This window comes from Sylvia atricapilla, chromosome 7 (assembly GCF_009819655.1).
Source record: "Sylvia atricapilla isolate bSylAtr1 chromosome 7, bSylAtr1.pri, whole genome shotgun sequence".
NCBI lineage: Eukaryota > Metazoa > Chordata > Aves > Passeriformes > Sylviidae > Sylvia > Sylvia atricapilla.
In genome coordinates this window covers 11427327-11662911 of record NC_089146.1, presented here as the reverse complement: position 1 = coordinate 11662911, position 235585 = coordinate 11427327, and the positions used below count along the sequence as shown (strand labels likewise).

The window sequence follows — 235585 nt, the reverse complement described above, 5'->3', positions numbered from 1 at the left end:
AAAAGTAGTGGTATCACGTATGAATTTAGCTTGGCAGATTAAGGGAAGCAGACAGTCTGGGCTGGATTATTTTTGGTCCTTCTGATACATAGCTCAGTTATTAGCTGAAGAGAATCCCAGGATTAAATGTGCTTCTGACACAGATTCCACTTTACAGCCGATCTGGGCTGTGATGTGTTAGGAAATCAGTACAGACTAGTTTTGATTTGTGTATTGCTGTAACTAACAAAGAAATGAATTAACCTGCAGGACCTTTCCAGCTGGATTGCTTCAGGGTAATTACTTTTTTCTCTCTCTTTTTTTTTTTTTTTTTCTTAAATGGAAAGCCGGATATTTCCTGTGCTGCAGCAGAAATCCTGTAACCAACCACAGAAGATCAGCACTCTGGTGTTACAGATTGTCACTGCAATCTCAAGCTAGCTGCAGACCGACCCCAAGTGATGAGCACCCTATTGACTGGGAAAGTTGATGAGAATAAGAAACTATTTTAGTCAGAGACAGCGTAAAGTATTTTTTTAATGCAAGAAAAGGGTTAAGGGGATTTGTTCTCTTCTCCCTGGTAATGAGTGGTTCTAAGGTTAGGTTTCTGCGGATTACAAAGGAGAGGATGTCCATAGATTAGCTGGGGCAGTGAGGTTACTTGCTGTACTAACATCCAACAAATAGTCTTTCCCTCTGGAAATTCTGCATGAGCTGAAGATGGCGTGTTCTGTGGGGTTTGCAGGTAAGAAAATCTGCACTGTACTGAAACCATTGTACTGCATGGATGCCTTTCCCCCACGTAAGTGTGAAATTCATTTCCTCTCAAAGCTATAGCAAAGCGATTTAAACCTCCGATACCTGTTTAATTCTTCTTAGCTAAATATTAGAGGGGGAGTAGGAGCCTGAAAGGGATTTTTTTCCTAATCTTTGCAAAACTGTACTTATTTTTAGAAGTAGGTTAGGAAACTATCTGTTCTGGTATGTTGAGAGATAATGTAGAAAAATGTGTGACTGATACAGGACTGTAAAACAAATCCTTTCTTTGCACAACCTAGCTACGTACTTCTAAGTTGCTTTAGTATCAGTACAGTAGTTGGTTGTTTTTATAGGGGGCTTTTGGTGGTTTGGTTTCTCTTCTGTAAGGCCAAGCTGTTGGCAGTAAACATCTGGAAGCAAAGCTGGGTGCCTGCTGTGACTGCGGTGTGCTGCATCCAAGTGTTCTCTGAGTGCTGCTCTTTTAGGGAGCAATGTTTTGGCAGTTCTCAGCCCATGTAAACAAGGTTCTGGCCCCACCACTGAATAGATTTGAGTACAGACAGTAACCACATAAATTACCTCACGTATGCAGGTGTGATTCTGTGAAATCTCACCAAATGCCTGTTGTGAACATTTTTTCAGTCTTGTTTTTTAAACTCTACTACCTCTGACTTGCATTAAGTGGTGCTTGGGATGAGATAAGGATAAATGGTTTCAAAGGCTTAAAATGTGTCAGTTTATTGCACTAATATTTAGGATTGCTGTTTCAGCTAAAACTCCTTGAGGTCTCAAAAAGTATACAAAAAACAAGATGGTTCTTTACACTGACTAGAAAAGAAGCTGTCAGACTTCAGTGATGACACTGACCTAATTAAGCTTATTTAATGCAGAACAAAAAAGTCCTGGACAGGACATGTGGTTTGAGTTGCTGAATATCTCTCCCTACCATTTTTCCCATACTCAGTTTGCTGAGATTTAGAGTGGCTTATTTCTAACAAAAGCTCTCTCAGACTTTCCTGCCCTCAAGCTAATTTGCAGTCTTCAATATGCCAAATCATTAATTTTGGCAAATTTAAAGACAGGAATGGTTTTCCTTGTAAAAAGTGCTCAAGTCTAATATATTAACCAAAGCAGTGTATAAGAGCAGGGGAGTGATGTTTTGGATGTCAGGTTCTCTCTTGTTGTCCTCTTTAGAGGCTTGACAAGATGCAAAATTGTCCTCTTAAGGGCAATTCTGAAACTTTATTACAACAGGGCTTAGGTTCCCTTGCAGTTCTAGCCTTGTATGAATAAGACCTTCTGATCTGTCTGACAATTTAGGGTCAAGGAATTTTATACTCTGCTGCTGAGGAAGTAGCCCACATTTGGGATAACTGATGTTTGAAGACTTGAGGTGACTGACTCATTTTGACTCAAATTCTGGCACACTCTTTGTGGATATCCAGTTCTGTCTCTAACAACAGGCAAAGAGAAACGTCTTCTCTTAATGAGCATCTGTAATTGCTTGCAATACACGTGAATGGAAAGGCCCTTCTACTGCCTGAGAGATTAGTCAGGTAAGCCTTTTAGCAAGAATTTCCATCTAATTTATTTAGATCCCTGGATGAGGAGACCCTGAGCTCTGGCCTTAGAGTCTATGTAGACACAAGTCTTGGGAAATAAAGGCACAGTAGTAATTCTACATTTATTTGAACTCTGACCTTTGCCCTTAAGCAAGCAATCCAGTTGGTCTCTCTCTAAAGAAACAACTCTTCCTCTCTTCTGCTATGACTTTTTCACCATCTGTTGCTACTGACAGCTTCTGAAACCAGGCTTCACAGTTTGGAAGCTGCTTTCCTTTTGTTGTGTGTAAATATGAAACAGCTTCTAATTTATGGCTGTGGTGTTCAGAGCTTGACAGATTTCAACGTTTAAATGCCACTTCTGTTAGTCTAAGCACAAACTCTGTGGTTTAAGATGGCAGCAATGGGCAGAAAGGTTACTGCATGTTTGTTCCTAGAACTCTGATAGCTGTAGCTGAGGGTTTCAGCCAACAAGGCAAGCAATCACCCTTCAGTAGCTTTTCCAGGGTTTTGGGAAATCTGAGGTTAACTTTCAAGATAAACTGTGTCCAAAATTTCTAAACACACTCAATTTGCTCCCACATCTGTTCTCTATGGAAGCTGTACTGATACCAGAAGCTGCAATGCTCTATGGGGAAAAATTAATCCCTTGGATATTTTAAAGGGGCAACAATATTGTTTATTGTTTGTGTTTTAGCAGAATCTGAAATACTTTAGCATCTCCAGAAATGTTCTTTGTTTCCAAGTGCTTTGTCTCAATTAAGAAACATGTTTTCATTACTAGATTTGTATGTCTTGCTTTGTTAAATCCATCATTAGGCAGATCAACTAAGCTTAAAAACAGGAAGGCAAATTCTTAAAGGAAAATAACTGAGACAACTGAAAAATATTAAATAATTGCAGCTCAAACCTCAGCTGTACTGGGGGAGGATCAAACTCTATTTCCGTGAATCTTTGAAAAAAGCAGTCTTCAGATTAGAATTTCAATAAGATGTAGCATTGAGTATCCTGTAGAAGTAACCTGAATTGACCAAACTCAGTAATAAAATACTGGAGTCATAAACTTGTAGTTTGATTTTTTTTCTCCCTTAATTTCCACTGCCTTTTGAAAGCAGTTTTATGATTTAACAGGAGAGAGAGAGGAAGCATGTTCTAAAAATAAGTATTAAGTGCAGTAAAAGTGACAGTAATGCCTTCTGCTTTTGTAAGCAGATCAAGATAATACTTTTCCTGCCTGTACCTTCTCTGTTTTCTGTCTACAGAGCAATCTAGAGGAAAATGGCTGCCTTTTTGCTTTATTAATCCAGGGGATAAGCTACTGTGTATTTAACAGAATTTGGTAATGCATTCACTGTGCCACACTGGGGTTCACTATTGGCTGAGGTGCTCAGATGTTTGGTGTTAGTTTTTTTACTTGTAATCTAAGTCATCTCTTGAGTGGCCAGTTGAAACATTTAATTCTTTAAGAGTAATCTACAATACTGCTAAATCATGAAAATATCTTTACACTTGTATCAAGTGTGAATTGAAGTTAAATCAGCTAGGATGTAATGAAGATTTTTAATTACTTAACAGCTTTCATACATAGATTCTTGATGCTTTAAGGTATAAATGCAGTGTGTGGTGTTCCCTGAGGAATTTCCATAATACTTTGACAAGAAGAGTTCAGAGAATTCTCAGAAGCAATCTGGTACTGCATTGTTTGCCATGAACAGCAGATTGAAGAACTTCCAGTTTTAGTTTAAGAGAACATTATAGGTTAGTGATAGGTTGTCACAAAATTTTAAGAGAGGGAAGGAATTTGAAAGAAAATTTCAGAAGGTGCACGTTTTATATGCGGAAAGGTCATGTGGCATGGATACATATTAATTAGTAAGTGTTGTCTTCCTGCATTGCTTAAAAATGCTGATTTTTAAATTAAAGAAGAAAATTAGGGAGTATATGCTGCTTTTTATAATTAAAGAAATCAGCAACACATCTTTAGATTAGCAAATTACTTCTTTGATTCCGTCTCTAAAAGTGACAATATAAATTGCTTGAGAGAGATGATGATACCAGTAAAGTAAGGAATGGAGTTTTTTAACTGGGCTTGGGGTTTTTGTGTTTTAATTCACTGTGAGGAAATAGATAAAAATAATTAAATCTCTGTGGAACAAATCCTCAAAGACCTTGAACTCTAATAGTGATAGAGACTTTTTTCAATATCATGTCTTTGATTGGTGAAAATTCAGGAGAAACTATAGTCTTTCAGTTTTAATATTGTGTCAATATTAAGAGGAATTAAATGTAATGTGTCCTTGAATATGATTATTTTTCAAGCTATATGGATATAAAACAAGATTTAAGTCTTTAGAAAAAAATACGATTTCCCATGGCAGTACACTTAAGAAGCTGGAGAGCTAGAAGATGGACCAAACCGCTTTCTGTTTTAGATTACTTAATGAAGCAATCTAATGACAGTTCCATAAAGAGATTAAAATGTCATATTGCAGTTGAAGTTTGTCTGTTTGCAACCTGGACGCTACTGGGTAGCTGAATTTACAGGTGGGACTTATATGTTTACTTTTTACATCCATGTGCACTTTAAATACAAATTATTGCCTACCCCTTCCTTTGTTTCAAATTCTTCTTTCTTATCAGTGCAAAATACCTGACAGTATTCTGATATGAGGGTGCTCTTTTCCCTAGTTTGGCATCTATCTTTGTGAAACCAACGTGGTGTGAATGCAGTATTCAAAGTGGATGGAATCTCCTTGAGTAAAGGAGAAGATGGAGGTGCCAACAGTCAGCAGTAAAGATAATGGTAACTTTTGCATCTCTTTTTCGGTTTTCTTTCTCTTTGAAAAAAGTTTTATTCCTTGGTCGCTGTGACTCTTCTTCCATTGAGTCATGAGAAAGATGAATGTGTCTGAAGTATTACTATTTAATAATTGGAATAATTCTTGATGTTTAATGGTGGTATGCAGTTAACTTAAGAGAGCATCAGAGGAGAATACCTGGCATTTGTTTCTGGCTTATAAAGCCAAGGAGTTTTTTGTCGTTTTACCTTTTCTCAGTAGGAAGTATGACTTGAACCCAGACTGTTATGTGTGAGATTGCCTGTATGGTTTTCTCACAGGTCAGTGGCAAATTGCTAGTATTGGCCTAACCCTGCTGGCTAATAACATGGTAAAATAGCTCTTAGGCAACGGACTTGATTGCAGGAAAAAAAGCAAGGCAGGTAGGAAATGTCTGTGCATTTTTTAGAAGTACAAAGTGAGGAAAGGCATGTTTCAAAGGTCTGGGTCACTGTTTGGCTTTGGTTGGTCTTCTCTTTGTACTGAAGTGTCTCGCGCTTTTCTGTTTCTTGGACTCAGGTGTATCTCATATTCTGACTCTAGTGCTGCAAGAGCTCAGTCTGCTCTGTAAGAGAGATGTCAATGGCGTTGGCATGCTCTATGACCTGCTCAGATCTCGCTGGCTGCAAGCACTGCTGAAGGTAAGGTACTGCACAGCTGGGAGAGCAAAGGTCACCTACGGAACAATCTCTTGGGAACAGCTACTTGATTTTGCCATATCAGGACAATAAATGCTTATTTACACTAAGTGCTGATGGTCCTGATGTCAGTTCTAACATCAGTAGTCACAGTCAACAAAACCATTTATGCTTTAAAGGAAAATAAAGCATTCTCTTCCATATTGTCCTAGACATTTAGACTCTTCTACTTTACCTGTCTGTATTAAGGGCAGAGGACAGAGACTGAACATAGAGTTGCTTAGTTCTCTTTCCTATTCTTAAATTTCCTTATGGCTATGCATCCCATTTCTTGCCCTGTGACACTGTATTTTTTTATTTTGCAGCCCATTCATCTGTTGCGTAATTGAAGATCTTATATTGTTAGAGAACAGAGTTTGACTGGTGTTTCTATCTTGAGAAGAATTTTATCTCTGAGACAAATTCTGTACAACTTTTGCTTTTCTTTAAGAAGGATTTTTAAAATCTTTGATTTTTAAAGAAGAGCTTTTACTGGATAGGAATACTCATAAGGGCAATTTTAAATGCAGCAATTAGGCCTTCAACTAGAGGAAGGAAACAGGCTACGAATCAGAGAATTGACTATCAAACTATTGACCTCTGTAGACAGCTTTTCTTCTAGGAAAATTCAAAACTACAGTAACAAACTGGCTAGCTAGCTGATAATATGGAAAGGCGTTGTGTTCTAGACTCAATTCCAGATGCATTAGATATTAAGAATTTAGATTGCAGACTCTGGGGCTCTCGTTGGACTGAGAAGTTTCCAGAAATAGTGCTGTCCATTGCCATCATGTATGTATCTATATGATCATGTGAACTGGTCAATGTCATCATTGCTTTGTTTTGTCTGTCATGGCATGCAACAGATTTATGAATGCCTCCAACACTATCTTGGAAAAAGACCAGCTCCTGTCACGCTGCAGGCACGTGCATTGAGTCATGAGGTGAGATTGTATGCACAGTTTATTGCTTTACTTTCTCATACCAAATGAATGGACTCTGCTGCAGTTAAGTGTCTGGTATTTATTCTGTGTCTCAGGTCTAAATACAGTATATAAACTTGAAACTTTCCTTGCACATTTGTGAAACTACTCAACAGCCCTTACCATGGTGCGGGGGGGGCCATGAGAAATGGGCACAGCTGTGGTTGCTGGACTATGCAAATCCTGGCCAGTGTAATGAACACAAACGTTAATTTTTTTATCTCTGACCATGTATTTTTCTTCCCATGTAACTCATTAGTGCAGTGTTATGGCTACAATCAAGCAGACTGATGTGAGGATATTGAAAAGCTTTTTAGATTTTTCTAATTATAATAGCTGAATTCTTAATCTTTTAATTAGTGGGAGAGTTAATGACGAAATAGAGAAACCAAGACTAATGATGAAATTAGTTGAGAAATGGGAGCAAAAACTAATTTAGAGCACATGGCACTGTGCCTGAACTAAATTAAGCCTGGCTGAGTGTTGTGCAGCTGTGGTCATTTTGTCCAGTTCTAGAGCAAACCAAACAGACATCCTCTGACTCTTACAATGTTGGGGGGGGCTTTACACTGTCTCCATGCCATATTCCTTTCTATTCAGTGTAGAGCTTTCTAAACAAATTGTCCTCTAGAACCATCTCTGTGCTTGCTTTCTTACATTTATCAGGTGGTAGAGTTGCTGCGTGAGGCCCCTCAGTCAGGAGAGATCAAAGAGCTAAGACGGCTACTGCGTTCTCCACACTTTAAGGCAAGTCTCGCGTAAGGAAAGAAAGTTTGCTCGTGGAGCTCTCTGCAGTGGGAATGGCAGTGGATGGGCAGCTGTTCTCAAGAACTGGTAAAGGAACCAGAAGAGACATAGTTAACTAATTATGAACTAATCTGATCATGAGATCAAATGTGGATGGTGTATCTGAAGTATCTGCAGTGGGCTGCATTTTTCTTAAAACTGTGTTTGAAAGATGTTTCTTACAAAGTTTTAAATTATGGGCAGTTAATATATGTATTATATCTATAAGATATATAAATCAAATTTTCCTTGAAATTGCAAAACCTACATTCTTGATCCAAGAGCTCCAAATAGAAATATTTCATCTTTTGAAAGTTTTCTACAAGAAACAGAGGAACTGTTCTTAAAACTTTAATGGTTTATTTTCCTGGTGGAAAGAAGAAAATGTCAATATGTGCAAGGCATCTATATTCACAAAGGAACACATTCAGTGAGTTCTGTTTTCTGACCAGTCGCTCTTTAAAGCTCTGCTATTGTATGATCTTTGCTTATGGGTTGGTTGGTTCGCTTGTTTTTGTAACAGGCCTTGCTATCTGCTCATGATACTGTGGCCCAGAAAGACTTTGAACCAACCCTTCCACCACTGCCAGACAACATACCTGAAAATGAAGAAGCTATGAGGATTGTCTGCTTAGTGAAGAACAACCAGCCTCTGGTGAGGGACCTTCCTTGTGACTGTCAAATTACTTCAACTTAGAAAGAATTGATAATGCATTGGATGCATACTGGTTTCTTCCCAGGAATGTCATAGGGATTGTGTGGATTCTTGTCCAGATTTTACAGAATCACAAGAATTGCTGAGGTTGGAAAGGGCCTGAGGAGACCATCTAGCTTTGCACAGTGTGGGAGTAACTAGAGTAGGTTGTTCAGTGCCTTGTCTGCTCAGGGTTTGAACATTTTGCAGATGTATTTTCATTATATGAGATAAAACCAAACTGGACTGAGAGTTATTCCCAACTCAACTCCCAATTCCCAAATTAATAAATCATTTGTACTTACAAGCAGCAAACATTGTATAGCTTAACTAATCTGTTTTAGGAAAAGACAGCTGTAATACTGGAGATAGAAAAGATTTCTAACTGTCACTCAATGAGGTTATTTTAGTGGGATGGAAGTTGAAGAGACTGAAGGATTTAGTACTAATACACTACAGCCCTGGCAACTACAGGCCTGTCAGGCTCACTTCAGTGCCTGGTAAAGTTACAAAGATTATTCTGGGAGATGCTGAAAAAGACCCGAGGGACAACACTGTCGATGGTTACAGCCAGCACAGCTTCATGAGGGGAGAGTCCTGTTTATCAAACCTGATTGCCTTTTACAACAAGGTAACCCAGCTAGCTGATCAGGGGAAGCCAATTGATGTAATCCTTTTGGAATTCAGTAAAGCTTTTGACACTATCTCTCAAAGTATCCTTCTGGACAAAATGTCCAGCTGGATAAGCACATTATGGGATGGGTGAGCAAGTGGCTCATGGGTTGGGTGAAAAGGGCTGTAGTGACTGGTGTTACATCAGACTGGGGACTTGTCACTAGTGGGGTTCTGCAGGGCTTCATCCTTGGCCCTGTGTTCTTCAACATCTTCATAAATGACCCAGACACAGGACTAGATAGGGCACTGAGCAAGTTCATAGATGATACAAAACTGGGAGTAGCTGTTGACTCCCTTGAGGACAGGCGGGCCTGGGCAACCACCAACCATGTGAAGTTGCACATGGGAAAGTGCTGGATTCTGCACATGGGATGGGGCAACCTTCGATGTATGGAAAGACTGGGGAATGAGGTGCTGGAAAGCTGTGGGAAGAGACCTGGGGGTCCGGGTCAATAGCAAGTTGGATATGAGCAGCGCCCTGGCAGCCAGGAGGGCCAACCATGTCCTGAGGTGCATCAGGCCCAGCATGGCCAGCTGGGCAAGGGAGGGGATTGTCCCGCTGCGCTCTGCACTGGGGCAGCCTTGGGTGCCATGATGTAGGAAAGACATTAAACTATTAGAGAGTGTCCAAAGGGGGCCATGAAGATGGTGAAGGGCCTTGGGGAGAAGCTGTATGAGGAGTGGCTGAGGTCACTTGGTCTGTTCAGTCTGGAGGAGACTGAGGAGGAGAACTCACTGCAGTCACAACTTCCCTGTGACGGGAAGAGGAGGGACAGGCACTGATCTCTGCTCTCTGGTGACCAGTGACAGGAGCAGAGGGAATGGCCTGAAGTTGTGTCAAGAGGGGGTTAGGCTGGATATCAGAAAAAGATTCTTCTCCGAGGGGGCACTGGAACAGGCACCCCAGGGAAGTGGTTACAGCACCAAGCCTGGCAGAGTTCAGGAAGAGTTTGGACAATGCTCTCAGGCAGTGGGTATGACTCTTGGGGATGGTGCTGTGCAGGGCCAGGAGTTGAACTCAGTGATCCTTGTGGTCCCTTCCAACTCAGCTTATTCCATGATTCTGTGGTTATTGCTATATCCATGTTGTGCAAAAAAGGCTGTATCCCTCAATGCCTTTGTGTCAGTGTGAAGATCAGACTTGCGATACGGAAGGAAACTCACTGGGGTCCTTTGGTGATCAATGTGTTTTTCTTTGTTCTTACCTTCCAGGGTGCCACCATTAAACGCCATGAGATAACAGGTGACATAACAGTTGCCCGTGTGATCCATGGTGGGCTGGCAGACAGAAGTGGTAAGTGGAATTTGAAACAAATTGATACATAAAACTGAACTTGAAGTAAGATATTTGAAGTTAGATAATACCTTAGCTTCTATGATGATTCTTCCATTATAGACCAAGATGATGTGCACATGGGACAGCACTGTAAGCAGTGATTTATTGCAGTGACTTTGATTCTCACTTCATAAATTTTCAGATTAATTTGCTGTCTTAGACTGAGTTGAGGTAGAAATCCAGTTTTCGTTATGTGTTCTTGGCACCAATACCTGGATATCGCAAACTGCAGTGTAGTATAAAACGCTGCACATTCCCTAATGGAGAAATGGTAAACATCAATAGTTGGTAATTCTAGAAGACAATGGGCTTTAAGGAACATGTAATAATACTTTTGGCACTGATCTGCTAAACACTTTGCTTAGCATTAGTAAGCTAAGCAATCTTGCAAGGAGTTTCCTTGGAAATGTAACTAATTTGTCATCCTAGAATTAAATGTGTTCCATGTCCCTTAAGAAATGTAATGTAACTAAAATGTAAAACATCAGAAGTAAAATTCAACTGTAATCACTATAAAATAGTTCCTTTTAGTATTATCTGGCCTTTGTATAGAGAAGAAAACCCAACTTACAGAAAATAGCTGATTAAGTACCTAGTTTAACTAATATTTTAATTAAGTTAAAGGAACATGGAAAAGAAAACAACATTGTGAAGACTTTACTCTAAAGGATAGAGAGGAGTCTCAGAACCTCTCACTGAACCTGGAGTTTTTAGGGGTCTTATTCCAAGTCTCATGGTCTATTAATATAGGATAAGTTACTTTGGGAAATGGAGCACTATTAAAATGTTTATGCTGATTTTAAGGCAAATCATCAGCAGACTGTAAAAATGTCATATGGGGGAGTGGGAAGGATTAAGGAAGCTGGAGCATGCAAGCTCCTTGTGACCCACAGCAGTCTGCAGTCCCATCCAGGGGCAATGCAGCCTGCATCCAAAATACCTTCCTCCACACCTGGTGCAGTGACCCTGCCTTGCCTATCCAAGATAAATCATGCTGTAATAAAACTCCTGCTGCTGTTTTCATATTTGTTTTCACCGTAGGGTTGCTGTATGCTGGAGACAAACTGGTGGAAGTAAATGGAGTTCCTGTTGAGGGACTTGAGCCTGAGCAAGTCATTAATATTCTGGTATTTAATATTTTTAAAATACGTTTTCTACTTTGTACCTTAAAATTATTTGTACGTTTGCTCTTTTATATACTTTTGTACATGAGAAAGCCTGAAATTTTTAACAGAAAATTCAGATTGTTTCCTTTCTGTGAATGAAGTTCACAACTGCTCATGAATCAGAATATATGAAACCAGAATTAAATTTGATTTCTGATCTGGACAAAAATTAACTTAATTGTGACCATTCCATCTGCAGCTTCCAGAGAAAAATACTAATTTATTCAGACTTCACTGATTCATATTTTTTTCTGGAAGTATGACTCAGTTAATATTCCACAAGAAAGTAGTGGAAATCTGCTATTCTAATAAGAGGCCATGTAATAAAATGCACTAAAGCAGAGTGAATGAGCTTGTAAACTACTCACCTCACCTTGCAAGAAAAGGGCAGTATAAATACTGTTATCAAAATTCTCATGAAGAAATCTGTTTTGTCATTTTGCCCATCATTTTTCAGGGTTCTTGACAGCAAAGCTTAAAGTGTTAGCCAGTGAGGTATTTCTGTGTGTAATCATACCAAGTCTATGTGCTTTTGCACTCATTGTACCATTTCTAGGTATAAGAAACACAAACTTTATTGGAATGTTTAATTACTAAATTATGTTCTTCCCCCTTTATGTCATCCATTTAACCAGACCTTGCCACTAATTTAAATAAGACTTCAGTAGAATAGTTTGGTATGAATCACTGCTGAAATTACATATACTTAAAATGAAACATAGGTTGCATTAAATTAAAAAATATTTAGCAAAACTTTGATGTTTCATTCTTGAGTTTCCTTCTGGAAAAAATACAGTATTTTCATATTGACTTTGTCTACCTGAATTCTATCTGTAACACAAACATTGCAGTATCCTCAAAGCCAAGCTGTGTAGACCTTGTCTTATCTATGTTTTATTACTTGTGTTGAATACCAACCATATTTTAATTATTTTCTAATCATTTAGGCCCTGTCTCAGGGGACAATTATGTTCAAATTAATTCCAGTTTCTGATCGGCCTGTCAGCAACCAAACAACAGTAAGAAACATTCTTTTTCTTTTTCCAGACTGGTAGCAGTAGTGCCTAATTGTGTGATACCAAGACATGGTGTTGCCTAGGAGGTTATTGCAATCTCTAAAGTGTTACCTTGTCTTTATGGCTGCCTCTCAGCTGACATCAATATGTTGTTGCTGAAGCAGTAAAGACAATAAGTAGAAATGTAACTGTGTAATGAAGGCACTTCCAGAGTGATCTACAGGTTGAAGGTCAGTTCTTCATATAAAGTATGAGACAAATGGGGGTTTTTCCTCATTTAATGAACAGAGAGGGTTTAGAGCTTGATCTGGTTTTTAAAACTTGACTTCATCATTAGACTGAAGTTGCAGCAATATTTGGCCCTGTGATTGTAAAGCTCGTGTTGTATCTGTTCTAAACTTGGCTTCTGCTGACTCTTGTGTATTTGCTTTACCAGCTTTATGTGCGAGCAATGGCAGATTACTGGCCCTTGCAAGATCCTGCCATACCATGTGCTGATGCAGGTTTGCCTTTTAAGAGGGGTGAAATACTCCAGATTGTGGACCAGAATGATGCTCTCTGGTGGCAGGCTAGGAAAGTTTCAGATCTCAGTGCCTGTGCTGGACTCATACCCTCAAATCATCTTCTTAAAAGGTAAAGAAATCATCATTTTCCTGATTTCTGGTTCAAAAATTTGTCAGTTATTCACACTTTATTTAAAATTTTCAGAAGTTTTGTAGCTGTATGATTTAGAGTGACATCTGACAAACATGTTTCCTCTTTCTGATCTCTGACAACTTGCTTTTTTCCCCCTAAGAGTGCGTGTGTGAGCACAAGCTTTTGAAAGCACTGCTATAGTCTCAAATTTCCATTTAGGAAATTTCTAGCATTTGTCCAGTCTCCATGCTGGTTGCTAAGACACCTGGTTGAGTGTAGCAGCTGAAAGATGTGTGGAAATTGAGGGCCCTGACTATTGAAGGACTATCATCCATGATGAAAAAAAAAGAGCGAGGGGAAGAGTGGGACACTAAAAGCATTGTATTTTTTTAAAGATGTCCAGTGATGCATGAGTGACCTCTTCAGCTTTGGTCAAAACTGAGAAGACCAGATGAAAAGAATGAAGCAAAAAATCCAAACACTCAAGGAAGAACAATGATTTCTTGCTTACTATTTTCTGCATAAATAGACCATTATTTTTACACTACATACATTCAGAATCAGAGGTCTTACACTGCAGTCGCAAACTTTTCAATCTGATCCTTTAACCATGTCCTGTGGTACCCCCAGGACAACATAAAGCCATGCAATAGCAAACGATAAACTTCACTTTGTAATAAATATAAACCTGCCTGCAGTCTGTATAATGCAAGGTGAAATCAAACTGGCTTGTGACTCAGGCTGCAAGCAAGAGGCTCTGGGTAGTAATGGAGGCAACAGTATTACTTCCCTTACCAGTAGCACACTCTTCTATTTCCAGGAGTCGGTACCACAGTATGGCTAATCTTCCTGTATTTTTATATAAACTCTTTATACTTCTGGGCTGCTGATTTGGAAGTCTGAATAATTCTGATAGCATGTTGATTTTATTCCAGGACTTTGCAGTGGGCTAAAACATTGGTAATATTTCAGTTCTTGCAGTCTTCTCTAGGTTCAGTAGTGATCAGTCTTACATGTAAGCAGTGAATCTGACTGGAGCATAATGTGCTTGTGGACTGTTTTGTTTCTTTAAATGTGATAAATTTATTTCTATGTAGGAAGCAGCGAGAATTCTGGTGGTCTCAGCCTTTCCAGCCCCATCTCTGTCTCAAATCATCAATGTGTGAGTGAAAAGTTACTTGAAAAATACAGCAGGAAAGAAAAATCTTGTCTCTGTTTCAGGGATACTGAAATAAAGGCTTATACAATTCAGTTTAATTCAAAGACATTGTTTCTGGAGCCATATTGTAACCTTCAAGTATGTTAACTATCCCCAGAGAAACAAATACTTAATGATAATTGTACCGGAATACTGATGGTGGAGACGGTTGTTTCCAGGGTACCTTGGGATGTGACCATAAGGGAAGCTGTGAATTCAGGTTCTTCTGAAGTCTCTAAATTCTAGAAGCTCACTAGGCCAGCCAGTTCTCTCTAGGAGAATTTGCTATAAGCCTTGAGGTGACAATTGCAATGGCCTGGCTTTTCAGGGACACAGATACCTGCACTGAGAAGTGCCATACAATATTTAGAATGTTTCTTTGCCATCAAAGCTATTGAGAGAATAGTAGAACTTCTTTTCTTGAGGTCTAAGATAAGCTATGCTGCCCTTTAATTTATTCATGGTAACAATCCAGAAATATTGTCCTCTGTCAAATATAATTTTCTGTAAATATGCAATTATTCCCAGAAAAAGAATGTTCTTCCTGTTTTTTCTGTCCCCATTTTCTTCTATGGTTCTTTATGCAAGTATAAAATTTTTCTCTCATGATTAATCGCAGAGGCAATGTGTTTCATTCACTAGGATTCTTCTTGCACTGATTGCTAGAGCTGAGGCTCTCTTTCACCATAATTTTATTGCATTTTAACTGCTTCAATGGATATGCTGTGAGCAGTAAGCACTGTGGAAGAAGGTAGGAAATCACATCTGGACAGCATTGCATTTCTGTACCTGGAACCAATACAGCACATGGTTTTACAGGCTTTTAAAAAAGTTGTCAGAAATGAGGTGTTTTGATACATACATGCAGAAGAAGTCCAAGTTGTTGGTATTTTGTGTGCTTAACAATTGAAATCCAGCCTTTTTTCACATGAAGTAGTAGATGCATTAATTGTCCTAAACTGGAAACCTTAGCTGTGCATTATCTGTCAGGGAAGTGACCATTTGGATGGGTTCTTTGAGGAAAGAACGACATTTCCTTTCTCTTTTCTTCTCCCTCTTTCTCTCCTGGAGCAACTCCGAGAGAGTATTTCTTTAAAGGATGCATGTGGGCAGAATGTAATTCATAGATACTCTGACAGTTCCCCTATAACTGGAATACAGCTCCTGCTGGGCCTAGCTGGAAAGGCATCCAAGAACAAAACACAAACACTGCTGTGTTGTGAGCCTGTGAGATTGCCCAAGCTCATATGATCACATAAATTGATGTGGTCTGGGGACTGAGAGAGAGTTGAATTGATCTGTTCCTTTTTTTCCTTGTAAAAGTAATAATAAAAATAAAAAGCAAAACACTTTCCTTGAGTGTAGCATGTTGGAAAGATATTTAAAAGCTATAGGACAGAAAATTATATTCCCTCATGGTAACACTTAATAAATAGATATCTACTAGGCAAACAGATTGACAAGCATGTTAAACTTTTCATTATTTCAAGAGGAGAATTCAAGTTAGATGTATTTGTCTTTCTGCCAGAAGCCCTTCAGAGCACTCACTTAAGAGTTAGAATACTTAAAGATGTCTAAGGACAATTTGTGCTTCACATATCTGGTTTCTGATGTCTGAGGTCAGTCTTGTAAGATCTGTAAGACTGTTTTTCCTCCCCAGTGTTTTTCTGATTCAGATGAATTTTTTTCCCTTGTGTTGATCTGTAGAGGACGACATGCAGATTGACGAGAAGTGTGTGGAAACAGGTAACTGAATTCACTAGAGATTATTTTATTTGCTTCAAGGCAATAGCTAGTTAAAAGCCTCCTTTCCTAGATAAAACCACTCATTCTACTAGTGAACTTAATGGTAGAAAATTCTATTTTTCATACCCTGGAAGCCTCATCTAAAACAGCTCATATTAAAATGAGCTGTTTGCAGTTCAGGTGTACAGTGCTCATAGTCAAGTGTTTTGACTAGCACAAAAATATCTGCTTGAATGAGATCCAACCTCTTTGATTCAGGTGTTGGATTGGGGCTGTAAAGTTACCATAGGTTTTTTGTCTATTGCATATTCAATGCTACAGATTGTTGTGGTCTTGGAGAACCCACAGTTTCTTGTCAAACTGATCTTGGGAGAACAAGGAGCAAGATAAGGTTTTTTTTACTTGTGAACACTGAGTGTAAAGATTGGTAAATTGAGTTTCTCCCTAAAGCAGTGTAGTTCATTCTTCCTTCTCCATGGTAATTCAGAAGCTCTCATGGAGGGGATGTGATCCTGTAGGACTGTGTGAAAAGAGATGAAGCAGTTAAGTATGATGAGCTGCGTTTTGCCACCTCAGGATAGAGAGAGCTGGGGAAAGTATATGTGAGATGGACCGAGAGAAGCTGGAAAACCGATTTCTGATTCTGACATTAGAAGGAAAAGAATTAAATTTTGAATTTATTTTAATATCTTTGCTATCTGGATTACTAAACAAGATGAAGAAACATTTGAGTCAGGTAAGTTCCTCTCACCTAACTCTAAATTCCTTGCTATTGTTCTGCTGTGAGAAGGGTGTCCAGAGACAAGCAAGTGTCTTAGAAACAAGCAGGTGGCAAAAATCAAAATGCCACTTTAGCTTCAGAAGCCATTCTGTCTTGAAAAGCCCTTATGTAACATCCTGTTGCTTTAAGTCTTTCTCTTGTTCTCTGATTACCTTAGTAGTAAGGTTTCAGTCCCCTTATCCCATGAGTGTGAATGTTTCTTCTCGTGCATCAGTAGCAGATCTGTTTATCCAGCCCTTGTCAGTTGTACCCGTGCAAGCTGTGACAGCAGGAGCTGCACTGATGTCAGCAGATAATTGGATTGCCTGCGGTAATACGGAGGCCTGAATCCTCAGTGCCCGTAGGAGTTGATGTGGTAAAGAGGAAAGCTGCTTCTGGATTCCTCATTATGGGCATGGCTGGCATACAGGAAAGAAAAATGCTTATAAAATTCATTATTTATGTATAAAAAATAAAATCAGTAAGTACTTTTTTTTAACCAAGATGATATGTGGGTTGTTTTGTTTTTCATTTAGGAAGCAGCTGCTTATTTATAGCATGTTGAGAGTTGTGCAAAACTTAAGTCTTCTAAAATAAATAATTTCTCTCTTAAAATAAAACTACTGCTAAACTTCTCATTTGAGGTATTTGGTAATCTTGTGGAGAAGAGTGTCATTTTACCTTACATTGGCTTTTCTCCACAAGGTCTCTACATGCCACTTCTTCTGCCAGTTCTTTCTGCAACTTCTTCTCTTATCACAAGTGGTTTGTTCTCTTCTACCTCTCAAGGAATGCCCAAGGCTTTTAAGCCACAACGAGCAGGTCTGCAGGGCAGTCTTGTTTTCAGACTAGGATGTTTCTCATAGCTGCACTTGGGGATTACTGTTGCAAATCCTGCTCACTGCTCAGTGCTGAGTCAGCTCTCTTCTCTATCCACACAGACGAATAAAGGTGCAAATATCTGCTATCCTACATTCCACTTTAACCAGTAGTTGCAGATTTATTTTGCACTACAATGCTGACACAGATGCTGTAGTTGAGTCTTTTCATTCTTTGGGAACTGAGAATTCATGCGCAAAGAAGCCAATTTTAGATTTAATGTCTGCAGTACCTGTTTCCTACATTCTCTAAATGTGTTGGACAATGCTGGTTGGATTTTTTGTTAGATCATAATATATACTGTCGTCTCAAAACTAATTGTTTTATATCTGTATCTATCTGAATATGCAGAGGAGCTTAAAGAAGGTAACACTAACTTTTTTCTCCCTCTCTGTCTCCTGTAAGCAGTAATCTAATAGAATTTATCTGTGTTTATGCTTTAGCACTGTTGTTGCAATACATGGTAGCTGAATTGCCCGTTGCCTGTAGGATTCTACACTGCTCTCCATACCACAGAAGAGAGGGTAGATAAAGCAGAAATATTTAAATATGTTTGAATGATGACTCAAGAGACCTGAAGATAGAAATTATATGGGCCTGTGTCAGCTGAACATTACTCTGAACATTGCCCTGAATGAGCAGCTTTGTTCCAATGAATTTTTTCATAGTCGTAAACAATTTGTTAGTACATATAGAAATGCAGGAATATATTGTAAAGGTACAAGTAATGAAGAATGTATAGACATGAAAGAGCAATTAATGTGCATCTACTTTTGTTTCAGTATTTACATGCTTATGAGATAATTATAAATTGAAGAGTCTAGTGCTAAAAGCATTTCAAAGCTTTGAAAATTAAAATAATGTTTCTCCCTGGAACAAAGGAAATGTTTTTAAAGACATACCTATGTCTCCTGTAGCTCATTTTTGCTTTAACAAGGCCTAAATAAAGGGAATGCACACCTTGGAAAATTACATGTGTGATTAGGGGAAAATAAGGAGTCCTTTTTGAAAAGAAAGCTAAACAGTGCCACGATTCTTTTTCTTCATTATTTGTTTTCTAATCACCTTTCCCAAATAGTTCCTAAACTTTCTGAACACTGATTTATTGGAAAATTGGTACATTTGAGCCTTATACAAGAGATTTAATATAAAAAAACACATGCAGAGTTTTAGAAGTCTCACCTGAATAGTGAAGCCTTCATGAGGAACAGCTTGCCAATGAGGATAAAAAGAATTGGAGGAAACAGGTTAGGCTCCCATGCTAGAGCACAGGTATCACTGATCCAATTAAAAAAAAAATAATAAATCAGGTCTTCATTTTGCCTGAAAGATCTAAGCAGACATGAATTGCATTTTCCAAACCTGTTATGGGGCAGAAACTGAGTCACAAATTTTTTGTTTCTGATTTTGAGCTACTGGCTTGTTAGTTATTGTTTTAACTACAGAGTTTTTGTACGATAGATTTCACCTGAAAAGCTTAAATTATGTGGAGGTTTTGTTAATTAATTTCAATTTCAAAACACTGTCTGGTATCTATCTACCTTATGAATGAAACAAATAGAATGTTAGGTTTCAAATTTAGTTTAGAAAATACCTAGACTTTCCATTTTCTTTTTCTTACAATAACCCTTTTGAATTGGTCATTTGTTATGTGAAATATTTTAATATTTCACATTATGGAGTATCATGCTTTTAAAATTATATTAGGCATCATACTTCCACATATTTACTGAAACTCCTTTTTTCCTTGGGATCAGCAATAATTGTTTGTCATCCAGCTTTTAAGCTTTCTCTGTTCTTTTGTATTTCATGAGTATTTGTTCTTTATATTCTAGAAGAGGAAGAATTTGGTGAATTTGGACAACGAGTCTTTATTGGTATGCAATGACTAAAGATAAGTAAAATGTTTGGAGCTTGATCTAGATTAAGTGCTTGTCTAAAGTTAAATAAAACACTTTGTTCTTTATCTGAGGACATACTAAATGGAATACAGTTTACTTAGTTCTCCAAACATCAGGAAGTCTCTTTCCTCCTAGTAATGCTCAGTCTCTCCATTTAAAACTTTCATCCTGCTAGGTTTCTACAGAGACTTGGCCACTGCTATTTAAACTTGACTTCATGATTAATTTTGCTCAAAAGTAATGTCTGTCATCCACTGAGAATAATCATGAGGGTGTTCAAAAAAAAGTATACCTGTATGTGAAGTTTTCAGAGTTGGATGGTTAAGTGGAGCAACAAACCTACCTCTATGGTTATTAAACTATAGTGACCTTTAAAATACATGTTCTGGAGGCTGAAGCAAATGTTCCAGACTTGCCTTATGAGAGCAAACCACTTACACTATCAAAAAAAGTTGACCTGTTTCCTAGGGATGCCTCAGGTAGTCAGAAGCTGCGCCTTCAGCTTGTTTTGGGAATCTTTTGGAATTCTGGGCTAATTTTCAGATGACTTTCAGTGGGATTTTATCTACTCTGTAGCTGTCACTTAAAGCTCAGAGATCCTACCAAGCTGTCATATCAAGTGCAGCAATAAAATTCACTAACCTTCACCTTGCAAAAAGCTCAGAAAAGGTAGTATATTGTGTGGCTTAGAAAGAGCCCCTTTGGGCTAATGAACTAGTTGCCTGCGTGTCGGGTGTATTTTCAGTCCTGTGCCCTTGCCCCCTCCAGCTGGATTCCGCAGGAGCATGCGGCTGTGCCGCAGGAAGGCCCGGCTCAACCAGCAGTCCTGCTACTCCCGCTGCCCCAGCAGCTGCTACAGCACCCTGGCAGCTCCCTATGAAGAGGTGGTCAGGTACCAGCGGCACCCAACAGACCGGCACAGACTGATCATCCTCGTGGGTAAGAGGTTAACAACTTCGCAGGCACATTTCACCCTCCTCTGCCTGGGGAGAGGGAACAGTCACACATTCTCTGACCCACTGGGGTTTCCTGCTGCTGACTGGAGTGGTTGCCGACTGTGTAGGCAGCTCTCAAAGCAACATGTCAAGAATTATTGTAATTTGACCCCATTATTGGGGTTAAAGTTTAATGTAGTTATCATCTTTGCTTGAGATAGTGGGTGTTTAAAAACAACAATAATAAAGTCCTTAGAAGAAGCTGTACAGTTATGAATGCTGCTTGATAATGGATTTCATTTGGTAAGTGGTTCATTTGTGGTGGTTCATTTCAGATTTCATTTTGGTAAGTGGGACTGAAAATTATGAGAAAACATTGGTAACTTAATAGAAAACATCTTTACAGGAGGCATTTCTGCAACTAGTGTTAAATGCATAGACACGACAATAATAAGAAGGATATTTAACTCCAAACTAGAACAATCTCAGTCATGGAGAGTACGGAAAGATGCCTTTAATAACTCTTGTTATAGAACATACTAAGTATTAAGTGGTCTTCAGGCTCTCAAGGAGACTAATTGTAGTGACTGAAGGGAAGCTGCTGTCCTGCATTGTTCTATGGTCCTGATAAAGCAAACCGAGTGAAGGCAAATCCACTGTCCTTTCTAAGTCTGGAAGTATTCAATAAGTTTTTTCTTTTAAAATAGTACTCCTGAGTTGCCTCCTGGGTGTGGCTATATTGCTGGGGAGTGATTTATACCCTGTCAATAATATTTGCTGCTTTTCCAACTTTCCAGGTCCTGCAGGAGTTGGTGTGAATGAGCTAAGGCGAAGGTTGATCACAAGTAACCCACGAGAGTTTCAAAGTGCCACACCTCGTATGTAATGCTTTTCCTCTCTCCTCCACTACCCCAATTCAAACATGAATAGGAAAAGCCAAGTGCCTTCCTCCTGCCTTTGTGTATTCATACACTCTTTGCTCTATGGCTGTTTCTTCAGCTCTATTGAAAGCCAGTACTGTTTGCTTTCATAAGGGTTAGTTGAAAATATTATGTCATATTGGCAAATCAGACAAAGGTGCATTCAAGTTCCAGCTTCTGAAACCATTAAAAGCTTTATGGAGGTGAAAAGTTATCTGCATGATTTGCTTTAATTTTGGTGTTTGCTTTTCCTAGATTTAAAAAAAAAAAAAAGACGTTTCTTGGAGATATTTTAAGTTCTTAGGGTTTAAGTGCTCAGATATGAGAATGAAGACAACAGAAGTTGGTGCTTAATAGGCTTTGCAGCTTTCCTTATTAGCCTTCTAGTCTCAGATGAGACTTATGCAGCTTAACTTCTGACGTAAAAACTGAAATTATTTCTACCTGTGCTTTTTTTTTTCTTGTTATTTAGATACATAATTTCCAGTTTGGTTACCTGGAACCTGCTGAAAATTCAGGACCTAGTGCTTAAGATCCCAGATGAGGGGAAGGTGCAAGTGTGGGAACCTTGTAGGAGTTTTCTGAATGAACTTTAAAAAAAATTGCCTCTGAGGAGTAAAAAGAGTTGTGCAACCAGTTCCAAGGAAGTTCCTGATTCCTCTGAATCACAACTATTTGGATTAAACTACTCTTTCATTCCAAGAAATGCAGTTGTGCTTTGATAACTTCCAATGATTTGTCACTGGCAAACCATTACAGTATATGGGGCTTTTGCCCTGGATTAACAAATGGAAATAATTCATATTATTACTTATGAAAATACTGATTGATAGTTCTTCATTAAATTCTCATTTTTACTTATAAAGTTACATTAATTTTGTTGCAGCTGATTGGTTTTGTGTGTTATATTTTTCATTCAGACACCACTCGTGTTCAGAAAAGTTATGAAATGAATGGTCGTGAATATCACTACATATCAAAAGAAACTTTTGAAAACATGGTGTACAGCCACAGGTGAGCAGGAGAGATGATTTACAGTTTTATTACCTTAAATGCAACCTGATTCAAGAAAATATAGTTTTGTAGTTAGGTCCCAAGTTTGGGCTCCTCCATTCTTACTTTGTGTGTGTGGTGTAAATTTGGGTCAAACTACTTGAGACTGTTTCTTCAAAGACTGTGTTCGTGCAGTTGCAAATAGCTCCTCCACAATTAATCTCAGAATCCTTCTAAAAAGAAGTGGGTTCTCTAGTCCTGAGCTCATTAGATGTCTTTGTAAGTTATGTGTTTAACTCCCCTGGAAACCAGACTGCTTTTGAAAGTTTAGCAGTGAATCACAGCTGTTCTTGACCTACAACTCCATTGCAGGATCCCTGCAGTGATGACACGAGTAGTTGAACTATAAGGGCTAAATATTCAAAAGTGCCTCCTCCTTCCTTTGCATCAATAACCTCTCTAAGATAGACCAGCTCAGCACTGCAGAAGTGACAGTCATTGAGCTGTGCCAACTGCTTTGAGATCTTCAGATTTAAGAAGTTATTTGTAGTATGTAATTGACAAGCATGGACAAGTCAAATCACAACCTCTAGACACAAAATTCATAAAACCCTGATGAGTAAAAAATGCATGTTTTGGAGATGTTGAACTGTAATGGTTTTTTGTGCCCAGTGTAGCAGGGAACAGGAAAGGTGAACAGTATTCACTAGGTTTTATGATCATTCAGTCCTGATCACTGGATTATATTTAAAGATTTCACCTTTAAATGGAACCTTTTTGAAACTCAAATGCTCTTTCACTTTCCTTCTTCCTCACCACTGTTGCAGAATGCTGGAATATGGAGAGTACAAAGGGTACCTGTATGGGACCAGTATTGATGCAGTGAGAACAGTCCTGGATGCAGGGAAGATCTGTGTAATAGATTTAGAACCACAGGTGAGTGATAAAGGGGCAGGGAATCTTCTGGAAGGAAAAATAATTGTCTCTACATTCTTGAGCCATTGATACAGTGTTAGTTGCTTTGTCTTGTTTTTCACTTTAACTCATGGTGCTTGATAATGGTAGATTATTCTTTTCATATGTCTTAGGGGGTGGTGGTGGTACTACAATGACCAGTATGTTGAGACAGTACATTTTTTACCAAGCCAGCAGCTGCATTATCAGTTTGGATGGAATGGAAATAAGTTTTCATACTTAAAGTAAGCATGTCTTTCACATGGAGACCTGTTGCATGGGATTTCTTCCTCCTCCAAGCCCAATTAATTGAGAGTTCTGTCCTTCTTTTAGCAACACCCTTTGGTAAAAGCAGCAACCATTAAAGTGATCAAGAAAAGGCCAAATGTTTTAGCATGCCTTTGTGCCTGTATTTCTCTCCAGAAGTTACAGCTCTTAGTAACCTGCTTCTTCACTTAGATGCTATTCACTTTTCTTTACCTTCTATTTTTGCATTGAATTTGCTGAAGAAGATAAAGCTAATAAAAGCCTGAACTTGTAAATATCTAAGATACTTAGAGCTGTGTCTAGCTAAACCTTGCCTACCTTCTCTGAATTACTTGCATATTTAGTACTTAGGAACTGTTTGGGCTATGCTGTTTCAACATCTCCTCTAATGGAATGTAAAGAGCAACACCATAACTCAGTTATTCTTGGATATTTCCCTCTAATTATGCAGAGCCAGTGTGTCCGAGCCTTAGGCTGGCAGTGGCTTGTGTTGGTTAAAATAGAAATTAAGTCACAAGATTCAGGGGGTTCTACTCAAAAACTGAAACTGCTGTAAGAGGCAGATGAGGTCATACCTTAGTCTTCATATCTAAAACTGTCCTTTGGGTTTCTTCTCTTACATTTTTAAGCAAACGGGTAAAAGAGAAGTGATGGGGCATGGGGTGTGTAATCTTGCCACTTGGACAGATGTGCCACTCTCTTTTTATTTAGGGTGTGAGTTTAAAGGACAAGTAGTTTTGGTATTAAGTAAGGCCAGTGAGGTAGCAGAACTAGTGCTGAGTAGCATACTTTATTTTAAATCTGATGGTTTGACCAACTTTACATGCTACAATTTTCTTTAGGTTTTTTTAATTTTTTTTTTAATTCTCTCCACTGCTCTGCAGTAATTTAAAAATACATATTAGCATTAGGAAATGTTACACAGTAAAGGAGTTCTGAAAGCAGGATACTTTCTTCCAGCATGGAACAATAAAGAGGTACTTGTTCCAAAAGTAGCTCCCTTACAGTTAAAAAAGAACAGGTTTCAAATGCATCCTTAATGTGGTTGATTGTAGAGATCTGTTAATGACACTGTTCCATCATTCACTGGTATTGAAAGTATCTCCTAATAAGGCTACCAAGCAGAATTAAGTGATTGTATGCTACAGTTGCTTAACAATGTCTGATCCAGAGATTATTAGTGAGATCTTTTTCAAGTAAGTGTTCCTGAAAAAAGTGTCTCCTAGGTCTGGGGACAACAGTATGTTGGTAACAACTGGCTTTTTATGGGAGCAAAACTGGGATGAATACACTTGAAATACTTCATTTTACTCTTCATTTGCAGGGTATACAAATAGCCCGGACCCATGAGTTAAAGCCCTACATTATATTCATCAAGCCACCCAGCATAGGTTGCATGAGGCAGACTCGTAAAAATGCCAGGATCATTACAGATTATTATGTGAACATGAAGTTCAAGGTGAGATTTGGAAATAAAAGATTGAGTTTATTAATCTGAGATTATTCTGTAATTAGAATAAAATGTAATATATATTGTATAATATATATAGTATATATAATATATATTGCATATATTGAATAATATAATATATAATGCATTCTACTATGCTACACTGTTAACTCTTAAAATATTACTGTGTCTTTAGTATCAAATCTAATTATTCTTACGTTTTTTCTGTGGATTTTGTTGGGAATTCTTTCCCCCTTCCAGACTGGCTTTGAAGCATAACAATTGTAATTTGTAATCTAGGGGGCTGAGACATTTTGTTTTAATTAGCTGCCTTGTGTCAATATTCGAGTCAACACATATATACTGTTTGCACTGAAATACCTGGAATGTGCTTTGTTCAGTAGTATTATTATTTTTTCACTGTTATAAGAACGTATTATTATTTCATGTATGCTTAATAATAGTATCAATTCTATACTAAGTTCTGTAGATAAAACACAGATCCTGCTTGCAGGAAATGCATATCTTATATTTACAATATATACAGCACTTTGACGCAATAATTTCCATGCAAATCATCATCAAATTTAACAGCTTAACATTTTGGAGACCTCAGTCTATAACTATGTGGAAATTATTCATGATTTCTATGACAGAAAGTAATATGGACACTGGGGAAATAAACTAAAATTTGGAATAAGAACACACGCATTAGTAGATTCACCTTTCCTTCCCTAACATTCTCTGCCAGCACTTATCATTAGAGTAACTTTTTTAGGGCAAATGGAGCATACTGAGGCACAAGGTTCCTCCTCAGGAAGCATATGGAAGGTAGCTCTGGTTTTAAGACCTGGACCCGACTGTAGCAGATGTACATTATTATAGCAAACTGTAAATAAAATAAAGCAGACTGATATTATCTATTAATTTTTTGTTTATGTGGCCAAAGGTGTTTTGCAGATGCTGTGCAGGTATGTTTCCCTACACAACACTGAAGTTTTATGAACTTACTCTGTCTCACAGGAAGAAGATCTACAGGAGATGGAAGAATCGGCTAAGAAAATGGAAGCTCAGTTTGGTCAGTTCTTTGATCACGTGATTGTGAATGACAATTTACAAGAAGCATCAGCACAGCTGCTGTCTGCAGTACATCGTGCCCAGGACGAGCCCCAGTGGGTCCCTGCAGTATGGATATGCTCAGACACTCAGCCCTAATTCTGAGCAGCAGGCGGCTTCAGAAAGATTACAGCTTATGTTTTACTTCAAGAATAATCCTAATGTCAGGATTGCAAGAATTTATCTTTGTATGTAAGGGATTTGGAAGAGGATTAGGAAAGAAGCTGCTATGGGAGATATAATCATACTATGTTCTGTGTAGCTCTTGAGCTTTTTATGTTACAGTTGCATCCACTTTTGTATAAAAAAGAAAGGAAATACTGTGAGCACTCAATTACAAGAATAAAGAAAAATCTATTTTGTTGCACATATCTGTGATATTTGTTAACGCATAAGTTCGGAAAGGTCCTTTTCTTTCTTTTTATTATGCTTGTTCTGGTTCTGTGAGGCCTCTACAGTCTGTAAGTCTTACAAATGATATTAAGTCAGAATGTGCTTTTTTGGTTTTTTGCATGGTGTCTGTCAGCAGTGGTATTTATGAAGGTATTGGTTTGTTGTAATCTTTTTTACCTTTTAAGGTAAGAATGGTATCGGCATAATATGAATTACTCCAAACCCCAGTTATCTTCATAAACCCTGTAATATACCTTTTCTGCTCTTTCATCAACTCAAGTGAGTACAAACTGACAGAATGTGGACTTACCAAAGAGGAAAATCATCAGAAATCCTTTCTCTAATTCGTTTGGTCTGTGGTAGCAGGGTCTCCTCCTCAAAGGGTGCAACGCTTGTGACAAATAGTTCCTCGCTCTCTTCAGCTCATACTTGTCTTGCCCCCTGAAGTACACAGATGGTTATTTTGTTGGCCTACCTCATCTTGGAGGAAAATCAACAAAAGCGAGTTCAGCAGTCTAGAAAGAAGTTATTTAAAGTCAAATATTGCAGCCATCAGGATGCCTGCTTGTTCTAGAGCCAGGGCTTGTATTCCCTGTTTAAAGGTAAAATGGGAGAGAGACCGAAGCCCCAGTGTCATTGATGTGGGGTAAGTTCTGGCAAAGGGTGAGATAGCATAACCAGCTTCCCCCCTTCTGCCTAGTCCAGCATTTGTCGACTCTTTGCATTTTTTTCCATGTATTATTTCCTACTTTTTTGGTTGTTTTTTTTAGTGTTTTGTTTTTTTTCCGATTGCTTCATTTATCAGTTTGAGACCCTGACTACAAGGAAAACCCTTTTCCCCTTGATTTTGTTTGTCTGCAGCCCGAGAGACGACGACTCCCGCTCGGGGCCGCGGGGCCGGAATCGCTGCGGTGAGCGAGCCTCCATGGAGAATGCGCAGGCAGCAGTGCCCGGGGCGGCTGAGACCTCCCGGCGCTGAGGGGGCGCAGCCGCGGCGCGGGGCGGAAGGAGCAGCGGCTCCTCCCCGCAGAGCCGGAGCTGGGCGGGCGCGGCCCATGGCGGCGCGGCGGGCGGGCCCCGGCGCGGTGAGGGGCCGGTGGGACCGCAGCGGGCGGGGGGCGCGAAGGGCTCCGTGGGGCTGCAGCGCGGGGGCCCGGCTGCGGGCTCGGAGCGCGGTGGGCGCTTGGCCCGCCTGAGCGCTGTTGCTGAAGGGATGCGGCGGGGCGCTCCGCGGCAGCAGCTGCTCCAGGGAGGCGGAGCTGAGGCGCGGGAGCGGAGCACCCTGGTAGCGCAGCGCCTTGGTAGCGCGGCTCCTACATCCCCGCTCCGCTGCCGTGCCCGCCCTGCTGCATGCCGCGGGAAGGCGGAATGTAACCGGCCGCGGGCTGGCACGTGTCTGCCCACCTTTGCTGCGGAAGCAAGCAAGCGTTTCCTCGTTGTGTTTTTCCATATAAATCTCTCAAAAGCTGCAGGCTTTAACAAATCTGTAAAGGCTGCTTCAGTGTTTTTAAACATTTTGGACGTTTAAACCTGTCCTTCTCAGCATCCTGGAGTGGACACCCGGGAAGTTGGGTAGTTCGTTTTTCCCCTGAGTTTCCTGGTGTGTCCCGCTGTCTTGTGGCTCAGGTGTGCAAACACGGGATTTGACCGAGGCAGCGGCTGCCTGGTTTGTGCGAGTCTCTCGGGGGCGCGTTGCAGCACTCAGCGGCTCTTCTGTTCATAACAAAATGTCCACTGGGGACCTGTCCCCAAACTCACCCATCTGTGAAATTTGGCGCGAGTTACTTCAGACTCTGTGAAACTGCAAATAGACCAAAGCTGATACCTCTATGGCAGAGCTGGGGACTGTCCCACAGATGGACAGATGAGTATTCACGACTGGCTGCTTGCATGTGGTTTCATGTGTTGCAAGGAACAAGCGATACAGAAATCAATGCACTTGTGCCAGTTGTTTTGTAGAAGGTAATAAAACAAAGGTACTACAGAGTACAGAATTACTACTGCATAGGCAGTGAATGCTGTGTAAAAGGTTTGTGGCTTTTGTTTATGGGATTTTTAGCTTTTAGGTTTTTTAAATACCAAGTATCTTAAACATTTAATATTTATTGCCACTAGAATGTTGGAAACAATAAAGCAATGAGATCTGACCTTTACCAATATTTCTTTTTCTTATGGTGTACCAGTATAGTGTGACCAGTCCCCACCGGTTTGCTGGGTGCCACTTGGGGTGTGCAGTTCTCTACCTGTGTAAATGGCACTTGCTGTTAGTCTTCAGCATGGCCAAAATCCAAGTGAGAGATTTGAGGTCTAATCCCACAAACCCTTCCTTGCATGAGGCATTTCACTTGCTTTGGGTAAACAAACCAGTGTAAAATTTGCTTATAGGAACCTGTACCAGCATGCAGAGTCAAGGTTGTTTTAGTGCAAGTAATATTTGCTGCCATTGAACAACCTGCCCTTGTTTCAGAAGGGAGTAGTACTGGGTCCTGACCCAGGGGCAGGAGGGTTCACATCCAGCTAATCCTGGCTGCCTGAAGTTTATTTTTAGTTCAGAATTAGCTGAGGTTCAATGTGAGCAGTGTGAGGGAGCATAGACCAGTTCACAGTGCCTCTTTCAGGGAAGGACTTCAAATGATATGGGAAAGAAACAAGTGGTAAGTTTGTGGATCCTCAAGTCTTAACAGTTTTACTGACCTTTTTATTTCTGGTATCTGAATTTCCTGAGGAAATACTTATTTGTGTGTATTCTTTCAGTATAATTGTGTAGTACAAAATCTGAAAGTTAACTCCTTTTTCTAGAGGAGAGAAAGGTACAAGTTCAGTTTCAGATTATCAGGAGATACTTCTAGATTTTAGGTGTTTGACCTGCAGGTAAATATGTTCAAAATTATATGGAAAAATAACATTTTATAATATCTATAAGTATTTTTGTAAGCGAGCTTATTTCCTATTGTTGTTTTTATTATTGTTCAGAATTTGCATCTTCATTAACAGAAAATAGCTCATGTTGTATGCTGTACTATTATATTGAATGTATAAATTATTGCAGTATTTTATATTTAAATAGAATTATTATTTTTATATATTTATATACTTACTTTTATTATATTTTTATTTGTTTTATTTATTATATTTACTTTTTATAATTATTTTATAATATTTGTTTATTTATTATATTTATTTTTATTTTATTATTATTTATTATATATGTATATATCATTATTATTATATATTTAAATAGAATTATTACTAATAAGCTTTCTAATGAAAGTGGTACCTTACATAAAAAGGTGAAAATTATTGAAGCTGAAATGCAAGCTGTGCCTCACACAGAGGTTAGTTGTATGTTCCTACTGCAGTGCCCATCGGAACTCTGGTAAAGGCATATTATTCCAGCATCTTTTACCTCATGCTTTTATGTAGTATCTCCATTAGGGATGTTTGGCCATTTAGGAGGTATACAAAGCAAAACTTACCTTAGATGTCCTGATCTGAAGGTGTTTTCTGAGAGGTCATTTCATACTGGCAGAAGTTGACTTTTTCTCTCTCTTGCCTTTCAGTGTCCGCCTCGTGCCCTTCCTCCAGTGCCAAGGTAAAATCTTTGCATTCTGTGGAACTGGTCATGATGCTGTGCTGCAGATTTTGAAAGTAACAACATCAGGAGAAATAAGTCTGATAAATATCTCAGTAGTAAAATTGCTTATCTTGCTAATTTATTGTCCCAAAATGCTTTACAAGGAATGCAAAGCATTTTAAAGTTTTATAGAAGCCAAGAAATTTTACCATATTGCCTCAGTTTTAATACTCATGAGAGATAAACTCTCTAAAAACTTGTAGACAAATATTCCAGTTTTAATGTCTAGTATAGTTTAATTGTTGTCTGTTTTAATCTCTTCTTCCTCTGTCTTTCTTTTATTTTGTCTTCTTTAGTTTATTTGAATCATAAATCCTTTACACCAGGATTTTCTCGAATTAGGCTAGATATTTTTTCATAGGGATTTAGGTATCTATTAGTTTGATGTAGTATAGGGAAAAAAATTGGGCTTTTTTTCAGTGTCAGAGGAAAAGCAATTGTATAATTTTTATGAGATGGTACTTCAGAATTCCTTCAAAGTACCTGCAAGTAAATGTGATGCTTATGATTGTTGACATAAGTGTCATGCTAGTCTCTTTTTACTGATGTATGGGCTCAAATGTTTCATAACTTTTGTTGGTTTGTTATATACCAGGCAGTAAGACAAGTTTTAATTAGCCAGGTGATTAAAGCTTTTAATCTGATCCACAGCTAGCCAATCAAGAACTTGTGCACAGTCACCAACAAAGTGTTGAATCTTGCTGATTGCTTCATACCCTTAACTCTGTTATACACAACTGCTCATAAAGAGGAGGGGGGATAAGGAAATTAACCATAAAAGCAGCAGTGTGAATTTCACAGTTGTGAATTGTAATTGATTCAACATTAACTTTCTTTCCATCTTTTTACACTGCTTGTCAACAACTTTTCTTCTTCAATATGAAGTGGAAGCCAAGGTGAGTTGTTAAAGAGAACTGTAAACATTGGTAGAATCTTTTGGTGCCACTCATTCTCTCTTTAAAGACAGGACTTTCTGAGCCTTGTACTTTCCCTAAATGCAGGCTGATTGTTTAAACTGGACACTTGTGCATTGTTAGAACTGTTCTTTTTCTTCGCTCTCTTTACTGTTTGCTATTTTCATCAAGGTAACTGAAATGTGCTTAAACAATAAGTTTATTTTTCAGAGCATTATTCAGAGTATTTCAGTTCATCACCTAATACACATGCATGTGTGTATTGAGCCTTTGCTGCACATAACTGCACAAGACTTCTTACCTTGATTTCTTACCCTGTTTTCCTACCATCTTCTGTATTCCTCCTCCTTGTGTGAACTGGTGAATTGCCATCTTACATGTAAAAACAAAGGATGTCATCATTTGTAAAAAGGAATCTATTTCTTAACTTGCAATAGGATGGCTGTTAAAAAAAGAAAATGGAGTTTTCTCCTTGCTGTGCACCTATATTTCTGTTTTATGTTATGTAGATGAAATTCCACTCAGTCGTCCCAAAAAAAGGAAACCCAAAGGAAAGACTCCATTAGGTAAGGTCCTGCCTAGACTGAAAACTGTTCTTTTATTCCTGCAATTTTTTCCTTTCTAACTTCTTTGCATAATTCATTAAACAGACATTTCCAGCTGTAAGCTGCTTACATGTAATGTGTTAAGCACTTGAATTTTTGAATGAACTAAGATAAAACTCATTTAGCAGTCTGGTTCAATTTCAGTCTTTGGCCAAATAAAATCACAAGTTAATCATTCCATTATCACTGAAGGATTGACTGTAAAAGATTATTAGTATGAGAGCTTTGTGTTTTTACAGGGAGCAGATCTGCAGAACAAATATATTGTTTTAAGCAAGATTGTAAGTCTGATCTATTTTGATAAAGCAGAACATGTTAATAGAATCTAGAGGATTTCTGTAACCAGTTGACCTGCATCCATGTAAAAGATTGATGAGTAAACTTCCTTTATTTGCTTAAAAGTTAGGCCTCATAACAGACCTTTAAAAGCAACAAGTAGAGTTGTTGCCAGCAGGATATCCTAAGGATTAAGTTTTGTTTACTGTTGTTTCCAGTGAACTAGTGCCAAGTACACCTTTTGCCATTACTTTGCTGGTTAATTTTGCATTTTTGCACAATAAAGGTTTATAAAAGGTGGGTAAACCTGAGTTTGAAGTAGAAACAAAGTTGTTACCATAAAAATTGCAGTCCTTGAAGGTGCTATTAAAAAACAGGTGTGATATAAAATGGAGAAATATTTTTTTCTTTCTACATCTGATCATGCAAGTTGATGCTACTGCAGCATAATATGAATTAATATTAACCCCTCATGGAAATATAATTCCTCCAAAGGATTATAGTTCATATCTCAGACTGGAGTAAATATCTTTCAGTGGATGTTTTTCTGCTCCTTCTTTATTCTTGTGCTCTATGTTTAGCATTTAAATTTTCCATTGATGCGATGCCATTTTGCCTTAGCCCATATCTGTGTGGATCACCTTGTAATAAACTTAATTTTTTTCTTGGCTCTTGCATTATAATCTTTGCACATAGAAAAGAGAAATATAGAAGTGTAGTTCTTTGCAGTGATGGATTCTTTTCAGGCAGACCTCTTCTGTATGCCCAAATGGGAATTGTGCTACTTCTTGGATACTTCAGTTCCCTCCTGAGCATGAAACTGTTAGAGTGAAAAAATACCTTTGTATATTTCTACTTCTCATCATTGATACCCAACTCTTATATATTCCTATAGCCAATGCATTTTCATCTCAGTTGTTGCTCAGCTGGCACTTTTCTCTTGCCTGTTTCCCAGTGGCTCTGAGTTCAGGCTGGGTCTTTTGCTGTGGTTTTTAGATGGCATTGTGCCAGCAGCGGTTCGTCGGCAGTCTGAGAGCAGCGAGCCCCTGACTCCTGAACCGCCCGATGCCCCACCTCAGAGGAAACGCAAGAAGAAGAAAGTACCTACAGGTATGTGAGATAGTTGTAGATGGGAAAGAGCAGTAAATAAAACTTGGGAACACAGAAATATTATTGGAGACACAGAAATATGATTTAGGTTTAAAACATTTCATGTGCTTTTTTACCTCAAACAGCTGAAAGTAATCTCTGGGTGAGTGGTATCTTAGAGTTTCACTTTCTGGTTTCAGATTTCATAGGGTACAAACCTCCATGAAAATAATGGATATACAGTTTTGAAAATTATATTATACTTTATATCATTCTAAGCTCAGATCAAAGTTTTTTTGGCCACTCTTTTTATATAATAACTATTTAGATATTTAGGTAAATGTATTTCCATTTTTATGAAAGCTCTGAAACTTTTATGTTGAGTTGGGTTTTTTTTTCATCTTCAGATTCTGAGACCTCTTTTACCCAGCAAAATGTGGCATCCCTATTTCAGAATGGAAATGGCATGGATGTCCCTGAAGCTGAAGGAACGGTGATCCGCAAACAGAGAAAAAGAACAAAGTGAGACAAAATTAGTATAGCTCATAATCTGGAGTAACTGTGACAGTGAATGTGGCTGAGGAGTATTTTACATTATCCTTTGACAAAAATGTAACATCTTGAAGCCCACAATAGCATTCAGCTGGTGTACAGTTCTTTCCAGGGTTAAGATCTAACTTTTTTTGCTTCTTTGTTCTATGTATACCTGGATGCATCACATATCTAAATACATTTTCATGAGCCTAATAGTTCAGTCACAGACATGAAAAAATTAGAATTTGGAACTGCTTTCTATCATTTTACTATCTTAATTTTATGAAAGTTAGCATTTCTTCCCTATTGTTCAAATATGTTCTAATAGTTAATCTCTTGGTATGGAATTAGTCTTATGGTTTTAGTCAACTAACTCCATGGGAACTTTAGCCCTTAAAATTATAAACAGGGTAATAGTATAGAGGTCACAGCCTGATGGGTTCTCATCAGTCAGGTTAAACATGTTAATTGTCCATAGGAGTCTTTGGATTTTACACATGACCTCCTGTTCCTTCTCCGTCCCACTGTGTGTTCTGTGCCAACAGGAAACCTCGGCCAGCCGAAGTGAGCTCCAATGAGCTGGAAGTGGAGGAGGAAGACATCATTGAAGACGAGCACAGAAAGAGCCCAGATCAGCAGCCTGTGTTTGCTGCTCCCACTGGAATTAGTCAGCCTGTTAGCAAAGTGTTTGTTGAAAAAAATCGTGAGTTCATATTTTGATTTAAGTAACTTAAGAACATTCTTGCAATTAGAAGCAGCATGATTGTGTCTAAAATCCAAATACTGTAGTATTGGGAAGAATTTTTTTTAAAGTTTCCTGAAACAAAATATATTGGATATAAATACACTTAATAATTTTTCAGCAGTGAATGCTGGTGTTGCTGTGCTGCTATATTTGGTTCAGTTTTTTAATTCCATGGTGGGAGTGAAAAAGGTTTCAAAGTACCCAGCTGAGCTTTTTTGACTTAATATTGTCACAGTACCTTGAGAAGAAACTATTACTTTTAAAAAGTCTTTAAGGTGGAAGTTTTTTGCAGGGTGTTCGAGGTTTTGTTTGGGTTTTTTTGTCTCAGGAACACTGAGTAATTTCCCAAAGTGCTTTGCATATTGTTAACTCCATAGCCTGATCCACCAGGATGGACCACTCAGAGGCATCCTGTAACAGTGTAAGCTGACAAAGGGCAGGAAATGGGGAAAAGAAATTTTCTAATTGAAATTCTGATGCTTACAGCTTTTTAACACTAATAATCAGTAATGTAGAAATGATGGTGAAAGGAAACAGAGCTCTCTGAAATGGATTTCCTTATCCTTTCAGGGCGTTTTCAGGCAGCTGACCGTGCAGAATTGATTAAAACCACTGAAAATATCAATGTACTTCTGGATGTGAAGGCTTCGTGGACTACTAGAGATGTTGCCCTCTCAGTGCACCGAAGTTTCAGGTGAAAAATAAATGTTCTGATGTAAATAAACATAAATCAGGGGGTTGTTTTGGGTTATTTTTTTTTCCTCCCTGAAAATTAGTGTCTTTCCTCTATAGTTGTGATGTATTTTTATTTCTTTTGGATATACCTAAAAATGGTGGTTCAGGATTCAACAGGTATAAAGTTATTCAGACCTTTAGCTTTCAATACTAGTTGTCAAGATTATGTATTTCTAGTTTAGACATCACATGGGAAAAACAGCTTATAAAAAATAACCAAGAAACATATTGCAAAGATTCAGACAAAATCTCAATAGCAAGAGGTTGAGCTGATAACCAAAACATCAGTCACCTACAGATATGTGTTAGAAAATAACACTAACTCACCATGTGCATCACCTGAATAAAAATACATGAATTCAGAAAGTTCTCAAAGAAAACTCTTGATTGGTGGGAAAGAGGGAGGAGTGAAATTGCACTGGGGGAATAAGCTTGCACATAATAGCAAAAACATTTTTTTTTTTAATATGTGGTTGTGTTGTGATAGAGAATGGGAAGATAACAGCCATTTTCTTCTGTGGTGTATGTTAGCTGGAAGCCTGGGCTTCCTGCTCAAGCTCTTCCTTAGCAATGAAGACACTGAAAAGATTACCTTGGGGACAAGTTAGAACATGGTGTAAGTGTAAGGGGCAGTGGTCTTGGGAAACTACAGGCAGCCACAAGTGAAAGTATTTGATACCTGTGGCTGTAGTGAAGGGAAGGCAAAACATCTTAGTTTTCTTTAAGTGCTTAGGTTCTGGTGAAGTCTGGTGTGATGGGAGGAAACAGCTCTTGCTCAGAAATTTTTAAACTAGATGAAAAAGCACTCAGAAACAATCCCTGCAGGACCTTGAAAAGCAGGGTTGAACAGATGGATTCATAGGCCTTTTCTATCTATAGCCAATTCAAGATGCTAAAACTGGTCTAATGTTCTTTCCTCCGTTCAGGGTGTTTGGCCTCTTCACCCATGGTTTCCTTGCTGGTTATGCTGTATGGAACATCGTGGTCATCTACATTTTGGCAGGAAATGAGCTTTCCATGGTTTCTAACCTGCTTGAGCAGTATAAGACAATAGCATACCCAGCTCAAAGTTTGTTCTATTTTTTGCTATCTATCAGTACAGTCTCAGCCTTTGACAGGTAAGACATATTTTTAAGTGAAAGGTGTATATATGTAATTTGTGTATATGATGTTCTTTCCTCTTTCTATGGCACATTTTGATTTGCTGTTGATGATTTAATTGATACACTCAAAGAATGATTTTTCATATGGCTTACTAAGCACAGAAGGGGTGTACTTGTGCATCCAGACCTTTGGTACTCATTTCTGTCCAGTGTTTGCACTCTGCTTCAATGTACTGCTACTGCTTGTGGGATCAGGAGGTGACACAAATGCATGAGCTGACCTGTTTTTTGAGGTGGGACTGTGAAGAGGGGTGGAGAACAACAAATGTTTCTATCAGGTTCACTTTTCATATGAATCCATTGCCCAGTCAGGTTTGAAATATAGCTGAATTGACCTGGCTTATCTGGAGTTTCTGTATTACAGATTAAGACTAGGAAAGAAAAGACAGAAGCTCAAAAAAAATAATTGACTAGATTCATGGATGTTACAAATGTTTCTTTTAGTTACAGGTAGGATAAGGCAGGGGAGGGGTTGGTGCTCTGAAAAAAAGTTACTTTTTTCCCTGCAAGGATGGCAGGGAGGAGTCCCAAGTTACTCTCATTTGCTCCTGTAAGCAGTTACATTGGCCAGGACACTGAACTGAATGGCAAGGATTAGAGGGGACAGATGTCCCCAGGTTCTCCCTGTTTCAGAAAGGTCTGAAGTGTGAAACCTCGTGGAACATCCTCCTTTATTTTGGAATTGGCATAATGGGGACCATTGCCACGTGTGTGCAATATAGCTGTATATTAAGGCACTGTTAGAGTGGCAGAAAAAAAGCCTAGCAAAAAGTAAAAGAACAGTAGAATACTATTAGAGGAACAACATCATTGTCCTGCTGGGCTGGGTTAATGACTCTTGATTTTGTTACAGGATTGATCTGGCAAAAGCATCAGTTGCACTGAGGGGCTTTCTTACCCTAGACCCAGCAGCACTAGCTTCTTTCTGTAAGTATTTTGAAGTGGATAGGAAGCTGTCCAGAAAATATGGTAAATGGAAAACTCCTCTGTACTCTTTTTATTGAAATCTTCCTCCCAGGTTATTTTCTGCTTTAGAATAAATTACTTTCTCAGTAGTTGATAACAGCAAAGGCCATAAACACTTTGTTCCGTATTTTTAAAAGCATTTGCAATTGTAGCATTAATGGGGCTGTTAGTGAGATAGTTCTTTTCCATTTCTGAATATGGAACAGAAACCTAACAAAAAAACAAGATGCAAGCTTTGATGTAGCTCATGGATTGCAAAAGTGCAGAAACCAGATTTTGATAGGTCAGGGGAACGTTATAGAAAAGAGAATGAATTAGAGCAGACTATGATTGGAGGCAGTAGAGTGAAAGAAAATGTAGTGATTAATACCGTGTCACAATGAGACAGCATTTTGGGAGTTTATATCTGACACTAGTAATTCCATTTCTTCCAGTGTACTTTGCTGCTCTTATCTTATCCTTAAGCCAGCAGATGACGTGTGACAGAATCAACCTCTACACGCCACCTTCGGAAAATGGCAGTATCTGGTAGGAAACAAGGAACCACCTCTGTTTCATTCTGTCAATTATAACACAGCTCACTTAGGGAGCCTTGTCAAAGTTGCAGATTGAAGAGGTTGTACAAGATCTGTAAGAAAGTATTGATGAAGCATTTTATTTCTGAACCTGCCTTTGAGCTTGTCCTGAATATTTCGTATTTTCACTGAAAAATAAAAACTTAAGGATGAGTTTAGTCATGTTGTTTGCAAATCCATTATACCTCCAATGAGTTGTAATGATGCTGGAAATGTCATCTGACAGGAACCTTAAGAATCTCTTTTGCTTGAGAGTAGAACTCTACTGAGTTGACCATTTTGGGTTCAAGGGCAGGGCGTTCTGTAGACACTCAACACTGTTTTTAAAGGAGTCTGCCACAGGATGCATGGGCTTAGCAGACACAGCTGGCATTTAAATATAAACCATCAATCCATGTTAGGTGATCCCATCCAAAACTGTTACTTTCTGAAGTACCTATTAATGGACTCAAATTCTGGTAGCACAGATTTTTAAAGTAAACCAAGGAGAAGCAGAACAAAAGCATTTATGTGAAAATTTTCTGGTTTGGGCAGTTAGTTTTTGCAGGGGGTGGAGGTTTAGGGTTTCTGTGGTCTTTGGTAATTGTTCTCTTTACCAGGCCTTTGCAGTACAAGACCATCATGATGGTACAAGTAGCTCTCTTTTCATGTCTGGCTTAGCAAACTTGGTTTGATGTTACTCTGCTGCAATTATTATTGTAATATCTGTGCACCAGTGATGACTGATGGTTTGATGTGTCTTTCCCAGGACTGCAGGTACAGAGGCAGAAATTGTTCATTCATGGGTTGTGGTGAATCTCATAGTGTCTGTTCTAGTTGGCACAAGTTGGATCTTCTTAAGTTCCCGACCAGAGCTAGACCACAGTGAAGGTAGGAAACATTAATAGGTAAAATGTTGTTTATTCAAGTTGTTGGTTGTTTTTATCTGCTGTGCTCTGCATTTGGTGTTCAAGAGCAGTCCTGAGAATTTTGTGACTGAGGATAAACAAGTATCTCCTAGCAACCTTTCACAGCAGATGGTTCTTAGGATGCTGGTGTCTGTGTTTGGTATTATAAACATTAATTTAAAAAGAAAAGTTTTATTTGTTCTGTCTGAAGCAACATGAATTTTGAAACATTACAGAATGTCTCTTTCCAATGAGGAAAAAAATAATTTAAAATACTTTAACAGTATTTTAAATGTGTTTATTCTACTTGTGTCTTAGAAAATTCCCTAATGTTAATAATGTTCCTTCTGCAAGTGCTAAATGAGTTACAAGTTCAGTAGTATTTCCAGTGTGTCATTGCAGTAGTTTTGGGAACTTCCTAGCTTTGAAAAGGGAGTTTGTGCTTGCAGAACAGGACTTCAAATGAGGACTGCTTGTGCTGGTCCAGGCTGGAGGAGAGGGAAGCAAGTTCTTCTCATGGAAGAAACTTGGCTAGAAACTGGGCCTTCTTTTTTTGTTCTGCCTGGGATCCAAAAGGTGTGTCCTAACTCAGCATTCCTGTCAAGTGTGTGCAGCCTGTCACTTGGAGGTGTGCTGTACACAAAAATCCTAAGTTGCAACTTAAAAGTCAACAGGTATCCTAAGAACACCATGAATTGAAGCACAGATTAGTGTTTGGGAGGCTGAGGATTCAACATGCCTCTTCAAATTACTTTTAATGTATGGGTGTCGGTATTTCAGCTGGCTCCAATTAACATGTTTATTTCTAATAAATAATGAGTTTAAAAACCCCAAACAACTAAATGGCAGCCTTTACAGGCCTCAATGGTAAAATTTATAATAGATGCTCAAATCATATTTAAAACCCATAAATAATAAAGACTTACTCAAGGAATCCAGTGGCAGAATTTTACTCAGGTTTTGATTAAATTTTTTGATACTTACATGTGCCCACTAAGATTGGAAAACCACCTTGGAAATTTCTATAGAGAAATTCATTAGTACTTATTCCAAATAGCAGAGAAAATTTAGTCTGCTAAGGGTGGGATATGCTAACTTAACACTGTGAGACACAGAGCAAAGACTTCTAAAAATTAACAAGTCTCTAAACATGTCTTCCTTGCTGAGTCTGACACTCAAAATTTTAACAATCTCTTAATCTAATTCCAAGTTGTGTTTCAGTGTCCATGTTGAATGCACGATGGCACTGCACATGATCAACTGCTAACATTGTCACCAATTCTGTCAATTTTGGGGAGCAGCAATAGTTTTCTAAAACCATTGGTGGCCCTTGCCATCGCTGAGTTGTTGATGCTATGATTGGGATGAAAAGCAGGAGGCTTGGGGGAATGCCAGGGTACTTTTCAGGAATAATGGAATTGTATTCAGGTGAACGTTTTCAAAGAAACCATAGTTCTTTCCTTTCTCTTTTAGAATGGATGTTTCATTCTGAAATTGAGGAATTTCCTCACCGAGATATCATACCCAGAGTCCAGCCATAATGTGGAACAAGAATCTGCATATATCGTAGCTGTGACTGATGGCTCAACATGTTGTGTATTATAGCTTTGTATTACAATTTTCATAAAGAAAAAAAGTATTTTTATATTGTATATATTTTATGTTGATCTTTTTATGTATGTTACAGTTTCCAAATGTGATTGAAAACTTTTATACTTTTGCTTTTTATTTTACAAAGTAGATGATCCCTAGTTCATGAAGTCAAGGTGATTTTGTAAATACTGCTATCTACATAGCCAAAGACACTAGAGGGATGTAGATCAGGTGTTCATTGCTTTTTTTGACTGCTGTACAGTCTTCAACAACCTGCTTTTGTTATTAATGCAAACAGCAGTTAGCTTATCTGATTTGGTTAAACATTTTCTAGAGATTAAAAAGAAAAATCTTTCAACAAAAGTAGTCTAAGGAAAATTTAGAACAGAGTTAGGAAACATAAGCCCCACCAAGTTAGTAATCTTAAAATAATCTAATTTGTCATAAGATATTTTTCTAGAATAAAAGATTAAATTGACAGGGATTTTGTATAATAATCCATAAAAGAGGCCACTTTTTTATCTTCATTTAGTTCTCTTGACAAAAATCTTGATAATAACAAGTTCTTACAGGCTGATATAGATACAAGACAAAGAAGTTTTAATGTTGGAACATTCTGTCAGTTAAGTACATCTTCTCATCAAACCAGGGTGCTTTTGTGCTGCCACCAGGATGTACCCGTGTCCTGTAATTTCTCAACAGTCAGGAAGTGTAACTATTCAAAGGCCACTCACAAGAACAGTGTTCTGATTTCTCCTTAGCTGGTACGGCAAGAGCAATCTTTTTTTTTTCATTGCTCTTTCTAAACAAACTTGGATTTCATAGATGTTAAAAATGTTCCTACTCCCACCTATTTTGATGGAGATTGTTTTCTGCCAAATTGTTGTTTTGTGTTGGGATAGAATGGGAAACTTCTTCCTAAAATTACAAGAAAATGCTTATTAAATCAACCCAAAAGGTCTGCAGCAACCCACCTTCCATGCAGTGACATAGTAATTGTGGCAGGTAATGGGTTTTGCTGATGAGAAGCAACATTCTTTTTCATTTACATTAAAGTGGCAAAATAAAAGCATTGCAGATGTGAATAAATACAGATGTATTGGAGAATGAAACAATCTCTTTAGAAGACACAGACAAGGTCTAGTTTGAAAACCATTCATCAAGAAAATATCACCTAAAGCCCAAAACATGTTTGTATGTGCTACTTAGCATATAATGATTTTGCCTTGTTTGATTTAATAAGGGTGTCTATGGGTGGCTGTAAAATGGGTGCACTTGTCAAAGTTCACTAAAGAATTACTGATCTTTTTTAGTAGTGAAGTTGAGAGTAGCCAGATAAGACTTGAAAGGAAATGTCAAAGAGCTTTCTGTGCTAACTTTGTGCTGTTACCTGAGTTGCTTCAAAACAAACATGGGAACGTGAATAACTAGGGCTTGTTGCTGCCCTGTTGAGGCACAGTGTTCTCCTGTGTCCATTCAGCAAACTTTAGTTATTCAGAAATTCAGTGTTCATCACAGCTTTAAAATTTCGTGGTGATCTTGTCAGAAAGGAAAAAGACATCTACAAGAATTAAAGGATGTTCTACAGCTGTTGGCTGCATTTTGAGGCATTCAGTTTGCTGTGGGAAGGAGCCCTTAGCCTTTTTTGTAAATTGTAGTGGCTCTTGTGTCTATATTTTTGTAAAACTAGAGCTGAATTACAGCTGGCACTGCATTGTACATTAAAATGGAGAGATGCAGGGTGCTGGTCTCCTTCAGTTGTGCACTGGATGTTCTTGACATGATTTGGCTGTAGGAGATGAGGGATGAGACAGGAAGTGTTCCCATACAGTTTGCCACCACACATTTTCTCCTGATGTTAAAGTGTTCGCTTGCAGAGTCACTGACCTCCTGAAGATGAGATTATTAATGGCATGGCTGCATGACATTTCTTTCATCTTGGTATGGTCAGAAGTATAATTTTGCCCTTAAAATATGGAGCTCAGCAGAAGTTTGCTAAGGCATCACATCAGTACAGGAAAAACTTGGATAACATCACTGCTTGATTTCTGCTATTAACACTAGGAACTGGCCAACTATCCCTTAGACAAAGTGATGCCAGCCAAGGGCCAGATTCATTCTTAATGTGAAATAGGGTAGTTTTTATATGGTTGAGCAGGGATTCAATTAGTGAACTTAACATGATAAGTACTTCAAGCCAAGCTTGCCTTTCCAGTGTGTATTTGTAGGAGGGTCTGAGTATAGCCATATTTAAATTAATGAGTTTTGAGGTTGCCATATAAAAAGCACAATAAACAGTTTGATGGGTAATTGTCTATTTTACAAAATACTTTTCATTCCATTAAGCCTCACAGTGGAATATGAGCTTTTTTTTTTTTTAGTTTCTTGGAACTTCTTAGAATAAGTTTACAAAATAGATGTTTCATTCTAGAACATGCAATATTTGTAGAAGCCTTAACTGAGATGTCTTTGTGCATTTCTATATCGTTTTTAATGCATTTGTGGTAATGAAAAAAGTTTTCAAATATGTTGGTGCCAAGTTCTTGTTTTTACATATATGAAACAATTAAACAATTGCTGTAAACTAGCTAGAAATGATGGTACTACTTTGTCTTGTTTCCCGTTGTTCAGTCTGTTTAAAATAAATCAGTCTGTCTGAGGATTTGGGATGGGAGGCTGAGGGGCTGTCTGGGGCTGCTCCAGAGCATTGAGTGGAAAAAGGCTCACATAGCCTGATCAGAGGCTGGGCTCCAAGGCTAAACTGTTTTAATTACTTAAATTGTTCTAGTAATTTAATATTTGGTTAATTTCGACTTGGTTTAAACGTTACTCTCTCAAGGCAGTTTTCTCAACATGAAGCCAGGGGACATTGACTTGCAGAGCGTCTTTTTAAAGTAGTTTTGGTATTGCTGAGGTAAACTTTAGGAGGGTTATGATTATGTGACAATTACTCGCGTCCATGTTTCCAGCAGAATTAATTTAAATGACTGAAGACTTTGGGAGATCAGAGAAAACCATCAGGTAAATACCGACAGCTAAGCCTAAGCCTTACCTTCCTTTTTCCTACCTTACTCTTCCTTTTTCCTCATAACGGTGTGGAAGGTGCTATTGCATTCCTCAGGGTGGCTGTGCTTGAAACTACTGTGTAAGTCCACAGACACTTAGAGGAAGTGTTTTCCCTGGGTGTTAGTGCTGTGCTGTGCCCCCGGGGCTGCTCGCTCCCTTCACGGAGGGCAGGAAGGACTGCCAGCCGGTTGCTGCGTCTGGGGACAGGTGCTTTAGATGTTTTTTCCTGCCGTGTGTCGCCCTCCCGTCCCCGTGAGTTCATTTGCCGAGCAGCTTGTCCGCCGCGGTCGCCCCGCTCCCCTCAGCCCTGTCAGCCCCGCTCCCCTCAGCCCTGTCAGCCCTGTCAGCCCCACACACCCCGCTCCCCTCAGCCCTGCCCGTCCCGGTCACTCCGCTCCCCTCAGCCCTGCCATTCCCGCACACCCCGCTCCCCTCAGCCCTGTCATTCCCGCACACCCCGCTCCCCTCAGCCCTTTCAGCCCCGCACACCCCGCTCCCCTCAGCCCTGTCAGCCCCGCACACCCCGCTCCCCTCAGCCCTTTCAGCCCCGCACACCCCGCTCCCCTCAGCCCTGTCAGCCCCGCACACCCCGCTCCCCTCAGCCCTGTCAGCCCTGTCAACCCCGCACACCCCGCTCAACCTCAGCCCTGTCAGCCCCGCACACCCCGCTCCCCTCAGCCCTGTCAGCGCCGCACACCCCGCTCCCCTCAGCCCCGCACACCCCGCTCCCCTCAGCCGTTTTCCCGCCCTGCCCTCGCGGGCAGCAGTAACGCCGCCAGGGGGCGGTGGCGGCGCCGCCATATCGGACTCGGCCTGAGGGAAGCGGCCTCGGTGATTTGTGGCACTGCGATCTAAATGGGAAACCCAGTCAAAAAGAAAAAAATTCCCACGTTCGCCTCCACTGAACCAAGCTGTTCGCTTTAATAATTCAGTATTTGAAGTTTACGTCACCTTTTCTTCTAACTAGAAGTTGTAGAGCCCTCCTTAGCTGAAAATTCCCTGCAGTTTTCGTGTACTGTATTCACTAAAATAGCCGAGGGAGCACAGCCATTCAGACGGACACAGGCAGGCCTCGAACAGTGATACAGAGACAAAAAGCAAGATCTTCTCGTGGATAAAAGTCCACACCCACTGCCAGATATAATAGTTAATCCCCGTAGTAAAAATAAACACATTAAATTCCTTTTAGGGATGAGGAGACGCTTCTCCACCCCTTCTCACCCCAACAACAAGCAAATAAAACTCAGAACTCAAAACAACCCTCCCAAAAATCCCAAAACAAACCAACCACCAACCACATTTGAAAAAAAAAAACCCCAAACTGTACCGTTTAAATTGTTAAAAAGTGTCACAGTAAAAGAGTATGGACCAAGCCTGAAACAGTAAAATTCTTCAATTTTAAATGCTTGTGATGCTGATATTCAAGCAGAGCACCTTTATAGGCCATGGCTCACCAAACTGCCCAAAATGTGTCATTTTACAAGTCCAGCAAAAGGAAAAAGAGAAGTTGGCAAAAAAATCCGGACTGGAAGTCAAAAAGAAGCAATGTAGAGAAACGTGCACCAACATCTGGGTCAATTATTACTAAATATGGTGTTTAGGAAGGAAAACCAAACCACTTTGTCTTCAAAACTAGTTTGAGGAAATCTAGTAAGGCTGTGAAGAAAAATCATGGAAAGTATGCTGAACCACTTTTTTCAACGTGACATGCTGTAGGCTCCAAGGACTCAAAATCATGTGTTCTCCCATGACAAGGAAAACTTGAAGCAGAAAAAGGAGTGGGAAAAAGAACATGACAGCCAGCCAAATATATCATTCCACAAGTCTGTGATGGCTACTGCAGAACAACAGCCACCTCAAACCAGGAAAGCATTTAAAGAAATCTCGCCTATAACTGACTTGCCGGATTTCACATGGGAAAAAGAGATTTACCTGTAAGAATATCTTCTTTTGACTGCATGAAATATGAGAATTAGAAAGATAATTAATATTGAATATAGAATAAACAAACTTTAAAATAAAATCTAGTAGATAAACTCAGTATCGATACTGTTGACCCATATGTCTTGTAAATTTTGACAAAACAGAGGAAAACCTCTGCATCCTGCCAGACTCCATTGCAGATGTATTTCCTGAGAGGTCAACTGAATTCCATGAATCTGGGTATGAAGGTAAATCTAGCAATAATGGTGCATTCTATAATCTTATCTAAAAATAAAACCACCACGTGATTGCAGATAACTTCATATGGGCCTTTTGGGCTTTTTTGCAGAAGTTTCTGGGGCTTTCAGATAAGAAACAAACATATATGTAACTAATTTATAGAGCAGAACTAGTTGTTTTCATCTGAGAATTATTAAGGTTTCCACCGGCACCTGTTTAAGCCTAATATTCTTTCCTTCATCCTATCTCAAGTATCTTGAGAGATTTAATTACGTAAAATACCAAATGTTATTTTGTTGCCAGGTTATTAGTAGACCACCTCAATTTTCAGTGGTTTTTATTTTTATAAACTCAAGCCTTTGTCTGTTACATCCAATTGTTTCATTTCATAGTCTGGCTCTTAAAGTCCTTTTGAGGTCTGTTGTAATGTGGACTGTTTCTGAATTTTAGATTTTTTTCCTCATTCATACAGGATAGGGATGGCCATCATTAGGACAGGTCATTACTGCCTGCTACCTTAGATGTTTCAGGGGTTTATTAGACAAGCTAATATACTTCAGGAAAGCTACTTAATAGCATTAAAGGCAGGGTATATAAGTCGCTTGCTTTGCTACCTGCCTCTTGTCAAGAGAGGTTCAGGACAACGTTTTTCAAATGCTTTCCTGTATTTTTACCCATCCTCTAGATTAACAACAACTTTGATACCACTTGAAGAGAAGGAGAGGGGTAGGGAAAAGAGAAAGTAAGGTGAAACTCCATAATTAAAAAAAAAAAAAAATCTGTTCTTCAAGTGGAAGAAACTATTCTCTCTTCATTGGGTATTTGTTGCATTGAGACCCTTTAAAGTGAGGAATTCATGTATCAGAGCAAGTTGATTCTGAGTAGATCACATTTTTTTCTGTGTTCATCCATTCAGTCATTCACAAAGTGCTGTGGTATCAGACCAAGACAGTGAGACACTCAACAACATTGAGCATATATTCAGGATAATGTTAATTAACAGAAGTTTTCTATTATACTGGTATTTATTTTACATAGTGCTAAATGCTAGCATAACAAAAGGTAAAAAAAAAACCAACCAAAACCTACTTGTGTTGTTTTCACAAGTATTTCAGAAGTAACCAGGCTATAGATTCCTGTTTCATTGGCCATGAGATTTTGCAAATGTATAGGTTTTATAAGCCCCCTTGAAAATACATTACATGGAGCATAAATGCAAGATACTTAGAAATTTCAAGTCCAAGTTCAGTTTTAATTCACATGCTGATAACAAACATCATTGGTATGAGCAAGAGTAAACAAGTGCTCTGAAAAAAAACCACAATCCAACAAAAAACCCTATTGTGCTTAAAACTGTCAGCTTAGAATAGGAAGTCTCTGCAACTCGAATCTTAACAATGCAGATCATGAATCTCAGTTTTTGAAAACTTAACTGTATGCAAAACCTTCAGATTTTCAGAACAATCCTCTCCCAGATCATCCTTTCAGTGACAGGTAGTTGAAACCTTAATAATATGTTTATACATCTTCTTTCCTAACTGATATTTATTTTGCATAATTCTTCAATAGAAAGCATCACAGTTAATGAGCAAAATAATATCAAACCTTTCAGTAAATATAATCCAGGGAGTATTTTCAATTATTTCTGAAGTCACAGTGCCTCTTAATTGCTTTTGTTTGAAGAGACACAGTTGTTGAGCAGCAGTAGTTCCAGACTTGTGAGCTTTTAACTTGAAAAAAAACCTATTTGATTTTCTTCTTAATGTCAGTACAGAAATTGGAACGGTGTTTAGAGATGTTTTTAATTCTTTTCACAGAGAGGGCAGCAAAGTAACTCCACTGGAACACACAGTGGTTTGAATAACTTTGTACTGACATTGTTATTAGTATCCAAATTCATTTTTTATAGGGTCCACAGCACTTGTTGTAAGAGAACCTTGAAAATACTAGCAGTTAAGCTGCCTGAATTTTTTCTGCAAGTTTTAATAGTAGTAATATTTATTCAGAGGTCTGTAATTAAAATATGTAGAACTTCATGTGTGTTCTCACTTATTTGACTTGGTTTTTACATGTACTGTTAGTCTAAAGTTACTTGGAGATGCTATCTAATGTATTTGACTTGCAAACAGTCAAAAACTGTAATGGTTAAGAATTAAGAACATGGGGTTCACATGAAAATAGTATCTTCTCCATGAGTACACTATTAAGTTATTAATATTTTTAATCAGAATAATTTTCTAGTTTTGACAACTATTTCCTTACCTAAAGATTGACATAAATATGATTTTTTTCTCCTTCTAGTAAGAAGAAGCTGTTAGTATGGCTGGGCTATTGGTGAAAACAAAAGTCCAAGAATTACAGATATAAATGGAGGCAGATAGGTAAGTTTATTGACAGGTCTTTAATCTCAAGATTCACATATTAAGTTTAGAAATATAGAGCTCTCTTCACAGCATAATAAGTAGAATCAACTTTTTTGTTGATACTTTTATGTGGTCATTTAGAATTTTCCGTGTCTCTCAGGCTTGTAGTTCAGTCCTTTGGTCTTCAAGGCCTCGCAGCAAAGCTGCTGGCAATGCAGCAGTATTCTCAAAGTTGGCTACAGGCCTGCTCAGCTATGGAAGACTTGAAGACTTGCGCAGAATGTTGTTTAGCTTGAAAATTTAAAATATATCCATCCAGTATCTATTTATACTTTTTTACCACCATCATGATTACATCAGAAATGTACTAGTGGCACTGGGACACAATTTTTGCCACAACACAATGAGACTACCCAGGTTTTTGAAAAAAAAAAAAAAAAAAAAAAAAAAAAAAAAAAAAAAAAAAAAAAAAAAAGCTGCTTTTGTTCAGTTTGAGTTGCCTGGTACAGTATGAGAGATGAGAATTTACTGAACTGTAGGGAGAAGACTGCTTTTCATCTGACTTAGAACAGGTAAATTCACTAGGATACTAGGGGGCTATTAGGTTCTTAGTATGGCTGAATCGATCCACGAGAATTTAACTGTGCCTTGCAGAAGAGGCTTGTTTGCCAGCAGCAGTGCCAGTGAAGCTTAATACATGTTGCCTTTTCTTCTAAGAAAACAGTATTACGTTCTGGCAAATTCTGGTGGTAAACAGGAATACAGTATAAATAAAACTATGTACAGTAACTTTAGATTATTTAATATGAGTCTTCAAAATTAACCCGTACCTGCTAGAACTTGAGACTTACTTTGCATAGTGAGACATTCTCAGGTTAACTGCTAAATGACACAACAATAAACAGAGGCGCAAAAGCCCAGATTTGTACTAAGAATGTGAACAGATGCAAGAGCAGAAGTCCCACGTCCAAGCAGCTTAACTTCTTTGGGAAATACGCAGTATTAAAACTGCATGAAAAATGATGCATAGCTAACTTTTGGCAAATATGACAGCATGTCAAGTGAGAAAAATACCTTTTGAGAGAGAAACGTTTATTTACATACGCAATTAAGCTGTGCAGTTTCACATTTCAACTTGGAAGTGGAGGATTTCTTCTTACTAAAATGATTTGTCATAATGAAAAGAGAAATAGATGTTTAGCTAAGATCAAAGACAAACCCCAGGCCTGAATTCAGAGAGGCATGTGGACTGCAGCACTAGGAGCTGATAATACAGTACAGAGTAAGATTACAGCAGGGACTTTCTTGTTAAGAAAGACTTTGAAAGAGAGAGGTGAGCACTCAGCCATTCTTTATACAGAGTTTTCCTTACAGTCAGACAGTGAGGCACGCTGCATTTTGAGGTGCCAAGAGGAAGTTAATGAATTATAGCCACTTCATGGCACTTCAAGTATACTTGGTCTAACTGTATTTTCACCATACAAAAGCAGCAAATACAAATCACATTTTCCTTCTCTGAAACACTGGAGAGGTATCATTGGTATTTATTTAGAATTCCCAGTCTGTATCATCTTGGTTTGTAGCAATACGTCCAAGTTGAGTCCCAACTGCTGTTGAGGGCAGTGCCAAGAACTCTGATCTGTTATTTTGAATAGGAGGTGGTAATAGGGACAGTAATGAATTCTGTGTTTGTTCCTTTACCTAGAAAGAAAAAAAGTTAAAGCTGCACATAAAGGTCTCGCACATAACTTCGCAAGTGACTTCATTAAAGCATGTGAAATCAGAGCCATGTTCTTGCATGTTACAATATTGAAAGTAAAAGGAGAGGTTTTGCTTTCACCACTATTAGTCTTTCAAGGCTAATGGAATCATCTGTGCACTTCTGCTTTAAATTAAGAATATTAACCATTTTTTAAATTAGTTAGGCTGCCTCTAGTTAAGTTAAATCAGCTTAATCAACGGGGAAATTGATATATCTTATGTGTCCCGTACTCTATCAATATAATTTTTATAAAAACTCTGAAGCAGATATGCTCTTAAAAGACACCCTTTGGCTCCAGGTAACTTTATTATTTTGTAATCTAGCTCTTTTTGTGGCTTATTTAGGTTATAGCTGTGTCATTTAATGAAATATAGTAAACTCACCTGTTTGAAGAACGTATGCGAAAGCAAACTGCTTGCTGAGGGCCTGAATCATAAAATGAACAATACAATTATGTTTTGGAAAGTAAAATATTGCATTTGGATAATGGGCCAGATTGACAAATAAATTTAAGTCCTGTAGGCTTTCCTCCACAGGATAAATGTGAAGAATGAGAAAAGCAACACACAATTCCTACATTCTGTGCCTCAATTTATAGTGAAGGCACTACTGAAGAAATCTATTTTTAAAGGTCGATTCATGTTTCTGTTTAACAAGGAACTTAATGTTTCATTCAAAAGAGACACAGAACTGAAAAGATGTATTTCAGATTTCTAGGGTTTTTTCTTGGACAAAGTACATGTTGTAAAGTTAATTATACTTGTTACAAAGCACAGTCATATTACAAGAAATTCAGGGGTCAAATGACTTTAAAAGTCTGATAACTTTATCAGACAAGATAATTCTTAAAATACAAATGTAAGTGTATTGTTTTACATAGTACATCTGCTCTCAAATTCTGACTCTAACTGCATTCAACTGATTACTATATCCTAATCCATAAGCTATTCTTGGTCTTAGATTGAAGTGACAAAAAAATTAGTTTTCACCAGAATGTTACCTTTTCTCAGGGTCCTGTTGCAAGCAAAGTTCTACCAAGTTGTGGAAAGCAGGTGAAAATGTTTTGGAAAAGGGCATTTGGAGTCTTTCACTGGTCATTGTGCGTGTCATGCTCTCACCAATTCCAGAGTCAACACCTGATCGGGAATTCTTGATCCTGGATTCCCCCCGGGGAAAGGTATTTATATCCCAAGGACAGTAGCTGGGACCTTTCAGCTTCTGCAGCAGCATCTGGTAGGAAGGAATATCAGTATGAGAGTTCAATAGCTATCCAGACCTATTCAGGATAAGCTATGAAACTCCAGGGATGGAAGGATTATTTGTTCTAGAAAGAGGCATGCAGATTTGAGGTAACAAGAAGCAGCCACTATTTCAGCAGTAATAGCAGTGTTTTCTGTGAGTAAAACAAAACAAAATGCTCAGCACATTTTTAACTAGAGATAAAGTTTAGCATTGTACCTGAGTGCGAGGCATATCTTGAAATGGAACATGTCCATTGGCTAATTCACATGCTGTAATTCCCACACTGTAAATGTCAGACTTCATGTTATAGCCAGACAAATCCTGTGAGAGAAGGAAGACACTACTGATCACTGAGGCCATTGAGCAGTGCTGGCAAGAATACAAGTGCCTGCTTCAAAACAAGATTCTAATGCCCCATAACCTACACAGTACTGACACCATTAAATTGTGAAACCTCAGGTATTTTTCAGAAATCTGATGGCTGTACCAAACACAATTTCAGGTTTTGCAGTAGTTTCCAGGAGTTTTGGGTAAAGAGATTTAGTACAGCATCACCATACCAAAAGCTTTAGAGCTGTTTCTCTCTAGAAGAGTTAAAAATTCAGTACATACATGTACTTTTCAAAGTTGCAGTTCAGCATCTTTCATTGCAATTCCACAAGCAGACTTAAGCTGGAAATTGAGTACTGCCACTAACTTTGAATAGGAAAAATTATGTGTAATTTATACTAACCTGTCTCAGTAGTTCAGGACTCAGCCAAGGAAGCACAGATGTACTAAACTGGGGGAAATCATACACCACCTTTGACTTCTGTCCATTGCTGACTAAACTGTAGAGGTTGTTTAGGCCAGAGAGAGAAACCAGCCCATCCTCTGAAATCAGAATGTGGCTAGCTTTAATATTCCTGTAACATAAAGTGGTAAATTTTAGTCATAAGAATTACTCAAAGCACTACTAGAACAGAAAGGTTTTCATATTTCAATGACTTCTAGTGAGATGCTAGCATGGAGTTCATCTCTCTATTAAGAGAGGTGATCAAGAAAAAAGTGCCAGAAATTGGAGAAGGGCCCTTGTCCCCTACAAGGGGTATAAACTAAGGAAGCCCTTTCTATAACTCTGGATCTCTTCTGCTTCAAAGAGACAAAGCCAGGCAAACATATAATCCCTGAAACAACTGGTTTGAAGAAATGTATAAATACATTTCCTGTGAAGATTTTACAAACTTGGTTCTCCTGTATTACTGAGAAAACTATTACTTGTGCACTGTCTGATACAAGAAGGTATATAGGAAAAGTAAGGAGACAATACTTAAGGTGCTATAATCTGGTTCTTACCTATTGACATTCTCCTACCTGTGAATATATCCATTCTGGTGCATGTAATTTAATCCTCTGATTGCACCAAACAGAATGTTCCCTATCAAAGCTTCACTCATTCCTTCAGGAAAGTAAGTCTTCAGCAGATGTCTAGCTGAACCTGGAAGTGAAAAAAACCTAGCTAGGCCTAACAAGTCTTGTTAAATCACTTGTCTATGCTTCCCTCACTGTATACTCTCAACAAGAGCAGCATTCTCATCTTTATATTGACTCTGGTGCATTATTGCATGGATGTAACTGATGCCCCATGTCATGCTTCTGTTAACTGAAGTCTGTGTCCAGCCTGTATTCAGTGTAAATAGGTCTTCTGTTAGCAGAAGTTGTATAAAGCCAAATACATCTCCCAATTACCATTCCTCACATAGTGGGTGCTAGGACTAAGTGGAATTTAATGCAGTTCAAATACCAGTTTTTATTGGGGAGGAAATATCCTCTAAACAAATGGTTTGGGAGAATCTGTTTTTTCTACAAGACAGGAGATGATCAAAGAGAAACCTCTCATGGACTATGTGGTCCAACCCGTATCAGCCCTTTTTCCTATTCCAAAACTGCAGTTAACAGTTCTTACCATAGGCCATGAATGGGGAGATGACCCAAAGCCAGCTTCCAGCTGTAAACACTGTCCAAAATGTCATTATGTTGGGATGCTGGAAAAAGTGCGATAAAACCACCTCATTCTGTGGAATTAAATGAAAGTGGATGTGTTAACCACAGAACAGCAGTCCTACCAAGAGCATTAACTATATCAGTAATCAGTAAAGAGAACTGTCTCTTTTCCATTTATACAAGACTGCAGGTGATGTCCAGAGGCTGAAACAGAAATGTAAATAGCTTGCCCATAATTGCATTTGTCTGAAGTAAATCTAGTCTGTTCATAGTCCAAACTTTTGGTGTTAAATAAGAGTACAGAACATGTCTCAAATAAGTTGTATAATTACAGAAGTATTTCTAAAGCAATTGTCAGCTGCCATCTTCAGAAAGCAATCCTCAAATTTACACCTGCATTGTGTTTATTATATTCTACTCTTTTGGAGGTAAAAACTTGACTGAAATGACCCAGTGCAAACAAAGGCTACCTTTGTTCCGTCATCTCATATGTATTCCTCACTATCTTCATCGGGCTTTGTACAGAAATGCTGTTCCTTTACCTGTAAGGCTCTCAAGTGCTCTTCAGAGCAATTTTCAAGGTCTGTGATCCTTACAGCAACTTGCCTGTCTGTAGGTGTATGCCGTGCAAGGTAGACTGAAGTTAAATTGTTGAACCTCCTTCCTGAAACCAGAAATGGCTGCCTTAACATTGGAAAGCATAATAATCCATCACATGGTTTCTTTCATATTTAGAGACTGTTTTCCAGTTTTAAAATTGCAGTTGATAACGGCATGACCTTTTCCTTCAGAATGCCAAGACCTTAAGTAATTGCAGCAAAATATATGCAGCAAATTAGCTGAAGCATGGCCCTGTTACTTTGAGAATAAGTAAAAGTGTTTTAACATATGTCAGCATCAATTATAAATTTAAATTAACAACACTTAGCATAAATATTCACATAAACATGCATCCATGGTAGAATCTAAGGCAGCCATCCTTAGAACAATCAACTTGGGTAGCCAAGTTATGAGACTTAAGGCTGTATTTATTGTGACATACCACAGATTTTGAAAACTGACATGTACATGCACAAACAATTTCAGGTAATTGTTGATTTGTCTTGTCTTTAGTAATAAGAGATTACCAAAATATAGCAATGCTCTGCACTTTTCTCAACTGAAGAGACACAAGAATAATCCTTCATTTTCCAAACTTTATATTTACTGCAGTTAGCAATAAACTATTGACAGAAGGGAGAAGAAATACTATGTTTATTTATGTTACCTATTTCCAGCTGGAGTTCATAATGAGAGACATTAGAAGAGCAAAATACCATTTCATTCTTTCCTGTAGATGGGGAAATCCAGCCTAGATCAGAATCAGCCTAAAAGAAAGAAGAAAGTTCTCAAAATGACTACGTAATTTTTAATATTTTTAAAATTCATGCAGAAATGTTAATAATGCTGAAGTCCTGTACTCAAATAAGAACATTCAAGCTGGTACTTTTACCATTACTAAGACTTAGTTTTATGAGTTACAAGTTTTGTGTGTGTATTTTCACACTTGGCACAAGGTTAACACTTAGATACATATATAGTCTCCTACCAAAGCTGGAAGCCCCAAAGTACTCTGTTTATTTTTGTTGTCAGCATTTCAAGAAGCACTCCCTAATTAGGCTATTTTTAATATGCACCAGCTTTTTATTTAACCTTGAGAGTTAAAGTTTCTATTCTTACCAGGCATTCATGGATGCTACTCTGAGACAGCTCTTCTGGTCTGATTGATTCAACTGCTGTACGCAGAATACAGGAGCAGTCCTTGGGAACAGAAACAAATGAATGTTGGTGGAGTTGCTGCAATTTATTAAATATGGCAGTGCAAAAATGTAAAGAAAGTAGGCCTCATAACCAGCAATTCAGAAAGTCTTCTGCTACAAGTCAATCAATCAAGGGGTTAAGAAACAGCATAAAGCACACACATAGCAGACCTATAGAGAAGAGACACTGAAGTCTCCTTCACCAAAGCTGACACAATGAAGTTCAAACATATCAGCACTGTGGAAATCCCCTCAAGCAGGACATTTTACCAGGGCTTTTCATATTAAGGTATAGCTGGGTAACAAGGTACAGTAGCGAAAATTTTTAAAGACAAACTTACCAAACAAGACATGGAACCGCTTTAGATCAGGGAAAAAGTCATACACACCCATTTATCCTAGAAAAAAATTAAAGTAGCAAAGTAAGACGATACATAAACCTGTGATAAACTTCAACCTCCTTAATCAGAACTGTGAGGCATTCCTGTCAGCTATCAAACACAAAATCCCAGAACTTCAACTCAGGGAAAGTCTGCTTCTATTTAAGTATCATATCAGTTTTCAAACTCCACACTGAGGACTACATGTCAACTCAAGTGTTGCTTTTTAATTTATGGATTTAGAAATTTTATTACCAGTTCTGAACAAACAATTTAATTACAAGTTAACTGCACAAGTGCAAAAAAGTAAAAAAGAACACTCATGAATCCTTGGCAGTTTGTAGGAAAAGAAAGCATTATCTGTTGTTTTAAAGGAACACAGCTGTGCTATGCAGATCTTGGCTTGGCTGTGTGCAGCTGAACTAGCTCACAAAAAAAAAAGCAAGGCAGAAGCAATTCCACTTTACATATCACAAGTGAAGGGGGAAATACTACTGTGTAAGAGTTTTCAGTTAAAAAAAAAAAAAAAAGAGAAGCAACTCACTGATCAGAGTAGCCTCTCTGAAAGTCCTCTACCAGACTTACATCTGATGCTTTGAAAGCTTAGGCAGTGAGAGAGATGTCTAGTACATGTATCAAAGCTTCTGTAAGTACAGAATGGGACTATTTTTCCTTAGCTATAAGCAAGTCTTCAACAGTAGAATCATTATGGTTGGAAAAGACCTCAAAGATCACAGAGTCCAACCACTAACTTAAGACTGTCAGGCCCAACATTAAACTATGTCCCTAAGCACCACATCTACATGTTTTTTGAACACTGCCAGGGACAGTGACTCCACCACTTCTCTGGATAGCCTGTTCCAATGCTTGACAACCCTTTCAGAGAAGAAAATTTCCCTAACATCCATCTAAACTTGCCTTGGTGCAACTTCAGGCCATTACTGTCATCCTATCTCTTGTTACCTGGGAGAAGAGGCCAACTCCCACTTGGCTATAATCTCCTTTTAGGTAATTGTAGATTAAGAAGGTCCCCCTGAGCCTCCTCTTGTCCAGGCTAAACTCCTTCAGCCACTCCTTGTAATACTTGTGATCCAGACCTTTCACGAGCTCTATTGCCCTTCTCTGAACACCCTCCCACGCCTCAATGTTTCTTCTTGTGCCAGACTCAAAACTGAACACAGTACTTGAGATGCCAACTGGCCTCACGAGTGAGTACAGAGGGACAATTACTTCCAGGTCCTGCTGGCCACACTATTGCTAATACAAACCAGGATGCCACTGGCCTTGGCCACCTGGGCACACTGCTGTTCATGTTCAGCCAGCTGTCAAACAGCAATCGCAGGCCCTTTTCTGACAGGCAGCTTTCCAGCCACCATGAGGAATCCTACTTAGTGGCTGATAAAAAGTCAGCTACAGGAAGTAGTTCCATGTTAATATGTAACTTTTGTGTGAAAGTTAACTTATAAAAGCTGAAGTACTACAACAGAAACTGTAAATTTTGTTTATTAAGGAGCTAAGCTTGAGTATATTCTGCATTTAAATTATGTCTGCTACTTAATCAAGGGAACACTCTTGAAAAGCTAACAAGCCCCCACCACTTCATTTACTGCCAAATATCCAAGCCATTCCAGTTACATTTTTACCCTGAAGATCTGCTTAGAGATCTGCTGTAATTCCTTATTACAAATAACAAATGGAGACAAAAGTTGATCCCTAGCAGGTACTGGGCACCTTTAAAAGATCAGCGCTTGACTTGAACAACTTCACTGAGAAGTTTGTAACAGAGCAGAAAAAAAAGAAAAAAAAAAGAAAAAAAAAAGAAAAAAAAAAAAAAAGGCAGGTGCTTTAAGATACTGCTGAGCACTGTAACGGCTACAGCATCCTTCTACTTGGAAAGAAGATGCCTCATTCTGCTACACAAGACAATTTATTCTGTGGCTTGCAATACGAAGCCACAAAAGCTATGCTAAAAGAATAAAGTCTTATTAACTGTGATACACCAAAGTCAAATTATTGTAGACTTAGTTCAAAGATGTATAGCTAACCAACAGAATCATCCATGATGCACATTTATTCAAATAACACTAGAATTTTACGATTTTAATTTTTTTTTTTCCTTATGTAGCTTGAAATTTTCCAATATGGCTTTGGATCATGTCCCCGCATAAACCTTTTCCCTGTCCCCACGTTTTCCCTTCTCTATTGCAGGCTTTTTTTTTTTTTTTTTTTTTTTCTCCGTACTGTAGATAGTTGAGTGTTGTACAGTAAAATGATACATTCATCCCACTCTGGCCAAAGTTTCAGCCAGCGAACAGTGCAGAGCACGAAAAAACCACAGAAACCTGTGCCTGTGAGCTAGGAGAGTGTGAAGGCTCCGGAGCCGAAGCCCCGGCGCCGGGAACGCGCGTTACTGGGTTCTGCTGACGCTGAGCCGCAGCTCCTACTTCAGCGTTCGCAGTGACTGAGGCAGCTCTCGGTCGTGTATCTCGAGTGAAACGATCCGTCCGTGACAAGGCACCGGAATGTGCGGAAGGACGCCCCGCAGGCTTCCCCGCAGCTCCTCACTCGCTCCGTTAAGTTCGTACCTCGCCTTCCTCGCTGGGCCCCCGCCTCCCTTCTGGCCTCCCGCGGCGGCCGGGACAGGGCTCCGCGGCTCGCAGCCGCCTCCCGAGCTCGGTGTGCGCCGCTCCCTCTCCCCGGCCCGCCCGGCTTCCCCCGCAGCGGGGCAGAGGGCGCGGCCAGCACGGAGCCTCGGCGCAGCCGGGAAGCCTTCCAGGGCGGCAGCGCCGGTTCCTGCCCGCCGCCGCCGGAGTCAGGCCCGGGGGCCGGCGCCCCCGCCGCGCCGCCCGCCAGGACCCCGCCCCGCTCCCGGCCCCGCCGAGCCCAGCTGCGGGGGCCGTCCGCACCGCGCGGCCCGGCGCATTGTGGGGCTCGTCACTGGCGGCGGCCCGCCGGGGGCTGTAGTTCTGGGCGGGAGCCGAGCGGAAGCCATCGGGGCCCTTCCTCAGCCGCCGCTGTGTTGCTTGCGGGGCCGCGGCGGGAAGGAGCGGCGCCGGAGGGAGCGCAGCGTGGGGCGGGTAAGCGAGCGCTCGGCACCGGCCCGGCGCTGCTCTGCCGCCTCACGGGCGAGCGGCGCGTTCCGTGCCTCACACCCCTGCAGGGGTTAACCCTCCCTCCCTCGCTCCTGGGGCCGTTCCTCGCCGGGCCGCGGCACCAGCCGGGCTGGAAGGTACGGCGGGCCGCGCCGGGCGTGCGGCGGCTTCCCCGCGGCTGGTCGGGGTCGGGGCGCGGGGCTCGAGCGTGAGGCGGTGGCCGGGGCTGGACCCGCGCTCCCGGGCGGAGACCTTCCGGCGCCTGTCCGGGTTGGCAGCTGACGGGACTCTTTGGCGGTGGCGATGCTCTAATGTAACGTAGCCCTGTGTGGAGGTCCGTCTTTAGTGTAAGCGGGGGCGGCGGTGCCCGCAGGCGCTGCCCGGGGTGACCTTCAGCGGCCCGGGGTGCCCGTCACCGAGCGGGCTCCCTGCGGCGTCGTGTCACCGCGAACACGGGGCAGTCCTCGGTGACATCTTAGTTGTTGTCCTGCTTGTGTATCGAAGGCAAGGAAATTTTGGCTTTTAGCAACTTCTTAATCACATTGTTGCATTTTTATCAGCTGATTAAACTGGAGTACGAATATCTGTCAGTTAATGTCATTTACTCTGTCGACCATGCTAGTGGAGAAGTGTATGTGGCATGCTCGTATTTTTATTTTTATTGCAGTCTTCAGCTGTTGCATAGGTGCCTATTTCTTGCATGTTTCACAGTTACTGTTGACTGATTATGATAGTCTGATGTAGATATTTGATGTACTAATATCTTAAAGCGACATTAGAAAGCGACAGTCGATTTTTAGGTTTGTTTTGTAAAAGATATAGTGCTTAGGGCAGAACTTCTTTTTAATTACACTTCTGACACTGAAGCTAAATTGAAAAAAAATTATTTTCCAATAATTCTTCCACTCTGTAGTGGCAGTGTGATTATTAGAGCTGTATATGTTTATCGAATTTCTGTTATGAGTATCTGAGAATGTAGTTTGAAGAGCATTGGAAAACCACAGACTTTCCTGATGGTGGTTTGCCTCTAATAGTAGGCTTCCGGAATGAATATTGTGCAGCAGAAGTGCTGTTTTTTCAGGAATGATTTGTTGATTAGTTTTCCAAGAAGGCACAAATAGAACATTTACACAGAGATGGCTGCAAAAAGGAAGACATCCTTTTCTTCTGGTTTGATTGCTAGTGATATTCTGGTGACTTGGTTAGTTCTAATAAAGAATTATAACTTAAAATGCTGAACACTGGCTGGGGTGTAGGTCAAGGAATTGAAACTACTATTTTGGGTGATCAGCCACGCATCAAGTGAAAGTGTTAGTGATTTTAGTTAAATGGTATTCGAGTTTCCTTCGAGTATACTTTACAGAAAACAAGCCTGAGTTTTAAAAGAAGCTGATTACAACCTTTATAATAAAATATTTACAGAGAACTTAGCAGAATGAGGCATTAGCAGAATGCTGCAAGAGCATTTACTGTATTTTATACTCTTAACTAACAAATAGGCAATTCATGATAGTTCTTGATTCATCTGAGATCATAACATTACTATGTATATATGTAATTTCTTCTGAAAAAATTGCAAGAAAATATGCATACAGATAGTGATGTTTTGATTGTGCATTTACAGAAAAAAATAGGAATTAATAAAACATAGTGTGTGTCTTTAGTACAGGTAACACAGTTTCAGACTAAGGGAGACTTCAATTCGGCATTTGTTGTTTTTAACATTGCACTAAGGGTGGTACAGACAACCTCCAGACATGTAGGACTTAAATAAATCTTAACTGTCAAGCTGTGGTATTCAACAGTATGCATGTATACATGTACATAAAGCATATATACGTGTACTTAACAGGTAGTGTTGTCACTTTGGAGAATATGAGCTACTACAGATGGCAGACGAGTAGAATAAGTGAGCCTGGTTTGGCATAACTGTACGTGAAATAGGATGAGGGAATGTTGTGGCCAGCTTCATGATCCCCATGTGATTCATCATTCTCCAAGAGGTGTTCTCCAGCTTCCTCTCTGAAGCCTTAAACCCATCCCAAAAGAAAAACAATCCAGAATATGGGGGTGGGGGAATGTATTTTGTTTGTTTTCTTACAGTTCCTTCTTATACCATTTCTTAATGACTGAAAGTCCGTTGCAGGGTTGTTTATGATTATTACAGTTGTTCTTAGGATTGCGTTCGCATACTCTTTCAAATATCTTTTTCTTACATGAGAGGAACAGGAATTAAATAGATTTCTGTAGCAATAGTATTGGCTGAAAATAACAGATGTTAGGTACACAGCAAATGTTAATTGTGGTAGGCAAAGTTTGTGTTTACATAGATTTGTTTTTCAGTTGATAATCCTTTGTCCTTCATCTCCTGCTGGATGGTGTTGAAGAATTGGCCTGTGCTTCTGAGCACTAGTCCCAGGAATGTTTTGGCAGCAATTCAGTGTGGCCGTGTTTGCTATAAGAATAGAACTGTTTCATTAACCTTGAAATGCAGAATATGTTGATTGCTATTAGCTGGCTTGACAGTATTCCAGTTTTAGCAATGGAAAAAGTACTGTGTTAATGACTTGATACTGTTTTTTTTTAATTGCATACTTACATGGCATTAAAATTTGGCTTCTGAGAATAATATACACATTTACTTGGCTTGCTTTTGGAAGATGGATGTTGTCTTCAGTCTTAATCAAGTTAGAATCTTCTTTGTTAGGGTATTCTTTGTAGTCAAAATTTTGTTTGTTACTTGTGGCCTAATGTCTTGCATCCTGGAGTTGTACAGAGAAGCAGACCTAGTTTAGTCTTTTCAAGTACTTGTGAGGAATCAGCTGTTCTCAAGAAATGAAAAATAGCAGAAGTAGCAGTTTAATTATGTTGAAGTTTAGATATTGTCAGTATAGATGCCAATGTTTTGCATACTCTTTTAACTTCTTTGTACACAGAGAAATAACACATACAGTTATCTGTGCTTTCCAGTTGTAAAGCAACTCTCACCTTTCTCATAGTTCAGATGTGAAATAGAGTTTTCTAATCGTAGAACATCTTCAGAATTATATTCTAACTTGAGGTGCCCCAAATCTTTCTGCATCCATCTGAAGTTGCTCAGAGTGGTACTCTACAAAGAACAAGTTTTAATGCTTTATAACTATTTTATCTTTCTCTAAGACTTCAGTCAATATTGCTTTTTCAAGTTAATCTTCTCTAGGGTCCTCTGACTCACTGAAGGAAAAATTTGTAAAATCTCTTTAGAGCAACCTGGATTCTCTAGCACAGATACAGAAGGTGTAGGAATAGTTCCCACTTCTGCAAGAAGTGTGCTGTATCCACCCCAGGTTTTAGCTCACTGTTTGGAGCCAAAATGATAGCTGAGATGTGAGACACACTTAGGGAGTAAAATTTAATCTGCAGAGTACAGAAATATTAAGGTTGAGATATGTGTGTGGGTGTGTGTATATAAAATGTTGTCTGGTATTTCCATCTCTCATGAACCTTCGTTGAAAAAGCCTTCTGAGAGCACCACCCCTGCATATGGGTTGTTCTCCAATATTTGAATTTCCCTTGTTTTTTCCACAGGTGTAATTAACCTATTAGTAAAAGATGCGAATATCAATGGGAAATTTGCCTCTGAGGGAGTAGGGGGACAAAACTAATAAGATGTAGATCAGTGCAGAATGAATATAGTAAATTGACAGTGGGAATAATCTTTATAAATAAAGATTAAAATCAATACCTGAGAAAGTTTTTTGGCTTCTTGTCTGGACATGTCTTTCTGCATGATTAACAGTTTTAATTTCTCGTCCATCTTTTTATAGCATGGTCATATATTTTAAAGCCACGTTGTAAATGTTATGAGTTTTATTTAAATGTGTTTAATTATAGTTTTGACTTGGAGGAGGAATCTGCAGTTAGGAAATACTTTTATAGCTGCAGTGTAAAAGGGTCATGGAGTCACTTTCAGGGTGGAACTGCCTAGTGCCTGAATTTCCACAGAAGTTGCTTCGTGGTACAGGAAACTAAAGCGCTGAAAATGCAGGCATTAACTTTTATGGTGTTTGCTTATCTAGTAAACTTTTCAAAGGTTTTACAAATGAGTTTGCCCTTTCTATTCAATAGCGTGGTGTTGGCGTGGAGCTCTAGAAAACATTTAGCCAAATCACCTTTGTCTTTTTTTTTTTTCCCTCTCTTTGGCTGAACTGAGATTGACCTGCAACAAATAGTGCTTCTGCTTTGCACTTCGAAGAGAGATTAAAACCTATCTTGAGAAGTAGCAGCATTCATTTTTACATTTTCAAAACTCAAGGGAAAAAGATTGAGGTAGAGTTTTGAAGAAACTATCCTGTGCTGCTGAACTTTGTCTAGCTGTTTAGTGACTCTCCTTATTACAAAATAAAGTAATTTCCATACGTGGATCTACAAAGTCTTCTTAAATGTCTTCTAGTGTGCTGTATTAAGTTGTTTTAGAGAAGGGGGTATGTATAGTTCATGCAGTTCAGCAATTCCTTTAAAAAACAGCCTCTAGAAAAAAAAAAAAAGTTTTAAAAGGGCTAGAAGCATCTATACATTCAGATAGAAAATGTTTCTGAAATCGCAAGTTTTTCTTTTAAGTGTTTAATATGCATAATAATTACAACTGATAAGCCTAGTACATACATAAAGGAATGAATGACAAAACAAGAAGATACTGCTCAAAAGTATGAACTGGCCTTAATGGAAGAAAGTTCTTTTTTGATCTCCTGCCAAAGTCTAGAAGCAGATGAACTGGCAGACTCCAGGCTTGCTTTAAAAAGCTCCTGCACTGTCCATTTTAATCTTGTCAAATGAGAGGTTGCTACAGACAGCAAAACAAACCTCTGATTGTTGTGCCTGATGACTGGAGATCTTGGGGAGACTGTTAAGAGCAAATTTTAAATTAATGAGAGATTTTAAGAGAATTTTACATTAACTGAATGCCAGAGGAAGGAAAAGGAGACTTGTTTTCTCTTCAGTTTTATATCTTTCTGTCATCTAGAACTACTATTTTATATGGAAGGTGATTAATAAGTCTTGGCAAAGGAAAGTGTGTTTTTACTTTATTAAACTCTTCTGATAGCTTATCTGAATTAGTCACAGTAGTTTCATTTTCTGGTTTACAAGAGTCCCTGCTGAAGAGAAAACACAAATTTTATCATGATCCACAAAGTATATTTCTGATAGGTTCAATTTTTAATTAACAGACTCCTAAGGGAAAAGAGACTCAAGCAAACAGTTGTGTAAAACTAAATTGTTTAACAATAGAAATGTTGAGTGATGTTTTTTAAATCATGCCTTTAGAATCCATCACTTTAAATAAGTTTAGTGGCCTGAAGAAAATCTCTGTTTAGTTGGAGCTGCTGTCTGTTAGCATAAAAAGGAAATGCCTATTTCAGTGAATGACCTGAGCACACTAAATATTATATGAAAGAGCATGAATAGTACAGACAAAGAGATATTTGACCAAATCCATGTTTAAGGTGAGATGTCTGCAAGGAGAAAACATATTTTAATGCTACCTTTTACATGTAATGTATAAACTGGAAATAAAATGCTTGTTGTCTTTTTGATTTTAGTAATTAATTATAGTACAGAGGAGAAATTCAGACTGAAAGAGACAAAGTCATACCAATTTACTTGTCTCACTTGAAAGAGTGAAATCTGTTAAACTTTGGCATTCTCTTTATTTTATTTTTAGGTGATGGGTGAGCTGAGAAGCTGGTGAAGCTTACATGAAATACTTCTACTCATCAGTAGTAGCCCAGATGAAATAGGCATGTCCTAAGATGGCAGTAGATCTGGAGTATGAACCAGCCTACAGAAATGAGTTGATGCCAGATTTGTGAGTCTCTGTGGCTTGATGGCTCTCGCTTACTCTGTCTCTAAACCAAAGCCATCTTTTTACCAAAGCAATAAAGGAATGGTGCACAGCTTGATTACAGAATGCTCTTTCCAAGGAAGTGAACTGTGAAGGAAGGACTCATGAGTTTTGATCCCAGGGGCTTGGAGAGCATCCCTGGTAAGTTGAAGAATTACTATTACAAATCTTGAATGTGTCTAACATGACATAAAGCACCAACCTGAAGACAGCCTTTGGTTTCACAGTCTTTGTACTGCTTATGTGATACTGCAGAGAAACAAAAACAGTGAGTCCATTTGGCTAATTTGTAAAGTCAGTGTGCACTGTAAAATAATGTTTGTAAAATTCTCACTGTCAATAGTCAACATTGTGTTTTTTCCATTGAAAGATACTGCAGATAGAATTCATCCTGAGTGGAAATCTTGCAAAGATAATCATTGTATACCACTGATATTTTACCAATTTAGTATTAATGAGGGGTTTTTTGCAATAATCGTGAAGAGATTAAGGGACGCACACAACAGCCCACAACACAGAAAGAGCTAAACTTTGATTGCAGGGGTTTTAGTATCATGTTTCTCAGCGTGTGATTCTGTAAGTATGATAATGTAATTTTATACTTGTTCCCTGATTTCAAAGCAGTATTCAGTTGATTTTACTTATTTTTAAGGTTGTTTACATCTATGTTCATTATCAAACCAATGCCTAAAACAAGAGAAAGAAAACTATGAATTTCCTTCAGAAAAGGGAAGTGTAACAACTATGAAAAGTCAATGAGACTTTAGGAAATCAATATCTGGTAAAATGTAGCTTTGTGTTTTAGCTCAATGAAGAGATAAAGATTGAAACTGAAATTCATTACATACATTGTATTCAGGAAGTTGGAGGGAAACAGTATACCATCTTTTCAGGAAGTTTTGGGGTCAGCTGGGAGTGAGGAACTTACAAGTATTGCCGTATAAATCAAATATTGATTCAGTAAGTATTCTGGTATTTTGTCTGGTACAGAATAATTATTTCCAAATCTACCGAAGATTTATGAAGCATTTTATAGTACCTAAAATGTATAGTACTGTACTCTTAAATTTTACATCTATTTAACAATGCACTATAACTGGCATTTACTCTCTTTCAGATGGCTGCTCCAATGAGGACTTTCCTGAGGTGGAGTTGGTGAGCATGCTGGAAGAGCAGTTGCCAGATTACAAGTTACGAGTGGACTCCCTGTACCTGTATGAAAACCCAGACTGGGTCCAGCCCACGGCTGGCCATGGCCGGCTGCCAGAGGTGGCTTCTCCTGCTCGTGAGGAGGACTCCTTCCGTTACATGAGTGAGTTGGTATTTATTTCCCCAAATGCTGAAGATCGCTATTTGGATGCACAGTTAATATTAATGTTAGGAAATGGTCAAATCTGGAAAACTTGGGACAGGTGGGAGAAAACACTTGAGTTCAGGGGAAGTGCTTGTAGTTCAGGATTGCAATTCTAATGGCTGATTTAGGATGTCCCTTGATTGCCTGATCATCAGGTTACACACTGAAGTAAGAATGGGAACATGTGATAGTGAAAAAGGGACAGGAACCTAGAATTGTCCTAGAAGAGATGTAATACAGGAGGTATGAGTGTACAGCAGCTCAGGAATGTTAACAGTGCTGCAGTTGATTTGGTGATGTTCCCCTGATGTTTTGTATCAGCAAGGTTTGTGAAGTGCTGTCAGTGGTTTCTTCTGGAGGTAGAAAAGGAAAGAATGGCAGATAGGTGGGTACTTTGATCACTGCCTTTGAGTTCTGAAAATACTAAGTAACTTATTCTTTAACCTGTGAAATGATAAAGAAGAAAATGTACAGCTTCAATCACATAAAGAGACCTTTTTATGTTGAGAAGTAAATGTATAGAAAGTTGCTGAAAGAACTGAACACTTACTTGCTTGTAGTTTCTAAATGTTTTCATGTGAGGGGAATGCATTTTAATCTCTTCAGAGAAATGGGCAAGTCCTGTTTCCTCCATATATTGGAACAGACCCCATAGAAGAGTGAACTTGTTATTTATATACAATCTGTAATGATTACCTCTTCCTTGTACATGCCACCTCTAAAACAGTTTGTCATTTTTCTTTATAGTTAAGCTTCTCAAGGGTGCATAGCAAAGGAGTAAGAGAGACTAAAACAGTATCTCCCAAGAATGCAGTACTCAGCAATTTAGAGTGATCTTGTTATGAGTTGACCTTGCAGGCTTTGAACTCTTTTAACTGTGGAAAGTAATTGGAAAGCCACTTAATGTTTATTGCTCAGTCTGTTTCTTGCACTAATACCACAGGCATAAATGATTTTATAGTCGAGTGAATGGTTTTGGAGTTGACTGGAAGCAGCTGTGCAGTTGATGGGGTGTGTACTTGCCTTTAAGTGTTAATTATAAAGACGTGGGATCAGAGTCCATCCGTGCTGGATGGAGCTTGACATGAAAGGCAGCTGTGCCGAAGCTCTCTGCTCAGCACCTCACCTGTGTGACAAAACCAGGGATCCAAAGGACCTTCAGTCAGTGTGAGCATGCATTTTCAGCGTGCAGGGAGAGGGAGGGGTTTATCAACAAAGTTTTCATGAAGCCTGTTGTGTATTATTTGGCTGTCAAGGTACTGCAGAAAGGGCTGTCTTCCTGTTTTTCCTAGAGGGAAAATAGAGAGGGTGTCCTCTGAAAACTGTGAACTGCTTGTAGGAGTTTTAAAGCAGTTTTTTAAGCTATGGATGTTTTCTCATAACAATGACTGAAATTGAATTAAAAAATAGCTGTTAAGCATAACATACAAAAGTATTCTTGAATTATACAAGAATTAGTTTTATAACTGCTGAGTCATATAAACTCAAGATAAATATGGTTTATGTTTCTCCTAGAAAATTGTCTGGACATTTTTTATACTTGAAAATCATAGTAGGTTTTTTGAGACTAGTAACCTACAGGGACATACTGGGAAGGTCCCAGACAAATACAGATATAAATCAAATTCTAGTTATAATTATTGTTGAATAACTTGTTAAGTGAAATTTTAATCTTTCTCTTTTGCCTGGAATTGGGAATAAATGTGACATGAAGCATGACATTTAGCTGTGTATCTTCCTCCCTGTGTATATGTATGGAAAACATTTTTACAACTTTTCCCAAGACAGAATGCTAAATATATGGTTTGAGTGAATTTGTAGTTGAGAAAAAAGCCCCAAAACAACACAGCAGTTTTGCATTTGAGCTCCTCCTCTTTTTATGGCTGCTGCTGCCTATAAGAAGGTCTGTCCCATGACCTGTTGGGTTCACACTGTCAGTGTTTTCAGAGAGGTCGAGAACATTTTCTCCTTCAACTGTGCTAGCATAAGAAATCCTGAATTACAAAAGATCCCTCTTTGGAACTACTTTGTATGTGTGAATAAAGGGTCATGGCAAAACATAACAAGAATTTTAACCAAAATGAAGAGTTGCTTGCAACTTTCACTCTGCAAGGTGAGTATTGGACATGCAAGTGTTCTCAAGAGAGAATTCTAATAAACTGCATATAGTTTTGATCCTGTACTGGGAGAAAATACTGCTATTATATAGAGCTAAGTTTCAAAGCTGTAGGTTCTGTGATTTTAGTTATCAGAGTAAGGATATTTGCTCTTGATTTTAGGAACTTACCTACCTGCATAACCTTGTATGGAATTAGTGTAAGTTTTTATTAAAGGGACTGGATAGAAACTTGTAACTTGAAATCACCTGCTAGGAGCAGTTACCACTGGAGAGCTGGCTATAATAGTCTGCCTGTAATGGCTGTAATTTAGTTACCTATGTGCAGTGAATTTTCCTAATACTAATAAGCTAGATGAGTTTGGAGTTCTCTTTCACCAGTCAGTATGAGCAACTAAGCAGTATAGAAAATTGTCTTCCACATCCATTTTATGTACATGCCACCTCTAAGAGTATTACATCTCTTCTATATCTATAGTGATAGATACGTATTTTAAATTTAGTGGGGAGTTTCTATTTTTTCCCTGCTTAGGAATTAGTAAGTGACAGTTCTGTAAGTTCAAGCCTCCTGCATGCTTAAACAGCATGTATTGGGTTTTTATGCCTACTGATCTACTTGATGAAAAGCATTTGGTTTGTTATTTTGGTATATTTTTCTTTTAAGCTTTTAGAGAAACAGTAAAAGTTCTCCTTCTGTGTTCTTCCTGTTCTCCTGTCATTCAAGATTACAAGAGAGTTTCTTTTCTTACTAAAATGGAACTTGATTTTGATCTTAGCATAGCTGTAGCGTTATGCTTTTAAAGGTTACTTGTGGGTATTGTGTATGTAAAGGGTAATAATAGAGAGCTTATATAACAAATGTAAATAAAGTTAGTGTGCACTTTAGCTTGGCACTTCACTATCTCATAACTTAGACTGCAGTCCTCCACAAAAGAAACTTAAAGAGAAGAGCTGATAATCTATACCACTGTGTATTCAGAGTAAGAATGAGATTTAAACAAGGTAGAATAGTGAAGGAAATCTTGAGGTCAAATCCATAGTAATCTCATTTTGCAGTTCAGTGATGATGGAATTAGTTTCAAAACAAGTTAACTTAAACGTTCTGTAATTTTTAAATTTGTATTGCTGCCTTCTTCTCTTTAATGATCCTGACTTCATAAAGCAAAAATAGCAAATTGCTATTGTTGAGCTTAGCACAAACATTCATCAGCTTATAGTGAGATGTATAATTCTGCTTCTGAAGGAAATTATGTTTAAATGGTACCCTAAATGGCCTAAGAAAGTGTTAATAGGGGAAAAAACTATGTTTGCACATGCATTTGTTTTTTGATTGTGGTAGATGCATGCCAGAAAATCACCTATTTCCTTACATTTTAATTCTTTCTCCTCTTTGTTCTCTTTTTCCCCTCCATATCTTTCATTACCTGTCACTTTAGCTCTTATTGAACTTCCTTCCTCCTCCTTGGATGGATCTCAAAAATTTGCACAAGGTAATTAAGATGCCTTTGTTACTATCATCTTCTTTTTATCAGGACATGAACTAGACCAGACCAATGCTTTTCAGTTTTAGCACTGTGTTTCGTTCAGAGGTGTCACAAATTCTTCATGCTTTGCTTATTCCTCACTCAGTCCTTTATCCAATCCTACTGTTTCTCAGTTTTCTAATAATTTTACAAACTCTTCAAACACTGGAGTCACTTGATTACTAAGACAGCATTTACTACTACGTTTAAAATGCAGACATGTATTATCTCATTTCTTAATTGTTTCCAAGATGGTCAAGCTCTCAATAAATGCATTTTCATGACTAGTCTCAGGGGTCTCCATACTTCCTGCATATAGCTGTCACACAGCCTAGTGGAAATTTTGCTTCAGGGATAAAGTATGTGTTCAGCTATATTTAGATGTGCTCCAATGTATTCTTCCTCCTCTCCCCAGCAGGCTGGAGGATTCAATTGCTTAGCTGTATTCGAAAAGTTGCTCTTAGGAGTTTTTTCTCCTTTTTTAAATTTGAAGGATGTCTGAGCGCCTCAAGTCTTAGTTAACATTGCTGAAAGGTGTAAATGTTCAATACCTCATTTATCAATCTCCCAAAGGAGTATCATTTCACATTTCTGAAGTTGAAGAGGCATTTTGATAGCTCCTCCTAGCTTCATCAGCCAAGTACTGTATTTGTATATAAACAACATCGTCTGAGTTCAGCTCTCCCACTTCCCACAATCTTCTTGTCTTTCCTTCAATAAAATGAGCCTGCTTGTCTCTCCTCAGTTCTTGGCGCAGATAATGTGGAGCAGAAAGACTACGGTGAAGCTGACATGATCAAACGTCTTTTAGCTGAGGTATGCTTGTCTCTGTCACGCTGTGTTAATACAGTTGAGGGAATTTATTTGAGGGAGGGTTTTATTCAGCTGCTGACCATTTTGATTCTCTTCAAGAGCTGCTTACCAAACACATGGGTAATGTGAAGCCGCCCATTTTCTTGCACCACCTCAGAAACAAAATTTAACAAAACTGTGGGCACCCATGCAGCCAGTGAGTATAAGAGAGAGACAGCTTTCTTCTGATTTCCTGTTGCTCCTCTGCTTCTACCCTTTCCCCACTGTTTAAGCTGAGCATTCTGTTCTGGATAAAGTGTCACTGGGAAGGCCACAGGCCTAAGTAAATGGGATTTTTGTGTGTGTGTGTATGATTCAACAGAGGCCACATAAACTTTGCACTCAGCACAAAACCCAAAACTGTGCCCGGGTTTGGTGCTTTCCCTTCCTGTTAGTGCAGATGGCTGTGGAAGAGAATATGCTGTATCAAAAACACAGTTATGGATGTGTTCTGGATCCAAGTGATGAAGCGTTAATAATTCTCTAAGAGTGTTGATTTGAGAGTGAAGGGGGATCTCAGGTGATACATTGAGCAATATCTAGGAGAATCTAAAGCTACTCTGAATTTAAACCTTACGTGATCAAAAGGAAACATTTCTTCTCATTTTGTGAGCAGAAAGATCGGGACCTGGAACTGGCAGCGCGAATTGGACAAGCCCTCCTTAAGCGAAACCATCTGTTGATGGAACAGAATGAAGCACTGGAAGAACAGTTAGGACAAACTCTAGATAGAGTAAGTGGTCACTCTCCTTTCTTTTTCCATTTGTTTAGGGTTTTTTTTCCATTTTTTTTCCTCTCTTTTTTTTCATTTGTGGTGGTGGTAAGAGGATTCCTAGAAATACATAATATTGTAGTGATTGGTGCTCTTGGACTACAGAACTGTGGAAGTCTGCTTAAATGTCAGTCTCCTAATCATTGTTCAATCACTTTTTGCAGTCCAGGAATTGAATAAAAGGACAACATATTGTAATTGCTGAGAAGTTATGAGGATATTAGATATCATTAGGGTGTATCAGACCATCAATCTGATTTCCCACCATTAAACTAAAAATGGACTAATATAAGTCAAAATAGGAGATTGGTATCTGACATGAGCTTCTACCTAACAACTTCCACAAGTGAGGAAACAGAAAATGAGCTGGTTAATGGGGTGCTTACAATAAGGGTAAAATAAGAATAAATAAAATGTAATGAAAATTGAATTCTGATCAGGATCTTCTCTCCGTTTCTTCCTGTCAGCAGAAATTGTTGATCTAACCTTTTCTTTGTTTTTCTTTCTTAAAAAATTAAAATAGGTGACAGATAACAGTATGGTCAACAGATGTAGTGTAAGCAACAGTGAAATGGATTCAGCTGCTTGTATAAAACAGTATGCTGGTAACAAGGATGTACTCAAAATCAGCTGTAGGACAGCATAAACTTACATATTCATATAAAAATGTAGATAGGCAAAATAGAGTTTATCTAAATGAGATCTGTCTCTTGTTTTTAATTGTCGTATGAGTCATTCCATGTGCAGACTGGAGGGCACCACTCTGTACATGTAAATAGTTCTCTCAATCCTTTTGTCCAGAAACTCAACAATTCAGAGTAATGGCCATAATCAAAATGATAGTTAGCATGTTAAAATGAAATAATGTATCAAGGTAGCTGGAAAATTATTTTACAGTAAACTATTTTAAAAGTAGGTTCTGTTCATTTTTTTGGTGTCTTGAATTTTCAGTCTCCCTTGCAGTGAAAAATTAAGATTTTGCGAACTTCCTGTGAAATAAATGGAGGTGCGAGCTATTCAAGAGCAGTTCTAGAGGCTGCATAAATAATACAATATGGTATTGTGTATGGAAAGCGTATTTCACGTGGTGATCTTCACTTGTGCTAGGTTAACCAGCTGCAGCATGAGCTGTCAAAGAAGGATGACCTGCTGCGTATTGTTTCCATCGCTTCTGAGGAGAGCGAGACTGATTCCAGCTGTTCCACACCACTGCGCTTCAACGAGTCTTTCACTGTCTCCCACGACCCGCTGCAGCTGGATGTCCTGCAGGACAAACTGCGAGAGCTGGAGGAGGAGAACCTGGCTCTGCGATCCAAGGTACACCCCGCTGAGGGCGTGTGCTGGGTGTGAAAGGGATCAGGGGTTCAAAACCCAGTGTCAGGGTTTCTCTTGAAGCACGTGGCTATTTTGTGTCACTGTATGCAAATTATTCCCAAGCACTTTGCCTCCATGCTCATATCCTTCTGTTTCCTTCATTCCTCATTGTCTCCAGAGTTCTCTAGCAGTCTGTCCCCAGTGCAATTATGAAGAAACATAGGAACATATGTAAGCACCCAGCAAAAGTACTTGGACCCATCAGGCTCTCAAGCTCATGCAGTTTGTTTTGGTATAAATCTAACTGCAATGAGCAGGAGTATTTGGGATAATCCATTGTATTGCCATTGTTTTTGTCAGAAGATACTTAAGGGTTAATAAGCTTCCACTTAAATTATTTTAAAGACACACTTAGTTGTGACTATGTGATTAGTTTCTCTATTTTGACTGGTCTCCTGTGTGTGTAAAACTTGAATACAGGTGCTAGATGTGCCATTAGAAGGGTAGAGACTAAATGGCCAGACAAAAAATGGCTATAAAATGGAACCAACAGCAAAGGTTCCAAGAATTGGAATCTATGGATGAAGTGTCTTTTCTCTGGTAGTGAAGACATTGTATTGTAAAATAGGACATTGTTTGAAATTGGGTTCTTTTGCTGCCTTTAAGGAAAAGGGGTGTTTCTAAGTAAAGTGAGGATTATTTATTTTGTGTCTGTGTGGTGTTTTGATTTTTTTTTTATATGAGCCTTTCCCAATAAAACCTTGTTACACCAGTAACAGTCTAGATTTTATTGTTTGTTGACTTTAATATCAACAAAATACACTTCTGCCCTTGTTTTGTCACCAAGATGCATGAGTTGCACATTCTTCCTAAAACTCCCTAAGACAAACTGGATGCATTAGTAGTTCTGTAAGACAAGAATGAGAAGATGGAATTTCCTTTATTTTGCTCCTAAGCTGTATATGATTGCACAACTTTACAGACCAGCCAGAGCTTAATCATTCTGTGATATAACATAACCTTCAGTGACTTGAAATAGCCTCAATTACAATGAGCCTCTATTTGCTTTTTTATTGCTTTTTATGTGGCAGCACTATATAAAGAAATGTATTTAGCTGCACTTGTGTAAATGTACTGTTGCTGGGATAATCTTTAAAACCATTTGCTGAGTTTTACACTGTGAGTCCCTTACTGGTGAACAGTCCTGTGTATAGAAGACTTGTCTGTGCTAAATTTAATGTTACCATCCTTGCAGTCAAAAGAGAAGCGAGGATCTAGAGTGCTTCATATTGTTTAGATATGTTGTGATACTCAGTCTCTGGCCTGGAAAATGTAGTCTAAATAGACAAGTTGGGAATATAGAGAAAAGCTCTTCTACCAAGAGCTTTTCAGTGCCATGAGAGAGTTGGCTAACACCAGTCAGCTTTCAAGGGGTTTTTTTTTAGCTTTTTTGAAGCAAATTGCTTATTTCTGACTTATGTCTTGGTTCACTTTCCCTACCAAATCACATCTTTTTGCAACAATTTTTAATTACAGTGAAGAGATCAGGCTTTGTTCATGTGTCTGTCTGTCTTTCACTCAAAACACCTGTAAAATTCTGGGGAACAGGTTATGGTGGAAAACACAGTTGCATAGAGTTTTTAAAGAGAGAGGGGAGACTCCTCGGTTATGAGAATTTTAGAAGTAAAAATTTATAACATTCTAGATAAACTGAAATTGTGATTTGTAAACAAATAATTTTCTCAAAGGCTTGCCATCTGAAGTCAGAAACCATTACGTACGAAGAGAAGGAACAGCAGCTGGTCAACGATTGTGTCAAAGAACTCCGTGAGTATCCAGGCTGTATTTTGCAAGGGCAGGATGGTGGGTGAAATACCTAATGCCTACACCTTCTTAGTTAACCCTGAATCCTAAAATGAGCTTCAGTAATTTATGCCAATCACTGAAGTCTTGCCCTTTGCCCAAGCGCAAGGTTGTTTCTGTATTTCGTCAAGTTCCACTCTGTCATTCAAATTCAGCTCTGTGTGTGTCATGTTTGGAAGGGGAAAACTAACACAAAAGGTAATTAATGTCTGTAAACTTCCTAAACCGAAGCCTACAGACACTAGAAAATCAAAAAAATATTCTCCTTGTATATTCAGCACACTTGACACTGAAATGGGTCAGTGTATAAACTCCTAAAACTATGAACAGCTTAGTTTTAAAATACATGTTATGAACGAAAGCATTTAAATTAGCAAGTGGCTTAGTTTGTCTAGAGCAGTTGTTTGTATTTGCTTTGGGCGCTGCTTATTTGCAAAGAATTGCAGCTACTCTTACATAAATGCATGCTAAGTATTCTGAAACAATAAAGAACAATACTTTTTTTTAATCTGAAATCATTTGATGTGTACTCCTTCCTTGGTGCATAATAACCTTAAATTATATTTATTTTTTTCTATACAACCACCATAAAGAAGACTGGGTTGCTGCTTTATTTTTCTTGCTACAGATGGCCATAAAATACTATGAATTGATACTTAGTTGGTTAATTTACTCTGATCCTGCTGAGAAAATACACATCTTTTGCAAATAAGAGTTAGTTCAAATATGTTCTCCTATTTTTACCTTCAGTGAGAATGTCTGTAAGTTCACTTTTTTATTCAATTCTATAGCATGAGTAGGCATGCTAGGTTATTTAGACTCACAGAAAGAATCTTCTCCTAAAGCTGTGTTGCCTACAGCTTTAAAATTTGCATTTTCAGGAAAAAGGTATCTGATGGAGGTTAAATGCCCACAGGCCCATAAGCAGGGACTTGTTCTGCAGTAAATGTGTGAGGTACAACAAGCACTAAAGTTGTAGTGTGACCTTTATGCAAGATTGATCAGACTTTCTTATGACTTTGCAATGCTTTCATGGCAAGTGTACAAACGAGGCTAACTGCATAAAAATATTTCAGCTCTTGCAGTTGCTTTGTCATCTCACTTTCTGAAGTGCTTGCTAAAAGAAAAAAAAAAAAAAGAATCAGGGAATTGTATTCAGTGGATACTTGGGGAATAGATAGTGGTCAGGATCAAGAGTGCATGTTACAGCTGACAAGGTTCAACCAAATGCCTTTGCTTACACTGGTAGTTAATAACAAGATTAATTCAGAACCAGACTTTCCCAGCATATTCCAAGCCTGCCTTGGTCATGAGTCATTACATCATTTGAAATTGTTTATTGTGGTCATTTCACATACTGGTCATGTGTATTTCAGATTCTGCATACTTAGTTCTTAGTATGTTACACTTGCATTTGAAATGAACTCTTTTTCCTCCTCCTCCCCACTGTTAATTTTTTCCTTATGGATGTTCTAAGGCACCTACTTTTATGTATTATGAATTGATTTCCTAAGAGTATTGGTGGTTTTGCAGATTGTTGTTGACTTTCACTCATCCTTTCTGGGGTTTAGGTTTGGTTTGAGTTGGTTTTGTTTTTTTTGTTGGAGTAGGTCTCGACTAAGTTCCTTTTGTGCTTTGTAGGGCAAACAAATGCTCAGATTTCCAGGATAACAGAGGAGTTGTCAGAGAAGAGTGAGGAGGTGATTCGCTACCAGGAAGAGATCTCATCCCTTCTGTCCCAGATTGTTGATCTTCAGCATAAACTCAAAGAAGTAAGGGAATGCTGATAAAGTGTCCTAAAGCTTGCACACAGGTGTCTCTGCAGCGTGTGCATGCCAGCGCTCACAGCAGACAAAAATTGACTTGGCAAGCCACGGGGTTGCATTGCGAGAGGGTGGCTGTTCCAGGAAGGTCTGGCAGAGGATCATTCTCTTGGGGAATTCAACTGAGAAAATAATGAGCACCTTTTTGTGCTTTCAGAATGTGATTGAGAAGGAGGAGCTGAAGCTTCACTTACAAGCCTCCAAAGATGCTCAGAGACAACTGACAGCAGAGGTACTTAAGACTTCTATAACATACATTTTGATAAATGTTTGGGGTAGAATACAGGAGAAAGAGAACAGAGAGGGAGTGGGAAATACTGCTTTTTAATTATGTAGGATTTAAATCTTTCATTGTGTTACATCATGTGATTGGAAGAAAAGAATAATTATTTTACTTAAGCTGATACAAATATTTTGTAGTTGACAGGAGTATAAAAAGCAAGGAGCGTGTTCCAAATAGGGAGGTCTTACTATTCTTAGTTATGAGAGGAGTGCTTTAGTGTGAATATTGCTGATTATATCAACAGTACCATGGCTTATTAGATTTTAAGGCAGTTCTCTTCTTTTGCATCAGTAGTTAGTGTATTTGCATTTTTCAATGTATTTTCCTTTGAATTTCATGCCACTTTTTCCTCTTTTGACTTTTTGTGCTTTGTCACTAACACTGCTACGGGTGCTGTGCTGACTGTTGTCCATTCCAGTTGTGGGCATGTTCCCAGCAGCTGGAGGAATCTTACAGTGTTGAATCAGCCATTCTAGGTCACTGTAGGAGTTCATTCAGTTTCACTTGGTCTTCTCTCTGAAGAGATCATGTGATGGCTTCTCTTCTCTTCCAGCTCCATGAGTTGCAAGATCGGAATGTAGAGTGTGTGGGGATGTTGCACGAGTCCCAGGAAGAAGTGAAGTTGCTGCGCAGCAGGGCCAGTTCTGCCGCTTGTCTCTGCCACCCACAGTCCCATGGAGCATTTCCCGTGGTAACCAGCACCTCTAGCGTGGCACACACAGCTGTGGCAGTGAGCAGCTCTAGGAGCACAACAGCCTTTGCAGGAGCTGCAGCCAGAATACTCTGTAGTAGGCAAAGGAGCTGATCTGTTGGTCTTTTAATTCTTCAATTTGTACACTTGTGAGAAATTTTGAAAATTAGTTAGGAAACTAGCTGTTCACTTGACATATTGTGACACTGGAATTATTTTTCCTTTTTATATGCCATTTCTGTTTAATAAGGGAATTGGCATGCTCTATAGCTTATGCTCAGTTGTGCTGGTGTTTTGTTTGATGTTGATGTGAATTTTGTAACTCACCAGTGTTCCTTTAAGAAACACAGCATCTCACATACTCAAAATGTCTGGGAATTCTTCAGGTTTTGGTTGGTTGCTCTGTGTGTACAGAATCACTTGTATACACTTGTAAGAAATGTTCTTAAAATTGTAGCGTAACTAAAGCAACCAACATACAGAGTACATAATAAAACACAAAGAAAAAGCTGATGTTGCTAATGAAGACTGAACCCATCCTGATTACACATGGGTGTAGTTATGGTGGGAAGCTCTCCCATGTGCTCTTCCTTCAGAGGCAGAAGGGTTTGTCCAAAGCATAGGGATACTGGGCAAACAAATGCAGATTGTTAAAAGTAATATTTACAAATATTTTCTGCTAAAATTGTCAGAAGGAAGATTTGAATCTGATTTGTCAACTCCTATGGTTTCCATTTTTCTCTAGGATTCCCTTGCAGCAGAAATTGAAGGGACAATGCGGAAGGAATTGAGTCAGGGTGATGAATCTGTTCTCTCCAAGCAAAAGTATGTTTTCAGATCTCTGTGCTATTTTGATATTTATCTGTAGACTTGTATTAATTAAGGTGAAACTGGTTTCTGGGACTCTGTAAATGCATATATTCTATAATGTTTTCCGTGTAAATAAAAAATGTTTGTAGTATTTGGTAAATTTTTCAATTTTGAAATCTGCTATTCTTATTTGATTCTGTGAAGAAGCTGGGAATTGCTAAAAGGGTGTTACTTCATTCTTTAAATTAGTGAGATTTTTTGATCCAAATTCTCTGATACACAGGACTAGCTTTATCTCTTTGAATGCTTACAGAAAAATTGCTGGACAATTGACATAGCTGAAAGACACATGACAGTTTTCAAAACCCTGAAGACCTGTTCCTGCATTGCATATTTCTGAGCAAGAAGTAGTAAACTAAATGTGTGTTTCTGAAAGCATATACAAATTAAATAAATAAAATATATACTTCTTAATAGTCTAAAGCAGTTTCAGTAGAGGTTCAGGTCTTTCAGGTAAAGAAGTGGTAATTCTGATATTTAACAGAGTAGATCTCCTGAAGAAATGAGTGTTTTAGGCAGTCATGTTTTTCTGAACATCTTTTTAGTGAGGTCTCTGCAGACTTTTCCAAGTTTGTTTTTCAGAGATTTTTCTTCATTATATCTTTTTTGCATCTGAAAACCACATTTGTTTGCTTGTCTTTTCTGCAGGGGTCAACAGAAACGAGTGTTTGACACTGTCAAGGTTGCTAACCTCATCCGTGGCCGCTGCTCTTCCTTTCCTGCCCCGTTGCCAATCCCTGGATCAAATCGCTCGAGTGCTGTTATGACAGCAAAGCCCTTCCAGTCTGGCGTGCACCACTTGGAGAGCCGCACACAGATGGCCCCGGGGAGCAGCTCTGAGAAGAATTTGAAGTAGGAAGCACAGTCTGTTACCTTATGAAAAGAACCGATTCAAAACCAAACTCAGACTGGACTTTTGCTGTGTAACAGAGAAATAGTGAATTTAATAGACTTAATGTCTATTATTGTTTGATGTTTCTCACAGAGACGCTCACAGTCCTGGCCAGCCGGGAACCCCTGGAGACAGTGACCTAGCCACAGCTCTGCACAGGCTCTCCCTGCGTCGTCAGAACTACCTGAGTGAGAAGCAGTTCTTCGAGGAGGAGTGGGACCGAAAAATGCATTTGCTGGTTGAGCAGAAAGAAGAGGCTAGTGGCTGCAGTACACCAACAGAAAACTCTTTTTCCCCAAGTACAAACTCAGAATTCACAGATCTCTCTGCCAGCTCTGGTAATCTCCGTGTTCTCCTGCCAGAGAAGTTGCAAATTGTCAAACCCATTGAAGGTAAGAGACTGATCTGCCTTCTCTCATTAGCAGAACAGGATTTTATATTTGCCAGCTAAATCATCGAGTATATAGCTAGGTATGATGTGCAGTAACAGGAAGCAGTACTAGTTGGTAGGCTCCATACCATGCTCATCAGCATCACTTCCTGTTTGGCTTTCCTAGAGGGTGCTTAGTGTTTGGTTGCTTCTTGGCATTGCCATCCAGTGGATGTGTGGATCACATTGTGGGCACCAGCCAGCTGCACTGGTTTTCATTATGCATTTTTGTAACTCGATACAGTGGTAGATAATGGCTCTCTGAATCTCTTGTCTTTTGTCACACCAGGATCTCAGACCCTTTTTCATTGGCAGCAGCTTGCTCGACCCAACCTAGGCACCATTCTTGACCCAAGACCAGGTGTTGTTACTAAAGGCTTTACCCCTCTGTCTGATGATACTGTGCACCACATCTCTGACCTGGAGGAAGATGATGAGGAAGAGGGTGAAGGAGGTATAACATTTCAAGCACAACAGTCCTTCCCAGAAGAAACGAAATGTGCATTGACAAAGCCAGTGGCAGGGATTTTCCTGCCACCTATTACTTCAGCAGCATTACCACTCACTGGTCAGTACCACTACTGTTTCTCCCCAGTTCTATTTAGCAATGTCCTTTTCTCTATGGGAAGTATTTTACTGTGTGGTAATGCTGTCTTTGCTGGTTTTGTTCTTTATTTCAGAAAAAAAGGACTCAAAAAATTAGCAGTGATAATAACATTGTATTAAACTTAGATTCATTCTTGTATGTCTTTTTTTTTTAACCTCAATGGATGTAAATTCTTCACATTGCAGCCTCAAATCCAGGGAAATGTCTATCTTCAACAAATTCCACATTTACCTTCACTACCTGTAGGATCCTTCACCCATCTGATGTCACTCAAGTTACTCCCAGGTATGAGGACTGCTGATATCCTAAACGTTGCTGCATAGGGTTAAACAGCTACTTTCTGGCTTTTGATACATGGAGCAGTTTTAAAAAATACTAAGGCAGTTAGGCAACATGTAGGACGTTACTAGTCAAAATAGTTGTAATTACAAAGGGAAACTTGCAATTCTCTAGGCTGAGAGTTAAAACAGGTTAAGGTAACTTGAAGTAAATTTTAACTCTTAAGTACCAGATGCCTTGTGTCATATAGCTATTGTGGAAAAAAAAGATTCCATTATAATTTATTTTTTGTTTCTGTTATATATAATTTTTTTAACTAACTGGATGACTATGTTAATATTCTGTCTAAGGCGATCACAGAAGGTAATTTCACTGGTACTTTGCAGAACAATAATTCTGGGTACTGATGCTTTCACAGCCAATAGCAATAGTTTGTTTTTCTTGAGTCTTCTGTATACTAAAAGGCAAATGAAGAGCAGGTATAAAAAGGTCTAATGTGTGTATAGTCTCTGTTTAATTTTTATTTTCTTTCAGCTCCATGAGTGCTCCTTTTTCACTGGGGAATACTGGCAGCAGTACTGGAAACTCAGGAGCGAGCACTCCAGCCGTTCCTTACAGACTCAGTATTGGAGAATTTCTCACCAACAGAAGAGACTCAACTACTATCAGCAGCACAAGCAGCTTAGCTAAACTTTTGCAAGAACGAGGCATCTCTGCCAGGGTTTATGACAGCCCCATGTTAGAACAACTGCCTTTGCTACAACCCTCTCGAACTCTGCCTGTTCCTTCTACTCCACCAAATTCTCCTTCGCATTCACCTTGTCCTTCCCCTCTGCTCTTTGAGCCTCGAGTGCATCACTCCGAGAATTTCCTGGCTTCTCGACCAGCAGAAACGTTCCTGCAGGAAATGTACGGCCTGAAGCCCTCCCGTAACAGCCCAGATGTCGGGCAGATGAAGATGAGCCTCGTGGACAGACTGAAGAAGCTGGGTATTGCCAGGGTGATCAAGCCCCCTGAAACGCAGGACCGTGGCAAGAATCAAGGGACAGAGGCTGGCTTGCAGAGACGGGACTCAGCTGGGTTTTTAAATGCAGGTAGCAACTTAATGGCAGGACTGAGAAGAAACCAGAGTCTTCCAGCCATGATTGGAGCACTGGGAGCTCCTGTTTGCACACAGTCATCAAATCCAAAAATGAATATACTAAAGGAAGACTGACTGGCCTGAAAGGTGTTTGACATAGAGCACAGTAAATAATTGGAGGTATGAACATCCAGTACAGGCATTCATAGGTGTGTTACAGAAGAGTTGAAGAAGGCATGTGCATGTTAATTGTGGGAGAGACAAGTGTTGGGACCAAGGAGCAAAGGAACATTGCTCGGGTTTGAGGAAGAAGGTTTTTGTGGGAGATAGAAAGGTAGAACCAAAGCTTTATTTTAAGATCCCTTTCAGCATCTTGTCTTAGCTTAGAAGTGAAGACTCTTGCAGGCATTTTCAGTGTTTTAACCGTTTAAGCTGTATGTGTAGATATTTTATTTTTTTCTACCATACTCCCATAGTATTTATCAATTGTTTGCAGTCAGGCTGCATCATTTAAATATAATATTAAAATAACAGTCAGTCTGACCATTAGCATTATCAGCCCAAGTTCCTCTCTGTAGCAAACAAATATGAAAATCTGGAAATTTTTTTTTTTATATTCCATTTCAGAAACTGCTGTTTTGAAGTCCTCCTCACTTTGAGAAGCGGGGGAGAGAACCTTTAGCTCTGTGTAAGAAAGTAAGACTTCAGTTTACAAACACAGGATTCATATTTTGAAAGAGTGCAATTGTGTTAGTGAGGTATTAATAGAAGTTAATTTCTTTCCAGAGCTTCTGAACAAAGCACACAGAGAAATGTGTAATGTGTAAGAATTAAGAACAGCAAAGTGTGTATTGGGGTGCAAATGTCAAGCTAAGAACTCTTTCCAAAGTGTAGTGTGCACCTGTTTAAATGAGAGGATAGTTTTGTGCACACACACAAATATCTCAGGCACATTTCAGCATTGCAAAAGGAAATAAACCCTAGGTGCTTGATTCAGGGTTTCTTTTTAAAGACTTAAATGGAGAGCGTTTACTTCAAGGAAAGTGTTGGAAGTTCAGAAAACTGCCTCTTGTCTTGCCAAGTACACATGCTGTATATTTGAGAGTTCTCCAGTAAACTTAATGCCTTTCATTCATTTATTTCTCATTTTAAGCAGGATTTTGTTTCAAAGATTTCATTAAGAGCAAAATTTGCCAGTCTCTGTATAGAAGCAGGAAGAAAAAAGCTGGTGTTCTTTGTAGCATTTTAATGAATTCAGTGAGGGAGTGTGGTTCTGAACATGGCTGAGGCAGACTTTCCAATTCAAAAAAGAATTTTAGAAGTCTGGTTTCTGAGTGTTAATCATCAAAATATTACTGCCTGTGCTGCTTTTTTGATTCCTTCCTGTCCAAGGTTCTAATTGTAAGTGAACAATCTACAACAGATGTTTTGTGTAACTTGAGAAAAAGTTGTCTTTGCTAGTGATCTGAACAGAAGCAGCTTCTTAGTCTTTATGTAAATTTTCACCGTACCATATCAACATATCAACGTATATCGTATATACGTATATCAACATTATAAAACGATTTGTTTCCCATACAATTAGCTTAAATAGTTAAGTTTGTTGTTACCTTGCCTGTTACCATGTAAGTGGGGTATAGCTGGCAGCTGTCTGGGGGCGTGGTGTGAAGCATCGGTGCAATTACACTGATCTGCATGTGCCCTAAGGCACATCCTCCATAATCAGCACCTTCGTTGCTGCAGGGGTGAGCTGAGTAGGCCAGGAAAAGAAAGCTTCTTAACCTTGTTTCTAGGAAATTTGTAATGTGGCCTTTCTGATTTTACAGTTCTATAGATCTTGTGATGACTCTGATTTTTTTCTTTTTTGTAAAAGGAAAAGGAGTAACCACTTCAAAGTTGCACAGGGATTCTTAGCAGAAGCTTGTCTGTCAGCCGCGCACAGAAATATTCAGGAACTCCTGGAGTTGCCTTTTGCTCTCGAAGCAAAATCTTACACTTAGAAAAGGTGAATTTTATTTAAAAGACCATATACGGGTTAATTTTGTTTTTTAAATGAAAAATATTTAATTTTTTCATGTAAGTATTTATGTTTGTATGTACGTAGCTGCACATGGTGTCTTGCTTAGCTACATAAGGTAGGAGTGAAAGGAGGGAGTGCAGTGCTGGTCTCCAGTGGCCCAAGATGGGTATGTCCGCTTTGTGTCTGTAACTTCCAGGGAGATGAGTTAGCAAAAGCTTAGACAGTTTGGTGTCAACTGAGAAGTGTGTAGCATATCAAAAGTCCGTCCATTTTATGTGTTTATTGTAGGAATTCCTGAGTTACAGATAAATTTTTGAAGGAATTACACTGTGTTTATAACTGGCTTCATAAGATAACTCCAGCCACTGGATCAGCAGAGTAGCGAATCAGCTAAGGCAGAATTCCTTTGGCAGACCATGATTCAGGTAAAACGAATCTACAAGCATATAAATGAAATGCATGTTTCTCTTGGGGGACGCTTCCCTATTCCATAGCCCAGCAGTGTAAACTTGCTCAGTTCAAACAATGCTGTGAATGTTGAGAGGTCAGTTTGTTCTGTAGCTGAGGTGTATGATCAGATACTTCACATAAGGCAAAAAGAAAATGGAAGAACCTCTATACCATGGTGTTTGTGTGTGTTTACCCAGTTGGTTGATGCTGTGGTGCAGTGTTGTTCAAATTCTGTCATGCATTTATGCCTTTGGGTGGTCATGGACAGTTTGGATATACATGCCTGGCTTGCAGTAATAAGGAAAACTGAAACTTTTTCCAAGTTTACCATTTTGTGCCAAAACCTAGAAGACAAACCTTTTTTCAATAACGTGTTCCTGAGAACATTTTAGAAGTTATCATGATTCTAGGAATGATTTGGCTTTCATTGTCTCCTGTAAGAGAAGTCAGAGGTGACAAACTTGCATGGCTGACATCCTGCACCAGATCTTTTGAGTAGAGTTACACCTAGAAGGAATGGAGAATTACCTTTTGGCAAGGTACTGTTATCTTGCAGGTTTGAGTCAAACATGGATGCTAGAAAGGATTTACCCATGCTTGTGCAAGTTACAAGAGACAGAATGGAATTCTTGTATTTACCTTATTCCAGTTGTCTTAAAGCACAAACTGAAATCTTTCTAGTTTCACTGTTACTTTTTGATAAACTCAGTAATACCTGCATGCTCAAAATACCTGTGATCAAAGTTAAACATCTATTGCAGTTGAATGGCAACAGAGAGGGAAGGAGAATAATTGTGTTTGGGCTTCATTTGGCTGTTACATGAGGGGATTACACACAATGTTTGAAGGGTCTGGAATTTTCATGGTATTTTTCCATCTGCTTTTTGCACTTACTGTTGGAATGTAAATTTGATAATAAACATGTATAACATGCCATTTTTCAGTATATTGCTGGTCTTCTGTGGTTTGTTCCAGATGTCATCTCTACTACAGTGTTCTATAACAAACCTAAAATCAGGCCTTTTTGTGGCTAAAATTTATAGTGATTATTATCACAATAATCACTATAAATTAAAACTTGTACAAGTACTATCACTTGTACACAAGCTTAGTGAAGCGAGTTGGTATCTGCAGAAGTGGTGGCTTTAGAAGCCAATACATTGCTTTAGACAGTGTTTAAGTGTTGAGCCTCGCTTTAAATGAATCTGTTCATATTTTCTAGTACCTTGAGGGATTTTGTGCATGGGTGGTGCTTGGGGTTTTTCCCTCCCCTTTTACAGTAACTAGTGTGTTCCTCTATTGTAATAAGTTAGCTAAGACGCCATTTTCTTCATGCGGGAAAAGCCAATTCTTTATTCAAGTAATTTATTTTATATAGTTTCCAAAGACCTCATGGGCAACACCTACTGGCTGGTAGTTTTCTCACGTACATGCTAAGATTCAGGTTGTTTACATTTTTACTTTTATGGGTTCTCATGGAACAGATAATACTGTTTACACAGATGCACTTATGTTTCAACCCAAGAACAGGTTGTTGTGTTAACGAACCTTTCATACCAAGATTTTCACATGGGAACTTGCAAATTGCTTAACTGCATTTAGAAGAGAGGACAGGATAGCTCTTAATTAAATAGAGCAGGTCTGATTTTATGAGGCCTTCTTTTAATAATTCTTCTACTGTCACAACATTCCTCTACATTAGTGCTAGCACTGCAGCACTGGCTGACAGCACCACAGTTTTTTCATCTCAGTAGCTGATGTTCTGTGTGCCCTATAGATTTGTGACAAATGGGGGATAGAGATTGAAGCAGTTCTGTGTACAGGCACACCACAGGAGGCAATATAAAATGTTTTAAGGAGCTGGGTACTTACCTAGTGGCTTTTCCTGTGCTTAGAACTAAGACTCAAAGACCAACAAGGTAAGTGAATATGGGATAACTGGACATCTTCAACCATGAAGCTCTACCAGAGCAACTGATTTTCACTTTTGACTACTCTATGTAGAGCATACTTTGAAATCCTCTGAGATCCTGCTGAGGATGCCAGGTAACAAATGCTTCACTTTATCTTGACGTGTACCAAGCCCCTAAGACTGAATGATTCTGAGTGATAGGGACAAGTAAAAAAACACACCGACTTGAGCTGATTATGTCCTGTAAAATTTGCAGCACTCCTCCCTTTATTTTGCAAAGGTTAGGCATAAGGTACACAAGGCTTCATAATGGTTGTCTTCTAAAAGTTGCTTTGTAAAGATACCTTATGAAAGTGATAGCAGTGTGGTACAGCTGCTAAGAGGACATTGAGTCTATCAGAAAACCACTGAGAGAGATCAGCTAAATAAATCAGAGATAAATCAAAGACCATCTTTGATGCTGTCAAGTATAAAATGTTAATGCAAATTAATGTATTAATACAAATTTCTGAAGGCTATTTCTCCTCAGTTGTATTTTCAATTAAAAATACCTGCTCTTCTGCTAAGAGCAGAAGGCACTTAGTTTGTTGTGTTTGACTGTGTTCTGAGCTGAAACCAGTTAATTCCAGGCTGCAGCAGTGCTCTGCCATGCAGTTCCCTCCCATTTAGTTGACAGGAAAGATGAGCCTCTTCCTCAGTGTGAAACTGGGCTGTGGCATCTGCTTCTTTGCTCCCCGATCACAATTTTTTTTGCTCACTTCTTGATTTACCGCTGTCAGGATGGTGAGAACATCTTCCCCTCTGCAAAGACACGAGTACAGTTTGTATTAGCCAGTTAACATCAGAAAAATAACATTCTCACTATCTTAATATACACCAGTGCTAACAGCTCCTGTTTTTAATAGGCTTCAGAGCACTTCCCTAAGTTGTTTTGAACAGTTTGCATGGTGCTGCTGTGTCCTACATCACTGTTCTCATTCTGAGCAAGCATTCCCACTGCATATCGTCTACCTCTGCATCTAAATCAAATTCCTGTCATCCAAAAGCGAAATTCAGGTGTTGCCAAAAATAAACTTATGGAAACATAGGTACCGAGGACAGCTGTACTCCAAGTGCTGGCACAGTGCCTGTATGTACCAGGTTCCCTCCCTGGGACTTCTGTAGGAGACATAATCCTGCAGAGTGGCCATGCCCAGGAGGAAGTCTGGCTCTGCAGGGATGCAGTCGAGCTGAAGCCTTGCATCTCGCTCTACAGAAGAATCTTGCTCTCCAGAATCTGTTTCGATGGTCACACCTTTATGGAAAGCATCACCTTGGCAGGCCTGAATAAAAAAAACTTTTGGTTTTCCAGCAAGTGAATTGCAGTTCTGTGCAGTGAAAGCAGTGGTCAGTTCCCGGATAGGTACTTCATGCCCATCAACACCATATATAATGCCTTTTTTCCCATGAGACAGGATACAGCAAACAAAACAGTCCTTGTCCTCATGGTCTTTATTCTGGAAGCTCTTCACAGTCTCACGGATTCCTTCTGCAGTGAGATCTCTATATTCTTCTACTCTAAAATGAAGCTTGCTGAAGACATTCCTCAGAGCCGCTGGAAAGCAAAAAGAAGGGAAATTGGAGACATTTCATTATATGAAAGTTGAACTCTGCAACTGCAGCTTGCATTTCTAGACATAACTGGTCATCTGCTACATGACTACATCCACATAGTTACATTCCTGGTCTGAAAATACTCTAATCACTAATCATATCCCCACTTAACTGTCAGGAAAAGGTTTTCTTGCTTATTTCTGCATATTTTAGAATTAGTATGCATAAGGCTGATGCAAAGCTAGCCTAGCTTGTAAAGTCCAGGCACAGGGTACTGCTTAAGGTTGCAGTAACCTCACTAAAACTGCAAAAAGCAAGTGAATTGTTCAGTGTCAGGCACTAACAACTTGATTGGTTGATTAGGACTTCTCAGCAAAGTAATTCTAGAAAGGGAAGACTGAAATTCAGACCTTTAGAAAGAGAAACAAGGTTTCTATTTTTAAAGATTCACAAACTTATCTTTAACATTCACTCTACCTGCATCCACATCTGTCCCATTCCGATCCTTCATGTGTTTGTGTTCCAGCACTCCTTCCCTAGCTTTTGCAAAGTTGTGATTATTCATGATCAGGCACACTCCACAGGGTCGGCTGGTCATTTTGTAAGCTTCAAGCAGCTGAAAAAAAAGACTCCTGGTGAAACTCCTGCACTCCCCTCCAAGTGCTGCTTAGCTGTTGGGAGTGGCAGGGCAGGGTAGGGAGCCAGCTGTCCTCCTCTGGGAGCTCTCCCTCAATAGCTTTGCTCCCAGGGCCTGGCAGTGCCCTGCCCCACTGCCTCTGGCAGTCTGTGCAGGACAGCACACTGCTGGACAACCAAAGTCAGGCTCAGCCCACATGGGGTGCTCTGTTCACTCGCATCTCTGTACCAAGCCAGCTGCCAACTGCCTAATTCCTAGTACTGTAAACTCAGCCTAACTTAATACTCTTGTAGGTGTTTCTGAAGTACAACACTGCAGCAGCTGTGCCTGGGACAGCTTCAGAATAGAGGATGCAGAGTTGTGCACTTTTCTTTTTCTCAACAGTGCTTTAAACAGTTGATCTTAGAACAACTACTCACTTCATGGAGGGGTGAGCTCTTCCAATACAAAATGATGATGTTTCTAAGAAATAAACTAACTTACCTGGGAAGAGTCATTGAAACTGCCAAGAGGATCAGCTGCTACAGATGACACCAGATGTCCCTCAGGGCGTCCTGTGCTGCCCCTCTCTTCCTCTGTGATGAGCATCTCTTCTTGGCCTGCAAAGCATTCACGGTTAGTCCTGTACAATACCTGTACATCACTTCAAGAATAACTATGGGGAAGAGGTTGTTTTGTTCTGTTTTACCAAAGAGGCTTAATCCGTCTTCAATTCTGTTCCACAGGCTGATGTTAATTTTTTCACAGAGACTCTTCAGCATACTTAGGTTGTCTTTCCCCAGAAGGCCCCTCTTCTCCATCTCAGTGAGAATGTCGAGCATTGTCTGGGTAATCAGAAAGGCAGTCTGCTCTTAGGGCAGCTCCTTGCTGCCATTTGGGAGCAAAGCTTGCAGCATGCACACCTAAGTTTTAATGTGGCGACCGCACATGCGACCCACAGAGTCAATCCAGCTGAGTGGGAGCTCAGGTGAGACCTCAGCTGAGCCAGTTAATCCTAGTTCAACAAAACCGACAAGTGCTGCATTTAAGTACCAACATCTTCTCAAAACACACTCATTTCCTTTCTGTAGCTCAGAGGTGCCAAGATCTAATTAAGATCTAACCTAACCCAGGATATCTAACAGTGATCATGCAGGACGGTAAAAGTATTTTCATGATTGCTTTAATTCAACTTTCAGTGGCTGTCCTGCACTCAACTGAAACAAAAATCACTGCAGTGACCATCATAAGCACTGGCAAAAAGAATGTAGAGATTGCTCTGAAGCAAAAGGAGACCATAAGGGACAGAAATTCATCAGTGAGTGGCAGCACAGAGTGGTCACCCCAGGAATTAATTAGAACAGCTCTTACAGTGTCCCCTCTAAGAAAAGGAAAATACTCAAAACTTTTGTTAGACAGAACAAAGTACCAAGGAGTCAGAACTGCAGGCTGGGACAGCATAAAAGCATTGGTTCTTCTGCAAGGCTACTTGTAAATTTGAACTCATTTGACATAGCCTTAGAAAAATCTGCTGCTTAGATCTGTATTTTCTACATTTAGAAAGAAAATAAAAAATAATATCGACAGTGGGTCACTCTCTGTATTTGATAATGACTTAGAAAGAAGAAAAAAAGAAGTCTGTTGGGGAAGATAAGTAAATGTGCTCATTAGTTTTTTGTTGATTAAAGCCACTGAGTGCCTTGAGTCTCGTGTGGTGCTTGCATGTGATGGCCTCAGTGCCTGGCCCTCCTGGCACAGCTGGCTGGGACACTGCTGCAAAAGCTGTGCCCGACACCAGCACAGACGAGTCCCATGTGCACCAGGGGCACCCTTTTCTTGTGGTGTTTCCACCCTAAGAGCGACACCATAAAGACGAGTGACGCTCATTTCCCCATGAGCAACATAGTAGGCTCTATGAATTACAGTAACGATTTTTAAAACGTATTAAAGAGATACTTACAGTCTCACGGGTTAGCTTGCTATTTGGTAATTCTTTGGCCAAATGTAACTTGAAAGACGACAGCTCACGTTCAGTGACATCTTCGTATAGCTGAAAGAGCAAGTACCTAGAGAAAAAAGTGGAGGGCGTTGTTTCACGGTGTTTCCTGCTGCTCTTGTCTACTGTCTCCCCAGCGCATATTCCCCCGTTTCTCCGCTGCAGCTGGAGGACGCACGCCCCAGCACGGCCTGAAGTCAGCCCCTCCAGCCTGGTGCTGAGGGGCGGTGAGGCTGTCCCGGACAGAGCGAGGCCCTCACCCACCTGAGGGGCGGCAGCCGCGCCCCGCCCGGCGCCCGCAGCTCCCGCTGCACCTGCTCCCGGCTGGAGCCCAGGTGGGAAACCAGGAGATCGATCCGCCCCATGCAGTACAGCAGCTCCCTGAGGAAGGCCAAGTTCCCCGTCTCCAGCACGCCCTTCTCCTGCAGCGCTTCGAACAAGTCGTGCGGGCTCCGGACGGCTTCCAGCTTTCTCCAGGGAACGTGGTCCCGGCAGAGGAATTTCAGCGCCGCCAGCTCGGCCTCGTCCAGCTCGTCGCTGACCGCCAGCAGCCGCCCGCGGGGCAGCTCCATGGCCGCGCCGCAGCCGCACAGGCCGGGAGGCGGGCCCGAGCCGGGGCGGCGCTTCCTTCGGGATCTACACTTCCGGAGCGAAACGCCCCGCGGCGCCTTGGGGAGCGCCCTGCCTCGGGCCGTGTCCAGTCACGTTTTCGCCTGCGCTTGAGCCCGTCCTTGAGCAAACAGAACCAGCTATTGCGGATGAAAAGGTCTCGCTCTGCCCGGGCTTTTCCTGCGGTCGCCTCTCGCTGGCTCCCAGGCACCCACAAACCAGTGCGATTTTAATAGAAGGAGAAGGAAGCTTTTATAGCACCCCTGATTCGCCTTCCTCCTTGCGAGGCTTCTGGGCTGCTGTCAGGAAAGGCAGCACGCTCCCTGCAGGCGTCCGGCCCCCAGCAGCCAAGGGAAACAGCTCTCTTCCCACCCGTCCCACTCCTGCTCAAGGCAGTTCTGCAATAGGAGCAGGCACTGCGCCGTGTGTAGGGCCCTGGGATGCTGCACCACCTCCACTTCCAGGTGCAGCACGGTGAATAGATGGTATTTCAGGACAGGAGGGGAGAGTTTACTAAATGGAATTTCATCCTTCTCAAAGCGAACTTTAACACCTTAATGCTCACGTTGAACCAGGAAGCAATGTCAGCACATCCATACCGTCCAATAAAGAACCAGTGTTCTTGCTAAGCACCGATTTGAAACCAGCATCCCAAAAAATCCCGTAAAAACACTTTAACAATATCTTATCTGTACATTGTTATCCTAGAAGAGCCTTATCAATGTTCAAAACCCTATGCAAGATACTTGGTTACTGCATGCATGGCAAGTTGGGCCAAAGGTAGAAGGAATCCAGAAATCAAGGCACTTTTCTACATCTCCTCAAGACATGTTAGAACAAGATTTTCCTATGTTGTTCTAAGGATGTATGGATCCATCTTTGCACTCACATACCTGCACAAATCAGGCCTAAGCACAAAGTGGCTACACCAATAAAACGTAGGCCAAGCTTAGGAGATGTGTCCAGGATAACATTCCACCTAGCTAGGAATGTATGATTTGCATCCACAAGAGCCAGCCATGTTTGGGGCCTGGGGAGTTCCAGTGGTTGTCAATAACAGAAGAGAGTGACAAGTAAAGGCACACTTACAGAGAGGACAGACACAAATTAATATCTGGGAATTCCCAAAGATCTCACTTATATATTTTAGCACATTGCAAATAAGTCATTGCAGATTAAACATGCCATTCTCTGTTCATAATTTGAAATATCTCTAGTTGAAAAGATTTGAATAATTTCTGAGAGAATGTGCCCATGTTATTTAGGGGTTAGAATAAAGAGGCTGAACACTCAACACCTCTGGAGAAAAATGTTGCACTGGACTCCCTGCTGTACAGCCTAATCTCCTTAATGGTGTGTATTTTGTTTCTGCCTCTCCCTGGTCTTCAGATTTCCTGCAGATCTTAGAGATCACAGATACAGCCAGCAGTTCAATCAATCAAAACTCATCAGCACCTGAATTTGCACCACTTTGAGAACTGAAGGAACCCTCACACAGGTGGTGGGAATACTCAGGTGATGGGGATCTCACCACAGCCCATGCAGTGGGAGAAGCTGGCAGCCAGCTGAACACAGGCTGGCTCCTCACATGTGCCACCAGCCCATCCCAAGAGCAGCACATTTTCAAGTCATCCTCAAACCATTTGGATGGAGAGAAAGACAAACTTCCCACAGGAGGTGGGCATAAAGAGCTCTCTGCAAAACTGCTGTTAAACTGAAAGGTTAGGTAGCAAAATGTGAATGACTGGGCAAGGACTCATGTCCCTGGGCAGCATTATTTCTTCTTCTTTTTCAGCTAACAGTCCTCCCCAACTCTTAAAAGTGTTTTCCTTTTCAAATAGCACCACTCTGTTCTTGCCTGCTTTCAGTTTAAGTCTGCAGGACTTCAACTCACCAGCTCTTCTTTCCCACCAGACTTCTGGCTCCACTCTCTGGTGGCAGTGCTTCTGCTGTCTGAAAACAAAACAGAATTAAGTGCCAGGCTTTTGACTGGATTTGGCCTCCCAGCCATGAGCTGGGAGGAAAGGAAAGGCAAAAACCAAAATAAAAAATAGTAAAAAACAAAGCTGAGGGCCTTCAGAGGGACAAAGTGATTTCCCCTCACCATTCTCTAGCTTGTACTACAGAGAAAAGGCAGCCAGGAAATTGCAGAGCAACTTCTTTCTTACCACTCAGCTCTGTGGGAGGGACACAAATGAGTGCAAAAACCTACCAGCCACACTTTGCTCAGAACTGCAAAATTCAAAGTGTGTTTTCTCCTTCCCTGATTGCTGCATAACCTACAAAAAATTCACAGAATGACTGTTTTCTGTAGTTCTTTGAAGGATTTTGATGAGGTTTTCTCTTCTTCCTAGTAGGTCTTCATCCACAAGTGAGAATGGTAAACTATGGAGGTGGCTGGATTTTAATAGGCAGAACAAAGTACCAAATCAATTTAAATCACAAGGTGTGACTGATCAGCACCCTCTATAGTACTCCCCTCCAGTGGAAGACAGCTCAGAGGAGAAAGATAAAAACCACACCATCTCAGGGAGGAAGAGATAATAAAGAAAGTCCAATTTACCTCAGCACCAGGGAGATTGGACGGTGACCTTAGTTTTACAGAAGACATTTGCAGCTGTGAATCATCAGGTACCCCAAGACAATTAACAAGGAATAATGTCTTCCTGAGCAAGCCAGACTACCATGGAGGGTGTGTGTGGATATATGGCACACCCCAGCCCAACATAAAAGTATAAAACCCGGACAACTGATACAACATTTAAATTTTGAAAAGAGCAATGGGCTTGAACTGGCTTCCACCCACGTTCCACCATGACTGGGGATGTGCAGGGTCATGACAGACAGCACACCTAGCTGTCTTACCCTACCAATCTAAAATCTTACATAGCCCCAAAGATACCAAAAAATAAAATTTGATATCCAATTCTTCCTCATGTAGAATAGCTGAAAGAACTTGGTCTGAGTGTATTGAACTCTGAAACAGAAATATGAGAAACAGAAATACTATAGATTTACAACTTCACTTCTGGAGCAGCTGCTACCTTCCAGCAAGTTTCTCACAGAGTAAGCAGTTACTGAATGGCCCTACTGGCATCAGCTGCCGTTATCCTGACAGTCTTGGACTTATTCTTTTCTACCATCTCTCCAGCTGCTGCCCCTTGGGTGGCTGCCAACAAACACTCCAACAAGAGCAAAATAACTTCAGCTGGGGTAGAAGTGTTTGTCATGCTTTCTGTCCCTCAGAAAGCTCATCCAAGAGAGGAACACACCACAAACCAAGGTGATATAAAAACCAAGGTAATATATTTTAACAGAAACATGATTACAGAGCTCCCTTCCAGTATTCCACAGTCATTCAAGACACATTGTGCTCTGAGAGCTCTGAGAAATAGCGAAGCAAGAACCTTTATTATTGAAAAACTTACACAATTGTGCTGCTTATTCAAGTAAATGACTGGCATAGACCCAATTAAATATTTAGAAAAAAAGACCAAATTAACATAATCATGGGGGTTTGGTCCTTCTGGAGCAGGATGTTACTTTCCATGAACAATTATATCTTCCAAAGATTCACCTCTAGGTAAGGCATTTACAACCTTACACATGCTGCCTGGGAATGCATCCAGCATTCTGAATCTGTTCAAGTTTTTCAGATTTTAGGGACTTAAAACAACTCAGACACAAATGGGACTTCACTGACATTTCCAATAACTTTTACAACACTGCTTGAAAGTCCTTTCTCACTTGAAACCCAGACTGAACGTACTCCACTGCTTCTGCAGGACAAAAAGCCCGATGATCTGTAGTTTTCCACAGCCTCATCCAGCTGGTACAGATGCAGGTGTTGGAAGACTGACTACATATGGAAGTTTAGGTCCTATGCCTCCTTAAAGGGCTGGGGATTCCACACAGATCCAGATAATTTCTCATGTAATATCTCTTCCCCGTCAAGCCCACTCCAGATGTCATTCCTAACGGAGTGTATTCTTACTTGTCTGCTTTTCATTGTGGAACTTCGAAGATCAGTTGCTTCAGTAGTGTTGATGTTATCTTTGGCATCTGCTTAGATCCTTCTAATTCTCTTCTTGCCACTTCATTGTTCACTTCTGTCAGGATGGTTGTGAGATCCACGCGCCTTGAACAAAAATGAAGAGAAGTTACATTGAAACATATGGTACTTGCAGCTGGGCCAAGAATGTGATGTGTGCTTGCCCCAGTAAAGTGGTATCCCAAGGAAGGCTGGTATCTTCCTCACCCTGTTGCCACTGAAATTGCACATCCCATTGAAAAACCACACAATTCAGTGTGTTTTGGGGAAATAAAAGCAACCTCCACGTAGCATTACTTTGGTTAAACCAGAAGAGGTCACCAAGATGAAACAAACCTATACAATCTCCGTGTCTTCTTCTGAACACCATGAGAAAATGATACATGAAGGGAAATTCTGCTTTCTAAATGAAGTTTATGAGGGGATGGGTGGGAGGCAACAATGAAAATTATGCTTCCAGAACACTGGAGGGTTTTGTCTGTGTAATCACTCAACAAAGTCACCTCTAATCAGGTGTCACTGGAAGAAAAATAATTTATCAGTCAAAAAAAAAAAAAAAGTTAAAAAACACACATTGTTTGTGTGTAATGTTCCAGCATTACAACCCTGGTTTAGTCACCGGAAAACCTAAGGGAAGTCACTTACACTTTGGCTCATCTGTAGAAGACTAACAGTACCCAATCTCAAAATAAATACTGTTCTCCACTGTCCTGCATGTGAAAAGCGTTAACTGCACAAATGCAAACCACAGCGTTTCAGCACAGCATGCTTTAGTGTGCATGTCTGCAATACCCCAAATGTGCAAGAATTAGAGTTAGTACTTACTTTGGGCAAAGCAACTCCATCTTCTTACAGAGGGATTGAATGTAAACACTGCCAGTCTTAGGACTGCGGAAGGACAAGCAGTCCTCCACTGTAGACATGCCAATCAGAATATCAGCCTTATCAGGAATGGAAGTCAAAGGACTAGCATCCACCTCAAGATGTCCAGAAGAGTCTGGTTCTACTGTAACAGATGGATGATATCCAGAGCCTTGGCAAGCCTGGATGAAAAACACCTTGGGTTTGCCAGCAAGAGAAGGACAATTAGTTCCAGTGAAGCAGGAGACTAAAGCTTCAATATTTACGCACTCATCATCAACACCTTTTATTTTGTCTTTTTCACCATGGGAGAAAATGAAGCAAACAAAACAGTCCATATTTCTATGATCTTTTTTGCTGTATTCTTTAACTGTGTCATACATTGTTTTTCCTTCTAGATTCATGTACTCGACTGTTTCAAACTGAAGCCACGTAAAGACCCTCTTCACAGCCTCTGGGGAAAAAAAATCAGAAGGAACTTAAACATACACAGTGATGAAGAAGATGCTGAAACATCAGGTAATAGCAGAAGTGTTCAGATCCCACCAGTAAAATCACCTGACTGGCTCTTAGCCTGCCAAATCTTGTTAGAAAAACCCAAATGCCTAATGTGCCTAATTTTTTTTTTAATACACCTGGGTTAAGTATCATGCTATCTAAAACAAAATCAGGTTTCAGATTCTATGTTGTATGTGTACGAATTAGTGTTTACTGTTTTAAAGCAAGCTTTAACAATGCATTGCATAGTAGTCTCAGATGCCTAAGAACAACACTTGGCAAGTTAAAGAAGTGCCACCTCTTTAGAATGACAAATTCTGCCACTCTTAAATGAAGCAGGTCCCTCACTCTGTGAGAATGGTTGGTGCAGCAAGAAGGAAGTCAGGGTAACCTGCTCACAGATGCTATGAAGGCTTCTCAGCAAATGGTGGCCTAATTGTTGTGTGGGCAGAGAGAAAGTTGCTGGGAAGAAAACAGCCTGTAAATGAGCTGGATGGAGTTAAAATGTCTGCGATATGTCCTTTCAGGAATCTGATTTTACTTTTTTTACTCTTGTTTGTCTTGAAAGTGACTTGCAGAATGACAGGCTTTAAGGAAAGTTACAGAGCATTTATTTGAGTACTGAAGAGAATTTGTGGACTTAAAATATTTTTCTGTGATAGCTAAGAACTAAAAAAGAATCAAAAATTGGAAAGGTGGAATAATAATCAATTTTTCACTAGTTGTACATATAGCCAATTAAGACAATGCCTTTTTCCTAGAACAAAGTAGATCCTTTTTTAAGCCATCAGCTAAATGTTGGAAGTGGCATGTTTCCAATTGGTACACTGAGTCCCTCCAGTCTCTGGAGGCCAAGGAGTACCATGGACATGATTCTTCTTCACAGCAAAAATTAGATAACTGCTTTGGAGAACTATCAGAGAAAAAACAAAACAAAACAGTAATTTGGTTTAAAAAGTACTTACCTCCATCTTGCAATGTTCCCTCTCTATTCTGACATGGATTTTTAAAAATGTAGTTATTAAGAATTAAACAGTAACCATGGGGGTTGTTTTTCATCTTGTATATTGTCCCATACTGCAGAAACAAACAAACAAACAAACAAACAGTTGGAATGCAGAGCCAAACATTCAAATGAGAAATATACTATATAGAGATTGCTGGTCCATCATTATCTAAGCACAAAACAACAACAACGACAAGGACAACAAAACCAAACCAAACCAAACCAAAACCAAAACAAACAAAAAACCCCCCAAAAAACCACCCACACAAAGGCCAAGAAACAAGAAAGGAAAATTCTATGGATACAATTTAGCTGCAGATGAGAGAAATCTGCATTGTCTCCCTCTCTCTCTTCTGTCAGGATATGATTTTGACATGGGAGAAAGGATCCAGAAACACAAATTTGCATGTGCACAGGTAAAGTTCCTGCACCCCACCATTTCCTCTGAGGGTCCTTGTGCAATTCCAGTGAGGTGGCGGGTTCTGCTATTCCCTTCACATCTGTGCAGGACTTATCCTGGCCAGGACTTTAATGTCCCAGTCTCCATTAGGATTGGGTTTTTTCAATCAACTGTTCATTAATTTCTTGCTTAAAAGGTTGCTGACAACCAGGTCACACAAAGAAGGTTTGGTCTTGTTTGGAAAACAGAATTTGTTAGGAATTGTTCCAAGGCCTACATACAGAGCCAGAGGTATTTATCACCTTTTTTGCTGCCCCCTTCTCTGCTCCTTGTTCCTCTGGATGCACAGACACAGGATAACGGACTTCTTCCCTAGAATAATTTTCTAAGAAGAAGAAGATGAAACATTTTAAAACTAAAAGGATAAATCTTCCATTGTGCATATTTCAACACTCAAAAAGCCAGAGCAAGGAGTGAGGGGGAGGGAGTTTTCACACCAGTGAGACACCAGCATTTTGTAGAGCTGGGCCAAGCATGGCTCCAGTTTCACAGACCACTGCTTATTATGGAAGCCATGCACGGCTGTGATCATTGCTCCTCTGCTCCTCTGCTCTGCTACTGGTAGCAAGATACAGATAATAAAAGATTGAATGTGAGTAATCATCTCAGGCAAGCCATTCACCAGCATCTCCACTGGGAGATATATAAGTGAAAGAGGAGACCCAGTTTTGTACAATAGTATAAAATACTGCTCCATGTACTTCTGAGGCTACTCTGTCTTCTCCAGAGAACTTTACTGTGTGAGTGGATGCAAGGATGCAAAATACCAGCATAATGAAAGATCTCCTCAGAGCACTAATTTAAATACTTCCTGAAAAAAGTGAAGAAATCATCAAATTATTACTCTAACCAAGGAAACAAAATCACAGTACTCATTTTACAAGTTACAAAAATGTGTTTAAATGAAATTTACTTGTCAGGGCAACAAGCTCTACACAACAGGGGTTTTTTCTACTTATCAAGAGAACAAAATAATAACAATACTACTAGAAAGCCATTCCCCTGACACAGGACTTGCTTGCACTAGCCTCCCTTGGCAATTATCTTCTGCTCTTTTAGAGACACCAGCAGAGGACAGTAGCACAAAGACATGCAGGGAAAACTACTTGGTGGCTCTGCAGGGTGCTGCCTGGACTGTTTAAATGTATCTGGGGAAATTCAGGTCTGAGTCATTCAGAAGGAAGTTTTTATTGACTGATACATCCTGTTTCCCAAAGGAACACCCAGCTGTGGTGCCAGACAGCACCACCTCAGCTGTAACAGCCCGGATGTACTGAAGTCCTTGAGATTTCCCATCTGTTTACAGAAAGGTACACTTGAGCCAAGGGACAGGTTTTCAGGGCCTTGCCTTTGACCAAGAGCAAAGGGCCTGGCTAACAGAAGATAGTGCTGACAGTCTCCCAACACAAGTTTCCCCAGGTCAGCTGTCACTTCCTGTCTCTTACAGTGACTTGGAAGTTATGCTGGTCCAAAACCAGCACCATGCTTTTTCCTGAACAGATAAATTCTATTTAAGGCAAAAAGAAGACAGAAGAAGACCATTTACAAGGCACAGAACATACTTCAAAGATAGATACAAGAATCCATGATAGGATAATGAAGTATCAGAAAACTTCAGAAATAAGAGTTCTCCAGAGCTGTTCTGCCTATCCTAGGATATTATAATGTCTCTCCATTATCCCTGAACTTCTAAGCTGCCAAGGATGAAGCCATAAAACCCACAAAGGACCCCAGCTCTGTTCTTAAACAGCAGATTAAATAAATATACCTTTTTTTTTTTCTTCATAGGCATCAATTTTTTTCTTTAAGTCAGGTCTAACTCTCTGGAATAGATCTTTCAGAATTCTCAGGTTATCTTCTTTAATTATCTCCTTTATTTCCATTTCCAGAAAGATCTGCAACATTGACTGGTAAAACAAAGACACATAACCCAAACTCATTCAGTGACCTTTGATAACTGCAGTATCTGGCACTTCTGCAACAGGGCAGAAGACAGCATCCTCCTTCCCAGAGACTGACCAGCTAAAGACCTATTAGTTTTTCCTCCAAAACTCATTAAAGCAAGGGTCAAGATGCAATGCAACTGAATAAACACATCATCACAAAGGTTAAAGCAGGACAATTAGAAATTGCCTATAACTAGGCTATCCTGCTTTGTTTCAGCAGTACAAAGCACAGATGAGGATAACATAACATCCTGTTATGCCTTTGTATTCTGATGAAATGCTGCTAAGTCCTGTAACTATGGCATTTTGCATTTTCTATTACAGAAAAGCTGTTCAGCACGAACTTTGTTTATTAAAGCTCAATTGTTCACCAAGTTGGAGGTAAACTTGCTAATTTTCCTCCAGGTGCCACAATATAAATAGGACTTTCAAGGAAGGTTCTTAATAATTCCAAGCACTTTTATAACACAGCTCATTACAAATATTAAACTAGCCCACCCAACTTCTTAATACTTTTGGGGGGAAGTTAACAATATGTTGTTAATCCAAATTACAATAAAGAAGAATATTTACCCACTGACACCCAAAAATTCGTGGTTGAACTCACATTAGAACTCGATTTTCTGTCTCCAAAACATTGTTTTTTCCTTAAGCAAACATCACTCTTCTTAGGTATAGCATATGTCTTACAAAGACATTTGTCTTAAAAATGCCAAGCAAAGATTAAAGGAAGAGCATGATGGATTTTGCAAGAAGACAAGATAAGGGGTCAGGTGGTGGAGAGAAAATGGAATCAGGAGAGCAAAAAGCAAAGGTACAATGCAAAAAATAAGGATCCATTCTTTCACACAACAGCTATTAACTAACATCACAATTCTTTCAAATCACGTTTTCATGAGAGCAGACTGCTTTCTCTTTCCTCCCTTCTTGCAAGAAATACAGGACTCTGAACTAGCAAAAGACTCAAGACCACTTTTCATACAGCATTTTCCTGGAGCTTGTTCTTTGGTAATAGTTTTTGGAGCAGGAACTTCACACTTGTGACATCTTCTGGACTCAAGTCCTCTGCAATTCCATACAGCAGTTGCCTGACAACAAAGAATAGAGAGACCTTCAAGAATGCTGTAAGAAGTAAACAGCACAATTAAACATTTGAACTGCAAAATGTAAAACTCATAATGGCAGGAATTGATGTGTAATAAATACAGTTGTGCTGGGGTATTCACAAGACAGGAGTGCAGACACAAAAGACAGCTGACACTGAACTGTTGCATTCTGCGTGCTCCCGTGTTTACCTGTAAGCTGACACCTGTGCCCTGCCTGGGACCCGCAGCTCCCTCTCCATCTCCTCCCGGCTGGAGCCCAGGCGGGTGGTCAGCAGGTCGATCCGACTGATCCGGTAGAGCAGCTCCTTCAGGAAGGACAGGTTCCCCACCCCGATCATGTCTTTCTCCTGCAGCACTTCAAAGAAGGCCTTGGGCTCCTGGATGGCTTCCAGCTTCCTCCTGGGGACATGCTCCAGGCTGAGGAATTTAAGAGCTGCCAGTTCCTCCGTTACCAAAGCCTCAGAAACTTCAAAAAGCAGCTTGAGGAAGTCTGCACTCATTTCACATCAGGATTTGGATCTAAGCATAAACAGCAGTTGATTTCATTTGTCAGTAAGACTAGTGCAACGGCATGATTTATAGAAGAGGTATCGCAACATGTAGAATAGCCCAAAATAAATAAATGCAATCAGAAGTATTTCAATAGCGAGAAGCTGTCTTGCTACCATAGCTTTGATGCTTAGCTCTTTCAGTTCTCTGGACTTAAAAAGAATATTAAAAACCTCTGTACTAAGTGTCATTAGCAGAGAAAGTCACAGATCTTTCTTCCTTCCTATGGTGTATCTAGACAGTGGGAAGTACCAGTGTACAGGATGGACAGTCCTGGCAGGCTGCTGCTAGTTTTGTTCAGGTTTGGGTTTTTTTGAAGTTTGATACTATTTGGGAGCCACTTGCCAGTCTGAAATATAGACTATATAGTAAATGCCAAGTAGAGACTGCCAAATTCTACACTATAACAAAGCTTTTACATCATAACAAGACTAAGAGTCCACATGAGTATAGCTACTCTAAGTTATCTGGCCTCTCCTTTCTTTTTATGCTCTTTCTGGTCAGCATACCCAAGGCACTCTTCCTGTTTTGGTTTATCTGCATCGAGTAAAACTCAGTTCTCAGCTCTCAATTAATTTTTAATAGGAAAAACAAATACAGATAATGTCAACCCTTTTGAAAAGGCCAGCAGAATTCTTAACAAACTATCTCTGTTTCACTAAGCATGGAACACCACCTCTCTTCTCCTCCACTTTCTCCATCAGCTTTAGAAATACTAAACTTGGCTTACGGATTGAACTTTTGAGCACAAGGGAAAGTTAGAAAATACCAAGCCTTCCAGCTATCTCCTCCTGACACTTAAGAGATCTGCCTCCAGGATGTGACAACCCATGGGCATGTCAGTGTTTGTTCAAACTCTTGTCAAGCAGAACAGACACCCAGACACGTGTCAGGAGCTCTCCTTGTTTGATTGTACTGTCCTCTGAACTGCGGTAACCAGCCCAATATTTAAACTCAAAAGGTATTGGTTAACATGGACTTAGATTTATACAATACACTTCCACAAGAGCAGAAGCTAACAAGCCCTTAATTTTGCACAGTACATTCACAATCCCACAACAAAATCCTCAAAAGGTGCTGGCTCACCAACCACAAAAACCTCCACAGCTCCTCGCCCCCACAATAAACTTCAAAATGGAATAAGGGGTAAATTATAGCTGTGCAAGCCAAGAAAAAGAAAGCAAAGAATATCCCTAGTCCTTAGAGCCTGTGTTGATGCTGCCACGTGGATAGTCTGGAAATGAAGAGAGAACAGAGGGCATCAAGGTGGAACGGGGTGTGTAGTAGTTTAATGCAATTTGGTTTTTAGTTAAGGAAAAACCCCACGAGCTACGAGTGATTCCCTGTAAGGACCTTGGCAGCTTCCCCCGGACCTGACAGAACCAATCAGCTGGCTAGTTTTAAATATTGACACCCTGTGAAACCACTTAAGAGAGCTCAATACGCCTCTGTGAAATCACATTTAAAGACGAACAAGCCCCAAGAAACTCGGATTAGCAAACCAAAACCACTACGGAGTGTGTGCCCAGTCCGTGTCCTGCTGAGTTAACTTGGTGCATGCCCATTATGTCAGATTGTGCTTTTTGTTCACGTGTGCAGAGCCAGCCTTTCCCCGAGAAGTGAGCGAGCCTGCAGGATGGAGCACGAGTCTCAGGGCTGGGCAGGGACTTACCTCAGCACAGAGGTCCCACTGCCCCTCGGGACCTCTTCCCTGATCACACCTCTCCTGCAGCAGTCCTCAGAATATTTGAGGCTAATCAGCCTTCAGCTGGTACGTCTAGGACCTGTCTCCACTTCCTTCTGGTAAGAGACCCATTTGGCACTTTACTTTCTCTCCCCTAGGTGTAAGACATCTGGGAATCTCTGAAGAGAAACTATATAAACGCATTCAGAAGAGGTCTCTTGTTTTACAGAGAGACTGGCAGTGGGCGACAGCAAAGCTGACAATGACAAAAGAGAACTTCCTACTCCTACACTAGTGGAATACTGCAATCCACTTTACTTACTGCTACTGCAAAGGTTTCAATAACAGTACTCCAAGGTAGCCCAGCTGACTAACTGGTAATAATTAGCAAACAAATGTATTCTGCTCTCCTCCAAGGATCACACTTGGAGCAAAGGAGCTTTTTGTGGCATGCCCTTTGTCACGCCACGTTGTGTGGGTTAGCAAGAGTGAATGTACAACTGAATCTTAAACCTTTGCATTTCAAGTAAACTGATAAAACAGTGAAACGTGTTGTGGCACAGCACATACAATTTGTGTTCTGCCCCAAAATACTATTTTCTTTAAATCCACTCAACCCAAACTTTTAAACAGGCAAGAATCCATACCATTCAGTCCATATAAACCAGTAGTATCTGCATGTGTTTAACCTCACAATTCAGTGATTACCTGACTTTATATTTCTATAACCACACAGGAAAGAATAATACATTCCTGGTAGTTAGTTATGAAGTTATCTTCTTTCTCACATAAATCACGACTTTTATTTAAGACACAAGAGAGATTGCTTATAAAAGCAAATCTTTCTTGTAAAGGGAGTTTTCATTTTATTTCTTACAGGCTGTAAGTTTGAAACTCATGAAATTATTGCAGTTAGAAGAGATGTGCCACCTATATGTTAAATTTAAGCCTGTCTGTAATTAGAGGGAACACAATTAAAACAGTATTTAACTGCCACTGTCTTTTTCTCCCAGTTTGCTAACTTAAAGACACAACTGATACAAGTAAAATTAACATTAATAATAGTAGTAATTTTAAATCACTTACATGGGAGGACAACTCTGAAGAAAGTGAGTCAGCCAGTCTAAAGTTCCAGGAAAAGTCTGCCTTTTTTATGGTATGATTATAGTCACGTGACTTCCAAGAAGTATGTTACAATGGAATAAAATGCTAAAAAAGCAGGTGATCCCTACTTGAGCCACTTCCATACTTCCATTTTCAGAAAACTGATTATTACAGAACTTGTGAGAAAAAAATGGTAAGCCGTGAAGTAATCAGGTTTTGCTTTTGTTGATGACGACAACTAAGCAGCATACCTAGTGCTTTTTGGCATAGAGCACAGCTCAGCACTTTTGCTCTCATACACAAATCCTAATTAAAAGACAGTGAGAGATGGCTGAATCTACATATTTTCATTCAAAATATCTCAGTCCCACTATCCTGCGGTTTCACCATTTGGATGTGATCTGCCATGACTTACCCCCTTTCTCCAAAGTCCCTCTCCAACTCCCCCCCGTTTATTTTTAACAGGAAGATATTTTTAAAATTAAGAAAAAAGCCAACTATTAGCACCAAATTCAGTAGCAGCACTCAGTAAACACAGGGGAATCAACAACTAAGCATTCTTCTGAAATTATTTATGTAATACACTTCCCCATTTAGAGGAGAATTTGAACATAGTTAACTTCGTACATCTTCGCTGTCTTTAAAGTAAAGAACTCAGCCTTTAACGAAAAGGTTCCCAGCATGCAAGTTGCTGGAATCTTCCACGCAGCAGGAAATAAAACAACACTCAGTATGGCTGCCAGACTCTCAGCAGACCCTCAAGGCAGCATTCTGAAGAGAGATAGGAGTGCTGAAATTTTTTAAAATTTTGCAATGAAAACAGTCATTCATGGATTTCAATCTTTCTACCTTTACAGACTCAAAATTATACCATATCCTTTGATAGAATCAGGTGTACAAATTCCTTCCAAAAAGGCACACTCTAGTATCAACAGATAGCAAACCTTGTTTGAACAGGCAGGAATTGCACCGTCATCCAAAGGCTGGGAACAGCACAGAGGAACACAAGTACTCTTTCGTCTTCAGGTCCAAAATGTTTGTCTCCATGTCATTCCAAGTCTAAGCATCTCTTTCGCTCCTTCCTTTCTTCTGTGTCTTACCTGAATCAAGACTTCAGTTGCAGTCTGAAAGTGCCACTGTGCCGTGATATGCACTCTGACAAATGGATAATGGCTTCTCCTCTCAATGAAAGGACCACCCCTTTTGCCACTATTAGTTTCACTTTCGGGTTCTTTTTCTCTCGCCTTTCCTAGAAATGTTACTGTCCTTTTGTTAAACAAGTCTTCCTCATTTCCCTCAGATCCCCTGCACTTTAGTTTCCTCCAGAACTGTCTCAGTGACCCAATCTTTTCCTTTACAGCCTGCCAAAAATTCATCTCCCTAGGAAGGGCGATCTTGCAAAAAACAGCTGCACCTCCTGCTTGCTCAGCAACTGTAGCAACTGTTGCCTGCACTGGGCACAAGGCAGGATACACAGCTCCTGCACAAAAATGACATAGAGGGACAGGATACTAGAAATTTTGATTACTTTAGGATCATAATCTTGCCAAAATAGCAACTTCCCCAGAAGATTTTTTACACTAGTTCCACTTAAATCCGTCTATACAGGGGCTGCACAAAACACAATTGTGTCCTTCCTTCATTCTGTAGGTGGAGAATGCAACGTGCTATCAGTAAGCCTCAACAGCAACCAACTATGCTTGTTTGTGCCTGGTTGCTTTCTGGCACAGCTCTGTGTCATTGGAGTTACAGGAAAGGTGCACGGTGTGGACAGCAAGGAGTGATAAATACCTAAGTTATACAAAACTGATCCACTCTCCCCAAGAGTTTCAAACTTCCATCTCACAGTACTCTGCAGGAGATCACACAGAAATGCCCAGTTGGCTGGATGCCAGCTGCAGTTCCAGTTCCAGTTCCAGCCTGCCCTACCTTGGGGCTGGTGCTGACAAGCACCACTGCACCCTGTGCAGCCACATAAACACAGCTGTCAGCACACACAAGTGAAATACTCACACTAAATAGTCCAAATCAGGGAAGCGTAAACTTTGTTTAAACAAACTTCTTCTGAGCATGGGAGACTTTACCAGTCTTTCACACTTCACAAGTGTGGATCCCTCCCCTCAAGGATCTCAAGGCTCAGTAAGCTCAGACTCTACTGCCTTTACCTACCTATGATTTCACTGGAGATTACCCAGGCAGAAGTCTCTACAGAGAAAGCAAGAGAGCAGGATGGCATTCCCTGTCTACCACACTAAAAATGGAAACAAGATCCCAAAGAACAGTCAATGGTTACTCCCTACTGATAAAAATTTATTTGTTTCCTAAACATACAAAAAATGAGTGCATCAAGTCTTTACAGTAATTGCAAGCCAGAAGCATCACAATTCAATCCCAATGTTCCATATTCCACTAAAGGATTAAACATTTTTCTTATTTGTGGCATGAATGTGACTTCAAGTATGGCTAACTCAGAAGACTTAAAATGCAATTGGTCACACAAGTACCATTTCATTATCATAAAGGGACCACCATGGCTGCATTTCAATGCTCTATATGATGTAAAACTGCCCTCCTAAAAATAGTGCAAGCTAGACATTGTGCCCAATAGCACTAGACAGTACTCTTTCCTATCTTCACCTTAAGGTATTGCTAATCATATACAACATATAATCATATATAATGAGTATTTTGATAAAGTTTCACTTCAGCTTAAACCCTGAAGTGGTTAAACCTCACTGATTCATGCAGCCAAACAAAGTGCAAGAATCAGTCAGAAACAACAATAAACCCTTATCTCAATACAAATTTTTTTATCTCACCAAGCTCTTAAAAAGTATAAATTTAATGCAGTAACAAACAGGAAAGACACAGGCATACATAGTAAGTGTTTATAACAAAACAACATGGCATTATTTCAGTTAACTCCCAAAATTTTGTCAGCAGCTTAGTCTGTAGGAGCCTTCTCAAATTTGCTCCATTTTAGATCCTAGACCAACAAATGATAACTTAAAAATCTAATGCTTAACAAAATTATTCTGACTGCAGTATTTAATAGGATGCAAATCTTCTATGCTACATTTTCTCAGAATTGATGGGGGAAATAACAGTTCACAAGGTTTCACAGAGGGAATAATAAGCAGCATTTTGGCTTTACTCAGTTTTGGAAAGCTTCGTTGTACATGAAGCTTATTTGAGGGTATCAGTGTGCACTGTGGAACAAATTGCTGATTTCAGTTGGCAATTGGATCTTTATTAAGTTAAATGTAATTTTCATTAGAGATTGAAGAAATCCTTTTCCACTTACTACTTAACGTTTTGTCTCTTCATTCCCACTTTTTTCTCTCTATGAAGATAGCTACTGGATTTGGAAACAGGATTTAAAATTGCTAGCCTGCAAAATAAAACATGATGAGTCTAAACCAGACCATTAACAATCCTGGTTTAAATATGAAAGCTTACATGCAATCCCTGTGCTGCCAGGAAAAGCCTTTTGTATCTGCAGCCTGTGCAGGTACAAAAATGTTTAACATGACAGAAGCATGGTTCTTCCAGTACTGATAACTCTGAATATATAGATGATGTAAATAGCTGGCACATGGATTGTTTTAACTGTGTCTCCCCCAGTTTCACAGTTTGTTTGGCAAAAAATTGATGAGGCCTTGCATTGAAGCTAACAGACCCTCAGGTTTTGGCTACTTGTCTTAAAACATGTAGTGTGATGAACTGCATTTAAGTGAGATGATAAAATGATATGTTTTAAAAGTCTCAATGTTGCTCTGAAGGAGGAGGGGCCATAGGTATTGGGAATATAAATTTTCTTCTTAAGGTGTATGCTGGTTGGGGCATTTGCTTCTTTGTCCCTGAAGGGCTAACACGCTTGGCCACATCTTCATTGACTTGTGTAAGAATTGACAAAATATCTTCACCCCTACAGTAAGTAAAGATAAAAAAAAAAGAGAGAAAGAAATTAATTATTAGTGAACAGATGGCAATCCACTTAACATCTCCCCAGCTAGAAGACAGAGTATGAACATTTGAAACACAAAAAAGAAAACACATACTTTTCTCCAGTTTTCTCTTTTGTCCTCATTTGAGTCATATTAAAAACAAAAGACCTTTTCTTGCTCTGTCTTGCTTAATTCAACCAATAAAGAAAAATAGTGGAATAAAATATTTTTACCTATCACTCAAGAAAGTGTGCTGTCTTAAAAATTATAGATGTGAGGTTTTGAGTGGTTTTTCACAATAAACTTCACATTCTACAGAATACACGTATAGTACTAGCAGAGCTAATGTAAATTTATCAGTGTAAAATCATCACTTTAACTAATTCCATCCACCTTAGAACATGGGTGGGTGTTTCTCTTCTTCTTCTTTAGAGAAGAAAAATTGAATCAGAGCACTAAGCCAAGTATTTACCTTGGTACCAACAACTGTAGCTTGCTGCAGAGGGCCTGAATATACCAAGTACCCTCTTCAATGTGCCGGAAAGAGACACATCCTTCCACTGTGGCCATGCCCAGGAGGAAATCAGCCTCTTCAGGAATACTTTCCAAAAGAGAAACTCTCTCTTGCACGGGAGATGAGTCAGGAGTTGGTCCATCAGTATCAACATAGACAGGACGCTGGATATTGTTACCCTGGCATGCTTGGATGAAGAAGAGTTTGGGTTTTGCAGCCAGCTGGGGACAGTGTTTGGCAGTGAAGTGGGTCATAAGCATGCGGATGGACACAAGTTTGTCATCTGTCCCGTAGATTGCCCCTGACTTGCCATGAGATAAAATACAACATATGAAACAGTTCCTGTCTTTGTGATCTTGCAGATGCTGCCAAGTTTGCATGAGATTTATAATAGCCTCAGACGTCAGATCTGTGTAAGTCCTCACATCCAGGCCAAGCCACGTGAATACTCTCTCCAGTTGCTCTGTAAATAAATGAAAGATAAAAAGAAAATTTGAAGCAAGAGAAAAACATTTTATGAAGTCACCATGCAAGCTAATCTAGGAGGGGGAAAGACCTTACACCCTGACACTTCTGCAGATTCATTCTTCTACTAGTACCAACTAAAGGTAAACTGGAATAAAAAAAGATGGTGTCAGCTCAAAGACAGAGTTCCTGGATTTTTCTAGACAAGCTTCGAAAAATAGCGCATACATTGTCATTGTAAGTGACCACACAAATGATACTTGAGAACACAAAGAATCTGCCCTTCCCCAGTTTCAGGTAAGATCTTTCAAAACCTTCCTCACATCATTATTTTCCAGTTGCAGTTTTGACTATTAAGAGTCGCATTCAAAAAAGAAAATAGAAAAAACAGGACAAAATAAGAAGTATGCACAGAGTTGCTTGATTATGGAATTTTGCATTATATTAAGTAGAATGATAGTTTAATTTAGTTTAGTTTTAGTTCTTTACTATAGCTGTAGATAAGGGATAAGTAAAAAGCGATTCTTAAAATTATTCAAGAATAATCCAACTGAAAACCGCTGTGATTACTCATCCTTTAACCTCTCCTCCGCCAGGATACACAAATGACAATTTAACACATATTAAACATTTTAGTCTTCTAGAATATTAACTAACCATAGACAATAAAATATAGGGCACTCACCTGGGGAAACAGAGAGACTAATCCGCCAAAAATCTCACTTCAGTAACTTACCAGCATCTTTGCAAGAGCCCTTCCTCTGAGAACTATTGAAGTTAACATTATTAATAATGAGACAAAATCCTGTGTGTGGCCCATCCATTTTGTAGCTTGAAATAGTCTGTAGAAAGGAGAAGAAAAAAGCTTACAGTTTCAATTAATTTATTCAACTTACTCATATTTCCTTAACATGTCTCAAAATTGGCATCCAGGAGTTAGAGGCACCTAAGCCTGTGGGCTATTTTTGAACATCTGGAACTCAGTGGTGCAAAACATGAGTGAAACTCCAAGGACACTGCCACCATTCTGTCAAACTGCAGAAGAAGGGTTTGGCATCTGGGTTCTGATCTGTATGCAGAAGGCAGAAGCAGCCAAACTCTGCAATCTGAGTTGGTGATGGGGACAGAAGACCCCAACTGTTTCCAATGTCAAAACAGTATTTTAGCTTCATGGCAGAGGGATCACAGTGAAACTATAGGATGTTAGACATCTGAGTTGGGTGTTTTTGAGAACAGTAATGAATACCTGGAGGAGGTGATTAATACTGGTCCATTGGAAAACAATGCAAGCAGAAGAGAAATCTCAGAAGTGCATAAACCTACCACACTGCAAGTTTTTTGGTTAAGATTTAAATTATCTCTCACTGTTAAAAAAAGAACTTTTTTAAAGCTGAAAAGTACCAGAAATTTCAAGTACCACGTATTTAAGTCCAATCTTGGGTTGAAATAAAAAAACTCCATCCATTGGAGTCCCTTCCTGCTCACTTGAGAGGAATACACACGTCCTTTTGTGCATTTTAGGACAAAATGGAGGCAGCACTCTGAATTCCTTCAAAAGCTTTGCAGCAGTTGGAACATCAGGTGATAAAAAGATGTTACAGCAAAGAACTTCAACAAATTAAATAGCTATAAACAAATGGAGCAACTTGCTCCTTCAATATCCATGGTCATTGCAAAGAAAAGGCCAGAGGAAGAATTCAGTGGTTACTGCTGTGGTTGAAGAGCGCACCTAAGGCTTCTAAGAAGGGATCTCATAAGAGAAATCTTTTCTCATGTACCAAAACCTCTGCAATAGCTTCACTAAAAGCTCTTGCCTCCTTTTAATCCTTTTAACAAGGGCTTTGCATGCCCCTTATGACTTCTGGTTTCAAGATCCCCTGAGGCCTTTTCTAAGCCAGATTCAAACAGTGAGAACTGTGAAGCTCCATTTGTCTCTGCGTCTTGCACATTCTACTGCCATCTCCAAAAGGCACAACTTAGACAAATGCAAAATGTTTTGCCTTTGCCAGGAAGGTAAGCACATGCACTGATGTGTGAATAACTTCAGACATATTATGCCCATTTTGCACACAACACACCTTTCAATATTGCAAAATTTTTGGCCTCTGAGATTAAAATATTCTTTGAAACATTTCAATTTATCTGTCAAGTTCATGAGACACACAGATACCTCACAAGTCTTTGCATGATAAATGCCATTCGAGAGATGATGAAAACCTCACACCCCCAGGTATTCAAAAAGGATTTAAGAGATTGTCTCAAACCTTGGATTCATTTTCTACATTGCTGAATTCTCCACGCAGCTCCAGATTTAGTTCAGGGAAGCCTTGTGTAAAATTAGCTGCCTTGTTATCTAGAAAAAACCCCGCATAGATATTTATGAAGATAAATCCAGTATTTGTGGATGCAGCAAAAAGGAGCTTAGCTACAACACATCACTTTTTGTATCTGAAATACTGTTTCACTGAAAGGAATAACTCCTCCATACAAGATAGCATGGTCATTTTCAATGGATCTATTCTGAATATTTTCTGGTTATTTTCATTATATTTGTTTTTGTGACAAAGGCAAGGCTTCTATTTGTATCAATATTACAAAATAAAGATACCCATGGTACAAGGATAGATTCTACCCAAGACATTCAAATGAATTTTTCATCTGTAAAACAGCTTAGAAATTACCTATATATAAGAATAATCTGCGTTCTTACTACTTAAGTTATCACATTTATTTTTTCTGCTGAATCGCTGATGAATCTCATTTTTTTAAATATAAAACCAGAAATCATCTGTATGCTCATAACCCACGTATCAGACACACATGCACAGAGTTTGTCTTGCCAGCCTATTAGCAGGCAACTGCCCTTACGTAGTGCACATTGACAGATCACAAAGTGCCTTTTACAGGACAGTCATGATCATCTCTACTCTGTTAGTGGGGAAATGGAGAAGTGGGACATAACTATAAGTAGATTTTCAGTTTCCCAGCCTGTTCTGTATGTGCTGGGCTGCTTTGTGTGGCCTCAGGTATTCCAGCACATCCCTGTATTTCAGGGATTCAGTTAGGAAATAATGCAAGCTAGGAATTATTATGCTAGATTTATGCCACTCTAGCTCCTGTTTCAGCAATACACACATATGACCTTAAGTTCAGTTGCCCAGACCCATCTAGTGCTTCCTGCATTTTAGCAAACCTACTCTTAGACTATGAATTTCTCACCTTTTGCCTTTTTGTAGCAGTCTGTTATCTCCAGGAGATCAGGTGAAACAGTCTTACAGATGTACTCCAGTATCTGTACATTGTCTTTAGTTAAAAGGCCCTGCTTTTCCAATAAAGTCAGCAAATCCAAAACAGACTGGTAGCCAAAAGGAGAGAGTAAAAGATAATTATTGTTCCTTAGAAATCAAAACTGACCTCTCAGCCCTGCCCCAAACAATCACATTATTATCTGCTTTGCTCCCTACCAACAAGGACCAGTCAATTTTATACCACCTTTAAAGCAGAAAAGTTGCTTAATGGAAAGCCACTGGTTGTGTTCTTATTTGGTATGATCTTGTTTAAACAGATTCACCAAAACTATGTTAATGACTCGTGGCTTCAAGAAGGTTTCATTACAGTGAAACTGTAACAATGACATAGGGACATGGATGTCTCTTGCATATGGCTCAAGCAGGGCAAAGATTTGATCTGTCACCTTTTTATAATCTGATGCTAGACAGTGAACTGTCAGTGACTGATCTTGGCACGAGAGACCAAATTCTACTCTTGCCTGTCAACGTCTTCCTTCTTGCCATCCCTATGAATACAACCAGCCTAGCTGCATATTATGTTCTATTCTGCCAAACACTTCTCACACTTTTCCTCCTATTTCCTGCCTTTCTTCTTCCCTTCCCACCATATACTGATTTGGCTCACTCCTCACATACAGGAGTTATCCATCGCTTTGGAAGATGGTTTTGCAGGAGGAATATGATTTCCTTCAACATTTCACTGGTGATGTTCTCTGACAATTCATACAGCATCTGCCTGTAACAGAGATGCAGTGAGATCAGAAAAGTGGAACAGAAGATGGTATAAAAACCAAAGGCAATCTAAGAATTTCAAAATGGAAAGGGAAACAGTATGGCATAGATAGCAGTAATGGAGGGAAGAGAATTCCACTGCCAGCTTACCTGTATGGAGATATTCTTCCCTTCTCATGCAGACGTTCTTGTACTTTCTCCTTGGTGTAACCAAGTTTCTCAAGCAAGGAGTGACATTTAATTCTATATAAGAGTTCAGCTAGTAGGAAAGTGTCTTCTGCATTCAGATATTCTTGAGCCATAAGAAGCTTGAAGATGTCTGCTGCTGACTTCACACCTTCTAGTTTACTGAGCTGGAGCAAGTCCATACAGAGAAATTTTAAAGCTGCTACATCTTCAGTCACCAGATTTTCACTAATAAGTAAAAGCTGCTGATGGAACTTCAAGCTGACATTATTCTCCATGTTGCTGGAACTAACAGTCTCTCTGCCTGAAAGCAGAAAACAAATACTAGTAACACTTGAATCTTCAATACAGCAATCCTTCTACTAAAATTTTACCCAATGACTGTTTGAAAGCCATGGATTACCTTTTAATAAATAAAGGTTTAAAATAAATTTGAAATATACATCCTTTTCTAAACACAAGACTACAAAAAAGACCAGATTTGGCAGAAGCTCTGAACAACCCAGTGTATAAATGACGATAGCCCTGCTCTGAGCAAAAACCTGTACTAGATGACCTCACGGTCTGAATTTTCTTTTCTTTTAAACATCTTCCACGTTCCGATCTTTGCCTCTCTCCATTGTATCTGGGAAGAGTCCCTGCAGTAACTTATTACAACTATTAATGGAGACAGCACAGTGGTTCATGCGTATTCCTTAGATCTGCATTCCAAGTCCTCCTTGTTCTCTGGCTGTAGCAGGGAGGTGTTCCTCTGTTACAAGGCTGACACCCAAGCTGAAGCTCTGGAATATCCATCCACTCCCAGCTGTAACTTGCTTCCAGGTTGTATTTGACATTTGGGATGGAAAAACCTTTATAAGCCTCCCTTTCAAGTAAATGGCAGTTAAAAGGTAATAGTACTCAATGCTCAGTCTAAATAGGCTCTGCACGAGCAACTCCCTCTTACTGAGATTTAATAGAGACTAATCAACAACTACTTCTCCTATGTAGCCTAGGCAGTTCTATTCTGCCCATGGAAGGTTAAATAGGTAAGAAGGTGCTTCAGTGCCTTCTGGCTGGTCGGTCTTCAATCTTTTGTTTAGAGCAGCTGGAAGGAAAGGTTTCTACACGAGGAAGCTCAGTCAGTGCAGGATCTGCTCGCTGCCCAGGCTTGGCGCGGCTCTCCCGCGCAACCACAGCTGTACCGAGCAGGGCATCGACACAGAAAAGTACGGAACCCGCATCTCTGATGTATGCTTTCAGATATCGCCTCAGAGAAGGAAAATCGTATGAAAGAAGCCGAATAAGGATTGTAAATGTACGGTTTTTTCTTTAAAGTTTTACCGACTGGAGCAGTTCCCCGACTGGGTTTCCGTACAATGCACAGCCGCGGAGCGCCCCAGATGCCGGCAGCTCGGCCCGAGGCCCACGTGCGAGAGGAGGAGCCCGGCGGCCGCACACGAAAAGCGAGCGGGAATTAAAGCTCTGGACTCGGGAGATGGAGCCTTCCTTCGTTCCCTCTCCCTTCCAGCCCCACGTTCTGATACCTCTTACACGAGTTCCAGTCTCGGTCCCTCTCCCGGGAGCTGCCCAGGACGGCGGCTGGCGGCTCCTCGCGCTGTCCCCTTTGGCGCGGGCGGGCGAGGCGCGCTCAGTGCCCGCCCGAGGCAGGAGCCCAGGGGGCGGCGTCAGCAGCCGGGCGCAATGGGAGGGCGGTCAGGGGGACGGCACGGCCGGGCAGGGGCACGGCCGGGGAGCGGGACCAGGCTGCGAGACCTTCCGCCAGGAGCGGAGCGCCGCCCTGCCCCGCCGGGCGAGGCCCGGCCTCAGCGCCCTGAGCTCGGGGAACGCGGCCAGGGACCGGGAAAAGGCTTCCGGCAGCGCCTCGGGCACCAAGGGCAAGGCGTGACCCGTAATTCGCCTCGCTGTTGCTGTCAGGCTATTTTAAAGCAGGCTACATCGCAAGAAGGCCTCAAACATTTTAGGCGCATTATTTTAATTTTTGTTTCCCCACTGGAAGGAAGCTTGAAGAGCAGTGCTTGTGGGAGAGGACTGCAATGCCATTTGTACGTGGGTCTGTGTGTCCGCTGCAGTAAAGGGAGGAGGAGAAAGGTGAGCAGACTGCTCAGTTCAGGCTCCTCGGGGCCTTCCGCACCTCCGGGTCACCTGTATCCCCCCACAGCCTCGGCTCAGTGGAGACAGGATGGGAAGCGTCTCCTTGCTCATGACAGAAGTTGTTGCCCAACACACCCAGAGCAGCCAATTTACATGCTGCAACTATAAGGCTTGCTGTCCTTTAAGTCAACTCGTTTTTACAGAGGTGTAAACTTCACAGCCAAATTTAACAAGTTATATATAGATGTCTAAAGGATAAACAAACCAAGAATTTCAGAGGGAGACAGGGACAATCAGTCTGACTGCATAGAGAAATTTTATTCAGAATAACAGCTTGAAAACCAGCATTTGTAGCCAATTATAGTGTCTTATTGTTTCTAATACAGAAGCTGAAAAATAGACATTCTTTAAACCAGCCACAGAAAAGCTGTTAAATAATTCAGTACAGGAGAATTAATTTAAATACAATATAGATCATCCACACAGATAGCAGCCTCTTTTCAACAATACCATTCTGCATGTCAGAAACTTAAAACTCTGGGGAGCAGAAAATAATTCTCAGAAACTCCCACAAAAAGCTTCTCTAACTCAGGTATCTGTAATAGGAGCCACTGTTACTTATGCAGAGTTGAATGGGGAGATCAGTCATACAACATGCTCCATCTACAAGTGCGAGCACAGTAACTTCCTCCTGAACATCCTTTTTGGATAATGAGTTGACAACCTCTGTAATACAATTACAAATACGTAACAGTGCAAAGTAAACTCAATTTATGGCTCAGGCACATCATTGTAGGTGGCTGAGAAAAAAACATGCAACTTTAGTCTGGTACAAAACACCACTGAATCTCTTGCCTCATGAGTACACCTTCCAAGCCACTTAAAGGCATCACCCATATTCTGCCAATTCTCTTTTCCCTCTTCCATATATAGAGCACACACAGAACGACAAGAATTTTTTTCCAGTTATCAGAAACCAAAACTGTAATTAAGTGCCAGAGCAGTGACTGTGATCACCTTATTCCAAGCTCTGATGATGCAGGAGCAGCGTAACTTGTTTTATCTCATTCAATAGTAGGTTCTGAAAACTAGACATTTTGGCAGTCCAAGACCATGAAATTTCACCAGCATATCACTCTTTATGTTCCTGTGCTAAGAGCCTAAACTCATGATGCATCCAAAATTCTCTTCCCCCCTTTCTTTTGGATAAAGGATCATTTAACCTGAAATCATTTCACTATCTGCAATACAGGGACAATTTGATGCAGTTCACACCCTGCATCCATTTCTAGATTCAAATTTTATGTGTGCACTACAGCAAGAAGAGACAGTCCCCATCACATGTAGAGAGGGACACAGAAACCTGGTGAGGGTTTTGCAGGGGAGGCCCCTGTGAGGAGGGGCTGAGGTCACTTGGTTTGTTCAGCCTGGAGGAGACTGAGGGGAAAGCTTATTGCAGTATTCAACATCCTCACGAGGGGAAGCAAAGGAGCAGATGATGCTTTGAGAGGCTAGAACAGAGCTAGACAGTATTAAAGGAATAAAGTAGGTATTTATTAAAAAGGCCTTCAAAGAGTACACCTTGGGCAGTGAAAGAGCCTGGCCGAGCCTACACCCAAGATGAATGATGGGTCACACGTTTTCACACTTTTATAAGTTTTGGTCCATTAATGTACTGCGGTTAATTGTCCAATTACAGCCTCAGGTTATAGAGTCCGATCCTTCCAGTCTGCTCTCCTCAATTTGCTGTTGTTTGTACTTTTTGGGCCTGAAGATGTAAAAATGTCTTTGGTTTTCAGGCTGGGAAAGGATTGTTTTGTCTAACTAAACTGTGAAGAGAACTTGCTAATAACACTTTATGTGAAGTTCAGAGTTATATTCTAATGCATTGCAGAATCTGGAAAATCCGAAAGCTAAAACTTAAGGCATCACAGAGGTATCAACCATTTGTCTCTGGTGACCACTGACAGGACTCAAGAAATGAAACTGTGTCAGGGGAGGGTTAGGTTAGATTTTAGGATGAGGTTCTTCATCCAGAGGTTGGCTGGGCACTGGAACGGGCTCCCCAGGGAAGTGGTCACAGCACCAACCCTGACAGAGCTCAAGAAGCTTTTGGACAACACTCTCAGGCACAGGGTGAGATTCTTGGGGTGTCCTGTGCAGGGCCAGGAGTTGGACTTGATGATCCTGATGGGTCCCTTCTAAGTCAGCATATTCTGTGAGTCTGTAACTCTATAAGCTATGGGACAAGTGACAGAAAACTGCCATCCCAAAAGTCCTGCATAAATATTCACTATGTAGCAGGTACAGGGAATCAGCCTATCTGAGTATCACTCTTGAAAGAGGTGTCAAGGCAATAAATACTGTTTAGATGTATGATTATAGATTGTGTATGGCTATGGTCTAAGAATCTACTCAGGATCAGCATAAAAAATCAGTATCTGACACCCATGAATGCTGCACAATACATGCCTGTCCCCATAACTCTCTATGGGGTTATAACCACTTCCAGCCAAGCATCCATCCAACACAAAGAGAGTCCCTTCCGTTTCCACTGAAAGGGTTAATTACATGAGCCTCTAGTTTTCTAATCAGCATTTCTGCATAATTTCTTAACAAAAGAGACATGGACTTTCCTTACTGTGTCTTGCAGTAAGGCAAAGAACATACATACTTCTTAACCCCCAAACCAAATATGTCGCAAAACTGTAAAAGCAGAGTATTTTCTACTGCCAGTATTTTAAGTAAATAGTTGCATTTAGCATCACTCAAAACCCCCCAACCAATCCACAAAACATTAACCAACTCACCACATCATTAGAGTCTGTAAGGACAGCCACTATTATTCTCACTTCCTTCTTCCTGTTTTCTTCTCCTTCCAGTATTGATACTGTATTTCTCCTCTGAATCCTCTTTCCCCTATTTGTTCTTCTCTGGATGCTCCCTACCATCCCCTTTCTTGGTCCTGCTTAAAATTTCCACATTCCTTTTCCTCATCTGCCTCCTCTTGTTTCCATTCCCCCTGCTTTTCGTTGACTATAGGGTAGCAGAAGTGCTTGTCAAATGCAAAAGCTAGTAAGGGAAATGGGAAAGTGAAGTTAATCTGTGAAGAAGATCATATTCATTAACATTACTTAGATATATATGTGACTTGAAATGGCATCTTAGTTCTACAAACACAGGAAACATTTGTTTCACCCTTTAGTTCATTTACCAGCCACCACAGGAAGTAACTTCTAAGACTCCATATATGTCATTTTGTATCCTTCTCTTTTCCCATTAAAAAACTTAACCAGAGAACAAGCAAGGCACACCAGGGCCTGGATTTTTTCCCCCCCGCATAGGAGACTGTATTAGTAAATGTAAAAATTAAATATTTACAAGTGGCCTACTTTATTGTCACTAATTCAGTGACAATAAACTTCAATACAACCATCCAGGTTCTACTGTTATACAACAAGTAGGTTAACTGAAATTTTCATGTTAGGCAACTGCTACATAGGAGAAAAATTTTTGTATTGAGGACAATTTTCCCATTTCTTTTTTCACAAGAACAAGAGCACTTGGGAAAAAATTAATTCATAGAGGCATATTCTTTTTCATAAAGTGAAACCAGTGAGAGTGGGGTGTTTAACATAATCCAGTCTTAAAGGCCCATGGCTGCTACATACTATATTTAAGTTCAAATATTTTAAAGTATCTTTTTACAACTATGCCTGGTGCAATGAATGTGAATCATGTTTCAGCTTACACAAGACTTCTGCCAATATCCCACATTTTTTTAACTGTGTGGCAGGTTACTGTAATGTCCTGTCACATGTAGACTCAGTTTTGCATCAGCAGAAAACATACTTGGGCTAAAGCATGGCAGACTGTCTCATTTAATAACACATTGAATAACACAGAACCCTGGTGTGCTGTGGACAGTTCTAAAGATGCAATCCTTAATGCAACAAACAGATGGAATGCAGATAATTGAAAAGACCATCTCTCTCTCCCTTGTGTTTTGCCAGTCTATAGAAGCATGCAAGCTGGAACCTGCTAGCAAAGATCTGGCATTACTGAGTAGAAAAGCTTTCCTGAGACATTTGTCACTACTAGGTGCAGGGTGAAGTAATTAGTGCGTTTCAGTGGTTTGGGCTGGCTTGTATTTGTTTAAGTATTAACTGCTAGGAGGTATGTTAAAAATCACCAATGAAACAATAAAAACACTACTCTGTTTTCTCTTGGAAAACACAACAGATATACAGCTTAGATGCCTTCCCATCTTTAGATGTCTGTTTACCCATTGTACTTAGCAAGATATGTTGCACTGCTATACAATAGCTACCATGCTCATCCAAGCTTTCAGAGATTACTATATAAATACAAAATCTAGTGTCTTAGCACACTAAAATGCTTGTGAATTCCTGTGTTTGGAAGCAACAGGCACTTTAGATATACATGAAATAAAAATGCACAAAGTAAAAGTATGCATTAAACTGCATCACAGCAAATGCTTCTTGTTAACTCTTTCAGATATGTAGTTTCTAACAGCAGTTAAGTGGGAAAATAAAGTTTCTTCCTCAGCGTGTGCTGGAGCAGCAGTGAGTATTGTTGGCTTGGGTCAGCGGTCGTATTCCAATCATAAACTTTCTTGTTCAGTTCCATATGGATAGACAATATACAGCCTTTCCTGCAGAAACAAAAGCAAAAGCCTTCCATTAGAGAATGAAGCAAGACACCATTTAAGAATTCACAAGAGAGGAAATAACTTCAGACAGCATGGAGAAAGTTTGCAATTTCAGTCCTTACTACAGAGGCAGGACCTCTAAAACACAAGGCTATACATGCATTTTGAGACAAATTCTTATGACTCAAATAATTGCTGTAATATTAATTATGCTGACATGATGATCTGTGATTTCATGACAAGGCTTTAGGATTCGTAAAAAGGTACTGAATTTTAGCACTGCAACTGCCTTGAATAACAGTTTAGTTCCCTGGTAGATCAGCTGTATAAATAAAACCTTTGAGTAAGTTATATATCCAAATGTATCTGATTTTTGTGCAGATGCCTTTTGATCTCTTTAAATAGATAAAAGTTCTATAACAGTTTAAATTCAAGATTACCTATTGTCAATCAATTGGCTCTGTGAGCAAAGGGTTAATTAAATTTAGAGACAGTAGAAAATCCTTCCCTCTCTACTGCCTTTGTCCTGAACTTAAGCATGGACCATTTATATTTGCAAGCACAGCTCTTCTTAATGGTACATGGCATTTTAACAGAAGCCTGTTTATCTTGGAGAAGTAAAATTTCCAATCCTGCCTAAAGCACTGACATACATTATCCAGGATAGTTTCTTCTCTTCTCACTCTGCAAACTCCAATGCCATAACACACTTTAATTTTACTCTTCAAAATCAGAAACTTCATTCCTAGTTTAGGCTACCTTTATGACACTGCAAGAAAATACATTTCAGGACCAGATGGGATGAAATTTAAGGTTTCTCATTCTCCATGACAACAAGCTATCATAGAAAAAGCGTTATTTCTTCCCTCTTATTTTAATTTACCTTTTATAAGGATTATGGAGTAGGTCAGCCAGACAACGCAGATAATACGAGGACGAAGTTGAGGACTGTTCTAGTGTAGACACATCCACCTTGCAATGACTCCAAAAGATGTCTGCTGCATGGGGGATAGTGACTTTAGCACTGATATTATCAACATTCCCATCGACTTCCAATAGACTGGTACATTCTTGCTCATTATCTGGCACAACATAGCTCTGAATAAAAAAAAGCTTGGGTTTTCCTAGGAGTCCGGGACATGAGTCTGCTGTAAAGTATTTCTTTATTCGTTCCAAAGGGAACCCAGAAAAGGTGTGGTCTGTACAGAAGATGCTGTGAGAGTTTCCACGGCTGACCAATACACAAACGAAGCTGTCACAACTTCTGTGCTTCTGCCACCTTGCAACCTCAATCAATGTTTGATTCATGGAGCTCATATTTAAATATCTGTGACAATGAACTTCATAGCCTAAGCCTCTGAAGGTCTCTTCCAACACATCTGAAAGAAGCAAGATGTAATTAAACCAAGGTACACCAAGGCTCAATTTCAACTATATTGACTTACAATACTTAAGAGTGTTTTGCTATTGAAACTAAGTAGTTTATTTTATCACAATAATTAAAAAGTCAGGAGTACTTGATGTTGATCACAGGACATTACATATTTATAGTGTTATATGCATGTTGCCTTTCCTGTGAATTACATGTTTCATGGCAGCAGAGACACTGTTATCTGTTTCACATTCCACAGACACTTACATGCTTTAGAGCCAGTATTCCAAGTTCCTAAGATTTAAAATATAAGGTAAGAAAAAATACACTTGAAATCATAAAGAGTGATCTGGACAGCATAGGAAGTCTGTTTCACCTTTTAATTTGTCAAAATTATTCTGAATGGTTATTACAGATATACAGAACTGCATAAGAAACACAGACGTTCTCTTTCATCAGTCAAAAATGAACCTGCTGCAGTCATTTTTGCTTCCTAAAATTTGAAGTGATGAACTTCAGGTGAAGAATGGACACTGGAGTCTTAACTGGGACAGAATGGCACTTTCAGGTAAAAAAGAAAGCTGAAAAATGAACTCTTTCAATTGAGTTAGAAATGAAAACAGTATGTAGCCAAACCCCAAGACTTAATTCTTACTGTATTTGTGTTAACCTATGCTGCAGGAAAATGTGTTAAGATCTGAATAATTACTTTGGATGTTTCTTAATATGGGATTGAAACCAGATACATGGTGGTTGAAACCACAGGTATTAAGTGTTCAGAGAGCCATAAGCTACTACAACTTACAGCTGTAGCATTGTATCTTTTGTATAAAGCACATACACACTGCCCCTGCACAGCTTCTGATAGGAAAAGAATTATCAAGTGCCATGTTTATGTAAAATGCCTTACATACATAGAAAGCTTACACATAGCTGTATTTAACTTCAAAAGTTTAACAAGGCCTAATTAGCAGGGGCTATTTCAGAGGCAATGGCAGCAAAGCAGCTGTACTACCACACTGTTCTCCCCAAAATGCCCATAGTGAACACTGGAAACAGAACTCATAACTTTCCTCAGCAAAATAAAGAGTAGATACAAACTCTACACTATAGTGAAGTGATAAAAAATAACTACAGTCTTATTCCAGTTCTGCTGGTTTGAATAAATTTTGTAAACAATTGAAAAAACTGTCCAGGTATTTTTAATTTGAGAATGGAAAGCTAAAACTCCCTTATTTTATGCAATAAAACATGCTCTCAAAATTCAGACTATTCAGTATCACTATGGTCTAGCAGTTACACACTCAATGAAGTCAGTCAGTCAGTCAGTCAGTCAGTCTACCCATCAGTCAGGGGGTAGCAGTGCATGTACAAAATGAGAATTACAGCAGTGAGAATGCTTTTCCTGTAATGTCCTGATCTCACTGGCACATGCACATACACACACAAAACCTGGTGTCACCTTAGTCCCCACACATACTAACTGTCACAGTTTAAAAAAACCAACTCAAAAACTTTGAGCTGACACCTTAGTTAACAATTAATCAGAAATTTTACATGGTAAGCCTTGGATGCTTTAAGGCAAGACACACCCCAGCATTACATGTTGCAGCCTGAGATCAGAAACTACCTATTTCATCAACACTAGTCATCTCCCAAGAAACCTCCACTGACTTTTCAGCATCTTCATTCTACATAAAACACTAGCCTTTTCTCCCCTCATTCTTTACAGTGTAAGGATTAAAACTGATTTCCAAATGGAAAAGTCAAAGGCAGCTATTTACAAAACAGCAAGGTGCATTTCAGTTTGAATTTTATCAGCATTTGATAAATTCATGCTGTTTACACTGGGCATTATAAAGTGTTGTAAATTTTGATCTTACAGTATTTATTACTGGCTCTCTTTCCTGGGATTAAATCTTGGGACAGCTTCAGATTCTAATAGATGCCACAGATACAATTTCTAATGTTTTCCCTGCCCTCTTCTTTTTCTTCAGTGGACTCAGACTTCAGAATAGTGTGGCACAACTATTTTGTCTTTCTAGCAAACTCCTTTAAGCAATGCCCTGTCCCCTCTGAATCTCACTAGCATCACAATGTATTTCAGTGCAAGTCTTGCCTTCTGTCCTGTTAAATGCTGACAGTGCACTGGTGACTTTAAACATCTGAGACACAGACTTTCTGTGTGTGAGCTCCACAACCACTGCCCTTCAACCACATCAGCAATTTTAAGTTAGTCCATCTGCTGGACCATTACCTTTGAGAAGACCAAAAGACATGCCTGGAAAGCCTCTCCTTCCTCTACATCTCCCAGCCTATTCCAGGACTGACTGTAAATACTCCCTTCATTTTTATTTTTAGCCTCAGGTGTTACAATGATTAGACAGTGAGGAGTGTTTTTGACTGTGCAAAGGTCTAATTCTAGGATTCTACAATCAGGAAACCCCCACATTTCAACCATGGCAGTGACTACACTGACAGCTGCAGTGACACTTTCAGTTTCACTTGGTGACACTTTCAGCTAAACTGTGCAATATGGGACAGAAGCCCAGGTGCATTATTAATAAAGGACCTCATGGCTATTCAAAATCTCTTGTGTCCAATATGACTGCACTTCAAATCCACAACAGCTTTGGTTTTGGTTTTGGTTTTGTTAACTGGTGGGAAACAGTACCATCTCTGCCAAAAATCTGCTGTATGACTGTACAACTGGTGTAAGCCTAATTTTTCTGTTGGTTGCTGAACGTCATTTTTGTTCCTACCAAAGCTTAGTCTATCCTCTTCCAAGTTCTTTCATTCAGAGATTCTGCACCAAAAACCCAAACGTTGTCTCCAAAAATTAGGACAGCTGGCTTCAACCTGATGTTGGCTCTTCCAACTCTTTGCTTTAAAAGTCTTACTAGAATTGGTAGATTAAATGACTGGGACAACACTCCCCTAATCTGGGTGGTAAATGTATATTATATTCTATATACTAAATTGTTCTAATTATCCGAGATTAACGAGTTAAAGGACTTCAAATTCCAGAGACTTACCAGTGTCATTGCCAATACAATCTATTATCAGGCACATTCCTAAAGGCTGACTTCGCATTCTGTAAGAATCATCTGACATCTGGGAAATGTGAAAGGACAATTACAAAGTTAATACATCACTTTTCTCAACTTTTAGACCATATTATTTTCTCAAATTTTATGTCGGATCTATTAAATAATATTCTGTTGTTTTCCATCAAGTAGCTAGCAGAAATCTTTCTACTGAGTTGCAATGTGTCTTATCTACAGAACAAAAAATCAGGAGAAAGGGACTAATGATTCTTTTCCCTCTATTTCTAGTACAGACTTAGTTGTGTCCTTGTGTTATGCAATCTCACTACCATAAAGATTCTTAAACAGACTAAAACTGTACAAGCTTAATACTGCCAACACAATAAATGTAAAGAACTTTTGTGTTCTTCAGGTATGCAAGCAAGCACTGCTCATCAGAAAATTTATTTCCTTATTTAGTGGAACAACCTCCTTATTCCTGAATAATCCATAATAACTCTATTACAATTCCTCTTCCCTCTGAAGAGAATTGATTGAAGCAAATCAGGTTTTGCTACAGGTTGGCTTCTGACCTACAGGAGAACTAGTGAAAATAGCAGTTGGCCATTCTTGTCAGTAATACCCAAAGCAAGTCTGTCTTCTGCCTGGAGAGCAAAGGGGAGGAGGGAATCAAGAACAACACTTACTGCATGCAAAGAAGCTTTGTGATTTCCAATGCATGTGGCAAGAGGTTTGAACTCCAACAGATTTTAACTTGGCCTCCACTAATAAATGTCCAAGTTCTCTGTGCACATCATGTATACATGCATTTTGCACACTGCTGCTTCCAGAGCAGCAGCAAATATTTTATATTTAAAATATATTCTGCAAAAACAATTCACAGAACCTGTTTATGGCTGAGGATGTACCCACTGTTCTGTCAGTACACAACTCAAGGAAATCTTAAAATGACACACAAAGAAGACTAAGGTAAATACTCACAGAAGTTGTATTTATTTACATGCATTTACATAAGCACATACCTTATGTGGCACTGATCCTGACTCCTGAATGGACATGTGAACTGGTTCTGCTGCAGTTAAAACACACAGAAGCAATCTCAGTATGTAAATACCAGTGATATTTTTTGTCACCAGCTCAGTTATAAAGAAGAATGTTCTTACCCATCAGGACCTCTTAATTCCTATGCTACTGAAGTTTAAAAATCCCTAAATTATTCACCTCTAAAATGCTATCTGGATTTCATTCAACATTGCTTGGGACTAGAAGAAACAATTAATCTCTTTCACACTGAAAGTATTCAGCCAACAAATTTTAAAGATCACCATATTTGAGAGGTATTTGGGGTTTCCAGAGAAAACACAACACACGTGGAAAGAACCTGGTGTTCAATACACAGCTCCCTGGCTGGCCTGCTGGGGAGTTCACTGCTGAACTGACACAAAACCTTCCTACTCCAGAGTTAATGGGCAGAACAGCACTACACAGGCCTCCAGAACTGGCTAGTCAGTCTTATCCATGGTTTTACTAATAAAGTATTTATTCTGTTAAGAAGTTTTGACAGTGGAAGCTTACAACTTTTAAAAATGTTTTAAGATGTGGCAGCACAAGCAAAGCAAATACAAGACCAAACAGTAAGGCCAGGCTCAGTTCCGAGAGGTATCAAATACTCTCTGCTCCTGATGTTATTAACAGGATGAGCCATGAGCACAGCTATCAAACAACAGTCCTTTTGATGTAATGAAACTCATCATTTGGCTCTTGTAGATTATCAAAACATAGATAAAATGCTCTTACCCAGATTAAGACATGATCCATTTTGTAATTTTTCTCTGTTCTCATTCTGAATCTGAAACTAAAAGAAAGGCATAATTTTCCTATTCTCCTTCAAGAATTAATAAACATGGTCCAAAATAAAACACAGTCGTATTTCCTTCTCAATAAAAGGTATTTTAGATTCATTTCTATCAGCTAAATAAAATTACAACATAACAGATTAAAAAACCTACCCAGAGCACAGACAAATAAAATAAACACTCAACTGTTCCTCTTCAAAATAAAATCACCAGCTTGTCATGAACAGCACGGAAAAGCCTCTGAAGATGTGAACTTTGTTTCCTTACAGCAGCAGGGGGCTGCATGTTTACTGAACACATGAAAACTAATCTCATCAAGTTTAGCAAGGTAGAAGACATCAAGAAAGATCATACTAATACAATATCAGAGCTAACCCAAATATAAAGAATACTGCATGCAATAGGATTTGATGACTTTTCAGATATTAAGATATCTTCTTAAACTGAGTTAAAAACAAACCACAAAAAAATCCCCCCAACCCCCCACCAAAAACAAAAACACAAACAAAACCCCCCAAAACAACAAACAAACAAACAAACAAAACCCCACCAAAAAACCCACCCCAAAACCCCCAAACAAACTGAAAAACTCTTCTTAAAAAAACTGTAATTTTCAGCTTCAAAAATAAAAGCTACTTTCCCTGAAAGGTCCAGAGGTACAAAGAAGAAGAATATGTTTCATAAAGAGTAGTCAAAGCAAAACTTTTTACTCCACAGTGCAGTACAAAAAGACTTTTAGGATACCGATTTTATATGTCGAACTAATAGGCAAAAATTCACAGAAGTCCTTTAAAGGGCATCTTTCTCAGTCAGAAGATTTAAATCAGACCCTAAACTCAGCAAATAACAGGAATAACAGAAATAAACCAAGCAATATTTTAGTCACTAGCCATCTCTCCTTCCTCAGGCTCTGAAAAATGGATCTCCTTTTAAAGTCTGGCAATATTTAGAAATAAAGGATTTGTTTCACTTCTTGTATACTTACCCCTGAATGATAAGGAGGATCAATCAGACTGAGATTAGGGAGAGAGGCCTGAAGAGCATTTACATATACTGGCTGAGAATGAATGGGGCACAGTGAAGCTGCAAATTTAACAGAAACACAAATATACCATGATATTTCAACTGTTTTAAAACCCTAAATCTATGAAGAATGCAAATGCCCTTATTTGTAAGTCACAGTTTTATCCTCAGCACATCCGATTGTTGCTATCAAAAGTAACCAGTGCAAAAAAGAGCATCTTACCTTTGTACTTCTGAATCTTCCTAATCAAGTCTATTCTGTGAATACTTCGAAAACAGTTTTCTATCAAATCCAGTTGATTAGGAGCCACCAAATTTAGCTTCTCCAGGTCAATTATAAGAGCTAGAAAACTCTAGAACAGCAATAGAAACCCAAAAACATCAGTAATTTTTTCCCCTCCAGAAGTAACAAAGCAATCCAGAAAATAGCACAGAGAGGTCATAAAAGCTGTATAAACAATTAGAGATGTTACACCTTCTAAGAAATTATCTGAGAGGCATATGACTCCTTGATATTTTCACAGGAGTAATAGAAACCCCAAAGTGATATTCTTAAAAATCAATCTTAAATTTTTGAGGAAACAGTTTTGCATTTTGTTTGTTCTACAAAGCCAGCCACTGGGAATGTCACCTCACATGCCACAAAGCAAGAGGCAAGAAGAGCTTTGGGAAATTTTCAGGGCCTCTCTCCTTCTTAGTCTGAAGATAGAAAAGGAAAAAAAAATCTTTCAAAGGAAGAAGACAGAAATCTTCAGTCTTCTCTGCACAGTGGTCAAGGTTTCTGAATCCTCTCTACTGAATTTCTGCTTTCTCAGAGGACTTAATACAAATATTCAGAATGCAAAGGTATAAAGATGTAATTACAAGATATCTGTTCTTTTGTAAATGAAGCAGAGCACAAACAAAAAGTGACCTTGTATTTCAAGATACAGTTCAAATGGTTATTGGTTTGAGATCATTCTTACATGAATTTTCAGGTCAGAAATACTGAAGAAAGACTTCCGTAAAATGCCTTCTGCCCATGAAGTTCATTCAGCCACCATACACAGTAACAAGCACTGGTCTCTCTTACTTTTTTACTAGTTTTCCGTATTTCTTTCCTTGAATTGAACATCAACAGAATGAAATAGAAGCCACGACTCCTTGTCTGCTTCCTGATGTTTGTGTAGTGCTGCCCCAATACTCCTTGCAGTACTGCCTCCTTTCCTTTGCTGTCTAGCTACTTATTTTTTCACTTTGATGTCTTTGCCCCAGAGGGGAATGCCAGCAGGAAAACGTACCTTATCTTTTGCCATTTTCATACGAGGTGCATAATCTCTCAGCAGAAAACCAAGAGAACCCACTTCATCTTTTTCCAGATTTTCATTTATCTCTACCATTAGCACCCTGGAATAAAGTTGAGATATTTTTAAAGGATTAGTTTGCAGCAAGATTCCTCCTTTTCCCAACTACTCAACTTCTCTCCATGTTCCAGTCTTAATCTACCATTTCTAACTAATAAACAGGTATAAAAACTACCCTGTTTCAAGATCCAATTATAAAATACCTCCTCTTGCTAATCAGCAACTGTGTCTTTCAGACTGACAGTGTAATAACCACTATAAGGAAAACAGAAGTTTCCTTAATGTTTAATAGAGATGAAGTGAGAGAATGAGACAACAGAACACATCCTAAACTTTTTAACCTATTGGTTACAGGGTTTTTATTATAGTGATTTAATTAATTATAGTAATTTAATACAGGAAAATCTTCCTTATGAGTACTTGGATTTCTTTCTGAAGTCTCTCAAAGAAAATAACTGGAGTATCTTAATTTAAGCCTCTCAAAACTAACGGAGTGAAATTAGTAACAGACAGGTCTCTTGAGAAAAGCTATATCACATGGCTACGTCCCCAAAGCAAACCAGAAAAAAAAATCTCTAACCAATGATATTTCTTTAAAGTGTCTTTTTTAGCTGCTAATCTAGAACTCTACAAACATCACTGGTTTTATTCACAAACACACAAGCTCCTTAAATACAGATGCTTCTAATGCCATGACTAGTAAGAGACTACTAAAGTTTAATTCAGGGACTAAACTTGACATATTCTTTTAACTATAACTCTAGATATAACATCCTTTTCTGTTTTTCTCCTACCTTCAATAAATATTCTCTGAATCTGTTAAGTATTAAAAAAAAAAAAAATTAAAACCCCCCTCACCCATACTGCCCCCCTGCCCCCCCCAAACAAAGGAAAAAAGCAAACCACTTAATTTTGAACAAAATAGTGTAGCTTTGAAATGTGAAATAGATATATTACCTGTAATCAGGGACAAGTCTGAGACTCCTGGCAAGGTGAGCTTCCACTGTTTCTTTCTCAGTGTTCATGATCCTCCTCAGCAAGTCAAACCTCTTAACTCTGTACAACAGCTCTGACAAGCCAACAGGAGTCAGTTTCTCTCTCTCATTCAAAGCCACCAAGATCTCTTTGAGATCAGCAGTGGCCAAATCAGGAGCAAGGTCTCGGCACAGGAAAACCATCATCTCTTCTTCTTCTTTATCCAATTCTTCTTGAATCTGATGAATAAGGAAAGCTGGCACTTGGCACCTGGTCATCACTTTGTTGCTGTAGCTTTAAAATCGCCAGCCTTATGGTTTTTAAACTGGAAACCAGCATGACATGGAGGCTGTGCCTACCACAGCACGTCTCTTGTGTTCATTCTTAACTAGATGCATTTTTACAAGGGCAGTTCTGTGGGAGAGAATTAAAAGGCAGTAAATCAGTGATCTGCTGCACAAGTTCAGTTAACTCTCTTATCTGGAGTATTTCACTTTCAACTAACACTCCAACACACATGACACAGATCTCCTTTATTCAGGGGACTCTCCCAGTTGTTCATTACAAAACTAAAAGTGCTTGGATTCTAATCATAAAGACACTGCAAGCTCTTTTTAGAGTAAATTACTTTAACATGAGTCTGTATATTCCAAAGGAAGTGAAACAATAGTCATCAGCTTGCTGATGAGTGGTAGATTAGGTATTTCCGAAAATGCTGCCCTTTTCTGAGCAACAATGTAACATGGAATTTTTAAAACACTAATTATCTGTAAATTCAGTAGTGTGTGGATTTTCTTATTAACATTTAAATCATTTGGAATAATTTAAAATTATTCCATCCTGGGGTTAAAAGGATTTTCCACACACACCCTCCATGCTCAAAAGGATTGAAAAGCCACTCAAAGAAATAATCCAACCTTAAATATGCAAATTGGTTAATTCTGAAGTTATATATAAGCCACAGACCACCTTTTACTTCATTAAACATTCATGTACCATCATATTGAGCACTGGAATAAAAATTTAAACCTAGGAAAAACCCCAGCCTTGTGATTAACAAAATCAGTAGGGTGCTGTGCTCAATTTCCATTGCCACCAAGTATGGAAATTATAACCTCCTCTGACCTCCATTACATACATGGAGAAATGGCAGATGAGCAAACCTAAACACAATTCTTAGTCCTTCCACAGGGTTTGATCACTATGCTGCAGTTTTATTTAATCTGGAAAGCAAACACCAATTCAACTTCAAAGCCTAATATACCAGAAGATTCTAGCACCTGAACAAGACTGTTTTACAACTTTTTCTTCCTTTTGTTACACATTGTGGAGGTTCCAATCAAAAATGTCACACATTATGTCCGTAATTAAGCAGGTGAGAAAAATTCATCTAAAACAGAGGAACCCCTCATGCACTGTAATGTGTTTTGGAAAGTTTTCTATCAGAAGAAAAGCATATTTATTGCTAACTTATTTTCAATCTAGCATAAAACACTTATGAGAATTCTACAGAATGACACTGTTTTCATCACATAATGCAGTCAAGAAGGGAGAGGCACAAAGCACCTTTATATAAAAGTATCTCCCCAGTACATTCAGCTGGGACTTTCAAAAGAACTTGAAGACACAGTTTAACTCTAAAGTGAAAGAGGAATTTAACAACCTTTGGTCATTTCTGGAAATACCAGAAGAACTTTTTAACTACTCCAGTTGACTTTTATCTAATCTTTTAAAACTAGTTAAGAAAATAGAGGGGGTGTGTGTATTAGGGAGGAATTTCCTATCAAGCTGGAATTTCAGACATGCAAAATTACTGTTCATATGTTAACTTAAAAATAGTCTACCTTTAAAACACACATATGAATCATCTTTTTTGTGAGTTTCCTTTATATATGGTACATCACATGCTCATTATAGAAAAATGCTGGTTATACTCTCAGTGTTGAAATTATCTTACCTGTATACAAATCTGTTCACAAGAACACTGAAAACCTGGCATTTGACCATTGCCATATCACTGATCCAGATCCAGCACACATTGCTTTCCATCCAGGATTTCCCAGTGATTACATTAACTCATTCTCTGTTGGACAAATATCAAGATCACAAATTGCTGTGGGGGGCCTACACCCTAATTTTATGGGGGTGGGAAAACCAAAGACAACGACCAAGTGTCAGTCTTCTGTTCACTGCAGTGAACCAGGAATGATGCTCTAACTCAAAGGAAAACCAGCTGTGCACATACATCCACTGGGTACTGCGTGGGGAATGAGTAAAGAGGGGAATTGATTTTTTAGTATAAACGAGAAGTTTGTAACTTTACATCCCAAAGCCACATGCCCATATTTTGATAGCAGGAATGTCACAGGACCAGGGCAAGCCTGATACAGTCTGTGTGTGTACATCTTAGCCAGATCCAATCACCATAAGAGACAAAGGGCATCATGCTCCACTCTTCCATCTGATGACCACTTTTTTAACATCACAGAAACAGTTACCATAGCTGCAAAAGTTAAAGGAGAAAACTAATCACAACATAAAAGCCCTGCAGCCTGGCTTTTGATTAGCTGGGCTCTGCAACAAGATGACTTATTGAATGTAAATTCTCTACAAAGAAAAGAGAAAAAAACGGCTTATCTTCTAAGACAAAATGAAGAAGTTTATAGCCATCAGAGATAAAGCTGCCTCAATAATTTTGGTGTTCATGCGCATGTCCAATTAGTTGTTTTTTTTTAAAATATCCATGCAAAGGAGCAGGAAATAACATACTAAAATTTCACACAAACATGCAGAAGGCTCCCGTTCATTCCTTGCTGGCATGTTGTATCTCGAACCTTTCAGAGTTATCTCTGCAGCAACAAAACCAGGATATGACACCAGTGGGTGTCGTTCTGATTTGGGAAATTATCTTTCTTTCACAAGACGAATTCATGTGGAAGATCCGGCGCTGGAAGGAGAGAAGAGAGGACGACCTGACTGTGCTTTGTGCCTCTCCGCTCTGCATTGTTTGGAGCCAAGGCCATCTGGCATTTTTCAAAGTTGCAGATCATGCTCCACAGCTTTCGAATTTCCCTATTTCCTCACTGCCCTACGCCCTCTAACAGGGCTTGTGCAACGCACTCAGGGAAAACGGGGAATTTCCGCCGCAACCATGGCACTCCACTGCTACTACGCTACGACAGTTTTCTCCCTTTCTCCCGACGTAAACAAGTATGACCACGCTAATTTGTCTTAACATCCCAGTCCTCCCGATTAAAAGAACAACAACAAAAAAACAAACCCAAAACAAAAAGAAAAAAAGAAAGGAAAAATTACCCAGAAAAAACCAACCCTCCCCCACCTCAAAACAAACAAACAAACAAAAAACAAAAAACAAAAACCCCAAAAAACCAAACCCCAAACCAAACAAAACAATCTCCAACTACTAAAGGTGGTTTATGCAGATTTCCAGCAATGCTCCGAAGCACGTCACTGTCAATCCCGCCCGGTTTCGGTTCCCGCACGGGCCGCGGCCCCCTTGCCGGGCTGTGGCGGACGCCGTGAGCAGAGCCGGGACACGAGCGCGGCCCGCGGGCCCCGGGCCGCCCGTGCGGACAGCGCGGGGTGGGGAGGGGAGCGTGAGGGAGAGGAGGGGGAAGGTAGAACGCACCCAGACGCCTCGGGGAGGTCTCTACGGCAGCCAGGTCCGGCATTTGGAGCGGGGCGGAGGCCAGGCACTAGGAGGGTTTTAGTTTTGTTTCCGGCTGTAGCCTGCAGACGGAACTCGGCACGGAACAAACACAGCCGCCCGATGGAGGCGGGACGCGGCGTGCGGCGCCTTGGCCGGGCTCGGGCCCCGCGTGAGGGGCGGCGGCGGCGCGGTCCCGGCTCCGGCATGTGCACGGGGTCCGTGGGCTGTGCTTTTGTGCTGCCGCTGGCCGCAGACAGGAGGGCTCGGTGTTGGCCCCGCGAGCTGTGGAGTAGTAGGATTTTCGGTGAGCGTTACGGACCTGCGGCCGGTGCGGGCACGTGTTCCGGCGGAGTTCAGCAGTAGCCTCTGCTATGGCTCATGTCTCACTCTGAATTTGTTTGTTCGCTCTGAGGATAATGTACAGCCGTGTGAAAGTTGTATGCCTCCCGTTGTAGATTCTTCAGTAAATATTGCGTAACGCCTTGTTCATGAAAGCTGGGTGTTGCTATTCCCTTGACTTAACTAGCAGCTTTCATGAACGTATTTACTGCGGGGTGCTAGCATTGCAGCTGGAGCTGCTCTCCAAAAGACCTAAAATTTTTCTGCTGAACTAGACAAAAGCCATCTCCATGTATGGTGAAATCAGACAGAAATAGCTTCCAGCTCAATGGATTTCAAAGCATTTATGAAACAGTGAGTCATTTTTTTTTTTTTTGGTGCTGTTAAAAATAGAGCAGCGGAAGCGCAGTACTCCGGGATAACACATATGAAGAGTCACACTGCCTTTGGAACTGCAGGGGAAAAGGAGACAGGAAATATTCGCCCACACTAGAATTTGTACCAAGTGGCGGCACTGTGTTCTGAAAAAATACTTGTATTCTTACTGAAATTGTATGGTCAGGCTCTCACTGTAGTATCAATCATTCAAGGCTATCACAGTACCCCTGCTATTCATATGTAGCTGATTCAGAAGGAAACTAGCTACATACTGTGAATCAATATGCACAATTTCTCCTTGGATTTGTTCCATACAGATTTCCACTTGCATTTCAGAAAGTGGAGCATCATCAGTTTTAGTTTTCAAACCTTATGATACAAAAAGGGCTTCCTGACTGGTATTACAATCCTGTATGTTCCTGCCCTGCTGGTGCCACTGCTGTTTGTGACCTGGTTTTTGCATTGTAAAATATCTATGCTGGTAGAAAGGCTGTTTTAATATAAGGACAGACATTGCTATGGTTACAGTGAAGACACATTTGGTACTAATATTTTAATACACAGGAAATACTCCTCCCCAGGCAGGATTTGTATTATTATACCCGTGAAAGAAAATCTTTATGAGTACTGTATGTGTAACAATGATGAGACATATTCTACAAGCTTAGCAAAAGATGTTCATCATAAAGACAATAATTTAGGGGAGTGGCTGCCATCTGGCTATTAAAACACCAAATGATACCAACTTAATTCACAAATGCATAAATTTTACCAAAACTAGTCTAGTCTGACTGAATATGCTTGATATATTTGCTGTATCAGTGTAGTGGCAGGCTTATGGACTGATTCTACTGCATGTAATTATTAACATTTGTAACATAGTAACAACCACTAACATTGTAATAATTAACTGTGTTACTTGTTTTCCTGAACAATCATCTGAAATTCAGTACTCCCTAGGAAGTTGTCTTGGAACCGAATAGAAAACAAGCAGTGAGTACCAGCCTTTGAAAATGCGTATTCTGGGTAAGAGTACCTAAAGGGACAAGAGGAATGTTTTGTGCAACAGACCTCACACTGTAGGTTTTGGTTTGTTTTTCAGGGAATGATGCAACTGGAGAGGAATGTTTGAGAAAAGGATTAGGCAAGAGTTTACTAAAATGAGTGTTTGCACTATGAACAGTGCCTTGAGCAATGTCATACAAAGATGACAAACTGCACTGAACAGTACATCTGCACTCACACAGTAACATGTTTATTGGCTCTAAAAATAAAGCTCTTGTTACAATCTCACTCAGAACCATTGTATGTGAATAGATATGTTTTTAAAAGGTATTTTAGCCACGTTTTGGTAGGACCTTCAACTTTTTTGTAAACTTGCAATTTGTGACAGGATTGTTTAAAATTTTCAGTTTCTTCACCATGCCATGGAAGTACACTGTGTAATTTAGTGGCATTTACCATTTCTCACTTGCCTAATTTTGCTTTTCATTTTAGTGACAAGTGTCCTGTTGTTTAGATTGAAAAACTATGTAATATATCCTCCTTACTTTGTTACTAATGGCATAACAAATTTTTTGTAGAACATTCTGACATTTACATATACAGGCCACAAGTTCTTTTCTGCTACAGTCTTCAATCCAGACATTCTTAAAGCACTCCAGAAATGCTACAATAATTTAACAAAAACCAGGACGTTTAAAACAATTTACTAAAATAAACTAGATCTAAAAATAAATTAAACTATAAATACAGCAGAGCAAAGGAAAAAAAAAACTGTTCTCTTTTTTCACAATACAGTCAAGTATGGTGGAAGACATTCTAGGATAAGGTAGTTATTGCTGAGTTAAACATTTTACTCTGCTTTTGGCAGCAATGTAATTTTTGATGTCTGGATATTACACAGCAGATTATTCTGGTGCATAGTGTCTGCCAGGCTAATTAACTGTTCAGTATGTTAAAGTGTAAGCTTTGGTAAGCTTTCATATACTTTGAGGCAGTCTGGAGTTGGTTTCAAAGCTTTAAGTTAATATTTGTTTTTATTTAGAGACATAAGAGCAAATAGTAACAAACACGTCTAAGAAGTGACAAGTCATTCATTACCACTTACTGGGAAATAATAGTTGTTAAACCTGTAATAACTATGGTACAAATTTTCTCTTAAAAGCAACAAACCTCTCAGTTTCGTTGAACAGAATCTTGGCAGGGCTTGGAAAGAGCTGGTCTGATAGTTTATCTTGCTCTTTAAAGGATAGTATAGCAAACCCAAGAGCCATCTTGGGTGGGGTTTTTTTCCCCCCAGATTGAAGCCAGTTAAATTGCTCTGGCCACGTTGTTTGATCCTTCCACAAAAGTGTAATAAGATCAAGGAAACATAGGTTTGCCTGTGATAGACTTTAATGTGCATATCATAAGTACAGAGTGAGCAGCAGGCATATGTAGGCTTCAGCTTATGATTAGTAAGTATGAAGTTGTCGTATTTGATCTTCAGTGGTGGCCTCCATTCTTCTTTGGAGGAAACAGTGTATATTCAATGCCCAGAGCTATGACAAAAGCTGCAGCTCCCCACTTGAATCCCCTGGTAAAGATTTCTGTTATGCTGATAGGTCTTGCAAAGGCACCCTGATATCTCCAGACTTCATTACTAGAAAGGAAAATGAAACCAAAGGAGAAAAGATCAATGCAGCCACTGTGATACAAATTAACAAGAAGGTGAATTAACATCACTTTCATCATTCTTTTACATATATATGTATGAGAATAAAAAAATGATGAAGGTGATACAAATACTTTCAGCAAACAACACAATTATAGGAACAGAACCACCTTCCCGAAGTCATGTAATTGGACTCTCCTGTTTTCCCTCTGTAACAAATCAGAGCTCACTAGCACTTGCACTGGACTAACTACAAAGGCTAGTCGCTGTACTAGACAGCATGTAGCACAGTCAAATCCAGACACAGCTCATCTTAGCGTGCAGATACTTTCTGTTTCACCATACAATGCTTAACTATAAAAAATTTTAAAAGTTTAAAAGGAATCATCTCATGTTTTGGGTTTGACTCTTTTCCTTATTTGACCCCTGATATGATTGGCACAATCTCTTCTTTTACCAGAGAAACAAAAATCTTCTTTTATCTTGGAGGAGCAACAAATACTAGTGTCTTTCCACTGTGTTGTTTTGCAGCACTTCCTGAAATGGGAAGTGTAGGCACTAAAGGTCAGGGTAATTTACACTAAACCTCCAGTAATAAACTGTATATACATGCATATATATATACATATATATATATAGAAATAAAATGGGAACAAGCCCATTTCTTGCTGAAAACAATTTTGTTTGAACCAAAGGGAAAACAAGCTTATTCTGCTTGCACTCCACAGAAGTAGAGGTAAGATAAACGTGACATAGGCCTAAAAAGTTCATTAAGGGCTGATATTTCAAATTACTCCTATCATCATTAAAATTATAATTTACTTTATGCTTACATCTTTAAACTATTCCAAAGAATGCTGTCAATCTCAAATCCCTCCACAGGTTATAGCATGAAACACTTTTTTAACAGATTACTTATTTGCTCTTCCATTTTTCTTGTAGCGATTCAAAGTAAAGCCTTTTCTATGAAGACTCCTGGAACAGTTTGCTCATGCAACTTTTCCCTTACAGAAGGACCAGACTACTCAGCACAAGACATTTGGTATTTTTATTCCCCAAGATGAAAAGGTGGTTGAACAAAGTACTGCATAATTCATGATGTGGGAGAAATACATTAAGCCCTGTTTTAACAGCTGCCTAAATAGCTAAAAAGGAGGAGATATTCATTGCAGAGTGGTAGCACGAGAAGTAAAAGCTGATTCTCCGTGATGTCATTCATAGTTTAATGCAATTCCACCCTGTATACATATACATAGTCTCTTCAAATGAAGGCCTCCTGCTGTATATGAGGAATGCTATCCCTACTCAGAATGTCAGCACAAGTTCCATCACCTTCACCAGGAGCTGAGCACACAACCTCTTTGCAGAGAAGGACAGGACTGTTCACATGTGCAGAGCTAGTACTGCCTAGGTAATTTGGTAAACGAGGGGTTGGTTTCATGCTGGTCTGTGTCAGCATGGAACATCACAAAGTGCAAAGCTGCCTCGCAAAATGCCGAGACAGGGCCAGGTGATGCAAAGTGCGACCTTCACGCAAGAAGCAAATAAAGGCTTCACTGAAATCCTGACCAATTTCCACTGTTTTTACTGAAGAAAGGATTATCTACAATGACAAGGTGTGGTTGGTGGGACCAGCTGACACATCAGGATGATTTCTGAGGCTCTTGCACTCACCGAGCCCAGGGATCCCTCAGGCCCCGTTTCGCCAGCCTTCTCTGCACCTCCTCCAGGGGAGTCCCCTCCACCTTCCACTGCCTGTAGTCGGGGAGTTCCACTTTGTCGTGGCCGTGGCCGTGCTCGCTGCCGTGCCCCATACCTAGAGGAAAAGGTCACTTTGTTACTTGGCAGAGAGCATCACCTTATTTTTATACACTTGCAAAGAACAATCCCCTGGAAAAACAGGGAGGCAATGAGAAGAAACAGAGAACAAAGAGCTTTGTTTTGTAAAAGGAAGAGCCAAGGGACTTTGTGCTGTGTTTCAGGTGTTGGTGATCACACACAGTACAGCAAAACGTGCAGTAAAGTAAACTTCAGCATTACTGTGTTGTAAGTCACTTCAGTCATGGAGCAGCTATGTCAACCTTCTATGCCAGAGAAGAGTGTAAGAAAACCAATGGTTTCCAGTGTCTCTGAATGCACTTCAGCAACACCAGCCTCCCCAACTTCCAGACTTTCCAGAATAATCAGAGAGAGTTCAGAATAAAAATTTCTGACTTAGGTCAGAAAGCTCTGAAGAAAAACCTGAGAAAAACAAAGACTTGGCTCCTCAGCTCCTTTTCAGCTGCCTCCAGTTCAGTCAGATATAACTGTAGCATTCAACAGGGCCAGGATAGATGCATAGACAAGGAGATACACCTTACCCGTTGCTTGATGAGGCTAAAATATGTATGATCTATTTACATACACCTTGGAGAACTATAAAAATATTAAGTTTCTCTTTAGAAACAGATGTGAAGCTGAACATTTTCAGCGAGATCATGAAGGACCGGAAGAAAATTATAGCTTTTAAGGCTCCATTTTTACAAAGCACCTGAATCTTCCTTGAGCCAAGGTTTCCCATTTTAACACATATCAGGTAGAAAAGAACAGATTCACTGTCCTTAACCTTTAGAAAATTAACTGGAATGCAGGACACAGCTTCAAAGCCTTGAAACCATGATTCCAGGCCGTGAAGGCAAGCAGAGAGATTTCATTGAATGAGACACTTGGAGAGCAGCATTAACAATGTCATTATTCGAAAAGCTCCCCGCCAAATTCGACTCCAGGCTCCAACCCTGTGACAGAAACTCAAGGCCTCTCTCCTGCCAATATTCACCTTTATAAGGGAGAAGGTTATGCCCTGTCACGCACACGCCGCGGCCAGCGGGCTGCGCTACAGCACCAGCCGGGCGCTCCCTGCCAGCAGAACCAGCACAAACTGTGCCCGGAGGTCGGACGGAGCGGGGCAGGAGGGCACGACCCGCAGTGACAGCCACCCCCACTCCCACCCCCGCCGCCGCCGCCGCCTGCCCTGCCCGCACACGGACACCCCGGTGGCAGCAGCAGGGCCCAGTGCCGGTGCCAGCCCCGCCCGCGGTACCTGCCCGCTCCGCGACCCTGCTCAGGACGCGGCCGCCACCCGGAACCGGAACCCAGGCCAGGACCAGCCACTACAGGAAGCGCGGGCCAGCCACGGGGGTTCCGGGAAGCTTCGGTTCCGGCTCTTCCCGTTGGCCTGGTGCGAACACGGACGCCGTAGAGCCGCTTCCTGAGCCCCTTCCCGGGCCGCTCCCGCCACGGCTCAGCAGAGCAGGGCCCACACCGGGAGCCGCCGGCTCGGGCCGAGGGGCAGGGGGAAGGAGAAGCGGGGCGGAAAGCGGCCAATCAGTGCGTGGCTTCTTGCGGGGGGCGTGGCCCAATGGGCGGGCGCGTTGCTGAGGTGCGAGGCTGGCGGTGGCTGGAGGTGGCGGCGGAGGAGGAGAGCGGGGTGAGGGGGCGGCGGGGCTGGCGGGGCTGGCGGGGCTGGCGGGGCTGGCGGGGCTGGCGGGGCTGGCGGGGCTGGCGGGGCTGGCGGGGCTGGCGGGGCTTGGGCCGGCGCCGGGAACGAAGGTCTCCCGCCCTTCGGGGGCTGCCCGTCGCTGTCTGTCGCTGCCGGCGGTGCGGGCAGGGACAGAAGCGCCCCAGGGTCTGTGCGTGCGGGGGCGCGAACCGTTCTCAGCGCTGGCGCCGCTCGCGCTCCCTCTCCTGCTGCTCTGCTCCCTGTCCTCTGTCCCGTTCCCGCTCCCTCTCCTCTGGGCCAGTGGTCCCCTCCCCGCGGTTATGTAAGCCCCGGCCCCCCGCCCTGCCCGCGGGGAGCGGTGGCGGGGCCCGGGCAGTGCCCGCTCGCTGCCCGCCCTCGGGGCGCGCTTCGGCAGGGGAAGAAGCTGGGGCAGAAATCGGAGCTCCCAGCGAGCCCGGCTGGCGCCAGGAGCCGAGTTTTGGTTTCCAGTGGGTATGTCTTAAAAGAACATTGGTGTTTGTTTCTGTAGGAGGAGTGGGGAGACGTCCGGAAATCCTGGAAGTGCACAGAAAGGTAGGTGAAAGTGAAGAATTTTCTTGGTAGCTGCCTCTTGAGTGAGCTGGTGACTCGATTTCACCGAGTGCTTGTGTTGGGAGCTCGGCGTTTTGGTTGTGTGGCTGTGTGACTGTGAAGCGTCAATTGCTTTAATAGCTGGTTAATTACGATTATTTTTATGTTTGTCTAACTTGAGCACATAGTCTACTTCATCTGGAAAGAGACTGTGCTAAAGGTTAGCTGCACAGTCAGTGGCTTATTAAGACTTAAATTATTCCCTAGTTGTATATTACAATATGATATTTTTTCTTTTTCACAGAATACAAACTGTTATATGAACTTTGATACTCTTATTAACTTGAGAATAAACATTACAGCATGATGCCAGCAGAATTTTGGGATGGACTGTAGTGCCTTTTTCTAATATACTTTGATGGAAATTTACTTCTGGGTTTCAGGGTTTTTTTTAATAGGGATATTGGAAGTTCATGAGAAGATTTCCAGGAGGAATGCCATTATCATGTTATTAGGAGTGAAACGATTCTAAATAGAGTGCCATCTGTTTAATCCAGACTGCCTCAGTCTGGTTTCAGCATTGAATGTTTTTCTCTGTGAGATAAAGTCTGGAAGATTCAGAGCAGTCTTTTCTCAGGGTGAGAAGACGCATCTGTTTTGCTGTAATGTATGGGGAGGTGGAATTGTAGGAGGGCTCTTTATTTGTGAGGTGCTTAAATCCCTGTCTTACAGAGAATGTAGAATGCAGTTCTCTCAGAGACTTGCAGAGTATTTCTTATTTCTTACTGTGGCTGAAAGTTTGTGTGTATGTGTCCAAAGTCCAGTGGTGCTGAGGAATGTGGATATTTTTCTCAGAATTTTTTTTTCAGTGACTCATAGACATGTCAGATACCAGATACCTTGGTTTTGTTCTTTGAGAGGAAGAGAAAAGCCCTAGTTTTATTTATGTTTGGTGCTTTTTTTCGGTGTTATTTGTTGAGGGGGGTTGTTTTTGTTTATTTTATTTTGTTTGTCTTCATGGTGCTTGGAAGCCTGACTCGAGTTTTATGCACAAAACTCTGCTGGTATTGCTGAGTCTGTCACCAGGGACATTCAGTTCTGATCACAGAGCATTGGCTTTGTGTGATCTGTTGTGCATGAACAGAACTGCAGCAGAGGAGTGCACCTGGCAGGATTTGTCTTCAGGTCCAGCATCGCTTTCAAGCTTTAACAAGGTTTTCAGGAGCTGTTTTCACCTTCCCCCTCACCCCCCAAGTACATAAAAACTCATGGTAAGAAAAACTTTGTGCAATCAGTTGATCTGCTCTGCCATGTTTTGCTTCCTATATTTCCTTTTCTTTCAGTATGGACCATACTCTTTTAAAAATTAGACTGCAAATATGAGGGATGTGATATTTTGGGAATATAATAAGCTCTTTGATGCTGTATCCTCAAGTGAGTCTGCATAATTTCAAGGGGCCTACAAGTGTTGCTGCAATGTGTTTTGAGAAGGAAGCTTCACCATAATTACAGTGTCAGTCTGGAGAAATCAATAATATGTACAAGGAAATAACATAAAAGAGATTTTTATACTGTGTAAAAAAACCCCAGCAAACAACTGAATGTCCTCTAAGAAGGAAAGGTCATTGAAACTCCATGTACAAATAATCAGTACTTTTTGTGATTTATTCAGTTGGGTTTTTTGGATTCTTTTTTAAAATTTTTTTTTATTAATTCATGGTAGTGATAATTACTGCAAAGATTAAGGGTTCTAGGGTAAACTTCTGTTAGCATGTATACAGCCAAGCTAGTTATGATTTCCTGGGATTCCTGCTTCTGTTGTTGAGCTAGAGGAAGGCTGCAGGGTTTCTTGGATAGCTTTCAAAAGTCCATGTTTCCAGCAGTTTGTGTTGCTGTGCGTTCTGGATTAACAGATTGTGAGCTACATTATAGGAACCATTCTTGTGTGCCTGTGCATCCAGAATTCTCTCTAGCACTGGACAGTGTTTAGTGTTATGCTCTTCATAATTGTTTTCTGGAGTAGAGAGCTGTGTGACTGCCAGTGACTTGAAGTGTTTTCAGTCTTGAGATGACAAGACAGGGTTGTGGGGTTGTTGTTTTAATCATTTCCCCTTCATTATCAGAATACATATTTGAACTACTTAAATATTGCATCTTTTTTTCCCCCTGAAATTGCATGTTACTTCTTGTGGTGTTGTAATAGTAGTCAGTTATGTCACTGGAAACCTCTTGTAATTTGAATAAAATGGTTAATGCTGCTTTAATTATAGTAAGGATGGAAAAGATCTTTCTTTAGTTCCCCTTGGTTTCTTTGAATGCTTTTTTAAAAAAAGCTGTGAATGGTGGGGAAGGAAATTGTCTTCTCAGGCATCATTAGAGAGCTGAATATTTTATGGACAGTATCACAGTCACTGTTTCCCCTCAGTTTTAGAGAAACTGAGAAGTGATGGGCTGGAGCAGTGGTCTTAGTTTCTTTCTGTTTATGGTGTTTGTTTGCTGGTGGGTTGTTGTTTGTTTGGGTTTTTTTGGGCAACACAAAGATCATTCTTCACAGGAGCAGCAACTCTGGTCTGATCTGTTATTCTCTCTTGGAGCCTAAAGCTCTGAGAGCTGGAATGTGACGGGATCCTTGTTCCCAGCTCTGCTCGTCTGCTGCAGCTGGGCAGATGCTCATTTGACAGCAGGTGCTTTACTCTGACACTCTCTTCTAAAATACAGGGTTACTCCTTAGGGAAGCGCTCCCGGTCTCAGTGGGGATGATGTCTTGTATGGATTTGTGTTTCATGGATACACTTACAAAAATTTTTGAGCCTGTGTATGGTTTTTGCAGCTATTGTGTTCTCTGTCAGTAAGAGCTGCACTTGATGTGTGGTGTCAATAAGTCATTCCTCTGGTCTGTTTTGAACCTGTTGCCTGAGAACTTCACGTGATACTCCCTGTTTTCTGTATGAGGAGAGGCAGACCTGTTTGGCTCTTTACCAAGCAGTTTAATAGGAGTTGAGAATCTTTAAAGATTAGGGTCATGTGTTCACTCAAAGACTTGTCTAGGCTGGAAAAGAATTTTTGATTCCATTACTTTTCTTGATGCTTGTTTGCTTGTATTAAAATATTAACAAGCTATCAGGAAGTGCAGGTGGAGGCTTCCCCAGCTGAGTTCTTGCAGAACACCTGTGCCATAGTAATAACCATTAAAGAAATAAAGAAATCCCTTTCAGGGAAAACTGTTCTGAACAGAGACAGTTACAAGTAATACAGTTTGACTGCTACTTCAGTCAGTTATTTTCATTTCCAAACAGAATAATTGTGGGAAGGAATTCTGGACTTACTTAATGCTGTTTTCAACAGGGTTTTTTGAGTAAGAAAGCAGTTTCATTTTATGCTTGTGTAACTCACTGTAGATAAAAAGGCAAGCTGGTTGAATTTTTCTCTCTGCACCTTCACCTGGATAATTCCTCCTTCTAATAGTAAGACAAATAATTCAAATGTCGTTTTTTTAAATTTAGTCATAGGGCAGATTTATGGAGTGACTCTATGGATCTCCTTTTTATTTTGTATAGAATTCGGACTTTATTTTTTGAGCTCCAAATAAAAGCTCAAGAGGTAGAGGTGTACTTCTGATGAAATGAAATACAGTTATTTCAGAAAACCCTACTGTAAAACGAATTCTGTATTGCCAGCTGGGCTACAAAGAAGAGAACATAAAAACCAAGATTAGGGATGGGTAAAATAGTATATAGTCTGCAAACTCCTCCAGTCCATGCTGCAGATTATCCATAATAGGAAAAGCTTTTTATTGTATGATGAATGGCCATACAGCAATTTTTCTTTCTTCTGTTAATGTTATGTTTTTCTGTCAAATATAATGAATTTGGGCACAGGGTTCAACAGATACTATTAATCAATTCAGATGATTAGTGAAAGACAATACCATTGGCAAGTCACTTTTTTGGTCTTCCTTGATTGTTTTCTGTTCTGCAGGCAGTCCAGCTTGCCTCTGCTGCTCACTGCCTATCTCAGATCTGCTGCCTTGACCTCTTGGTGTGAGTCTGTAGAGAAATATAGATTTTATGGTCAAATTTATTAACTTTGCCTGAAAATAGAGATCCAGTGACATTTGGAAAGAGATCCCACTAGAGGAGAGAAATAAAATGTTAGGTGTATAACTACTGCAAAGTGGTAAACTATTTATTTATCTCTTAGTAGTGATTATCATCGCTATCATTTGACATTGCAAAATGCCAAATTCCCTGGCTGTGTAACAATGGTCAGCACAGGACCTGCTGGAGATTGTTGGTGCAGTTCACATTTGTAAAAAACCTCTTCCAGGAATTCTTTCTGCATATTCTGTGGGATTTTTTTTTTACAGGACGAAGTAGTTCATGACATCTCATTTTATACTGTATTGTTACACAAGCATTTGGTTAACATTCCAAAAGTGCAAAGTGTGTGTTTTTGTGTTTAATCTCCATGATCTGGCTAATCTCACTATGTTTTTATTGTAATTATTGTGATTCTTCAGAAAACTGGTTAGATCTCCTTTTGTGGTGAGTGTTGTGTATGGTTCGTGAGTTCTTTAAATAGTTCCACGTTGCTGTTCCTCTGAATTGTGCTTTACTGAAATGTGTGACACGGACACTTGTGCAGACTGCATGACTGCAGTTTGCTGATTCATACAGGGCAAAATTGATATGTCTGGAATAGTTTTCTGGTTTCATTCCTTATGTTTAGTGGTTTATAAATTTTAAATTGTTATTTTATTTAGGGTCTTCCTCCCCTCTTCTGCCTTGCCTTGACCCTTATGTGAGCTGGCGGAATTATTTGACATCTATCTGGAAAGACAGTGAGAAAATTTAAAAGAATAATCTTATTTTTCATGGCCATTCAGCTAAGAAAATATTGGATTGAAAGATAATGAGCTGAAATATGTGTAAAATTTGCTTGGGTTTTTTCCTTCCTGTCTTAATTTATTTTCTTCTTACTCAATTAGTTTGGTTATTTTTGAGAGTTCTGGTGGCTGTTTCTTCTTTACATTGCCTCTTCTTAATTTCTGCTTTGTCTTTTCTGTTTCCTTTAGGTTTGAGGATATCTTGAGCTTAAGGAGAGGCTGGAGAGCAGCCTTGTTGCATGCCTGCCTCTGTTTTGATTTGGAATAGGGCCGCAAGGTAGAAAAGTTGATTTAGAAAAGGTTATGAAGAAGTCCACAGTAGTTACTCAAATAACTTCCCTAAATGTCCTAAGCACAAGATCTTGGAGACACATGGGCATAAGCATAGCAGATTTGGTTATAGAAATAGCTCAAGTTAGCTTGTATCTGTAAATTTGAATGTTATATTTCCTGCATGTGAAAACTTGGCTGGAATTTTAATTATTTTTTTTAAACATGAGCTTTGTGAAGATGTGGTGTCTTAAGACTGGTGTGCCCCATGTGTAAGCTACAGTGGTGGTTCCACCATCCCATTTAGCATTGTGGTGGCTGAACATGAGGGCCAATAACCTTTTAGACAAGACCTTTCAAAAAGTAGGAGGCTTTTATGTCAACTTAGTTATAAAGGGGGTAGAGTGAGCAATTTATCAAGCACTTGGTACATGCCATCAGAGCAGAGCAAAGAATGAAAATCTAAACGCTCAACTTTGAGTTTTGATACCTGCTTATTGCTCTGGGTTAAAGGTATACTTTTTTGGAAAGGATTCTTGACTTTTCAGCATATCATCATGCTTTAGGGTTGGAAGCACACACCCAGTTAAAAATGGAAATTGAAAAAGGCTCCCCACATAGAATGAGTGTTGTACTGGTCTTAGTATCTGCAGCAGTGGGGGAGACAATTGGTTAAAGTCCGTTTACTGTAGGGAGCTTACACAAGAAGTGATTGAGGAGCTTAAATGATAGTAATGTGCCCTTTTACATAGAAATGTGAGGCATGCTGACAGAGGATTTATCCCAGCACAAGCTCATATTTCTTTGGGTAACAGTGGAGAACTTTCCATTGCTGTATTTTTTTTAAGATGTTTTGTTGTGCTGAAACAGAAGAGAGACATAAGCTAAATATGGACACAGAGGGGAGGGCAAGGGGGGGTTAAATGTGAAATGGAAAGATTACGAAATCCTTATGCCTGTGGGTTTGGGGGTTTTTTAAGGTGCTTGTTTCTTGTTCTTAGCATAGAGCAGGCCTTAGATGAAATTGCTGAGCTTCCAAAGCTGCTTCTAGATTGTTCATTATGGATTTGTTCTGTTTGGCAGTTGTGTAATTTACAAAGCAGTACACCCTATGGTCTCCAATGTTGCGCATGTGCAATAATTTCAAATAGTAGCATTCTTAAGCTTCTGGAAATTACTAAACCATATTTGTGGCAATTTCTTGGGAAGAGAGATACTAATTTTGTTAGACTTCATGTGAACCATTCTGATAGCTTTCTTCATGTTAATGGACTGCAGCAAATTGCAGTGTGAATCTTGCCATGTGAGAGTGGCAATGAAAATCTCTGAAACAATTCTGTTACCTATGGACATACAGCTGGATGTAGGAGTCTTGGACTGGAGGGTAAGTTGAGTGCAAATAGAAAAGAAATACCTAAAATACTAAATGGATTTAAGCTTAGCATTTATAAACTGCATATCTACACTGTTTATTTTCACAGACATCCTGTGACAGCAACCTTTCCTTAAAATCACAGGTGTCACATGCATTGTATGACTCTCCATTGAGCAGGAAGGCTGGGAGCAGGCTATTGCCTTTTCTGTTTGCTTAGATCTGTGTGTCTGCCAGGACTTGTTTCATGTGTTCTGAGTCTTCACTTTGCCTTCACCCCTGTTAGTGTAAACACCACATGAGTTTGAGAAGCTCCTGTGTGTCTGTTTAATTAGAAAACTTCCTCGCCTGCTTTTTGTTTGTGGGAGAAGGAAAGAACAAGACTTTCTTTTTCCTCACTACAATTTGTGTTAGAAGTTGAGACAGCAAATAGAAATATTACAATTGCAAGTTGAGACATGGGTTGTCTCCAAAGGAGCAATTGTAGAAATGACTGAGATGGCCTTGTGCATGTGCAGGTGTTGAGTGGACTTGGACTATGCATGGTCATATCAGAACAGTTCCTGCCTTCAGAATATGCACCTTTTCTGCGTCAGTGGTGAAAACAGGCATGCGATCATTCCTTGTAGGTGCAGAAATGAAACTTTCGGATGTAGCAATTTGAGAGTTCATTGCATTTGCCTCCTCGGCCATAATGAAATGTTCCTGAGGTGTCTGGGTGTTTAAATCATTCAAATGGCAGCTGAGTTCCGCACATACGTTGTGATCCAGGACTCATGGCATTAAACTCTGAGAGAGAGTCTGTGCTTTGCTTTTTCCTCTCTGTGGGTTAAATCCATTCAGTTAGCTGCAGGTTTAATATGGTTTTTCACAGTGAATGGTACAGTTTACATGGCATAACTAAAACTACTAAAGCACTAATTTTACCTCTTAATTTAAATTAAAATGTTAGCCCTATATATCTAGTTTTTAGCTTGCCAGATTAGCCCAAAATTAAACTGTGACATTTTTAGGGAAATGGTTGAAGATGTTCTAGTAAATTCTATAATAATGCTTCTATGTTAACTTTGTAATTTTTTCCCCTAGCTACTTCAGTAAATTGAGTAAAACTTAGGATGCTAAGGCAGAAGAATAAATGTGCAACAGTGAGATTTTGTGTTTGTTGTGCACAAAGTTCTAATCAGGTTGAGATCATGGATGGATTCCGGATCAAATTAGGGGTCAGTGGCCAATACTAATTGGCATTAATGCTGCTGAAATTATGTAATTGAGTATTGTGCTGATTGTCACAGTGTGGTTTGTGCCACCCTTCCACTCCCCCCCGCCCCCATATTTGGCAACTTTAAATTTATTAAATGTTCAAAGGTTAGTTTTGATGTTTCCTCTGTGCCCTTTTTCTTAGACTTGCAAGTTCTAGTCTGTGATAAAGACAGAAAATTAGGTAGGTCCAACACATGAAAAGTAGAAGGAAGTTCAAGAAGATTAAAGTTACAGTGCCTGTAGATATTAATTTTGTCTTATAAATGCAGAAACCTTAAATATTTGTTGGTCAGTGGGGAAGTGGAACTGCCATATCTTCTGCTAGGAAAGCTCTACTTCAGCACAGCATCTTGTCATTTTACTGGAACATTTTGCAGGAACCTTCTCACACTTGGCTAGTGGAGATGTGTGTGGGTGTGATGGTCCATTGCCCTTCTCTGCTGATGATACTCCCATGATTGCAAACTACTGTATTTGATGGCTTATTTTGATAATGAATTTTTGGTCTTGTGTGAGAGAGGAGGGAACAAATCTTAAATGGACATTATAATGCTAATTAGGAAACCTTAATCACTATGTTGTCTGTTGTCAGCTCTATCAAGTTTTGATGTATTTCAAATTAATATTCCAATGGGTAGCTTTTGAAAGACAAAATATCTCCTACAAGGAAAGGATGCAGCCTTTTCTTGGCTTTATGGAGAATTCTAGTAGTAGTTATTTTTATTGCTATTTTTGTGAACTGCTGGGGTATTCTGCTTTAGTAATGTGTGCTGACTCTGAATAGATTGCAATGATTATCTCTTTGTCTTTCTGAATGCAGATTTCAGAGCTTTCTGAAATATGTAAGGTTGCTATAAGTAAATTCTGCACATTTATACATGTGTCGCATTTTTGGAAAATGGAAAAGGTTTTTATTAGCATTTCTTTTTTTATTGCAGGGGAATGTGTGAAGTTGCCATCTCCTTGGTTTTAATAGTTTAAATGAAGCAGATAGAGCTGATTGTGGAATAGAATTGTTAAACTATGTTATGAAAATCTTTTCAAAGTGCCAGTTGGATAGCTGGCAGATAAGGCAAAAAGCACGAGGATTTTTCCCCCCCAAGTATGAAACCCTTGCTGCTCACTGATGAGAAATAATTATGGTGTAATCATCTTAACCTGCAAATCTGAACATAATTGCAAGTACGAGGGTGTTAGGTCTGGGTTTTTATTTTGTTCAGAACAGATTTTCATGTGCTGAAGGAGTCACATGTGGACTGTGTGCATTGGTTTTGGCTTATTCTTGGGGGTTTTCTGTCCTGGTGATCTGGGTTTTTTCTTGGTGGTTTTTTTGGGTTTTTTTTGCTTTATACCTGATCAGCCCTCATTTTTGAGAAGCTACTCCACATTCTCTCTGCAGGTCCACTGTGCTTTCCAGTGACCTCAGTATTTATAAATCTTCTGTCTAAGTTGCCCTTGAAAGGCTTTGTGTTTTGTGGAGCATGCTGTATGGAAGATGAGTATATTACTTACACCAAAAATGTATAATCTAGCAATTTCAGGTGCCTGCTGCTTGAACTTTGGTAAATGCTGCTGATCCCTATCAGCACAATTGCATAGGGAAACAGAACAGACTTTTAATTAAACTCAGGCTCTGATTAAAATTTTTTGATGTGTTTGAAGAGAATGAACTGAATTTTCTCTATGCCAGTATAACTAATAAAAAAGTAAAAGGTCATAATTGTTACCTAGATGAGCATTACCTGTAAAAGATTAGAGGAACTATTTATGTTTAGTATAGTTAATGTGGGTATATTTCCATTTAGTAGATGTAATATATGGAATTTCTCAAATAAGGTTAATGTTGCAAAAAGCAATAGTGTAACTCCTAGTAAGTTTGCATATAAGGCCATCTCTGGTCTTTTTCCAAAGGTAAATTTATTCCAGAAACTTGAGGAAAGGAAAAGTACTGTTTCACCAACTGCTTTTGAAGTTCTGGTTTGTTGGTTTTTGTTGTTTGTTTTTTTTAAGCAAGAAAACTATTCAGTATTACAAACAAAACCCCAGAGTATTTCTGTGTATGGATGAGGTTATGTAAAAGTAGCTGAAGATTAGAACATTGAGTCCTCAGGTTTTTTTGAGTGCAAGAAATTATGTTTGAAAACCTAGAACTTTGTAAAATTAACCATCTCTGCATAAAAACCATTCCCATGTCCACACAAAAAAGCTTGAGGAAGCATACCCGTGAGGTTTGCTGCACGAATTTTCAATGCTGCCTGTCAAATCTGTAATTTTTCATCATCTTGAATGACTCACGTTTTCTGGACCTTGGGATAGTATTTGACAAAATAATTTAATTTTGTTCAGGCTGTAGATAGAAGATATGTATGAAAATAGTAGTGTACATTTAAGATCTTGCTCTTGTTTCTGGGGTGTTGGGGAGAGGAGGAAAAAGACTGTGTATTCCCACAGGAGTCATCAAGCACCTGTGGAAGGCTATTTTCGTTTTGTCTCTGTTTCGTTTTGTTGTTTGTTGTGGTTTTGCACTACTTTATTTTTTTATACTGGTCTACAGCTTAGGCAAGTGAAGAATATTGTGGAAAATCTTGCCTAACTTGGTGCATGAAAGATTGGGTTGATATAAGTTGTTTCTGCTGTGTTTATGTTGTGTTCCTAAAGATATTATATGTGAAGTTTTGTCCTAGAAAAAAAAAAAAGTTTAAATTTCAGGTTAAAAATCCCACAAAACCCATCCAAACACCTCCGCAAGAAACACCTCTGCATAGGTTAGTAACTTAGTGTCCTCACTGTTTAGAAAATACATGAAAAATGAATCATTTCACACTAAAATATTTATTAGTCTTTTCTTATGACTGGCCGGTTTGTATTCTGTTGTAATGTTGGTTTAACAGTAGAAGAATAATGACTGTAAACAATATGCATTGTGTTTAACTATTCAGCAGTGAAGATTAATTATTAAACTCATACCAAGACAAAGGGGGTACCTGGTGTAGTTGTTGCACTAATTTACATTTACTACTGTTTTAATTCTCACACAGTTATTTCATTGAGAAGCAGCATATACTTCGCAGTAATAGGCCACAGAGTGTCAATTACAGTAAGCTGAATTTCAGAATTTCATTAGAGCTTCTATTAAGATGATGAAAAAGAGTTACCTTTTCTTTAGAGACACTTGTTTCTTTGCCTGTTTTCTGTGAAGGAGAGTCCAACAAAGGCCATGTCATTTCCTGCTGTGGAGGAATCCTAGTGAAGTTAGTAGTAGGGCTGGTCATAAGCATCAAGTTTTGTAGCACAATCCCCTTAATCAGTTGGGTCCAATATCTTGATTGCTGATGTTCACACAGCTCTTAATGGATTGTGTTATATAGAATTAACACGGTCAGGAACATGTTTTATTTCTCACGTGTGGAAATTTGGACTTATACAGTCTGTCTAATCTCGATATAAAATTAACAGTGGTTTTCTCTCTGTTATGTGAGATTCTTCTTCACAGTTCTTAAAAACCCTCTCTAGCTTTCAGAAAACTGGTGGGAGACTGAAAATGACTGATGCTGAAATAACGCTATGATTGATGACATGGCAGAAGACAAGTTGTTTCCTCTGCAGTGACAGTTGGAAGTAATAAAGGCAGCTACAGTTTTAGCTGTGAATGCTGAAGCAGATCTTAGGTTTCAGAATTCTTGATGCTTTACCTCTGAATTGTGAACAACCTCTGTGACTTAATGTGACTTAAGTCCTTCTCATTAGGGTTCACCTTGCTTGTGTATTCTGTTAGGTCAAGCAGAAGAGATCTGGGCTGTTGTGAAATTGTTCACAGCTCTGAAATTGTGTCATCTTGATGAGGCGTGGTGTGATCAGTGAAGTTTCGTTTAACTACGTTTGTTGTTCGCTTTTTAAGGTCTGGGAACTTGTAATGGAGAAGTAAGACCAGCATATCAATCAGAATTAGTTTTATCCGTGAAAGCTGTGCACCTTAAATGTGAATGAAACATCTGAATCACATATTAGATTTATGGCATCATGCAATAAAACAATGCCTTATGGATCTTTATTTTAACTCTGCCATTTCAAAAGTTTATTTTGGAACTTTGTATTCTTACTGCATCAATTTTTAAAAGCCAGCAAGATGACATAATTTTAGCTATAATTGAGGTAAATTCAGATAAATTTGGAGATTCCACTCATTAAAGAATTTGTGAATGTGTAAGTAAGTGTATGGATGGGGGGAAATTTGTCACTTCAGCTTAATCTATTTACACTCCTCTTCCTGGAGGTGGAGGCTTTACCATCTGGAAGTTGGAAAGATTAGAATAAGGATTTCATTACTTTCAGCAGAGGATCCCTCTGGGTTAGATCTCTTTGAGAATAGGGTAGAAGAAAGGAGGTTAGGTAAATTAATTAATGAATATGTAACCTAAATTCCATTTTGTGTGAATTACAGTTGGTAGGGAATGCTGCAGTGAGAAATATATACTGGTATTGGAATTTAGGTATTGGTCTGGGATTGACTTCAGCATTTTTATGGATATTTTTATAATATAACAGGCATTTATTTCTCTCAAGTGACGATTTTACAGCTCAAAAGTGGGAAACTGCTTAGAATCCTTAGCTGGTATTTCTAGAATGTTTTTGCATGAATTTCTTTCCTTTACAGACCAGATAGTGATCTTAGCATAATGTTTGCAGTCTTATTCCAAAATGCATATTGGGAGGGGTTTGATGGTGTGTCTTTTTGTTGATTTGTTTTGGTTCGGTTTTGAATTTTGTTTTGGTTTTGTTCCCACAGAAATTCTGTTTCAAGTTTTCTCTTAGCCCGTGTCTGTTCATTTTTAGTACTTAGCACTGAGCGCCTTAAAAAGACCACCTTAACTGTGATTTTCCAAGTGTTAGTTTGCTGAGGCTTTTTTTTAGGCTCCTTTTACTATGCCTTTTGTGCCTTTACTTATCTAGAGGTAATTTACTCCACGAACCACAACCATGAACGAGAAGGTGGTTGGGAGAGGTAGGGTTACACGGAAAGTAATTTGCATGGAAATGTTTTTGTAAGTAAAGGAGTTAATGCAGACAAACTAGCATTGGAAGAGTTATTGCATGTGAACTGATGCAAAGGGAGGACAAACCTGTATTGTCTGGCGTAGGATGGGTTATCACCAGGATCCTGACAAGAGAATGTTTTAGGTTTGGTGTAGGATGACTGCGTGAAGTTGTTTCTAAGGAAACTGGTGCTGAGAGAATAAGGTAACGTTTCTGTGGCTAACCTACGTGTATATGTGTATATATATATTTTTAAGTGCGTCAGGTCCTTGTAATAGAATAATTAATGTGTGTTTTGTGGTATTTAAGGCTGCAGGATAACGTCTTTATTATTATTGTTTCCAAAATCCTGTAAGTAATGTAGAGGAGTATTTTCGTCAAATACAGAAGATAAGTTTCTTGTTCCACATTCTTGATCATCTCACCTCTTTTCTGCTTTATTTGTTGCATGACCTCCTAGGAGAGGAATATAGTTATGAGTGTAGAATTGTGTTTAATTCAGGTTCTGCTTATTTGCCTCTGTGAGGCAAATGGCACTTCAATTTTTCTCTCTAGGGTCACCTGACTTCCGTAGCTCTCTACAACCACTCTGTGCAATACTATGAAAACATCAGCCTTAAAGTAGTTTTTTAAACTGTTATATAGTTTCTATTTTCAGTGTTGTATTTTCATTCCCACTGCCCTAATTGTTTGTCTTCAGCAATTTTGTATCTACAAAGAACATTTTCAATGTAGGAAGGGTAGAAAGATGGAGGGTGGCAGCTGAGCTCTGTGGTGCTTGAAAAGGCACAGAAGATAATTTAGCGCTTAAAATGACTTAGAGCAGGCTTTTTGGACAGATGGGCTGTACCTTTTCTTTGCCCCTTTTCTGGCAGCTGCTGAAATTGATGTGACCTTTTTGATAAGAAATGGATCTTACTGTGCAAGTATGGCACCATGAAAGTTTACAAGACTACTATCAATCATCTTTGACTTCTCTGTGCTAAGGCTTTCTCCCATCGTTTTCACATAACTTTCTTCGTTGCTAGTATCCAAAAAGAAAGCTTTTTAGCCTGGTTGTTACTAGTGAGTCAGAGTGGGCAGGGAAGAAATGTCTTTTCCAAGTTGTTTTGCATGACTAAGGCTTGTCTAATAAGGCTGGCAACCTAAATCCCACATACAGAATACATCAGCATTTGTATTTTAAAGTTGGAATGCATGCCTGTCTGCTGAAGCTTGCAATTAAATTACCTAAAAGCTAGAGTTGGAAGAGTGCTCTTTCTGTTAAGGAGAAGGCTTGAGCTGATAATTTAAATTAATAATTCTCCAGAGGTTTTGTTTCTTCCTGTCTGTCAGTTTTTACCTTGTTTCTCTGGACTATGGAGCTGTATTCCCAAGAGAATTCTGGCAGAATGTTTGAACCTGTTTCTAATGACAAGTTGTAGCTGTAGCTCTTATTTGTTGAGGACAATAGTTTTTAAATTTATTATTTTATGTTCTTACCAAAATGACAGTTTATGAAAGTGTCTACTGAATAGGATTCTGGTAGAATAATATGTTTATGTATATGAATATAGGGAAATCACAACGGTATTTTTACTATATTTATCATAAGAGATGTATATTACAATATATGTATATTTAAATAAGTACAAGAAGTCATCCACCAAAGTTAAACATTTCCAAGGTTGGTTTTATTTTTCCTTGGGATTAGATTAGCAGGAGAGTCAGAACCTTTTCTAGGTTGGAAACAGACCGTACTGTTGCTGTTTAATATCTTCTGGTATATAACTGGAGTAGCAGGATCAAGCTGTTTACGGCAATATACTGAGTGGTTAAGCAGGGAGTTGCTTTTAAGAGAAGTTTTTTTGTAAAGCGTATTAATGAAGTCTTAGTTTACACAATTAAGTTTTCTCTACTCTTCTTGTTCTGTTACAAAACAGAAGTAACTATGTAAAACAAGTGTTACAATCTTTATCTATAATAGCTTCTTGTTTTCCTGATATTTTAAGGTAACTTACAATGTGAGAAGCAGTACACTGTTAACAGTCTAAGATTTCTATCTTGGTGCATTCAAACATTTTTTATTACTCTGTTACAAGAAAAAGTCCATTCTACCTTCTCAACCACTTAATTCTATGTGCTTCTAAGATGAGGAGTTCTTTATTTCTCTGTTCTTAGAAAATTATTCCCATATCCAGGTTAGAAGTTATTTTTCACAATCCTTATCTTCAGCTGCTTCTATAACATTTTTCTACCTTATACATACTTCTTTTTTGGTTATTTGGATCAAATGTAGGCCAGTATTTCAAATAAGAGCATATTACCAGTTTTGTACACTCTACTTTTATGTTTTCAGATTTACTTTAAATGACTTTGTGTGATCAAGCATCTTGATCTATTTTCTGACTGCTGATGCATTCCTGAACAGATGTTTTCATTGCATCATCAAAAGTTTTAGCTAGTCTTTTCCCATTTAGCCTTTTACACCTCTGCATTCAGGAATAGCTGATCACGAGAAGTTCAGATTGTGCTTTTGTTATCTGCATTTATCAGCATGTTGCTTGGTTTTCTTCCTCCAGAGTTTCCCAGGCTCGTTAGTGTGGGTGTGTGGTGGGGAAGCTTCTTTCCTGTGTGCTTCTCGCCACCTCATCTTCTGTTGCCTTCTGTCTATTCTGCTTCCCAGGGTGTTAATCACGTTTAACACAGGTGCTCTTCTTACAGAGCTATGAACTTTCTGCATCAAAGAAACTGAATGTATGTTTAGTTTAGAGTAAGGATGCTTTCCATGCTACTATTTTACAGAGGCAGCACAGAGAAATCTTTCTTCAAATATGTTTCTTTCCATGCTCAGTAATGAAAATCAGAGGAATGTTTATGTTGCTTGGAAGAACGAGCTGTAGTTGATAATGGAGTTTTCTGTTCTTTTAGACCTGTCAGTCCTGACACAGTTCGGGTTTTAATTACAAATTATTCTTCTCATGGCCTTTAAGGTAAAAGATACATCGTATTTTCATTCATTGTGCAACTAGGACTAAAACTGCATTGTGTGCATTGTGCCATCTAGTACATAATGGCCAAGAACTGGACTCATTTTGAAGTGCATGTCCTGTAATGTAATCTCTCCCATTTATGTTTAAACCAGTATAAACTACTGGCCTCTTTAAAACAAGCATACAAACAAAAACTCTGAATAAAATACAAACCACCAACAAAAACTCCTCTGTGTACTAGAATAATCATATCTTCTTAAATATCATCAATTATGAACATCTAATTGGTGGCATTTTATTTTTATTTCTAATCCCCACTGTTACAGTTGATAGTGTAGCAAGTGGTATTGGCTGAGATGATTTGGGTAATCATTTTGCTGTTGCAGAGTGATCTTGGTTAGTGGTTTAAATGCAGACTGGTAAATAGTAATGTACTCAGTATGTCTTTCTTCTAATTGTAAGTGAAAAGCTGCAGTGAGCATAGTTGTTTAAACCCTTTTTTATTTCTTTCGCTGTAGTCAAAACTTCCTGGGGAGTTACCGGAGTTTAAAGTTTCATTATTTTGCTGGTATATTGTTTGAATAAACCTTTTTCAGACTTTTATATTTTCAAAGACAAAAATACTGGGAATGGTGAATTCATCATCTCTGGAGGGATTTAAAAACCCATGTAGATATGGCACTGAAGGACATGGTTGGCAGTGCTGTGTTAATGGTTGGACTCAATGGTCTTAAAGGTCTTTTCCAATCAAGATGATTCTAGGATTCCATGATTTGTGTGCATAGCATGATCTAGGAGAGTGCTCTGACTTAGTAAAATCCTGTTTGCATCTTAACTGTAATTGACAGATGCACAGTGCAAGACTCTGACTCCTTCAGAACAGAGTATTACACCTTTAATACTAAGCATAAAGGTTCCAAGTCTAGTTTAACAACCTTATGTGTCATATTCTGCTCGTATATGCCAAATGGGTAAGTTTAGGAGAAAACATTTAAACTGCTGTTTCAGATGCTTTCATGGGGAAGCTTTTTGTTAATTGATTTTTTGCATTTCATTTTAACATTGAGTGACTGCATTCCTAACTATAACATTTCCTGTTGCATGCTTCAGTATGAATTCAAACTTGCTTATGTGTTCAGTGTTTAAGAAGTCTTCATCAGACCATATGTAAAAATATTTTGGTTTTTTGTTACTGTTACTATTAAGTAAATTTTTGGTTAATAATTATGGTTCCTATATATTTTAAGAACCTTTGAATCATAATACAAACATTTTTTTTTTTAATAAACATGAGAAATCTCTTATATTCCCTGTATTTTGTTTGCTTTGGGAGAAATGTGAACACTCTGGAAATGAAATGCAATACTCTTGGTTCAGACTACTTCAACCTTGAATAAATATGCACAGGGCTTAATGTATTGAACCAGTTTACTTTAGGGACACATGCACACAGTGTTTGATATATTTATATTTTTTCCCCCCAAAGGTACCGCAGACAGGGAGTGAGTGTAAGCATGAGGTGTGCCTTCCAGACGGCCATTTGAAAATCCCAGAGAGCCATTTGTGTGAGACTGAGCTGGGCTCCTGTGTCCCTGGAGCAGTGTCCGAGTGTGCCCGGTGCAGCCCAGCCCGTGTGGGACACTGAGCCGAGGGGCTCGCCCTGCTGCTCCTCAGCCTTCCTGTGCAGCCTCAGTGCAGCTTGTGTGCTGGGAATCCATCAGCTGCCTGTCTTGTCTCTGTGCAAGTCCTTAGAAATGTCTTGAATATCCAGGCAGATAATTTGAAAGGGAGAGATGGTTTGTCCTAAAACTGCACCAGCAGTGACCGTAGCCAGAGCAGATGTGGATTGCTTCTGTATTGATACAGCAGTTGTGGTTCTCAAGCTGATTTACACTGAAGGAAGTTCCCAAAATAGGGAAGCTTGAAGCTCAATACATGGCAAAACCACTAATATACCTAGAGTTTGCTCCTATGTGTGCTGTGTTTTCCTCATGCTCACTATGAAGGGATTCTTCAGCAAAGATGAACTTTATTGTAATACATCATTTTCATGACAACACTGAAATTTTGGCTCTGTAAGAAATATATACTAAGGAAATTATGGTATAGGAAAGTCTTTAATGTATTCAATTTAAGAATTACATGTTCTCCAAAGTCAGGATATGAATTCAGTTCACATTTTATAAAATTATTACTCTCTTCTTTCATCTTACACTGTTCTTTGCAAGTGCTGTGCATGTGGTGCTGTGCACCACTGATATAGAAGGATTTTCTACTTTCTGCTGAGTGACAAATACCTTTTTTTTTTTTTTTTTTTATGAAGGCAATTCCTCCCTTCCTCCTGCTAAAACACTGAGCCTTTTTCTTTATTGCAAGTTGCTTTATTGCAGACAGGTTCATGTGGACTTCGGAGGATTTGATAAACTTCAATTTGTAAGGCCAAAAAATATTTACACGAATCTTGGCTTTACTATATTTTTTCCCTATTTTGTCCTCATCATAGTTGTTTGTTTTTTTTTTATCTTACAGAAAACAGGGCAGTACTTGAAGGCTTGACAAATGCATCCCAGGTTGAAAAATTTCTGCATTCCTTCTCCTCTTCCTCCTTTAGAAAACTGACTTCTTTAAAGAGGTAAAGTTGAATGTTGCTCTTTTTTTTCCCAGATAGAGTGAACTAGAACTCAGCTTCTTCTGTAACATGCCCTATGATGTTTTAAATTAAATTCTACTATCCATGTCTCACTCTGACATGGTATCTGTTTCCCTATATCAAAAAGGATGTCTTTGTAAACTTTTGTTTGCAGAGATCTAATTAGTTGTTCTGTTATTTTACAGAATTATTTTTCAGTGTTTTTATTGAAATAAGTCACTCAAGTGTTACTTGAATTTAAATTAATGTTATTTCTGTATTTGTTGTATTTTACAACATGCTTTAGAAATGTGAAGCAGTTCCTGACCCACAAGAGAGTTGGTACTCTCTTAATGACTTCCTGCCAAGGGCCATTGAAAAAAATGATACATTAAGTTAATTGTGTTGGGAAGCTGTTTATCATATTTCATTTCACTTCTCATTTAACAAATACTGATAGTTCTTAAATACAAATCTTTCAGAACGCAAAACAAGTTTGTTCTGAGAAGAGAATTGGTGATTCCAGTCATGTAGTCTGGCTATTAAAAGGTCACTTAATGTAGGATTTCCATGATGTAACTTGTATGTCAAAGATGTAATTTTTGGTTGAACCTAAATAATTTTCAAAATGCATCTGAAAGATTTTAGACTCAGCAAAGAAAACAGTTGTTGTTAAATAATGGGACTGATTGCCCAAAATGCAGCTTTTTCTATTGTTTTGTATTCTATACTTCTACTGGAAAGATATTAACACCTTTTCATTGGGTAGGATTGTAAAAAACTAAATTTTCCTTCCATAACTAATATTAAACTTCTTTTGTTTCTTCTAAAGGTAAGAGAGAAGCAAAAGAAGTAAGAAAATGCTGGGATCAGAACGAGGTGTTGTGGAAGAATGGCTGTCAGAATTCAAGGTGAACTGAGAAGATGAATGATATCTAAACCATTGGCTTAATGCCACCAAACATAGTAGTGGGAGTTTTTAATATCCAATAATTAACATTTTAAATACCTATTACTCGATCTTTCAGTTTCTAATAATGCATAAAGCATGCAAAGTTCTGTGTAATTGGGTGGTACATAATATGTAATGCATAATTCTAATAGTAATTTTTATTGTTTATTATTGTAGAGCAGAACACATCAATAGCAATGTGGTCTTTTAAACATATATTTTGCGTAGGTCAAGCTGATGGAATTTAACTAACAGCTGGATAATGCTGCCCAAATTTCCAGTTGAGGAACTTTTTAATTTAAAAGCAATTAGTATATATTAATTTGGACTTTTAAAAAAGTTAAAGAAAAATACTTTACTTTTCCCCCCATGATCTGCATAAAATAATGGTTTTGTCATGAAAAATCTGGAGTCTTTTTAAGCTGTTTTGCATGTTGATAATTATGCTGAGTGAAATACAGGATAAGGCATATACAAGAAAACAGGATTTCGTGACTGATAAGAAATTAGTCTGTCATTTAAATTAAGAATTAGTAATTCCTCACATCATTGATGAGAGTAAGTCATTATGTGCTGTCATTGGGAATTTAAGTTCCAAGGATGCAAAATCCACAAACATGGTTGCCTGGGGAAGACTCGAGGCCCTCCATGCTCATTCTATACTCTCCACACCTCTTAAATAAGTGGAGTTGATTTGATAAAGTCTTCAAAAAGAGCCTGTTATATAGAGGCTGTCAAGAAGGAGAGTCTTCATACCAAACTGGAGCAAATGGTTTATGAAAGATGAATCTAAGCTGCTTTTGGATTTAACCCTGGAAGTGGTTGAGTGCTCCCAAATGCTGTTTGTATGGAGAAGGACTTGTACTCAACAATTAGGTTACAAGTCTGAATATTTACTGAACTTCACAACCTTTCTTTGATGTTGGAGTGAGACTTCATTCTTTTGTGGAGATCTTGAATACATGGAAGCATTTATTTGTCAGAGTAACCTTTTTTTTTTTTTTTCAGGCATTACCTGAATCACAAATTTCCAGCTATGCAGCTACATTGCACCGAAAAAAACCACTGGTACCAGCTCTTTATAAGGTTATTCAAGACCCAAATAATGAGGTAGGAGATTTAAAAAACCTATTTTTATTCTCATTCCTAGATCTTTCACATCAACAGCAAAACTAAAGTAATGAAGAGGAAGATTGATTCTTTTTTCTAATGTAATGACACATGCATATCATCCTTCTTTTTAGTCTCTTGTTTTTTGACAGTTACTTTAATGCCTTACTAGAAAGACACAATCTCATCTGCTTCCAGAAACACTGTTTATGCTGTCTGCTAGATTCTCCTCAGCACATCTGACTGTTGTGTTTTATTTGGCACGAGTTGGTTTTGGTATTTCGGTTTGGGGTTTTTTTTTGTTGTTGTTGTATTTGGGGTGGGGGATTTGAGTTTCGGGGTTATTTTAATTTTGGGGTTTTTTTTAATTCCCAGAAACCACCTCTCTGTCATAACTGAGGCAAAGTAGGCCTTACAGTGAAACTCAGAAAGACTGATGTACCTCTTGTATGGTGGCTTATTTGAGTGGAAGATGGAATCAATTTTTTAAATGCTATTAAGATAACAAGATATTCTTGTGCTTATACTAGTATCACTTCTGTGTAACTTGGTTTACACTGCTATAAACAAGAGCAGAAGCAGGGCCCCAAAATATAAATAGACACAATGAAAACTTAGCTTACCCTTGTACATAATTCATGTTGCAAGTGACATTAAACTGAGCTTTCCAACCCATTGGATTCTGCGAGGAGCATTTCTGGGCAAGTGTATGAAAAATCTGAATAAATTTTGCAAGCATACCATTCTCTGACATGTAAACTACTTCAGATAAAATGCTTACAAATCTGTGGCTTCTCATAGATTTATAAATTAAATGGGTAATGTACACAGCAAGGAAGTTCTTTATTTTCCCAAGTACAGCTCAGCTGGTTTAGGAAGCTGAATGCTTGATTGAGCTTCGAGGAGATTGCATAATGCTCATGTAATTAAAAAAAAAAAAAAAGGGCTTCATAGCTGTCAGCTTCATTTCAGTATTATAAATAACCTGCATAGTGACCTTTTTCTTTGTGCTGAAAAGCTGCTGTTATTCTCTCTCCAACCTGAAGCCACCATTGCTACTGTCTGTGTATCTGTGTGTGTGTAGACTCCTGAAAATGTAAAAGCTTCTCGTTGCTTTGAGAATAAGCATTTGATTTATTTTTTTTTAAAGAGCAAAGAACCAGGTTTGCAAAAAGGGTATCTTTTTACGGTCATCTGATGTTATTGCTCAGTGATGCCTGTCAAATATTACTCTTTGGAACAGCTGTTGTTGTTTGGGCCTGATTCTAATACCAGGTATAAGGTAAGCAGTCCTAGACACAAAGATGTCCAGCTTCAGGTTTTACTTGTTCAGGCAGGATGTATTTATTTCCTTGTTGCACTTCTTCCAGCATTATTTGCATGTGAGGAATATAACCAAAGTGAATTCATTACTTTCCATAATTCTGTAGTAATACTTGTCTTTAACTGAGAGAGGTTTTAAAATATGCTTTATAGACCATTATTTGTTAGAAGGGTAATTCATGGCTTATGAAGATTAAACATATGTGGTAGACTATTATAAAAATATACTTTCTGGATTCTTAAACTGGATGGACAAGTATTTCTTTAGTACAACTTTAAGATTAAGTTGACTGATCTTTATAACTTCTGGAAAGTGGCAGACTGTTTAGGGCAAACATGAATTTTTCTACAATCACATCATTCTGTCTTGATAAGACGAGGATTATTAATTTAACGTGGAATCAGCATGTCTAGGTACCAAACAACTAAGACGTTTCTCTCTTTTGACAGGTGTCTACTAGTTTGTGAGCTATTAAATGAAAGCAAGCTTATTGACAAGTTAAATACTAGTTGTTACTACTTGTCTTTGAGGAAGTGCCCTGACTTTTCTGAATGTAAAGATGACTGGGGCAGAGATTTCCATAAAGTGTAGAGAGTGATTTTGCTCATGAACAGCTAATTTAACTGAATAATATCTTGATTTTTGTGTAGTATTTGAATTCAGAAGCAAAGTGCTTTTGAAGTACTGTTTTTCAGATAGTTTTATAATTTTAGGGTTGGTTTATGGCTGTAGACAATACTCTATGGATGTCAGGTTAATGCACTACTGAAGTTCAAATATTGAGTTGTCATGTGGGGCTAATTAGGTTTAGCTGAGGGCAGCTGTGAAGCAGAGTGAGCTCACCTTTGCAATGCCAAGCAGTCCCAGACCCTGTACTCTTGAAATAATAAATGGTTTCACCCATTATGTGTTATAATGTTAAGTCTAAAATAAGCACATTTTATTTTCTGCAGATGAATTCTTCAAAAAGGCAAGTATCTCCCATATTTGTCATGCATTTTATAAAGCATTATATTTAACTTCAAGATATGACTCTTAGGATTTGGAAAAGTTGTAAAATAAGCCACAGGAAAGCTGTTCATCGTCTTTAAAACATGAGTGGTTTGCATCTCTGTGAGGTATAAAATTAAGAGTGAAAATTAGATCATTGGCACTCGCTGCATATTTAAACCAGTAAAAATGTCATTTGTGTTTTATGCTTATTGCTGCTTATGCTAATAGGAAAGCTCTTATAATTAAAACTATTTTGTTTGTTAGGAAAGAGAGGGAATTATAAGAGGTATTTTACTTTGGATTTTTTTTCTGACTTCTGTGCTATTCAGTTTGCTTTGGCTTTGGACTGAAAGATCTTAGGAATTAAAAAATGAGTGCCAGTTCATGTATACACCCACTACTGATGACAGAAGCTCCATTTCCTCTGTTTATCCAGTGTCTTCTCAGTATGTGTATTCAGAGAATTACTTGGAAGAGGCTGGCTCTTTGGAAAGCCAGATAACTAGGATGTAAGGAAAACATTTGTTCTTTCTCAGAGTGTCAGGTTTTGTGTTTCCAGGTGGGAGACTATCATACTGTACTTTGATAGGAAAATCCTGGGTGTTTGTGCTTTTGCAAATATTGATGTTGTAGCATCTTTGTGATGGCAGGTTTTCTAACAGCTCTGAACACACCACACGTGCTATAGTAGCTGCAGGTTTTTACCTAAATAACTGCAGTTGTTAAACATTTTCCACAACAAATATGACAACTACAACTACTAAAAATAAGGAGAATTTGAATGCTTGCAGCACCACTGACTGGATATTGCTTGTATCTTTCTAGGAAGCATGTCTGCCTAGTCTTTACTTAAAAGATTAATTTTATAAAATTTTCATGTGAAAGTAGGTAGAATAAACTTAGTAACTGTTCTGGTTGAGTGTCATCTGACAGCTAAAATAAATTTTTCTTTTCCACTGTTTTTGATGTGACTTGGATTAGACTGGCTAATTTCAAATGGGAAACAGCTTTGGGCTGCTGTCATTTCTAATCTAATAGAAGTACTATTTATAGCATTGCCATTGTATATATCTGGTTTCAGCTAATATTTTTAGCTTTTCTTGCACTTGTCATCTCCGTGCAGATATGCCTCTATGTTTTGTTTTCAGAGATTTCTTTTTCTTCTTTCTGTTCTCTTCTTGATCGTATTTTCTTTTAAATAAAAATCTACAAATTTATTTAGTGACATCCAAATTACTTAGTAACCACTTTTCAAATCTGAAGAACTGAAATGTGTTAGGCCTTTGGTAAAACAAGGATACAGTTCTGAGGATTTGAACATTTACTGTAACAGTTGGTTTTAATAATTATTGTCACTTTTAGAAAGATGTTTCTACTAAGTAAATATTAATTAAGAAAGGATATACTTCAGCCTCTTTTGTACATAAAGAGCTATACACGTATGAAATACTGGAATAAATATAGTACCAGAAAGCTGTGCAATTTCTTCCTTAAAATGATTGTAATAGAAGCTTTACAGACTTCTAATTTCATTTAGACCCCAGGCCAAAACTTAAGTGGTCAGTTATTTTATATCTGTCTATCTTTCTTTCTATACATGCATATAAATACAGATGTGTGTGTATAGATATGACCTGTAAAAATCCATTTGTTCTAAATGACTGAACTTCTCTCGTTCTGTGTCAACACTGTCAGTGTCATCTCTCTTTGCTCTCCTTGTAGAGTCTCTCTGATTCTGTTGTAAATGCTGGCTTCTAGCTTAGAGTAAGAAGTCTGTCAATCAGAAGCCTTGTTACACAAGGTACTTATACCAGAGCCTTGTTTAAGAAGAGATTTCTCTGACAGCTGAGTTTTATTTTACGTAAATGTCGTGTTATGGCTTACGTAATCAGTGGTTAAATATGGTGTGCTACATTGACCAGAATATTGTGTGTTGGAAATGAAACTGTTTCCTAGGTGATGCTCTTCTAAGAGATAATTCTATCAAATTCATGTTTTATGTTTATGATATACCAGTGTAAAATATCTAAGTGTAAATATAGGTATGTGAAATTGTACATTCAAAGAGCTTTATGGCATTGCACATTTATCAAACATTCAGACTATTCACTTGTAGAAGTATTGGTCCCTCTGCTGTTAGCAAGGGACTCCTGAGTTTTTAAAGAGGATGGATGGTTCACAATAAACCACAGGAATACATCTTTATGCAGCATAGCAAAAGTGTGCCTCCCAATTCTACAGGAAATTTGTGGTACTATAATTATGATGAATAGACAAATTAATGAAAAAAGGATGCATCAAAGTCCACGAAATATGCTGCTAATACTCTGTAAGTCCTAAGGTGCATATGCCTGGGAGTGAAAGAGGGGTCATATATGCCGTATCTAATCTTTGTCTGTATGTGTAAGAGAGCTGCATGAAGCATATACTGTAAGAAAGAAGACTTGAAATTCTGGCCTCTGTTTTCTGACTCTGTAGCTTTCCTATACCAGTATAGATGCCTTAGGTTACATGTATGCCTCTGTCTTTTTGAACAGTGAATCCCGTAAGTATTTTCCTTATGTCAGATCATCTCATTTGGTACAACACAATATTAAGTAGTGGTCACAAACCCTAGAAAAAATTGTCTTGGGAATTAAATTTTTTTTCAATTTTTTTCCCACAACTTTTGATTTTTAGTAATAAAAACTTGATTAGTCATGGGAAAGAATGAGACTATTTAGTGTGGTTCTTTCTACTTTTTTTTCTGTTCACTAACAGTTCCATGGATGCATCTTAGGTGTTGGTTTAGTATTGTAGGCTCTTAAAATGGCAGGTTTGCCTCATGCTTTTATCACACTGACTTGATAGAGGCTTTTTTTTTTCATTCTTGTACTGAAAGCTGAAGTGCAACTTGAATTGCAAAGATCAGTTTGCATTGCAATGAACATGTTTAGGTATTAGTTTTGAGACTCAAAAAGTGTAGGTAAGAAATTAATTCATATTTCTGTCAATGGACTTGTCATTAGGAGCTGATCTTTAACCTTTGCACTTTTATAGACCTTACAACTGCACTAAAGTTTGACAGTGCACAGAGTTCAAACCACGTGTCTGTCACACGCCTGAAATTAGTACCTGTGCAGAAGATAAATCTTGTACTGACAGCCCTAGAGAAGAATCTTCTCAAAGCACACATGGTAGTGGCTGTAGTGGCCACGTGTCCAGATACTGCACACCAGGGCTCCTCAGGTCTGTCCTTATGGATCTCCTTAAACAGAATGCAGATACCAGTGTGATTCATTCACTTGCCATCAGGGAATGCAATTTTTACTGACTGCAGGGGCTGTATGATATGGCCCTTAGATTTGTTGTTTCACTCTGCCTAGTTAGAAAAGCCTACCAGTAAGTGATTAGGGTTTTTTTTTGCCTTTCCACAGCTCCTGGAGCCTGTTTGCCACCAGCTCTTTGAACTTTATCGGAGTTCTGAAGTTCGGCTGAAGAGATTCACGCTGCAGTTTTTGCCAGAGTTGATCTGGGTTTATCTGCGTCTCACTGCCAGCAGGGACAGGCAGAGTAATGGTTGCATTGAAGCATTGCTGCTTGGCATTTACAACCTGGTGAGTGAGATGAGTGGGAATGGCTGAGGAAAGCTTTGATCTGAAGTTTTGCATCACTGACCGCTGGGAATAAAGTAAATTATTGGAACAACATCTTTTAAATTAAAATGCACTTCAAGGAAAGTGTATTTAATATGAGGAAAAAAGCATAATGTAATGAAGGTTTAGTAAAGATGTGTTTGCAAAATTTTTTTTAAATTTATAGTTAGCTTTTCTGGAAAAAGCATTTTCACCCAAAAGGATCATCTCATAGGCTTTCTCAAACTTTTATATACTTCTGTTTGTAATGAAATTAGGTAGGCCTCCTTAATGTTGCAAAATACGATTTTTTTATGATTGTCAGGCTCATATGCTTAGTCAGTCTTGATGTGTCATTTCCCCTGCCCTCCCAGGTACTCTGAACGAGTCCTTTTTGAGGGTAGTTTGAAGGCGAGGCCACTCTGCATGTGAGCACTCAGATACATGTGTGTGTACTTTTGAGTCAGGTAATTGTCTTGAGGGGAACTGTGGTTTTAAGAATAAGTAAAAGCAACTGTAAATTATTAAATTTGCCTGTTGAGTAAAAGCAGTTTTTTACATCCTTACCCTAGCCTGGAAATGTTTACTTTTATAATGTTATGAGGCTGTTTGATAAATTCAGCAATACTGCTACAAGAGACGTTCTCTAGTGGGAATTTCTGTGGTATAGGACCTTAAAACATACTCTACTGAATTATCATCCTTCTCTCTAATGTTGTAAACCCTTTAAATTTAGGGTTGTATCTCTACATGTAAGACACAGAATAGCCAAACTGTGATTCTTTAAAAATAAAATGTATTCTAGTTATTTGTCTCTAGATCAGCTCTGTCAACTGGACTATCTAGTTATTTTAGATTTGTCCTGATAGGAAGAACCACTGGAAACTCTTTGGAAACGGATTTTTTTTTGCTACTGTTTATTGGATTGAAGTAGCACATTTGTGTTTTCTCCCTTTTTTCATGAATGTTTTGCAGTTCAGGTGAAAGTCACGTAGGTGATTCATATTTTGTAAGGACAGTAATTTCTCCATTCTCTCCACATTCAGAAAGAGACCTCAAAATGAACAGTGACTTACACTATTTTTTATCTTTAATGAAGCTGGTATTTTTCTGCACATATACCGAGAGTGAAATTGTTTTCTAAATACTTAGAAAGTGAAAGGGATAAATAAATCTTTTGTGTTCTGACAAATTCTGTCAGCCATCCTCCTCTTGTAATCCTTGAAGCCTGCTACAAATACTGACCTACCTTGGGCTAAACTTTTACATAAACTGGAATGACTGGAGCTTATTGTTTGAAAATTTGCTGTACGAAGTGCAAAGGCAAGATTTTAAACTCCTTTTTGGTGTAGTCTTATGTAATTGCTCCTAGTATATTTTCTTTTTAAACTGCAGGATTTGCTTATGTAGTAGCCTAGCAACTACAAAATCTGACCAATTTGGAAGGCTTTGAAGAAAACACTGTGTGTGATTCCTCCTGAGAAAACTTTGCCAGTCCCCTTGATTTCACCTTTTCTCTGTGGCACATTTATTATGAAATACTACCCATTGTCAGCAAGTGACTCATCAGCCCTTCTGTGTCAGTATCTTTAGTCTTAGTCATCAAGGATCCAGTGCTGGGGTTTTTTCAGTATTGCACACGAATTCTGCAGAGCAGTTTGTGATAGAGTTCTTCTCCCACTTAATAAATATGTATGTGGATATTGTTGATATTCTGCAAATGCACAAAGTCCTTGGGGTGTTAATAGTGTTATCGGATCAGGACATCTAATTTATTTGTTAAATTCCTTCTAAGAGCTGAAAGTTATTCCAACTCCTATCTCCTTCCTTCTGTTTGAGTTCTGGTTTTGTTTTTAATACAGGAAATTGCTGACAAAGATGGAAACAACAAAGTTTTGTCTTTCACCATCCCTTCGTTATCAAAACCCTCAATATATCATGAGGTAAGAGAGCTGCTGTGCTAAATTAAAATTGGATCTATTAGAGGAATGGAAATTGGATCCATTTGATGTCACAGGCCATTTTAGATGCCTCTTGTTGCAGTAAGTTCTTAATGTCTGTAGCTTGCAGTTAGTATAATAGAACACAATAGAATTTGTAAGAGAACAGGAATATAAATGTTAAAAAATCTTTGCTGACTGCCCACTTTTAATAGAGCTAGTTATGTTGTAGTTGCAACTAGGTTTTTTTGCCTCTTACATGTTAGTATAAAAGTAGTCTTCCTTCTAACTCTTCCTTAGTTCAGTTAGAACTTGGAATTGTGTTTTTCTTTCACTACTGTTTCTGGACAAAAGGTCTGTGTGATTACTCTACATGGATATATAAGAATCAAAGTTGAAACTTGCTCTCACCTACTGTATTACTTGTAAGTGTGTAAACTTTATTACAATGAAACTAGGTAATCTTTTTAGATTTACTGTATTCTGGAGTAATTTCATTTTTACGTATCACAAAGTAGGTGTGTCTTTTGCCTTAGGTAGTTGGGAGTTTTAGTGCTTTTGGGGAGTGTTTACCTGCAACTTAACTTCTCCCCCTCTTTCCTTCCTTCTTCCATCACCTACTTCTAGCCCTCTACCATTGGATCCATGGCTTTAACTGAAGGAGCATTAAGTCAGCATGATCTTATCAGGGTAGTTTACAGTGATCTTCATCCTCAGAGAGAAACCTTCACGGCACAGAACCGGTAGGTGGATGTATTCTTTGTATTAAAGGCTTTTTACTAGGGAGAAAAGACCTTAAACAAAACAAAAATATTTCGTGATCAGTCCTTTCTCAGCATTAAGTGCTCGGAAATAAATCTAGAGAACAATCTTAGTAATTTTGAGGTGTAATTTTCTTTTTCTTTGTTCCATCCTTCTATGTTCTTCTGCTAGTTAATTTTGACAAATAGCTTCTCTCATTTCTGTGGCTGCAAAGAATATATTTGGTTTTATGGCTGTCTGTTCATTTTTTCCTGTAAGCATAACAAAATTCAGCTTTGGATCAGGGGCTGTGACTCCTTTTTCTACCCAAAAAAAAAGGGAATGGAGCTAAGTGGATAGACAGAACCAGGAGTGAGGGAATTTGCCCTGCTGTTTAATGACTGCTGGCTTTACCTGTGTCTAAAGACAGCCCTGGGGAAGCTGATAAAATAATTTTGAATGCATTGCAGACATTTCCACTTCTGTAACTGTCCAAACATTTTTCTGTATCTTGTTTCCTTCATAGTTACTGCATATGCTTAGGGCTTTCCAGATTTTCAGAATAATAAACTTAAGTGTTTATAGTGAACTACTGATAGCCTGTTTCAAGTTAGTGAATTATAATGAAAGAGGATTAAAGGATTTGTGTGTTTACTTCCAACACTTTCTCCTGTGAGGTTTTTTTTTAATACTGAATTGCAGATTTCTTGTGTTGAATTTCAGTGAAATATTAAGAATATAAACAATGCAAGATTTTGCTCTTCTCTTTTCAGGTTTGAGGTGCTGAGCTTTCTTATGCTGTGCTACAATTCAGCTATTGTCTACATGCCTGCTTCTTCTTACCAGTCACTTTGTACAATGGGCTCCAGGTGAGACATTTGCCTTTGAAGTAGTCTTCAGGGTCCTCTAGACTTTTAAATCTTCATCCAATAAAGAAAAGGCTTTCTGACGGGGATGGATTGGTTCTTGGTATGCTTCCATCATTTTCACTTGAGTTGTAGCTATGCTAAATTTGCCAAATATGTGTCATTTTCTTCCATCTGAAAATTAAATCTGTTCTTTGAGTAGAGAAGCAAGACATTTTATATGCAAGGGGTTTCTGTTGTTTTGGAGACAGTGCCACAGTTGCTGTGTATCAGTGGCCATGTGTTGCTTCCATGAAGATTCAGATAGTAAACTGATGCAATAAGGATATAATAAATTTTCCTGGTTTTTATGCAGGCAGTATATGGGAATGCAGGCCCCTTTTTCAAGGGTCAGAAATATTTCTTAGAAGGCAGCTGAGAGCAGTTCTCAAGACTACGGTGTGTGTGTTATCTGACTTTATGTATAAGGTGACTGCATGCTGTCATCATACATTAGATGGGAGGTGATGTACTTCCCTTCTGTACCACTGAAATGTTTCCTTGTAAGAAAATTGGTTTTAGGGAGAGTCTCCTGCCTGGTAGTAGAGAACTTCTTGCCACCATTAGAAGCTGGTTATGATTTGAGGAAAGTAGGTGGAGTTGCTGGCGACATGGGAGTAACACTGGACTATCAGCAAGCTACCTATCAAGGCACTGCTACAAAACTGCTCTACTGATTAGGAATGCAACATAAGAATGTTCTATATTGTGTATTTGTATTAAAAAAATTCTAAAATAACTAAAATCTCTGTGATATGAAGACATTTGTAGTCTTTGTGGAGTTAATACTTCCTTGTAATGGTTTGTTTTTAGGCTGTGTGTGAGTGGATTTCCACGGCAGCATGAGAAACGCTGGAAAGAGCACTGTGGTAGAGTGGTGTTAGACCCTGACTTCATGGTGCAGCTGCTCACAGGTGTCTACTATGCCATGTAGGTGGACAGGGCTTTCTTATTTAAAGAGAAAGGTCTGCTTTTACATGAAGTAAAATATAAATGCCACTTGTTTTATAACTGAAAAAAAGTAGTTAGACTCATAATACAAGTTTGTACTTGATTACCATATTTCCCATTACTTGCTTATTCAGCCAGCAGATAATTTGAAAGTATTTTTTCAGCTCTGAATTAGGTGATGAAGGGGCAGCAGTAGGTGCTGAAGAGAGTTAGGCTTCTGATTTCAGCTTTCTCCACCTTGCTATTACCACAGATACCTTCTGTTCACAAGCATAATGAGCTTGGATGCCAAGATAAACTGATGAAATGCAGACCTCTTAAATGTCAGTAGCATCTGAAGTAGCGAAAATACATTTCTGGTGCAAACTGAGGTCGGCTAAGTAGCATTAACATTTGCATATTGACCTCATTCTTTTAAAGTTTTTCCTGATTATGGCATCAGTTTTGTCTTGTTTGGAGAGAACATGGAACAGCTTTCTTGTTACACTGACACGGTAATAAAATACATTGTAGTGTTAAAAGAAGTGAATGTAAAAGAAGGGTGTACATACAGTTGATGAATTTTCTAGGTAAGGTGAGAAGAACAAAGGTGGATTTGGGCAGAAAAAGGGACAAGTTTGTTTTCATAAGATGTGGAAGATAAATATCTGTCTTTACTTTTTAGATATAATGGTCAGTGGGAGCTTGGCCAGGAGGTATTGGAGGACATAATTTACAGAGCTCAGCTTGAACTCTACTCCCAGCCCCTGCTGGTAAGAAACAATCCCTTGTAATTTGTGGGTTTGGTTAAGAGGAGCATGGATGTGTTTCTGAAGTGGCCTGGTAATGAAAGCTTTTGTATGGTTCACTGCACTATCAAACGCAAGTGATTTGTTAGCAGCTGGTGTTTGCAACATAGCTTTTTATATTCTGCTTCTTCCACTGAGTATTAAGCCAGGGTGTTGGGATCTTCCAGGCCTCAGTGAGACTGAAAGCTAGGATTTTGCTAATATATTACAGCTGGCTCATAATGTGTGTTGTTTTGACATAAGCTACTGATGAGTGGTTCAAAGAAGCTTAACTGAATAGTTGTATGTTATAGGGTGTTGGTTGCCAGAAAGGTGTTTTCTTTGCTTCTAGACCTTCATCAGGGTTGAGAGTAAACTGTGGGTTTTTACTGATAACAAAGTAGAGAAAGCAACAGCAGGATACAGGTGAAAGTGAAAAGGAGCTCTAATCCCAGAGTCAATGCCAGATTTTGTTTGATAAAAGTCACACAGATCTTAATCTTTACCTTCTTTGGAGGAACAGCAATAAAATGGAGTAGTTCTGATTGGGGTGAGGAGTTCTCTGGTTTTCACTGTATTTGCTGTTCCAATCATGAAAAGAGAGAAGAGAAATGGGGAAAGTGGTGAAACTGGGCTGGAAGCAGGTGGATGTGATTGGGAAGGTGAGAAGGTTGAAAGAGAGGGGAAATTTTTGTCAGATATAGGAATGAGAATTAAAAGGAGGAGGAAAATTAAGGGGAATAAAGTAAATTAGATTGCTGTTTCAGTTTCTGCATCAGAACTGTGGCCAGAAGCCTTTAGTCCTCCTCTGAACTAACAGCAGTAAAATGAAAATGTCATTGCTTTTTACATAACTGACATAAAGGAGCAGATTGGCAAAAATCTTTTTATGTGGCAATCTGAGATCACTCTTTTCTGAACTAAATTGCATAAAATTATTCTCCAAATGTATTAATATTGGCTGTAAAATTTATCTACAGGCTTTCTGACACTGCTGCATTTAAAATGCCTGCTATGCATTGAGTTATTATAACAGTTGGTTCCTTTTGGAAATGACTCATCACTCCATTAGATTGAAAGCTTTAAATTAAATATTGAACCTGCTGAATTGGGCCATCCTATCGAACTACTACATTTGCAAAGTGTGTAGGAGGATCTGGAACTTAATGATATGACAATTTTTAGTTTTCATTGTTCATTTTTAATCAATTTGTCCTTTGAGATTACTTCTGGTTGTAAGAATCTTCTAGAATGTCTTAGGTTTTTTTCCAGAGTTCCTATGGATTCTCCACCCTGTTGTTTGGTGACATCATGACATCACCAGTTTTTATCCCTTCCTGATTGTCAGGATTTCCCTGCGTATGCATGCAGGCCTTATTGGGGGAGTTGAAGTTTTTTAATACTCTCATTACTGCTTGCTTCCTTTAAAAAATGTTTTACTAACATTTTTTTAAAAGAAGCTATAAGAAATTGTCCATTTTATTTAAAAAATTAAATGCAAGTCTTTACCCTAATGCTATATATTCAAGCAGTTTGACTTTTTCAAAGATTGGAGTCTTTTGGCCTACTTGCATTCTTCAGGACATGTGTATAATTTAGCAGCATAAATTCTATATCTTAAACCTAAAACTACTAGCACCAAATAAATATCATCTGAGATGCTTCACAGGTCAGTTTCTAAGCTCAGCTTCTGCCTAGGATTTCCTAAGAGCAGCAAATTCTTTGAAGTCTATTTAATATTCAGGCAACCCCTCCCCATATTGGGATTATTTTTAGATACTTGTATTTAAGTACCTATTTTTGTAATTGTGGGAATGCCATCAGTCATCATTACAATGAGAAACATCATGATCCCTGTGTTTGTTTCTTGGGGAAACATTTTTTTACCATTTAGTAGATCCATGCTGTTATTTACATATGGTTTTATTGCCTGTACAAAAAAACACCTAAGCTTAAAAAAAAACCCAAATGGAAAAACAGCATCAGAAAGCTATGAAATATCTGTAATGTAGAAGTGTCCCTATGAATCTGTCACTCGTACTCAGACACTGCAGTGGAAAGGGCAAGAAGTAACACAAGGGAAAGGCCTTTTCTGGTTAAAGAAAAGTATTTCTGTTAACAAACACTGGGTAATGGTCAGGAAACCTCAGAGCTTCTCCAGAGACAAACTCATCACCAAGTGTCAAAATTAGTGGCACCTTGGACCTGGGGAGCAGACTGGTTCCGGTCAGTCTTTTCCTCTGAACAAGGAGTTCTGCATGTTTTCCAGACAGAAATCCCAATGTTCAGAGCCTTTCCAAGTCCAGTGCACAGGAACTATGGATCAGCAAGTCCCTATTGTGACAGCAGCTTTATCCAATGTGTTTTATTGATGCACTTATTGCTCTTATTGAACATCCTTCTCGTAGAGCTCCTTTCTGGTAGGCAAGAGTGGATGTCTGGCCTGAAACCAGCCTTCCTTTGTCAGTGATAGCTGCAGACTTGGCTTGCCAAGTCTGAATTGTGCTGTGTTTGTTTTCCTGCCTTTCAGTGCTGGATTAGACATCGTGAGCAAGTGTTTTTGCATCCTGAAAGATCGTGGTTTTGAGGGTGTTTTTGTCAGACAAGGACTGTGACTCATTCAGACTGGTTGTTTAGATTGTTTCAAAGATTTACTGTTGCATTGATTTTTATCTCCATATGGTTTTCCTCAGTCCCCAGAAGTACAGTTTGTGCTGCTAGAAAGGGCCAGCTGTTAAAAGGTTCAACAAGCAGAAATGCTCTGTCATGATTCTGGTCATGCTGCAGAAGTATTTCGCTATGAGTTTGTAGATTTTTTTTTTTTTTTTTTTTTTTTGGTATACTGACAAGGGTATCTATTCAAAAGGTAGCAAGTCCAGTGAGTAGAAGATTTTGGAAAATCAAGGTGTGTTCATTTTATGGGTTGTGGTTTGGGGGGGGATTTTGAAGCTTAAAGTAATACATTGTGTGCATCAGCTTTGTTATTGTTGATACTGCACCTGCCATAGAGATCCAGTTTGCTTTTCTGGAGCTGGTACACAAATTCACTTTTGTTGGACAATTTACTTGTAAAGTAAGAAACATTACCGAAAGTTGTTTTTGTCTTTTTTAAAGTAAACTTCTAATCCCAAAGGCATTTTATGGGAAACTTAAAGAAGCAATTAAAACATCAAAGCCAAAAGAAGTTACTTGTTCTCCTGAAAGCTGCAAAACAACTTCTGACTTTATAATAGGCTTTTACATTAAAAAAACTAGGTTTAATAAAGATGAGTGTATTTTAATAACTTGATGCTCATTGCTTAGGTTGCAAATTTTTTTTTCCTGAATAAATCTTGCAAGTACCTGCAGTCTAATCCCCTTGGTTAGGTTCTGTTGGGGTTGGTTTTAGGGAAGGGTGAGGAGTGGTATGGGGAAAGGTGTGGTAGAAACCAGTCTTGTCCCCCTGTGCATAAAGCTACTGGCTGTTTGCATTGGTTTGGGCTGTGACTTAGTTTTATTGACACTCTTGTCATAAAACATAAATGGTATTTGCCTTGTCATATTGCAGTCTCTTTTGGATGGAGACTTTCCTGTATGTGTTGTTAACATCTGTCACTACAGATGGCAAAGATAGAACAGAATAAGTTGCCGCAAAAAAATGAAGAAAATTAATTCTGGTTTTGAGAGTTTGTGATGAGCTTTTCCATGTAATCAACTTTGAATCCTGGGCATGGTGTCACCCATCTTGAGGGGAATCTGGCATAATTACCAATTCTTGCTTGTTCCCCTGACTGTATCCAGCAAGAGATCCAATATTGCCATTAGTGCAATCAAGGACAGTAGTAGTACAGCATCTTACTTTTGTTTTAGGTTGCAAATGCCATGAAGAATTCGCTGCCTTTTGATGCTCCTGATGCCTCACAAGAAGGCCAGAAGGTACTGAAAGTAGAAGTTACTCCAACAGTTCCAAGGATTTCTCGGAGTGCTATTACAACAGCTTCTATCCGTCGTCATCGCTGGAGGAGAGAAGGTGAGCTCTCTGCCAGCAGCACATGTTACAATGTACTGTAGTCACCATCATCACTGTAATCTGGCTTCTGAGTTTGAATGTTTACGGAGCTTTGGGGGGGCTTTTTGTTTGTTTGTTTTTGAAAGTGATACTCCATAATAGTATATAGTATCTTACATCTTCAGAGCACTGCATGAATATTTTGGGTGTTTGTTTTGGTTTTGATTTTGTGATAAAATGTGAGGTCGATGAGGAAATGGAGAAACTGGAAAATGTTTAATAAGACTTCTTTTTTCTCCATGTAACATAGTATGAAAGTGTAGGGGTAAAGTGTAGCTTAGAATTTGAGTTCTTTGTTTAATCTGCACTAAAACTCAACAGCCTCCCATTGTAAATAGCTCAGGGAATGAATGCTAACGTCCAGACCTTAATAGGATTCCAGCTGTCTAAAGCTACTGATGGCAGAAAAACTGATCACACCTACCATCATATGAACCAGTTTTTTGGGGGGCTACAAAACAGGTTTGGATAATTTAGAATTAGTCTTTCCTCAATGAGTACTTAGATTGTAGGGAAGCGTGCTTGACTGTATGAAGAAAAAAAAAAAGTAATGATCTTTACCTTGATGTGATGACATCTTCAGTGTAGGTGTAGCAAAAAACTTGCTTTGAAATCACTTTGTCTACTTTTAAAGCTTTGTTACTTCATGTATAAAACATAAGTTTTAAAAAGCTGCATAAATCAATGAAGGTAAAAAGGAGAATAACGTAGGCATCAACTGATAGTAAAAAGTCTGAAAACAGGAATTACGTATTTTCCTGGGGTACGTTTCTTTCCCCTTTTATTTTTTATTATTCTTCTTGGTCACATGTGAAAGGATTTGATGACCTCTGGTCATCGACTGAATCAGGATGTCCAGGACAACAAGTAGCTGTCTCCTGTTTTCAGGACTCTGCGTCGTGTTTGTCTTCACTGTAGTTGCCATTCTATTCATTTGCTGGTCTCTGGTCTACAGTACAGCCCGCCTTTCCCTTTCTGTGGATGTTCTCACCACTTTTAACTAAGCATGGGTAGCATTTTGTGTTTGTTCCGTGTCTGCATAAACTTTCTATTTTCCCTGCCTGGGTTGGAATGCCAAGAAAGGAATAGAAAAGCGCTAAAATGTTATGTGTTGAATCCCAGATGGCTTTGACTTCTCAATCGAGGCTGACTCAAGCATTCCTGGCTCACCGATCCAACACGGCTCCACAGACCTAGGGATCAAACGTGAGCAAGAGGGGGAGGTGCTGATGCGCAGGACCCCTGAGCATGGCTTCCCGGAGCCCACCTTGGCAGCAGCCACAACAGAGGGTAGGACAGAGATGAGGAGGCAGAAGTCAGTGAGGCAGTTGCTGGAGGAGGATCCTGGCTCCCTATCCCCAAGCAGAACTTCTTTCCATTCTAGTGTGTGTTTCCGCTATCCCAGGGTGTATTAGCTTTCTTTGCAATACACACATCCCCTATATACCTAACATCAGGTCAGGAACTACCTTTTGTTATCATGTGGGCTGGCCTGTGGCTTGCATCTGTGTGGTGAAACACTGCTTGGCATGGCACAAAAAAAAAGACAGGGGTAATATCCAAGAGCTTTGGGATTGCTTGGAAACTTTCTATTACTGAGCATGTTTAATCTGATATTAAGAAGAAAAAGTATGCACCAGATGAACATGAATCTAGTCCTGAAAAGTAGACAGTACAGAGTATAAATGGATTTGGCTCCATTTTAGTTAAAATAGTGTCTTGTTAGTCTGCAGTTTTAAAATTTCCAATAATGAAGTTTCCTGTTGCCATTAAAAGTCAAGCCCATCTAAAACAGGTATACAGTTAATGATGTTTTATTTGTCAGTCATCCTTGATTGGAAATTCATATATGTACAACTCATTTAGAGCTGGCTGCTCTACAAGCACCAAAAAAGTGCTTTGTGTTTTCAGGAAGAAATGAGGTTGTCATGTTTCTAAAAACTTTAGAAACAATTACTGCTTTCTTTCTCAGTCGTGCTGTCCACACAAGTGCTGTAGGGCTTCTGAGGTCTGCTTGGCAGCCAAGAATAGCAGATAGAGTAGGTGGTAGATTTTTATTTTACGTAAGTTCATCTACTTTTGAGTAAAGATGATTTCCTTGATGAAAGACATAGTTTCAAGTACTGAACTTGAATCATGATTTCTCCTGAGGATGAGAATTAATTTTTTACAGATTTAGCTGAACATATTTTCAAGTACTCTCCTATCTTAAGCCTTCTTCTCTATGTGAACATTCCTTTGGTGTTTCCAGCCTGTGTAAGGATAATAGTTGATCATAAATGAGATTTATTTGAACATTCAGACATGAGCTCCATTTGTTCTTCAGATTTTTTCTTCAAGAAACAATAATCTGGAGAATTTGGACACTTCAATGTAGTGTTATCACAGAACTATTACACACTTAAAGAAAGTTGCTATCAAATAATAATTAAGATCTCATGCTTCTGTAGAAGAGAGTGGCATAATAATACTTAGTGCAGGTTTCTAATCTACTTGGTGCATTATGAATTTGAGCATGCTCAGTAAATGATCCTGTCTTCTCTTAAATGCACTTTTCACTTGATCCTACTCCGTTTTTTAACTCTTTGCATGTGCATGACCTGAAGGATATAGAGAAGTCCTGAGCTGCAGAGAACCTTCTGGGACAGACAGGAAGTGGGAAGAGAAGTTGATAAAAATGATCCATTTTAGTCTTGTTTGAAGCCATTGATATAATTTGGCATATTATTGGATAAGGCATCATTCCACATTCTCTACTTCAATACAAATGGATTGAATACCATTTACTTCTGTAAAATCAGCAGTGTATAATTGCATTCTTGATCAATCTGAGTTCTCCAGCTGATAGCATCTTGGAGAAGGCCAAGGAAAAGAGTTTGGCTTGATTATCAATGTAAAATTCTGGGTGTATATCCAGGGGTCCTGTTTGTTTTCTGACACTGATTTCACAGAAAGCTTCAGCCAGAAAATTCCCTCTCATAAATACCAGTTTGATGTCAAATAGCACAAGGAGAGACTGGTTACTTCTAGTGACTAACCAATCTTCAGGTATAGGAAGGATAAACATGCTAAAAGTAGTTTTAAAAAGATGCATAAAACCCCTTCTTCAGATCAGTGTTTTGACCCCTTAAGTAGAAAAAGATAAGACTTCAGGAATGACTCAGTAATGCAGTATGAGGTATTCTGCTTCTGAGTGGCTGCAGCTGCACTATTTTGGGTCAGTGGAGAACACTGAGTCTGTATGTAAAGTACTAGTTGTGTATATGCACAAATAAACTATTTGGGGACAGATTTGTTCTTATAAGGAACAGTGAGAGTCCTAAATACACACTGTAATGCAATGGATATGGTTTCTATTGGGTTGCAGTGTCTCTTTCTCTTTTGGCCTTAAAATAAAGGGTATTTGGAAGGGAATAGAGTTTTAGTTTTTGCTTCCTTTTGAAATTGTCTTATTGGTCTATTGGAACATAAACAAAACCAAAAACAAACAAAAGAGAGAAAACTTTGTTGTTAGATCATCCTGTTTTCCTTCCCAGAGTATGTAAGGACTCAAACAGTTCTGAGGGCAGTTTTTAGAGGAAAAATAAGATGTATTAAAAAAAGAATGTATTTGCAGAATTATTTTAACCCCATTGGGAACTTCTGTAAGTATGTGGTTCTGACTAGACAGAAACTATTTTGCATGTTATCTTCTCTATCTTCTTTATTTTTGAGCACTGCTGAGCAGCTTGGGCCTCTGTATAGTTGCAGCATCCAAAAGCTTTCAACAGCCCCTCTCAGTCTTATCTTTAAACCCTGTGCATAAAATGCCACTTTTTCAGTGTAACTACCCTGCTTCACTGTCCCTGAATAGGACATGTGCTTTAGCCTTCTTTTACTCAGCAATGTTTTAACAAAAACTTTGAAAAGTACTGATCTTCTTGTAATAGTAAAAAACTTAGCAATGTTGTCTGGAGACACCTTTTTACAAGCTCCACATCTTTCTATTGAATAAGGGCTTGAGAGGGGGCTTCAGCTGCTTCTCTTGCTGCTTGTAGCTGAACATGCTTTCATCCAGCTTTGCATGGTTTTATCAAGAAACATAAATGTTGGTTAATTGAAAAAGTGGTCTTGCATTTGGTATGGTCCAGTAATGTCTGATTTTTATCAGTACCTTGACTGTGTGTGGGAAGGTTGAAGGGGGGAATGTCAATGTGGATTGGGGATAAAATAGATCACTATATTATAATCTGTAAGAAAAGACAGGTATGTGTCAAGGAGAAGAGGAAGGCCTAGTTTGACCAAACAGGGTAGTCAGGAAGTGGGGAAAGTACATGCATTTTAAATATGGGTTATGGGAAGTTAAGGCAAGTGATGCACCCTTCATTTCAATAATTGCTCCGGGAATCTAAGGAGCTCCTTTTTCTAAGGCAAAAGGCCTAACCAAGGAAGACTGCAGTAATATGAACCAAATTATTTTTCTGCTTCTGTGAGGCTAATGAGTCAAATAGAACTATTGAGAACTACAGAATCATCTCTCATTGCATTGTTTTGAGAGAGGCTGAGAGTGCTCTGATTTGGAGATGTCTAAAGATTTTTTGTAAGCTGATACACAGTAATGGTAATTCCAAGACAAAGTTGCTTGAAAAGAAGTAGTAAATGTACAGAGGAATGTACTCCCTGTGAAGTTTTGGGTTTGCATTACACCTCAGAAATGTGCAGTTGGATCAGGCTGTATTCCTACTACACAGAGGTGGCAAGAACACCAAAAGCTTTCTGTCTGTTCTTTTTGCCATGATGTAAAATGTTCCTTAGCTAACACTCAGCATGAGAGGATGAGCTTCCACTCAAATGTTGGACTCTCTCAGGTACTTGCCACCATGTTTTTCCCATACCACAAAAAAGATTTAAACATGTTTATTTGGTGGCAAGCTGGGTTGAACAGTCTTAAAAGGAGAGCACCAGAGCAGCTTTAGCTGGTCTGGATCTGTATTTCTTCCAAATAATCAGATTCTACAGCTTCTACAGAGAAAAGAAAAATTCTTATAGCCTGAGTGACTCCTTTTTTGTTGACATGTTGAAAATTTATGCCTTATTCTCATTGAAATGAGATATATGGAGCAAAAACTGTAGCTCCATTTTCAGTTTTGAAATTTAAATACTGCTCAGTTTTCTACTAAAACTATAACTTCTGAGAACTTGGAGCTTAGAAAAGACTGGAATAAGATTAAAAGAAAAAAGCATTTGTGTGCATATTATATTATCATATTATAGCCTAAAAATAAGGATTTAAGAAAAATATTGTAATGCTTTTATTTGCTCTTCGAGATTCCAGTCAAAGGCACAGCACCTCTTCTGTAACAAAGTGTTTCAGAGATTTAATTTCTCTTAGTGCAAAGGTTGCCTTATTTTTTTTTCTCTGAAAAATGTAGATGTTAAGATAAAAGCAAATATGGTAGAAGCACCTGGATGGGATTGATGTAAATTCAGGGAGGATTGAATTTTAGAGAAGAGAGGACTAGGAATTAGGTTAATCTCCAATAGAGAGATCAAGTCACATTGTTCCAAGTGCCAGCTACACACAAGAGAAGCCTTCTACCTCTATGGAATATGGTGATTGCTAGCCTAGGAAGTAGCCTAATTCTGAAGCTTACTGAGCACTCACCAGAACTTACTCTGACTAGAGGAGATCCTTAGATCTTGCCTCAGACTAGGATAACAATAGTTTGAAAGAGTGGTGGGTTTGTTTTGGTTTGTTTTTTTTTTTAACGACACGTCGAAGGAGAATGGGTAACAGTATTTGCAGACCAAGCTAAAACAAATTAACCAAATGGGGCCCAATTCTTGTTTTTAGACAAAGTTTGGGACCAGTATTCTGACTGATAAGAGTGTTAGAGATGAAAGGCCAGACAAGCTCAGTGAGCACTTCCTGTTACTCTCTATTATTCTGCTAAATATGGCAGGAAAATTGGCTGAGAATAAAAAAAATTTAGGCAAGTGTAATCCAAGTGGATTAGCAAATGAGGTTTGTTTTGACATTCTGTGCACATCTTTGTCTTCATGTAACTTGAATGCCTTCTGTGTTTTCTGATTGGTTTGGGGGTTTTTGGGTTGCTTCTTTTTTTCTTAATAGATACTGAAGGTGTAAATGGAAGAGAGGAGTCTGTGAACCTTAATGATGCTGATGAAGGATTTTCATCGGGAGCTTCTCTCAGCAGTCAGCCAGCTGGGACCAAACCTGTATCCTCTGTATCCCAAAAGGGCAGCTTAAGGAAAACAGCAAGTGGGCGTTCCACCAAGGAGAAAGAAACCTCTTCTGCAGCAAAGTCCAACGAGAGCCCTCGAGATTCAGTAGCTCGAAAGCAGTACACGCACCAGTCCTCTGACCTGGATGGAGATATAATGGAGATGACTCCTACTAAGAAACACCTCAGCCTGCCTGCTGGGCAGGTGGTGCCAAAAGCCAGCAGTTTGGGCCTGATCAGGACCGCCAGTGCTTCCTCCAGTAAATCATTTGACTATGTGAATGGCAGTCAAGCAGGCTCCAGTGCTGGAGCTGGTACAGAGGGTTTTACCAGTCTAGCAGCTGGCAACACCAATCGGTTTTCAACTATCAGCCTACAGGAGGACCGGCTAGGCCAGGCTGGGGAAGGTAAAGATCTCCTTTCCCCAGGAGCTCCCCTAACCAAGCAGTCTCGATCTCCGAGTTTCAATATGCAGCTGATATCCCAGGTGTAACTTCGACTCCCTTCCTTAGTATTCCCTCTTCCCCCTTAATCCCTGGCAAGTTCATCCTTAAGCAAAACATGAACCATCATCCCACAGTGTGAAAATACTGACTGTTGTGATCTTGTTTGATTTGGTTTAGCTATCATACTGTATTACTGAAACAGCAATAATTCCTCCCTCACCTTCATCCTCCTTCCCCCTTGTAAACATGGTTGTGAAGCAGTATACAATGTACTGTATGCCTTTGTCCATGCCTTCCTTTCTCCTTGGGTGATGTGCAATCCATCGTAGGCTGATCAGTCCCATTTCAACACTGTGAGACTGGAGACACCGGCAGAAATGGTGAATGTGATCCCTATGAGATGATGCTTTGGCTTTGTTAAGAAATAGAAACGGGTTTGTTTTCTTGGTCTGCAGTACTGCAAAGACTACTGGATCCTGACTTGTCTTTCTCAGAACCAGGAGTGCCTCAGAGATTCTAGTGTGACTTTGGAACCTCTCTGAGTCTGTGCAATCAATTCTGGGGAGGGGATTGTCATTGCTGCTCCTGGTTGCCTACTGCACTTTTTTCATTAAAATGGGGGTAGTTTTTTCTTGACTGCCCCCAGTCTCTTATCCCAGAAGCTTTTGATGTTCAGCAACTGAGACATGCGTATTAAGAAGCTGTTTTCCCTCGGAGAGAGGATTCTAGGTTGATAATGTAGGTTACAATGCACTTCTAATGGCGTTGTAGCCATTTGTAATGTTACATGTCTTCCCCTCCAGGACACAGGGTCATTCTGCATTTAGACTAAAAGTTAGACACCACCATGCTGTTAAAGCAATTTGGTTTGTAAGTGGGAAGGAAACATTACTTCCCCAGGATATAATGGCTAGCTCTGCTTCATTTTTGTTGTTGTTGCTGTTGTTGTGAGGTGCTGATCACCGAATTGCAAGGTGTATTCGGGTAAAGAGTATTTCTCAGGCTGCTGTCTTTTGTGTCATGGCTGTTGGGACACCCCCACCCATTTCAGCTGCTTTCTCAATGTCCCTGAATTCAATGATGGAGTCATTTGAGGAATCCTGCAGTCCAGACAGACCATACTCTCAAGGTGCTGTCTCAGGGATAGACAATAGTTTGCTAGAAACATTGAAGCTTCAGTGTGAAATGCTTTTCTAGCAATGCTCTTTGTGCAAAGGGGTACTGACAGTCATTTTTTTCCCCCAGAAGGATCACACTTCATTGCCTTGGTATATATAATCTTTTGAGGTTTTTTAACTCTTATTTTTGTGGATTGGCCCTACTCTAGAAAATGCAGAACTCATGCCATTGAGCCAAGCCTCAAATATGTGTGACTGGTGTGTGGGCACTTGCTGGTACTTATGTTAGAGAACACTGCTTAGAAGCACATTTCTGGTTACACTGGAGAATGTTTGGCATTCTCTCTCCATCTCTCTGTCTCTTTTTGGATTGATAGAAAAGGGGAAAGTTCATCCTCTCTGCTTAAGTCCTGTATGATATCCTGGAAGTTTACAAACTGTAAACGCACAGGGGAGAGTTACAGTTTTTATGTGGGCACTTTCATTTCACTGTCACTGTGAAGGATAAATGTAAGCAGTTACAACAGCAGGCTCTCTTTGAATGATACTATTTAAGATATTCAGAACAATGAATGACATGGTGTGGTATTGCTGATAGTTGATTTTGGTGGGTTGTTTTTTTTTTTTTTTAATGCTTTATTTCAAATAGATTTTTTTTCAAATTTACATTAAAAATCATTAAAATATTTGAAGGGTTTTTTGTGATTTGATGAGTCACCTTGGTAGCCTAGTCTTCATATCATACAGTCATAAAGTAAATTTAGAAGCATCTCATGTAGAAATTCAGGTAAAGAGTAAATAGACTCATCAGAAGGAAAACCTGACAGTTTCTAAATGGAAATTAATTCTTAAGGACCACCAGTCATGCACAGATGGAACTGAGCAAAGCTGAGATGAAGCTACAAGTCTCACATTTCTGTAAAGATGTCAAAAGCTGTATATGGTTAAACTCTTCTCGATAAAATAAAATTTTCCTAGTGGAGGCAATTGGTAAGTCATGACTGGAAGTAACAAGTTGATACTTTGTAGAGAGTATCAAAAAAGGAAATTTGCTTGAATATTTGGGAAAGAAAAGGTCAGGAGTGTCAGCTAATTTCCTATCACTTATTTTTAGTATTTTAAAAGTAAAGTTCTTTATTAGCAAGGTTCTCTACTTTGTCATTAGATTAATTCCCCCAGAAGTTTTAAGACACTTAAATTGGCATCAGGTCAAATTTTACAACCGTTTTTTTAAAACTGTTTTTTTTGTGTGGGGTCCCGCACTATGAAAACTATTTCAGGAAAGTGAGACAGCTTTACTGGCTTCAGATAGGGAAGTGAAATGTACATGTGTAAATTCAAATTGGCAAAAACCTCAGACAAACTACCTTTAAAATATCTTTACACTTCTCATTTTGATCTTGTGCCTTTTTTTACAATTTCATTCATTGTATTTTGTTTTGTTCTTGTGTATATATACCTACTCCATATCAGTCTTTTTTTAAAAGAGTTCAAATTTATCCCTGTAAAAAATTATGGTTTTTATGTGCTGATGTGGTACATCTCTGACTTCTCAAAAATCGCCCTTTTAGTTCAGTGTTCCAGTTGTGGGAGCTTGTTTGGTTGTTTTTCAGCCAAGTACTGTTGAACATTTACCTTACAAATCAAGTCATCACAAGTGTCTACAAACCAGCTGTAGTACCAGGCTCTGCAGTGTGTCATGTTTGTCCTTAGTGCTTCTAGACGTGTCTCAGGCTGTGCTGAGGTGTGTCAAGATCGTAGCAAAGCTTTGTACACTATGTTCAGTACCTTCCGAAGTGCTGTGGCAGAAATAAAATTAGAAGTGTCTGGGATATGGGTGGAAGGAATAATCTGCAGGGTTTCTGATTATATATGCTAAATACTAAACAAAGTACAAAACATACTTAAATTTTTCTGACACCTGTGACAAATGTTTAGACTTAAATCAAACCTCCTTATCCTAAATTCACTCTGCTGTCTCTTCTTTTAGAACATTTGGTACTTGAGGCACTAGATTTAGATTTCTACAATGTTTGAACTGCAGCTGCAGCATTATAAAAGGACAAGAAGCAGAACACTATTATTTTTTCCCTCCGTATGTGTGCATGCATGCAGATACATGCAATCCTTAGGTGAGGAAGGGTAGATGCTATATTCTGATGTATACGTGTATTTCAGTAGGGAAAAATGAAATATTCCTTGATACACATCACAATATGCTGCCATTTTGGAACAATTTTTTTTTTTTTACTTTGTAATTTTAAGAAAATACAAGATGTTGGGATTGTGAACTCTAGCTTGATTATCCTTTTCAGGGATTTATTGTCAGCAGCTTTTTGGTTGAAAGGTGAACCGTATTTTCATTCTGCAGAGAGCAAAGTGAGGAAGTAAAAATAACTATTAAAATTAATGTTGCAAGATGACTGTTTAAATTGCTGTATTATCCCTTTAGTTTTCATTTGGAAGAATTCATAAAATGGATACTTCTGTATCACTTTTAAGTGCAGATTTCTTTGAGCCCCCTTTTTGATGTGAATTTGAAGTTTTTTAACAGCATGCTTCATTCTGTAATGCTGAACATCGTGTTGCAGCCAGTAAGCGTTAGATCTAGTATTTGTAGATTGCAAGTGTGTTGGTCTTAAATGCGTTTCCAATATACGCCTGCTAGCTTTAACGTAATTAAAGTCATCAAAATAGTGGGAAAAGAAAAGATGTTTTCTGACAAAGTATTTATTTGCACTACTTATGAATACTGGAGTTTACTGGGACAGGGTTTTTTCTCACCATGTGAGGTTTACTTGTGTGTGAGTAGGTACATACATTTGTCACGTGCTGACAATCAATTGCCTCAACTGTGTGTATACTGTATGTAAATAGGAACGTATTTTTCAAGATTAAGGGGGAAACCTGCATCTTAGTGGTGGTAAAGCTGCTCTGCAGTAAGGTGACCCCAACTCTGCTTTTTGTCTTCAGATACTATGTGGTTTGTTCTACTTCTTTAAAGAAGTTTATTAGTGTTCTTGGAAAATTGTAGCTCCAGGGAAATTTTCCTCAATATTTAATGTATAACATGTTCAGAGAATTATATTTTGAAAAATTAATTTTGGAATAGATAATTCTATGCTATGGCTGTATTTTAACCTAAGAGTTTGAACTTGTCCTATTTTATCATGAACCAATGGCTATCTCCTATAAGTGTTCAGCATTTTAACTTGGGTCACAAACCAGACATTTTTGTTTATCTTGGCTTACAAATCTAAATTAATCTGAAGACTAAGAATCAAGAATAACTTCGAATAGTTCATAAAAATCAAGCTGTACAGTATAGGTACTGTGGTCATATTCCTAGACGAGGTGTGGAAAATACAACGGAATATGTTTGAATGAATGTACTGCACACAAAACAAAAATACTTTGATGTTAGTAGATCTAATAATCTCATCCTTAAATTCTCTTATTGCCAAAGATACTGCTACCTTGGCATGTTTATGTAACATTAAAACCATTAGCTAGGTGTCATTTGTAACAAGCATTTATATCATAGGAATAGTTTTCATCAGAAGAGTAAACATGCCCCTTTTATTTCAGTTTCTTGTTTAGGATTATTGCAGGACTCAAGTTGCAAAATATCACTCCTTTTCAAGTATGCTAAGCAAACAAGCCACATCCTCTGTACTTGCATCACATTCTTTAATATAATTTAGGTTTTTATAATTTTCCAATATTTTATATTTTCTTCAGAATTTTAAATGCTATTTGTTTCGAGCATATGGACCTTAATCTCTGTTCATTAATTTTGTTTTTTCCTCACTGGCACTTGGATAAACTTTGCTGTTGAAAGCTTTTCTGTAGGTGATTCGGGGTAGTAAATCATGACATGGGTGTTGTGAGTACATGTATCAGTCTGTCAAAATTTCTGTCATGACCATCTGAAGAGACAAAATACTTCCCTGCCTCTTCCACAGTGGTGGAAGATGGTGGTGAGGTGTGACCAGCTTGGTTTGTTTCTGAAAACAATGAGTTGATTTTGCAAGACTGGTATTTACAAGGTTTTCCACATAGTCATAATGAGTTTTTATTTAAAATAAATCTTGGAACAAGATTTTAAAACAACAGCCAACCATATTAGATAAGCTTGCCTAGTAAGTTTGTCAAGTGTCAAGGCCTGTGATATTAAAAGTTTAGAAGTAAGCTCTGCAAGTCCTAAGGGTACCTTACAGCTTCAAGAAAAGGATTTAGTAAAAATCTCTCCCATTTAATCATCTATATTTGAGATTTAATGGGAAAAAATATACAATATTTGCTTCCATCCTTTTACTTTTTTTTTCTCTAGGCTTACCTCTGCCTGATTTTTTTTTTTTAACTGTGTTCATCAGATTTTACCAAAGGTGGTATCTGAGGGACCAACTGAATTTAAAAGGGGTCCATAAATTATCCCTTCTGTCATAAAGAATTACTAAGGTTTTCCTGTGAGGAGCTGTTGATGGGAACAAATGTATATTAAAGCTTTGTATCTGTACAGTAAAACGTTGCCCTACATTTTAGCTTATGCATGATGAGCAGAGTGATGAGATCAAGTTTTATTGACCAGCTACTTGGTTGTGAGCTCCCAGTGTTTTACAGTCTGTAAGATTGAAGCCGTTTGAGAGAAGGCTCTCTTTGCATTCTGATACAACTTTTTAATGAGTGATTAATAATCTATTCAGGAGCAAAAGTTTAAATTGCTTTAAAATGTGGTTTAGAATTCTCACAGGTTTTGATTTTAGAAGGTAAAATGATAAGGTGAGATGTCTGTTTAGAAGTATCTGCTGGTAAAGTGTCTCTATGGTGCTTTGTCATGGAAACTTCCTTACAAATCAGTAGTGAATCCTCTCTGTTAGAGTCCTCATCCTCCCCAGAACTGATCACAAAACAGAAAAAGTAGAGCAACCTTTTACCTTTATTCTAAAAGAAGTACTTGGGAGTAACAGAAATACTGGCTATTGACACTGTTCTTTCTGTTCAGACAGTTACTGTTGTTGTGCTAGAATTTCATGTTATTAGTTTATAAAAAATGCAAGTAGTAAAAACTTTGTGGCTTCAAGTATACAGTAGATGTGAGTTAACAATCACTCAGGATAAATCAACATGTCAAAGTATTAATAGATTCCTAGTACTGGGGTGTGTGGTGTGTGTGTGTGTGTGTGGCAGTGTTCAATGATTACTTTGAAACAAAACTTCTGTTTTCTTGCACATAGTACATACTTTAGGGGTGGATATTACTAGCTGGTTATTTATGGACAAATACCATATGATTAAATAAAACAGAGTCATTTAACACTTTTTTTCATATTGAAGATTCCAGGAAAAAGCTAATAAAGATTTTTAATATTCAGCTACTCTTAATACATTTTAGATTTACTATGGTAGCTTTTATTTGCTATTAGAAGACCCAAACAACTAAATTGATATATACCCCATGCTGCGTTTTTTAAATTTGTAATTCCTGTACTTGACAATGAGTTTTTTGATCTGTTTTTGTCCTTGTAAGAATACAGGACTTGCTCTCCGTTTTACTAGCGAAAAGAAACATTCTGCAAGGGTTAAAAGATTATTTTCTTACTTTTTCGTCATACCAGGTTTGTTTCTCTGAACTAAGGTTTCTGAGGATTTTTACTACTTTAGCATTGTGTAATCCCACAGGAGGAGCGTAAGCAGCGCGTAGCCCGCTGTGTGGCACACAGGCCGGGCAGGAGGAGCCCTCCTGACAGCAGAGCCTCCCTGCCTGCGGTGTGAGCCCAGGCCTTCCACATTCGGTACTGCTGAAGGACTAAACCAAACAGGTTTTTAATAACCGTGACCTCTGCTGTAGATGTCCTTTAACCTGGGGACCAGGGAAAGTCTTCATTCTTAGTCCTGAAGAAGGCGCGTATTGAAGATCATGTTATTGGTGCATGTAAGCCATTATCTTAACTGTCTTACTGAGCTGGTTCATGCTGTTGACTTGTTGAAATGTGAAATGTAGTTACTATTGACTTTGTAAATACCTGCCAGAGAAGAAATATAATTATTTTAAATCGTTGTAAATAGAGATGTATAAAACTCGACACAATCTGCAATGCAGAAAGAATTATATATATATATATATAAATATATAAAGATGTTAAATAAATATCGTGCTGTTTCTGAACAGAACTGAACGCTTTGTGAATTGCTGGTTTTTTCAGGCGTGCCCCGGGCAGGCGCGGGGGCTGTCCCCGCGGAGCCGGAGCCGTGAGGGGGCTCTGGCGCGGCCGCTCCTCCGCTGCGGGGCCCGCGGCGGCTTCGCGTCGCCATAGCGACCGCGGGCACGAGCCCGGGGGGCGCGCGCGTGCCCGGCGGCGGAAGTCCCGCCCCGCGGCAGAGGCGGGCTGGCAGCAGGGCGCGGGTTGGCCGCGGCACGGGTCACTCAAGGCGCGGCGCCCGGGTTGGCCGCCTCGGGGCGGCCGCTGGCCGGCGCGTGAGCCCGGTTCCACCTCCTGCCGCCGCCGCCTCTGCCGGGGGCGCGGGAAGCGAGCCCCGGTCCCGCGGGAGCCGCCGTGAGGGGTGAGGAGGGGCCGGTCCGCGCCCCCCGGCGGCGGCGCCCCCGGGCGGCGGGGCCGCGCCCACGTGACGGACGCCGCCATGAGCTGGCCCCAGGGGACTCGCAGCAGCAGCCGCCGCTCTCTGCAGGTGAAGTTCGTGCCCGACGAGGACGTCCTCAAGCACATCGCCGACGACGCAGGTACAGCCGGCCCGGGGCATAGCCCAGTCCCGGGCGCTGGGGAGAGGGGTCCGAGCAGCCGCGGCGGTCCCCGAGAAAGGGGCTCTGCGACACCGGAGCTGGGTGCTGCAGAGCCTCGCAGAAGGACGAGGCCTCCGGAGTCGTTCCGCCCCGCTTGGCCCCTCGGTGGAGTGTTTCTGTCCCGGTTACGAGCTCTCGGTACGAGCTGCCGCAGTAGCGGCGTGTACTAGTGCCAGGAGCCGGGAAACTGCTCGGGCCTGACGTGCTTAAACACTCGCACGGTCAAACCGGAAGAGGGCTCCAGGTGTTTGCCGTGGGAGTGTTACGCCGCAGTTCTGGCGACTTTTAAGGTGGGGAACCTCTGCGGAGATGCTTAAAACTTGCCAGTGCAAGGCACGGAGCATCCAGTTCAGACGTCGCTGCTGATCCTGCTTTGAGCAGAAGGTCATGCAGACGGTCTCCAGAGGGCTCTCAGCCTAAATTCTCTCTAAATTCAGTATACTGACAGCCTACAGGCAAGGTATTTTCCAGTTGCTCCTTTTCTCTAGAAAAAATAAGGGTTGACAAGTACTATCCCTTCTGCATGTAATTTGGTACTGTAATGTGTGATCCACTGTAATTTCTCTCGTTTCTCTCTGTGGAGCTGCTGTTCGCTGAAGTGGGTGTCTAATGGACTAGTCCTCAGGGACTGCAGGAGCCAGCATTTGTGGTGAAGGAGGGATGAATGGCTGTAGGGTCAGCTACTGACCAACTGTTCTTTTAGTTTAATAATATCAGCGTTGAATTTGTTTAGTAATTTGCATAACAAGAACCTGGTCTCTAAATTGTGTGGCTGCATGCTACTGCAATAGAAATAATGAAATAGCAGGAGGTTAAAGCTTTTATTGCAATTCTAGGAGCTAAAGTACGGAAGGACAAGGCTCAGCTGAGTGTCAGTGTGAAGAGATTTGTGAAGAAGCTTGAGAATATTTCTGATAATGAAGCTCAGGAGATCCTGGAAGAGAAGAACTATGTTGCTGCTCTTGGAATATGTGCCCAAGGTATTAGCGGGGGAAAACCTAACACAGCTCTGGTTTCAGGAGATTCTTGCTGTAGGGTTGTACAGTGTTGGTGAAATTGCTTTTGAGGGCTCAATCTGCTCTGTGCTTGTGGTAACAGGTAGAAGAGAAGATTATGATTCTAGGATTTTATTGTTATACTTGTTTTGTAACACCTGCAATATAAAGTCAAATAGTGAAATGTTGGATTCCATCTTTCTTGGGTTGGGCATATCAGTGCTTTTAAAATAGCTGCAAGTAACATTTCTTTTCACAGATCCACTGGGAAATGGCTCAAATATTAGTGGTGGTGAAGTTTACTCATTCCAGACTCCCAAACGTGCCAATAAAATGGCTGAGCTGGGTATGTTTTGCTCTTTTTTCTCTGTGCATTTAGGAGAAGCAAGCATAAAGTGGCAGTTCCAGAGAGGGTGGACTGTTTTAGTTCAAATAAGGTGCTTGAGCTGGGTTGTCACTCACTTGAAGAGTCTTTGTATGCCCAGCACCATGTGAACTTCATTATGTGTTAATTTGTCAGAGCTAATGATACATCCTACAAACAATGATCTGAGGGAGAGGAATCATCCTGCAGTAGCCCTATAAAGGAGCTCGTTTTGGTGCCTCTTAGTTTCTGCTGTCTGTTGGGGAGTTGTGTTTCCTATCTTAGACCTCCTTCTGCAGCAGCCTGGATTTCACTGGTGCTCCCTCCTGGAGCTATGACTCAGTTTGAGAACTGAGGGAAGTCAAGCTGTGACAGTGTGTTAGTCCCAGTGTTGTTACAGGGAATAGGCTGTTGGTCATACAGTGGTAGGGACAGTTAGCAGGATATGGTGACCTTTCAGATTCACATCAGTCCGTGAACTCCAGCTTGTACTGATAAGGAATAGACACAGTAAATTGTTCCTCCTGGCTAACTGATGTGTTTGCTATATCAGATGATCTGTTATGTCCAGCTGAGCAGTCTTAAAGGACTAAGTGAGCCTGACCAAACCTTGCTCTAATTCGAAGATCTCCCAGAGATCAAAATGTGCTCTGCCATTGCATCAGCCATATTTGAAAAATGAAATCATTGATGAGTTCAGCCTTTGAAAAATCTTTGCTGGTGAATACAGCCACCTTCTGAGTTAGAAAATTCCAGAAATCTTGGTTCCTGAAATAGCTAGGGAATTAATATATAGACAGCATTTCAGGTGTAAGGCTCCATTTTTGACTATCCAGAGGTGGAAGTTTTGTACCTGACATGTCTTTCCTTCTCTTCCCCCTATTTCCTACAGCCTCTGAATTAGCCCAGACACCAGAAAAGAATGTGATACCTAATCACTCCAAGTGCCCCGAGAAGATGGCCAAAACCCCTCAAAGCAGTAAGTCCTGTGATGGTTTGGGGAACTGTAGCTGAGTGAACAGAGGTTATGTTTCTTTTTGGGTGGTGGAGTGGATGCTTGAGTTCCAGCTTCTGTCATGTTTCTAGCCAGGATAACACTGTGGGCTGAGCTGTTTGATGTGCCTGGCCTGTGCTTCACCTGAGTGTCAAATCTCTTCTTCTGCCTGGCTGCTCTAGAGGAAACATGAACTTCCCTCTCATCTGTTGCTGTGACATTTAACGCCTTCCTCTCTATTCAACAAAAATACTTGGACTTGAGAGAGTTATGAGCTGGGCTGGTGTGTTGAACACTGATTGGGTAGGACTGTGTGAGTGTCCATGTAAAAATTCACACTTTATTATATAATATTTAACACCTAGTGCTGCAGAGAGAAATACTGATGGTGGAAGTCAAGGCAGGTCAACCCTGGCAAGAACATGTGCATTTGTGCTTGGAAATGGAGTCTGCTGTGCTCAGGGAAAGCACATTAGCTCATTTCTCAGCCTGCTCCCTCCTTCCTGAACTCCCAAACCCGTGACCAAGAATTAAAAGCTGCCTTCTGTGGTAATAACATTGACTCTTGTGTGAGTTGACACAGGCAAGCTGCTGGAGCCACCGCAAATTCACAGCCAGAGTGCAAAGAGTAAATTTATTTCTGTTATCTTCCTGAAGCAACACCTGGGCAGAGGGAGATGAATGGAGATGCAGGCACCCTTCCATGTGGTTCAGTGCTAGAACCAGCCTGCTGTTCACACTTGAAATTTTGCAATACTCTCTACAATGTTGTTTCTTCCTTTTCAGAATGTTCAAGTTCAAACAAAGTGCAGCAGAGGGTGAGTAGTAACTTTATATTGCTTGGATTTTGTGTTTGGGTTTCTTCCCCACTTGTACTGGCCTTGAAATTACTACAATTCTGGAAAGGAAGGGCCTTGAAAAGCATAATCCGCAGTAGAGATGTCTCTTCTGTTCTACCCAGACAGGAGTAATTCGAGTGAGAACCATTAACCAGGGTCATGGGGTTTGGAGTCAGTGAGAAAACAGTAGGTTAGACAGCTTAATAATAATGAGTGAAAACTATTTCCTTGCATCACACAAGTGAGGATGCTAGCTTTCCAGTTTCTCACTAAAGAAACAGCCCTAATTGTAAGAAATGTTGTTCAAACAGGAGTTCCAGCTGTGATGCTGTTCATTTTCTTACGTACCATAAAGTTTTATAAAGGTTTATAAAGAATAAATTGGGATAATGGGTGGATGTAGGTTGGTGTTGTGTTTTGTGATGCTATAGAGAGATACAGTCCAGAACTTCCAGCTGTGTTGGCTCTGGAATGAAAGAGTTGGCTTTCTAAAATGGTGCAGCATCATAGCAGAAATGTGTGCACAGCTTTTCTGGTATGAGGTTCCAGGATGAAATATACCTGTAAAAGACATGCTATTTGGGGATGCCATATTCACTGCTTGATGATTTCATATCCACTTTGTCAGGATCAACAAAAGTATTTCGTAAGTATTGCAGACTTGATCCAGTGTCCAGTCAGGTGTGTGCTTTACACATATGTAAGGAAGAGCCCAGGCAGCTTGGATTCTTTTGCTGTACTTGTGGGCTTAGTATGCTGAGTGGTCTTCTGTCATTCTGGTCATTGTTTTCATAGAGGACTTCCAGATGACTTTGAGTAGACAGCATGATGTGGAAGGTGACTGCTGTGGGGACTGAAGCATTTCCAGTTTTTCGTTGCTTTAGTTCTGACTGTTCCTGAGCGGCCAAGATTGGCATCTTGGTCAGAGATTTCAGTTTTCTGCTCTCCATCTTGAGCTGAAGAAATTAAGCCCCTTTTGGAACTTGATCCTGTCTCCCTCTGAATGGGAAAACAAGAACTCTCTCCATACTTAACTGCCTCTGCTTTTCTAGTTTCATGTGGGCTGAAATAGTTTGGAAATGTAACCTGTCTTTGCTTGGCAGAGAGCTGTTTAAAGGAGAGAGATGTTTTCTTCTAATGCATGTTTTTTCTTTGCTCTTCCAGAATAAAAAGAAAGAATTTGTGTCCACCACACCTTACAGACTCAGAAAGAGACTAGCAGGTAAAGATCAGCCTTTGCAGTCAGCTGCCACAGTCAATGAGGCACTGTGTTCAAGGGAGAGTGTTTTCCTGTTGAGCTGTCTGTGGTAGCAGTGTGACTGAAACAACCTGATACATCTTGCAGGGAGTGTAGGAATGTCCTTAAGAAAATCTCTGTAGACCTTTCCTCTACAACTGATTGCTGCTAAGGTGAGGGGTGGAAGGGTTAGAAGGACCAAGTTACTGAACTTGAGTAACATGATCAAGAGAGACAAAACTTTCAGTATTCTTACCTATTTAGTGCAGCCCAATTGCTTGAACCAGGCATAAAACTTTTTGATGATGGCTGGGACATCCATGTCAAAGTATTTCCAGTAACTGGTTGGCTAAACCAGAATGAATGCAGAGGAGAGTTTAGGAAATGGTATTCCTATTTATTCTGTGTTGAGAGACCAAGACAGAGCCAGATTTCATCTGTGCTTTTCAATCAGCGCTGCTAACAGAGGTATTTTACAACTTTTTTTTTCTGAATGTGACATAGAAGAGACTCAGCCTGTATGATTGGCATTTGGGAAAACTGACATAGAGATGCTAAGAGAAACAGGGAATTCCACTGTCCATTTTTAGTCTCTTTTTATGGTATGGTGACTTTTCTTAGTTGGTATCAAGGAGGAAGCTTTACTTAACAATACTTTGTGATCTTAGAACTGCAAAAGAAATGGGCACCTGTGTTTGCAGTTCTCTTAAGCATTGATTTTACCTTTTTGTGAAATATATTTAGGATTCATGTGCTTGTAAATCATCTAGAGAATGTGTGTGAGATGGTGCAAAATGAGTTTTGTGTAAAAAGTCATTTCTAGCTTTTAACCTTAAAATTTATGCTCTAGCTCCAGATCCCTATTTAGAAAGTGAGAGTGAGTATTCTGCTTCCTGCTCAGAGGAGGAGGATGAGGAAGAACAGAAAGAAGCCAGCACTGTTTTATCGGATCAAAAGACTCCAGGAAAAACTAAGGCTGCATCTACACCTCCTCCCAGAAACAGCCTAGCCAAAAAAATTAAGGAGCAAAAGATGGTGAGTGTGCAAAAATATATCCCTGAGCTAGCAAACATGAAGGGATGTATAATGACAATAAGCTGTTAGTGACCACACCTGACCCTGGGGAAGAAGTGCTAAACTCATTTCAGATCAAACCAGCTGGGCTGGCTTTTGCTGTATTTTTGAGTAATCACTGTTGGTTGGGCACCATGTGAACCATGTGCTAATCCAGTTGGCATCATTAGCAGCTTCAGGAGAAGTCTAAGATGTCCATGGAGGAGGAGAAGATTGTATTGAGACAGGATGAAGAAACTGATTCCTGTAGTATCAAAAGGAGCACACAGTAGTGTTCTGGCTTGATGTTCAGCTTAATTGTCTTATTTCCTTCCAGCACCAGGGATCCCCCCACCAGTTAAGAATTACTATTATGTTGCCTCTCTGAGAATCTCTTTTCTGACTCTCTCTTCAGGAAAGAATCGTCTGACTAGGTTAGCTTTGGCAGAATGCTGCTGTAGAAGCCATTTTTGCAAATATTTTCTGTCTTTCTATCTTCACCCTTGCTCTGTGTCTCATTGGCCATCTTAGGGACAGGGATAACTTGATAGCAGGAGGAGTGTTGCTGATCCTGCTGTTCTTTTTTAGGGCAACCTGGTGGAGGAGTACTTTGAAGCTCACAGTAGTTCCAAAGTGCTCACTTCAGACCGAACACTGCAGAAGTTGCGGAAAAGAAGATTGAATCAGGTACAGTTCATAGCGAGTCACACAACTCCAGCGTTTTGATTTCTGTGATACAGAGTTCCCTCATCAAAATTATTTGATGTTGCTATTTTCACTTTATTTCTATTGATTATGTGGTCAGTGGTAGTGCTGATTTAGGTAGCAATTTTCTACTGCTGCTCTGAGCGGGGACAGTGCCCAGTTGTTTGAACCTGAGACAGTAGGGAAAATGCAGGGAGAAGGCACTCACAGCTGAAAGGTCGAAGTTGCTTTTGGAGGAGGAGAAGAAGGAGAAGCAGAATTGTAGAGACTTGTTTTAAAACATCATTTTTGTCAATGAAGTAGGGGGAATTACAAACTGTCTTGACTTACTATGTATAAGGGAAGTCTAGAGAGCTGATTTCATCTGAACATTACTGGGTCAAACCACTTACAGAACTGGAACACCTCTAAATGTTGTCACCTAGTTTGTTAGATGTACTTTGTTCCCTTGCAGTTTCTAGGAGACAAGAATAGTCTGATGGTGGTGACTGAATTACTTTATTTTTCTCTACATGTCACTTTCAGAAGACAGTTCAAATCAAGCAGTTGTGTGTCCCTACAAGGACAGGTCTCAGGGAACTGCGTAGAGTATCTGGAGCTCTTGTGCCTCTTTTTGTATCCATTTGTGTTTTAAAAGATGGCATATATGCAGACTGCCTGATACCTGCTGTTATCTGGAATTGCTGCCCAGAGTAATGTCTGGATTCTTAACAAGTTCTTTCATAACAGCTGTGGAAGGAAATCAAGGTTTACAGTGTTACAACTACTGCTGGCTTCCAAGTAGTTGAAAGTTTAGCAGTTCTGTCTCTCAGTACTTTGTCTGATACATTGCAGCTGTTTTTCCAGTGTGAACTGTCTTCTACTGCAAGGGAGTGGGAAGCAAAGCTGTTAAAATAGAAGAGAAAGAGAGGCTGGTGTAGATTTGATGCTGACTATCATGCTACTGTGCTGTTCAAGCATCAGCATCACAGCATATCTTCAAAGCTGAATGAATCCTTTGATTCTTGATGCTTTTCTACATTGAGCTATCAGCTGCAAAATATATCCTTTCTGCTGTATTTTTTTAAGATGGTGGGCATTTGTGTCTTTCTCTTGTACTGACAAACACCTGAACCTTTGCTAAGCATGTTGATTGGAGCCTTTGTTCCCATGAGCAGGGATGTGATGTTGTATCTTGTTGGTACGGTGCTTGGTGCTGTGTGAGCTCTGTGTGTATATGTTTTTCCTGTAGTAGTTTTCCCATACTTGGCAGGAAGAGAAAAATACAGTGTGTCATCTGTTCCGGTCCTAGTCTAGCTGCCTTATACTGTACAAAAGGTCACTTAGTCTCTGCTGTGTGTCTCCAGTAGCAAAACTGTGCTTAGTGGGGTCTTCATGGGAAGGAAAAAAAACTAACCACAAACTGAGTGCAGTGACAATAAGAACTATTCTCTTTAGATAGGGAGCATGCTAGAGGGTGTTTCAAGGACTCCAGGTATATCTCTTGCTTTTTCACAGCTTTGAATGACTGTCATCTCTTTCTCAACACAGCAAACACTGCATGAGCTTTTGAAAAATGCTCCCCTTGCCTATGCTGCTGAAATTAGAGACCTTAACGAGCAACATGAGTCCTTGTTTTCCAAGTGGATGCTGCAATTACAGTAAGTATACAAGGAGAATCACTGAAGAAGCTTAGTTAAAAGGCACTGCCAGTACCCTCATGTCAGTAACATCCTGTGGATGAATTTAGGAGCAATTTTTTTCTTTGTTTGCTTAAATTTAAAAGTGGGTGACATTAATTTAATTTAGTGCTTCCTGTAGACCACATCATATCTGATTAACTTCTTGAACCGAGTGTCTGAAGTGCAGTGAAGTTGCATTCTACCTGGTTAAGTTTGCCTGTGCCTCTCTGAACCAAGCTAGAGGGCATTCACAGACAGGGAACATGAACAGTGAGAGAACAGGGAAAATGAATTATGAGAAAAGTGCTTTTTGTGAGGAATCGTTTTTGTCACAGCAGCAAGTTAGCAGTGAGTAGCCTACCCTCACCATCTTCAGTCTGTGGCTGAAGCAATCCAATGGTGTAGCAATTAATTTTCAGTGCCCATGGTACCTAATGATCTGGGCATGAAGAAACACTAATGCTTTTGGAAACACTGGCAATATAAATTTTATTTGGCTTTGTGTGTATCTTCATGAGAAAGAGAAGGGTGAACATTCAGCAAATGGAACTATAGAGACCCTGTGAGATTCTGAAGCACCTTAAGGCAGAGTACCACCTCTGAGGCTGGAGCCAATACTGGTGATGAGAAAGCTCCTTGGAAGCTTTTGCAAGGAAGTGGAGTATAAGGAAATTGGTGGTCCGTGGGAAGAGACAGAGAGTGTGAAGAACACATCAGCTTTGAAAGTAGGAGAGCTGCAAGAGGAAGAGTTCTCTGTTACTGGTAATCTGGGCAGATGTTAGAGATGTACATAGCAGGGCAGGAGAAACAAATCATCCACTGCTGACAGTGAAGGCAGTGACAGCTGTTGATCACCTTACCTTTGCCCAGTGCTATGTAAGTAAGCTGTTACTCTTCTTTCTGATCAAGATAATGCTTTTTCCTGCTTTTCAAACCTAAACAAAGCTTTGTGACTCCTGTGATGACCCACGCCTGAGAGTAAAGAAGTGCTTGAGATTGAAAAATGCTTATTGGTCAAAGGGAATGACAGGAGGCAGAGGGTCCACAAACAATCATAGAGTTTTATTAGTAAATCACACACTTGGCATGGAAATTGGTATGTTAGTCTCTGACCTACTGTATAGGCGCATGCCACTGGGTTTTGGGTGAAGGGAAAAGAGAAACTAAAGAGCTTAATTTTAAAAAGAAGAGATGAATTTAAAAGTGAAAAAGAGATCACCAGGACTTGCTGGAGCCAGCTGAGGGGATGCTGATCCTGGATTCAGCATTGATCCAGGTCATAAGTTATGATCCAGCTGTGTTGGTTCAGCTGATGAGATGTCCAGACTCTGAGGGGCATTGCCTGAGTTTGTGCAGGGGGATTGCCTTTTTATGGACAGGTGTCTCTGCCCCAAAGACAGGTTTGTTGGTTTCTATGCTAATTAGTTTTCATGCACAGTTTGTTCTTTTAGGCCTTTCTGGAAAAGGGTCAGAGGGCTTTGGAGGTTTTTGGTTGTTGCAGTCCCACCTTCTAGTCCATGTCCACGTCCTGCCAATCGTTCCTGTGCTTGCACTGTACTTTGTTGTTGTTCTTTCTCATGGAAAGATTTTGCCCTATCTCCACCTAGGGCGCCTTCTCCAGTCAAAATTTGTTCTTTCTCACAGCATGTTAGTACCAGTATTACCAGTTATTGGGTTTTACCAATTATTCTTGTCTGTTAGTACTAGGTTGGCTTCACAGCCACCAGGTTATTGGTGTTTGAGACATACTATCAGTGAATTACCTTCTGGGAATTGAGAGCTCAAAAAGATCTCACTGTGGACCACTGCTTGCAGTGGTGTTAGAGGGTGGGCTTTAGCATGCAGCAGCCCCCCATAATGGGGAGCTCAAAGGGTTTTGCTTTTGACTACTTATGTAGGACAAGACACAAGAACACAAGACAGTGAGCTTCAGTCAGTGATGTTTTCATCTTGGCCACAATTTGAGTCAGTAACTTTATTTGAAGGTTCAACAACAGAAATATTATTCCTCTTGGATTGTTATTCAGGCAAGAAAAATGAGTTTCCAAGGCTGCTCATTAAAAAACAGGCGCTCATTAGACAAAATTAGTTCCTGAGAACAGACTTATCTTTCTGATAAGCCGGAGAGGGATTTAGCCTAGGTGCAGTTCATCAAGGCTGAGGCCTAAGGAGCATTTCACATATCATAGTGCAGCCTGAGAGAGGGTGAGGGATGTGACTAAAGTCACCTTTTCTGGGTCTCTACAATTCCATACCATGCTCTCTTTATGCTTTCCTGCCTCTTTCTCTGTGGAACAATTAGGATAAGAAGTATACATGAATATAGAGTAATTTTGCTTTGAAATTGTGCCTGAGGATCAGAATGGAAAACCAGTATGAAGGTTTGCTTTTTTTCCTTGTAATTACCGTGACCTGTAGTAAACATGTAATATAATTACTGGTGAGGGAAGGTATGTGACTGTTGATGACCATTTCTTACCTGAAGCTGTAGATCTAGTGTGCTGTCCTTGTCAATAGCATTTTCTTCCATCGATGTTTTGCTAGGTTTGTGAGCCTCTAGGCTGTTAAAATGATTCTTTTCCTAGGATGTACATGGCAGGTTTCAGACTCCTTGTAGCTAACCTCATTTATCAGCTGTAAGCTTAAGGTAAGCCTGGAGTTGACAATACGTGAAATTTTTAAAACCAAGATTTGCAATGGGTCATTTTGCTTAATGAATGTATGGATCTAAAAAACAGACTTGCACTTTTTTGATCCAGTGTATTTGCTGGCTTTTCTGCAGCTTGGGTTTCAATATTGTGCTTTATGGACTGGGCTCAAAGCGTGATCTCTTGGAGAAGTTTCGTACCTCTCTGCTCCTGGATTCTGTTCACCTGGTGGTTAATGGATACTTCCCCAGCATCACTGTGAGATCTGTAAGTGTGGGAAAAGCTTATGGGTTTATGTAATCATCCTGTGTTAGAGATACCTCTAGAATCTTTCAGTGTGAAATGTTAAGGAAACTTGCTGCACCCTATAGCAACAGATTCTAAGTGAAGAGCAGCTCCTCTATCTTCTAATACTTTGAAGAAAATATCCCATACATTTTCCAAGGAATTGCAGTGATTTCTGTCGTTAATAGATACTCATCACTCTAAAACCTTGTTTTATGTCACTGTTTTGAAAAGGGGTATAATTTTTTGTTCGTGTTCACTGTTTTAGGGATTTTATGGTAAAAATCAGATCATCTCTCAGAAGCTATCCAAGGGCTCAGTTTCAGATTTTCTGCACTTCAGTATCAGAGCCCTTCATAAGGAACTCCTGTTTTCTTTTTCAGATTCTCAACTCCATCACAGAGGAGGTTTTGGACCATATAGGGACCTTCCGCAGCCCCCTTGACCAACTTGAATTCATTACCAAAAGGTTTAAAGAAGGTAAAATTACTAGCTTTATGCATAAAAATGTTAGTCTACTTGCTGTTAAGAGAGCCTCGACGTTTTCTTCCCTTACAGTTTTTATACAGGCAGTTACAGTTTCTTAGTACATTGTAGTTAGTATACTTTCTTGCTTGTAATTTCTGCAGCATGTATGAAAACATGCATGCACCAGGAATATATGTGTACATACCTGTGTAACAACCCCAGGTAAGCTGTTATCTCAGTCAGTATTTTGCAGCAGGACAGCAGTGTCAAACAAGCAGGTTAGAATTGGTTTCAAAAGCAAAATTAAACAGGTATTGCCTCAAAATGCTTGCTGAATTACATCTGAATGTCTGTCTTACTGCCTGTATGTTCATATTCAAATTGCCATGGAATCTTAATTGTGTGTGGCTGTCTTGGTTTGGGAAGACAGGTATCTGCCAGGGAAGGCTGGAGCTTCCCTTGGAATGGAGACTGTAAACCACTACCACCACCCTTTTTTCAATTGTAATTTTTTCAGTTAAAAGCTTTTAGGCAAAAGATTTTGGAAATGGAAATAGCAGTTCTTTACTGGTATGTATAAAACAAACAACCACCACCAAAAAAATAAACAACTACAGCATTGGTAACAGAGCACTGTAGCAGAGGAGCAGCGCTGATGGAACCACGACGGCAGGGCAGGGCTGGCCCAGCTCTCACAGGGCGGCAGAGGAGCTCAGAATTCCAGGGCAAGCAGATGATGGCAGATTTCCCAAGACTGGACTGCAGTGAAATCCTCCAGCAGGAGCACCAATCCAGCCGTGCTTTCTACCTGAACGCCAAAAAACCAGATCACCTGGCTACCTGAAGCTCTGCCTCAAACCCCCACCCCCCTCCAAGCTTTGACCATCCCTTTGTTTTGTTAAATAGTCTTAAGTATGACACTTAGTCTCCTTGGTAATTTATGGGGAAAAATTCTTCAGAGTAAAAAGGAACAAAACCTAACCCCCAACAGTGGCATTGGTGTTTCAGTGTTTACATTCTCTTTTCATCATTACCTTAGAGTGTTTCTGGTGGGACTAAGAGAAAAAGGCAGAGTAACAGCAGTTCCCACCTGAATGCAGTCTTGCAGTATGCTACAGCTGATCTGTCTGGTTTCCATTGGCAGGCAAATATGTACGGATTTGCACAAAAACTGATTACAGTTCTAGAATTGTTTCTGGAATCAGAAATGGTTGTTCCCAGAGATAAGTACAGCATCAAGATTTTGCATTATCTGAGCTAAGTCTCTTATCTTTTTTTCAGAACCTGTTAAAATTGTCAATGAAATTATGATGCTTTGGATCCAACCCTGAATAGAAAATGTATTTTTACTGGGAGGAGGAGCTTTGAGATCCTAGTCATGTAAACCAAAAGCAGCCAAATAAACTGTGCTTAAACTTCCATTCTAAAATATATTTCAATGATCTTCAATTGCAAAAGAAACACAGCTGAAGGGGAGATTCCTGGTAAAGCTGTGAGCAAGTGGAAAGATTATAACAGAAAAGCTTAAACTGAAAAAAACCAACCCTATAGCCATGATGACAGTGAATTGAGAAAAACCCTTTTAGGTGCTCAGAAACACCCAGTATAGGTGGTAAACTAAGCTGTACAAGGAAAGTTATACTGGAGTGATGTATATGGAGAGTGGTGAAATAGACTTGTGGTATGCTGCACTGGGAGTGGGAAACCAGCTTGTGTGCAATTTCTTTGATTGGTTCTTTGCTGTTTTTTCTGACCTTGCAGATTCATCTTTAGAGCTCTATGTCCTCATTCATAACCTGGACAGCCAGATGTTGAGAGGAGAAAGAAGTCAGCAGATCCTTGCACAGTTATCCTCCCTGCCTAGCATTTACCTCATTGCCTCTATCGATCACATCAATGCTCCTCTCAGTGAGTTCCCCTGGGCCTGATGTAGCCAAGAGAAGGATCTGTGTTCTGCTTTGGGGCTGCTAAGCAAGTTTCATAAGTTCATGTATTGTTTACTATGTATTACTATTACTTAGTATGTATTACTGTTGATGTGTAGAACAGAGCTGTTGATGTATGTATAGTCCTGACTGGGAGTGTGGCTGTGCTTTATACAACCAAAACTGTATAAAGATACTGAGAAATACCACTAAGCATCATATACAAATAGACTCCAAGCTTTTGGCCCCCTTTGATTTTAGGAACTTACTGAACTGGAGACTGGATGTTGTGTCTGTCACAGCATCTAAAAAAATTCCTTTTACCCATCCATGTTGTGGGCAGAATGGGAGCTTCAGACAGAGTTTATTAGAGAAGCCCTCCTGTTGAGCCCAGAGGTGCAGTAAGGACCCCTTTCCTTTCTAAACCCCTTCTCAGACAGGGTCTAGGTGTGGCTGGACCCAGTTTTAGCCCCAGACTTAGCTGATGGTTTATGTTAAAGGATTATATAGGTGTAATTGAACTTTTGTCTCAAAAAATTAAGGATGGCAAAGCAAATATACTTAAATAAATTACTTACTTATTTATATTTAGTAATACTACTTATTACTAAAAGATCCCCATCAGAATTATTTACTACACAGCACAGGTTGGTATAACTATTAGTATAGTTCACCCTTTTTTAAGCAATATTGAAGCAGTTATATTAAAGCTAGTCAAAACAATACAAGTAGAGATTGATGTTACCCATACCAACAGCCATGGGCATATCTCTTTAGCTCAGCCTGGAGGAGGAACCTTGAGGGGCATCCCCACTTGAGGGAGGAATCTCCAACACACTCTGAAAAGGGCCTTGTTTTAGCTATTTTACCCCCTTTCTAGGCAGAGCTTCCAGCTACAGCCAGAAATTGTTGGCACACTCCTGACAGTGGAACACTGTACATTTACAGTGTATCTGTGGAAAAGGGATGGCTGCAAATGTTTTGTTGCAAAGAATTTCTCTTACTGGAACTGCAGTTATCAGGCTGTATGTAATGTGAATTTCACAAGTATTGTTTCCTCAGTCATACAGCAGAACTACGTGCATTTTAGTATTGCTTGTTTAACACCTTAGAAAACATAAATCTCCCAGTTTTGTCTGCTCTTTCTTTTCTCTCTGTCTAGTGTGGGATCAGACAAAGCTGAGGCTCTATAACTGGCTTTGGTATGAAACAACCACATTTAATCCTTATGTGGAAGAAACATCTTACGAGAACTCACTTTTAGTACAACAGTCTGGATCTTTGGCTTTGAGCTCCCTAACACATGTCCTGCATAGCCTCACTCTCAATGCCAGGTAAGACACTCTTACCCTTCACAGCAGGACTTGCCAAGGACCCAGTCCTTACAATCTGTGTTTTCTGATAATAGTGTTCGAGATCAAGATGGTAGGACCTGGGTTCCAGTTGATTGGTTACTTTTAATGAGCAGCATTTAGGTAGCAAACCTTGTCCAGTGGTGAGATTAACAACCAGGTCTTTGTGCATCAGGCAGAATTAGTTAGTATTTTCTAATGGTGGGAGGTTTGGGCTGGTTTTTAATTATTATTTTGATTTTCCCCTTTTCTCATTTCACTTAGGGGGATATTCAGACTGCTTGCTCAGCACCAGCTGGAGAAAAAGGACAACCCATCTTATCCAGGTAAGTACCCACCTTTTCTCATCTGTTTGGGGTGTTGCTGTTCACAGCAGTCCTGGGTTTTGGTATGCAGGTTACCTCTCCAGCAACAGAAGTGCTGGAACAGTTGTCTCAGTGAGCCTCACTGTATTTCTAGTGGCACTGTGACTCAGAAGGCTATCAATAGACTGGCTGGTTCTGAAGGACCGTCTGTCACATGCTTAGACGTGACTGAGACCATTCGTGGTGGGCTGCAGAGTAAAAGAATTAAAATGAAGACTGAATTTGCATAACTTGCACTTAAATGTCCTCTATAAATTACTTCTGATGTACTCCTGCTTTCTGAAATACATGTGGAATATTCTGTCACTGTCTGTAATAGGTGCTGCAGTGGATATGAATAACATTTCAATGGTAGAGAAAGCAAGATAAAAGAGTTGGAAATTAAGAGAGAATAATGATTGTAGAAAGTGCATTTAAAGTGCTATTAAAATTCCATTAGGCAACAGGGTGACTGGAATGTTAATTCAGCTGTTTTCCATTAATTACTGAAGTATTACCTTGGCTGTATACTTGCAAGAGATGATGTTACTGTAGCCACTCTGGTCTAAGCTGAAGCAAGACTTCCAGGTGGACAACATGTGGTGTGAGACCTGGAAAAATCTGACAATCTTACTACTTCAGTTTCTTGTCTTGCCTTTTCCTGTCTCCAGGGCTGTCTTTCCAAGACTTTTACCAGCAGTGTCGGGAGGCTTTCCTTGTGAACAGTGACCTGACACTCAGGGCACAGCTGACAGAATTCAGGGACCACAAGCTCATCCGGATCAAGCGGGTGAGTCCAGGGAAGAATTCTGGATATATCTGGATTATATTCTTCCAGATACTCAGTCACTTTGAATAAAAAAGATGCTCACTTGCTACTAAGTTGGGCTGTATTGTTTTAAGCACCTAGGAACTGGCAAGGGACTGAAATTCTGTAATACCAGCTCTTTCCATGTCTCCAATTTGTCAACACCCTTTACATGGATAGAGGGGTTTAGAAACACAGTGTGCTTTGGTTATTCAGCAACCTACATGTCTTCTTTTTGAAGACTGTGAGAAGTAGCAGACTATGGGGGCTGCCTGCCTGCTTCCAATAGTACTACCTGTATTTCTATAAGGAAAGAATGCAGACTTGTCATAATAATGAAGCAGTGTAGCAGTACAAGATATAGGAACACAGTGTTGAGGAACTTTGTTGTGTCAGACAAGCATAACGCACCAGCAGATTTCTCATTTAGTGACTTTTCTCAGTATTTGTGCATTTCCTCTGTTGCTCTAGTGAAATATTCTGGGTTTTCAGTAATGTAGTTGTTCAGAATGCTGTCCAGTTCTAATCCAGACTGCAGATAAATGCTAGTGCTGGCTAGTGGCTTGCCTGGCACTGGTGTTAACAATGTCTGTGCATGTGTTTTCAGGGAGCTGACGGTGTGGAATACTTACTAATTCCTGTTGATGAGAGTACCTTGGCTGACTTCTTAGAGAAAGAGGATGAAGATGTGTAATGTCTCTGTGTCCTCAGTGTCTACAGCAACTGCTCTCAATGGCTGCTGGAGAGGAGTGTATGCTCAGATCTCTTTGTCCAACCCCACAGCTGCTGCACTGATGAGTAATAATTCTCATGAATCTTGATCATTGTTCAACTACATCAGGTAGCTTGGAACAATGACTTTGAACAGCAAGGCCTTTCTTGTGCTCTAGTTGGATTTGTCTGCTTTGTCTCTTAGCTCAGACAAAGCCTTCTTCCTATCTGTGCAGCCAACCTCACAGCCAGGAAAACAAACTTGGTGAGACTGTGCCTTCTGCTCTCTACCTCAGTAGACATGAGGGTTTTATTGGAGCAATTTACTTGGGAAGTGCAAATCACAGGATGGTTAAGAGCTTTAGTTTGTACTAGTGGTGCAACTTCTCTCAACTGAATGCTGTCCCCTACTCCTCTACCATTTTAAAAAAACTAGCTTCCAGTGTATGAAGGCAAGATCTATGCTATGAGACCTCCCTTGACTGCATGAGGAAAGGAGAATACTGGTGGGTTTGGGATGCTGCGGGTAACTTAGTCAATTCTGGCAATAAAACTGAAGGACTTGTCCCAAACCCACATCCTTCTATAAGATTTAGATAATCAAAATTATGATGGGCTCATGTCATTGCCTGCTACTTTCCAATGTGCAGTCCAGGAAAATCAAGAGGCCATGAAGCTTTTTTATTGATTTTTTTAAAAGCTTGATTGTATATTTATATTTTTTACATCAGGAGTGACCACTGTTCCTGGAGGAGGCCTTAAATGCCACTTAGAAGCTCTCCCTTTTTTTAAGCTCTTGGAGATTGGGAGACTGCTGAAGCTTGACATCTTCAATTCTTTTTTTCTCAGTTATGTGGGAGGAAGTGCTATAGTTCCATCATCTCTAGTCTGCCAGCCAGACTTCAGGGACTCTATGCCTAATATTTGGTAGCTGTGTTACAGCTCAGTGTTGTAATAGTTCAAATCAATCAAATAAAGTACTTTATTAATTTTCATTAGCTTGTCTTGTCTTTCAGAGTCTTTTTATGTTGCAGGAAGATAAGAGATCCTTGTGGCAGTCATGCAAAAGCCTCGTTTTCATTATGATGTCAAATACCCGTGCAGAAGATTTCAAACTACTGAGCAGAAATATTTTGGTTTTTACATCAAAATCAAGAATCATTTGCCTGCCTTTTAATACCAGTACATAGCTTTTGAAGAGAACCAAAATACCCATGGAGTAATAGTTACCTCATCTGCCCCTCAGAGACAGGAGATGTATGGCCTGACTGTTGTATTAGAAACCTAGAGCATCTACCTACCCCACGATCACCTTGATTCTTCATATAGGTCCTCTCTCTTGGGAAAGAAGAAATTTCTTCTCACTTCTCAGCATACTGAGGTGCCTTCATGGTATTGGTAAGAATGATGACCTTTATACAGCCTAGGTAGCTTCAGATAAAACAGTCACCTCTTTCCACTTCCATTAAGGGGAACAACACATGCAGTTATTAAATAGAGACATTGCTTGATGAGCCACTTTTATTAACTTAAAAGGATAGAGCTAACAACTTTACAAATTTATAATGAAATATTTACCATCCAGAGATGATAGGGTATACAACTCTGAGATATTTTTTTCTTAAAAAAAGTAACTTGGAAAATAAAACTCATTATCAGTGGTAAAAACACTACTTGTTCAGTTTTAGTAATCCTGTAATTAAAAGCCACAGTTACAGAAACTTTTTCAAAGAAAATAACAAAGGCACATGAATTTACAGCTTCTGTTAAGGAATTGAGTTTTGACCTTACAAATCTCTTTTTGTATTGAGAATCCCTCTTTTGAAAAGCCTTAAAGCTGCATTAGTGGTAGATTGTGCAACTGAATACTAGTACAAACTACTTGCTTTGTGTTCTGTATTTGCATCTGAGTGGTGCCTTTGCACCACTGTTAATGCAAACAACTGATCTCCATCCTTTCATTAACTACTGTTTCTGAAATTTATTAGATAAAATATCAGGACTTGAACTGATAAATTATCACTTGACATGATTTGACATAAATGTAGTAGGGTAGAACTGTTGCATAGGGTTACATCTGGAGATAAGTCAGCTTTTATGTATTTTACCCAAACCAGTCCTTGTGTATCATGGTTATCAACTATCTAATAACATTAAGCAGTAACAGTAAATTTATTTAAGTACAGTCCAGTAATTGAGTAAATGAGCCTTTGGTATTCCAAAACAAACATTTATTTTTCTGACACGACAAAATATACCCCAGGCTTTGAGGGACCATATAATACAACCATTCCATGCTGGACCAGTTGAAAGCACCTTCATTAAGCGCTGCAGTTGGATAGGTCTATGCAAGATAACACTATTGCCTGAATTTCCTCTCTCTCTTCAGTTCTTTCCCCCTATGCCACCTGGAGAGGATCTCTGTCTTTCTCAGAAACAACGATGTTGATTCTGTTCTGTAGGTGGACGGCGAGTGCGTCGCGCAGCTCTGACAGGAAGCCTCGCTCAGTATTGCTGTGCTCACACAGAATCACACTTATCCCATTGGCAACTGCATCCAGCACATCGTGGTGGGACATCTCTCCTGCCATTTTGAGAAAGAAAGGTCATGGAGATCACTAATGGTACAGTTCAGGTAACCAGGTCTCTGCAATTATGAAGCATCTCAGCTAAAAGCTGTGGTGATGTGATGGAATACAGGCCCTAAGTGGAAATGCAACACCACCTGCTCAGTAGGAACATAGAACACTCCTGCTCCAGGGTCCTTTGAAAGACTCGGCTGACATCCCTGTATGCAGCTGAGTCAAACCACAGAAATTCCTTGCCATCTTTCAGTAGTTGTAAATTCTGCTAATTTGGGCAGAAAATAAAAGTGCTCAGAGTGGTCTGGAAGAGAATGGAGGAAAGCAGTTGGGAAGCCTGAGGGTCAGCTCTGCAGGGCTACATGTAAGGGGCAAATTCCTACAGAATGCAAGGGACTCTTCACATTGTTGAGCCACAGGGAATAGCTGTCCCACTGCTGGAAGAGAGAATAATGGACTAAGAGTCTCTTTGGTTAGACACACTATGGAGTTTCTTTGGAAGGTTCTGTAGACTACATTATATTCTTTTGCATTAGGGAATTCTGTAGGGAATAGAAGAAATTTATGTTGCCAAAGGAGAAACACACTGAAAGTTGCAACTCACTACCATCAGCACTGATTTTGTGTTGAAATAAATGCTCTAAGTAATGTTTTAATTCAAGTGTCTTTCACCGTGCCACACTATCTCTAATGCTAGTTTGGCTTTCTCATAGTTAACTGTTTCTTAATTATAAATACCAGGTAATTCTTTGTGGTCAAATAATTCAACAGCCAGTCAACCCTGTTATTTTCTTGCTGGGATTTGTTTGGGTTTTTTCTCTAATGGCTATTTTTATAAAAATAGTGAAACAGCAGTCTATTACCTGTGAGATAGAGGTCAGCTTCCGTTCCCTTCAGGACACTGCTCCCAGAACCAGCACACAGAGCAACTTTCTTCACTGGTGATTCTGCAGGATACAAGGTGCCACAGTTAAACTCCTTCCCCTTCGTTCAGCCCTCATGTGTGCATTGCTAGTAATTGTTTCAGATAACTACTACCTTGATTTTAGAGTCAATGTAAATTTGTGGGAGGAAGAGACATGTCAGTTTGAAAGAGTCATGGGTCTATAACACCTCTGACAATACAGCAAAATCTCCTGTGACGGGCAGATTTTTTCAAGGAGCAAGAAACTTTGCAGAAAACTCCAGCACAGAGGTGGCTGCTGGTGATTTTTCTCCTAGTGATGTTAGTTAGGTTTCTGAACTCTTTAATAGAGGCCCACTATTTCCAGGAGTCTTGTGTTCACCACCGTGAGTTTCCCAACTAATGATGCCACTAAGGCAGCATTTTGCCTCTGAGATACACTGATTCCTAACTTAGAGCTCTCAGAAGGCCAGTCTTAAAGCAAAAGCTGAAAGCTGCTCCATGCCAATAAAAATTGTCCATTTGCTGTGATTGCATATATGACCGTGACATGAATTTTAATTCTTCATATACATTACATTCACTAAAAGGGGGACATACAACATAGGGAGTTGTCAAAATCCGTTAAGGTTTCACAGTAGGTTGCCTTGCGATTACTGTTGATTTAAGTGGAGTCACACAACTTCAATCCCACGCCATAAGAAGAGGCTTTGAAGTAGTTTGGGGATTTTTTAGTAGAATTGTCAGTCTAATAAGATTTCTGCATCCTAAGTTACAAAGAGTTCTCAACAAATTTACTCTCACAAATTCTACTGGCTGTGCTCCTTGGACATTAGGATAGGTAGCTAGGACAAGAGGGTATTTACTCCACATCTCACCAATGACCCCACTGTTTGAGCTAGTTCATCAAAACACGGTTCTGTGTTCATAATTATATCATAAAATGTCTTACTCTTAAAGTAATTTGAACTTTAACCTTCAGTCACAAAAGAGAACATAAAATGAAACAGTACACCTTTGTGCCTGATATCCTGAACAGGGAAAAAAAAAAATCTTTGTCATTATATAAATTACAAAAAACAGCATCTTTCATTCAACTTGTGCTGTCCCTTCTTCACCATATCGACCAGTGTAATATAGAATCCCATCAAAATACAGGTGAGATTTTTTTCATATGCTGTAAATTCTAAGACGCTGTTTCTTAGGCCTAGTTCTTGGAAGTAAAGGTGTTAAAGACAGCAGTGTTTCCCCCTGTCATGCACACACTGATGGTCCCTGTGTCCCTGCAGTGCCAGTGCCAGCAGCAGCCTGGCCCACAGGCGTTTACCCAGTGTCCTGCCCGCTCCCAGGGCCACACGGACGTGCGGGAGCTGCAGGTGACCCTTGACACGCTCGATGATGTCTGACAAGGACACCGGCTCGCTCAGGGTGCACAGGCGTCCCATCCCAGTATGGGCAAGGAGAGGCTGAAAAAGAATTAAAATTACTGTCAGAAAGCTGATTCCACATGCTTGCACTGCTTTCCACACTGTAACAGGATGAGTGCATTGGGCGTGCAGGAACATCACTGAACTTCGAAAAAAAGTGCCTGTGTGATGTTCTCAAATGTAACATATGAACAATACCAGCTATTGGAACTGATTTAAGAATTAGTACAGATCACATAAATAGTTTTCATTGCTTTGAAAAATGTGTGTGGCTTCTAATCCCCATATGCCAGTATTTCAGACCACTAGGGTGGCACTGGAAAGCTGTGATGCCACTGACTACTGCATTTCAGTGTTCAGGACACTCAGTTCACACAAGTAATACATCCACAGGAAGTAATTTTGTGATTTTGTTACCTTTTGTAGTAAGAGAATCTCTGTCTTGTGATAAAGACCGCTGTTCTGGGACAATAATGCCACCACCTCCAGCAGTGCTTTCTGAGAGCAGTTCAAACTGACTCGTGTTTGTTCTTCACCTTCAACCCTGAGGAAAGACATGCCTGGTGCTTGTTAAGAAGCTAGATAAAATTTCGGCATTGTAACTATTATATTACAGCATTATAATTATTAATTTTGGCATTATAATAATTGCTATTCTATCCCAATGGCTGTTCTACCACTGAGAAAGTAAAAAAAGGCAGTGTTGTAATAGCCTAGATTGTCCTGGAAGAAACAAATATGGGAATTTAACTCAGTTGCCCACATCAAGTCTCCTGTTAATACTCTTCTTTAACACCCCTAATCTATGTGATGATAGACTTGAGTTGCTATTACCATTTAGCATGACATAGATTTACCAGAAAGGGATGATTACTCCTTAAGTTTCTCATTCTGTTGCTGAAAAATACAGTGGCAATGCACAGGGGAACAAAATTCTTAGAACAGTAAAATACTATTACAGCAACTTACTGTTTCAAATAACAGGAAGAATACAACATTAGAGTGGAGCAGATACCTGGCTGGGAGAGTAGTGAGACTAGAGATCTCTGGGATGTCTTTGATTTTGGACAGCACTGCATCCAGATGCTCAGCATCTGCACAGAACTCTACCCGGTGAGTGCCCTCAGCTGGAGAGCTTGGTGCAGTTGATGGATGCAATGGGACAGAAGTACAGGCACCTGAGAAAAGAGTACAAGATCGCTGGTTTATAAAGCAGGCTAAGTATCCTGCCACTGATTTAGCACATATCTTAAAGAGATCCATGCACATTTTGCACTCAAATCCTTTTTCCCTGACCAGAACTGTGGGCTTTTCATTCTGCCTCCATTAGGCACAGTGTGTTTTAAGTCCAAAGAAGCTGATGGATGTACATTATTTGCCATTTTTAATGCCATCAGTTTTATCCTAACAATTGTACAAACCCAGGAGTTTCTGGTTTGTATAACAGGCTGGATAAGACATACCTGTGAGCCACAATACAGGATAAAAATCTAAAATAATTTCACATCATTTAAGTCCTTTGTAAATATTGAGATCTTGTACTTTATAAATTAAAGGTGGTGATTCAAAGTCAGTGGTCTCAGCGTTGCAACCCCAGTGGGCAATAAAATATGCTCCACCAGTTCCAGGAACATCCAATAGTAGAGTCATGCATCTGAAAATACCCTCTTGTGTTTTTTATCTGGTATACATCACCAAGAAAAATTTCCTAAAATGTTTTTAAGGTTATAGTACTATAAAAATATTAGTAAAAATGAAAACGGTCCTCTAGTCACACCTTTAAAAGTTGAAAGGCAAATGATGAAAGGTGACACCTAAAACAGCATACATCTTAAATAATTTTAACTTGTTTGTTCTTAACAGAATCTCACCGAGTCCCTTTGTTAGCCAGTTATTAACTCCATGAGGTATGGCATCGTACGCCGTATGCGGAGAATAAATGCCGATTCTGTTCTCCAGGGCTCGGACCACCAGCCGTTCCTTCCAGGTTTTCCACGTTACTCGCTTGAGTGGTGTGAATATAGGAGGGTGGTAAGAAAGAACGAGGTCTGCTTTCTTCTGCACCGCCTCTTCCATCACCTCCTCAGTGAGGTCGTTAGTGAGGAAAAGGGTGTTCACGGTGTGGGGAGGACTTGGTTCCACCAGCAATCCCACATTGTCCCAGCTCTCAGCCAGAGCGGGGGATGCGAAGTCGTTCAGGGCAGACACGAGCTCCCGGAGGTTCATGAGGGCGCGTAGGGGCGGGCGGCCCAAGGCACAGACGCGGTGGAGAGGCGGGCGGAGCAGCGGCATGCGGGGACCTGTGCGGGGCAAACACAGGCCGCCGTGAGCCCCGGGAACCCCCGGCCAAGCAGCAGCCACGGCCGCTGCCCTGCTGCCGCTCTGGGCGCCCGTCCACCCCCGGCAGCACCGGGCGCCCTCCCCGCCCCGCGCTGCCCTGCACCAAACGCGCCCAGCTCAAGCCTCATCCCCCTTCCCGCGGCAAATCCACCCCGCAGAGCCCGCCCGCAAGGGCGTTCGCTCCTCGGCCCCGGGGCACGGCCGGGCCGCACCGCGCTCACCGCCCGCAGGAGCAGGGCCGGCGCTGCGGGGCGGGACCTGCGCTCGGCCCCGCCGCTTCCGCCGCGCTCGGCGGGCGCGGGGCGGCCCCTCCGCAGTGCCGGCAGCGAGCTGAGGGCCGTCTCTTGTCCGGCGGCGCGCTGCCTCTGCATCAGCCCCGGCAGGCTAAGGCGTTCCCCGGACACGGCGGGCGGTGCCGCGGGCAGGGGCTCGCCGGCGGAGGAGCCCGGCTGTCCTGTGCGCGGCGTTTCGGTGGCGGAACCTCGGGCACTGAGGGAGCGGTAGCCGCGGCCGCCGTGGGGACGGGGAGCCGCGGGTAAGTGGTTGAGGTGGGGACACGGAGCCGGGGCTTCACCGGCGAGGGCGGCTGTATAGAGGAGATACTAGCGCGTAAACCTGGCGACTTCTGCGCAGCCGCGGGTTTATTTAAGCGTTTTATTTGAAGGTATTACAAAGATTTAAAAAATCTGATCCTGTGCTTGGATGCAGGTACCTGTCTGTTGCAGGCACTCGCAGCTGTCACGAGCTGGCCCCAAATCACACTTACGTTAGGTACTGGCATGTGGCTTTTACCCCTGGATTTCTGCCATCTGCTGTTCTACCAACTGCCACAATATTTGCAAGGACTGGTTGCTTAGTATAAATTTTCATCCTAGGAAAGAGTATTTTTTGCCCTCTTCCCCTTTCCTTAAGCGGTCTTTTCCTACTCATTTTTCATTCTTTATATGCTGTGTAGTTGCTTAATGCAAAAATTTAGCCAGAGTCACCGGAATGGCACCGTAGAACCATGGTGGTGTAAAAGCATGTAACCAACAAATACTTTAGAATAAAAAACAAATGGAGATTAGCAGAAAAAAACCCAACAATTTTCATATGTTATCTTTGCAGGAAATCCCTGTATAGAAGGATACCTCAGCTTTTTGATAAGCAGGCATGGTAAGAATAAAAGCACGTTTTATATATTTTCGTTCTTTCTGAAACCATCATCTTTTGGAAAGTTAGTAGCTGTTCTCCATCTTAAGGGATTACATATTTTACTCTGATGCTGTGATGAATTTGTCATGAAAAGTTCAGGAGTTTCATTTCAAACTTATAAAAAGATACTGTGGAAAGGTTGGTTTACATCAGTCTAAAACATAATTATGCTTTCACTTTAGAGATCCCAGATGTTAATGTTACTTTGGCATATATTTGATAATCTAGTTTGGTTTCTTTTGCACAGAAGCATTAGTCTAGTTGCAAGAATATACCTTTGCTTCAGGGTATGTAAACCTCTGCACTCACAGGCTTTTAAAAGCTTAGCAATTCAAGAAATGGAGATAAGACTATTAAACTTAAACTGTTCATACACCTTCTATAGCATCTTCATGGACATTGTGGGCAGCTGTCTCCTTTACTTGTATACTTTTGGAGCAGTATGCCAGTATCAATGTGATGCTGATTTTTATTAGTTTTGCTGTACATTTATCCCCACAGTAATTGTTTTTGCATAGTTCAACACTTTCCATAGAGGCACTGTGATATATTTGGCCCAAAGAGATAAATTTGTTTAGGTCACTGGGTAACTGATTTTAAATTATTTGAAGGTAGCTTATAAATTCTTAAGAAAAGTAAGTTATTTTGTCATTTTATTTGTCTGTGAAGCATTGTTATATGCTGCCATTCAGAACCAGCCTTATCAATGAAAAGGCTTCAGGCATCAGTTGCTCCTCTAGTTGTAAAGCAGTGAGGTGTGTGCACCATCCAAAACAGATGTAACTTTGATTTTTCACCTTTACATTCAAGTGACTGAGTAGGTCCTGTTTGCAAATGAATAATGTATTTCTGGAGTATAACAGCATACAGCAGCTACTGCATTACCATGGCAAACTTGATTTGTCCTGAAACTAAATGAAACCGAGTGATTTTACTGGAAATGCTGATGGTTTGTGACAGTAGCCTTGCTAATGGCCAAATGTTGAAACAGTGGTTATATGCAGTGTAAACTTGCTTATGTTCTTGGTGGGGCTGGGAAATAGAATAGAGTCTGTTAGCATTTTATTGCTGATTTAATTGTTGGGTTTTGCCTTTTGCTCAGGCTGTCACGCTGCATACTGATGTGGGAGATATTAAAATTGAACTGTTCTGTGAGCGTACTCCAAAGACTTGTGAAGTAAGTCAAGTGCCAGGATTGCCTAGTGGTGAAACAAAGCAGTAGAAATAGTGACGACTCTGGAGGAGGTGAAGTGGCTTTTGCAATTTCACCTTTTCATGTGATGGAATAGCAACATTTTTAGCTGATGCAGTACCTGTTCCACTCATGGAACTTGTGCACACTGTCATACTGCCTAGAGTTTGATACCTGTTTCTCACTTGATAAGGTTTAGGTAGGAGGTACTTCTCTTGAAGTTCCAGCATCTCCCAAAGTGTCCTTTGCCTTTAAGGGGAAATACAGCAGCTAGTATAGAATTCCCAGATTTCCATGGGTTTACTCATACCTTCACAGAGTTGATTTTAGTTTAAAAGAGTGAGACTCACTCACAGTTTGTCAGGGACCCCAATTTGGAATTTTTATAATAAACTGAAATCTAAATAAATTTCATCTTAATGAAAAAACTGAGGCATGAAGTTATTGATTACAAAATTACATGTGCAGAAGGAAATTGTTGAATGGGAATGATACTTGAGAGCACACCTTAGGTTTCTTGTTTGTTCCTCGAGTCCGACAACCTTGCACTGAAGGCTTTTTATTCTGTGTGTGTGTGTGACACTATCAAAGGTGTTTATTAGCTATGATTTGTTTATGACTATTCTGTGGCAATACTCTGTGGAATTCACATGGTCACAAAGCAAAGCAGAGGTAAAAGCATTGGTCTTGCCAATGCTCTCATTTTAGTAAGATACTACTATTTTTCAGTTGTTTGTTAATACGGTTTGTTTGATTTTTGTAGAATTTCCTGGCTCTTTGTGCTAGTAACTACTACAATGGATGCGTATTTCACCGAAATATAAAGGGCTTCATGGTTCAGACAGGGGATCCATTAGGTAAATTCTTCTGTCTGGGTCTTTCTATGGAAAAATGTACATAAAAATAAAATGTAAGGAAATAAAAGGGAGTTATAGGTGTCAAAACCAAAATGTAAGTAAAGTAAAACTATAAGAGTTATTGTATTGTTGATAACAGGTTTTTATGATGAGATTAGTTTTCTGTGGTGGGCTTACAGAAGTGCAGGTGTTACCCCAGTTTTAAATAATCATGCATTCTACAAACTTGAGTTTTACCAGCTGTTTCCACTAAATATGATGGTTCTGTTGACTTAAGTAGAAACAGTTGCTACTGTGCTTTGTGTGGTTTCTGCCTGAAAGGCTGAGTCTAAGGAATTTGGGGATTTGGCTCCCAGATGGTGTCAGCTATTTGGGAGAAAAGCTGATACAGTTGTGTCTGTTCATACTCATACTTAATTTAATTTAAGGATATGTCAGTGTTTTGTTCTGCTACTTAATTAGGTTCCTTATATAGAGTTATGTCTCAGTGCTGTGTCAAGAACCTGCCTCAAACTAATTGCAGGCTGCTTAGTGTCTTTGTTGTAAAATGTAGTAACAGAACATAATTCCTGGATTTTTTCAGTCTAAAAATCCAATAATTTCTACTGTGGTGCTTCTTTGTCAGGCACTGGGAAAGGAGGTAACAGCATCTGGGGCAAGAAGTTTGAAGATGAATTTAGTGAATATCTAAAGGTATTTATGTGCTCTCGATACGCACTTACATTGTCATCTCAATTTTCTTTACAAAACTTTTCTCTTGGTTGGAAAACAATTAGCTTATTTTTAAAATAGGAATAAGCATTTCTGTGCTTGGCAAGTAAGGTTTGAGGGTTTTTATCACTGAAAACAGAAGTAAAAAGAATTCCTGACAGCACTTTTCCTGCATTGAAAGCAAAGAAGTAATTTTTCACTGTAAGAGCCATTTTGCGGAGTTAATTACTGATCATGATAGAATATATTAGCAACCAAGATTTGTTCTTAATAATGGTAGTGAGGAAGAGCTCTAAGACGCAGAGCACTTTGCACAGGTTAGTCCTGGTTTCACAGATGTGTATTCATGCTGAGGTTTTTCCCCTTGTTCAGCACAGTGTCCGTGGGGTGGTTTCCATGGCAAACAATGGTCCCAACACCAATGGATCTCAGTTCTTCATCACTTACGGCAAACAGCCACACCTGGACATGAAGTATACAGTGTTTGGAAAGTAAGTGATTCAACTGCATGCCTCTATCAGAGTGTGTGAGGGGTCTGAGTATTTCAAGGCACATGCAAATGCTTGAACTTTTCAGAGTCTGTCATGGATGCTTAACATTTTCTTTCAAAATACCTTATCTGCCACATAAAATGTTTTGGTTGTCTTATTTTATATTATTGGCTTGCAAAGTCCTTGCCTTGTGATACTTAACTGTAAAGTGTTTTGAGATAACCTCAACAGTGAAATTTAAATCATTATTAGAGGGCAATTTCCAGTGCTTCTGTTTTTCTTACAGGGTTATTGATGGCTTGGAGACCCTGGATGAGCTGGAGAAGCTGCCTGTGAATGAGAAAACCTATCGACCTCTCAATGATGTTCGCATTAAAGACATTACAATTCATGCCAACCCTTTTGCTCTGTAGCCACAGAATGCCTCAACACATTTTTCAGAGACTGGTCAGATAATTCCCAGATTATGGGATGTAAGAGCCATCAAAAAGGGGTACTTCAGCTGGATCGTATCTTTGCTCATTGAATGCAGAATTTTCAGGAGCTGTGACATTGTTTGGGAGTTGTCACAGAGTCTTGTGTTTCTGAAGCCAGGTTTTCCAGAGTATCTTCCAACATTTTGATTTTTAAACACTGTTTTTTATTTGTAAAATAAAACCCAAAAGTTTATTTTTTTCCTAATCTTTGTTTTTTGTGTTCGCTTTCTGAATGATGCTATGTTAAAGCAATGTCCTTTGCTTTAATTTCATGCTACCAGTTTGTGAAACTTTCTCGCAGTGTCATCTTCCTTAATCAGTTTTCTCAAAAGAGTGAAGATAAACAATTTTTTTCCCCTAGGTGAGAGCAGTGTCATAAATAGATGAAACCTATCCTTCCAAGAAGATGAAAGAACCTATTTAGAGGAATGTTTGCTCTTGTGCTGCTGTGTTGGAATGATAACCTCTTCAAGCCTCCCCTAAAGGTAGATGGAGTAATTTCTTCTGCTTTTGGCACTAGAGTGTTGCTATGAAAGAGTAAGTATTTCTGTCCTTACACAGCTATTGATTGAAACTAGGTGACATGGGTTTTCTGTAACTTGTTTTTATCACTTTTTTGCACAACAAAGCGGTAAACACAGCAAAGAGCACTGCCAAAAAGGCTGTGGCCACATGATGTTGAACAGATAAAAGAGCCATTTTGGACTTCTTCTCCCAGTCATCTTTCCACTCGGTGAGCATCCCTCATCCTCTTTCCACTCAGTGAGCATCCCTTAGCAAAGCCTATTCTTATATATATGCTTTGTAATCTCTGAGAGCCTCAAGTCTGCATCAGACCGTCATTTCCCATTTTGAGACTTGGCCTCTTAAAATAATGAGAACTCATTTCCAAGAGGAAGACAAAGGTATGCCAGGTACAGATTACTGAGGTGTTAATGAGAAGAGTTAATCAATGCCTGCTCGAGGGGACAGAGTTTCTGTATTCTTCATGGAATGTTGCTTTAAGCTCCCAGCCGTTTTTCCAGACTAATTACATTTTAGTGTAATACTTCAGTCAGGTAAAGGATTTTATTCTTTTAGCTCTGTGCTCTTGTCTCTTCCTTATGATCAGCAGCAGTAGCAAGTAGATAGAAGTGTGCAATGGCACACTTGACTGACAGTACTGCCATGCAGGAGGAAGGACATACCAGGAAATTTCCTACAGTGCAAAGGAACTGTAAAGAATAATTTTAAATTGCACTGAACTGGAAACAATTTCGGGTCTTTTTTTTTTTCCTCCACAAAGAGAAGACTTTTAGACAGAAAATATGAAATATGGCAGCACCAAGTACTTTGCTCTCTGGAGGATACACATTAAATGTGGATGCATTTTCTTTTTTAATCTAATGTTATGTATTGAAAGGAGAGTGATCCTATTGAGACAAAATTACAAACAAACTTCAAAATTGTATTCTGTCTGCTTTCCTAGACTTGGTCTAAGCTGGAGAACAGTGGGCAGAAAGAAAATAAGGGAAAATCTCTTTGAACAGTGACAGCCCCGTAGATACGGTAAGGTGATTCCAGAGGGCACTAACCATGTCCAGGGCAGTACGGAGACCATTAAATCCCCGTCCCCGGTCAGAAATGACCATTCCGCAGGTCGGAGTCCCCTGCCACCCCCCGCCATCCCCGTCCCCGCTCAGCCGCCATGTTCGCGCTGCGCCTTCTCGGCCGGGCAGAAAATGGCCTCGGCCGCCGTGCCGTGCCGTGCCGTGCCGGGCCCGCTGTGCCGTGCCGGGGCCGCTGTGCCGTGCCGGGGCCGCTGTGCCGTGCCGTGCCGGGGCCGCCGTGCCGTGCCGTGCCGGGGCCGCTGTGCCGTGCCGGGGCCGCTGCTCGGGCCGAGAGCGGAGCCTTTAACGAGGCCGGAGTCCGCGGGGGTCCGCGGCCGCCCCCGTCCCCCTCGCCCCACCCGCCCGGGGCGTCCCGCCGCCCTCCGGGCTGCAGCCGGCTTGGGCTGGGAAAGGGAAGGGAAAGACGGGTGGGTGCTGAGTGAGTTCGCTTTTCCTCGTGGGGCAAACGAACTGCGTGATAACTCGAGTTTTATTGTCTCCCATAGAAAACCTTCACTGCAATCTTGAAAAGCCCGCCGGGCACTGTTTGGCCGTGTTAAGCACACAGAAGCCTTTTCTTCCTGGGACAATGCAGCACTAGGGGCCCGAGTAGCTTGGCCGGAGTGTCCGAGCCATGGTATGTCCTTAAAAAGCTTTTTTTAAGGAGAAGGTTAAAGGTTCAAGTTCCCCTATCAAAAATAATTAACTTGAAAAAAGCTCTTGAATTGAAAAATAACTTGGAAGATGGAGCAGAGAAAAAAAAGCCAAAAACTGGGATGTTGAAAAACACAATCTTCATTATAATTTAGATTTGATAATTAATGGCTTTGAAACTGAATTGTTTGTTTATGGAATGTAATTCAAAGAGTAAAATCCCTTTGTTACATTTGGGGAATTCCAGTCAAATTAATGGTCCTGGCAGGGAGAAAAGAAAAAGACCACTGTGCAGAGAATGCTAAGAATGGGAAGGGGACACCATTCAGAAGTGCACAGGAGAAAAAGTGCTGCAACCATCTTTCTGAACTCCTGGCAGGTAAATAACTTCTGGACTTCTGAAATTAGCAGGCATGTTTTAAGATTTTATTCTGATCAGGTCATGTGATAATTTTGAGTTGAAGGTATTTCAAGAAAGATGTTTTTTTAAAACAAAAAGCTGCCTTCATAGCGGCACTAAATGATTTTAGTTACATTTACTGTTTTGTTTTTGGTTTGTTTTTTGGTGTTGTGTTTTTTTTTTTTTTTTTTTTTTTTTTTTTTAAGCAATGATTCAGACACCAGCTCTGTGCATGAAAGAGGCTGTTGTCAAGGACACAGTTTTGAAGTTTGCAGTCACAAGTCCAAGGAAGGATGTGACACTGGACTTCAGAGGTCTGGTAGTAGTCAGGGATGCTGTCTAATGTGACAGCTGGTGGCAGAAGGAAGTACAAGATACTTGACAATACATGTCACATCCTAAACGTCGATGGGTGATAGGACCAATTGTAATTTTGTATGTTATTTTAAGAAGGTAGATTCTCATCTGTCAGTAGTAATTGAGTGTCGGGTCTGAGGAATTCTGTGGGTAATGGAAGTTTATTCCTTTGGCTCATACTAATAGCTGACTCTTTTACTAGGATTGCATTTCCTTCAGTGAAAGTGTATTGTTTGTACACATGCTCGTGATACACAGAACATGATTTTGCTGTTGTTTACTGGAATATATTTGAGCAGATTAATGAGCAATGACCATCAACCGGAGTACTTGAAATACAGGCATCCACTTTCCTGCCTTCAAAATTTATGACAAGAATTTGCTTAACCCCTACTCTAAAATCCAAGGACAAGCTTTTAAACTGGATTTTGACTAAGTATCATTGAAATAGGAAGGGAGTCATGCCAGACTTACTTTTTCAAGGACTTTAACTAAACATAATTGCAAATTAGTACCTTTAAAAGTTATAGATACAAGATGTAGCTTATTCTACTGTTATTAACACAAAATGAAAAAGTGAACAATCCATAGGAGAAATAACAGCATGATGGTGCACTGGAGGGATAAAAGTCACAACAAGCATATTAAACTTGTAAGTAACTTAGTTATAAGAAAAACCCATGGCACCTGCAGATTTCACAAACACATAGATTTTCAAGTGCAGGGTTACTGAAAAAAGAATAAAAGTGTAATGTGGCAGACTGCTGTACAGCTGAGTAGCTTCTTAGGATTGTATTTTTGTAATTGCAGTAATTCCATTGGCAAATTTGTTAACATTCTTGTTTAAAGAAAGCACTGTTGAAATCTTTGACTGGTAATCAGGCACTGCATTTACTGCTTTCTGTATCTCCACCAACCGTAAACTGTAAAAAAATTAGAATTCAGTCAGAAAACAAAATTAACTTTAAAAAAACCCCTGTATCAGCACGTTTTCAAGGCGTACCAGCACAATGCGTAAAGCTCTATTACACAGAGCGGGGGCTGTGCTGCCCGCAGGGAAGGAGGAGAGCGGGGAAAGGGAGGCCTGGCAGGTGCTGCGGGCAGGGCAGAGACAAAGGGGCCGTGCTGGGCTCCCGGGGCTCCGCGGGGATGAGATCCTGAGCGCCGCACGGCCCGGGCCCAGCGGAGCCTCCCGGGGCTGCCGCATCCCGCCTGCCCCCAGCACCCGCGGGGAAAAGCGGCACCAACAGCCCTCTAAGGGCGCGTGTAGCCAAAGGGGGGAGCACCGAGAACAAAGAGAGGAAAGGTTAAAAAGCGCTTGTGGCTCCCCTCGGAGCGGGGCCGCCGCTGGGGGCCGGCACAGCCGCCGGGGACCGCCAGGGGGCGGCCTTGGCACCGTCCGCCGTGGGGAGGAGAAACGGGAAATGGCGTCCGGCTCCTGCCGCCGGCGGAGCCCGCGCGTTCCGCACGGAGCTGCGAACCGACCGGGGCTCGGGCTTTTCTGGGGGATAAAACTCACCCGCGAGGAGCCGCCGCGGCCCCTGCCCGCCGCCAAAGCCACGGCGGCTTCCCGGGGAGCGGCCACCCCGCATTGCCGCCCGGGGAGACTGTTTCCCGCCGGAGCCATCTTACGGAGGCGCACGCGCACAGATTCCGCTTCCGGGCATTTTGTGCGCCTGCGTCTGCGCATGGCTGAGATTGGAAGCAGTTTCAAAGTTACTGTAATATATTTTAATAGTCATTTCAACATGAAAAACGGAATTGAAAGGTAACTAACCCATCGTTCGTGGGTCGAGGGAACAGAAACGGGCCTGCAGACACAGGAGGTAGTGACCGAGAGGTCTATGGAGCTCGCGGCGGGGCCGTTGCCGCAGCCGATGGGCCGCTGCCCACAAAAACTGCCCCAACTGGTCCCACCTTTCGATAGAACAGACATTTTGTACATCTGCTCTGTCATACATCACAGCAGTAAAGTTCCCGATTTCCTTTTATTCCGTTTTACCGTCATTTGTGCAGTGTAAGTGCCCAGACACATATTCCACTCTGGACATTACCCCGCGGTCTATGTGCGTAACTTCGCGGGTGTTAGGCTCCGCGCCGCGTATCCTTCGCTGCGCGAAACTTCCGCGGTGCGAATTTTACACAGCGAAGTTCTTGAACTCAAATTTCGGACTTTACTCCGCGGCCTTTGTGCGTAACTTCGCCCATATTACGCTCCGCGGCGCGGATCTTCCGCAGCGCGAATTTTCCTCAGTGTTTTTTGAACTCTGACTCTGCACTCCACGGCCGCGTTTACTCCGGCCTGCGTAATTTCGCCCATATTACGCTCCGCGGCGCGGATCTTCCACAGCGAAGTTCTTGAACTCAGATTTCGGACTTTACTCGGCGGCCTTTGTGCATAACTTTCGCGGGTGTTAGGCTCCGCGGCGCGAATTTTTCACAGCGTAGTTTTTAACCTCACAGATTTGCACACTGCCCCGCGGCCGCGTTTACTCCGGCCTGCGTAATTTCGCTCATATTACGCTCCGCGGCGCGAATTTTCCTCAGTATTTTTTAAACTAAGTGCACTCCACGGCCGCGTTTACCCGGCGTGCGTAATTTCGCCCATATTACGCTCCGCGGCGCGGATTTTCCACAACGACGTTTTTGATCCCAAATTTCGGACTTTACTCCGCGGCCTTAGTGCGTAATTTCGCTCATATTACGCTCCACGGCGCGAGTCTTCCAGAGCGTAGTTTTTAAACTCTTAGGTCTGCACACAGCCCCGCGGGAGCGAATTTTAGCGAAGTTTTTCACTAACTCAAGTTTCGGACTTTACTCCGCGGCCTTTATGCGCAATTTCGCCCATATTACGCTCCGCGGCGCGGATCTTCCGCAGGGTATTGTTCAGGATTTTCGGCCGCTGCCTCCCCCCGGCTCAGCGGCCGCGATGGATTTTCGGTCCATGCCCAGCCCCCGAGGGGCGCCTTCCCGGGAGCTCTGTGCGTTTCTGTGTGTTTCTGTGTCCTGTGTGTGTTTCGGTGTTTGGTTTGTTGCTGTGCTGTGCTCGGGGCCGCCGGCAGCCGGAGCCCTTCGCCGCTCCAGCTCCGTTCCGCGGTTCGCCCTTCGCGGTTTGCGGACTCCGGCTCTCGAGTCCCCGCTCGGCCCCGCCGCCTCCCGCCATCAGATGTTATTGTGAATAAGTCAGCCGAGACTCCATCTTCGTCATGCGGGAAAAGCCAATTCTTTACTCACACTTCTTACACACTTCTCACAGACCCCGTGTGCTGCAGCACTCACTGGCTCGTAGTTTTCTTACTACATTTTTGGTCAGGAGGTGATGTGTGTGTACGTGCTAAGATTCAGGTGGTTCACATTTTTCCTTGATGGGCTCTCTTGGAACAGATCTAATTGTTTACACAGATGTACTTACTTCTCAACTCAAGAACAGGTTCTTGTGTTAATGAATCTTACACACCAAGATTGTTTTCACACGGGAACTTGAAAATTGCTTAACTACACTTACAAGAGAGGACAGGCTAGCTACTAATTAAATAGAGCAGGTCTGATTTTATTAGGCCTTTCTTTTAGAATTCTTCTACCTGTCACAACATATATATATATATATATATATATATGTAAAAGATAATTATTAAACCTTTTGCTTTAAGAAAAATATAGGGGTCCTGAAATCATTAAGTAAAATTAAATGAACCAATCTTTTAAAAGAAAAACAATTGTAAGTTTTGGTTGCTTTCCTACTTTGAGTACCTCATCTGAAAAGCTGTTCCTTGTCATGTTATTCTCCTGCAAAATAAAACTCTGTCAACTTGCAGGGAGTGAATTTGAAATTGCTCCTGCTGTTTGTGGCCTGGTGTGTATCTGAATGCCTGAGTAACTCACTCCCTGCTGAATTAATTGTTTTTCTGACCTGAATTCACTTGAGTTTACTGACGGGCTGCACAGTCTTGGTGCTGTTCCAGAAGAACTTTCGAAGGCAAAGATGCAGGAATGCAGAGGATGACGAAGAGATTTACGAAATGCAAGACACACAGAGTATTTTTCAGACTTTATTAACTTTTTGGACAGATGTGGTGGATCACACCCTGGCTGGGTGACAGATGCCCACCAAACCACACCCACACTGTCACTGCTCGCTGCAGCTGGACTGGGGAGAGAAAAGGAGCAGCCTTGGCATTAAGTGTAAGGATGGCCTTTATTTGCTTAAAAAAAAAAAAAGTTACAAAGTAAGGAAGATCACTGTAGTATTGAACAGATTGCATTGTGATGACCAATTTTTTTCATTTATTTTAGTAGGTGTACTCTGGTTACCAGTATTTCAGTTAATGTTCACTGTTAGCTTACAACAGTATAGACTTCACTTTTCCCCCCCAATCTTTCTGAATTGAACAGTCCTGAGAATTTCCATTAGGAATTAAAGTTTCAGGGAGCAGGTAAGTTGTTTGGTTTAGCGAGTGAGCTGCCAGCATAAAAGAATCTCTAAACTTGAAGGGGGAGGGGTGAATTTTGGCTGCCTTAGGTTGCAGCAGCTGTGCCTTTACAGAGCAGCACAAAGCAGCTGCTCCCCCTGCCCCAGCAGCAGCCTGGCTTGAGAAAGCTGCTGGGCAGCTCTGCATTGAACAGCACTGCTTGTACTGCCATGAGGGAAGGGGGAAAGGAAGCACCCCGGAGCTGCAAGGGCCCTGAGAGCCCCTCAGGAACACAGGCTGTGAGAGCCAGCAGGCTCAGAGGTGCCTCTTCACGCCCCACCATGGGAACCAGTTGCTGCCACAACAGCTTCTTTCCAGCAGTGGGGCTCCCACCTTCTCCAGGAGTTGGAATAGAGACTTGCTTTATGCTGGAAGTCTGATAAAGGGATGACAAAGTACTTGGGGACATGGACAACCACCTCTGATGGGGGCTATTTGGAGGTACAGACTGCAGTGCCACACAAGTGATGGCCTCTTCACTTGGGAGGCTTTTTTATCATTTAATTTGCAAGCAGACTGCCCTAAGTGTCATTAACCATATCACATCTACTCCAATACAGACAGAAATCCCAACAAATGATGTGGATTTCACCGTGGAAGGCCTTAAATTACATTATTACAGTAGAAAATACAGGAGGTAGAAAGTAACTGAAAGGACAAATGCAGGTTAAGAGTCAAATCTAACAGCTCCTGTAAGCTACTTGAACATGGTTTTAAAAACTAAATCCAGTATTTCATTAACTATAGAAAACAGTTAAAATAAATTGCCATGAGAGCCCTTATATCATGCTTGATACAGGGAGGTAGGATGTAAGAATCAGAAGGACACATGAGACATGACACTTATCTACAGCTCCTGTTTGCTTTACTGAGGCCAGAGTTTCACAGGTCAGTCACCTTCTTCAGCTTCAGACTCCGACTCTGCAACAGAGAGAGCTCATCAGCAGCCTGGCCATGGCCCAGCCCCCAGCCCCCGGCTCAGCTGCTGCCCTGCACGACAGCTGCTACTGGATCCATATGGATTGTCCTGGCAAGCTTTTTAGCCAGGACCCAGGAGAGGGCACACTAGTCCCCCACTTCTAAACACAGCATCTACTGCATTAGGCTTCCCAAAATGAACAAGGTCCAGATATGAGCTAAGCTGCTGGTTACCTTCTTCAGCATTCTTGAGCCATTCAACAAACTTCTTCATCTGCTCCAGAAAAACACTCTTTCCTTTTGCAAGATGCGCATCTTTATACCACTTGAGGATGGGTTCTTCACTCAGAACTTCAGCTGTAAGAATGGGCACAGTATTAACACAGCAAAGTGCTGAGATCCTGACTGGCAGCCTTTGCTGCCTCCCCTAGAAGCATCATGTACTTCTCCTCTGGGTACAGCTGGACAGACCTACACTAGGAGTGCCTTCAGTTTTGAAATTCAGAGAACCAGGCATTTTGGATGATTCCTCATGCTGGGAGTTTCCTCAGCACTGTATCCAGGAGCTGCACTTTCACTAACAGTCTGGAGCGTTGCAGGGTTATTTGAGATGGCAAAGGTTCAGTTAACAACTAAGAACTGATGCAAATTCTTTGAAAGCCCAAAGTAAACACTTCCTGTAGTGACGGGTTTTTTTAAATTTTACAAGTACAATACAGTCTTCAGGTTAACAGGTAGACAGCCTCTTTTTCAGTACTACCTTTTATCAGACATTTAAAAAGAGCCTAGAGCAGCCCAGAACACATTGGTGGTCTCAATCGTCAGCTGCTCACAGTCATTCTTAAGAGAACTAAGAATATGCTGTCATGGAACTTAACAGAATGCCTTAAAAATCTAAATTTAGCTTTGTTCTGCAACTCTTAAGCAGCTCTACTGTAGGCAGGCAGCATCTTTGTCTTGTACTTCCCCACATGCAAGACAAAGATGCTGCAAGGCCAGCCACATGCACATTTGCATTTTCACAAACAGGACGTAGAAAATTCTTCAGCTTACGAAGTGCAATGTTGTAGCAGTGATCTCCCCTAAAGAATTTGTCAGAACCAAGGCATTCTGTTTCAGAAGCTTTAAAAAACCTAAACCACCAAAACCAACCCCTCCAAAACCCCACAACCTCCTGAAACTATAACCCCACAGACGTTACCTTTGTAGAAGAGCACCACTATTTTCTGGAAGGCCTTCATGAAGTGAATGTTATCATAACAATACTCCTGAATCTTCAACAGAAGAGTCAGCTCTGACTGACCTTGGGTGGTGAAGGCAGCAAGTAGAGGGCTGTATTGCTGTAACAAAAACAACAGATTGGCACACACAGAGCACTTCACATTTACCCCCTGACTAAAGCTGGTTTTGCAGTTTTCATCAGCCACTGCTTAGAAATCTGCAACCACAGCCCCACCCCAGAGCAGCTGTGCAGCAGTCCCTGCCTCTGCCTCAGGCCCTTGGCTGGCAATGCTCCTCACCAGGGGGAGAATTCCCCATCTCGTTCTGTCTCTGCACTTGGCATGGTTGCAGCCTTAATATTTAAAAGAGAGCTGCAGAGAGAGGGAAAACCAAGCTCTGCCTAAGGGGTGCAGAAGTCCATACTGAAGTTACAATACCTTCAAATGCTTAATGGCTTGCTCTGCTACCAGCTCCTCCTTTTTGTTCCACTCCACTGTGCTCATTACACTTGACCAGATTATGGCTACCACAGTCTGTTCTGAGATGTTGTTTTTCTTCATCTCCTCCTTCACATACAAGATAATCTGCCAAGAGAGCCAGCACAAAGAGTCAGCACAAAGGCCACATACAGCATTAAGCTAAATTAAAACTTCTCTTCTAAAGGTAACCCAGGTGGTTTCAGAACGACAACCAACCTCCTTGATCACACAAAGTAGGATCCAGGACATTAAGGAAAGACCACAAACTAGTATCAACCCCTCCAGTCCTCATTTTTGCTCCCAGTGTGAGCTAAGTTCTGTATGAAAGAGAGACAGGCACAGAAAGCACCTCCACCTTGTCTACAAACACTTACATCCTTGAATGGATCTCCCCGTGACATCTGCTCCTGCAGTTCTTTCTGCAGCTCCTTCCGAGCTCCTATGGATTGCTGGTTCCGAACATACTCAGAAAGTTCCTTTAGTCCTGCTTCAGTGAAGTACTTGGAGAAGTGTTCGACACTTTGTTTGTTGGCTGGGAAGAGTTCCTGAAAACGAAGTTAACAACTCTTTTGTAAAAGAAATGTGTGTTGAGTACCTTTCTGGCAAATGCTGTTCACGGAAGTGGCTTAGGGAGCAGCAGAGCAGTTCCAGTGCTACTCACCATGAGCCTGTTGTCCATGTTAACTTTGCGAAGACTGACAGCCACTGCATTGATATCTTTCTCATTTATCCATGATTTGAACAGCTTGACTGCAAAAGCTGCAGAAACACCTGTGCAGTTGGAATAGTTCTATTATTAGTGAAATTCAAAACACAGGGATCCACAGACCTGAGTACGAGGTACCTCGTTTGTCAGACTGTGTTCAGAGCAGTAGCTGTGCTTCCACGCAATGCCAGCACAGCCTGCACTACCTCTCCTTGCCCAAGGACACTGCAGCCTCCAGCATGTTGGACTTTTCCCACCACTCAGGATCATAAAGGCTTCCCTGTACTAAACTGAACTCTTCTTGCTGCAATTTGGGAAGCAACCTAAAGACATGACACACTTTTTTTGCATCCTGAAAGGTTCCTCTCCAAAACACAGTAGTGCCTTGCTGGGCAACTCTAGTGACAGCAGTATCATGGAGGGAAGTCCTACACACAAATTTTCTCAACAAACTAATTTTCTGAACTCTTAGGATCTTCCAGGTTGTGGGGCATCACATTTACCTCTGCTAATCCTGTAGTCAATCTAACACCAGAGGAAGGTCATGAGTGGCAAGGGTGTACTGTCATCACAGTTTCCACCTACTTATCATGGTTCTGTCTCCCCTTCCTAAGGGAGGAGCTGGGCCACACTTACCTTCTTTAACCAAGTTCTCATTGTAGAGACTGTTGAGAATTGATGCGTTGAGTGTCCCGTTGGCAAGCAGAATACCCGTCAGCATGGCCAGTTTGTTCCGCTCAGATTCTGAGAACCCTTTCAGGAACAGCAGCAACTGCAGGACAAGGAAGAAGAGCTGCACAAAACTACCACTTCTCACTCAACTTTGGCAACTGCCTCTGTGTTAAACACTTTTGTTTAATCAAGCTAGCAGAAGCACTAGTCACTGGTAGTCATGCAAACCTAGCAGAATGTGAAGGTTTCTCTGCTGATAAAAAACCATTCCATACCTTTTTGACTTCATCTTCAAAGCCTTTCTCCAGGTATTTGTAACGCCTGATTAGCTTGTTAAAAACCTAAAAAGACAGAGTACATTATCTTTTGCTATGAATTATCATTTGATTAGAATAAAAAAACCAACTGATTCAGTAAAATAGGTCTGAACTCTTTAGAGCACTTACAGCTTGGAACATTGTTTACCACTACCAGTATGCTTAAAGCCATGAATTATTTTTACCTTAACTTACAATTACACAAACGTTCAATTTTTGACCATTAAACAGCTTGAAGTAAAATTGTCCCCATTTCAGAACTAACCTGAGCAAATGCTTGCATGGTTTCTAGGTCTTCCTGTGCTGCAAACACACAGACGTTTGTGCGTGTCATGTCGTCTGCCAGGGTCCCGCCTGGGGCTGCAGGAGGATTTCAGTGTTAGAAGTGTTCCTGCCAGTGAGAGCACTGAGCAGTTTCCACAGCACAACTCCAACACACACAACACAACAGGCAGCACGCTGTCCTTTCATGATGAACTCAATGACCAGATCACCACAGACACCCCTACAGCTCCCTCTGCTCCACTGCTGCACCAGAACTGTAAAATCAGCTTAGATTTGACATTTAACTATTCTGGCCCTCCTACTGTTGGGATTGACAATACATCCTTCCACATGAGTAAGCTAACAAGGCCATAGGAGCTCCACTTCCCTTAAAGGAAGCCACTGAAGCTGCTTAGCTCCAGCAAGTGTCTTTTTAGTGTCAGCTGCAATGGTGCAGCTTCATGCCTTTGACGTGACAGAGTAAGTCACAACAGTAGGCTGAAACACGGAGACACACAGTTCAAAATTCAGTGCCACAGAGATGAGCTTGAAACTAGTTATTTAGGCTGCTTCACTAATGAAGGTGCATTCAGGCCACCAGCTTCAGTGCCAGAACATCTCATCATTGATTTGTATGCCATTCTACATACAGTGGAGATCCTTTGTTAGGGATTAGCCAGAAACATGATTTTAAGACCAGACATTAATATTTCTGGTAATACTAAAAACTGGTATGACAACAGATGTCAGCTTTTTCTGGCCTCCTCTGACTGAAGATCAGAGCTGGTCTTTTTAGCTGCTTGTTACAGAGAGGGGGTTGAGTAAAGCACCCCACATCACCACTAACACAGCAATGCCTTCTTCCCCTCCCCATCAGCCTCCTTCCTAGAAGAAACACTTCCTAACAGGATGCACTGGTTAAGGCTCTTGAATGCATCCCCACATATTGTACCAATTACAGTATGGGCTTACCTGGTGTGTGAGCATCTGTTCCTCTTTGCTCAGTACACACTGAGTTTACAAGACTTTGCATCATCACATTTCACTTCCTCAGTCCCTGTGTTTTCTGCTGACTCGACCACCCTCTCATTTCTCACTCCCTGATGTCTGCTAGAGCCCATGACCTCACCATTGTCAGCAACAAATCATTTGTAATAGCATGTCCAAGACTAAGCACTTCAGATTTTTCTGTTAACGAGTTTCCTTTCCAAAATAACAGGACGGGATGCTCAAACCACAGGATCATGACAGAATCTTTCAGGGCAACTACCGTTCTTGTTACCACAGACCACACACCTGAAAACAAGCACTCATCCATCTCTCATCATTAGAAGTGGTCTTGACGAAAGTCAAGATCTACTTCTAGTAAAAAAACCCCAAAACCAAAAACCAAAACCCAACAAAAAACCAAACCAAAAAAAAATCAGCCAAACAAACAAAACCAACCACACCCAAAAAAATTCAAAGTACTTTTCTCTGAGTTTGTACAATCTCCACTTCAAGGAATGCAAACAGGCTCAAGTAAAACTGAGGCAGGTTATACAGAGTGCTTCTACAGTAATTGCTCAGGCACCAAGATGGTCAGGTGGTTTACTACAGAATAACTTAAACCCTGTTCTACACACTCGATGGGCTTTCTAGCAGAGATTTTACACTGAAAGAAAATAGCTTTTGCAGAGTGAAGTGAAGGAAGCTGACAGCAGCCACATCAAAGGGACTTACCCAGCATTCCACCAGCCACCAGGATGTCAAAAAGTGTTTCTGCATAGCGGCGATAATCAAGTTTTGCACCAGAAGCATCAAGAAACTTTGCTACTGCCTCCAAGTCAGTGCCAGTTTCAGTTAAACCTTGAATAATACAGTCCTGGAACTGAGTAGGGTCAAACCTCTCTTTTTCATCTGTAAAGCAAGTGTTGAAATAAGATTTCCATGAAGAGTTCTTTGGGATGATCATTACTTGGCTCTAATAAAGCTTACCTGACTTCTCAGTTTGATTCCTATACCCGCATCCTCATGTTAGATCACTCTTTCCCTCCAAAATCAAAGAGTTACCTCATGCTGGAAAGCAATTTTTAATACATGCCCCTATAATTTTGTACATTTGACTCCATTACTCATCTTTTCTCTCAGCTTTTTGGGCCTCTGTTTCAGATGAAATCTGACTGACAAACTGCATACCATTATCACATCCAAATCACCAGGCAATTCACTTTTTGGCTATGAAGACCATCCCCACCTCTTAATCTGCAGCTGAATTTGAGGCAATGACTTTTTCTCAAGTGCTTGGAGGAAATGTAGGCATAAAAGCTAACTTAATGGACTGTAACTCCAGATCTATTTAGCATCCTTTGCTGTGGTTAAGCAGAACACACCTGATGTATCTTCATACCTGACACATCAGCTGACGTTGTTTTTACTACTGGCAGGGCATAGTGAACATGCAACAAATCCACCTATGTAACTAACAGGAAGTCTTAAAGAGGTCTTCAATTCTCCTCATCTCAATTTGTCCTTAGATTATGGAAATCATGAGATAAAAAGCTTCCACAGATAAGAGAACTCAACTGCAGATCTTATTTTGAGTGCTATCTACAACAGCTTAGCCAATTCTGTTAGCAGCCTAGTAGGGCATACTGGTGTCCAGTGTCAATGCAAGTATCAATACATTGGTAACAGCTGGGTGCAAGTTTGGGGATACTGGATCAGTTATTTTCCAAGGCAGGTCCATGGATCTCACTGTTCCAGAAGAGTTACTTCACAGCAAACTGTGGTTAAATGCTTACAAAGAGACTAAATCCATGGCTACTGGCACTTCATATGCTAGACAGACCACAGCAAACTCTATCATTCAAGAGTGCTTTGACATTCAAACAGGTTCCATAAATCCAAGTGTGCTCCTGCATGTACAGCATCCCTAAAGCTGCCTGTTACAGCTGGAACACTGCTGGTATACAAGGTAAACTGTACTGAAGAGAAACCCTAAGAGCATCTCCACTTTCTCTTCCTGTTGGAAAAAAAGCTGCACTAAAACACTGTTGAGTAACTCGTCACACCTATTCAGTCACTAACTCTTCTTATGTGGGTAACTGGATGTAGAGAGACAGGCCTTTGCATATCCCATACTTAAGGGCTTTTTTAGATGTTGACTGGGGGATGGGTGGATTTGTAGGATTTTGTTGTGGGTTTTTTCCATCAGTTTTTAAAAACTGAAAAGAGGACTATGTAACTTTTATCCAGTGGCTAAGACTGAAATTCTTACTATGTTACATGACCCTTAGATGTATTAACCTGCAACAAGCCTGCTGGAGCTCCCCTATAGTTCACGGGTACTAGATCCTTCTGCTTGCAGGCTAAACACACTCAGGACAGTTCTAGAATGATCATCTTTTAGGTGAAGGTTATCACCGCAAATTCAGCAACAATTCTGGCTGCCAAATATTTTTTATTAGTGCAGAAAAAATTCCAGTCAGCCTCAAGACTCTGCACTTAGCATAGTCTCATACAAAAAACTTACAGTGAGCGTATGAAGGCACCGGTTTGTTTACTGACAGAAACCGACGTTTTACCGTACACACAGCGCTGGCAGCGGGCACGGTGCGATAACTCACCTCTTTTTCTGGTTTTAAAACGCTGGCCCGATAGTGTCGGCTTCTGCGGCTTTTGATTATTCATAAAAGACACCCTGCAAGGAAGCAGAAGGGCCGTGAGGAGGCCGCGGGCAGGGCCCGCGCCGCCCGCCCCCGCCCCTCCCTGCAGCTGCGGCGGGCGGCGCCGGCTCCCGGCACGCACCGGGCTCCCGGGCGGGGGCGGCCGCAGGGCGGAGCCGGGCCCGGCCGTGCCGCTGCCCGCGCCGCTCGGCCCCGCACAGAGCACCCGCGGCCCGAGCTGCCGCCGGGGCCCGAGCTGCCGCCGGGGCCCGAGCTGCCGCCGGGGCCCGAGCTGCCGCCGGGGCCCGAGCTGCCGCCGGGGCCCGAGCTGCCGCCGGGGCCCGAGCTGCCGCCGGGGCCCGAGCTGCCGCCGGGGCCCGAGCTGCCGCCGGGGCCCGAGCTGCCGCCGGGGCCCGAGCTGCCGCCGGGGCCCGAGCTGCCGCCGGGGCCCGAGCTGCCGCCGGGGCCCGAGCTGCCGCCGGGGCCCGAGCTGCCGCCGGGGCCCGAGCTGCCGCCGGGGCCCGAGCTGCCGCCGGGGCCCGAGCTGCCGCCGGGGCCCGAGCTGCCGCCGGCGCCGCCCCGCTCCCGGCCGCCCGTGCCGGGGGGCAGAAGGGGCTAAACCGCCTCCCTCCCCCGGCCTCCACGGCGGCGCGGCGCGGAGCGGCCCTTACGGCCCGCACTGTCGCAGCCGGCCCCAGCCGGCCGCCCCCCAGCCCGAGCCTGTCTCCTCACCGACTTTAAGGCAGAGAGAAAACGCCCGAGCGGCCCGGAGCGGAGACGGGCAGGAACGGCAGCGAGGAGCGGCGGCAGCGAGAGCTCTGCGAGCGGAACCGACGCCAGAGGAAGAGGGGAGGGCCGCGCTGCGCCCCGCCCCAGGGACGGAGGGAAGGGGCAGGGAGCGGGGCGGGCTCTCGGCGCCGCGTGTGCTGCCGGCCTGCTGGCGCCGGCTCTGTGCCGCGGGAGCGGAGCTGCCTGGCCCGGCCCTACCCGGGCTTACCGTGCCGGCACCCAGCGCCCGCTGCCCCTGGCGCGGCCCGGCCCCGCGGGGACACCTTCCCCCGGCTGGTCTGCGGCCCGCCGAGCCAGCTG

The 235585-nt window shown here is 40.2% G+C and overlaps 13 protein-coding genes and 1 long non-coding RNA gene across 25 annotated transcripts; 5 read left to right on the top strand and 9 right to left on the bottom strand.

The window, feature by feature from the left end:
• The first annotated feature begins 5042 nt into the window (after positions 1-5042).
• MPP4 (MAGUK p55 scaffold protein 4) lies at positions 5043-26574 on the top strand. Its single transcript, XM_066322600.1, is given in 21 exon segments — positions 5043-5103; positions 5657-5778; positions 6681-6758; positions 7464-7544; positions 8107-8238; positions 10165-10246; positions 11330-11415; positions 12402-12473; positions 12907-13103; positions 14204-14268; positions 15038-15055; positions 16012-16050; positions 16766-16786; positions 18041-18055; positions 19525-19566; positions 20359-20529; positions 21323-21403; positions 22366-22459; positions 23266-23374; positions 24984-25118; positions 26133-26574. Coding segments are annotated over 21 exon segments (1893 nt in total). The 3' UTR covers positions 26325-26574.
• A 2320-nt stretch (positions 26575-28894) lies between these two features.
• TMEM237 (transmembrane protein 237) lies at positions 28895-42921 on the top strand. Its single transcript, XM_066323287.1, has 13 exons — positions 28895-28909; positions 30179-30210; positions 31138-31148; positions 31676-31732; positions 33044-33157; positions 33544-33658; positions 34216-34373; positions 34986-35109; positions 36077-36268; positions 37167-37240; positions 37714-37807; positions 38603-38724; positions 40215-42921. The coding sequence occupies exons 1-13, from the start codon at positions 28895-28897 to the stop codon at positions 40280-40282; spliced, it is 1176 nt and encodes a 391-aa protein (XP_066179384.1). The 3' UTR covers positions 40283-42921.
• A 6079-nt stretch (positions 42922-49000) lies between these two features.
• On the bottom strand, positions 49001-57922 carry STRADB (STE20 related adaptor beta). Of its 2 annotated transcripts, none has more exons than XM_066322615.1 (12): positions 57678-57922; positions 55054-55110; positions 54633-54713; positions 54181-54280; positions 53456-53577; positions 52876-52984; positions 52284-52407; positions 51664-51835; positions 51147-51251; positions 50689-50918; positions 50072-50114; positions 49001-49627 (listed from the first exon to the last, which is right to left on the bottom strand). In XM_066322615.1, the coding sequence occupies exons 2-12, from the start codon at positions 55063-55065 to the stop codon at positions 49475-49477; spliced, it is 1251 nt and encodes a 416-aa protein (XP_066178712.1). In that variant the 5' UTR covers positions 55066-55110; positions 57678-57922; the 3' UTR covers positions 49001-49474. The 2 variants fall into 2 exon arrangements, with proteins under 2 accessions (XP_066178712.1, XP_066178713.1); XM_066322616.1 differs by having other exon boundaries at positions 52876-52954.
• An 85-nt stretch (positions 57923-58007) lies between these two features.
• TRAK2 (trafficking kinesin protein 2) lies at positions 58008-170534 on the top strand. 2 transcript variants are annotated; one of them, XM_066322604.1, is made up of 18 exons: positions 58008-58169; positions 63886-64206; positions 65183-65377; positions 68972-69025; positions 69804-69874; positions 70527-70643; positions 71790-71999; positions 73745-73823; positions 75501-75631; positions 75840-75914; positions 76519-76656; positions 77402-77481; positions 78175-78378; positions 78512-78810; positions 79138-79416; positions 79641-79740; positions 80269-82322; positions 170524-170534. In XM_066322604.1, exons 2-17 carry the CDS (start codon positions 64170-64172, stop codon positions 80948-80950), a joined length of 2751 nt encoding a protein of 916 aa, XP_066178701.1. In that variant the 5' UTR covers positions 58008-58169; positions 63886-64169; the 3' UTR covers positions 80951-82322; positions 170524-170534. The 2 variants fall into 2 exon arrangements, with proteins under 2 accessions (XP_066178701.1, XP_066178702.1); XM_066322605.1 differs by lacking the exon at positions 68972-69025.
• LOC136363408 (caspase-8-like) lies at positions 85432-90043 on the bottom strand. 2 transcript variants are annotated; one of them, XM_066322610.1, is made up of 7 exons: positions 89667-90043; positions 89367-89472; positions 88116-88251; positions 87911-88026; positions 87268-87406; positions 86290-86791; positions 85432-85998 (listed from the first exon to the last, which is right to left on the bottom strand). In XM_066322610.1, the coding sequence occupies exons 1-7, from the start codon at positions 89972-89974 to the stop codon at positions 85863-85865; spliced, it is 1443 nt and encodes a 480-aa protein (XP_066178707.1). In that variant the 5' UTR covers positions 89975-90043; the 3' UTR covers positions 85432-85862. The 2 variants fall into 2 exon arrangements, with proteins under 2 accessions (XP_066178707.1, XP_066178708.1); XM_066322611.1 differs by lacking the exons at positions 88116-88251; positions 89667-90043.
• CASP8 (caspase 8) lies at positions 90954-104460 on the bottom strand. Of its 3 annotated transcripts, XM_066322614.1 has the most exons (9): positions 104221-104460; positions 100129-100458; positions 99816-99921; positions 98656-98794; positions 97130-97212; positions 96387-96498; positions 94888-95377; positions 94006-94149; positions 90954-91964 (listed from the first exon to the last, which is right to left on the bottom strand). In XM_066322614.1, exons 2-8 carry the CDS (start codon positions 100437-100439, stop codon positions 94017-94019), a joined length of 1374 nt encoding a protein of 457 aa, XP_066178711.1. In that variant the 5' UTR covers positions 100440-100458; positions 104221-104460; the 3' UTR covers positions 90954-91964; positions 94006-94016. The 3 variants fall into 3 exon arrangements, with proteins under 3 accessions (XP_066178711.1, XP_066178709.1, XP_066178710.1); XM_066322612.1 differs by lacking the exon at positions 90954-91964 and having other exon boundaries at positions 93296-94149; XM_066322613.1 differs by lacking the exon at positions 90954-91964 and having other exon boundaries at positions 93296-94149; positions 104377-104459.
• CASP10 (caspase 10) lies at positions 105566-112710 on the bottom strand. Its single transcript, XM_066322598.1, has 7 exons — positions 112375-112710; positions 112129-112228; positions 111422-111557; positions 110467-110555; positions 108939-109044; positions 107696-108200; positions 105566-107204 (listed from the first exon to the last, which is right to left on the bottom strand). The coding sequence occupies exons 1-7, from the start codon at positions 112686-112688 to the stop codon at positions 107042-107044; spliced, it is 1413 nt and encodes a 470-aa protein (XP_066178695.1). The 5' UTR covers positions 112689-112710; the 3' UTR covers positions 105566-107041.
• CFLAR (CASP8 and FADD like apoptosis regulator) lies at positions 114802-132522 on the bottom strand. 2 transcript variants are annotated; one of them, XM_066322596.1, is made up of 11 exons: positions 132442-132522; positions 130750-130875; positions 128775-129206; positions 127755-127860; positions 126698-126827; positions 126437-126534; positions 125393-125450; positions 124618-124667; positions 123584-123662; positions 120060-120555; positions 114802-119179 (listed from the first exon to the last, which is right to left on the bottom strand). In XM_066322596.1, exons 3-11 carry the CDS (start codon positions 129068-129070, stop codon positions 119044-119046), a joined length of 1449 nt encoding a protein of 482 aa, XP_066178693.1. In that variant the 5' UTR covers positions 129071-129206; positions 130750-130875; positions 132442-132522; the 3' UTR covers positions 114802-119043. The 2 variants fall into 2 exon arrangements, with proteins under 2 accessions (XP_066178693.1, XP_066178694.1); XM_066322597.1 differs by having other exon boundaries at positions 125393-125444.
• Positions 135559-139159, bottom strand: NDUFB3 (NADH:ubiquinone oxidoreductase subunit B3). 3 transcript variants are annotated; one of them, XM_066322621.1, is made up of 3 exons: positions 139009-139159; positions 137510-137651; positions 135559-135823 (listed from the first exon to the last, which is right to left on the bottom strand). In XM_066322621.1, the coding sequence occupies exons 2-3, from the start codon at positions 137647-137649 to the stop codon at positions 135667-135669; spliced, it is 297 nt and encodes a 98-aa protein (XP_066178718.1). In that variant the 5' UTR covers positions 137650-137651; positions 139009-139159; the 3' UTR covers positions 135559-135666. The 3 variants fall into 3 exon arrangements, with proteins under 3 accessions (XP_066178718.1, XP_066178716.1, XP_066178717.1); XM_066322619.1 differs by having other exon boundaries at positions 138915-139157; XM_066322620.1 differs by lacking the exon at positions 139009-139159 and adding an exon at positions 138651-138801.
• LOC136363407 (hyccin 2) lies at positions 139286-207624 on the top strand. 3 transcript variants are annotated; one of them, XM_066322609.1, is made up of 27 exons: positions 139286-139301; positions 139843-139886; positions 158206-158308; positions 159138-159216; positions 160266-160367; positions 166101-166280; positions 168161-168241; positions 168866-168981; positions 169753-169848; positions 170698-170814; positions 171500-171587; positions 175452-175611; positions 191077-191220; positions 191495-191581; positions 192492-192578; positions 193380-193411; positions 194597-194654; positions 195520-195704; positions 196311-196409; positions 197958-198067; positions 200871-201003; positions 201405-201501; positions 203251-203397; positions 204577-204748; positions 205031-205092; positions 205782-205900; positions 206526-207624. In XM_066322609.1, exons 4-27 carry the CDS (start codon positions 159166-159168, stop codon positions 206610-206612), a joined length of 2610 nt encoding a protein of 869 aa, XP_066178706.1. In that variant the 5' UTR covers positions 139286-139301; positions 139843-139886; positions 158206-158308; positions 159138-159165; the 3' UTR covers positions 206613-207624. The 3 variants fall into 3 exon arrangements, with proteins under 3 accessions (XP_066178706.1, XP_066178704.1, XP_066178703.1); XM_066322606.1 differs by lacking the exons at positions 139286-139301; positions 139843-139886; positions 158206-158308; ... (7 more) ...; positions 171500-171587; positions 175452-175611 and adding an exon at positions 189950-190180; XM_066322607.1 differs by lacking the exons at positions 191077-191220; positions 191495-191581; positions 192492-192578; ... (10 more) ...; positions 205782-205900; positions 206526-207624 and adding an exon at positions 181763-189617.
• A 1214-nt stretch (positions 207625-208838) lies between these two features.
• Positions 208839-214203, bottom strand: NIF3L1 (NGG1 interacting factor 3 like 1). 2 transcript variants are annotated; one of them, XM_066322594.1, is made up of 7 exons: positions 214104-214203; positions 213414-213842; positions 212558-212720; positions 211960-212086; positions 211443-211581; positions 210075-210158; positions 208839-209213 (listed from the first exon to the last, which is right to left on the bottom strand). In XM_066322594.1, the coding sequence occupies exons 2-7, from the start codon at positions 213832-213834 to the stop codon at positions 209029-209031; spliced, it is 1119 nt and encodes a 372-aa protein (XP_066178691.1). In that variant the 5' UTR covers positions 213835-213842; positions 214104-214203; the 3' UTR covers positions 208839-209028. The 2 variants fall into 2 exon arrangements, with proteins under 2 accessions (XP_066178691.1, XP_066178692.1); XM_066322595.1 differs by lacking the exon at positions 214104-214203 and having other exon boundaries at positions 213414-213861.
• A 117-nt stretch (positions 214204-214320) lies between these two features.
• PPIL3 (peptidylprolyl isomerase like 3) lies at positions 214321-219008 on the top strand. Its single transcript, XM_066322593.1, has 7 exons — positions 214321-214338; positions 214990-215037; positions 216179-216253; positions 217032-217125; positions 217751-217818; positions 218209-218327; positions 218614-219008. The coding sequence occupies exons 2-7, from the start codon at positions 215035-215037 to the stop codon at positions 218738-218740; spliced, it is 486 nt and encodes a 161-aa protein (XP_066178690.1). The 5' UTR covers positions 214321-214338; positions 214990-215034; the 3' UTR covers positions 218741-219008.
• Positions 219009-222068: 3060 nt separating this feature from the next.
• On the bottom strand, positions 222069-224037 carry LOC136363397 (uncharacterized). The gene is made up of 2 exons (XR_010743984.1): positions 223323-224037; positions 222069-222726 (listed from the first exon to the last, which is right to left on the bottom strand). It is a non-coding gene; the product is annotated as an uncharacterized lncRNA (long non-coding RNA).
• Positions 224038-225979: 1942 nt separating this feature from the next.
• BZW1 (basic leucine zipper and W2 domains 1) lies at positions 225980-235363 on the bottom strand. The gene is made up of 12 exons (XM_066322591.1): positions 235229-235363; positions 234458-234531; positions 232572-232748; positions 230851-230945; positions 230544-230609; positions 230233-230368; positions 229552-229661; positions 229265-229435; positions 228849-228995; positions 228392-228530; positions 227425-227547; positions 225980-227193 (listed from the first exon to the last, which is right to left on the bottom strand). The coding sequence occupies exons 2-12, from the start codon at positions 234519-234521 to the stop codon at positions 227162-227164; spliced, it is 1260 nt and encodes a 419-aa protein (XP_066178688.1). The 5' UTR covers positions 234522-234531; positions 235229-235363; the 3' UTR covers positions 225980-227161.
• Between the last annotated feature and the right edge of the window lie 222 nt (positions 235364-235585).

Coding starts and splice junctions, on each gene's coding strand:
- STRADB (XM_066322615.1), bottom strand. Junction 50,919..51,146: donor AAGATATGCCTCGCACTCAG/GTACAATGCTAA, acceptor CCTTCCTACCAG/ATGCTGCTGCAGAAGCTGAA. Junction 50,115..50,688: donor CAACAGGACCCTGAGAAAAG/GTAACATTCTGG, acceptor TTTATGATTCAG/GCCCTCAGCAAGCAGTTTGC.
- CASP10 (XM_066322598.1), bottom strand. CDS start 112,688: ATGGAGAATAATGTCAGCTTGAAGTTCCATCAGCAGCTTTTACTTATT. Junction 112,229..112,374: donor GGAAGAATATCTCCATACAG/GTAAGCTGGCAG, acceptor TCTCTGTTACAG/GCAGATGCTGTATGAATTGT. Junction 107,205..107,695: donor CTACAGTTGTTGGTACCAAG/GTAAATACTTGG, acceptor TACTTACTGTAG/GGGTGAAGATATTTTGTCAA.
- CFLAR (XM_066322596.1), bottom strand. CDS start 129,070: ATGACCAGGTGCCAAGTGCCAGCTTTCCTTATTCATCAGATTCAAGAA. Junction 126,828..127,754: donor TGAAAATGGCAAAAGATAAG/GTACGTTTTCCT, acceptor TTGCTGTTCTAG/AGTTTTCTAGCTCTTATAAT. Junction 124,668..125,392: donor TGGATCATGTCTTAATCTGG/GTAAGAGCATTT, acceptor TTTTAACTGCAG/CAGAACCAGTTCACATGTCC.
- PPIL3 (XM_066322593.1), top strand. Junction 217,819..218,208: donor AATTTAGTGAATATCTAAAG/GTATTTATGTGC, acceptor CCCCTTGTTCAG/CACAGTGTCCGTGGGGTGGT. Junction 218,328..218,613: donor AAGTATACAGTGTTTGGAAA/GTAAGTGATTCA, acceptor TTTTTCTTACAG/GGTTATTGATGGCTTGGAGA.
- LOC136363408 (XM_066322610.1), bottom strand. CDS start 89,974: ATGGAGCTGCCCCGCGGGCGGCTGCTGGCGGTCAGCGACGAGCTGGAC. Junction 89,473..89,666: donor GCGCGGCTGCCGCCCCTCAG/GTGGGTGAGGGC, acceptor TTTTTTCTCTAG/GTACTTGCTCTTTCAGCTAT. Junction 85,999..86,289: donor TTGGAGTACAGCTGTCCTCG/GTACCTATGTTT, acceptor GTGTCTTTGCAG/AGGGGAAGATGTTCTCACCA.
- NIF3L1 (XM_066322594.1), bottom strand. CDS start 213,834: ATGCCGCTGCTCCGCCCGCCTCTCCACCGCGTCTGTGCCTTGGGCCGC. Junction 211,582..211,959: donor AGATTCTCTTACTACAAAAG/GTAACAAAATCA, acceptor ATTCTTTTTCAG/CCTCTCCTTGCCCATACTGG. Junction 209,214..210,074: donor AGCTGACCTCTATCTCACAG/GTAATAGACTGC, acceptor TCAAAATGGCAG/GAGAGATGTCCCACCACGAT.
- CASP8 (XM_066322614.1), bottom strand. CDS start 100,439: ATGAGTGCAGACTTCCTCAAGCTGCTTTTTGAAGTTTCTGAGGCTTTG. Junction 95,378..96,386: donor GGGAACATTGCAAGATGGAG/GTAAGTACTTTT, acceptor TTTTTTCCCCAG/AGGCTGTGAAGAGGGTCTTT. Junction 94,150..94,887: donor ATGGAGTTGCTTTGCCCAAA/GTAAGTACTAAC, acceptor TTTTTGTTCAAG/GCGCGTGGATCTCACAACCA.
- LOC136363407 (XM_066322609.1), top strand. CDS start 159,166: ATGCTGGGATCAGAACGAGGTGTTGTGGAAGAATGGCTGTCAGAATTC. Junction 203,398..204,576: donor TCACATCAATGCTCCTCTCA/GTGAGTTCCCCT, acceptor CTCTCTGTCTAG/TGTGGGATCAGACAAAGCTG. Junction 204,749..205,030: donor AGCCTCACTCTCAATGCCAG/GTAAGACACTCT, acceptor CATTTCACTTAG/GGGGATATTCAGACTGCTTG.
- NDUFB3 (XM_066322621.1), bottom strand. CDS start 137,649: ATGGGGCACGGCAGCGAGCACGGCCACGGCCACGACAAAGTGGAACTC. Junction 135,824..137,509: donor CTGAGGGATCCCTGGGCTCG/GTGAGTGCAAGA, acceptor TTTCCTTTCTAG/TAATGAAGTCTGGAGATATC.
- BZW1 (XM_066322591.1), bottom strand. CDS start 234,521: ATGAATAATCAAAAGCCGCAGAAGCCGACACTATCGGGCCAGCGTTTT. Junction 230,610..230,850: donor CCATGCAAGCATTTGCTCAG/GTTAGTTCTGAA, acceptor CTGTCTTTTTAG/GTTTTTAACAAGCTAATCAG. Junction 227,194..227,424: donor GCTCAAGAATGCTGAAGAAG/GTAACCAGCAGC, acceptor TCTCTGTTGCAG/AGTCGGAGTCTGAAGCTGAA.
- TMEM237 (XM_066323287.1), top strand. Junction 31,733..33,043: donor CAAAGGAAAGACTCCATTAG/GTAAGGTCCTGC, acceptor TGTGGTTTTTAG/ATGGCATTGTGCCAGCAGCG. Junction 33,158..33,543: donor GAAGAAGAAAGTACCTACAG/GTATGTGAGATA, acceptor TTTCATCTTCAG/ATTCTGAGACCTCTTTTACC.
- TRAK2 (XM_066322604.1), top strand. CDS start 64,170: ATGAGTTTTGATCCCAGGGGCTTGGAGAGCATCCCTG. Junction 64,207..65,182: donor GGGCTTGGAGAGCATCCCTG/GTAAGTTGAAGA, acceptor ACTCTCTTTCAG/ATGGCTGCTCCAATGAGGAC. Junction 75,632..75,839: donor TTCAGCATAAACTCAAAGAA/GTAAGGGAATGC, acceptor TTGTGCTTTCAG/AATGTGATTGAGAAGGAGGA.